The sequence below is a fragment of the Pangasianodon hypophthalmus genome, chromosome 28 (genome assembly GCF_027358585.1).
Source record: "Pangasianodon hypophthalmus isolate fPanHyp1 chromosome 28, fPanHyp1.pri, whole genome shotgun sequence".
Taxonomy (NCBI): domain Eukaryota; kingdom Metazoa; phylum Chordata; class Actinopteri; order Siluriformes; family Pangasiidae; genus Pangasianodon; species Pangasianodon hypophthalmus.
In genome coordinates this window covers 6,998,426-7,239,468 of record NC_069737.1, presented here as the reverse complement: position 1 = coordinate 7,239,468, position 241,043 = coordinate 6,998,426, and the positions used below count along the sequence as shown (strand labels likewise).

At 38.8% G+C, this 241,043-nt stretch overlaps 13 protein-coding genes across 30 annotated transcripts; 4 read left to right on the top strand and 9 right to left on the bottom strand.

Moving 5' to 3' along the window:
• Positions 1-9,123: 9,123 nt before the first annotated feature.
• Positions 9,124-20,838, bottom strand: lpcat4 (lysophosphatidylcholine acyltransferase 4). The gene is made up of 13 exons (XM_026943278.3): positions 20,475-20,838; positions 19,199-19,562; positions 18,975-19,087; positions 18,771-18,831; positions 18,612-18,670; positions 17,959-17,993; positions 17,107-17,161; positions 16,915-16,997; positions 16,619-16,744; positions 15,044-15,194; positions 14,829-14,921; positions 11,894-12,029; positions 9,124-9,788 (listed from the first exon to the last, which is right to left on the bottom strand). The coding sequence occupies exons 1-13, from the start codon at positions 20,562-20,564 to the stop codon at positions 9,607-9,609; spliced, it is 1,548 nt and encodes a 515-aa protein (XP_026799079.1). The 5' UTR covers positions 20,565-20,838; the 3' UTR covers positions 9,124-9,606.
• A 2,664-nt stretch (positions 20,839-23,502) lies between these two features.
• emc4 (ER membrane protein complex subunit 4) lies at positions 23,503-30,880 on the bottom strand. Its single transcript, XM_026942872.3, has 6 exons — positions 30,721-30,880; positions 29,038-29,143; positions 27,491-27,605; positions 26,890-27,043; positions 24,217-24,377; positions 23,503-24,076 (listed from the first exon to the last, which is right to left on the bottom strand). Exons 2-6 carry the CDS (start codon positions 29,130-29,132, stop codon positions 24,041-24,043), a joined length of 561 nt encoding a protein of 186 aa, XP_026798673.1. The 5' UTR covers positions 29,133-29,143; positions 30,721-30,880; the 3' UTR covers positions 23,503-24,040.
• Positions 30,881-32,161: 1,281 nt separating this feature from the next.
• On the bottom strand, positions 32,162-46,935 carry si:cabz01101003.1 (ubiquitin carboxyl-terminal hydrolase CYLD). Of its 2 annotated transcripts, none has more exons than XM_026943064.3 (16): positions 46,792-46,935; positions 46,226-46,424; positions 45,864-46,139; positions 45,301-45,693; positions 41,183-41,288; positions 40,550-41,049; positions 40,122-40,287; positions 39,081-39,222; positions 38,478-38,597; positions 37,508-37,599; positions 37,360-37,423; positions 37,007-37,226; positions 35,411-35,519; positions 35,002-35,120; positions 34,712-34,919; positions 32,162-33,072 (listed from the first exon to the last, which is right to left on the bottom strand). In XM_026943064.3, the coding sequence occupies exons 2-16, from the start codon at positions 46,403-46,405 to the stop codon at positions 32,888-32,890; spliced, it is 2,880 nt and encodes a 959-aa protein (XP_026798865.2). In that variant the 5' UTR covers positions 46,406-46,424; positions 46,792-46,935; the 3' UTR covers positions 32,162-32,887. The 2 variants fall into 2 exon arrangements, with proteins under 2 accessions (XP_026798865.2, XP_053087056.1); XM_053231081.1 differs by lacking the exon at positions 46,792-46,935 and adding an exon at positions 46,581-46,759.
• Positions 46,936-48,688: 1,753 nt separating this feature from the next.
• Positions 48,689-73,067, bottom strand: LOC113544317 (adenylate cyclase type 4). Of its 3 annotated transcripts, none has more exons than XM_026943061.3 (26): positions 72,856-73,067; positions 67,374-68,219; positions 65,722-65,916; positions 64,692-64,853; positions 64,033-64,182; positions 63,608-63,753; positions 63,390-63,501; positions 63,127-63,254; positions 61,550-61,708; positions 60,849-61,005; positions 60,577-60,750; positions 58,350-58,393; positions 58,181-58,240; positions 58,019-58,082; positions 57,830-57,927; positions 57,635-57,719; positions 57,087-57,224; positions 56,878-56,958; positions 56,388-56,566; positions 54,312-54,396; positions 54,046-54,204; positions 53,010-53,168; positions 52,605-52,712; positions 51,539-51,653; positions 50,095-50,219; positions 48,689-49,375 (listed from the first exon to the last, which is right to left on the bottom strand). In XM_026943061.3, the coding sequence occupies exons 2-26, from the start codon at positions 67,950-67,952 to the stop codon at positions 49,241-49,243; spliced, it is 3,597 nt and encodes a 1,198-aa protein (XP_026798862.1). In that variant the 5' UTR covers positions 67,953-68,219; positions 72,856-73,067; the 3' UTR covers positions 48,689-49,240. The 3 variants fall into 3 exon arrangements, with proteins under 3 accessions (XP_026798862.1, XP_026798864.1, XP_026798863.1); XM_026943063.3 differs by having other exon boundaries at positions 53,010-53,156; XM_026943062.3 differs by lacking the exon at positions 72,856-73,067 and adding an exon at positions 71,614-71,996.
• Positions 73,068-75,937: 2,870 nt separating this feature from the next.
• On the bottom strand, positions 75,938-82,426 carry khnyn (KH and NYN domain containing). Of its 2 annotated transcripts, none has more exons than XM_026943168.3 (9): positions 82,125-82,424; positions 81,542-81,819; positions 81,126-81,260; positions 79,419-81,025; positions 78,630-78,760; positions 78,447-78,543; positions 77,874-77,981; positions 76,995-77,096; positions 75,938-76,850 (listed from the first exon to the last, which is right to left on the bottom strand). In XM_026943168.3, exons 2-9 carry the CDS (start codon positions 81,776-81,778, stop codon positions 76,517-76,519), a joined length of 2,751 nt encoding a protein of 916 aa, XP_026798969.3. In that variant the 5' UTR covers positions 81,779-81,819; positions 82,125-82,424; the 3' UTR covers positions 75,938-76,516. The 2 variants fall into 2 exon arrangements, with proteins under 2 accessions (XP_026798969.3, XP_034157235.2); XM_034301344.2 differs by having other exon boundaries at positions 76,715-76,850; positions 76,955-77,096; positions 82,125-82,426.
• A 1,284-nt stretch (positions 82,427-83,710) lies between these two features.
• Positions 83,711-91,302, top strand: ripk3 (receptor-interacting serine-threonine kinase 3). 2 transcript variants are annotated; one of them, XM_026943174.3, is made up of 13 exons: positions 83,713-84,252; positions 85,395-85,556; positions 86,968-87,292; positions 87,401-87,552; positions 87,652-87,701; positions 87,823-87,978; positions 88,423-88,505; positions 88,739-88,802; positions 89,105-89,160; positions 89,286-89,319; positions 90,312-90,373; positions 90,483-90,501; positions 90,651-91,302. In XM_026943174.3, the coding sequence occupies exons 2-13, from the start codon at positions 85,399-85,401 to the stop codon at positions 90,818-90,820; spliced, it is 1,329 nt and encodes a 442-aa protein (XP_026798975.1). In that variant the 5' UTR covers positions 83,713-84,252; positions 85,395-85,398; the 3' UTR covers positions 90,821-91,302. The 2 variants fall into 2 exon arrangements, with proteins under 2 accessions (XP_026798976.1, XP_026798975.1); XM_026943175.3 differs by lacking the exons at positions 90,312-90,373; positions 90,483-90,501 and having other exon boundaries at positions 83,711-84,252.
• An 846-nt stretch (positions 91,303-92,148) lies between these two features.
• On the bottom strand, positions 92,149-98,436 carry si:dkeyp-74b6.2 (cerebellin-1). Its single transcript, XM_026943176.3, has 4 exons — positions 98,339-98,436; positions 97,020-97,650; positions 93,404-93,523; positions 92,149-92,883 (listed from the first exon to the last, which is right to left on the bottom strand). The coding sequence occupies exons 2-4, from the start codon at positions 97,296-97,298 to the stop codon at positions 92,686-92,688; spliced, it is 597 nt and encodes a 198-aa protein (XP_026798977.1). The 5' UTR covers positions 97,299-97,650; positions 98,339-98,436; the 3' UTR covers positions 92,149-92,685.
• Positions 98,437-99,587: 1,151 nt separating this feature from the next.
• On the bottom strand, positions 99,588-107,127 carry LOC113544406 (putative C-type lectin domain family 20 member A). 5 transcript variants are annotated; one of them, XM_053230742.1, is made up of 6 exons: positions 107,043-107,127; positions 106,235-106,281; positions 104,693-105,058; positions 101,062-101,394; positions 100,863-100,951; positions 99,588-100,662 (listed from the first exon to the last, which is right to left on the bottom strand). In XM_053230742.1, the coding sequence occupies exons 2-6, from the start codon at positions 106,269-106,271 to the stop codon at positions 100,564-100,566; spliced, it is 924 nt and encodes a 307-aa protein (XP_053086717.1). In that variant the 5' UTR covers positions 106,272-106,281; positions 107,043-107,127; the 3' UTR covers positions 99,588-100,563. The 5 variants fall into 5 exon arrangements, 2 of the variants coding, with proteins under 2 accessions (XP_053086717.1, XP_053086718.1); XR_008301152.1 differs by lacking the exons at positions 104,693-105,058; positions 106,235-106,281; positions 107,043-107,127 and adding an exon at positions 101,752-103,471 and having other exon boundaries at positions 101,062-101,115; positions 101,273-101,394; XR_003404500.3 differs by lacking the exons at positions 104,693-105,058; positions 106,235-106,281; positions 107,043-107,127 and adding exons at positions 101,752-101,861; positions 102,668-103,471.
• Positions 107,128-124,101: 16,974 nt separating this feature from the next.
• LOC113544436 (putative C-type lectin domain family 20 member A) lies at positions 124,102-129,335 on the top strand. Of its 3 annotated transcripts, XR_008301149.1 has the most exons (5): positions 124,112-127,697; positions 128,055-128,176; positions 128,334-128,387; positions 128,498-128,586; positions 128,788-129,335. XR_008301149.1 is itself a non-coding variant. In XM_053230739.1 (4 exons), exons 1-4 carry the CDS (start codon positions 125,666-125,668, stop codon positions 128,884-128,886), a joined length of 756 nt encoding a protein of 251 aa, XP_053086714.1. In that variant the 5' UTR covers positions 124,102-125,665; the 3' UTR covers positions 128,887-129,335. The 3 variants fall into 3 exon arrangements, 1 of the variants encoding a protein (XP_053086714.1); XM_053230739.1 differs by having other exon boundaries at positions 124,102-125,900; positions 128,055-128,387; XR_008301148.1 differs by having other exon boundaries at positions 124,114-127,697; positions 128,055-128,387.
• An 8,355-nt stretch (positions 129,336-137,690) lies between these two features.
• Positions 137,691-175,373, bottom strand: LOC113544279 (striatin). 2 transcript variants are annotated; one of them, XM_034301267.2, is made up of 18 exons: positions 174,925-175,372; positions 155,267-155,370; positions 149,329-149,402; positions 148,613-148,691; positions 146,860-147,012; positions 146,200-146,335; positions 145,739-145,901; positions 144,892-144,993; positions 143,942-144,085; positions 143,540-143,679; positions 142,337-142,512; positions 142,145-142,192; positions 141,920-142,041; positions 141,612-141,779; positions 141,372-141,512; positions 140,376-140,477; positions 140,123-140,209; positions 137,691-139,088 (listed from the first exon to the last, which is right to left on the bottom strand). In XM_034301267.2, exons 1-18 carry the CDS (start codon positions 175,153-175,155, stop codon positions 138,919-138,921), a joined length of 2,340 nt encoding a protein of 779 aa, XP_034157158.1. In that variant the 5' UTR covers positions 175,156-175,372; the 3' UTR covers positions 137,691-138,918. The 2 variants fall into 2 exon arrangements, with proteins under 2 accessions (XP_034157158.1, XP_034157159.1); XM_034301268.2 differs by lacking the exon at positions 144,892-144,993 and having other exon boundaries at positions 174,925-175,373.
• Positions 175,374-176,299: 926 nt separating this feature from the next.
• On the bottom strand, positions 176,300-207,273 carry heatr5b (HEAT repeat containing 5B). 3 transcript variants are annotated; one of them, XM_053231009.1, is made up of 36 exons: positions 207,207-207,273; positions 206,215-206,424; positions 204,105-204,316; positions 203,158-203,266; positions 202,404-202,553; positions 201,465-201,636; positions 201,164-201,321; positions 200,624-200,921; positions 198,518-198,673; positions 195,671-195,921; positions 195,474-195,585; positions 194,051-194,203; positions 193,607-193,706; positions 192,116-192,229; positions 191,361-191,520; positions 191,025-191,200; positions 190,405-190,510; positions 189,637-189,827; positions 189,062-189,221; positions 188,244-188,433; positions 187,292-187,461; positions 186,943-187,090; positions 186,569-186,748; positions 185,135-185,386; positions 184,868-185,049; positions 184,554-184,622; positions 183,539-183,718; positions 182,085-182,331; positions 180,973-181,212; positions 180,702-180,829; positions 180,184-180,328; positions 179,504-179,776; positions 178,622-178,846; positions 177,995-178,146; positions 177,538-177,751; positions 176,300-177,354 (listed from the first exon to the last, which is right to left on the bottom strand). In XM_053231009.1, exons 2-36 carry the CDS (start codon positions 206,338-206,340, stop codon positions 177,047-177,049), a joined length of 6,207 nt encoding a protein of 2,068 aa, XP_053086984.1. In that variant the 5' UTR covers positions 206,341-206,424; positions 207,207-207,273; the 3' UTR covers positions 176,300-177,046. The 3 variants fall into 3 exon arrangements, with proteins under 3 accessions (XP_053086984.1, XP_053086986.1, XP_053086985.1); XM_053231011.1 differs by having other exon boundaries at positions 200,672-200,921; XM_053231010.1 differs by having other exon boundaries at positions 207,191-207,241.
• A 7,720-nt stretch (positions 207,274-214,993) lies between these two features.
• On the top strand, positions 214,994-229,746 carry ltb4r2a (leukotriene B4 receptor 2a). 2 transcript variants are annotated; one of them, XM_053231170.1, is made up of 5 exons: positions 214,994-215,239; positions 224,504-225,085; positions 225,987-226,187; positions 226,322-226,359; positions 227,086-229,746. In XM_053231170.1, the coding sequence occupies exons 2-5, from the start codon at positions 224,537-224,539 to the stop codon at positions 227,381-227,383; spliced, it is 1,086 nt and encodes a 361-aa protein (XP_053087145.1). In that variant the 5' UTR covers positions 214,994-215,239; positions 224,504-224,536; the 3' UTR covers positions 227,384-229,746. The 2 variants fall into 2 exon arrangements, with proteins under 2 accessions (XP_053087145.1, XP_026798701.1); XM_026942900.3 differs by having other exon boundaries at positions 214,995-215,239; positions 224,504-225,118; positions 227,086-229,745.
• Positions 229,747-233,665: 3,919 nt separating this feature from the next.
• Positions 233,666-240,242, top strand: ltb4r (leukotriene B4 receptor). 3 transcript variants are annotated; one of them, XM_053230938.1, is made up of 4 exons: positions 233,666-233,918; positions 236,073-236,644; positions 237,757-238,036; positions 239,097-240,242. In XM_053230938.1, exons 2-4 carry the CDS (start codon positions 236,136-236,138, stop codon positions 239,466-239,468), a joined length of 1,161 nt encoding a protein of 386 aa, XP_053086913.1. In that variant the 5' UTR covers positions 233,666-233,918; positions 236,073-236,135; the 3' UTR covers positions 239,469-240,242. The 3 variants fall into 3 exon arrangements, with proteins under 3 accessions (XP_053086913.1, XP_026798682.1, XP_026798683.1); XM_026942881.3 differs by having other exon boundaries at positions 233,671-233,907; XM_026942882.3 differs by having other exon boundaries at positions 233,674-233,907; positions 237,760-238,036.
• The last annotated feature ends 801 nt before the right edge of the window (positions 240,243-241,043 follow it).

The window sequence follows — 241,043 nt, the reverse complement described above, 5'->3', positions numbered from 1 at the left end:
TCTTTATAAACCAGATGTATGACCTGCTCTCATGAGTTTTTACATATTCATTCCTATTCCTGTTTAAAATATTGCATAGGAATTTCCCCAAACATAATTTATTTTTGGATTTAGAAGTGATTTTCAACAAACTGCTTTCTCTTCATACCTTCTTCACAATGAAATTTTGTTTTTTATTTCTAACACAGAATAGATTTTATGTATGCAAATGTTCATACATTTTATTAGATTAAGCCTCATTTGCAAAAATAAATGTATTTTTTTTAATGTTCCAATACAGAAATACTGTCTCCAGTTTTTCAACCACAGGCAAGAATGGTGACATTTCCCATTACTGAGAAAAGGCTGGAAAACTCATTTTCTCAAACTGTACTCATTTTAATGCAAATTACATATTTTCAGGGAATTCTTTCATGATATTTTTCAGTCAAAGGTATTAATAATACCTTTTTACAGGACTGCTTTTTCAAAGGAAATTATTGTGTGTCAGTTGCCAGTGGAGTTGTGTGTGATATGATGGTGCATCAATACCACAAAACCTGAAGAAAAGTGTGTAGAAACTAGTTATTTTTGACTGGGAAGTTGGATTACATAAAACAGCTCATGTTTGAGTGTAACTGCTGTAGTTTTGAATTTATGTTATAAATGAGAATTTTTTTTAACATTTATTGACCTAATTGTCCTTGGACCTCCATTATAAGTGAGTTTAAATTATGCTAATTTTCTATTCTTCTCTCAGTAAAGAGAAATCTGTCAAATTATTTTCTATGGTAACCACATATACACCACAGCTGCAGTAGTATAATTGAAAAACATGACATTTTCTAAGCTGCTGTTGAACACACACTATAGTTTACTTAAATTCAGAATTTGCAATAAGGAAATGTTCCAAAATGACTGCTATTTAAATGTCATTCTAATCATGTCCCTTTTTCTTTGTAGATCTGTTTGTTTGTTCTCTAAGAGCATAATTATAAAGCTATAAGACTTGCACATGGACCCTGAACTTGCCCTGACTATCTCCAGCGTCTTACTTGAGGTGAATGAACTCTCTCCTCTAGAAGGCTCCTCACTGATGGAACAGACCATTTCCTTCCTCCATACCGTTCAAACAGGAGGCAATACTGAACAAACCCAGACAAAAACAAAAAGTGCTGGGAATCACCTGAGCCAAGAGGGTTCTCTTCTCAGTCTAGATGCAAGATTATCAGAGACGGAAGGGATAACTGATCAGGGCCCCATACCTGCTCCTGTGTCGTCTGCTACTCCTACTCCTGTATCTTCTGAGACTGAAATGACCCCAGAAGACCCTGTTACACTTCTGATGTTAGCAGCACCATGTGAAGCAAAACTAGAACCTGTAATTCCACCCCCTGTTCCTGGTCTTAAAGAGGTCATGTCTTTTGAAGATCTATCAATATTTTCCTCACAGCCAAAAGAAAGTGATTTAACACCAGTGGATACATCTGAATTTGCTTATATTTCTGACTTATCTTTCCGTGATATGCCAGAGAACCCGCCGATCCCAGATCAGCTTCTTTCATTCCACGTTGCACCTGTACAGGCAGATACAAATAATTATGGACAATTAGAAACACCACATCCTATTCCTGAATATCCTGCTCAACCTCAGCTACAGTCTGAGCTCCTTGATGGGCTGAAGCAAAACGATCTAACACCTGCTAGTCAAGCTGCACTACCCCAAAATATTACACCCCCCAGTTCTGAGGTGACACAGGGGACTGCCATGCTGCTAAAGAATGAGAAACTTTTGCATAGACAGAGTGGATTTTTTCAAATGCAGTTAGGACTGCATGAAATGGAACCAAAATCAGTCGAAACACCTCCTATATCAATTCAATCTCCTACACTGGGTGTTGGTCAGAGAGCTCTTATTGAAGAACAGGAACTTGCTTCATTTAGGGGTTTTCCTCTGTGTCAACCTCAAGCATCCTGCTCTGCACAGAATCCTCACCTACAACCATTTCATATGCATTCATTACTGGGATATGGACCACAAATGTATTTACCATTTTTTCTCACCTCCAGCTACCTCTCAACTGGACCTCATCTCCATGCCTCTCAGACACCAAGTATGCCTTATCCAAACTACATCCAACCAAACACTCTTCATCTTCCACCAACACCAACTGTTTATGCAAATCTCAAGCATTCAAGTTACCAGTTAATGTATAGCTGCCAGCAGCCAGGTCTTCAACCTAGTTATATCTTGCAAAACTGTTTTACTCCTGAAATGAGATTCAACATGACAAACATTACATTTGATAACTGCCCACCTCTCAGATCTCAGCTAAACTTGAACTGTATTCAACCTACAGCAGTATCTCATTTGAACATGAATTCCTCCCCTTCGTTATTGCACATGACCTCACCCTTTCCACTGAACATCAGTGGTAGGCAACTTAAACCAAACACTCATGGGATCCCTCAAAAACTGTATGAAAACTTCAGGCTGTGGCAGGAGTACTGTAAGGTAGCAAGGACAGTCTACACTAGCAGTCCTGATCTGGAGGCCTTGGCGTGCTTCTTCATGTAAGTATCAAATTGAAAAACGTCCAAATGGATGGATTTGTCAGCTCATCTTCTTCCCTTTTGATATAATGTCTTTCAATTAAAGCAACACAAAAGGCTAAAATATTTTTTTCTCTTTTACTTTTAGACCAGTAATTCGCTCCTTTCACGTTCACTGCCCTGACCTTCCGTTCTCTACAGCAGTGAGGACAGCAATTATAGAGTGGGAGAAGCACTCCAACTTTGATCGTATGAATTACTACCACATGGCCCAGAAGTCAGTAACAAATAAGACCTTAGTGTGATAGTGCTGCACTGATGAATTCTCAAATTTGAAGGTGTTCTGGTAATAGTTCCAGCTGTAATTTAAATCACAGGTTTATATTAATGCGCTTGTTCTAACACATTATCTGTAGTAACAACTCATTCACAGGGACTGACACATAACCAAATGTGGTGTTGTTTATCAAAGAAAAATGTATAATTGTTGATATGGTGAAGCTTTCTAATGGTTTAACATTTATGGAAGGAGTCTTAGGTATCAGCAGTTTGTAAAGGTCAGTTACTTTTTACAGGACAAAGGACTTTGCTCTTTCTGGTTTCTTGATAACATGAGAAGCTGTGATTTCTTTTGTTATTAACTTATTAAGTTCAAGAAAGAAAAGAGAGGCTGTGCAGTGTGAGAGCAATGTGCTTGTGACTGGAGGACTTGAAATTCAAACTTGATATTAAAAACAACTTGTGCATTTAGCTAATTCAATGATAGAACTGGTGCTAGAGGAGTTAGTTGGAAAGTTGCACAATCCTCATTAAGCAATGAGATAACTGTAGCACTTAACTGTAGCAATTACTACATTTACTACCTCTGGAAACTTTGTGTAACTTTCATCATTTTTGCTACATCTATACTGTAGATCCTAGATATGTCCGTGTTCCTTTAGGTTCATGGAATTTGAAAAGAAGGAACGGGAAGGCATCAGGGCAGAGCAAGAGCCAAGGGCAAGTAGGGAATTTTCAGTTCAGACCAGTGAACAATCAGGCAAGTTCAAATAATAAGGAATAATAAAGAATAAGGAAATGAAGTTTACTTAGGCCTGTTAGTGATGTTCATGTTAACAAAGAAATACTAGCTTATAAAAACACAGTAAATAAACTAAATAAACACAAGGGGATGAAAAATGGACATTATTTTTTTCTCTTTCTGAAGAAAATGATCTGGTGCAGAGTCCTTATATAGTGACTGATCAGGCAGTGAATAGCAATGATCAGGATCTGGCTGAAAAGGCACTATGGGAATATAGTGAGATCATGAAAGATCTGGAGTCAAAGATCAAAGAAGGATCGGAGATTGCTAAAGAGACAGAAGAGGTAGATGATGAAGTGGAGAAAGGGCAATTCATAGAATATCTTAATGAGATTTGCAGTCAGAAGTCAGTAACTGAGGTAAAAAAAAAAATCTGTTAAGACATCCAGTACACTGAATTAGATGCAACTTGATTTGAGACCTAAGAATGCTTTTTTCTCTCAGGTTGGGTCTGAGATAGACGTGGCATATGTATCTTCCCTGCTATCTTCAGACTCAAACACTACTGATATGCTGGTGCAGCTAGGGGTTGTGGTTAGTAACTCTTAGTAATGCATATAATCTTTATCAAAGCCTTTATACACCATTTCTAGAATAAACTACAACATTTCTTCAGTGTTCTGATAGTGTTAAAATTAACTATAGTATATGCTGTATAAGAAAACACAGCTCACAAATTCCTTAGTACCAAGGAATTTCTGTATGCAAATTACCAACGGTCTATTTCTACTTCTCTAGGACAATGCACAGGATGTACCAACAGCTATCACTGCAGAGCCAGTAGCATGCCATTCAAGTAGTGAAACCACAGTTGAATACTTTTCTGCGTCACCACCAAAACTTCATTCTCTACCCGAAACCTGTGATACACAATCTCTTCTACCTCTCCAGCCTGGTCTGTACAGGACTGATGGCACAGTTCATCCACTGCCCCCTTCCTTTAATATTCCCAATTTACCAAATCAGCCACCAAACAACCCAGGAGTGCCATTACCCAACAGATACGTCCTGGTTTCTCCACAAAGAGAGAATGCTTGTCAAAGTGGTGTTCCACCTCTGCAGAAAGACATCACCCGGAATACTTTTCAATTGTTGCATCCACCACCTGGACATCTACCTCACTGCCAGATTGCTCCATACCAGAATGCATATCAGGGGTTACAATTTTTCCCAGTCTATCCCAGTTCTGCATCTCCTGTGGTGGTTCAAGAGACTGTAGCAAACTCCAGTGGCACATTACAAGCCAATTTTCCCCCCTGTATTTCTCATTTTCTGCCAAAGGACAGAAAAGAACAAAATCTGTTAGATGTACAAAACACTTCTTATACACATGAAACAGCTCAGGAAAACTCCAGTTCAAAGAAAGACATAGCAGAGGTTAGACCAACTTTCATGGATAAAAATGATAACTTCTTTGATCCCTCTTCCACAACTGCAAGGCCAGCCTTTACTGATACATTAACTGTTTTCCAGAATGATTCACAATCTACTCTTGATTGCACCGATATCAACATTCAAAAAGAAACTCAGATAAGATATAAAAAGGACAATTTAATTGTTGTCCCACCAATAGATAGCAGTGTTGGGGAAATGGTTGCTCCAAAAATAGACTGTGGTGTTGGGGAAATGCTTCGTCCAACAACAGATTGCAGTGTTGGGGAAGTGCTTCTGCCAACAATAGATTGTGGTGTTGGGGAAATGGTTGCTCCAACAATAGATTGTGGTGTTGGGGTTCCTCCAACAACTGATTGTAGTGTTGGGGAAATGGTTCCTCCAACAACAGATTGTGGTATTGGGGAATTTGTTCCTCCACCAACAGATTGTGGTTTTGAAGAAATGGGTACTACAACAATAGATAGTGGTGTTGGAGATTCCTTTTTCTCTGAAAGCACCTCAGGTGAATACAAATTTAAGGATACCAACAAGAATAACATGTGGGTAGTAGGGATACAGAAAATGAAGGAAAGCAGGCCAGAAGAGCAAGAAAGCTGTCATCAGGCAGATGCAGTTCAGCAGTCATGTTCTGATGCACAACTGCTACATGCAGAACACTCAGATTACTCTGATGAATGTCAGGCAGAACATTTGGACAATGTCAGTCAGCTAACAGAAGATGAAATGGCTATTACTCAGATTTTGGATTTGTTCTCCAAAATGAAACCACTCAATGACATGTCTAAACCAATTGAGGCGATTCTCCAAACAGTGGAAGATCAATTAAATGATCATATCCAAGAGACAGGAGAGCTATTGAACACGCCAGGTCAGAAAGGTGAAGTTGCTGGTTCCAGTGTGCATGTCAACAATCCACAATATTTCCATGTGCCAAGAAGTAAATCCTATACAGATATAGCTCTTCAGGTTCCACAGGATGATACAGCCATAGTAACCCAAAAAGTCTATGATCCAGTAACGGATGACCATGATGTATATGAAATGAGTAACCCAAAGATTAAAGCATACAATATGCAAGATGAGCCAAGTACCCAGCACTTGGAGAATATGTTAACAGACTCCACAGAAACCCCAACATATCCCACAGGGCTAGAATCATTCATGTCTGACTTTGTAGATTTGGCAATACCATCAGAACTTTTAACTTTGGGACTGGACAGCTCAGATGAGCTTGATCAAATGTTGCTGCTCTCTTTAGGGGAGGTAGAGGTTGAATTCCCCCAACAAGACATCCATAAGAGTAATGAAGCAAACAATCCACCAGAGAACACTTCAGCAAGTAGTGTGGAGAAGGCTACGGCAACAAAAGAAGTGACGAGGACAGATGCAGAGGCGATCAAGGAGATAGATGAGCATGAGGACAAGGTCACGGAAGACAACGCCAATAAAAGTAGAGAGAATGAAACGAAGAACATACAGTCCAAAATGAGTCAACAAGCACATGCAGAAAGTCCTGTGGCAAATGAAAAAGTGGCTGTTGAAATGGTGCAGATGACAGAACCTTCAGAGTACAACACGAGACTAGAGGTGGGAAATCGATCAAGAGGGGGATGTATTACAGTTGCTGACAGTATGTGCACAAGTGAAGGTGAATTAGGCCAGGATCAAAATTTAGAAGCTGGTCACCATAAACACAACAGTTACAGCATAATGAAATGTAAAATCTTGATCAATCAAGATCAATCAAGTGTAGCTGAAAACAAGAATAAAGAGTTGGCCAGAATAAAGAAGAGAAAGACAAGAGAAAGTCTGAACCAAAGCAAATGTGATAGCCCAAAAAATCAAAGTCCTAAAGGAAGAAAGAAAGTTGAGATGGAAAATGAAATGGTGAAAAGATCTGCAGTAGTGCAAACTCAGATTATGGACCAAGCAATAGAAATAGAAAACAGATCCAAGAAAGAGCACAGAAGAGTGACAAGGCAAAGCCTGAAGAAGGATAAAATGGATGTAGGACAAAAAAAGGACAGAGAAAATACAGTGATGAGAAGTTTAAGAAGCTGTAAGGTAGTAAAAGAAGTATCCAGTGAAAATCAAACGAAAAGGGTAAATGCAGAAGAAAAGCAAACTCAAGGTAAATCAAAAGGACTGAGAAAGCTAGAACTAAAGAATGACCAGGAGGATAATTCCAACTTTGTAACTGGCACAAAAAGGACAACAAGGAGCTTTCATTCACCGGTACTGGAAGAAGCAGCAGGAACACAGAATGCAAAAGTGAACACAGAGAAACCAAACACTAGAAAAGATACAGACACAAATCAACACCAAACAAAGAGAGAGAAAGTGATGAAAACTTCAGAGAGTAGCACTAATCCTAAAATACTGACGGGAAGAACAAAAAACCTTGGCACTTCTCCAATGAAGGACTTTGAAGGTGTCCAGATAGATATGGACCAAGAGAACCCAAATGATTTGGTGGGCAAGAAAGAGAAAGACCATAGACATGAGAGCATAGGGAGACAGACAAGTCAAAACCTGAAGAAGGCTGAAACTGAAGTGGCACCAAGAATAAAAGACCAAAGAAATAAGGTGAGAAGCTGCAAGGTAGTAGTGAGAGACGGATTTGGTGAAAATCAAAAAAGGAGGATTAATAAAGAGGAAAGGCAAACACAAAGAAAATCAGAAAAAGTAAGCAAACAAGTACCAAAGAATGATGCTAAAAGTACTACTATATTTGTTATGAATACTAGAAGGACAAGAAGGGGTTTTAATTCACTTATATCTGAAAATGTAGCTGGAACACAGAATGTGAAAAAGAGAGAAAATTCAAATACTGAAATGAATGGAGACACAAAACAACCACAGGTAGAGGGTAAGAAAAAAAACAAAGCGGCAGACATTAAGAGTAGCTCCAATTCTGATATACCGACAGGAATGAGAACAAGAAGAAAATTTGATACTGATACACATCTAATGAGCGAGAAAAGAGCAAGAGAATGTGGTCCAGTGCCTACGGAAGCTGCAAAGAAATGTGCTAAAACACACAAGGAAGGGGAATTGAAATCAAACACACCCAAAAGACATGACTCATCCAAACGTAATGGCCTAGCTGTAGCTTTTGCAGTTAGAACTGACAAGTTAAAGGAAATGAATGAGAAGGAGAGTCAAAGCAAGAAAGAGCCCAAGTATAAGCAATGCAAAGCAAAAAATTGCATTGGAGACAAAAGAACAGATGAAAGACTAACAAGAAGCTACACTGCATCACTGCAGCACCAAGTGGAAAACAACGAGAAAGAGATGAGGGAATCAGATGGTAGAAACAGAACCAAGAATCAAAAGGAGGAGAAAAAAATAAGTGGAGTAAAAAAGGGTGTATGGGGGAAGCAACAGAAAGAGGCAAGGGTTGATTTAAAAGAGAAAGTGACAAAAGAAGAAAAGAACAAAAGATGCAGAATTACAAGGTGCACTGTGGCAGTGACTAGACAGGTAGAGACTGAAGAACAAGAGATGACCACAGGTACTATAACTAGAAGAAAGAAAATGATCGCAGAGCAGGAGCGTATGGAAAGGCGGAGGAAAAATATAACAAACGAAACAAAAACCAGCTTCATATCCCAGGCCCATGGGTGGAGGGAGACTAAGAAACAGCAGCAGCAGAGAGACCGTAGAGCTCACAACAAATGTGATGAGTCATTTGTTCTGGTCACTGCTCGAACTAGACTAGGATTCAAGAACAGGAAGCAATAGAAAAAAAATAATAAAGAAACGCAGGTGAAGTCAAAAAAGGGGTGAGAGGTGACAAGAATGTGAGCAGCAGGAACAGCCATCCAGCAAAACCACAAAAAAAAAAAAAAAAAAGACTCAAAAACTAAAAGCAGTGTGTAAATACCAGCAGGAAAAACTGGTCAGAGGCCAAAGACACACCAACAAACTTAAAATGCAAACACAGACAAGAATTAGACCTCTAGCCTCAACTGTTACTCAAAAGGAGGAAAAGAGAAGGTCAAGAGGGAAGAGAGAAACCAACTCGTGCCATCGCTTGGAGAGAAAACAAGCGTCGGTCAAAGAAGAAGAAACTAAAAGAAAGGTGAAGTGATGAGATAGGACAAGATGACTAAATTGATCAATCTTATGAATTGTTTTATTTACAACCGTAATATATTAAAATGTAAAATAGCTCGATAGTATTCTTGATATGAAGTCCGTAGGCTCACGAAGAGATATAAAATACACACAGGAACACAAAACAAAATCCTTCAGCTAACATTTAAAAACAGTAAAAGTACCAAGGCACTAAGGTTCCGATAGTATAGTGGCTTTTCACAGTGTACTAATGGCTTTGGGTTACAATGAATGCAAAAAAAGAAATAATACAAAAACAAACAAACAAAAAAAACCCCACAAAGAGTCCATGACACAGACCTGTAAACATTAATTGTATACTAAAACGCACACACAATCTTCTCTCATCTTTTGCAAATCCATACAAAAACATACAGCCTTTGTTAAAATCTATTGCTATGTGGAAACTGTGTACACTTCATAAATGTCCCCATTTTCCTGTTAAAATACAGCATATACTTTAAATGAATTCGTCTTCAGTCAGACTTTTTGTTCAGTCCATTTCTGTTATGAATGCTGTCGTTACCGCGACTGGTCTTTCCGTTCGGAATGCCGTTGTGATTTCTGTCTGCCGTGAGCCTTACGTCTTCATGCTCGAAGTATTCTTTGAAGAACTTCTGATATGTTGGGTGAGTCGTTAGCAAGTCATACAATGCACCTAACAGAGAGGGACAATAAAGTCACTGATTAATTAGACATTATACCACAGTGCTGCTGAATTCTCAAATCTGATTGGTCAGAAAGTGCTGCTTAATTTTAAATTTTGCATAATAGCATGACCCAGACAGTAGTGCCAGCTGTAATTCAAATCAGAGGTTTATATTAATACACTCGTTCTAATACGTTGTAGTTTCTATATTAACAGCTCATTCACAGGGTATGGCAGACACATCCATCCATCCATCCATCCATTTTCTCTACCACTTATCCTACATAGGGTTGAGGGGTAGACTGGAGCCTATCCCAGGGAACTTGGGGCACAAGGCAGGGGACACACTGGAAGGTGTGTTAACTTCAACTAATTAACTTTAAGTGGTGCCTCCCCAACATGGCAGCTGCAGCCTGGTGTCAGACCAGCGTGTGTTCAGACCAGCGATCTCCGGTCTTCACAGACATCTTCAGTGAATCACTACAATCCTGTAGCATTGCTGATTGACTTAAAATTTCCACCATCATTCCCATCCCCCAAGAAGGACATTATTACTGGCTTTAATAACTATAGGCCAGTGGCCCTGACCTCAGTGGTGATGAAGTCCTTTGAGCATCTGGTTCTAAACCACTTGAAAATCAACCACAGAACTTCTCCTGGACACTCTACAGTTTGCCTATAAGGCAGTCATTATACTTTACAGCACCTTGACTCCACAAACACACAGGCCAGGATTTTGTTTGTGGACTTCAGCTCCGCCTTTCATCCCCGAAGTGAACCACAACAAGCTCTTCCAGCTTCACATCCAACTGATTTCCTCCTGACCCTCTAAGCATCAGCACAGGTGCACCTCAAGGTTGCGTTCTCTCGCCACTAACGTTTTCACTTAACACAAATGACTGCTCATCCAGTGACCCGTCCATCAAGCTTTTAAAAGTTTGCAGATGACAACATGGTGGGCCTCATATCTAACAATGATGAGTCCATATACAGGAAAGAGGCAGCAAATCTTGTCTCATGGTACGAATGGAACAGGAAAGGAATGGCTGTTCTTTCTGAGACAGCTTAGAAGGTTCAACATCTCAAAGTCAATACTGGTCAGCTTTCACTCAGCCACCATAGCGAGCATCCTCACCACTTCCATCTCCATCTGCCTCTACCCTTTCCAATTCCAGACTACAACGGGTCACTCGCTCTGCTGAGAGGATCATCGGTCATAAGCTTCCCTGCACCAAGAGCCTGTATTCCTCCAGAGCTAAGCAGAGAGCCTAAAAGATCTGTGTGGATAATACCCACCCTGGCAGCCACCCTTCTACCATCTCACAAGTTGTACAAAGCAACTGCTACCTGCACATCACACCACCAATGAAGCTTCTTTCTGGGAGCCATTCAATTATCAAACTATTGAAATCGAACATGGCATCTTACATACACCTGCTGGCTTGCACACCAGTAGCAAGAACCTTAATTACAATTACACTTGTACATCTCAATTCACTATTGCAAATTCCTGTCCATAAAAGAGTCAATTGCACTGTTGTCATCGACACTGCTATTACTTTTAGCATTTTTGCTGTTATTGTTTCTGTTTGTGTTAAATGTTTAGTACTTATGTTATTTATTGTTGAATGTTGCTGTTCTTACATGCATGGCTGCTTGCTGGAAGCTCTCATTAGAGTTTTTTTGTTTTGTTATATGTACAAGACCAAGACCAAGTCAAATTCCTGTATTTAAATCATACTGGCTATTAAAGAGATTCTGATTCCGATTCTTTAATTAAAAAAAAAAAAAAAAAAGGTGAGAGAACGAAATGTCTACATAAGGAACTAATTTGACTTACGGATTACAATCACAGATTGTAATCTTTGACAAATTGCAGTGGTATATAAACCACAAGAGAAATAAACCACTTCAGGACATGTTGTTATAAGAAAATCAACATCAGGGTGTACCACTCCGTTTCAAGTCAGGCCATGGCCAGTCATGCTTTACTCCTTGCATATTGCAGTCAAACATTAAATGATTAAAGGAATAAAAATTTCAATCCATTTTTAAAGGATTTTGCCAGCACTACTGTCTAAGTTTGTTGAAGCGATCACGTTTCTTGTACTCACCCTCAGTTGGTTGTCCTCTCTTGGTCAACTCCGAGTACATCTCTGCAATGTTGTACTGAGCAACTCCCACCAGCGCTGCCATCAGGCCGGAGAAGTCCTCTGCGCTTAGCAAGCCATCACCACTACTGTCGCACAGCTACGCACACACACACGCACACACGTGCACGAGGTTAATATGCATATTCTTTTTCCACATACTCAAGGCACAGATTTCTTTTGAGCACCGTTACATTTGGATTTAATTGAAACAGTGGTGGAGGGAGGTGTACTAGAATAAATAGAGAATTAACAATTTTTAAAAAGACTCTCTAAATACTATTCTATACGAATCACAGTGGAAAGGGCTCGTGGTTCCTATGTTCAAGACTTAGTTACCAGTAGCTTTACATGCATGACAACGCACATGAATACACCAGTATGGTCACACATTCAGGCACCAGTGTGGAGTCATCAAGCATAAATTACACATTACATTCAGCTACAGTATCTCAGCTAAAAGAGTCACTTTTAGATGTGTGCCAGCCTGGGAAAACTTCAGATGATCAGATTTTGACATTTTCTGCTATATAGAGTGCTGAAACCTACAGGCTGAAATATGCTTTACATGTATCTCAATCACATGTAAAGCTAAAAGAATTGCAGTATGGTTACCCCTAGAAGTCAAAAAGGAGAAAATCTATTAAAATTCCACTGAAAGACAAGAAAGTTGCAAACTGATTGCCTAAAAGCAGCTGTATTTAGTTATTTATTTAAGTTGCATTTCATGTAATGTGCAATAAATAAGATATATAAACTTTTTTTCCATCAAAAAATTTAGTTTACAATGGGAAATATGTAATCACTTTGATCATAAGCCCAATCCAACTCAGTCTCTGTCTCATCCTCACGGCATTCAACCTGATCACTGCTCTCTCTTACGCTGGTATTGACGTAATCGCTGAGTAATTCAGCAAGTTCTGTTGGCTAAACTTCCCAAATTGTTATAAAATCACTGAAAACTGTTGTCTGTACACAGGGTGAAAGCACTCTTGTAATGACGGCTTGCTTCACTCACAGTGACAGCTCTTTGGACTTCTCATACAGAGATTTAACAGTAACATTCCAAATGCAACATCTGAAATCAACTCGACCTATTATCTACTTACTTATAAGTCAAATAATGAGGAAATAACACAGATCTGACCATGGAACAGCTGAGCAGCCAACTGGCCAATTACTTTTGATCCCTTAAAAAGGAGCATATAAAAAAAAAAGGCTGTAATTCCAAACCATTCAGCTGATTTGGATGTAAATACCCTCTAATTAAAGCTGAAAGTCTGCATTTTGAAATCATCTTCACTGTTTAATTTCAACTCCAATATACTGGAGTTGATATACAGCTGAAACAACAACACTGGTAGTGTCCTGACTGTATATACCGAGATGCATTGAGAGAGATGTATATAAAGTCCCCTCTGAAAGTATTGGTACAAGGACAATACTTTTGTTTTTGCTATACACTAAAGACATTTGGGTTTGAGATCAAAAGATGAATATAAGACGAATTTCAGCTTTTTCAGCTGAGTTTTGCCTGTGAAGATTGCATTTGTTGTTAAAAAGGATAAACCAACATGAAGACCAGAGAGCTGACTATGGGAGAAAAGCAAGCCGTTCTGAAGCTGAGAAAAGAGGGAAAAGTTTAACCACTGGTGTACTAACAACCAGACATTGAACAGGTCAGCCAAGTAAAACAACAGCAGTTGATAACAAAAAAACAGTGAGAATTGTGAAGAAAAACCCAAAAACAACAGTCAGTGACATCAACAATAACCAGATGGAATTAAGAAATACAGAGATGGGCCACAAAAGTTCTGGAACCAAGATAAACCTCTACTAAAGTGACGGAAAGGCCAAAGTGTGGGGAAAGAAAGGATCTGCTTATGATCCAAAACATACCAGATTAAACAAGCATGGTGGAGGTAGTGTCATGGCTTGGGCTTGCACTTCTGCTCTTGGAACAGTCTCACTAATCTTTATTGCTGATGTAACTTATGATGGTAGCAGCAGAAAGAATTCAGAAGTCTACAGAAACATTCTGTCTGCCAAATTACAGAGAAATGCATCCAATCTATTGGGAGGAAATTCATGCAGCAAGCAATGACCCAAAACACACTGGCAACAAACAAAGAACTTTCATCAAGGAAAAAAGTAGTTTTAGACTGGCCAAGTCAATCACCAGACTTTAACCCTGAGCATGGATTTCACCTCCTGAAGAGGAGACTGAAGGGAGAAACCACGCAAAACACAACAGCTGAAAGAAGCTGCAGTACAAGCCTGGAAAAGCATCACAAGGGATATGCAACCGAATATTAAGTGCTATTCGCTTTAATTTTATCTGTTCCTTTACTTTTGCCACCAAAGGTGCCATACTCTAAGTTGTTTAACACATCTAGATGGAAATATCAGGAAACAAACTCTCTGCTCTACTGTCTCTTTCATCTTTTGTTCTCAGACCCAAATGTCTTCGGTGCATAGCAAAAAAATAAAATAAAATAAAAAAAAATAATAATAATAAAAAAGGCCTTGTTGTCCCAATACTTTCGGAGGATTCTATATACTGACGCAAGAAGGGAGTAAAATTATAGACTCTTGATAGTATGCAAACAATTCAACCAATTGTGAAGTTCTGCAGTAGTCAATTACCCACATTGCGGCCACTCAGCCAAACTAAAGACATACTAAGTTACTTTTGTTTTATGGTTAAGTCAATAACTAAGCCATGGTGATAGCTGTGTTGTGGTTTCTGAAGGTATTATTAGCTGGGATTATCTATGTACAAACTGAGAAAGGTATAGATATTCAAGCGTGGCAGCCACAGGCTCTTTTGTCACTAACACAAAAGGATCCATTACAGCTGTACAGAACATATATTTAAACCCATACCCCACAAACTCACCGTGAACGCAGTGTGAAGGAGAGACTCTGGCGTCCTGAGTCCTGCAGCCGTACACAAGCTCAAACACAGCTGTCTCAGGTCCAATGTGTCACTCTAAAATCACACAGCATTTTATTAGTGCAACTGCATACAAAAGAATACTTATATTTATATACACACACACTATACCAGTTGTGTAGTTGAAGTTTGAATGTATGCAGTACCACACTCATTACCTCGGAGTAGAAGGAACAGATTTGTGCTGCTGTCTGTCTGTCTGCGAGTCCCAACAAGGAAGTCAAGTTATCAACAGTGATTGTGACCTGTCCTGAGTGACAGCTGTCAATCATTGTGTTTATCAAAGTCTCCACTTGAGCATTACTTAAACTGGAGAGAGAGAGAGAGACACACAGAGTAAATGGATGAGTGTGAGAAAGAAATGTAAGAGAAACTTATATACATGCATCTTTCAAATAGTCACACCGGTTTGAATGAGACTGGTTGAAATTTGGCAACAATGGAGATATTTACATACATACTATCGTTCTTTCAGAGCGGAGCAAAATTACAAAGGTATCTGATGCACGGACACTGGGATAATAGTCAAAAAATATATGCTATTTTCCCATTTTGTCTCCAAATGGAGGTTTTCAAGTACAAAATTGATGCGAAATGCAAAACAAAGAAAAATTATATCCCCTACCATACATTTTTTTTAAATCCTGTGTGCAACTGCATTTTTATAAAACACTCCAGTAACTTGTTAGATTTACATTTAAGTTGAAAGAATCTTTAAGTACTAATTTTACAATTGCATTTTAATAAAAATGTGAAATATAGCAGTTTTGATATATCGTAACAATTTCGGCTATGCTGTCCACTATTAACACACACACACACACACACTTCTTGGCTACTTTAAAAGGAACACTTGCTCGTTCACGCAGTTATGCAAACAGCCAATCCTAAAAATCATGCTGATATAGGTCAAGCGCTTTAGTTAATGTTCACTTCAAACATCAGAACGGCGGAAAATATGTGACTCAGTGACTGTGACCTTGGCGTGGTTGTTGGTGCCAGACAATCTGGTTTGAGTGTTTCAGAATCTGCAGATCTCCTGGGATTTTCACAGAGAATGATGCAAAAAAACAAACAAACAAAAAAAAACATTCAGTTAGGTTCCCCTCCTGTCAGCCAAGAACAGATCTGAGAAACTGAGGCTACAGTGGTACAGGCTCAGAGAAAATGGACATCAGAAGACTGGAAAAATGTTGCCTGGTCTTTTTTCTTCAACTATCCAGTTTCTGTGAGTCTGTACACACTGTAGCCTCAGATTCCTGTTCTTGGCTAACAGACGTTAGGAACCTGATGTGGTCTTTTTTGCTACGGTAGCCCACCTGCCTAAAGTTCTGACACACTGTGCTTTCTGGGATGCTTTTCTGATCAGCACAGTTGTAAAGAGTGGTTATTTGTTTGAGTTACCAATCAGTCTGGCCATTCTCCTCTCTGACCCCTCTCATCAAAAAGGAATTTCCACACACAGAACTGCTGCTCACTGTGTAAACTTTAGAGACTGATATGTGTGAAAATCCCAGGAGATCAGAAGTATCTGAAATATTCAACAACCACACCATGGTCAGAATCACTGAGATCAAAATTTTCCCAATTCTAATGATTCATATGAACATTAACTAAAATTCTTGACTTGTATATCGCATGATTTTTATACTGCATTGCACTACTTCCATGATTAGATAACTCCATGAATGTAGGGGTACACAGGTGTACACACACAAAAACACACAGCCTACCCTTGACTTTTGAGCATTTTCAGTGTTTCTCTGGAAGGAGACTCGAGAGGAAGGGAGAGGCCGCCCAACTTTGTAACAGGAAAAAGCCCCTCCATCACAAAGTCTGTAGCGGGAACTCCCAGGACTCTGAAACACACACACACACACAATACACACACAGGCATAATCTAAAAACGTTCAGGCATCAAGTCCCTACTGATGCTACACATCAGACAATCCATTACGTAAATGTGTACTATTTAAACATGGCATATTTATAGACCATCTCGAAATGTTGCGTGCGTCATCTGACTCACTTGGCCATGAGTCTCTGAACATTATCTGCAAATAACTCGGGGTCCTCCTTCTCCTCCTGGGAAGGTGTGTACACAGGTAGGAACTACAGAGAAAGAAAAACAATTAACACTCATTTTATTGCCTTTGGTTGAGTCCAGATGACAGTTTTAGAGAGATTGATTTAGAGAGATGGCAGTCACAGAAGCCCACACCTCCACTGTAACGTTGCTGTAGAACTGAGCCGAGGTGTACCAGAGACAATCGAGCCTGCAACAAAAAGAATGTCTTAGACACATCTTTATCATCAACATACTTTCATAATCATGAATTTACTCTTGATTCAACTGCTAAAGAGTCAGGTTATGGGATATGACAATGACAACAACAACAACAACAACAACATAATCATAATTTATCATTATAACAATATTATGCTTTATACCACAGCACTGCTGAATTCTCAAATCTTGATGACTCTGAAGTTGTTTTGGACAACAGCAGCTCTGACAGGTTTATATTAACACATTCGTTCTAATACGCTATAGTTTCTGTAGCAACAAATTAGAAAGGGACTTGTGCAGCAGGCACGCTACATAAATATGTCTCCTGTGAGAGGATGCATGGTTAGTATATTTGGAAGGAGTCTCCAGTATCAGGGCTTTGTACCAGTCAGAGGTTAAGCTTTCTGACATGGTAAAGTCTTGTTACCAAGAAACCAGTTCTGAAGACAAGCTGTTCTTTTTATTTGTCTTATTATCTTCAAGAGAAAGAACAAAAGAGAGACTGGTGAGAGAAAGTGTGTGTCTCACTGCTGTAATGCAACAGAAACCAGGAACTAACTAACGTCTGCAGATATTACACAACATTAAACATCATTATCAGGAGCTGGTGATAGATATCTGTCCCTAGCATTAGTAACGAGTGATGTGGAGCAATCATATAAAATCATATATCGTATAAAGTCCTTGATTGCTGTACTTGCTGCAAATGATTGCTGGGGCCACAAAAAATCTTGCTAGTATGTAAAAAATAAAATATATAATATAAAATATGAAGTTGCTTACCATGATGCGCCTTTCCAAGTCCAGCGCACAGTGTCCTGCAAAAGAGACGATTTAGAAATTAAACTTAAATTTGAAATTAATTAACATTTAATTATATACATATATGTGTTTTGAAGAAAAAAAAAAACCAAAAAAAAAAAAAAAACAAAGCTTTTAACATGCAACCAGATGGAAGTAACAAATATACTTTGATTTAAAAAAGAAAACGCATGTGGATTTAAAAATGTGGATTTTTTTAAAAGTCCTTAAGAAAAGTCTAAGATGGATGATTTGGTAATTATTTATTATTTAATTTTGCACAGTTTAAAACCATTTTAGCAAGTTTTTTGTTGTTAATCCCTTGCTTATTGATTTGTGTGTATATTTTTGTTACCTCATTTTTTGTCATTCTACTGCTGATAACATGCCACTATTAAAAAGAACAACTTGCAGAAATGATCATTTTCTTATCAACTTTATCAACGAATCTCACTTTAGGTTGCAAAATGTGATTGCAAAATCATATTTTCAGCATCACTGACCACTATTCGTGTTTCTGTATGGTCTTTTCAGTCACTGCATGTCCAGCTTGGAAATCAACATGAAAAGATGGCACGCATTCAACTGCCTAATTATATCTGCCGTGTTGTAGTAGTGTTGTATTTCTTGCTTACTATTTTATTAGGGTAGTGAAGCAACACTGGCTGAACTGGAACGCCTGCCAAGAAAGCACCTGCGAGACAGACAGACAGACAGCAAGAATAAAGTAAGAATCCAGAGTTGCAGTTATGCTCAATATCATTTTCCATTCCTATTTCATCACCAGCACTTACCAGGCTTGAATTTGATGAGGACTCGACCATTTGTGGTGGTTCCTTCAGGGAACATTAGCATCTGCAGAGACATAGAGAGACAGTGTGTGAACAGGTGGTCATATTCACACACTTGCTCTTAAATGTGAAGCAGCTTGGCAAGTCATTCTAGAGTGTCTGCTGCCAGTCAAGGGCTCTCAAATGACCTTTGACCTCACATCCTACCTGAGGCCAGTAACCATTTGAAGTGAGTCTTTCTTTGATTTGAGACACGCACTTCCTCCTCGACTCAGGATCCTTCCGACTAACCAATACGGACTGGTTATACTCCAAAAGTGCTGAGAAAGAAAGAACGAAAGAAGGAAAGTGAGAAGAAACACACATGCTTCTCCATCCTACATCATCATCATCATCATCTAAAGTCTCCCAGTGTTTGATGCATCGCTCACCTCCGATGACTGGCAGTTTGGCGTTCTCAGAGCGCGACACCACTGTTGGCAGTCCCGCAAGGCTGAGTACCAGCATATCCAGAAAGCCACTGTGGGGTGCCACGGCCAACACCGGTGCCTCTTTCTGTGTAGCCTGCCGACCTTTCACCTTTATCCAGAGGAAGCCCATGGAGAAGAACACGGATCGACTCAGGAACATCATGATGGGATGAAAAATCCATTGTCTCCAGCCTTGGACCGGTTTTGCTCTCTCCTCCTGCGACAGACCGGCTAGTCGGAGCCGAGCGATGGGCCACATGAGCAGGAAGAACAGGATGGTAAGAGTGATGCGAATGGGGAATAGGACACAGCCCAGTATGGTACTCTGTGAGGAAAAAGTTTAGATTATACATGAAAAAAAACTTGATTCTTTGCAGATTTGTTCACATCAGAGATTCTGCAGTTTTTGGACGACTGGCTTGTTTAGACGCTCAGACACAGTAGGGTTTCTAAAACACTCCAGCCATGAAGGAGACTAAATTTGACACCTTTAGACTGTGCAATGCTGTGGAATTTTTCTCATATTTCATATGCGTTGTGGAAAATAAAATCAGCATATTTGCATAGATTTCATGCCTTAAGTCATGCTTAGAAAGCTCAACTCATAGACTGAGTGTTTACCAGCTTTAATGCTCTCACAAACTTTTTAAAAACAGACGTGTTGTTTGGGACACAGCCATAATTAATATCAGAGCATTTATTGGCTCAAAGGCGAGAGATGCTCTCCAAACTGTCCTATGGTATTAATTATAACAAAACGACCTCATATATAATATATGTTTTATTTCCTACATGGTATGATACGCTTTGAGGTACTATTTTTCACGGAAATGAGTAGTTTCCTATGTAGCATGAAGACTACAGGACAATCTTGACGAGCTATGCGCTGCATTAACGCACACTTTCTGCAGCTTCTGCGATATTTTCGGTTCTACGCGTACCATAGATTCATTTCTACAAAACACATGACCAACATGAGCCTTTTCCATCGCAAACCTTTCATCATCAGGGTTTTGAAAGAATGTTTGTTAGTGAAATATCTGCAATTACACATATCGGTAAAGACTTAGGAAAAACATAGTACTTGAAGATCCTGCGCAAATCGAGCGCAATATTGGTGCACAAACTGCCCTGAAGCAAAGACCATGCGCGAGTTGACCTCTAATTAAAGAAAACCAACTCCGCACATCACACCAAAGGCTTGTAGAATTTCATTTAAAAAACTATGATATCATACCCGAATTTTCTGAGCCGTGGTCAGTTTGACCTCGTGGATAAACGGGTGAGTGTGTCTGTAGGTCGGGGAGGGTTCTCCACATCTCTCCATGGCCACTCAATCAGGGTAGAAAAATAAGTCGCAGGAAAAGCTAATAAAAGTCTTTGGACGTTCAGTTTATCAGCAGAAAATGTCGCCCTGGTGTGTTTCTCTGTGGAGCAAAAGAGTCTTCTTACAGAGGAATTAGCCAAAGTTTTGTTTTGACGCAACACTCCAAGAAAAAGAAGGGAAAAAAAAAAAAAAAAAAAAAAAACCTCGGTCCAGAAATAGAATCAGAAAGGAGCTTGTTATTGTTATTGTTATTGTTTTTGTTTTCAGGGCGCGAGGAAGACGTTTTGTGTCTCAGGAGTGCTGTTTACTCTCCTTCGTCCACATGGCTGAAGAAGTGAAGTGAAGTGAAGAGAAGTGAAGGAGAGGAAGAAAGGTTTTTTTTCCTTTCTTAAAGCCCGCCGTGTTACCTGAAGCCACCCCCACTGTATTCAATAAACTACCACTAGCTAACACTAGCACTAGCCTTAACACTAACACGAGCACTAGCATCCCATCATGTCGCCTCCTCTTCCAGTCCAACTGGTTTGAGTAACAGAAACGAGCGCGCGCATAATGGCGCACTGGAGTAGTAGCGGTTTCACTCTACAGCTCTACAGAGACAAGCTGAAACAGTTTCCCTCAGCAGCTTCCTTCACTGCTGAGGACTGTCTCTTCAGCTGTTCACTGTTACACTGTAGTTCAGAGCAACATTTCCCTACTGTATCCCGTACAAGAAAGGTCATTCACTTTCTTACTTCCTGTCTTCACATCTTGTTTTTTTTTCTACTTAAAAAAACAGGACATTCTTTAAAAGTTTGTCATCTCATTTCCATTTACAACCTCACAATGGACACTCCAGAACAGACAGATCCACATATCCACACCGAGAAGTCTACTAATTATATATATATATATATATATATATATATATATATATATATATATATATATATATATATATATATTAGATATAGATATATATATATTATAGATATAGATATATACAGATAGATAGAGAGATAGATAGATAGCACACTGAGGAGGAGATAGAGACGTACCAATAGACGTACCACACTGAGGAGGAGATAGAGAGAAATAGATAGATAGACAGACAGACAGACAGACATATCCACATTGAGAAGCAGACAAACATAGATAGATAGATAGATAGACATATCCACACTGCAAAGCAGACAAACAGATAGATAGACATATCCACATGGAGAAGCAGATAGATAGGTAGATAGATAGACATATCCACATTTAGAAGCAGACAAACAGATAGATAGATAGATAGATAGGCGTGTCCACATTAAAAAGCAGACATATAGATAGATAGATAGATTTTATTGATCCCTCGAGGGAAATTAAGTTACAGCAGCGTAAAGAATAACAATAAAATTAAAAGCAGAATTGCAGATCTACAAAATACACATTGAATATTAAATAAAGTTATGTACATCAAAAAGAGCAATAGTAATAAATAAAAGAAAAAGGAGCAATAAAAGAGAGACGAGCTGAATGGGGCTGTAGCGTGTCATGAAGGGGGTGAGACGGATTGTCCATGATGGAGAGCAGCTTGTTCAGTGACCTCCTGCTCCTCACTGACGTCTCACAAACGTCTCTGGGTTTTGTCGAAGAGTTTCAAAGTTTTCAAGAGTTGATCATTTTTTTTGAAAGAAAAATTTGGATGGTCTTTAATTTGTATGTTTATTTCTTTTATATATGTGTAATGAAGATTTAATAGTCATACGTGTCACATGTGAAACTGAGTTTCACAAGTTCTCCCTGGGTTTCCTGTGGGTTCTCTTGTTTCCTTCCACCTCTCAAACATATGTCAGTAGATAAATTGGCAGTAATTGCCCTGGGTGTGAATAAGTTTCACCTCACCTCATCTTACTCCACCTTTGTGCCTACTTGGAATGCGCATGTAACAAATAAACCTTTGAGTCATTGAATAAGTGTGTGAACGTGTGTGTGCATGGTGACTCTTGTATTTGACTAGTTTGTAAGTGTGTGTTACAGTTTCACTATGCGTCTCTCTACAAGCTTACTTTTTTTGGCTACGACCCACCAGCCAGCTCTCTTGTGTCATATGACAGATATTAACCAGGGGTGATGAAGCCATAACCCATACTTCCGTGAGACATGTAAAAAGGTCAAAAAGACCTCAAAGCTTTATACCGTGGTGGCTCAGCAGGTAGATTTGTGGGTTTAGTGAACGGGAGTGTTCAAATACCAGGGCTGCTACATTTGGACCCTCATTTGCAAGTTAATTTGGATAGAAGTATCTGTGTAGCTGATTTATAACAGAATTATCTTTCAGCCTCTGGCATCCCAACCACGTCAGTGACATTTGGATAAATATCATTTTACCATGGAATAATTATTGCAGGTCTGATTGATTAGGGCCAGCACACAAGAAAGAAAAAAACACACTAATGGCCTGAGTGAATTAATCAGTCTCCGGAACTGGCTGATCCACAAGAAGAAAATGAGATTTATTTGAACATGAGAACATCCTCTCCACTCTCCACTGCATTATTACATTTTGTCCATGCATTATAGCTGGCCAAAAAAAAGCAAAGCTGCTCAGCTTTTACTAAAGGATTTGTAACCCTGCCATTTTGGAAGCACACACACTGTTTTATTGTTGCAGTAATCCGAAATGACTGCATAATTTTATGCATTGACCTCTCTAGGCAAAGAGAGCATATCTCATCCTTTTATGCAAATTGTCTAGTCATAACTACGTGTGCTGTATGGACAGATGAAATCATACGATCTAGTCTGATACAGTCCGTCCTGAATTACCAGGTTGTAAAAACCGTTGCCACGCAATGTAAAGACGCTGTGCAACAGGTAGTACAGGTCAACAAGCCTGTGAGGGGTGTGTTTCGTCTGTTTCCAAATGGCTGTTAAACCCATAAATGAAACATATGCAGGGAATGTCGTCATGTGACATTTCAGAACAATATATATATTTTTTATTTGACCTTTAAAATAAACAGGATTCTTCAGGACTACACACAGTACTTACAGTCATGTGGGATGTATCACAATTGCTAATTTGTTTAATAAGGAGTATTAGAATTCATTCTAACAAGTAATTAACTCAAACACTTTGCTAAAGTGTCACAGTGTCGGAGACATAGCTCCAACAGGATCTAACTAAAGATTCATGAGAATGACGCAGCTTCTCAGGTACGGGAGTGGACACGAGACACATTTACTGCTTTCATTCACAATAGTCAGTAACTGTTTTCCCCCTCGAACAGGTTTTTATCTGACACAGAGACAATACGCTAACGTTTTTAAGTCAAAAGAACTCTGAAATACATTTATTAAATCTCATTTTGTAAAGACATTGTTATATGTAGCAGAAGCATGAAACAAAGACAAAGGAGATCTAACTCATAACATACATAAATTAATGAAATTGTGTTAAACAGGGAAAAGGTTTGTGTGTGTAAATGTGTACAAGAGGTTTTGAAGGCTCACAGGACCAATCCTCCACCCATTATCTCCAACCTCTGTGGAAGAAAAAACAGAAAACAGTGTTTTTTTTCCAGGGGTAATAACATTAAACGTATTACTACAGATCCACTGTATTTTATACATACTATGTCCATATTTATTTATTTATTTTTTTGGCTTACAGTTTGCATCATACCTGTGGAGGTTCAATAAAGGCGAGCCAATCAGAGGAATGCGTCGGGAGGAGACCCATTGACTGACACTTGTAGATGGCCAGCGCTGAGCCGAGCAAGTTGCCGATCAGGTAGACCAAACCCTGGAGCCACTGCTGACTTGAACTCTCCAGCAGTTTAAAGGCTGAAACATGGAAGGATAATAAAGTGAATATTTATAGTACATGTCCATTTGCATTGGCGCACTACATCCTATTCAGATCATTCAGATGTAGCTCTGAAAAGAACAGGATGAACAGTATAAGGATGTAGCTGTTCTCTCCAGTTCTCTCAAAAAAGATGAATATTTCATCTGTAGTTCTGAATGAATTTATATATGTAAAAGTGATTTATTTTTACTTTCACCAAGTGTGAAGACACCCCAAGTTTCCATTAAATTATCAGAAGGAAGTACAAGATAATTGGAGGAGCAACATTAAAAGCAACACCTAAACAGGATCTGAAGATTATTATTATTATTATTATTATTATTCAGGGATGCTGCACATCAAGACAGCAAAAATACTTGACTACACGATACTTGAAGACATCTTTAAAATACAATATGCATCCCAATAGAGACCTTGGACTTATAAGGCTCTATCTTTATTTATTTTATTTTTTTTCTTTATTGTTATAAATGTTTTTTACATGCCACTAACAGTATGAAACAGGTAGGATTCGATGCCCATGGTGTTGACTGGGATGCCTCCACCACCACCAAGTCTAGTCTTTCTTGCGAGTAATTAGTATTCCTCAGTATATTTATACCCTTGAAATATACTCCAAACAGGAAATAAGCTATTGAAGAAAAACTATTTCAGCCTTGCTGTGCCCATGACCCTGTTTGGTTGGCCCCAATCTAATTAGTTCATCTGATATTTACACTGATAATTCCATAGAAAACCTACAAATATTCAACCACTCATTCTTGAGATATTGTGCACAATCACACAGCCACTCACGCACCCATTCACACACTACGGACAATTTAGAGACGCCAATCAGCCTACAACGCATGTCTTTGGACTGGGGGATGAAACTGGAATGCCCGGAGGAAACCGCTGAAGCACAGGGAGAACATGCAAACTCCACGCACACAGGGCGGAGGCGGAAAGCAAACCCCCGACTCTGGAGGTGCGAGGCAAAGGTGCTAACCACTACGCCCCTCTCTCTTTTTCTCTATCTATCTATCTGTCTATCTCTATGTATAATTATACACACACACACACACACACTATACTATATATATAAGGTGGTTAGCACCTTTGCCTCGCACCTCCAGGGTTGGGGGTTCGACTTCCGCCTCTGCCGTGTCTGTCTGTCTGTGTGTGTGTGTGTGTGTGTGTGTGTGTGTGTGTGTGTGTGTGTGTGTGTGCGTGCGTATAGAGAGAGAGAGAGAGAGAATTTAATTTTAAAACAATTTATGATGTTTTTCAGCCAATCCTCCAATCAAAGTACAAATTCTACTAAATTCTATTCACTTTTTTTTATATCCACAAAAAAAAACCCCACTTGAAATCTGTATAAAAAAAAAACATTGGCCTTCAAATGAAATAGAATATTCCCTGCTAAACAACACCTCTGTGATTTAATACAATGTCTGACACTCCTCATACTTGTGTGGGTGCCTTTGTTTTAGGTGATGAAATAAATCTTTCTAACACTTTGTGGTCACAGGACTTTTTGGACACTTTGAAAATTACTGTTGTTTGTTTGGAGTCTGAGCTTCTGTATCCAAAAATGCTTCCACACTACTGATGTAGCTTCCCTTTTAGGAACTAATCCATCCTCATTGTTGGCTTGTACTGCTCTCCGAGTTACTGGTCACATTTGTTTATTGTTACACGCCATGAACACAATTCACTTGTGCTTGCTTACGTCATCATACGCCAAAATCTTATGGAATTTAACAATATACCGCTATTACATCACCCACCTCTAATGCCTCTGCCACCTAGTGGCGGAGTCCTAAAAATTTAAGTCGGAATGTACCTGGTCTGAGGGTTGATGTTTTAAGATACTGAGCCATGAAGTAACAGAATTGTCACTTAGAACCTCATAATTTCAATCTGTACTTTTGATAACGAAGCATCAAGGAAACAGTGTAACAATGTTATAAAAAGCTATAAGCTGAGAGCTGTCTTAATTTAAAATGTATAAAAAATGAATATATTTAATGAGGAAGAGACAGGGCGATGAAAAGTTCACTTAGTACCATGAGTAACAGTTATATAGAAACAGTATCGAAACCTTATGATATCCGCAATATTCGGAAAAAGTGTATTACAAAGTTAATTCCATGATACTGGGATCACAATATATGAAAACATATTAATGGCTTTAGTGAGAAGTTACTGCAATTATATTTATTTGAAGCTACACTGAGAACAGAATAAAAATGAGGAGATTTGCTGTCCTGATTTACTGCCTGCTTGTAGTTTTAAGCGCAAACGGCTAGAGGGCAGCAGAATTTCTTAAACAGAACACATCTCAGGTTAATTTATTTACTGCATGCCAAAGTATGTATACACACGAATAGTAAAAGTTATGTTTGTGGCAGAAAACACTCTGGCTTCTTTGGATGCTAATATAGTTCACTAATGTGTTTAGGAGTGGAATGAAGTGCAATGAAAACAAACTGAAGCTTTACTCACTGGCAGACATGGACATGAGCGCCTGAATGGGCCTCCACGCCATCATACACACCATCATGATGGGGAAGATAGAAATAGTGTTGCCAGACATGTACATGATGAACAGATTCATGGGGATTTGCTTCAGAGGACCAAGGGCTACATCCCAGCATCTCTACACACACACACACACACAAATACACAAACACACACAGAAGGCATAAAGTTCATGATTTAAAGCAAAAGAAATTTTAAAGACAATCAATACTGCAAAAAAATGTACCTGATAAACAGTTCAATTATAAAAAGTATCAGGGCTCTCAGAGCTACTTTTCAAATGCTATATGAATTTTCATATTTCTAAGCCATATTTTTTAGCCATAATATGTGTCACAGAGACGTCTGTGCTCTCTAAGCATGATTAAAATTCCTGAATTTCACCCGGCTGAAGTCAGCTAAACAATAGCATCATTTTAAAATGTATACATTCATTTAACCAGGTTAGTATGGGCTTTAATGTTGTTATAGTGTACATGTACCATATAGCATGCAGATATTACTCTCACAAACATACTGCATTGATAACTTTCATTAGTTCACTCCACACTTCGTGCAGTTTTACCTTCTCCACCAGGTTGCGGTCTGCTTCCTGAACGCTGGTGTCGGGGACTGGTTTATCCGAGTAACCCACAGGATACATCACTTCTCCATCCTTAAGCTGCCTGTCTCCTCGTGTCCTGCGCAGAGGAAGAGACGAGAGACATATTTCTGTAAGGCAATCCTTGTTTTCCGGTAAACTTATTTCACGCTAAAGAAATGCGAAACACAGTTCATGTTATCCTAAACTGGAGTCTACATAAACAACATACTGAGTAGCAGTATGAGGGATGATTCTTCTGGCCTGAAATGCTGGACTGGCATCAGATCAGATTTAACACTGTCTGATCTGATACACTGATGTATTTAATCCCATGAGCACATGAATGAAAGAAACAAATGACCTTAAAGCTTGCTCCAATTACGTTGCTTTTTCACAAAATCTAGCTACAAAAGCTTGGCCTAGCAAAGAGTGGACCATTAATGAGAAGAAAACTCCACTTCAACCCGGAATTTCTACTCAGGAACTCTCAGTGGTCTCCTCAACTCCGAGTTCAGCAAGTGACATCAAATCTGCATGGTTGTGAACTCCATCAGCAGTAAACAAAGCAGCACTTCTTACCTATAAATGAGTTCTACTGCATATTCAAGTACTTGCTTTAGAGCAATCAACATACAGACACATAAGCTAGTAAAATCTATAACACTGACTATACAGATCGCTGTTTAGAGGAGGAAAACATACATCACTCATCACACTGCAAAAGTCAAACTTATCTAGTATTTCCTATTATACGATTACAACAGACCAAATATAAGATTATTACAACCTACTTCTATACATTTGTACTAATTCCAAGCTTGAAACAATCTTGTTCTATTAGCAGATAGAAGAAGCACAATAATCTGCCAATAGAACAAGAAAATGTAAAGTGTGAAATGAGTAAAAATGTCTAGAAATAGGTATAATAATAATATATTTGGTTAACTGCAATCTTATAACAGGAAATACTAGATAACTGACTATATTCAAGATATTTTCACTTGCTAAGACGTCATTTTTTGCAGTGCACAGTTAGCTAGTTAGTTTGTTTCTAGCAAAAGATGAACATGGAGGCGTTCCTGTTTTTCCCCCTCACTTTGTAGCTCTAATGAGCATGAGCACAGGATCGAACCAGAGACCCTGGAGCTGTGAGAAGGCAAAACTACCCACTGCACCACCTTATCACTACTGTGTCATACAAAGAACTTTTAATCAGTGGTTTTCCTTTTAGAAAATGATCCAAGCAGAAATCTTTACGAGAACTGGAACCATTAAATGCTTATTCTAAGAGTGAGTAATTGTACGTAAAATTGTAAAATAAAAGTACAGAAACCATGGAGGTGCAACATTTTGCACTCAAATGAAACTGCAAAACTGCAGATGAAGTAAAATTGCATGGACGTAGGAACACTTCTTGAATTTCTGAGCCCTGTGATCAATCGCCCTTCAACTGTGAAGTCCTTAGAGCAGTCAGTTCCACTATTCTTCTGATTCCACACACGTGATGAATAAAGTTTAAGATTTCTTACCTGGTGTTGGCCAGACTCAGCTCCAGAGCCCATTTCATCCTCTTTGCTCCTGTAGCTTTAGATAAAGCTCCTCCCTGTCCGCCCGGTGACGACATGGCTCCGATTACTAATAAACAACAAAACAAATAAACATTCAATATTTTCACTATCTACCTAGGAAAGCTCCCAAGGTTCACCCTTGATGTCCGAGTGCTCAGTAAGATTGCACGCGTAACGGTAATGTTCCCACAGCACACACGGGAATCTTCTTTTACTCAAACTCCACCAGGAATGTCTTGCATATCAATATTTATTATCTTCAAAGTTCTGGGTTAAAAAAAAAATCTTTCTTGAACACGTCGGTATGTTTTCACTTTGGTTATCAGTTTCCCACATTACCCACAATGCCGTTTAACTAATACTTCAGTTTCACCACACTCACACACACTCGTGCATGTGCTGTTGATCACACACTCGCTTAGGTTCGGTGTCCACTAGATGGCACATCAGAGCTGAAACATCTCTGTCCATCTGGTTTCCAAGTCCAGATGTAATGTTCAGTGATTTCATGCACACTGATGACGAAAACTTCCTGCAGTGTGTGTGATTGCTGTCGTTGGGCTGCGTCTCAAATCGAAATCTCTGACCTTACACTTAAACGTATTTACTAACCTAGAAAATCCAGAAGAGTGATACAGAAACAGACCTTCAGGACGTTTTTAAAATTCAAACACTTACTGTAATAAGAAAATCGTTAGTGCTAGTACTCAGAATAGTGCGTAAGTACGCAATTTGAGACACAACATTATTTTGTTTATTCAGTTGGGGACACTGTCTGATGGAGCTACACTGCCTCAGGTCAAGTGGAGGTCACACTGGACTTTTCAGTTCTAATGACTTCTGTTCATGTGAATGCTGGAGACCGGAAACGCAAGCTCAGTGCGTCAACTCTGACCTGCGAATTCGTATCACGTCAAGACGTGTGACCAACAGAAGAACGACACGTCTTCAGAAAATCCAAGATGGAGGAAGCACTGATTATAGCGGCGTCGCACCATCCCCATTTATACAACACAGCTTTAAAAGAATTCGCAGCATTCAAAGCATTCGCATGCGTATGAACAGAAGTCAGTGGAGCTGAAAAGTCTGGTGTGACCTCCCCTTAAATCAGCCATCATCCTGTCCCCCCTGTGACGTCAGTGAGCGCACAACCACTAACTTCTCACAGAAATAACCAACATACAGCAGCCTCCAACAAATCAGCACAAAGCTCTCTAAACACAACAGAAATATTTCAGTAGAAAAATATTTAATGTGTTTCCGGGTGGAATTTTCCTTTAACTCTACAAAGCCAGTAAATGTGGAGTTAGCTACTCATTAGCTGCTAGCTAACCCTACAGCTAGCAATACTGCTAATCTGTCCAGATAGACATTTCTGTAAAATATTAGCTCGGTTTTAATCTTAAGCGTTTTATCGAGGACATTTATCAGCACTGCGGGTACCACTGCACAGAATATGTGAACATTATATTATATTACAGTATATTATATTATATTACAGTATATTATATTATATTACAGTATATTATATTACAGTATACAGGACACTGCTCATTACGGTAATGCGCAGTTCGTGACTGTGCTTAACAGCTAGCTAATGTTAGCGTTAATGTTTACGAAGATAAAGAGACATGAAAACCATACCTTAAAATAACTCTAGTATCTGTTTATACAGGTTTATAATTCTTCTCTGCAGAAATCTTAAGTGTTTTATTTGTATTTAGGGACTATAACTGCAGCTTCGATGCTCTGCGCTTAGCAAGCCTGTCATGAAGGTTGCCAGATCTACACCAAAAACCCCAATGGTCCATAAAAATTATATTTTCACGAAGCAGTTGTAAAAACATTTATTTTCTTAAAGAGTTATATTACCAGCTCCCTAATTAACTCGTAGTTCTGCATTTTTCTTTATCAAAAAATATATGTAATACACTAATCCCTTGAGAATAACAAATAATATTAAAAGCGGGATGTATATTACGTATAAAAAGTTACATGTTTAAATATAATTAAATATTTAATATAAATATAAAGTGAATATAAGTACTTAATACAGTTTATGAAAAACTCTCAAATCCAATCCTGCACACACACAAAAAAAAAAAAAAAGAAAGAAAAAAGAAAAAAGAGGCATAGGAAGGTAAAACCACAAATCTGGCAACCCGTCAGGGCTTCAGTGACGCGCCAGCTCCGAAGAGTATGACCTGTATGTAGTTATCGCCCCCTACTGCACTGGAGACAAACAGCACTAGTAGTACTCACAGTAAGACTTGAGAGCAGTGCTCACCAACCCTGCTCCTGGACATCTACCTTCCTGAAGACTTTTAGCTCCATCTGGTCATTGCCTTAAGAAGTTCTTGATCAGCTAAAACAGGTGTGTTAGATTTTGGTTGGAGATGAAACCTGCGGGAAGGTGGATCTCAGGGAAGATCTACCTGCTTTAGAGTGAGAAAAACTCAGTGAACAGTAACAAGCATATCAACTACTCTTATCACACACAATCATGTCACCTAATGTCCACATTATACTAGCTGATCCTGTTAACCACTCCCTGAGAATGAGGAAAAAGTATGACAGAAACATATACACAATGACAATGACAGGGGTTCTCACGTGTTGGGCTGGTGACCCCATTTCACCGTGGCAATTAGAGGAAATTACAGGCCAATTATTTTTTAAAAACACAGTGCACTACTGTAAATATCAAAGTCAGGAGATATAGTCGAAAGCTCTACTGTGATTTGATGCACTTAACTTTGCATTGCAAATGCCAGAAAATGGTACCAGTTTAATCAGGTATTTAAGTGAAGTAAAGTACACATATCTGTAATTGTTATAAAATAATAATCATAAATCAAGTTTAGATGCATAAAACTACATGATAATGATTGGTAAAAATCCCCCGCGTCCCATCCGCATCTCAACTGACCCCAAGGTTGAGAACCTATGCATTATGCTCATGCATTAGCTCATCAGGCAAACCTACCTTGTGGGTGTAAAATTACTGACTGTATTCAATTTTCTTTGTAAAAGTAGTGAATAATGCTTCATTCTTAAATAACAGTCCAAAGGAAAACAACAGACATGTTTGAAAAGTAGATTTTATATTCACAACATTAATCTGCTATCAGTTATATACACCAGTATACTATTTTCAAGTAGAATATGTAAAGACAACACTTTCAGTGAATACAGAGGTACTGTGTGTCAGCTGCATTTGCCGAGATCTGGTACAATTTCAATATGACTGCTAAATGTGGAAAGAAAGAAACTGTGGAATTGGAGAAAATCTGAATAATTCAATATGAATGCTGACAGAAGCATGATAAATAAAAGGCACCTGCCCTAATCAGACAGATGTGTACAGCTGCAGCTGACAGTTACTGGTTAGGATGCATTTAAACATACACTGCCAATAAAAATATTCTGAACACTTGAAGTTTCTTACGGATTAATAAATGGACAAAAAACAGAGACGGCGTCAGTTGCGACTGTAGGACAAATACGTTTCGTATCTCAGACCTTTGAAATTAGATCAAGATTGTTTCTTTATTTCTCAGTTCACTTATACCGACCCTTTAGATTTTGTATTTAAGATGAGGCCACTGCTTGAGATTTAACCAAAGAGTCTTTATAGTGTTCAAAATCCTCTGACTGTCAATTTATGTTTGCAGTTTTATTCTGTTCGCTACAATCAGCTCGTCCTCTTTCGTCATGTGACACACCAAAAGAAGATTTGCAACACTGTCGTATTTGAAACACTGTAAGGTTGGTTGTGTGTCAGGAGAAGCATCACTGCTAGCTCTTTACGTCACTTATACAGGCTCAGTTCAGGACAGTGATACAGGCACATGTAGGCATCGCAGAGCAATCTTCGGACTGGCTCTTTCAGGAAGGTGGAGTCTAAGCGGCTGAGCTCTGCCTCTGACAGGCTCAGGTAGCGTCCCACCTCTGGACACGCCCTCACCTGTGGCACGTTGAAGCCGTTCTCCCCTCCTGTCAAAGGCATCAGGAAACCAAAACAAGCAAATCAGCCCTTTACTGTTCAGAGGGATCTGTTACTGTTCAATGGGATGTTTTTATTTATCATACTGTTGAATTCCCAGTTCTGATTGACCAGAAGGTGTTGATTAGGTTTCTATAACAGCAGCTCTGACAGTAGTGGCGGAGTAACAACTCATTCACAGAGATTCCACATAATCTAAGGCTAATAATGGGCCTCATTTATCAAGCTGGATACGAACGCATTTATTCATAAATCATTTGTACGAGCATCATATGATCTACTTGAATTACTGGACTTTTAGATATGAAATACACTGTTGAGTTTAAATTGCTCATTTTTATTACGTTTACAGCACTTAGCAGATGCCTTTATCCAGAGCAACTTACCAAAGTGCTTTGGAGTCTCTATCACAAACATATCAAGAGTACCATTGAGATCATGTTGTGAAACCCAGTCGATTTATATTACTGGCATTAATTAAACAATATAAAAAAAAAAAAGTGAGCCAACACGAACCCATAAATGAAGACAAATAAAACTAATCATTCAATTATGACAAAAGAAATGTGGCCATTTAAGCAGAGGAGGGGCCGCTCTGTGTGTGCAAAGCCGTAAGCTGTAAACAAATGCCTCAGCTGACAGAGGATTTAGCACTCAAATATTATTATTAATATATATCATTCAATATTTTTATTAGCATAGAAGCGAGTCAAAATAATTTCCACTTCTGTTTTTCAGGTTTTACCCTGAATGTTAATTTCAGGTCGAAAAACCTCCACTTCTCTTTTTCAGGCTTTACCCTGATCGATTGATTCGTGCTCACAGCTGTCTGTGCACATGAATTTTTATGGAGTTTTGTGGGTTTCACTAAATGAAAATCAGCTGTGTTGGGAACGCGCTGAGTAATCTACAGGTGAAAGGCATCCATTAACATACACACAAATACAAAGAAAATCAAAATCCGAAACTTTTTTAAATCCAGTGGAAATTTTTAGTTCGTTTTGGTTTACGCAAACATTTACACACAACTTTACTAAAAGGCTGATATATGAGGCCCCATAAACTGATCAAAAATGTGCTGTTTTTTAACAAAGAAAAACATCTAATCACTGATATCATCACGTTTCTGGAAGGAGATTTTTTTTTTTTAACATTTATGGAAGGAGTCCCTGGTGACAGCGGCTTGTAAAGTTTCAGGTAAGTTTTCCGCCACGGGAGAGTCTTCAGAGTTTTATATTAGTGGTAGTATTAGAAGTATTAGTTTCAAGTGAGAGAAAAACTGAGGCTGTTAAGGGAACAACTTACTTTAACTACTAATACACAATTTTTCTCACTTTATACATATTATTCAGCAGTACATTACATACACCTGAGAATAATCAATTTTAGGTGTTTGGGAAAACTTATGAATACTTTCACATTTTCCTGCATATACACGCAGCTACAAAAGGATACATTTTGTTTCCTCAAATTGTTAGATTGAAATGTTTGTCTCTATTAAAAATAGATTGTTGACAGATTGGTGATCGGTCAGAAGTACTCCCCACAACCCTCCCCCCCAAAATGCCCCACATAGCATAAAACTGACACCGATCTTTCCTTTACTTTGTCACTGGTCCACTTTCTTACCCTCTCTATCAGCCATACTGTCGAAGAACAGCCAGTCGGTAGGGAGGGGCCCGTGCTTGACGAAGCTCACATAATGACTGGTCTCGATACATGTCACAGCGAAGAGAGTTAATTGCTGGCGAGCTCCATGAACCGGTCCCTCCCACGTGCCCTTGGGCATTCTGACCTTAACTGGTTTGTGTGTCTGGCGCTTCTTGTGGGCGTGAACCTGACATGGAGAAATGCAGTTAACATGTTAACTGGGTTACAGGACATACAGAAAGTATGTGATTTTCTACACCTATGCATACTTGGGCATTGCAGGTGTTGCAATACTGTTTTAACTGGCCAGGTGTGATGTCCAGATCCTCATAACACTGTGAACACTCCCACTCTGCCACCGACTGACATATACTACACTGTCGAAGTGCTAGAGGGAAGAGGAGAGGATTCAGTCAGATTGTGTACTTTCTGTTCCGTACTGGTGTTTTGACAGGATTTGTCTTCAACTGTATAAGACAGAACAATTTAAAACATTCTCATAAATACTAGTACAACAGAGTAGTCTGAGTAATATATTATATGCAGTATAATAGAATAAGGAATAGTATAATAGTAAATAGCATTGTAACACAGTTTTAATGTGTACTAATATAAATAAAGGAATACAGTTTTAGCATTACTTAATATAACAATAAATCACATATAAAACATTCTCACTCTCGTCCAGAAGGTCGGTGATGTCGAGTGTGAGGGATGGCAGAATGGCATCAAACATCTTAAACTCTTTCCCGAATCGTGGCATAAGCAGAGGAAGACAGGATGGAGCCTGATTATCAAAACGGAGAAATAGAATTATTCAGAACCTGCTCTGAGAACAGATTTAAAGTAATGCTTTAATATTAATTATTTTATTTTACAGAGGACCTTTCATTTATTCAAGAAAAAAACTAAATATGAAAAGAGTGAAGAACTATTACAATAAAAAAAAAATAATTTAAGAAGAAAAAGTAGGTACGACTAGGAGTGAGCAAAAAGGAAAAAATCTGGATATATGAAGACATCTTCACAATTATACATTATGCATCACAATATTTACATTTACATTAACATTTAACAACGAACAGGAGAAAAAATTAGCAGTTGCTACAAATATCGATTTTAATGTCCAATAATATAACGAAGTGGATTAATAATAAAGTTCAGATGATATTCTTTACACTCATGATGTATGTTATGACATCGATATCGTATTGTCAGCCCCAGGTACAAAAAAGCATTTAATATGGAGTATAAAAAGTAAATAAAGGACATGATGAAATGACTAAAAACAGTCAATATATATTAAGCTCGTAGTTTATTACTGAGTTATTCATCATAAAGAGTCATACTGAGTCATTCATCATATTAAACAGTAATTAAAAGGAAAATGCACGTACTATAATGAGGACATGTAAAATGAGAGTAAGGAAGTAAATGTTTTGACCCACTGACAGGTTCTGGGAGTTTAAGGGGTTATAAAAGAGCTAAAAATTAAATTAATCATTAAAGCTGCTATAATCTGAGCTAGCCATGCCCCTCATTTGTTGGTAGGTGTTGTGTGCTAGAGGGTGGGAAATTGCAAATAACCACATTGGGAGAAAGGGGGGTAAAAATAAAATGAAATGAAATGAAATGAAATGAAATGAAATAAAATAAAATATGATGCTGTTTTTTCCATCTCTTTCCACAATCTTTATGTAAACCTCTCTCCAAAGCCGCTTCATAGTTAAATTCAGCAGACATCTAAACATTTTTGTCTGGCTAAAGGATGTAATAATGTACAGTTTTTGAGCATAACAATGACATCAGAGAAGCTCCTGTTCATTTATAGTCTACTCTTTTATGTAGCGTCAGTACACAGATAAAATAACTGACATATCGAGAAAACTGGTTAAAGCAATACACTGTACGCTGTTATTATGTTTGAAACCTACAACATCTCTTTTCCATACCCCCTTTAACTATAATACAGTTTCACAGGCCTCAAGGAGTTAAAAAACAACAACAACAACAACAAAAACACATGAAGTCCATTGTGATGGCTTCAGGCACTGAAGAGCTGAAAACTTACAGCAGCTTCAAGACTGATTTTGAAATGTTTTTAACTAATACGCATTTTTTGTAAAAAAAAAAAAAAAAAAAACACCAAAAGGCTGCTTCACCACGTCTGACAAACAGTATGCTCTAGAACTAAATGCACTAATCCCAGATCAGACACGATTACAATCCACGAGTCACATTTATTTAAAAACTATGAGTCAGAGTTGCCTTTACCTCTGTGAATTTAAGCCCAGAATGCATGAAGGAGGATTCCAGCAGTGTCTGCACACTGGCAACCCTCATGAATCCAGCTGAGGGTGAGGACAGAGGGATTGGAGAGAGAGAGGGAGTGAAAGAGGGCGAGAGCGGAGAACGAATAGGTGAAGATGGACAGGGAAGTGTAGGAGGGAAAAGTTGATAAATGTGGCATTCCTGTGGCTCCTGGCTCAAAGATCTAGAGGAGAAAACAAGCATAAAGAGGCAATAAGATGATGATGAAAGGAGGAGGAGTAAACGACAAACCCCAGATGTATATTATGTACAGATGCACATTATGGAGAAGGTATAAAAGAGGGGAAGGGTTTTACCTAATCTTCAGAAGTGGTTCCACCCGGAGGAGCTGGAAAAGCTTGTTGAGGAATTCTTCAGGATCTGAAACATATACACGTACACAAAGAATCCTGTCAGACTCGTCACAGGAAGTAAAGGCTACATTTTCTTTGTGTTAAACTCTACCTTTCTCTTCATTAGTAAAGCCTGCATCTGTAGTCTCAGCTTCCAGAAGCTTCCGCAATGCCATAGTCTTACTGGCACATACGTATCCAAACCTAATGGTGTATACAGCATTATTATTAAAATCTTCATACTAACTACAAAGAATAATGAAATGTGATATTTCAGAATCGAGCACATAATCTAAAGCCATGTTTACATTCCAAGTGCTCAAATCCTATTTACTGCTCAAGTGTCATTTTGTTAGGTGGGGCTGTTCACATACTCATCTAATGTGCCCTATATCCAACACTAACCCCAACAGGTCACACCCCTGAACTGACCCATATTTAAAAAACGCAAATAAAAAAAGCAATGCTCCACCTGGCATGGCCATTAGGGAAGGCCATCTTCAAATCATTATGAAATTAAGATGGTCAAATCTGAGCTGTGTGTTTGTTTGCTGCTGTGCTGTGTATTGCTATATGAAAGAAGAATGATGATGATGTGGTTAAAGAGCTAAATAGCAACAATTACTGACCAAGTGTCTGCATTTACATATTACAATGAATGCTGATTGTGGAGTTTGACTGAAGCTAATATGTGTTCTATTCTTTTGGGAATGAGTTTCCAGGATGTTTCTAGAACCGTTTGCATGACTTATACACATTATAGACAGCTGTTCTCACAAAAGGTCATTACAGAATGGTTCAGATCTGCCATCGCCCTTAATATTAAAATCAACAATCCAATCCCTAATGATGCCATACTGACTAAAACACACACCCTCATATAAACTGTTCCTTAACCCATTACTATCTGATCACAACTTTGCCTGAAATGTTAGAAGTGAAGTATGGGCTTCGGAGTGGAGCAACAGAAAAGTGTGCACCCTGTCGTCGGGAGATAACGAGTCAGATTTCACCCACTTTTCCCCTGCAGTGAGAACTTAGCCCAAAATACATCTCTTTCTGTTACACAAAAAGATGCAAACCTGCGTAAAGGATTGACAATTTCACAGCGCAGTAGTTCCTGAGCATCTTTGCTTCGGTGGCCATGTTCGTTGCAGGGCCAAAACAAAACCCAGTCGACTGAACTGCAGCAGGAGAACAGACTGAAAGAAGAAGAGAGAGACAGATTATTTACCTACCATCACAAAAATCACTCAATAAATAACAAAAATCGTCAAACACAAGATAAATTTATATATAAAGTTGCTGCTCAGGTATAAATATATAAAGAATTCCTTGGTTCTCATGATCAGGGAATCTTACTAACTTACTAAAAAAGAAAAAGGCACTCATGTACAAATATAAAATGCCTTTACCTGAGCTACTTCCCAAAAAACAAAAACAAACCTGGCCACATTGCATAGGTGTTTTTTTAATGCCATAGCCCAGTTTAAACCTGAATAATAATTCTCAGCCTAACCTTCATAACATCTCCTTAAACGAAACACAATGTTGTGTAAGTCAACAATAAAGCCACATTTGTTTTGTGATACCAACATAAGCCTGAAATGAACTGCTTTAAAAAAAAGTCTAACCCAAATAAAGACGTAGGTTTAGTTTGGAAGGCAATCTACAAATCCTCTCACCTGAAGAGTGATGCATCCAGGTAGCAGGAGTTGAGATGGCCCTGGATGCCTTTCTTAAAGCCTTCATACAACTGCCGAGCCTCCTGACCCAACATGGGTGGTGTGTTCTCCTCCACACGCTTACTGCCCCATTCTGCAAATGCTGAAATTCGTATATAAACACAAAAAAAATTTTAATTACTAATATACACTTTTCCGTACTCTATCCACCGATCCTGTTGTTGTCCCTGTCCCTGTGTGCAGAAGACCTATTTAACTCGTATATAGAAACCCAAAGCCAATTAATATTTATTGAGCTTCCTCAGAACGTTAGCTAAATTGGGTTGTCAACATTGTTAACTAGCTAGCCAGCAATTTCTGTCTTATAATAAAAAAAAGTCTCTATCGAAGCCAGTAAAACTTAATAGTGACAAAGAAAACCAGGGAAAGGATAGATACACTATATGACCAAAAGTTTGAGGACACCTGACCGTCACCCCCATATGTGAGCCTTCTTCAAACTGTTGCCACAAATTTGGAAGTACACAACTGCATAGAACGTCTTTGCTTTACAAATTGCCTTCACTGGAACTAAGAGGCCCAAACTCGTTCCAGCATGACAATGCCCCTGTACAAAAAGCGAGCTACATGAAGACATGGTGTGCCAAAATTGGAGTGGAAGAACTCGAGTGGCCTGTGCAGAGCACTGACTTCAACCCTACTGAACACTTTTGGGATGAACTGGAATGCTGACTGCGTTTCACATCAGACATCAATGTTTAACCTCACTCTTGTGGCTGAATGGGCAAATCCCCACAGCAACGCTCCAACATCTAGTGGAAAGCCTTCCCAGAAGAGTGGAGGTTATTATAACAGCAAAGGGGGACTACATCTGGAATGGAATGTTCAAAAAGCACATATGAATGTGATGGTCAGGTCCGTAAACTTTTGACCACATTGTGTATGTTTTAGTGTTAAAGCAATCTATCCTACAAAACACGTTCCAGTCAGCATGGTTAGAACACGACCCTCTGCAAACCATACCTCAAACCGCACACTCACCAATCGAATTGCAGCGCTCCACCTGATTGATCGGTGCCTCAGGGACAGGAAATCTGGAGTCTCGTCTACAGTTACGCAGTTTGATAAACAGCCCCTTGTTAGGGGGGCAACGGAAATGACGCTCACCAAGGTAGTTGCCATCCGTGGCAGCGGTCAACTCCTGGTCCTGAAAAAACCAGGATCCCCAACAAATTATTGATTCATTCAGTTTTTCTAATCACATAATTTATTATGTGATTCCCCCGATGCTATAATATTGTGATATATTTAGTTGTATTTATTGTTTATTTATTTATTTTTATATTTATTTATTGTTATATTGTTTTACATTATGTGTCGTAAAAAAGTTTCCAATATCACGACATGATATTTACGCCATTTTGCCCACCCATAGTATCAAGTTTAAAATATAAAAACCAAAGTCATACCAGTTCGATGCCAGCCACTGGTTCTGAAATTCCACCGATGTATCCAATCCACCGAATGACTCCGAAAAGTGGTGGGTCATTCACCTCGACCATAGAACCAACCTCTAACCACATATTAGCTTCTGCTTTCTCTGCAATCAGTGGAGAGGGTGGATTATGAAATCCATTTGAAGTATGAAGTTGGTCAGTGGAGGGTGAAAGGGGCGGGGCTTGTGACTTATTAGGTGGAACAGGAGGTGGTCTGACAGCGGATTTAACGATCGGGACAGGAGGAGGTTTTAAAGCAACTTTTGAAGCAGCTGATGAAGTTGTAGGTTGTAGAGCAGATTTAGCCATGGCTAGCATGGAAGGCTCTATCAGCAGTCTAGGGTTGTGGCTGGGGTTTGTGGTTATTGTAGTCTGTGGGAGGTGCCTGCTATGTGTGGGCGAAGAAGGCTGATGCACGTTTTTGGAAGAAGGAAGTGGAGGGATTTCTGGAGTTGTGCGCTCTGATCTTGTTTCTGAAAAAAATTGAAGGAAAGAAAAAACATTACTGGTGTTGAATTTTAAAGCTTCGGTTATTACAAGCTTTACAAATGGCTCCATGCACTGCCGTTCACCACTTTGGATCATTCTGTTCGAACTCAGTATTACCTGCAACCACTTTGGAGAGGGGAAGAAGGTGGCCGAATTCGGGAGAAGGAATAGAGCACAGCTTGTAGTTTTTATAGTAACCATTCCAGTTTCCTACTGGATTGTCCTAAAGAGATACACACACAAAGCAACACTCACAACACTAATAGCTATAGCTGGTATGAGCTGATAATTACATTTTTTTTTTTTAACCACAACACTGTTGAATTCTCAAATCTGATTGTTCAGAAGGTGTTGAATTTTCTCTGACAGCAGCTCTGACAATAGTGCCGGCTGTAATTCAAATCACAGGTTTATATTAATGCTCTCCTTCCAATACGTTATCATTTGTATAGTAACAACTTACACTGAGACTTGGAAGATGCTCCACATAAACTATGGCTAATAATAAACTGATTTAGAAATGTGTTATTTAACAAAGAAAAATGTCTAATCATTTATTTAGTGAAGCGTTCTGTAAGAAGACTTTTTTTTTGGAAGGAATTTCCAGTTTCAGTGTTTTGTAACAGTCAGTAAGCACTGACTTTTTCCGCCACAGGAAAGCCTTCATGACAGAGGACTTTGCACTTTCTGGTTTCTCGGTAATATGACTTGCTGTGTTTTTTTTTTTTGTTGTTGTTGTTTTTTTTTTAACTTCCTGTGGTTTAAGAGAAATAAAACACTTTGGAATATTCTGTTACAGGAAAATAACCTACTTCAGGGTGGTAACAGCTCTGTGTCAGGCCACATCACACCACTCCACCATTAATTATTTTCCTATAACGGCATACTCTGTTGTGTTTTATTCCTTACCTATTCAACATGCACAATATTGTTATTATGGACCTTTCACTTGTGTGTGAGACATTAATTTAAAAGATTTTCAACCATTTTCAACGTTTTCAATCTTTATCTACAACACCTGCAGTGTATATGCCATCACTACAAATACAATCGTTAACACTTCCCCTCTACTCTGAAAAGAACAGAAACAGTCTTATTGACCGTTTAAATCTGGATAATTCTTCTTTTAGAAATAGGACTACATTTTCAAATGAAGAATTTGTGGTTTATGTTATAAATGCATTTACGGTCCCCTCTCAATGTACTGGAAAGGCAAGGCCAATATTTTTGTTTTTGCTATACATTGAAGACTTTTGAGTTTGAGATCAAAAGATGAATACGAGATTATAGATCAGAATTTCAGCTTTCATTTCCTGTTATTTACATCTAGATGTGTTAAACAACTTAGAATATGGCACATCTGGTGGTAGACCACCCAATTTTTAGGTGAGCAGAAGTATTGGAACAGACTTAAAGTAAATTAAAGTATATAACACTTAATATCACTTGCTTGCAATAATTGCATCAAGCCGGTGACCCACTGACATCATTAAACTGTTGCATTCTTCTTTTGTGATGCTTTTCCAGGCTTGTACCACAGCTTCTTTCAGTTGTTGTGTGTTTTGGGGGGTTTCTCCCTTCAGTCTCATCTTCGGGATGCGAAATGCATACTTAATTGGGTTTAAAGTCTTGCGATTGACAGTCTAAAACCTTACGCTTTTTCCCCCCTTGATCAAGTCCTTTGTAGTGTTGGCAGTGTGTTTTGGGTCATTGCTTGCTCCATGATGAAGTTCCTCCCAATTATATTGGATGCATTTCTTCGTAAATTGGCAGACAGAATGTTTCTGTAGACTTCTGAAATCATTCTGCTGCTAGCATCATGAGTTCCATAATCAATAAAGATTAGTGAACCCGTTCCAGAAGCACCCATGAAGGCCCAAGCCTTGACACTACCTCCACCATGGTTGACCGATGAGCTCGTATGTTTTGGATCATGAGCAGATCCCTTCTTTCTCCACACTTTGGCCTTTCCATCACTTTGGTAGAGGTTAATCTTGGTTTCAGAACTTTTGTGGCTCATCTCTGTATTTTTTAATTCCATTCTGGCCTTCTGATTCTTACTGTTCATGAGTGGGTTGCATCTTGTGGTATGGCCTCTATATTTCTGCTCTGGAAGTCTTCCTCAAACAGTGGCTCGTGATGCCTTCACCCCTGCCTTGTCGAGGTTGTTGGTGATGTAATTTTTTGAACTCAAACTCAAATGTCTTCATTGTACAGCAAAAACAGGAGAATTGTCCTTGCTGTTTCAATACTTTCGGAGGGGACTGTATGTCTTATTGTGCATTAGACCACAAAAACCCATACTGAAATGAAATTCAGCAACTGCTCCTTTATTCCATTATAAGTGAGTTTTATGTCAACAGTTTTTTTTTTTCCTTTTCCAAGTTCAGGGAAATCTGCAGAAATTCTTGTCAGTTTTACTTACCCAAAAGCTACAGATGTGATAGTGCTCAGATTAAAAATGCTGGAGCATTCCTTTGAATCTAACTAACACATCATGACCTGACAGGGACTGTACAACTTTCTATCTAGACTATGTAATGCTTATTAAACATATACAGTCATGAGAAAAAGAAAGTACACCCTCCTTCAATTCTGTTTTTATTTATCAGGGCCTAAATAACAATTGTGTGGTCCTCACCAACTTCTATAAACAAACAAATAACCTCAGGTGACAACAACAACAAAAAACAACAGATTTCAATATGTAGTCATTTTTTTCAAAAAGTAAACTAACATTCAGAAACCAGGTGGGAAAGAATAAGTACACCCTATAATTCAACAACACATAGAACCACCTTCAGCAACAATAACTTGAAGTAAATCTTTTCAGTTCACTGACGTTTGAGGGCATTCTTTCTGCACAGCCCTCTTAAGATACTGACGCAGCATTTCAATGGGGTTGAGGTCTGGACATTGACTTGGCCATTCCAACAACTTTTTTTTTCTTCTTTAGCCATTCAGATGTAGATTTGCTGGTGTGCTTGGCATCATTCTCTTGTTGCATGACCCAATTTCAGCCTGGCTTAAACTGCTGGACAGATGGCCTCAGATTTGTCTCAAGAATATTCTGGTATAAAGTGGAGTCCATCATTGTCTCAATGACTCCAAGTTTCTCAGATCCTGTGGCTGCAAAACAAGCTCAAATCATCAACCCTCCATCATCATGCTTGAAAGTTGGTATGAGATGTTTGTGGTGATACACTGGTTTTTGCCAAACATTGTGCTGTGCATAATGACCAAACTTCTCCACCTCTGTCTCATCAGTCCAAAAGATATTGTTCCAGAACTTTTGTTATTTGTTCTGATGCAATTTTGTAAATCTAAGTCGTGCTGCCATATTATTTTTTAGAGTGAAGGGGCTTTTTCCTATCCAGCCTACCATGAAAGCCATACTTGTTCAGTCTTTTTCTGTTTGTGCTGTCATGAACATTAATAATTAATGTGCTTACAGAGTGCCTGTAGATCACATAATGGAGCTCTTGGGTTTTACTTTATATCTATGAGCATTAAACAGTCTGACCTTGGACTGAATCTGCTGGGATGCCCACTCCTGGGAAGATTGGCAACTGTCTTGAAGGTTCTCCATTTGTAAACAGTCTTTCTCACTGCAGAATGGTGAATTTCAAATTGTTTGGAGATAGCCTTATAACCCTTCTCCAATTGACAAGCAGCAACAATTGCTGCTCTGAGGTCATAGCTGATGTCCTTTCTTCTTAGCATGATGCAGACACACGCCTGAGTGCTCCAGAACACCAAACTACCAAAAGTTCTGCTTTTATAGAGGCAGTCACGCTTCATGATGATTAACTAATCTTGTGCATTTCATTAGTAACACATGGCTTCTAAGTATTCTCTTAATGATTGTGGAAGTTGGTTTCTGAATGTTGGTTTACTTTTTTTTGGCAAAAATTATTGATGATCAAAATGTTGAAATCTCTTGTATTTTTTATTGTCACCAGAGGTTATTTGTTTGTTTATAGAAGTTGGTGAGGACCACACACTTGTTATATAGGTCCTGATAAATAAAAACATAGAATTGGAGGGTGTACTTTCTTTTCCCCATGACTGTAGGAATTACTAAAATACAATACTGTTATCATACCATAAATCTTGATAAAATGTTAGACAATTATTTTTAAATAATTTTCTTTCTTTATAATGTTTATACTAACATTATTATAATAGAGCATATATTATTCAATATACAATAATTATACTCAGCTTTCACACACCAGCAAAACTCCCACATACACTCCTCCTGACGATGTACGGCCAGGAAGCTGCCCGCAGTACTGCACTGTGCCCCAGTGATGCACCTTGTCCAGGGTGAAGCAGACCCTCTGCCCCACTTGCAGCAGAGGTAAGCAAGTGTCAGATGGCACTGATTCTGCTGTACGTGCTAAGACACTAACTGGATTTGGGACATGACTAGAACTCTGGTTGTTCTGGTTTGGTCTGTTTATTTCAGTTTGTTGAGGTTCATTATCCCCAAAACTGCTGCTTCGGGTCGGTCGAAATGGTATGATATCGCTGACTGACACAAAAAGGGCACACTGTTCAGGGCACGTGAAAAGCTGGTGGCCTTTGTAACTTCCATTACTGCTGCCCCTGCCTGCTGCGGATCCCTGAGAGAGAGAGAGAGAGATAGAGAGAGAAATTTCAATCATAATCTACTTGGAGTTGCTTTGGAAATATTACAATGTCAAGCAAAGAGATGAGCTAGAGAGATTTCTTCAACTAACTATGTAAAAGCCTAAATTCATCCTCCATTTGCAGGAAAAGTTAAGATGTTTACTTTTAGTTGGACCCCAAAATACACAGCGCCGCTCCCTCGCATTAAGGGGCCACGGTAACGGAGCTCAGCATCAGCCAGTTCTCCTGTCTGGCCATACCGCACTAGCACGGGCGACCCCAGGGGCAAGCTGGCCAATCTGGCAAGCCGGTGAGGTTTGGAGAGCAGTTTGAATCGCAGCTCAAGGTCAGTGATAGGCTCCAGCAAGCCAGCCTGATCAGCAGCTATTTCACTTAATAAGTGCTTATCAAGCTTCACCATAGCGCCATTGTCTATAACCTGCAAAAATTGGAAATAGGGAAAACATGTGACATGTTACTGATTCTTCGAAAGTTAATAAGTGAGGAATATTTAGCATCCCTTACCTTTACCCATAAGAAGTCCCCTCTTCCACCGCGCTCCCCTCCACCCTCCTGCTCTTGGCACAGATTCCCCCTCTGCAGCCGAATGGTACCATCCAGGTGGTCTTGTACCTTGTGGTCGGACGTCAGTATGTACATTTTAGGGGGGCGTCTCCTTCTGTTTTGTTGCGTGACGGCCGACATGGTAAAAGCGACTAACTCACTATATATACACACACACGACATGGAAAAGTACAGAGTTGTTAGAAAAGCTGTGAAATACAACAGAAACAACGCTACCGTTTGAAATTAATGAAAACTGACCAGTAACTAAACTACAAAACAGATATCGTCTGCCTACTGACCAGTAATGAAATACCTTTAAACTTTGTATTCGCACGAGCGCAGCTTGATGCTGACTCGCGATTCAACGCTTTCATTTAGCAACCTGGCTAACTTTAAGATTTTTAGGACACAAAGCAAAAGCATGATGAAAATTTCAGAAAGTAGCGACTGCGTCAGAGTGACATGGGGCTAATGAAACTATGAGCAATAGCATTTCCTCAGCAGTTTCAGTTAAAGTAGCTTACCAACATCGATATCGCCGTGAATTAAACTTTGGTACTTCAGCGCAGGAGGAAAAAAAATCGAAAACAGGAAACGAAATGATGGACAGCAAAGAACACCAATCAGCAGCAAGGAAAGTTTTTCTCAGCCAATCAGAAAGAAGACAGGGAAGGCGAGAGTAGTGGTTTTGAGGGAAATTCCACTATTGCGTTATTGTATGTTCGGAAATAAGAAAGTATAAATAATTACATCCGCTAAAGCATCTGATGTTCATGTTTAAAAATTCCTGACCCATTTTTCTGAAATTTTAATTAATGATTATAATTTGTAATGATGTCATAGCGGTGAAAATCACCATTATTTAGTTAAAATCCAGTGGTTAACTGGTGACTGAGTGGGTTTAATTACTATACCTGTCACTGCTGACATGTTTCTCAATGTCTAATAAATATTCATACAATTTGCTTTGTGTTTAATAAATTGGATTTCCACTGAACATTTTGTAGTTTGCATAAATAAACTATTTCTGGAAATTAGGACTAAATCTAATTTTAAAGTTCTTTGGACCTTAACCGGTTATTGCGGCCTGCTTGAAAAGATGTGATCTTTTATACCACAGTTACTGTATTTACTTCTGTTCCAAAATTAGGGATTTCCTGCTATGTCTGTGTCATTTTTGGTCTAATTTCTTACCAAAAGGTAAGAAATTTCCAATCAGAGTAGCTGTAAAAAATGCACAAAAATGCACAAAAGTGAAGCAGTTTAATATAAATGAAGTACCTACATATACCAAAGAATTTTACTTTTAGTTATATGACTAACATGAACACTAATTTTCTGTAACCACACTGATATAACGTAGTGTTGACTGTGAGACAAATCAAGTTTGTGTTAATCCTGTTTATGCTGAGCCCTAGCTGGGAATACACCCTGGAAGTTACACCAACTCATAGCAGGGCATCATGCACACACACATGCACACACACGCACATTCACTCATTCGCACCTACAGGCAAATTTAGTGTAGCCAATCTATGTACATGCATGGTGGAGGAAACTGGAGAAGTGGTTGGAAACCCACAAACACACAAGGGGAACATGTGAAACTCCACACAGACAGTAAGCTGAGCTCAGTTTCGAACTGGGGACTCCGGTGCTGTGAGGTGGCAATGAAACCCACAGTGCCACTTTGTCACAATATTTCAATGACACCCAAATATGAACACCGCAGATTTCCCCACCAGCCAGCTGACTGTGACCTCCAGGCTTTCTTTCCTTTAATTACCTGGCCTTTCCAGAGCTGAAAATCTCAAACTGATTGGTTTACAGTTGGTCCCCAAGACTGGAGAACTCCAGACCTTATCCAGACAATGTTAGGAGCCAAAATGTAGACTGTCTGGCGTCCCCAAGGACTGTTGTTTTTAAAGAAACACCGGCCATACTGAGTTAATTTCAGCTGCTTCTGACCTGCAGCTTATGATGGAATAGATAAAGGAGTTGTACAGGTATGAGTGAGGGAGAGAAGACAGCAGATGACACCACCACCAGTTCCTGGCTTTTACAACACAGGCATTTGCTATAGGCAGCATCAGCATGTTGTTCTATACAGGCATTCCTGAAATTGTGTAATTCTGTCTGTGCCCCCACTATTCCCATAAACACCACTTGATTGCTGCCTGCCACCTTACCTCCATTTCCACCTGCATATCCTCTGCATTTGTCATGGAAAGATTTTCCTTTACTAAACTAAACCTAATCATAAAAAGATCCATGAATATGAAAGTTTATAGACTGATTGAGTTTGATATGATTTTGGATTTTCTAATAGCTCAGAAATGTACCTTAGTACATTTCACTTGGCACACAGTGATTAGACTATTTATTTATTTATTTATTTATTTATTTATTTATTTTCAGAATAAAATGTCCTATAAGTAATCCACATTGCATGGAACTGCTTGCTCAATATGAATCTAAAGACTAAGAGTATTTGAGAAGGATAACCAACCAACCATAGGACTTTTATTTATTTTAATTAATTATATTTTAATTATGAATAGAAAACTGGTAGATGTATGTGGGAAAGTGCATACAACAGTCTTTAATAAATAAATATTTTAAACATAGGCATTAATGGAAACATACAGCAAAAATTACATTCTGTAATAGTAGGGAAGTGCATTTGGCAAACGTGCTAAGCCACAGAGCTTGTAAACATTTAAGTGCAGCATTCGCTGTACAGGAACTGCTTATTCTTCTTATTCTTCTAGTATGAGATTCTGTTACAAAATCTTGTACATTTTTGTCTGAAATTCATGTCTCACTTATCACTCATTTCCTACAGTGAAAAAATGACAAAGACTGATGATTCAGACATGTTATCAACATCATAACTAGGAAGGTAGACTCCACTGATAGGTTTTTGAGAGAGATACATACAGTACAGTGTATGTACTGTATTCTTTTTATGAACTATGGGTATTGTGATGATGGCTCAGTGTTGATGAAGTAAGTAGTAAGCTGTCCTTTGCCTTTCACGTTAATGATGCCTCTCTTGGTCACGACAAAGCCCATGCTCTCAGCTACCTGCGCAGTTTCTTCAGTCACCTAAAGGAGGCAACAAACAGCATTTTCAGAGTCAATCCCAAGTCAATGTCTGAATCCAAATGGGCTTTGTGCTCCAAATGTCATGCACTTACTCATATAAAGAGATTTAACAGTCAGGTAGTAAGTAGTTCATTATAAGCACAGATGCAAAATTGCTTACAGTTATTTATATATATATATATATATATATATATATATATATATATATATATATATATATAAATATATTTACAGGTACCTTGTAGCACAGATAGCTAGAAATGCTCTCTCTGAGCATGACTTTTAAAACAAACAAACAAACAAAAACGTTCTCTTGTGGAGAGAAGTACTTATATATATTATGTAAAAAAAAAAAGCAACCTAAAAGATAATTATACCAAACCAGTGGGTAAAAAAATAATACAACAGCATTTTAATATAATATGTTTGTTTGGTATGTTTTAATAATCACATTGTTACCTTTGTTTAAAACTGGATTAAGTAAGACAAATTAAGTTCTCCTGGTATAACATACAACTATCGCTGAATTATTCTCAAATAAAATCATTGTCAGCTGTATCTACCTTATACTGTATTTAGTCAGCTAACTAATCATGGCAACTCAATAATGTGAAATAATTACTGATTTAACAAATCAGAACCGTTACTTTTTCACCAAAGAGTAAGACAGGTACAAAATACATGCTACCCGTTATGACAATTCTCATCTCTATTCTCACCTGTATTTTATTTAGTACACCAGTGCTGTCCATTCTGCTGGCTACATTCACAGCGTTGCCCCAGATGTCGTACTGAGGTTTATGAGCTCCAATTACTCCAGCAATGACAGGGCCATGGTTTATTCCTGAATTGAAGAAAAAATGAAAGTGCGAGAACAAAAGAAAAAGGACCAACAAGATTAGCTAAACTTTATTATAATGTATTAGATGTAATTATAATGGCGTGTGATTATTGAATAGTGAATAGTGTGATTATTAATCCTTTAACTATATTTAAGGGAATATGTTATGAACTGTCCTGTAAACCTCCACACATATACTGTGCACCAGTTTAACAAATTCTTAAATACACTTTTGTATATATGACAATATCAGGATAAAATGGTTACTGAAGCAGAATGAATGATACACAGAATATTTATCTTCACTATATACATTCATTTATCTTCAGCACACACTCTATTCTGTTCAGGGTTGTAATGGACCCGGAGTATTTATCCTGTGATTTACACACACAACTGTCTCTAGAGTTCACACAGAATGGTTCAAAAGAACAAAAACATCTAGTGAGTGACAGTTCTGTCGGTGGAACCGCCTTGTTGATGAGAGAGGTCAGAGGTGAATGGCCAGACAGGTTTGAACTGACAGGAAGTCTACGGTAAATCAAATAACCACTCTTTACAACTGTGGTGAGCAGAAAAGCATCTCAGAACACACAACACACTGAGCCACGAGGTGAATGGGCTACAAGAACAGGAATCTGAGGATATAGTGGCACGAACTCACCAAACCGGACAGCTGACAATTGGAAAAACATTGCTTTCCAATCTTTAACTGAGTTACCACAGCCTTTAAGGTGTAATTAAGATTTTGTTAATTAAACTTAATGCATATTGTATATATATATGGCAGTCTGAAAAACCAGAAATGGATGTCACAGTGGTTGAAATTGGGAAAACCGCCAAAAAATCACCTTGGATTTTTCTTCAACACATTTTGACATCTCAACTTTAAGAAACCATAAATATATTTCACAAAAACAGATGTAGAAATGTTTTATTAACTCTTTAATCTTGCTCAGAGGTCCTGCAGAGATTGTTTTCAGTAAAGATCCCAGTTAACAAATGCGCTGCTAAAAACAGTCAGTCTGTCTAAAGATGTCTATGCTAGATATGTGTGCTTTCTTCCCACTGAATTTCATGAAAAAATCAGTTGGGTTTGTAATCAGATACCAGCTGATGAAATGGAGTTTCCTCTCTTTTCACTTTTTAATCAGATTTTAAAATGCTAGCGCTTTACTTGTGATTCAGATATGTGCAAAAGAGAAACAGTTCAGGAACACCTTTAGTTTTCAGACCTATATATAGTAGAAAATATACAATTTGAAAGTGTGAACAGTTTTTCCCAAGCCATTACAGGTTTATGCGCTGATATTTGACTGTACCTATCCTGAGTTTGAAGTTGTTGAAAGAGTGTCTATTGATGTTTTCCAGTCTTCCCATCAAAGCCATGGCGAAGTCCACCATACTCCGCACATTATTTTTGCACGCGTCACTGTCCTGCAGGAAGTGACAGAGACAAACATAAATACTTTCACTCTCCAGGCCCAGCTATAGGGTTTTTTAATTAATAAATTTTGTTTTTAGTCTTTGTAAAATTTATTTTAATTTTTAGAGCTATTTATATTTAGTCTTTCTCTGTTATAGCCTAAGTTTTACTTTTATTAATGTTGGTTCTAGTGACAGATTGAAAACAGTGAAGCTGTTTTTGTGTCTGCTTGTTATGAAAGGGATGCATAAATACAATATGAACATTATTTATCATCACCGGAGGGAGCAGTCGCTGTCTTAAAGCTAAACCCTTAAACTTAAGATACATAACTGTATTACAGAAAAACACAACCGAAATTGTTAGCATTCAATGATTTTAGTTTTCATTTATTTGTCGGTTTCTTTATTTAATTTACTATATTATTCTATTTCAGTTTGCAATATAATTCCCCCAATAGACATATTGATTAATAGTAAATGCTGTCTTTATTCCAATACTGCACAAATATACAGTGACGTGTTCATTACAAGGTGCTTGTGCAATATTACATATCATTTTTGCCCAAAAAGTAGAAATTTTGTTGTAAAATTTTAGTTTAAGATACCAGTAAATGACCAGTAAATGAATACTTATAACCCAGGATACTTATAACCAAGGTCCTTGTGTAGAAATGAACAAGAAAATCCTCTTTCTGTTTATAGTCTCACTATAATTAGTTACATAAGTCCTCTTCAATCTACCGGCTAAATATATTATTGATACACCCACTTTAACACAACACGTATGCTGGACACTAAAAATAGCTCGTCTGTGTACCACATTCCAACCATTGCAAACAAACTTAACAAATTAGAATGACGTGACATTACAATGACGTGACATTACAATGACGTGACATTTAGTTCAGATCTAATCATAAGAGGACACATCTTTCCATTAATTGACTTTTGCTCGTTTACCTTTCGCTCCTCTCCTGTAGTGGGATTGGTCAGTCCAGCAGCAGCCATGTATGTGGTGCCAATAGTCTTAATTTTCTCAACTACATTGAACTTGGGCTTGCTGAGGAGCTGGAGAGAGGAAGAAAGAGAGGGCAAGTTAGGTCAGATCCTCTTAAATGAAAGCAAAGCAACATTAATATGACTCCCTACGTCAATTCGATTTCATTAGCAGTAGTACTATCAACAACAGACATTGTCACAAGGCAGCTTTACAGAAATCCAGATATAGATTTAGATCCCTAATGAGCAAGCCAGAGATGACAATGTCAAGCAACAACTTCCTCCGATGACATCATGAAGAAACTTTGAGAGGAGTTCCCAGACTCTAAAGACATGACACCAGATAGTGGTATTATAAAATTTTACCTCATCAAAGTCTGTGATGATTTCGTTGAGGAATCTCAGACACTCCAGGCCATCTCCATTTACACTGCTCTCTGTGTAGAATTCCTTAAACTCAGGCACTGAGGCAAACATCACGCACACAGCTTCACAAGACTGACTGTACAAATCCTGGAAAACACACTCACACACACACACAGAGAGGTGACAAACTAATGCTGAAGGAAGCATTTTGCTGCCACAAACAGTATTTGCTTTGCAGGAATTTGGCCCCAAGTCAAATCTGATGACTGCTGATCTTTATGTTGTATTATGGGAAGTGGTAGCTCAGTGGTTAAGATGCTGGACTTCTGATCGGAAGGTTGAGAGTTCAAATCCCAGCACCACCAAGCTGCCACTGCTGGGATTTGAACTCTCTTGAGCAAGGCCCTTAACCCTTGACTACTCAGTTGTGTAAATGAGATAATTGTAAGTCATTGATTTATCAAATTGAATTATCAAATGTGGTTGAATGATCAAATCTGATTGGTCAGAAGGTGTTGTTTAATGTTCTACAACAGCAGCTTTGAGGCAGATCACACCTTTATATTAATGTGCTGTGAGTAGATGTTTATTTTGGAAGGAGTCTCCAGTGTCAGCACTTTGTAACAGGAACGAACTTGTAACGAGGATGTTCGAAAACTATAACTATAAATGGATAAAAAGTACAACATGTCATTCTTTAATTAAAGAAATTGTTAGGGTTGGCAAATTGCTGTGAGGAATAAAGTACTTCAGGACCTTACTTTACTTACTTACTTATGTTACTTACATGCTTTTAATAAATAAGACCAACTAAAATTACATTAGTGAAAAATTGAATAGAATTATTTTTAAATTAGATTCTGATTACTGGTGAAAAAAAAACTGTCTTGTGGACCCTATTTAGTACTGAACAAACTACATTATTAGATTTGTGTCCAATAAGATCAACTTATGCACTCTTGTTTACAGTTGTACTGCAGAACTTGCATTAGCAATGTGTCTGTGTGTGTTTAATCAACTATTATACTCGTATTACCTGATTGGGAACATTTTTGCCAATAAAGAAGTTGGTAACATGACAAGGCAGCAGATTTTCGAGGAGGAGCTTGTTGATATTTTCTGTCATCTCCATCTCCTCACGCTCTTTCTCAAAACACTTCTCTAGAAGGAACTCGACTCGACAGGCCAGCTCGTCCTACCACACATACACAGACACCTTATATTGTGCAGCACTGAAATACCTACTGTACATCATTACACCATACAAAGGTAGAGTCACACTCACTGGCACACAACCCCTACCTGTCGGGCAAGAATTAGAGAGGTGAAGTAGAAAATGCAGAGCCAAACCCCTGACATGATCTTGGGCTCCTTTAGAACTCCAGGACTAACACAGGGAAATAAAAACAGGCTAAGGATATCACATTATTGCATGACTGTTTCTACTTTGTTACTCAACATGAAAAGCTTTTTATCTGTGTACAGGGTGTGTGTAGGTGGATGGTTTAGGGACATGGTCACTGTATGCTCTTTCACACACACTATTATACTCTATTAAACACTCTCACACTCTCTCACACTCTTTTTTACAATTTCACAGTCTCTATCATACTCTCTTACACAGTTATACCCTCACACACTATCATACTCACTATCATACTCTCTTACACAGTTATACCCTCTCACACTATTCTACTCTTTCCCACACACCATCATACCCACTATCATAATCTCTTACAGTTATACTCTCTCACACTATCACACTCACTATCATACTCTCTTACACAGTTATACCCTCTCACACTATCATACTCACTATCATACTCTCTTACACAGTTATACCCTCACACACTATTCTACTCTTTCCCACACACCATCATACCCACTATCATAATCTCTTACAGTTATACCCTCACACACCATCATACTCACTATCATACTCTCTTACAGTTATACCCTCACACACCATCATACTCACTATCATACTCTCTTACACAGTTATACCCTCTCACACTATCACACTCACTATCATACTCTCTTACAGTTATACCCTCTCACACCATCATACTCACTATCATACTCTCTTACAGTTATACCCTCTCACACCATCATACTCACTATCATACTCTCTTACACAGTTATACCCTCTCACACTATCATACTCACTATCATACTCTCTTACACAGTTATACCCTCTCACACTATCATACTCACTATCATACTCTCTTACAGTTATACCCTCTCACACCATCATACTCACTATCATACTCTCTTACAGTTATACCCTCTCACACCATCATACTCACTATCATACTCTCTTACACAGTTATACCCTCTCACACTATCATACTCACTATCATACTCTCTTACACAGTTATACCCTCTCACACCATCACACTCACTATCATACTCTCTTACACAGTTATACCCTCACACACCATCATACTCACTATCATACTCTCTTACACAGTTATACCCTCACACACCATCATACTCACTATCATACTCTCTTACAGTTATACTCTCTCACACCATCATACCCACTATCATACTCTCTTACACAGTTATACCCTCTCACACCATCACACTCACTATCATACTCTCTTACAGTTATACCCTCACACACTAGCATACTCTTTCCCACACATTATCATATTCAATATCATACTCACTTACACATTTATACTCTCATACTATCATACTATTTCCCATACATTGTCATACTCCCTTACACAGTTATACTCTCTCACACAATTATACTCACACATATACTATCATACTCAAACACACAAACACACACACACACACACAAAAGTATACTATCTCATACTAGCATACTCTCTTATTCTAACACATATACCATCATACTCTTTTACACTCAGTATCACACTCTCACACACACAATTATACTCTCACATACTCACTATCATACACTCTCATAACTGTACTCACACATAATATTATACTGTCACACACTAATATTCTATTTAACACACACTATCATACTCTCACAAATACCTTCGTTCTTTTAGACATACTACCATAATCTCACACATGATCATGCACTCTAACATCACTATCATACTTTCAGACATACTATCATACACTGAGTATTATACTCTCACACACGATCATACATTCTCATGCTATCACACTATCTCACACTTACTATTGTACTCTACCACACACAATCATACTCTCTTGAACACACCAGTATACCTCCTTACACTATCATGCATTGCCTTTTATGGGAAAAAGCTGAGCAGTTATGCTTTCACTGGAAGCATAGCTAAAAAAAACCAAAAAAACAAAAGCTTAAAATGAAGAAACTAGCCAGATCCACTTGACTGTACTACATTAATTAATGTTTGTTCTTACTTGTTGGAAACGTTGTAGAGTTGCTGCATGTAGCAATCAGAACGTGGCGCATACACGTAGAGGAAGAGAGCAAGGTAGACAACTAGTGCAAGTGTGAGGAGGAAGAGTTTAACAGAAAAACACACTCGTACAAACACCACCACCCCCAGCATTGCCAATAAACAGCAATACAGATAATACTGCAGAAACACACATACACACACAAGAGACACACAAGAAAAGTCAATCATTGACAACTTCATTTAAATGTGGTTAGAATATCTAGATATCTAGAATCTTATAATGTAAATATCTAAATCTCTAGAATCTTATAATATCATGCAGAATAGTAGTTAATGTGTGATCTCAAATCACTTACTATAAATACAATAAATGTATAGTGTGATATTGGTAAGATATTTTGTATTCATGTAGTAATATTAATTCATTTCACAAAAGGTAACAAGGAAATTAGGATGAACATTTTACAGCGTGATCCTGGTAGGCTTACCGGTACAGAATAAAGGTTTAGATTATCCAGTGTGGTGGCATTGTTGGTGGAGTTTAGGCAGTTATCACCTGGAATAAAAACCTGAAACATGAAAAAAATGAAGTTACAGATGGAAGACCAGACCAGAAGAACTAAACATTTGCATATATGTGAATGTGTATGTGTGTGAGTGTGTGTGTGTGTGTGTGTGTGCGCTGTATGACCCTTACTAGGTTCAGGATGGCCATGAGTAGTGTGATGAGGAGACAGGTGAAGACCAGGAGTAGTCTCAGCAACACTTTGGTGGCTACTCCATATGGCAGTAATGACAACCATTGCATACTAGGTGGGATCTTAGAGTTAAATTGCTGAAACATACACACACACACACACACACACACACAGGGATGGTATGTACTTTAATGTGTTAAAATAAGCTATAAAATTCCATGAGCAAAAACGTAGGTCTGGCCATTCTCCTCTGATCTCTATCTACAAGACATTTCTGCTCACATAACTGCCGCTTGCTTATTTGTTTTTTGCTCCATTCTGTTTAAACTTAGCAGTTTCTAAAATACTCAAACCAGCCTGTCTGGCACCAACAAGCATGTCACAGTCAAAGTCACTGAGATTACATTTTTTCCCTATTCTGAAGTTTGATGCGAGCATTAACTGTAGATCTTGACTTGTATCTACATGGTTTTATGCTTTGTGCTGCTGCCACATGATTGGCTGATTGGATAATTACATGAATGAGCATATGTACAGGTGCTTGTACCTTTAGGAATCCCATGCTGATCACCAGCAGTATCAGCAACTGGATAGGAAAGGTGACTCCATATGATATCGCCAGGGGAGTATTTCTTTAATGAGATAGATAGATAGATAGATGTTAAAATCTCAGAAAAATTGGTGCTTTTTTATAATTTCAGTAAGTCCACTACTTATTTCATTAATTCAAATTTTCTCTCACTTTTGTGAGGTAAGCATCTGTACAGTGAATATGGCAGTGAAGATAAGAGCCAGACAGGCCGCAGACTGATGGATATCCTTTACCTCGCTCAGCTGATACTGCAAAAAACCAGACGAATTATGATCAATTTTCTTTCTAATTGTTGTGTTATTATTAATACACATACACAGCAGAGAGCTGGTGTCCCACCTGCTTTTCCATGTTTATATCACTGAAAAACAGTGTCAACCAGTTGAGTTTCTTGGTTTTTGATCTAATAGAATAATAGAGATAAAGCAATCATAACCAAGATAGATTATAAAAGAGATAATTGTAAAAATCAGATTTGATTTCTCATCTTCTTTCTCTCACCCTGACGCATCTAGTGGGTCCAATGACGCCATTGACCCATTTTCTGACACAGATGAAAGCCTGAAGAGAGAAAGAGAAAGAAAGACAAATAATTAGACAGATAATCAAGATCCACAATAAAAAAAAATCACCATTTACTGTAAAATCAGAGCAAAGCTGTGCATCGTACCTGCTTTCTTGGTAGGAAGTATATGGCTGATGGTTTACTGATTCCTGTACATCATAAAAATGCCATAAAGAGTCAGTTGTGAACTTTGAAGACACAACATCCTGCATTACTTTGAAAGATCACGATTTGCCTAAAAATATCTGCTGTGCCAACAGACACATGCTGTATTTAAATGGGCTAATGTTCACTGTGCTTACTAGACAATACCACATGAAGGCCCACTTTTGTTGAATTCATCACAATGCTGTGTCTGAATGCTGTATCTGAATTCACCTATTCGCTATACAGTTCATAATTTGGAGTGGAGCTATTTTGTATTTTTGTCCAAATTCTCATTGGACACATTATATTGCCTGGATGGTTCTCTATATTATTACACATAGTGGCTTTGCTGGCTTTTTTGGGACTGCAAGCAGGACTCTGTTGCCTAATTACTGAATTCTGTGCAGTGGGAGCAGAATCAGCAGTAGAAGCCTTTCTATACCTCTGCAAGATCTGGGGCACCATGTCTAGGGGCAGACACCAGTCTCCTGGGCTACCTCGACAGCACATTCATATTTACTTACTTTGCTTATCAGTTTTCTAGTCTGCTTATCAGTTGTCATTGGACATGGACATTTACGACTAGCAGGCAGTTTTGGTGGCATGTGGGCCAGATTAGACTCTGAATAATAATATGCTAGGCAGGTGCACCAAAGCAAAGACAGTGCAGGAAATGTCCAAACCAGAGACTGCTTCCTTAATATGGTCAGTGGTGAGGCAGTGGGCACAAAGTTGGCGCTTATCCTTGCCCACCAAGGATTCAGACGCTGACTGCACAAGCAGTATTCTTAGTCACTCAGAGTTGAAATGTACAGTGGAGCCCAGCAAACTTGGTAGCTAACCAAGAGAAGCTTGAACACAGGTCTGCTAGTCTTGGGTTGGTGGAGGATGTGGAAGCTGGGGAAAGAACTGCCAAGAAGGGGAAAAACCAGCCCTGTAGAAAGAATGAGCAGGCCAGTTCACAGATTAGGCTAACTATGAGCAGTGCCTCCACATGCTAATGGTGCTTAGCCACAGAGGGGTTACCCTTAGCCACATGCCTGCTATTCACGGAAACTGTAGGGACTGTGGGACTGAGTCGAAACACTGAGGGAGACTACACTTGGGGGAGTTACAAGGGAAGATGGAGGGAAACCCTCTCTGGCTGCTGAATGCGTATTAGTGGAGTCCAGCTAGCTTTGCAAGCTCAGTAGTGAAGGGAGGATCACTCAATCATGCTAGTGGCACATATTCACAGGCCTTCAGTTTGCCAGCAAGGGGCTTAGAGGTGAATGCAATATTGAGTAACCAGGGGAAGTGGTGGGTCAGTAATTAAGGCATTGGGTTACTGATTGACTGAAAGTCATGAGTTGGGTCCTTGAGCAAGACTCTTGTATCTTGTCTCAGTTATACACTGTTTTGGATGAAAGTTTCAGCCAAATGAGCAAATGCAGAACAGTTCATAGTCGACAGAATGGTGAGGCTAGCAAGCTAACGAGGGAACCCAACAAACTACTAGTATCATATGAACTTTCAAAGTATGAAGATGTACAGTCACTGTAGCCAAAGAGACAATTGGAGCTGTTGGGATTCTATCCCCAGCTTTGGAGGACAGGGTACCTATAGCCCCAACTATAGTCACAAGCTGATACAGACATAGATCCATGAGGTGTGGTGTGTACAAGATGAGAAAAAGAAAGGGAAAGTCGGCTGTACGACAATGGCATTTATAGCAAATTCTACATCATGCAGTCACTTTGTGACTTTGTTGGTTGGTCTGCATTCATGGGCACATACGCATGAAGGAATTCAGGTAAAATTCACCACCCTTGGCAGTAAGGACGGATGAAATAGAGCCAGTGATCCTTCAAGTAACACTAAGCAGTACAGTACATGCATAGGTCTAATATAATTTACTATCATCAATTCTTAGATACATACATTGGGCTAAATATTGTATATTTGAGCACAGCACACATTTGCATTATTTACATTTTTGGCAATTTCATCTGTAGACAGCCACTGATATTGTAGCAGAAATGCCAGAATCAGCAAGGCGGCTTTGCATTTCTTTCTACAGAATGACACCATAAGCTATTTACGTTTCTAATATAAATCTATATGACTCGAGAGATATTTGGGTCTAACTGGAATGAACAGCAGCACATTCCTGAGTAGAATTCATAAGAAGAATACTGGCACTCACAGTGTCCCCCTGTGACTGACTGAAGTTATTCGATGGGCTGAGTGGGGCAGCGATCGAGTCCTCTGGTCGATTGAGCTCTGAAAAGGGGTTGATGCTCTTCCAGGACTGTAGATACTGAGACATTCTCACTGAAGCCCGCTGCTTTGGTCTACCATTCATCATCAGGATGTTGGTCTACACACATACAGGAATACAAGGAGCCAATTGTAATTTCTGCCATCACATCCAGTTTTTGATCACTTTCCAAATAATCAATGAAATTTCACAATCACCTTTGGTTTTTCATCAGTGCTGTTCTGTGGGTTGGGGTCAATCACTAGGTATGTCTTCCTGCCCTCCAAAGCAGAATCCCGACTGGCTCCGTTCCCCTCCTCAACTTGGTACGCCCCGCCTAAGTTTCCAAGGGTCTCCTCTGTAATGTGAACCCTTCTATAATGGCAAAAAAAAATGTATATGGAAAATTCTTTTAAAGAACACATAGTAACATATCAATGTGGCAATATCAGTATAAATCATTGTATCAGTTTCCAAAAATGCTGGTCTGCTGCCAAGTTTGGAGAATGTCATTGCACATGTATTGGTTTACTTCGGTAGTAAAAAGCCATATCTCTGATTTAAGCACTACATGAGAATTGTATCTTGTATTTGATCTCGAATTATCGTGTGGTGATATAGTCTTAGGTTTTCTACACACCACTCTCCAGTGAAGTCAGGGAATGCATCACACAACTCAAATTCTTTCTGGCTGTGCAATTACATTTTTCATAAACAGATCATATCTCTGAAAGATGTACAAATTACTGATGACATCTTTAAAAGATAAACTTTTTAAAGATCATGTGATCATGTGATCTAAAGTCTAAATGGATTTTCTGAGATACATGATAATTTTCGGACTAATGCTAAGTACATAATAGTTACAATCAAGCCATATCTGTCCAGATTCCACCTAGTCAGTCCTCGGCTGACTTACCCAGGGACACCTCCAGACTCCATGCGATTGGCTAGCGTTACGTCATTTGACCAGACATCATACTGCCACTTGAGCAAGCCAATTACCCCACAAAGTACGTTTCCTGAGTGTACGCCAACCCTCATGCTGATGTCGACACCTGTCGCCTCTCTCAGCTTACTGTGAAAAACATGATCGAAGGTTATTTCTAGGACAATGCATGAGATTAGTGCATTATCAGGGTGAAAAAAAGAGAAGGGCTTAACTATGAGACATAAATAGATTTGATTTTCATCTGCCTTTAAAATTTTAATATCATAACACTGCAATGGTTAAAATGTCTTTCACTGTGTGTAGTTTGTGTGTTTCCAGGCCTCAGGAAAGAAGCTAAATGTATTAATGCGTTATTGCACAAAACAAGAATAAAAATGTGTTTTTTTAAAAAAGAATATTCTTTTGTGCATCACTGTTATGCAGGAATGGATTACCGACTAGGCCTACTTGGCACACGCCCAGGGGCCCTGGCTAGTAGGGGGCCCTCAAGTAGCATAGATATTAAGTGAATGATTAGACTGATTGACTGTTATGCTAAGTCCCAAACAACACAATACATAGAACACAAACCAATGAATATAAAGGCACATATAAAGTTACAGAATCTGAAATAAATTGACATGTCATTGGTGGGTCCGGATTTGTATCCAATGAGCAGTGAGTTTGGTTCTAATGAGCTAGGGAAGCAAATGAAAAACATGGATAACCATAAACCCACAGTGTGTCAAGGATAGGAAAACTTAATAAAGAAAGAGAAGACAGAGAATATTTATTTTCTCTAATGAACTCTGAACTAAAATGAACCAAAGAAAACTCAACATTGAGTCAGAGGCTGTCAAACAGGTGGAGGTTGATGATTTGGTGGATGGGTGTGTGAGGAGAAAAGCAAGAAAGAAGCCAGTTGCCTAAGGTAAGACTGCCTTCTGTGTATCACACAGACTACTCAAACACACTTAATTGATGTGTAAAGTAGTAATGTATGTGTTGTTTTTTTTTGCATGTGTTGGTTTGCAGGGCGGGGCAGTCAAGGCTCTATGAATTGATTCATACTTAGTGGGGTGGGGAGGGAGGAGTATAGGTTCCTGCCCAGGAGCCCAGGATTTACTAATCCATCCCTGGTGTAATATACTGTATAGTGACAGACAAGTACTTATATGAATTCTCACAGTATGATTCATAGCTAAATCCTAACATTTTAACTTTGCTTCCTTCATGCCATTTCCACTCCTACTGACCCTTTCAGTGCATTGCATTATTTTTTATCTATCCTTTAAAAGTTATTAAAAAGTTTGATTTGAAATATAGTTTGTATGATTGCAATATCAGTCAAAAGGCAGGTCTTGGTCACGTTAATTGATGAGCTACAATGACATTTCTGGCTTGCAAGACTATATGTGGTGTAATGAAAACCCTTGATTGATCATTGGTCTGTATCGACATGAAAGAACTAAGACATGTAAGAACGCACACACTGTAAGCCAGCTGAGTTTTTTTTTTCAGCTATGGATGGCTATGGCACTGTAACTGAGACCCTATTAACTCACTTTATGGCAGTGCACATATCTAGTCCCATCTGTACACAGTTGCGTGCATGGTGAGGGATTGGATCTGGAAGGCCTGAAACGCAGTAGTAGCAGTCACCCAGGATCTTGATACGCAGACACTCGTTTTTCTGCAAAGTGAGTAAGTCATGTGAACAGAAAAAAAACAATTCCTAAACCTAATTTTGTGAAATGTATTATTTTGTGGCATAAAATTGCCCAGACTTCAGAGCAGCATATATGAACAGTGCAAGAGAAGTCTTCACCTTGGCAATGTCATCAAACTTGCCGAAGAGTTTGTTAAGGACGACGACCAGTTCCTCGGGAGTGCAGGTGCTGGCCAGACTGGTGAAACCTACAATGTCTGCATACAGAATGCTGCAGAAAAGAATGACATTTCAGCTATTTTAATGTGTTTTGGTATGACTAGGGGTATGTTAGATATTAACAGTGTGTGTAATTTCATGACTGCTTGAGCTGTCACCTGACGTCTTTGTGCTGCTTGACATATAAATTGTGGAAGTTTGGCTTATTGTCGACTCCTGCGAATGTTCTTGACAGACCTTTGACAACCTCGCCTTTGAGCTCCATGGCAATGTATCGGGGCAGCACGGACAGGAGGAGGTGTTCCTGTGGGAAGGGGAGGGGCGGAGGAAGAAAAGAAAACTTATAAATAATTGGTCAATTTTTTTTTTCATTTTAATGAATTTACCACCTGCATGTGTTGGCATAATTATAATTTTACAAATAATCAGTTTCTGCATGCCTATTTGTATGGCTTACAGTTAACAGTGACCACTGACCAGATCAAATATATTTTGAACTTCGCACAACACTAATCTGTTATACTTGCAAATGTGTTAGCGTGTGTGTGTGTGTGTGTGTGTGTGTGTGTGCATTTATGTGCACCTGATCACGCTTCTGTGTGGCTCGTTTGGAGCGGTTGTAGCTAAAGGTTTCTCGGCTCATGGTGGACTTTCTTCTTGCATTCTCAATAAGCCAGAGGTGAAAAAGTCCAACGCAATTTATACACACAAACAGCACTGCATTTGCTACCAGCTGAGAGAGAGAGAGAGAGAGAGAGAGAGAGAGAGAGGGACATTGAGAAAGTTTATATAATTGCTAATACTTCTCACTTTAATATCATACTCATAGAGGACAAGCACAATAATACATGTATACATCTTTAGTACAGCTTGGTATGCAGTCAGTAGATTAATAAAACCAAATGAATAGCCTAAGTCCTAACAGTAACACAGGACAAAGAAAAAAAATACATTTTTGAATAAGTTTTTGGGAGAATTTTGAATATGAGATGGAAAAATATCAGATAAGATGGAAAATGAGACAGGATGCATTATTTGTAGATGCAAATAATGATGTTAACTAACAGCACCAAATGTAAATATTGGCTTTGGCAGACTATGGCTGCTAGCATTTTGTTAGGTGTGTCAGTGTCTGTTTTAGTTTTGTGGTTAGCTGGTGAAATATCTACCTGTTGCTCATTTGAATAATTTTGCATTTGTCTTTTCCATTCTGGTTTAATACTTTCCTGTATATGTCCTTACCTGCACTGCCACGTCACGTTGCCTAGGGCGGCTAGCAGACACACTGACGCTGATAATGATGATGTGACACACACTGGCTCCGATACCAAAGATCATAGCCCACCAGAAAGTAAGAGGTAAGATTGTGTATACTGATAGAGAAAGAAAGAGAAAAAACGCCACCTAAAAGAGACAAAGAGAGTGAGACACAGATATAGACACAGGTTACATAGTGTTTCATAAGAACACTGTATGTTATATAGCATTGATATAGCTCAAATTATATTTGACTAATCATAATGTTCATAATGTTCTGTATGTACATTATTTGATATGTAAACCAGGTTACTATGCATATTCTTCCTGGATTAAATAGCAGCAGTCAAATCAGAATGAAGGAAATCCAAAGACATGAATACTGTTTTTCATTAGCATTAAGTTCAAAATAACATCCAAAGACTGTAAATATAGGATGTTGTTGCACACAAATTAATGTTAATAGTTTGTCAGTATACCCTGAGGCTGTATAGTTTTCAAATTAATTTCCTAGTTCCCATTTTCCCTGATGCACCAGCTAACAATTTTAGGTTAGCAGATAGTTTCAGTTAAGTTTCTGAATGTTATGGCTCTATGACCTATTTGTTTTCTTAACCATTGTATTCTGAAAACATATTTGACCAAATACAATGTTTTAACATGTGATATTAGTTCTCATCTAATTGGGCAACAAGCTCTGTTGAAAAATTTATACAAATTCAAATATCCAAATAAATGAGGGCATCGGTAGTTGGATTTTGGTCATTTCACACAAATTAAATTGTAAGCAAATGTAAGACAAAACTAACTATGCCCCATCCATAACCATAACCTTTGTAACTTTAATACAACTTAAGCTGAGGGAATGGTTATGAATTTACAGGTTTAATACCATTTTAAACTAGGTATTGTTATGTGTCCATCACTCTACGGATATTGTAAACCTGCTGATAATCCTTTCTATTAGCTGACTAGTGGATGAGATATTTAAAGACACAGCTGAAGTGAGACTGACTTGTTCCCATGCGGTGACTTTGTCGGTGAAGATGAAGACAATGGCAGTGATGAATAGTGTGAACCAGATGGAGAGCGCAAGCATCTGTTCACACCTACGCAAGGTGGGCAGGCACGGCAAACACACCAACAGCAGGACACAAAGACAGAGCACAACACACACCACTGCTAATGCTCCTACATGACCAGTGATATGCTATATAAGGATGATGGTTAGAGAAAAAGAAAAAAAAAGAGAGCAAAATTAGTAAACTCAGTAACACTTTACTTAAGCGTAGTGTTCATAGGGTTACATGACATCTGCCTTTCATGGCAAGTGCTATGTAGTAGTCATGATCATACATAAACATTGTGGTCACAGAGAATGAGCGGGTAATGTGTGAGTGGTCACACCTGTAGATGGTTAAGAATGAAGTGTATTTACAGTCTGTTTGTGTTTCACTGAGTGTCCTTTGAGCTCTTAGAGCGGGATAGTCGATGTATACAGTGCTCACTATGACCTCGACAGTGAGCAGACTGACAACAGCAAAATTGTTGTGTGCCTTTTCTTTATTTTCATAAAGAAGTAATAAAGTAAAGGAAAAATAAATAAGAACTTAGCACCACTCTCTGTAGCTGGCATAAAGAAAATTTTGATGACAAGTCAATTTTGATTTCAAGTTGAAATAACACCCTAGAAAAAATATGTCCAGAGGCATAAATATTTGTTGATATTTATTGTGTAAAGTTTTGTTGTGATGATATTGTGTTGGATTAGGTTAGGACATCATAAGAATGTACTTTGTAGCTCAGTGTATATCTGGTATATAATGATACGACATAGCTTAAAGCAGAAAAATGAACAAAGATGAGCATTTCCAGAACATGCTCCAAATAATGAAAGGTTTTTTCCAATTCCCGCCAACATGCCAGTTCTGCCCTATCACGTGACAACTACAAACCAGGGAGTGTGGAGACTAGCATGTGCTTCCTCTGCGACATGTGATGCCAGCCAGCTGTGTCTTTTTGAACTGCTTTCACAGTTCAGATAAACATACACAGAGGAATGCGCTATCTGCCCTCTTCTGAATAAATGAGCTCACAGACCCCGACGATTGGCCAGCTCTTATTGATGGGGACAGAGCAATGCCATCCCATCCTCCAGAGCATGGCCAATTTTGCTCTCGCAATTGGGCTGTGGCATCATTGGGATTCAAACTCATGATCTTGTGATCACGTGATGGATATTTTGGTTTTGATGTTTGAAATGTCACTCTGTCACAATCATACCAGAAGTTACACTGGCCTACAATGTAAAATGTAATAACACAATCTTATGTTAATAAAAATCTATGTCACATGACTCACGGCTATTATGTGGAGTTGTGTTATGACGTCAGACTTGACGAAAGTCTTTATGACAGCTGATGCTTATTGGAATAAGCCTTTAAATGTTTATGTAAGCTTATGCCAGTTGTCAGTAAAGACTTATGTATATGTCATGTAGCCCTATGAACACTACCCTCAAGTAAAGGGTTACTGAAAAACCTTTGTAGAAAATTGATGGCTAGATCAATAGTTTGGTAAGCAAACAAATAAATACTATAAATAAACAAATGGCTGAGATATTAAATGAATAACTGAATCAATTAATGGCTTTACTCATTGACTTACTCTGCTAGTAGCAGCAATGACGACGATGATGGTCACACAAAACAAGATGGTCAATACCAGGCCTGGTACCACAAACGGGGTGTCCTCCAGGCACTGCAGAAATCCCAGCCGCATAGTCTGGTAACAGCGACTTGCTCCGGTGGCAGCATTGCGCCGAATTCTCACACTCTGACGCTCAGGGACTCCCGTGACCTCTGGCTCTGGTTCTGAACAATCATGATCAGTTCTGCGGGATTGTAAGCAGTTCCCTACACCGTTGGTAGTGTTGTCTTCCACACTGGCTTCAGGAAGTGATGAGTATGGGAGGCCGTTTGGGGTTGCATTGGATGTCTTAAAGGATGTGCATACTTGAAGAGGTTCTGGGGTGTTCTCTTTCTTAGCAATTCCTAGCTCAATGTTGAGCTGTCCGATTCCATTACCATTGGGTTGTTTATTCCCATCTTGGGCAGAATTATTGTCTTTCTGTATTTCTTCATGCTTAGTCTGTTTTCTGATTTGGTTTATATACCCGTTTTGCTGTGACAAGTCCTCAGGATTTTTGGTGTTCATTTCAACGCAATCATGTGAGTCATCCTGCATAGTGACCCAGTGGAGATCAAAACCTGTCTTTTAGAGTCCTTTCTGTTTTCTTATACTAATTTTCGTCAGATGCAGATAAATAGATACAATAAATAGATTGCATTAAAAATGTCTACATATACCGGGATGGTCAAATCCTCCATTTGCTTTGGGCCATGATCAAGGTGCATCAGGATGCTCCATCAACTTCCAACTGAAGTGAAAAATTGCAGACCACATGTTGGTCTTCTTTGGTAAATCTTGGACAGGGACACTTCAGACCTTTTCCTAGAGTTTCAAAAAAAGTACAATAGATTTTAAAGACCATTATCTTAGAGCTAATTATACATTCTAAGACAGTCAAAAGAACTTGTCATTCAGTGTTTAGTATATGAATGTTTTACAGTGTTGCAGCCTCACAGCTCCAGGATCCCTAGTTCGATCCTGAGCTAGAGTCACCATCTGTGTGGAGTTTCTGTGTATGTTCTCCCTGTGTCCACATGGGTTTCCTCTGGGGGCCCTGGTTTCTTCCCACCTCCCAACAACATGTAAGTAGGTGGACTGGCTAAGATAAATGGCCCCCGATGTGTTAAATAGTGTGTGAATGTGTGTGCATGGTGCCCTGCGATGGACTGGCAGTCCATCCAGGGTGCTTTCCTGCCTCATGCCCACTGTTTCTGGGATAGGCTCCAGATCTACTGTGACCCTGACCAGGATAAAGCTGTTACTGAAAATGAGTGGGTGAGAATTCCTTAAAAAATGGCTGCTCTGTGGCTGGATTTCACAAGCTTATTAACCAGGGGAAACAGGGCCATTTTAACCATAAGCCTTTACCTGTAATTGATACCAAAGTTCGAGAAAACACCTAATTTTCCAGGATTCCAGCTCTTCAGGACTGGAGTTGAGCACCACTGACCTACAAAGTATGTCTGTGTTTCCCCTGTAAAGTACTGTAGTGATAACAAACCAGCAAATGTGTTGATCTACAGGTAAATACAGTGGTATGAAGGAAGTAGCAAAAGAAAAAACTCATAAACAAGAATTCACACACAAGCATATATATGGGTGTTTGGTTACTAAGCAAAAACAGTAAACTGATTTTGCATATATTTTGTTACTAATTTCTACACGCATGCAAAAACACATACACTTTCCTTTGTGCACTGAAAACATGCAAATAAGATTATTTTCCTGTGGCAAGAAAAAACAACAAAGACCAGACAGCAATGCCTAGCAGAACATGCCATTATTTATTTCCTGTGTCTCTTATGCTCTCTCATTCACCCCCTAGATTTGCTCCCCATTTGGGCTGTAACACATCATCAGCAGTCACTTATCATCCTTTCCTTTTTTTCTACTTAGATGCTCTCCTACTGCTGATACAACACTCATCTGACTGTCAGCTGACTGTCAACCCTTTCATATACACAAACTGTTAGCTATGAAAAACATCAGTCTCCACTAATACACGCTGATAAAGTGGGTTATTACTAAAGTAAAGCCCTAGGGATCATAACACAGAGAACAATTTTGAGCCAATACCCACGGTTAATAACTATTTGAATCAATACCAGCAGTTACTCGTTAAGGAACAACAGTTAATATGTTGGGAATAAAATATGTTTTAATGAGTGACACTTCTGTGGGTAGAAATGGCTTGTTGATGAGAGAAGTCAGAGGAAAATGGCTGAACCTGGACAGTGAACATTGTAAAAACGTCATGAGACATGCATTTTGAGATGCTTTCTGCTCACCACAATTGTAAAGAGTGGTTATAGATAGATAGATAGATAGATAGATGTAATTTATTGATGCCTGAGGAGATAAATAATTATTTGTCAGTAATTACTGAGTTACTATAGACTTCCTATCGGCTCGAACCAGTCAGATCATTCACCTCTGACCTCTATCATCAACAATGATGATTTCATCAACAATCAACAATGATGTTTGTTATGAATATTAATTCAAGTTTTTGACCCATATCTGCATGATTTTTTTGCATTGCGCTTATGCCACATGATTGGCTGTACAAGTGTTCCTAATAAAGTGGATGGTGAGTGACGGACGTATAATATTAGCGTTTTATGAAATGAAGTTTTTCAACAGCGCATTCCATTACACTATGGTGTATTTTACTTTTAGTAATATTTTACTCTTTTGTATAAAAAGGATTGTTTTTGCTTTTTGAGATGTTTCTTTTTATTCATTACTAAACTGATCAAATAAAAACGCATCTTCACGCTGCACTCATCATTTTTGACCTTACTGTAACTCAGGTTTATTATGTACATAACATACTGTAAAAGTCCTTTCAGCAATTTGTCCTCTTAGGATGATTCATGTCTTATTATGTTACCACTGTCTATTGTTAAATATTTAATCAGTCTTTTGAATATGGTTAAGAGTCAGAACAAAGAGGTTGGGCTTTTGCTCTTAGGTCATGCTGATCTCAATAAACCTTTTTTTTTTAACCCCAGTAAACCTGTGCCATCAAAGTGACTTCAACAGCATCATCAGTACTTCATCAGTACAATAGTACTCATGGACATATTGTACCAAACATTTCTTGAGTTATTCAGCAAAAAAAGTGGTGATAACAGTCTAGTTGAGAAAAAATCAGTATATTATAAGAAATATTCAGCGTAACAGAGTGAAACACATTTACTGATCTGTTGCTGGGACCAGAGGACAACCCCAATGGACTTGATCATGTTTTTGTACAATATATTTCTCAGACAATGTCCAAACGGTCAAAATGTCTCAGTATTGGGTATGTCCACAACTTGCCATATTGATATTAAGTCAGTAGCAGATGCTAGGTTAAAAGGGACATTGAACCACACAGCCTTCAAGCATGCATGTTACTATTTAAATGAAATTCAAATGCAATTAAAAAAACTTATGTGTGAAATGGATATTGAGTTATAATACTGCTTCATGCTCAAACTAATCCAATTTACACATGGTATTATTAAATAAAGATCAAATGATTTTCATTGGTTTTTAGAAGTGATAGCATAAAGTTAGATGACTGGACAAATTGGCCACAATTCACACTGATGTGGCTTCAAGCTTCCTCTCTCTTATCTTTTCCAAGAACAGAAGAACAGGCCCAGATATGTGACCAGTGGAAGCTACTAGTCACTGCTTCAAAGTTGTAAATGGTATTTCCTGTATTTCAAATTGATCAGTGATAACAATGATTCTAATGCTGAACTTTTGCTTCCCCTTCAAACAGTAAATTGAACCCAGACAGAAACGTGTAACTATAATATGACTGAAAACATGACCAGTTTAAACAACAAGACATAGAAGAATGAAACTCACTGCACGTTCGCTGGCAAACGAGAAAGTTGCCACTAAACCAGTGACACTGATTATAAAGCTGTGCTTAAGTCGATTCTTAAGAACTGTTGGCATTTTAATGATTCAAAACGAAATTAAGAATACAAAATTAGACGAAGAAAATAAAACAAACATGCCCAATATTTAAGAACTTGACAAGAGGGATAGAAGTCTTATTTAATTTAAGTACCTATGGAGAGCAGACTGACAAAAATAGTTTCTGCTCTTGTGAACATTTTAGACAGATATAGAATACATTTTAGACAGACATAATCAACGGATGAACATGATGAAAATAAGTTGAGTCAAGAGGTGAAGAACTGCAAGGCATTACCTGTGACTTTCCTTTGCCGATTTACATCTATCTGTCTTTATTTTCTTTCCCTATCTCTCTCACATGTCCCTCTGCCAAGCTCTTCTCATTACCTTATCTCTGTGTTCTATACCACACATGCGTCTCTGTTTTTCCTCTTCCTCCCACTCTCTATTCTGTTCCCTCTTTCTCTCAGTACATCATATCCCTCCTTTCTCATGCTCCTCCTATAATCCTCCGCGCTTCCTCTTTTAGTGCATCGGGCTTGTCAATGATACACACACATACACACAAACCATTACTTGTGACATTAATCACCTTAGACGTGGTTATTATATATAACCATATATAAGTCTTGAACAAGGAGTCCACGTGCCCAAAAACAACATTAACATTTTAATTTAGGAAGTATTGGCACCCCTTATGAAAATGAGCAAAATGTAAACTGTAAAAAAAAAAAAAAAACATGAAATATGTGATATTTTGAAATTAAACATATGAGGACTCTGTATAGTTCTGTATGAACATACAATTATTTCAAAGTTCTTTTCTGAAAAATACTGGTTTCAAAATGAATGGCACCCCACAGTTAACATGGTAATTCCACCAGTACAGAGAATACCTAAAGCAAACCACAAATTTTTAACAGAGTTCAAATCTGGAAACTTTACAAAGCACTAAGATTTTGTGTTCCCACAACAATTCCTTCACTGATTCTGTATATATATATTCAGACTTTTTAAAATTATGATGCATTCTGTGCTTAATGGCATTTTTATACAATCATTTTCGCATATTCTGCTGAAGTTGACTACATACTTTCACTTTATATTCACTGTCAGACGTTGACTAGGATTTGCTATTGTTTTTGATGGAGTGTCTTTAGGATTTTTTCCCCCCTCTTAGGTATCAGGTTATTATTATGGACGTATGCTGTGTCAGTGAGAGTAAAACAGAGTACGCCTGAGATAGACATAAAAGCAAAGAAGAATACATTGTTGTAATCTTAATGTCAGTGGCTTATGACTAAATTACAAAAAAATTCCAAATTTCAAAACTCTGGTGATCGGTCTGTAGATAATACTTCAGTTCTATCTTATCTCACTAAAACAATCTGACAACTTTGTCCCTGTCTGAGAAATTTGCCCTCCCAGCTCCAAAAATGTGGTAGCCTTAGCTATTCTACCTAATCCATGAAAGATCTTATCAAAAACAAAAAATGGCACATTTACCTGGCAAAAAAAAAGTTACTTGTAAACATACCTATTTCGAGTGTCGTCTTTGCTCCAGGTTCTCTGACTTTCTCATTTACTGTAGTCTCTTTGTTACCTCGATGTAAAGGAATGCTCCAGAAATAGTGTGCTGTTCCATTTCTCCTCACCCAAGCATGTCAAACCAGTTAAACAACGCCTTCAATACAATACAGTGAGGTTGCTGAATTTTCAAAATACGCTTGGCTTGGAGTAGGCTTGGCAAGTCTATTCAATCTGTGGTGAGATTCGTAAGAGCAGAACCACACAGGGTAGTTACCTTTAAAGGGCCAGACAGAGTCAGTTCCCTGTACATTCATTGCATTTGGCATTGTAATATGATACAAAGAAAAAATAACATATATTACAGCTATTTACAGCATTTAATCTACTTACTTATTTCTACAATATCTAACTTATACATTGATAAAAAAAAAAAACATATGTATCCCATTTAAAGGCTTTAATCTGTTTCCATGAAGATTCTCATGTAATCTTTTGTATTAAAAATGTCATAATCCAAGGACACATTTTCATATATTACTTTTACAACATGATTTAGATCAGTTGTCACCTAGAATTTACAAAATTTTTTTTCTAATGTTTACAGTACACTTCCTATATACAGTGCCACTTTAATCTATTTCACAGAACTCTCGAGGTACTCTTACAAACTCTACCATATCCAAAAAAGTCATTTGGGAATGATAAAAGGATTTCTGCCTTCTTATACAAAGGTTCATCATTATAGGCTTTATACAAATTTAGAGACAGAAGCAATCAAGGGTACTATAGTCTCAGTCACTTTAATAGTTATATATACTTTCTTTTAGGCCATTAGTTTTTAATTATGCCATCAACTCCGGAATGGATGAAATTGAAACCCTTCAATAGAATAGGCCCAGACACAGCTAATTCTAAACAGCTTAGTTCAGTTCACTGACCATGACTAGGAAGACAGTGACTGTCTAATAAGAAGGAACATTAATTTCCTTCAACTGGCAGAACAAGAGCTACTATTAGATATCATACTATTAGAGCTACTATTAGATATCATTATACATGAAAAGCAGTAACTGTAAAAGGGAGGCAGACAGTAGCTGTGAAATTGAGTTTGCATTTTTATTGTTGTATTCATTTCTACTGCATCATAGCCTCCTTTCTCATCTCACTTCTGTGACTTGCTTTTATTCCAGATGTCAGCACCAATAGTATGGCTAACAGGATATGGTACATGAAGCATTTTACTATTATATTACCAACAGCTACAGTTCTCAAGCCTTAGCCTCAGCCCGACACACTCAAAAATACATCACAACCTGCATCAGTCAATAACAATAACATATTGATACATCAGTCAATAACATAATCTCCTCTTCCCAAGATTTCAGGTAATGAACTTAAAAATCAGGTAATGAACTTAAAAATCACCTGATTTATCATATGACTAATATCCCTTGATGGGTATCACTGTTTCCTGAATAATAATCCTACTATACAACTTATGTATATTTGCAAATCAGTTCGTTCCTCCAGATCAGAATGTAAATTCCACATTCTTTCAGTCAAACAACCCAGATAGCAGAGAAATCTGGGTCAAACATGCCAAGTGTTTTGTGGCCCAACAGTAAGCAGCCACATTTAATTTTTTCAGCAGCAGTTGGAATCTGGGCCAAGAGTGGCCTTAATGCAACAAATGCTTGTGTGGCATTTAAATGTTCTTCAGTGAGGTAGAAGTGTGGCTGGGTTCAGCACCATTATTCCAAGGTGGTATGTGGGCCATCATTGGATCATTACAGAGAAAGTCTTCACTGTTGTACTAAGAACACGCATTTTCTACAGTCTTCTACTTTCCAAAACACCTCAGCTTGCTTTATTTGGTCAAATGCATGCTAACACAACATTTCTGTGGTGAACAGCCTCTTGGAAGGTAGACGGGAGAAATGTATATGTAGCCGAGCCTGTAAACTATAGCAGCCATTCTATTAGAGTGCCCCTTATAGCTCTGGAATATCTTCCAGCTTATCTAGAAGAAAAATGCCAATTGAGATGTTAAAGTATTCTTTACAACGACACTTTCTTCACAATTTAAATCTATACATGCTGTTCCAACCTCTGTTGAAAAGTATTTGCAGTTCAGTTGTTTAAACACTCTGCGTTCACTGTGAGGTTGATCCATTGATCCTGTCAGGTGAATGAAATTGGTATTTTTTTGTGCACCATCTAGTGGTAAGACCAATAAAATATAAAGAAAACTGTTTCTAACAAGGTAGATATTGGTGAATATTGAATTGATCTTTGGCAGGAAAGTCCGAGCAATCTGGCTGGCAAACCAAAGTTTACCCATGTTTGGTTTATAAGCATGAATAATTACCTTTTTATATACTTTCTTTTCATTATACACTGTGAGAAGTGTAACATATTTTGGCTACTTCTGAACTGACAGGTACAAACGTTTACGTTTGTGACAGAAATGGGAGGGTGAATATTGATTTTTTTTTTTTTGCGTGTCTTGATTGGACTCACAATGAGCATGTGAGTGAAATATATGATCATTTTTAATCATATATTCAGCATACATCATTTATAATTTAATAATTTTATTCATTTTCAGTAACTGCGTTATCCTGGTCATGGTGGATGATACTAGGCGAGAATGCTCCTTAGATGGGATGCCAGTCCATCACAGGAACACACACATTCACACTTAGAGGCCATTTAGCAGAGAAAATCCACCTACTGGCATGTTTTTGGGAGGAAGCCAGAGAACCCAAAGGAAACCGACATGGACATGGGGAGACATGAGACATGAGAAACATGAGACACTCCACACAGACAGAAACCCGAGCTCAGGATCCAAGCTGCGAGACAGCAACACCACCTTTTAGCAAATAAAAGCTCTGTGCTATTTTGAATTCAGTATCTTAAACATGTAACACATATAATTGATTTTCTTCAATTGCATTCTGCATTAACAACATAACCTTTTTTTTTTCCTGAAGGAGATATAAGAGAGCACAGATCATGACCACTTGGGCCATGGTGCTATGGATACAAAACAATTTAATAGTCAGCACATATTTGGTAAACAGATATTCCAAAACAACTTTATTGCTGGACTTATGAAAATTCATTATGAAAACAGACATTTGAAAGAATATTGCCACTGACGCCATATTGGTTGGTGTAATTGCTCCTTGAGTTCAGTTAAAATGACCACGATATGCACAATCAAAAGAAATAGTACTTTACTGCATGTAATATGTCTGATAAAATATTAATTAATCATTATGTTGATCAGTGGAACACGCTTTAAATAGGAATGCAAAAGACAAAATAGAGCTAGAAAAAACACAGGTTGACACAGCGCTGGTCTAAAACATACACACTGTATTTTCTAAACTTTTTTTTATTGCCATGAAGTAGACATCAAGATCCTAGCCACTGCATACTCTATTTGTTAGCACTGCAAATAACTAACAGTTCACAGCTAAATGTTAAGGACTTATTTTTCATGTTTTAATGTCAAGATCAGTTTCTTGTTTTCTCAAGACTGTTATTTTCAAATACTTTGTGAATACAAGCCCTGATTCACCCATAGCCTGATGGTTATATTATTGATGGTTATATTATTGAGCCCGTCTCTCTCATTTCAAACTCACATTCATGCTTTTCTACTCCTCTGTATTCACTTGTTCCAGAATGAAATAAGACAATTGGTTGATATCTGTGAGAGTTGGGTAGCACTGTAGGGTCATTGTAACCACACTCTCCTGCCCTGGAAAAATCTGCACCAAATCCTGTTTCAGCCTGAGCGTCTCCTCTGCTGACCTCTCCATCTCATTTCCACCCTGGGAATGACCCCTTACTGACCCGTGAGCTCTGCCGACGCCCCCAGGTGTCCGCTCACGGTACTTCAGCACTTCCGTCTGAGCTCTGGGTTGAGATGAGGGTTGGGGGACATTTGAGGCCATACCAGCAAATGTGTGACTGCCAGGAACAGGGGGACTGGGTGAAGATAAAAAGAGAGACAGAGTTTGTGTGTGTGTCAGGCTTCCACTAATCATAACTGCTATTTAAGGATATGTTTGTAAGTATGTGTGTTTCTCTACTTTTTTTCCCATGCAAGTTTACATCGATCCATGCACGAACCTCTTCTGTGTCCGTAAGAAGTCATTAATGTGGGGTCCACTTCGGCCTAGAGGATCATCCGGCACCATAAAGAGGTCCCCTGCAAACACGTACTGGAGCAACCTGCAGAGACATTGTTGAATATTGATATTAGAAATAATATAAATAATGTCTGTATTTCACACAGATAATATTGAACATTTATAGTAGAAATTACAGCAGTATTTTTTTTTTCTGGTGATCATGGTGTATAATACAGTCTGGAATGTAAATGACATTACAAATTCCTGCCCAATAATAACAGTAACAATAATAATAATAATAATAATAATAATAATAAATGTGGTAGATGTGGTAGCTCAAAGTGCCGTATAATCAAGTAGTACAAATTAAATGCTAAAGTAACGTAATAGATGGCACAGGATAAAATAAAAGATGTAGTGAAATTATAAGTACAACAATAAGTGTAAGAAGCTAAAATAATGAAATAATAAAAAGTAGTGTAATAGAATGCACAGGATAAAATAACTGTCTGAGTAACTTGACCAATACCAAGTAGTGGTCAGCAATATGGCAAACCTTTCAAATCATGATAACTTGTTGTTTTAATGTGCATCTGTATCACAATATGTACATATATTTTGATGTGATGAGGTGGAGTTGGAACTCACAGTAGTTACAACACTATAAGAACTTCAAAATATGAAAAAAGTCCAAAAGTGAAATAAAAATAAACAAGAAGGAAAAATAATCAAATTACTCATTTTGATGTTGAGTCTGGCTAATACCGTAGAACTGCAATACCCACGATTCTCTGAGTAAATTCCCATATCATCATAACACCTACCCCTAGTAACAATCTTTCTTTTAACTCTTTGGCTCTTAAAAGTTCTAGCTCACCTTGTCTTGATGATTTCTTTCCACCCAACTGACTCGTCCACAAGGTCTCTCATGTTGTCATTCGTTACAATCACTCCATCTGTCTGCCTTGCAAGCTGCAGCATAAATCTGAAAGCATGTTATATGAATAGTTTCAGCAACATGGCTAAAGTACAAGGATTTAAACCCACTATGCCCTGCAACACTGGCAAAAAAAAAACCAGATGTATAAATGCAGCACTGTCAGCATGGTATGTGAATTCTGGCTCTCGCAGTTTCTCAGGCTCTGCTGCATGACTCGAGCTTATAATTGGTCTCAACTAGAGATTTCAAAACTACTCAAGCATTTTTACTTGTACCTGCCTGCAATATCTTCTAACATATATAGCTGTAAGTTATATATCTGACTGTTAAATAGTTAAAAACTTTTTTTGTTGTCCCAATGTGCACTAGTCTCAACCAGATGTCCTATGAACCTTATGGGAAACCTTTAAAAAATGCACATTGAATATTTTATAACAAAACAGTAAGATGACAAGCTGAACATCATTTAAAAAGAGTTGAAAAAATGGGCGCAGTGATGTGTGGATATACCTGTCATCATAGGAATTTATCCTCTGTCCTTTAAACTCTCTAGATGGGGTAAACGAGAGGAGACCAAGATCCTGCAGTTGTGCCAGAAAGTGCTGCTCTTTAAAAGAGAATATGCTATGAATATAGACAAACTAACCTGATAAAAGTCTTAAAAGAAAAACACACAAATTACATAGTAATTACCTTTTATCTTTGGGTCTTTCTTCTGTCTCCACTGGGGAACGAGTGCTGTGATTTTGCGATGGCCTTGGTTCCAGAAGTACTCCACAGCCAAAGCAATGCCTCGACAGGAGAAAAATATTCCCAAACCATGCCTTTGGACAAGTACAATCCATCAGAATCAATATTCATAATGATACCAGACATGATGCAATACAATATAATCTGCATAATATGTCTTCTCCTGTTACATGTCTTGTAAATTTCTCCATATCAGATGACTGTGGCTTGATGCCATGTTTTGGGTAGTGACTGAAGAATGTTGCTAGTGGCACATATATGTAATAGCTATAAAAGTCATTTGCCCTATTAAGAAGTGACATGTCATATGTACAAGGTAGATGTACAAGGTAAACAAAACAGTAACCAAAAACTGGTATACATCTTGGGTAAAATTTTGTGCTGGTACTATCCGAACAATTATACAGCTTAGATAAACTTACTTATTCCCTTCTTGGAGTCTGAAGCTTAAAGATTAAAGAGAGTTAAAATATCTAGTAATATTCAAATTCAGGCATCACTTTTACCAGTATTGCAGCTATGAAAGATCTGTTATATGCTGTCTACTCTCATCTAATTGTAAAGTGATCTAACATGGAATTTACCAAAGTTGTCATTCTCTCTCTTTTTTTTGCTAATCCGGTTTGATGTTCTCAAAGCCTCCTCCACTCTACTGTCTTCATCCCTTACCTTTTTTTTTCTTAAGTTAAATTGCTTGTTTACTCTGTTTGTCCTATTTAACTCTTTTCTTACGTCATGGCAACGTTGCTCCCATCAATGATGATCTGCCGCAGCCCTGGGTCACCATGGTCATCCGTCAGCTGGAGGACAAAAGGTGTCTCTAAGCCTTCCAAGAAGCGCTGTTGTCCGGTGATGACTGCACCTGCTTTGCTTGGTAGAGGTTTGTGCTTAGGCTTGAGAAAAGTGGGCTCTGCTGGGCCACTTTTTTCTTCTGAGATGTTGGATTGCAGTGGAGATGGGTAAGTTGGCTGAGGAGGCCCACATACAGAAGGCGGAATGGTATGGAATGAAGATGAAAAAATATCTGGTTTAGTGCTTGCCAAGTCCATCTTGTCAAGCTCAGTTAAGAGTTCTGGCATCCTCAGTCCTACACTTGACTTTCCTCTCCCATATGCTTGCACATCTTGCTTCTTTTTAGTCACTGCTTCTAAACTTCCTCCTCTATCATTCTCAGTCTTTTCTATATTTGTCATTCCACTCTTCCCATTATTTCTCTCAGTTTTCTTCTCTTCCTTTAAAGGACTTTCTTTGGATCTTTGAAGAATGGGTGCATTTTTCCTCTGCTCCTCTATTTCCTCTGCTTTCTTTCTCTTGCTGTCTTTCCTGCCACTGGATTCCCTCATGCCCTTCCTCTGCAGTTCCAGGATCAGCTCATGCGGTTTCAATTCAGGGAGGTTGCTGTAAATCTCAGCCACCTTCTCCTCTGTGTACCCACAGCTGGCTGCTGCTTTCTTCATCACATCAAGGACAAAATCCTCGTCTTTGGCCCCTGGAGCCCCATTTACCTCCTGATTTAACATCTGGATCATTGTTTTATCTTGCTCTTGCTGGATCAGGTCAAGAACCTGAGAGGGTTCTCTGGGTCCAGTACGGGCCAAAACTCTACATACCACCTCATCGTTGAAGCCCATTGCAGTGAAGAATTTAAGTAGATGCTCATTTTCTTGTTTACTTGCTGTGGACAACAAGCTTTCTTCATGTTGATCCTCCTGATTTAACTCTTCTTCCTCCTCTATATCATGGGGTACACCTTCAGACCACGTGTGCACTTGTCTGTCTTGTTTCTTTACATCTGCACTTGCAGCACCAGGTCTTGATTCTGTGCCTGCTGCCAAACAGTGGAATAAGTGACTTGGAGACTCTGCTTGATTATTTTGCTTTCCTGTATCATTGATTCTATAATCTGAAAAGTTAAAAAAAGGTGTCCCGTTTGCTCTGGGAGAAATGGTGGCGCTGTTTAAAATCTCATGGTTCTGGTTCTCCTTAGATTCTTTTAGCATCAGTCTATCCATTCTCTCCTGAATTTTTAGAGGTTTTGTGGCTCCGGCTGAAACTACACCACTGTCCAAAGTGTTTGGATCTAGTCCTGACTGCTTAATTAAGTCCAGAAGAACTTCTTTCACCATCACTGGCAGGACCAGCAGTTCTAGGGTGTGACTGTCCTCCAGTCTCTCCACTAGGGATTTGAAGGTCCGACGAGAATCCATGGACTCACTTCTTGCCTGAGAAGGTTGTGCTTGGCTAGAACTGTACTTGTCTATCAGGTCTATGACAAGGGAGTAGGCCTTCACAACAGGTTCGGCCAGCCCAGAGATGAGGAGACAACCTACTGAGCCCACCTGGAGAAAGTTAAGCCAAAGGTAAATGCATACACTAATAGTAGATACTAACAGTAAAGAAGACAAAGTAGACCAACTTCACCATTCTAACCCTACTTACCACTATATGTGCTGAGGTATTTCTAACCAGGCAGTCAATAAATAACCCCTTGGCACCACAGAACACACACTGAAGGACATGTGGATATTGAACTTCCTTCTGAGCCTCTTGGTTCACAATACCTTTTATAAAAAGCTGACAAGAAGAGAAATCCAGCAAGACATATAATGAGACAAAAACAACTATGACTAATACTATTTTAAGTCATGACTGTCCTCTGTCCCTGGAGGCCTACCACTGTGCTGGGAAGGAGAATGCACCCAATGCAAATGATATACAAGGAAATGTCAGTCACCAACCAAGCACTGATAATTACGATTGATTTACACAAAGCATTGGGCCACTGCAAAGCTGCTTGGTGAAGGAACATTTTAAGAATGAAAACCACAGTGTTCTGTGTAATAGAACAAACCCACCTTTGCTGCCTCCACTTCTTGTTTCCTTCCCTTCAGTTGGAGCCAAATTTGTCCATCCTGAGAGGCATATGAGGTGTCTTCCCCACCAATTCTCAAAGTCACACCAAACACTCGCTCCACCGTGGGTTTCAGGGACAGCAGAGAGCCCTGCAAAACACCTGGGCAGGTAAACTCGTCCTCCACTTGCTGCTCTCCTGCCATCTTATCCCTCCATTCTGGGACGGCTGAGAGAGCCATGATGGGGTTTGAAGTGTAGGCTATAGTCAAGATTTACTTGTCTGTATGTGCGTATGTCCATAGAGAGAGAAAAAACAGACAGGTATCACAATCCTATGTCAAAAAGTACAGTAGCAGAATAACATTATAACAACCATAATAACACCAACAGAGTTAATAATGCCTGATTTCTGGTTAGACAGATAAAAGAGACATTATAAATGAACATTATATCATTTTCATCTACAGTTTTTGTGACAAGGCAAAAAGCAAATGTTACAGATGTACACAATCTACCCAATAACGTTAAGGGAAAGTATATAATAAGACAATTCTTAATATTCAATGTGATTTAAGAAATTTTTACCATGGCAACTTCAGGACTTTAAACCGCACCCTTCACCTTTTGGTTTCCAAGTTTAGGTTTCGATTGCAGCATATCTGCAAGCTGTCTTCCGGAATTATTTAAAAAGCGATATGGGTCCAAAGTTCAGCGTCTAACTCGCACCGAAGCTGTCGTGTCTGTGCTCAGTCATAAACATTGTTTATATTGTTTTAAACACTGAACGTTTTTGAACAATTCTCTAACTCTTGCGTTTAAAAGCTCGTCCTCAGCGCAGATTGTTGTTGTTGATAAAAGTGAAACTTGGGGAAACACGGAGTGGGCGTGCAGTAGTGTAACTACCGTAATGTACGTATGTGATGTCGCCTGAGAATGTCTTCATAAAGCTATGGATGATATTTTGATATTTTGATATTTTGAGACTCGTTTTGAGACTAGCTAGGCAAAGTTCTTCACGATAAACTTTGATGTTGGCTTGATAAAGCCTGTCTGAATGTCTGAAACTGTTTCATAAGCTTGAAGATAGTTTGAAGTTGAAAGAAAGAAAGAAAGAAAGAAAGTGTGACAGACAGAAAGGGTGACAGACAGTTACTGGCAGAAAGATAGATGACAAATAGAGTGATACAGTTAGAAAGTCAGATGGAGAGAGTGTTATTAGTAGAAAGACAGAAAGAAAAAAAAGTTTAAAACTTCCTGAATTTATATATTTCTGTAAAGCCGCTTTGTGACAATTGCTAAAAATTGAATTGAATTGAGTGAGAGAGTGATAGAGGTAGACTGATAGAAAGAAATATGGAGAGAGAGAGAGAGAGAGAGAGAGAGAGAGTGCTACTGGCAGATTGATAGAGAGCTCGATTGACAGAATGTGTGGCATTGATAGATAGATAGATAGATAGATAGATAGAGTGTTGCTAGTAAATAGATGATGGAGAGAATGGTTGAAAGATAAATGGAGAGACAGTGATACGTGTAGATAGATGGAGAGAGTTTTAGTGTTTGAAAGACAGAAGGAGTGAGAGAGTGATTGGTAGGTAGACTGATAGAAAGAAATATGGAGAGAGAGAGAGAGAGAGAGAGAGAGAGAGAGAGTGCTGTTGGTAGATTGATAGAGATAGATGGAGAGAGTGTGTGGCACTGATCGAGAGATAGATGAAGTGAGAGTCTCTGTGACACAGAGGGACATAATAATAATAATAATAATAATAATAATAATAATAATAATAATAACAAAGAGTAGAACAGAATGCTGGTTTTGTCAAGCCAACATAATAAAATAAAATAAAATAAAAAACATTATAAAGCAGAACAGAATATTGGTTTTGTCAAGCCAGCATAATAAAATAAAATGAAATAAAATAAAATAAAAAATCTTGTAAAGCAGAACAGAATATTGATTTTGTCAAGCCAGCATAATAAAATAAAATAAAATAAAATTAACCCTATAAAGCAGAACAGAATGCTGGTTTTGTCAGGCCAGCATAACCTGGTCAGGGAGAAAGCACATGTCCTGCTGTAAATCTACTGCGCATATATTGTAGATACGTTATGTGGGAAATTCCGCTGACGTCAATAGAAAATTTCCGTTTTTAGGTTAACAGAAATGGCACGCGCGATGATGTGCGGAATGCATGTGTCTGAAAGATGACGCGTTTACGTCTTAAAACGACAGCTTTAAGGATCCCGACTGCTTATTCTGTTATTCAGCTTATTCCCACATGGCGATCATTTCACTGCAGATAACAGCACTGTACCACCTCCTGTCTTTATGCATTTAAACACTACCAAACTCTTTATTCTAGAAATTATGATAAGATTTAAAAACTATAATCCACATATATATCATGCATGTATGTAAAGGGTATTCTCATGGGTTCAGGGTAAAGCAGGTAGACCTGACTTGTTAGACAGCCCTCTGAAGACAGTCTATGGAACTGCATGTTCTTTTCTCCTTCTCTTCCTATGAGGAAGTGAAAGAAATGCTCATACAGTTTAGGGTCGGTGTGTTTGGTGAACGTCGCCATTTCAGTATGTCAGAGTTCAGTAACACAGCAGGCGCTTCGCCATGAGCTCATGTGCTTTGAGGCTCCACAAACAGCTGTACTGAACATCTCAAGTGCCAGTTTAGCTTTAATTCTCACCATCCTGACCTAGGGTAAGTTGAACTTGTTCAACAATGTTGGCTATATATACAATGTTCTAATGTTGGCTATATATACATTGAAGAATCATATATTCACTGTTGAATATGTTGATCATACTTGTAGAGTTGTAGAGATGAACTTCTGGGGTTGCAATCAGTGCCAAGTCTTTTCAGGGGAAAGTATTTAATGCATGCGGAAAAAGTAGCTAGAAGACGCCAAATGACATCACGAGTCAATAGCATCGTCAGGATTATTTGCATATCAAAACATGAAAACCTGCGGTTACAAGAAAAAGTAAGATTTCCTTATTTAAAGTAGTGAAGTGATATTTACTCTTGACAGTGTAAGTGGCCATGTTGACATGACGTCACAGGCTGAACTCACCGTTGAGGAGACCTTCCTGATTTTCCGAATAGGAATTGCAAGCTGAGGACGTGTTTTCCAGAGTTACGAACGTTAGACTAGAATAGAATAGTATAGAATTTAATCAGAATAGAAAATTATACCTTCTTCTTTATAGAAAGAAGACATCTTTGGTCATGGAACCACAAACCAACTATTTACGTGTTTACAAAGCACTATAATTTCTATCGAGAGCGCAGACGTTAAGAAGTATAGAATATTTTATTCTCTGTACGTATACAAATGAAATGTGTTCATTTTATGGAAATGAATTTCTATCCATCTGAAGAGCAGATGTGAAAAAGCAGAGAAAATGAAGCGGTGGTATGGTAGGAAATAGACGTGAAGGGAAACAATATTGGAAGGGGTAACATATGGATATTATGAAGTATGAATCAAAAAATGGGTAGGGCAAACAGTGGTGCTCAGTGATTAGTTGTTGGGTACAATGGTGGTCATCGATTGTCCATTGGGAAAAATAGTGATCAGTGATTGGTCATTGGTTAAAAATGGTGATCAGTGATTGGTCATTGGAGAGTCAACTGAACCTGCTCTTTCAACTCGTATAACCAGCAGCTGTGATGTGAGCTGGAGACATCTACTAAAAAAAGTCACTAGATATTTTGCTAGGCTCTTTTTTGAAATAAAGATGCTAAAGGGGTCTAAAAGGTTGCCAAACCTAACAACAAAATTTCTGAGTTTGCAACACTTGGAAATGGCCTTTTTAAAAGTCTGTTTTATATTAATACAGATACATGGACCTGCTCAGCTGCCCTGTGCTTACTTTGGTTCATCATGACTGTCTGGAGTCCTGGAAGCTGATTGGCTCTGGTGGATTTGGAGAGATCCATAGGGCTAAGCATAAAACATGGGGGATGGACGTTGCCATAAAGTTATTACATTATAATGATGGGTAAATATATGTGTCTCATGCTTATGACATATCTCTTCCTAGGTAGGCCAGCTTTGCAGTTGATTAATACTGATATAAAATGAATGAAAATACTTGACAAATCAAAAATAAATAAAAAAAAAACTTTTTAACACTCAGTGGCCACTTTGTAGTTACAATTATTGACCATATCCTACCTGTTGCAATGCACAGTTTGAAACGCCCACTCTACCCCTATACTTTCAAAAAAAAAAAAAGGTACCAAACTGTTCATGTCTTTGTCAGAGGGGTGGTACCATCAATGGTACATACTTTGTACCTTTATTGTGCATCTTTCACCTAAGCATGTGATTAAAGTATATCAGTGGTTTATAAGGTCCAATTTTGTACCTTAAATTATTTTTAGACACCATATTCATGTCTTCAGGTAAAATATATACTAAAGGTACAAAAGATGTACCCTTGGTGGTACTACTCCAGCGACAAAAATAAGTACAGTTTGTTTACCTTTATTTCTGAGAGTGCGTACCTCAGAAATAGAGAACATTCAGTTTACACTGACATGCACTCTTAGAAGAAAGGGTTACTCAAGGCTTCTTTAACATTTACATTTATGGCATTTGCCAGACGCCCTTATCCAGAGCGACTTATAATTATCTCAGTTATACAACTGAGCAGTTGAGGGTTAAGGGCCTTGCTCAAGGGCCCAGCAGTGGCAGCTTGGTGGTGCTGGGATTTGAACTCCCTGAGCAGAAGTCCAACGTCTTAACCACTGAGCTACCACTTCCCCACTTTAAGGGGTCATTGGCTAATTAAGGGTCCTAAGCTTCCAAAAGAAGGTTCTACCTGGAACCTTTTCTTATAGTGAAACCCTCACCTTCTGACCACAGGATGCTATTAGCTGGATCTTTGTGATGGATGGACTGTTCTCAAGCCAGCAATGGCACTGAGGTGTTTGAACATCCCAACAGCACTGCTGTCCCTGATACATTCATTCCAGCACAACACACATTACTATGTCAGTGTCACGGCTGTGCTAAAGATCCAACACATAATCTTGTTGTTAGTGGTCTTATGGTGGTCCCTTTCAACTGATGGATGTGACAGAGGAGGTAGAGGAAAATGCATGTTAATTAACATGACTTTTCTTTCCTCTGTATGCTTCGTATCTGTGCTAATCATGCTAATGCTTGCGTGAGAGTAAAAACTGCTCACTCCAGTGACTTGTTTGTAGCATCCTGATGCTCTACTCTAACAGGAAAGATTAAAAACTGTGCAGATCTGATGTGTTTCAGTTAGTAAGAGTATACTACAAAAGTCCACAGATATCTAGTTGAACCTGCTAAATAATCTATGACTGTAGGTTACACGGTCACTGAAGATACACCCCCACACAGGGCACTTTATCCCTTTCTTTTTTTTCCCCTCCTAGCACCGACTCGTGTCTCCTCCGAGAGGCAGACTTGATGCGTCACGGTGGGAACCCCAACGTGTTGAGAATTTTGGGTGTTTACCAAAGTCAACCAAAAGGAGAGAGGTCTGCCATTCAGATGGGTTTAGTCATGGAATACATGGAGAGAGGATCTCTGGCGGACCTCCAGGTGGCTTTGACTGGACCCCCGCCCTGGCCGCTTACCTTCCGCATTATTAACCAGATTGCCCTGGGAATGAACTTCCTCCACCAGTTGACTCCACCTCTTCTGCACCTGGACCTGAAACCCAGCAATGTGCTACTGGATGACAGTCTCAATGCCAAGGTCAGAGTCATGATGAAAAAGTTTATTGATGGCTAGTGACCAAGTGGTTAAGGAACAAGTGCGACATCTCTGAGTAGTCCCTCTGTTTATCTGTTTTGTTCACTCCAGCTCACAGATTTTGGTCTAGCCAAAATAGCTAAAAGTACTTCCAAAGTGATTGAGGAGAAAGATGAGGATGCAGCTGGGACCACAAGCTACATGCCCCCAGAAGCATTTCGGTCCTCTCGATACGTCCCTACCTTTTCCTCTGATATTTACAGGTAAGAAGAATGTTCAGTAAAAGCTTTGTAAACAAACATGAGGGGGTTATGCGTTCAGTGCATTTAATGACATGGGTTCCTTTCCAAATATTGTCTTAGCTACGGCATCCTGTTGTGGTCAGTTATCACTGGAAAGCAGCCATACAGCAGTGAGTCTCCAGTGCTTTCTCTAACTGCAAATCAGTCACAAACACAGTCTTATATAGGACTTTATTTACTCACTAAGATGCTCACTGCCTCATTCTCTCTCTCTTTTCACTTCTCTGCCAGTTAACGTCTCTAGTTTGGTGCGGTTTCGTGTCCTCGAAGGTGACAGGCCTGATCTGAAGTATCTAGACAGAAGCCAGGCAGATGGACTCGTTGACCTAACTGATCTGATGATGCGCTGTTGGGAGTCTGATCCCAACAAAAGACCCACATTCATGGGTGAGCTCCTGTGCCTTAGTGTGTGCCACTTGTGTTCCACCTCTATGATCTTTTTTGTATTAGAGTGCTTAAATTCAGTTGCTGTCATAGTGTCAGTATTTACATGGACACAGCAAATTTAATCAGTGAATCAAAATTTTCCAATGAATTTAGGACAGCAACGTTTAACAATCACATCTAACCCTTGTCAAGCAAAAGGCTGACATTGATATGCATAATGTTTTGCAATTTTATCTTTAGTCTTCCCTGTTTCTTTGGATATAGAAATTCACAGCATCAATCTAGAGTGTGTGTCTAAATCATGCTTTTATTTGAAAACAGATTTGTATATTATGTACCACATTCATGCATCCTAACATATAATAATATGCTGATATATCGTTCTTTATTTTAGAGCTTTCTTAGCTTTTCATTTATTCAGTGCTCATTCCATATTATTTCCAGGTTGTATTGAGGTGACAAAGAAAGTGTACGAGTTGCACAAACAACGTGTGCCTGATGCTGTCCACAGCATTCTGAAACAGCTGGTACAAAACTTTGCAGTTCTAGTTAAATCATTATATCACAGGATTATTATTCATCACCAACCTGAAATTAACTATAGTTAATGTTATTACGTATTACATGTATACTCATACATTCCATTTCATATTGTTTATTTGATTGTATATTGCATTTATGCTTTATGTTTATTAGATATAGTATAATAGACATTTTAACTTAGACATTATATTCTATTTCTCTCATTTCTTCCCTGTAGGACAATAAAGACAAAAACAGTTCCAGTTTTGCATCACTCTGTACCACCACTCAAACAAAGAATGGTACATTTTATTCTATACATTCTGTCCCTCTGCCTAGCATTTACTGTACTGTATTTGAGTGTACAATGCTTTGTAATTCTTTAAAGCCACCATAAGTTAGATAATTATCTATTAGCCATCTTCATCCATAGCTCCAAAATGTATAATATTACATTTTATCAGTGAATCAAAACTGTGAATTGTTTTAAAATATGGATTTTTCTCATGATATGTTAGTGCATAAAACCTCCATTTCATAATTCGAACCTTAATTCATTAATTCACATTATTATACAGTATTTTTCACATTTCTCCCCTACCAGTACAACTGAAAGAACACACTGATCCTACTGTGAAGACTCAGGCAACTCCCACACAGGTATTCATCTCTAAACAACTTCAGAAAAGCATTATATGTGTTGTGTAATGTTAACAAAATTCTTAATAAAGAATACAGACAAACCCTTTTTAATGAATGTGCTCAATTAAAACTGTCTGTTTTAGGAAATGGGTCCTATCCCTACAGCCAAAGGAGCAGGTATGTGAACCAGTGGTGCCGCATCATCTCTGGAGTTGTATAGCAAAGCTAGCCCATGTCTTTGTGTACAACAGTCCAATACTGGAACTAATGTATTTTACGGATCTGTGCCAAAGCAGAGGTATAACAAAGAGTATTGCTATGTCTGGCCCTAAACTGATGCAGGTTCAAATGTGGCAAAGACTCAGTTCAGAAGTGGTTCAAATCCCAGTCAGTGAAATAAAAAAAAATCTGGTTTATTAAAATTTAAGTGTAAATGTGGCTCTGGAGTGGCAAAACAGAAAGTTGTTAATCCTGTTGATTTGGAGATTATCTTCTGCCAAGTTATACCATTTGATGACATTTGTTCCTTTTTTGAACGCTTCTACAGACATAATCAGAATGTTTGTACATATAGGTGCTACTTCCAAGTGGATAACTCACATCTCGTGAATGGCAGAGTTGTAGCCGTTGATTTAAAGCTAATGTAATAAGCTTTCTGTAATTTTTACGTTATTTTATAAATGTGGTCTTAACGTCACGCAAGTTTGCATCATGGATGCAATTGCGAAGACTAATTCATGACTCCTATAGTTATCTGGCCCAAAGGGTCCCTGGAGGACTAGTGGTTAGGCCTTGGTGCTCTCACTGCCCGGGTTTCATTCCCAGCCAGGGAACCAACCCCAGCCACAGCGCACTCCCAGTCCCGGTCCCAAGCCGGGATAAAATTGGGGAGGGTTGCTTCAGGAAGGGCATCCGGCATAAAAACTGTGCCGAATCAAATATGTGGATCAATGATCCACTGTGTCAACCCCTAACGGGAGCAGCCAAAAGAAGAAGAAGAAGAACAACATACTTATCTGGCCCAAACATGTGTGCTGTCTGGGATTTTAGTATAGTCTGACTGAGACTTTTTAATCTACTACTACTACAGAGTTATATCCTACTATTACTTTTGTTTTTGTCTTCATGGACAAGGTTATTTGCTCATTTATGTTCTCCAACATTACCAGGAATGTATTGTAACCCAGCTGCAAGAGCTCCACCCACCAATTGTAGGCCCCAAAATATGCAGGTTTGGAAAGACACCTTATTGACATATGGTGTTGATTTATTTATTTGCTCTTGCTATCATACAAATAGTACACATTGGTAACCTAAAACCTTTTTTTCTCCCCTGTCAGCGGCAATACTCAATTCCAAGTAAGTGTTACTACTCCAACATGTTACTTCTGGAGTGGCAGAGATCATATTACATCAAAAGAACTGTTTCACTCAATATAAAGAGGAACCAAAAAACAGTAAGTCAGAAAGTTACAGACTTCCTTTTTGTCCTCTTTCCTTCCTCCCAGGCACTGTGAGCATCTGCTTATCCAATGTCACAGGAGTGCAGATTGGCAACAACAACAACATGCATGTGAATATACGAGGAGCCCGACAGCGTCAGAGACACCCAACAGCACCCTCAGCCACACGTCAACCTTCCAAATGTCAGCAGAACCCTCCCAATATCAAACCCTAAGATTGTCTGCTGGGTTATTTTTCAGCTGTTTCATCCAGTGTTTTAGTATATTGCACAGAGGTGAAGCCCAATGGAATCTAGCAAGTCCTTGGTTCAGAATGCAACAGAAATTGTTCTCAAATAATTGTAGATCCTAATTCTATTTTCTACTTTCCACCTATTGCTTGTTCTTTAACTCGGTTTCTTTTTACTCAGAATCCTTTGGTCTATCTAATGTAAAAGTGCATGATGCAAAAGGTTAAGTACATGGATGTTCCATGTTCTGTTCTCCATTATATTTTTATGGTTTATATTTCCATGGGATGAGACATCCAGGGTTTGTTCCTGCCTAGTGCCTTGCCTTGGGCTAAGTTCTGGTTCCACTGCAACCCTGACTGAACTGTTTTATTGTACTATGATACTGCTGCTAAGGTACTGTGAAAATTGCCACCTTTCTCTGTTTCAGAGATTCACAATCTCCATCAGAATATATTCTAATCTAATACCTGTTTCCACCTCTCATCTCTTTGTGGCAAACACTCGATTTGTAACAAGCCATGTCCTATGTATGGAGTAATACAGAACAGGTTTTGTTATTGGAAAATAATCCATGCCAGGCTGGTGTGATACCACCATTAATACCCCTAAGTTTATTGTTTTCTTGTACCAGAATTGCTTGAAGAATTCTCATTATGACTTACATTACAGGAGTTATAGCCATTCACTCCCACACCAGCTTCTTTTTCTCTCTAATCTGAAAGTAATAGGACAAAAATGCTGCTTGTCCTGTTACCAAGAAATAAGAAAGCACAAACTCCTCTGTACTAAAAGACTCATTTATTAGAAGCATTCGATTATGTGGAGCAACAAGTCCCTATCAATGAGCTGTTACTATAGAAATGATATATTAGAATGAGCACATTAATATAAATCTATCATTTATGTTATAGAGCCGGAACCACTGTGAGGGCTTCTGTTATAGAAAATTAATGCATGCCAGGTGATTCAAGTATAAGTATTTTTAAAGTGTATGAAAAGTGTCCTCTTTAGTACAAATCTCCCATAGAGACATGGAACTCTGATACTAATAAACAATGACAGCATGCATGGCGTAATCAGCAGGATTCTGGCAACACCAAGTAACTATCCGCCAACTCCTCCATCTGTCACCGGAATTTCGTGGATGTGGAACCACAAGATCAGCATCGTCCCTGCATGATACTCAACATCCCAGCACTTTTAACAAAACTGAAGGCTAGAGAGGGGTCTCTTCCTGATTACGCAGCAAGGAACAGCTGTATGTTTTGCATACTGAAGCTTACAAATGCATGACACCATGCAAATCAAAATGTTCTAACAAGCAATTTTATTATAGAACAAGACATTCCAAGATGACATCCAATACTCTACATATATACATATCTAAGCATTCCATTTAGCTTCTGCAAAATGTGATATTACCCATAATTTGCTAAAAAAAAAAAAATAAAAAATACACAGCCAGTACAAACACCATGCTTTTAATGTATGATTATAGCCAGGTTTACACTGGGACCTGCAGTCTCCTGGCAAAGTGATCGGTCTTTTATTTGGCTCTTTACTGACCTGTTTTGCCAGATTAACAGATGGCACTGGTGATAATAAATAGAAATGAGTATGCGGCCATGTATCCATCTGTAACCATTTGCACTTTGATCTCAATAAAATGCCCACATCAGGATGTCGCTCATTTGTTCCACTGTCTTCATCTGATCTGTTTCAGATGTCATTCAAGTAGCCATGCAAATCATAGGAATATAATGATGACAAATAGCTGTTGAAATCACCAGCACAAAACAGACAGAAGAATGAAATTAGGGTATGTGAACAGTTCTGCAAAACGCCTTCTATAAAGGGAAAACAAGAAACCCAGAAAAGGTTGAATATTTCCAGCCACCCATCAGGTTCCCTCGCTCAAGTTTGAGGTAGGCCTTGTCTCCTCTCTCCATGGTAACCAGTCCTGCATTGGTTGCCGCTTCACGTGTCACATCCTGGTCCCCTGCAAAGGCTGAGATCACTGGCCATCCATTCAACACCAAGCTTACCTGAGGGAATAGATAGGTAGAAAGAGATGTGAGTGGGGTATGTACTTTCCAGGTGAATGTGTCAAGCTGCAAATAGTATCAACTCTGAATAATGGAGAGTTTCTCAACTATGATGAAAAAGAAGAGGAACTGAATCTAAAATACATGATGTTGGGACAATAGTTATAGTTAGTGGAAATTCACTGTGGAGACTACGGTGTAAAGTGGAAATTTAATGCAGACTCCAAGAGAAAAAGGGTTCCATAAGCATTCCTTGGAATCTTATTAACTCTATACTTATACTTAGAACCCTCTTTCACAGAAAAACGCACTGCTGTAGGGTTCTCCTAGAACCTTGAAGAGGTCCCCCAGAGGAAACAACAACAAAACAACCTTCTAGATTTTTTTTAGAGCTTGATGCAGTTTTTCGAGTATTTATAATGTTATCGGATGTATCCCAGAACTAACATTACATTTTTTTTTACACTTGTTAGAGTCTTGTCTTAGGGTGATATTCAGTATATGTGGTGTTATGGGTTACCTGTATCGTCTGTCTATTGTAAACTTTGACCACATGGAAGCTGAAGCTGTACACCCCTTTTCTAGGTGCCAGGAAGATGCTCCGTGCAGGGTCAAAATGGCTGCCAATGTTTACCAAGACCTTACATTTAAAACAGGAAGTATACAGTAAGAATATTCAGATAACCTACAAACAAACCTGTTTTTTTCCTTCATTCACCCTTTCAATCTCCATGAAATTATTTAGTCCCTTTTCCTCAAATTTGTTAAACTAAGTTCATGCAATTACTCTATTATTTCTTCCCCCTTGTGTCCATCCATCCATCTATCCATCCATCCATCCATCCTATTCTTAATAAATTCACGATTTGCCATCGTCTCTTTCTCATGTTATCTCAGGGAGATTTTTTTGGCACTGTTACACTACATTGCCAAAAGTAGGTGGACACCTGATCAATTACACCCATATGTGCTTGTTGAACATCCCATTATAGATTTAACTCCCCTTGCTGTTATAATAACATGCACTCTTCTGGGAAGCCTTTCCACTAGATTGTGGAGGATGGCTGTGGGGATTTGCCCATTCAGCCACAAGATCCTTAATGAGGTCAGGCACTGATGTCGAATGAGAAGGCCTGGCATGAAGTTGGTGTTCCAGTTCATCCCAAATGTGTTCACTGAGGTTGAGGTCAAGGTAAACAACGCTATATGGACCTCACTTTGTGCACAGTAGCAATGTCACGCTGAAACATGTTTGGGCTAGACCACTTAGTTCCAGTGGAGAGAAACCTTAATGCTACAGTGTACAATGACATTCTAGACAATTGTATGTTTCCAAGTTGGTGGCAATAGTTTGGGGAAGATCCTCATATAGTTGTTATGGTCAGGTGTTCACATATTTTTGGTCATATAGTGTATATCCAAATAACTTTAAAGAGCAAAAGAAATTTAGTATTCATGAAAATGCCATAATTTTGGAAAAAAGTTCATATCCTACATGTGCAAATGTGTGTAAATTAACACATAAGAAGTCTAATTAATGTAAACCTTGACTGATCAGCTTCAAATCATATATTTTATGAAGAGTTGCTGCGCTTTTCTATATACTATGCTGTCAAGTTCAAATAGTTTATGTAGCTATTTCAATTACAAAAATTTAAGAAAGCAAGCCAACACAAATCCAGAAATTAAGACAAATTAGACCAGTCATTCATTTAAGAAGAAATGCAGCTGTATAAAAGGAGGATGGGCAATGGCTCAGAATATTTGGTTCCATTTGAATTGGTTCCATTTGCCACGGCATCTTCTTTTAATTCTGTTCAAAAATGTATTAGTGCCAGCACTAAGTGAATGAAAATGACTGATTTGGTATGTCTCAATATTGCGTGTAATCCCTAGTGTGCTGTTTTTCCAAGATGGCATCTGGGAGTGTGTCTAGGAGTCACCAAAATGCTTTGCTTTAAATAAAAAAGTGGTTTACCTATGTGATATATACCTATGTAGTATATATATATATATATATATATATATATATATATATATATATATATATATATATATATATATATATACACACAGTCAGGTCCATACGTATTTGGACAGTGACACAATTACACAATTTATTATTAAATATTGCATTTAGGAATTACAGCCATTTTCACAGGCTCAAATGTAATTGGACAATTGACTGATAAGCAGATTCATGGCAACGTGTGGCCTGTTTTTTCATTATTTCAAGACAAACTAAGGAGAAAAAAGGTCTGGAGTTGATTTCAAATGTTATATTTGCATTTGGTAGCCGTTCATGGAAACTCTCAGAAAACAGTCCGAAAAGGTGTCAATGCAGTAAAGGAGGCCATCATTAGGGTGCAGTAAAGGAGGCCATCATTAGGGTGAAAAAACAAAACAGACCTATAAGAGAGATAGCAGAAACTTTAGGAATGGCCAAATAAACAATTTGGTATGTTCTTAAAAAGAAGGAATGCACTGGCGAGCTCAGCAAACCACTTCACAATATCTATCCAAGCCAAGAACACTCTGGAGGAGGTAGGCATATCACTGTCAAAGTCTACAATTAAGAGATGCCTTCATGAATGTAAATACAGATGGTTTACCTCAAAATGCAAACCACTGGTAGCACTTAAGCACAGAAATGCTAGATTAGACTTTGCTTAAAAAAAAAAAAAAAAAAAAAAACTAGAAAAAAAAAACCTGGCAAGTTCTGATGCAAGATTAACTTGTACCAGAATATGATGGGAAGAGAAGGGCATGGAGAAGGAAAGGAAGGGCTCATGATCCAAAGCATACCACATTGTCCGTCAAATGTGGAGGCAGTCTTATGGCATAGGCATGTATGGCTACCAATGGAGCTGGGTCACTGGTGTTTATTGATGATGTGACTGCTGACAGAAGTAGCAGGATGAATTCTGAAGTGTATAGAGCTATACTTTCTGCTCAGATTCAGTCAAATGCTGCAAAACTGATAGGACAGCGCTTCACCGTACAGATGGATAATGACCCAAAAAGTACTGTGAAAGCAGGACAGTAAGAGTAAACAGTAAGAGCTTCTTAAGGCAAAAAAATGGAATGTTCTTAATTGGCCGAGTCAGTCACCTGACCTCAACCCACTTGAGCATACTTTTCACTTACTGAAGACAAATCTGAAGGCACAAAGACCCACAAACAAGCAGCAACTGAAGGTGGCTGCAGTAAAGGCCTGGCAAAGCATCTCAAGGGAGGAAACTCAGCATTTGGTGATGGCCATGGGTTCCAGACTTCAGGCAGTCATTCACTGCAAAGGATTTGCATCCAAGTGCTAAAAATAATCCTCATATTTATGATTATGTTAATTTTTCCAATTACTTTTGAGCCTGTGAAAATGGAGGGACAGTGTAAAAAATGGCTATAATTTCTAAATGGATAATGCAATATTTTTGTTTAACCCCTTGAATTAACACTGAAAGTATACACTTCAATCACATCTTGACTGCTTCATTTCAAATCCATTGTGCTGGGGTACAGAAGCAAAATATATATATATATAAATATCTCGATAGATCGATAGATAGATAGATAGATAGATAGATACACATACACACAGACTACTGTGCAAAAGTCTTAGACACCCTATGTAGACACATTTAATTTCATTATTTTTGAAGGCATCTTTGCTCTACAGCATTTCTTTGCATGTGCCTAAGACCTTTGCCCAGTACTGTATATACTATATACTGTAAATAGTACTGTGCCCACTTTATTATCTAACTCACCTTTTCTGTAATTTCTGTAATTTTAAACCTTTCAGTGCTGTTATGCTGTTAAATAATATAAATTTTTATTGGAATAGACGTGAGTCTAAATAACTTTCACTTCTACCCCTGACAATGTCATTTTTTGCAGTTCACTTGTCCTTTCAGTTTCCCTTTATCAAGCTGTGCCGTGTACATGACTGGTAATTTACGGGTGATTGGCATTCATCAATATACACATGAGAGTACAAGATAATCAGTGTAGCTGAAACGTTTGTAAAATTCTTTGTTCAGGTTGGCTTACGTAAACATTTACATACCACTTTACTAAAAAATTGATAAATAATCTGGAAAGTGCTATATAAATATAATTGAATTGAAAGTACTGACCTGATCAAAGTAAATAGTCATTGTCCGGTTGCTCATCTCTGATGGTTCATGGTTAGTGTTGCGGATGGCAGAAAAGGCAACGCGCCCTGTACCAGAGCGAACTGACATTCCCAGTGCATTACCTCCTGGTTCTGCAGCTGGAGTGGAGTCACACACTACCAAGCACTTCCCCTCCAGTACAATGGGCTCTGTGTCATTCTGAGTTTTCACCACCAGAGGACACAGAAGGAAGATCCCCGAGAGAGAGAGAAGGAGGTGGCCTAATGCTGGACCATCCATCTCCTTATGCTGAAATAATGTATTTGACTAATTTGCTTTCTTTGATGGTGATTGTAGATAGTTATGTGAAATGGATTAGCAGTCACAAATTTGTAAATGTAATAGACTTATCAGATATGTGAAGCTACAGTTTAAAGTTTCTGCTTGAGCCTCAATTCATTGGATAAATCCAGTTCTGTCTAGCTAATTTTTCAATTTTATCCATATACCACTCACTGTAAGACTCCCTGCCATTGTTCTTTCTTTCCTATTTTAGAGATTTTCCATCAGGCACTTCAGACAAACAGCAAAGATTGATCAGGGTTGAAATGGGAGATATGGTGGAACTGTGAAGCTTGGAACAGAGTTTGTTCTGAAACGAGAAAAGAGAGGAAGAGATTTCCTAACCCTGACTCAAACTCAGTGAACTCGAATCCAGTTAGGTTTATCATGTTCTTAAAATCATGTGACTGATTATTTCAAAGCAAAAAAGAAATTAAACAAACATAGAACAGTCTGGCACACACCTGAAAGGAAAAAAAACACTACAGAGGGTGCAAGATGATGATATCATGCTTTGGCACAGAAAATCAAGGACATATGCACACAAACATGCGGCCACCCAGCAGGCACCTACTGAGAGACCATCTGACTACTACACACTCCATAACATTCCTTAACACAGACAAACTTCAAAATGGTTTCAGAAACACCAATAAAATTCATGCAGTGAACCTTCAGAAACATAGGAAAACATGTAAAAGCTCACTACACACCCATAAAGAACAAAAATATTGACCTACAAATGGATCGTACAGTCTGCGTATCATATACAGACATTAGCAGATTATAACACTTTAGTATATTTCTTTTTCTTTCTTTAATTTCGTTTTTACTATAAAACACAGGTTCAATAGGTCTTATCTTCAGTACTTCATATTTTAGTCAATCAAATACTTCATATTTTAGTTATAGATTCAATACATCCTATCCCTGGTCCTATTTTTTTTAGTCACTCTTTTTACATCCAACAACCCAAAAGAGAAGTCAAAAATGCTTACCAGACTCTGTGTGCATTTCCACAATTTACTGCAGAGACTAGGAACCTGCCTCGATTCTAAGAGTAGGCAAATCCTAACTGTCCCACAGTCTTTCCCTGCATCACCCCCTCCCTCCCTCCCTCTCTCTCTCTCTCTCTCTCTCTCTCTCTTTCAACTTCCCTGTCCAAAAAAAAAAACCATTATGTCACATCTATTTTTCTCCCACCTTTCCTCACACTCATTGCCATTGGTTGGGAATGTTTCAGGCAGTAGCTATTAAATGTATACCCTTAAGTGTGAAATTTCAATTTCAGATTTTAGATTGCTGTTTTGCTATTTTGCAAACTTGATTTAGCAAAAATCAACTTCAGTTCAAACTTCAATTTCACATGTATGATACAGTGTGTTACAAATTCAGAAATATAACATTTAAATTCAGATTTTGCATTCAATTCAAAATTTCTAATGGCACAATTCCAACACAGCAGTGTCTTTAGATCAACACGTGATGTCTTCCACTGTGACGCTGCCTGTGACTATCGACTTATCAGATCCTGGCACTATCTTGATGCACCGTACCTTTCCACTTATTGCTTCTGTGGGGTTACAGGCTTCGTGTTTAAGGTCTGGTGGAACGCAGTACATGGAACTGACTGGCCAGACTGAGTGAAGTGTCAAAAGAACATAAAGAATAAAAATGCCATGAACTTGAACTGCAACAATTCAGAACTGTTATGAATGTCTTGATTAAATTGGTACCATCCAGGTGTTGTAAACTGTGTAAGCCTTTTTAAAAGAGTATGCTTTAATTACGTTACATGGTGGAACCTTTCTGGGGTGGTGGAGGTCACTCTATTTCAATGGGCCTGTCAACGTAATTTTCTTTGTATTATCTTGTAAGTAAAGCTTGTTGATTCACATCAGTCATGGGCTAATTTGAATTATTGGAGAAAAGATGCAAAACTCAGAGCAGATAGAAACCGGAGTGCAATACTGAACAGGGGACCCTCGAGCTGTGAGGTGACGATGCTACCTGTTGCACCATTGTGCCACCCCCATAATCAATTCCTGTGTCATAAGTTTAATATAGTGTATAGAGATTCCTAGTCATACATGACTGCATATAATGCAAGCACATAGCCAAAGATGGATACAAACATATTTATGCACTTAATATTGCATCAACATGCGGAAGAAACTGAAGTGCATATTTACTGATAGATACAAATGGTTACAAACATTAACTAAGTATGAACAAGTACTGCAAAAACATGTATAACTATTGAATTCATGCCTTACACATTTGTTAAAAGGATTTTAAGCACCATACATATATAGCAATAGGTTATAAACCATTATTTTAATATTACAAATACATTACCTAAATGCTAAATAATTTTAAATATTTTGTAATCATATATACTCATTGGATAAATAATTAAACCTCTGTTGTAAGCATTCAACACTATACAGTCATGAGAAAAGTACATCCTTCTTTAATTCTAAGTTTTTATTTATCAGGGTCTAAATAACAATAGTGTGATCCTTACCTACTTCAGATGGCAAAAGAAAAAAAAAAAAAAACGCATTTCATTATGTAGTCATTTTTTCAAAAGTAAACATTCAGAAACCAGGTGGGAAAAAATAAGTACACCGTTCCTACTTCCACAATCATTAAGAGAATAACTAGCAGCCAGGTGTTACTAATGAATTACACAAGATTATGGTGGTTACTTTTTGGAAAAAATGACTACATATTGAAATCTGTTTTTTTTTTTTTGGTTTATGAATGTTGGGCAGGACCACACAATTATTATTTAGGCACTTATAAATAAAAACATTGAAGGAGAGTGTACTTTCTTTTTCAAGTGACTGTATTGTAAGGATACAGGACAAGTACAATGTAATCATGAGTATGCACATGAGCAACTGCATGAACTATCTTTTTATTATAACAATAAAAAGAATAAAATAACAAAATTCCACTTCGTGCTATTTTATAATCTGTTAACATCTCTAATGCATGTGGACTGTAGACTAATTAATTAAAAAATGCCTGTTTAAAACTTAGCAAAACTTATTAATTAAAGCTGATGATGATGATTTTCATTCTTGTTTTATTTAGCAATACATTCCAAAAGGCACTAAAAGTAAGGTCTGTTCAATTTCTATCTTAAGAAAAGAATGCTTACATTAACTGATTTAGAGGTCACATTTTTGCCTTGTCTTATTTTCTTCAACATTATTTACATTATTATCTTGTGAAAGACCATGCCATCTGGTTGCTCTCTCCATTTCATTGTGGTGTTCTCTGCTATCCCATGCTCCTTCAGTTTTTGCTTGATCTGAAATCAAAAGGAGGCATTTATTACTAAATAATGCAGAATATAGACACTAAAATCGTGTGAGATTTGTATGCTACTGAGACTGAATACAACAGAAAGATCATAATAACAACAAAAGGCATGTGACGAATGTTGAAGACTAAAGTGTTTAATGCTGTAAGAGGGGATTAGTATAATAAATTCTGGAGGATTTGTCACACCTTCTGTAAGATTGCTGCCTTCACTGCAGGATCATTCACATCCTGATTCGATTTAACCTTCATTCTCATGATTTGTTCTTTTGTAAAATCTGAAGGCAGAAATGCATATGCACATAGAGAAACATACACAAAATCAAACTTGCAATAAAAGCCATTGAAAGTAGTGAAAAATATGAGCCTGAACAGAACTTTAACTCACCTGAGAGACAGAAGAAAGGCATCATCTCAGAGCATTGTGCAGCGTCAACCTGGCCTTTAATAAAATTAGCACAATTATCATCGATCCCCGCACCCCACGGTTTTCCCGACACCCAACTAACGGTAGAGAAGTTGCTCTGGTCTGACCACTTCCAGAGGTCTCTGAACAGACCAAACCAAGAATTAGAAGAGACTAATTGTTTAATAATTACATTTTCCTCTTCGTTTATCACACTGGCCAGGTCTGTGTGATGCTGCCTGCAGTAACTCTGAGCATCATGAAACGTCATAGAAGTAGAAATAAGAATGTATCTGCTGGACCCAGTGCTCTTGGCTGTAAAAAATAAAAAAATAGTAAACAGGTTACTTGATTAAAAACATTCACGTTTCACTGACATTTATTCATTTGTCAGACATTGTACATGTTAATCCCTATACACGTAGATCCTTTAACTCACTTTTCACAAATACACAAACAATGTGAGAATTTTAAAATCAGAATATTTTGTATATAACCAGCACTAGTAGTATAAAGTGTAGAGAGTGGTCTATACTGACATTTGAATTGCACAAATGTATATTTTTCCACATGTTAAATTTTCTTTTGTTCTCTAGAAAAGATCTATAGAATTTTCAGAAAAGAACTATGAGATTTTCAGATCTACAGTTTCACACAGATCACACTACTTACTGTTTCTCAACGTTCATAAAGATGTTTCTAATTAACCTCCTTTGACCATCAGGGGTGGTGAAAATCACCTGGATATCTTCTCGTGCGTGTGTGCGTACATGCTGAGACTTCTTGATAAAGTTAGAAATTGATGTTTTGACACAGGATTTGCAATAAATACTGCTTTATAAAGACATCTTTTTCCTTTCCTGTTGGATTTCAGATTTTAAAAATTCAGAACCATAAATACAAAAATTACAATCTCCAAAATACAGATTTTATGTAAATTAGATCAAAGATGAATCATCCTAGATTCCCAGGGCAAAGTAGACACTTTCAAAGGGGTCAAACTCAACATCACCAATCAGTCATCTGCCGCGCTCGCACCATGACCACAAAGTGAAATGAACAGGAGAAGTGGAGTTACAAAAAATAGAAGATGAGCTGGAATGAAATAAGTGCATCAAAACTTTTACGTTGTACTCAAGTATCTCTTTTTCTACAGTCAGGTTAAGCACTAGATGCTTAGTACATGCCAAGTCTAACTATTTAGATAATGTTCTAGCTAGTTACTTTCCCTGGACATACTGGATTATTCACCTTTGACCTAATTTATATGAAATGTGTATTTTTGACATTCAGTTTTTGTATGCATGTTATGTTTGTATGTTAAATTCTGAAATCTTATCCCTAGCAAACAAAGAAAAAAAAATTGGCATAAATAAAAATGTATTAAATACACCACAGAAAAAAAGAATTTCATTTCATGTAATGTGTGCATAATTCATAATAATAATATAAAATTCATATTCAAACACTTGTGTCATCTTCCAAGCTCCAAACATATGGATCTATTTGCTTAGCAACTTGCGACTATATTTGCTTAGCAACTATGATCAGAGCTCCAGGTAACCTGTCCTACAAAGCTGTGCCATACCCCACTGTTCTTGATTGAGTGTGCTTACTGCTGGATTCTGATAAAGCACAGCTCTGGGGCTGGTGTTAGCTTTTCCTCCACACAATGGCACTATGAGCTAGCAGATTTAGACCCTAATTTGGAGAGTATTCTGACCAAACACTGCAGCCCAAACTAGTCACAAATGCCCAGATAACTATATAAATAAAACAAGAAGCCCAGAAGCAATCTGAGATATCTTCTAGGTGAATCAATCACTTAGCAGCATTCACGGTTCAGCTAAAATAGATAAATCAGGAGCTTAGACCACACAACTTGGAGGCTAAGGTCCTTCCAAAGAGCCCTCCTTATATGACTACCTTTTACAGACATATAATTGAAGATTGAGACCAGCTGAGCTTGATCAAGAAGAACTCATGAAGATGTTACAGAGCTCAGTTCCAGGAAATATAGTAGAGAAATATTTTTATATTTCTAATTATGTATTTATATTTATATGGTGGTGTAAAAACTACCACAAAATTACAAAAAAAAAAAAAAAAAAAAGATTTAAAAAAAGATGCCTTGTCCTTTATGCACCTGAGGACATATTTATCTTATTTGAGTGCAACTATCTCTCTCCTCAGGGGGAACTTATTGACAGCTCACTTCCCAAAGTGCCCACTGTGTGTCAGACTAAAGACAAAGAAGCCTAGGAGATGAGAGCACAAGTTTCAGAATCATGAAGCTATTACAAACAAATAGGCCATCTACACGGCATTTTCCGCAATCCAGTTCCACAGAACACCCATAGATGTTCCACCTGCCTCAATCAAGTGTTCAATAGACCACATCAATTAAGGCTCGCTACAAGATGCTTCACAACCAAAAATATTGCACACTGGGTCCTGCTGACATTGGCTGTGTTTCCATGCATATCAGTATTCCAATACTAATCAGAATTTGGCAATATTCTACTTAGTATTGAGTCTTGTAAATGCCGCAATCTGATTGCCCAATTCAGATTAAGACAATATTCGGATTCCCCAAATTCCGAATCCCATCCCTGGAATATGCCTGTTTTAATCGTAAAAAAAAAAAGGACTCAAACCCCATTTGAGAGCAAAATGAACAAGTGAAAAAGATTTTCACCTCAGAAAAATTGAACAATGATAATTTGATTCACTATATTAAATTTCACTAAAAGTGATGAATAATATAGACACATTTCTACATTTAACATTATTTTCATTGCTGCATTTTGGAAATAAAATTAGCTTCCCATGTAGTCTTAAACCTGGTGTGCTGGAGACCTGGTGTCCCTTAGGGGCCCTTGTTTTTGCTTATGAAAGATGCCAAACCAAAATGGGTGTCTCTCAAAATTGCATTTTTGCTAGCAATCACTTCAGCAAAAAGAGTGTAAGAACTTCATGCTCTGGTCATAAGCTTGTCTTGCATGCACTGGTGGCCAGATGACTCTGGAGTGACCTAGAATTTCTGTCCTTGGTCATACCAATGAATTTTACAAACCAACTGATTAACCATGCAACGATCCTTTTGTATGCGCCTGTAAAGTGTTCCTGATTGTGCCCTGTATGTGCTCTACAGTACTATTTAGACCAGACAGCGGTCATCCAATTCTCAGATCAACTGTTTATCAGCTAAGGAAAGCCACAGGACTCCCTTACTGAAGCAGATGACATCATCACTATTACATATAGACCATAGACAATACTATGGGATGTTACTCTATGAGGACTGTCTACACCTCGATGAGAAGTTTCCAGAAAAAGATGGCTGACAACAAAGTTGGTATTAGAATGTGTTTGCACACACACAAGGTTTCCAGGTGATTTTCACTTCTTATCTGGATTTTTATTAAACCAACAGTATTTTGTCTATTGTCTCCTTTTACAGTATAGCTCAAATTGTTTTTAAGGCGTGCTGTTTAACATCTTTGGCACTTTATAATTTAAGTTCAGTGAGCACATTTAAAACACAGTTTTGTTTTTTTTTCCAAACAACCTTCATTTCTAAAACAAATGATAAAGTGAATATGTTCCTCACCATCAAAGCACACAAAGGGAAGTGAAACTGAACATGCCACATCAAACCAACACCACTGATTGAAAGCAGTACAATCTTCCATTCTATAGTTAGGCTCACTGGAACACCAAGCTGTAAAAGGTCCTAGTGGCTGATTTCCCAGGGACCAGCGCCAGCTAGTAACATCATTGAATAGGCCAATCCAAGCATTTGAGGTGAATTGGTGCTTCTGTGCCTCATTTTGGAGCTTGATCATGTTGTCATCGCCTTCAACAGTAGCCAGGTCAACGTGGTTGGCGCGGCAGTAAGTCTGAGCATCACGCCAGTTTTTCCCCTGTTGGACTAGGTGGTACTTATAAGGTTCAGACAGGACGAGGAGGAAAACCTCTGTAGATGATACATCAGAAGAAGAGGTTTTTACAACACCAGGTCTGCTAAAAAGGACATCTACCAACTTCCTTATTTAATCTTTGCTTTTCAGTGTGGAAGATGTTTTTTTTTATTTTGCTATTGTATATGAAACAATGACATGGAATTATGCAAATAGTTTTCCGTATTTTTTTGTAGCACTGGGCCATTTATCAATCATTTTATCAATAATTTAGTAAAATTGTGTAAAAAGTGTGTAAATGTTTGTGTAAACCAGGCCGAACCAAAAAGTTTGGAAATGCTGATTTTCTTCGTACTCGCGTGTGTATATTGATAAATTCCAACCACCCGTAAAGTGCAGAGCATGTTCCTGACATAGCTCATTTGCATTTGGTGATGCCCAAAAAAATTCTGTAAAAGGGAAAGCTCCCAGAGAGCTGTAAAGGCATGAAATGATGGGTAAATGGTGAAAGAAAAGGAAGCTCACAGAAGCATAAGGGGAAGTTAGTTTTACTCATGTCTATGCCAATAAATATATTTAGCAGCATAACGGCACCTAAATGGCTAAAATATTATTTGGATAAAATATTATCTGAGATGAAAAGAAAATGGTCTGACATGAAAATGGAGGGGAAAGATACCCAGGTGAAACTTATTTTTAAATGAAGTATCTCAGGGACTGAGGACAAAAATCTCTCACACCAATGTGCTGGCTTTAAATTGTTGCACAGCATTAAAAGATGATGATTTGGCAAAAGGAACTGATTTATAAAGTAGTTTTCATCCTCCAAAAAAACTCATACTGTACTCTGTATCCTTTCCCTCATAAGCATGGAGTCAGTTACTTACAGCTATACACAGACCAGCCTGTCTTCCTTTTATTCGATGGCTTTTGACTTACTTGTTTAAACCAGGGTTCTTCAATCTTATCCACAAAGGGCCCGTGTAGCTGCAGGCTTTCATTACAGCCAAATTGGAGGACACTTGATAACTGATTGGAAACTAAGATGAACTGTTTAAACAAACCTGCTTGGTTTAAATGAATGCCTGCAACCACACCAGCCCTTTTTGGGCATAAGACTGAAGACCGCTAGTTTAAACCATCACACTGATCAGACCAGTTCTGAACAATTCTGTCTGTCTAGCAAAATGGTATGAGTTGGCTATTCACAATAGTTACATCTTTCCTCTCACCTGTGAGAAACAGAAGCTGGAACATGCTTTTCCCCATCACTGTGGTACTGAGGAAATAAACATTTTGAGATGATCTGTGAGAAATCAAGTGAGAATTCTCTCAGCAGTCCTACTTGAAACAGTGTGATCAGGAAGTAAGACTGGTAACTGAACTGCATAAAATCTTCTTAAAGAAACGTCACTCACTTTGACTTGATTCTGAGTGCTGTACCACAAAACAAGCTCAAAAACCTAGGATTTCAGTAAGATAGCTTAACCAAACATTCACAAGCTGGGTTAACAGGTATCACTACATGGGTTAACAACTTGTTAAGTTGAGCTAGGCTTTCCTCATCACGTCTTGTACATGTTCGCTTTAGATGGCAGATCTCAAACTGGCTCAAATGCTTTTCGGAGAAGCGGGAGATGGATTGGGTTCATTTTTATTTCAGTTCACATGGCACTTGAAGTAAAAGGAAATGCAAGTGAAATAATTAGCAGTAAATTGTTATTGCTAATTTCAGCCATTGTAAAGACATCACAGTTGCATGCGTGCATTTAGACAAAACAAGCATTTTACAATTGTGCAGGCTGTCCCATACCATAGCTCGATCTCCTTTAAGCAAGAATGCAATGTCTTTAGTTATCAATCATCACTCAAATAAGTTTAACATAAGACAGAATAACAAATTGTACAAGTGTAAATTGGTTGCAGCACCTTTGCTCTATTTCCATTAAAGAGAACAATTGTCTGTTTCGGTCAAATGAATCTACTGTCAAATAAAATAATCCACATAAAAAAGGAAGAATATAAAATATATTCACTTACTGTAGAGTACACTAGGGAAAAATGTCTGTTTTTTATAAAGGATGACCCGTCAGCTTCTTCCTGTCTTCTTCCTGTCAAGTTTAGCTGGTGTTTTATAAGAGAGACGTCTCTCATGCAAAACATCTCCCATGCTTCCCCATGTGACGGTGAAGGATTGATCCTAGTAGCTTTCATCTGATTGGCCAACACTAATTTAAATATCCATTAAGTAAATTAAATTATTAAGTAGCTGTGCTGGTAACTGAAATTTTCTGGATGAGAAAATGTCCAAATGGCTTCAGTTTCTTTTTTTGCATTTCATACAGAAGTTGCCCGAATCTAATATCTGGTCACGTAAGATTAATGTTCTTTATACCAGCTTCATAAATGAAAAATCTTTCAAACTTCTGCAATTTCATTTATGTAGGCTAAAGAACTTTAGATGAATTCAAGATTTTTGACAGTGGATCTAAACATAAAGCAGCAAAATAAATAATGTCAAGTGAGGGAGAGACAATCTGCCCTAATGCGAAGGGAAAACAAATAAACATCAATCATATTTAATCTGCTTGAATGTCATCTCTAAACTAACAGCATTGATATGGTTATCTATACTGCATATGGACTATTATGCAACTACATATAATATAAATTGCATATAAATTATTCTGATGTATAGTAGTAAAGTATATTCTGATTTTAATCCAAACATTCCAAATTAAACTGACCAAAATATCTGAATAAACAATCCATCAAAAAAATTTTAAAAAGAAAAAATTTTAGCAAGGAATTTCATGTATCATTAAGAAATTTTTAATATGTATTATTGTGGGTATGTGTACATTAATTCAAGACCTACTGTAGGAATTGTGTAAGTTTTTTTAAGATCTTTGTGTAGGTTTTTTTAAGATCTGGAATCTGGAGAATGAGATGGCCACTGAAGTGGGAATCGGTACGCATTCTCTCATAAATGACAATATCTTTAATCCTCTTACAGAAATAAGGGGTCAAAAGGGCTCAGGTTTAGTCACGTAAAAGAAAAGGAGGGCAAATCATGAATTGCAAATTCGTCTTGACTATTCTCTGAGCATCATTTGCTAGCCAAGTGAGGAATTTGTTTAAACACGTTGATGTTTGTATAGCTGGGAGGTTTTTTTTTTTTCAGAATATATAAAATATATTATTACAGGAAAAAAAACTGCAGTATTTAATACATTTTAATAACCTTTTACCTCATTTGCCCTGCTATACCAACCTTGTTCTAAGATATAGTACTGTACAATAAGCATCAATGTGTTTAAACAAATTACTCACTTGGCTAGCAAATGATGCTTAGACAATAGATAAATGTTGGGATGTTAATACTTTTTTGGTATTTATAAAATGTAATATTACAGGAAAAAATTTCCAGTGTTTTTGGAATAAGTACCATGATAAAGGGTTGGCTCAAACCCTCTGTTAATCTGTAACCTTGGAGAACTGGTTCATTTTGGATTGTAGAAACTGAAATGAGAGATTTGGTTTATTTGTTGGTTTGAGTAAAGTATGCAAGTAAGATGATCATACCAAGTTCCACACTTGGTAGCCTATAATTATACAATTACTGTAATGCTTTGCATCTTGATTTGTTTGGAACTTTGTTTTCTGTAACTCTGTCCAAATAATAAGTTTCATTCTAATAATTCAATCTAATAGTTAAATTGAAGAGCTCATTACTAATGGGATATGAATTAAAAATACTTTAAGTCAAATTTATTAAATGTCAGTTGTAAAAGTAAAAAAAGTAAATGTAAAAAGTAAAAGAAAAAGAAAAAGAAAAAGGACACGAATCATGAATTTGAATCATAATTTGCTAGCCCAGTGAGTAATTTGCGTTGCTTAAATGACAGGTGAGTGGTTCTAACCATCTAACGGCATTGTTGTAACATCTAAAAGGATCACTGGATCACTGTTACACTACAGTAAGCAGTGCCCATCACGCCGTCCCACAAGCTGCACTGGGACACTCTGACCACGTCATCATTCATCTGATTCCTGCATACAGGCAGAAATTAAAGCTCTCCAAACCTGTTGTGAGGACATCAAAGCATCGGACCAGGGAGGCTGTGGAGGATCTTCAGGCATGCTTGGACTGTACTGACTGGGATTTATTCAAGACTCCTACCGACAATCTACATGAGTACACAGAGGCGGTGACATCATAAATAAGCTTCTGTGAGGATAGCTGTGTACCATCACGCACCAGGGTGAGTTACAATAATGACAAACCCTGGTTCACAGCCAGACTCAGACAGCTAAGGCTGGAGAAGGAAGTTGCGTTTAAGAGTAGGGACAGAATCAGGTTTAAAGTGTTAAAGTACAAGTTTAGCAAGGCAGTGAGAGAAGCTAAACAGCTGTACTCTGAGAAACTACAACAGCAGTTCTCAGCCAATGACTCTGCTTCTGTCTGGAAAGGGCTCAGACAGATCACAAACTGCAAACTCTAACAATCTGCGTCTGGCCAACAGCCCGAATGAGTTCTACTGTCGCTTTGAAAGACAATGGGACAGTCCTCTCACCATCCCCTCGATACTAGCCATCAACTCCAGCTCCAGCCCATCAGCTTCACCACCCCCACCATAGCAGGGGCTGGGGCCTCTCCACAGATGCACACCTCAACACCCCCCTCCAGCTCCTCTTCGCTGATCAGCTGTCTCCAGTGTTTACAGACATCTTTAACACCTCACTGGAGATATGCCATGTGCCAGCCTGCTTCAAGACCTCCAACATCATCCCAGTCCCTAAAAAACCCAGGATCACAGGACTTAATGACTACAGACCTGTTGCTCTGACATCTGTGGTAATGAATTCCTTTGGGCACCTCATGCTGTCCCACCTCAAATCCATCACAGACCCTCTCCTGGACCCCCTGCAGTTTGCCTACAGAGCCAACAGGTCTGTAGATGATGCAGTTAACATGGCCCTCCACTTCATCCTCCAGCACCTGGACTCCTCAGGAACCTATGCCAGGATCCTGTTTGTAGATTTCAGCTCTGCTTTCAATACAATCATCCCGGGCCTGCTACAGGACAAGCTCTCCCAGCTGAGTGTGCCTGATTCCACCTGCAGGTGGATCACAGACTTCCTGACTGACAGGAGGCAGCACGTGAGACTGGAAAACATGTCTCTGACTCCCAGACCATCAGTACTGGTTCCTCCCAAGGCTGTGTTCTTTCTCCTCTACTCTTCTCCCTGTACACCAACAGCTGCACCACCAGTCACCAGCCCGTCAAACTACTGAAGTTTGCAGATAACACCACCCTCATTGGGCTCATCTCTAAGGGGGCCGAGTCTGCCTACAGGTGGGAGATTGACCATCTGGTGAACAACCTGCAGCTCAATACTGTGAAAACAGTGGAGATGGTGGAAGAACCCAGCCCCACCCTCCCACATCATCCTGTGTGACTCCCCAAACCTCACGCCACAAAAACAGTTTCTTTCCATCAGCAACTGGCCTCATCAACAATACCCAGGACCCACCATGGTCTCTTATCCGCCTCCATGGACATTACACATTACATTAACGAAAAATCCCACTTTGCTTTTTCATGTGCATTACAATAACGCAAACTGAGTATTTGCACTGGCCCACTTTTGCACATCCTGCACTAATGCACAGTTTCTGTCTCCATTTTATTTTCCTAAATTTTTACATTTTTATATGTACACTCATAGTTTTTATAGCTTTATAGTTTCTTTATATTTATGCTTCTCATTTCGTAACTTTCTCTCCTCTCTTTTACTTTCGTATCTTACCTTACAATGTTTACGAAGCATCAGTACACCAAGACAAATTCCTTGTACATGTAAACCCACAGTACTTGGCAATAAAGGTGATTCTGATTCTGAGAAAACATGCAATGTTATAGGTCATAAATTTCTGCATTGCTACTGAATCCACGGCAAAACCCGAGTTGTGATTTAGCAGTAAATTGAGTGTGGCGAGATTAAGGCCGTGTATCGTGAAAAGATGGCATTAGCAGGAAAGTGTTGTCCCAGCAGTCTGCATGCCAAAACACAGTGCGACCAGTGTCGTCCAATTCACAGGGTAATAAATAGACATTAGTACTGTTGCTTTATTTTAAATTACACTTTGGCATACAAAGAGTCAAAAATGATACTGATTTAAGTTTCATGAATCTTAACTACATAAAACAGTTCTTGCTTCAATCTTGCTTGATTCGTTAGAATGATTCATTTAGAGAATGTAATCGTAAGTGTCATTAGCCTGTGAGCTGGAGACGCTGGTGGCCCTGTGTTTTGTTTACCTTTTTAAGCCAAATCTAGCCTGTAGCTGATTGTGGGAATCATGTGACAGTTCTTAACTCAAAAAAAGGATCAATATCTCTTATTTCTCAGATGTCTAATTACTGATATAATTGTATGTAATTAATTAAGGGGTTAGCAGTGGGATTCAAAAATACTGATGCAGTGTGTAAAGTCTGGTTACCAACAAAAGTGAAAATGGAGAAAACTGCATTTAAAGATTCCATTCCAAGGTGAAACAGGAAGGACATATTAATTCATCTTCACTAATTGCTTTATTATGGTTATGGTGGATCTGGAGCCTATCCTGGGAACACAGGATGTGAGGTCCCTACACACTCTGAGGAGGATGCTAGTCGCTCTGTTATGGGGCTAGGCGATAAGATGGTCAAAAGTGTCGCTCAGGCCCCGCTTGCCAGCGAGGAAAATATATATGGTGTGAAAGGAGCCAAGTACGGAGACGGATCAAAACACTCCGCCTAAAGAGCGGCCCACGAACCGGAGAGGTTGTGAACCCCAAGCCATAACATTACCCACTGAGCTAATTCTATTGTACTGGCTTTGTGAGTGTTGCAGTGCTTATGAAACTGGATCGTGAAGCTCAGAGCCAACGGCTGAACTCAAAAGCGCGGCGGAAAAACACAGTCCAAAACTGGCCTTCCTTCTGGCCGTACTTAAAAACACCAAATGAGAAAAAAACAATCTCTAACTTAAGATGGCTGAATCTTTATCTGGGAGTGAGGATTCTCAGTCTGTCCTCCTCTTTAGCTCTTTAATCCTGAGCTCCCTTTTCTTTCTTTCCCTCAATAATTTCTCTCCCTTTCCTTTTCTTTCTAAACCTAAATATTTTATTTCCTTTTTTTTTTTTTTTTTTAAACATATCAAAATCACCGCTCAGAGTAGCGTGGCACAGCTCCATGTCCGCACGCGGAGTGAGGCAGTCAGAGGGCTTATAAAGAGGCGTGGCCAGGTGCTGCACGTTTACGCTGATTACCTTCCTGAGATCTCCGCGTTATAAAAGCCCGTGCAGGTGGCCGTGGATCTGCCTGAGAAGGCACCTGCTGCGTTACACCCTCACAGTGAATGCACATACTCATTCACACCTAGGGGCAATTTAGCTTAGCCAGTACACATACCAGCATGTTTTTGGGATGTGGGAGGAACCCAAGCAGTAACCCAAACTCACTATTGAACCCAAGACCCTGGAGCTGTGAGGAGGCAGCAGTGCCTGCAGCACCATGCAGCCTCTTTTCACCAAACACTCTGCGAAGCTGACCTAAATATTACAACAATAAATACTGCTGTCCTATTTTTTAAATAACTAACTCACCAATTCTTATTAAGAAAATTTTTCATTTTTATTCTTACCGTGGGCATGAGTGTTCTCTCTTAAATGATAGATAAATATCTTGATCTAATCCTCTTAGAGCAATAAAGGGTCAAAGGAGTTCAGGTTTACTCAGGCGAAACAAAGGAAAGGTGAATCATGAATTGCAAATTTGTTTTAACTCGCATCTGAGCATCATTTGCTAGGCAAAAAGCTTTGAAAATGTTTTGCACGCCACCATATCTTAGAACAAGTCTGGTGTAACAGCAGCATGAGGTAAAATTTAAAATTGTGTTAAACAGTGTTTTTATTTTCTGTATTTTTTAAATCTAATAATATTACAGCAAAATTAAAAAAAAAAAGTTTCAAGTGTTTTTGGAACAAGTACAATGATAAAAGGCTGGTATGGAAGTATTGTCCAGACAAATTCCAAAAGCAATCAATTTGCAATTGCGTTTTCTATTTGTGCATGCATAAATTGTGACATAATGCAAATACAAAGTGTGTGTTACTGTTTGCATTTTCGTTTACATGAACGTGCAATGTCTGCCAAACTTCAAATGGGAAAGCAAAGTCCATTTGCAATTGCATTTCCCATGTCTTACGAGTTATGACCCTGTCATACTGAAATAATAGCAATTGGACAGCCAGTCACAGTTGACTGGAATTCTGGCTCTTTTTATTGAGCCAGATCATTTGACTCTGCTCAGCAGTAAGAGCTGGCACACTTAACTGTTTAACATTTTGCAGAGACCATGTCGTAGTAGCACTAATAGGACTATTGACTCTGTACACACCCTTCCTCTGCACAAGACAACTGATGGTCTAAAGCACATTAAGAAGGCAAGAAATGTCACAAATGAACTCTTGCCAAGGCACACCTGTGAATTAAAAACCATTCCAGGTGACTAGCTCGTGAATCTGATGAGAGAATGCCAAGAGTGTGCAAAGCTGTCATCAAAGCAAAAGGTGGCTACTTTGAAGAAAATATAAACCATATTCTGGGTTATTTAACATGTTTTTGTTTACTACATAATTCCATACGTGTTCTTTCGTAGTTTGGATGTCTTCAGTATTAATATACAATGTGGAAAACAATACAAATAAAGAAACACCATTGAATAAGAAGGTTTGTCCAAACTTTTGACTGGTACTGTAGATCACTTATTGAATGTAATTATACTAAACCATATAATTTCCAGTATACCATAATTTTACATTATGTTTGGTATAAAAACCTTAAATAATGTACAAACACTTTTACACGTGTACTGAACGTTTTATTTATATTAAACTATTCAAAACACAAACCATCCCAAATCACATTCATATAACAAATAAAAAATAAACTACAGTGTGCAAATTTGGATGTACAATCCTAATATGCCTGTGAAGGTAGTTACAAGACCCTGGTAGATATATGTTTACCTTACAAATTCTACATTCTGCCTTTGTTATTAAAATGCATCCAAATGCTACTTCGTTTGCGACTGTCACGCATCTTGTTTTCTTACTCGAAATTAAGGATGATCTTTTCACCACATTGTTTGGCCCCACACACACCCTGTTAATTTCTAACCAGCCCTATGTTTCTGGAACATAGGGCTGTAGTCAAGACCACGAGCGTCAAGTCCAAACCAAGTCCAAGACCTGGACTAGCTGAGATTAAGTCAAGTCCAAGTCCAAATGAAAGTGAGTCCAGATCAAGACTGAAAGCTGGAGAACTTAGGATTTTGGGGGCTACGGGGCTTGAAACATTGTTGGAGCCCTAGTCATACACTATGACTTGAATGTACATTTGCTCCAACCAGGAAAAAGTGAGGCTGCTATAATACAAAACAGTAACTACTATAACCAAAAAAAAAAAAAAAAAAAATCACAGCAAGTATTCTCTAAGCAGACAGAGACAGAGAGACAGAGAGACAGAGAAAGTCAATCCTTATGGACTGGAATAAAATGGATGGTGAGCAAATTATTTACCGCGTGTGTGTGTGTGAGAGAGAGAGAGAGAGAGAGAGAGAGAGAATGTAATAGACAGAAAAAGAACAGAGTTTACCATGGCAAAAATCAAATGATCAGGGTTAAAATTGCAGCTATTGTGAAAGTACTGCAACACAAAAATTCAGAAAGAAAACATTCAAAGGTGCACAGAGGTGTAGTATAATTGAACAAGTTGCACAATATTGTACAACTCGTTTTAGAGCAACATTGTCAACCCTGAAGAAAATATCATTGTGACATTAGATTATCAAACAATTTCTGATATAATAGCAACTACTCAGCCACTCATACATTAATCTTACCTGGTTAAAATCGTTCTATTTCTCGATCAGTATCAATTCCTAAGATCCATTAGGTGTTCATTACGAATATGAGTTAAATGTCCACCAACCAAAAATAACCAAAAATATCCAGTCAGCAGTCTCCTGTGGCCAGAAACTGACCACTGATGAAGGACTAGAGGATGATTAACACAAACTGTGCAGCAGCAGATGAACTATCATCAATAGCTTTCCATCTACAAGGTGGACCAACAAGCTAGCTGTGTCTAATAGAGTGGACAGTAAGTGTACACAGTTTAAAAACTCCAGCAGCACCGCTGTGTCTAACAAATGATGCAAAGAAACAGAAGGACTACAGTCTGTAACTGCAAACTACAGTGTGCACCTACATGACGAGTGGAGCTGATAAAATGGACGATGAGTGTAGACTCAAGGCAGGTGTACTTAAAGAAGTGGCTCGATGGTGTATTGCTTTTCTTGCACATTAAGTGTTTTGTACTAATTTGACGAATAACAACAAATTGTACCATTTTATGTAGCCTGAATGCCTAGTTTGGTGTCTGTTCTTACATTAAAGAGTGCAAAACTGAGGAGGTTTGAAAAGAATCTGTGGGACAGTATGGCTGACAGGATTGCAGACTGTGGTGTGCCAGGGATATGCGAAGCCACAGTCCGTAATATTCCACAGATACTTTCAACACAGATACTTACAGTTGTGAAGCATTTCATCTTTCAGAGGTTTTATTCCCAGTGTTGTCACGGGGGAAAAAAAAATCAATAGACAGGATTTATTAATTAATATTGCCTATTGCTAAGAATGGTCAGATTCTGATTGATTATCTGATGCCTGTATAGCTCTAGTTATATAGCTATATCACTATGGACCATTTATTTTGTTCAAGTACAAAGGTTTAATTTTTCTGATTTATGTTTTAATACTGCAAACATGGTGGAGCAGTTAAAACTAGGGATCAACTCTTGTGGCAGGCTTTGGGAAACTGTAGAGAGGTACTGGAAAGCATTTCAGTGCCTATTTACAGTACATACACAGAAGAACGACTGACAAGGGCTGCCTTTTGGTGTGTGATGTAATTTGGAGTGATGAGGAGATGAACGACAACAAAGCTGAAGATGATGACGCTATGTTTGCATGGGAATGTCTTCTCAACAGCATGCAAGTTCAATATGAAGTTAATAATGCTATTATGTCCTGTGTCTTAGTATGAATGCAACTGTAAGGGCAAGATAGAAGCTATGTATCAAACAACTGGAAAAAGAAGTGGTATAGATCATATTATGGAACAGTATTTAAAGAAAGTGGCAAAGTGTTACCTTAGTTCAGAACACTAAAACTGAGACACAGTATTTAAAAATAGATTCCTGGCTTGTGTGTGTTAGTAGTTTTAGCCAATTAAAATTAAGTGAAATTCTCAGTGCCAAATCAGTGGTGGATATTCCTACCATAAATCGGTTATATGCAAATAACTTTAGAGTTGCCAGCCACGGTTAACCTAAGCAATAAAGCAGGTCAGTCTCAAGAGAGAATACTGAAGAGCTGACCATAATGCATGATCTTAAAAGCCCCAAGGGCGGGACATATTTGCCTCCTCTAATTGGCTAATTCTAATTTGACTTACTCACTCCGACTCCCTTTACCAGGTGCCTGGCTAGCTCAGTTGGTGGCACATGGGACTCTTGCTATCAGGATCGTGGGTTTGAGCCCCATGCTGCGTGCTAACCCAATGGTGGTGCACTGGGCAGTGCACTCTCAAGCCCATGGGAGCCCAGGGTCATGAATGGCTGACAGTAGTTCTTGGATTTCATTCCAGTGTGATATGGGCTTGTTATCAACCGTAAGGAAACTTCTCGAGCAGCACTCACTGTAGGAGCACACGGAATCCCTTAACAATAGCTGCAAGCAGCTGTAACTGCTGCTGTTTCTGTGATCTGTGCCGAGGATGGCTGAGGAAGTTGTACAGATAGGACCACTTCAAACCCACTGGTATGTCTGTCTAGAGCAGTTAGTATAACCCAGCTGTTAGTAAAAGCCTTCCACTTAAGCAGACTATAATCTTACTGAAGCAATTTTATGATTCATCAATAATCAGGTTCACACACTACCACTCAAGTACACGTACACACACACACACACACACAGTTATGCAGCTTAAAATTCAGATACTCACACACACACACACACACACGTACACAGCTTAAAATTTGGATATCCAACAAACAATGCGCTGATTATAGAATTTAAGTAACACAGCCAATGTGCCAAATAGAAAATTTCAGATATCCAACAAGCAACAATGCGCTGATTATAAAATTTAATTAACATGAGGTTGCACTGGGGTTGCACAAGACAGTGTACTCCCAGTCCCAAGTCCCAAGCCAGTCCCAAGCCCAGATAAACCTGGGGAGGGTGATGTTAGGAAGCGCCATCCAGCGTAAAAACTGTGCCAAATCAGATATGCGGACCGATGATCCGCTGTGGCGACCCCTAACAGGAACAGCCGAAAGAACGAGAACAACCTGAGCTAACATCTGTCTCTCTCTCCTTCTCACACACACACAAAGGCACATGAGCCAGGATATCTCTCTCTCTCTCTCTCTCTCTCTCTCTCTCTCTCTCTCTCAGTAAACAGTGTCCTCTGCAGGATGCTGTTTACTGAGAGAGAGAGACAGGTTTGAGCACACTGGGTTAGCTGATACACTCATTTGTGGTGTTTGACGTCCATCTAGGGGCCAAATGAAGTAACAACTTGATAAAATCTAACAATTTCACCAGGGGTGATTGTGTGTGATTGTGCCCTGCAATGGGTTACTCTGTCCAGTTTAAAAAAAAAAAAAAAAAACCTTTTTCAAACTTTTGCAGTTTTATTTATGTACACTAAGGACTTCTACATACAGACTATTATATAACATCTAAAATGAACTGCATTCAAATTCTATTTTTGTAGTTTTTATGTAAGAAACTTTAACATGTTTTGGTCTTATTGCATTTGAAGGCTTCAACAAGGAAGTACACACTGAAAGAAGGAGATCAATATCAAATTTTTGGAAGGGAGGCAACAACTAAAGTATTGTTACTGAAATGTCAGTGAGATATTGTTAATATGTGGGCTGTAAAATTGGGAAGAAACTAGATCCTGTTCTTTTTTTTTACGATTTACTGTTGAGGGACAGCGAGATGGGCATTAAGGCAGGAGTCTGAATGCTAAATGCTGATATCTCATCCTCTCAGAGGAATGAGTTCACATAAGGGGTCAAATGACAGCTCTGTAGCAAGCATAAAAAAGGTACTGGGTTCAGGTTACACAAGAGAAAGAAAAATAGAACAAATCAGGAATTTTAATCTGAACATCATTTGCTAGTCCATTGAGTATTTGCTTTCTTTACATGCTTTGCATCACTGCATCTTAGAACAAGGCTGGTGTAACAGGGTAACATGCGGTGGAATGTTTTAAAAACATGCTATTTTCAGCATTTATAAAATCTAATATTTAAAATAAACAAATGTTTGGAGTAGTAGTAGTAGTAGTAGTAGGAGTAGTTGGGAGTAAAGGGTTGGCTCAAACCCTGTTACTTTCTAAGCATGCATACCTGTGTCATTTTGGATAGTAGAAATATAAATTATAGAAATGTTTTTTTCTTTGTTGGTTGGAGTAAAGTATGCAAGTATGATGACCATAGCAAGATCCTCACCTTGTATACTATTAATGGATTAAGCAATTACTGTATTGCCTTACATCATGATTTGTTTGGATCTTTGCAGTGTGCATGATCTTTGTAAATAAGGGGAAGCACCAGAAATGTAAGTGAACTACAAAGCAGCAGAAATATAGGGGCTTCATCTCAAAAATGTAGGTGCTGCACTATAAATCTGCTGCACTATAACATTTAGTATAAATTACTAAATGATTAAATAATAATAATAATAATAATAATTTAATGAATTATGCAACTTCAATTTTTAAGTCAAATTTATTCGATCTCAGTTATGGCACTATGCTTTGGGTCATTGTCCTGTTGGAACGTGAGCCGCCACCCCAGTTTCAAATCTCTTGCAAACGGGAACAGGTTTTCTTTTAGGATTGTCCTGTGTTTTCTTCCATCCGTCTTGCCCTCAGCCCTGACCAATTTTTCCAGTCCCTGTTTGTGAAATGGATCCCTAAACATGATGCTACCACCACAATACTTCACCAGAGAGCCCTTTTCCTCATGTTTATGGAGTCTCTCTAACATGCCTTTTTCAAACTCCAAATGAGATTTCGTATGATTTTTTTTCTGGTCCTGGTTTTTGGGGTGTCCTTTGTGGGGTAGTTGCAGCACGCAGTTGTTAGTATGCATCAGTAATCTTTGCTGTCACTGTGAGGTACTGGTGTGCACTGTTCATGAGGGTTACTGCCTTGGGAAAGAAACTATTCCTGAGCCAAGAGATGTGCGAGCAGCTATTGATCTGAACCTCCTACCTGACCCTCCTATCTGGATGCACCTTTTTAGCCTCCTTATGTAGTATAGTCAGTGCCAAGCTTTGCCAGTGATTGTTGATGTGTTGGTGCTCCATGTCCTCAGTGATGTTGACCCCAAGGAAGCTGGAAACCACCTCAACAGCCTTGCCATTTATGAGCAATGGTGTGTGTGCATGTCTCGTGGATTTCCTAAAGTTTACAATCAACTCTCTTGGTTTCTTGATCTTGCTCTTGCTCTTTTGGTTTCTTGCTGGTGAGAATCGAGTTATTGTCACTGCACCGTGCTTCTAGGTGCTACACTTCTGCTCTGTAGGCAGCCATGTTGTTGTGAGAGGTTAGTCCAATCACTGTTGTGTTATCAGCAAATTTGATAATGGTGTTAAAGGTCTGGCTGGGGACACAGTCAGAAATGTAGTAGGTGTGAGTTATAACTCGTTTTCTGCTGTTGTGGATGGTCCCACATGGATACCCTAAATATTTGCACTCACAAAAATCAAACTCTTGCCCTTGCTTCAGTGGATAATCTCATCTGGATATTGTAGATTTGTACCTTCTCAGAACTGCTGCAGTAATCATAAAATCTCTCCTGTGTTTATGCTCAAACTGAACATCCATTCAACACACTTAATACTGTTTGCCTTTACACTTCTGCAACTGTATACTGTAATGATTTTTATAATCCCTCCAGAAGAGGAATGGAATGGCTTCCCCTTTGAATCTGGCTCCTCTCAATGGGTCTTAGGGAGTTTTTCCTCGTCACTGTCATTAGGAATCCAAATCTACAACTGATACTTTGTGACAATGTTTATGGTTAAATGCACTGTACAAATACATCTGAATTGGATTTAATTTGATTTAATTAGTTTTGTACTGTATCTTTTTTTGTATATAATTTTCATATTGAAGAGTTAAGCTACATTAAGAGCAGGCATCTGCTAGCTGGCCAGCTGTCCTTAAATTTGAGAGAGAACTTACTAGAATCAGATACTTTCAGATAGGCTGAACATTTGCAATGGAAATGACACCACTCCTACAAAGAAAAACAAAACTTGCATGTGTATAAGGGAGAGCATTCTCCTACCATTCTCATTGCTTTTTCTGTTAATTAATGATTATTCCTCATAGTTTCTACAGAATATTTTATCCTTTATTCTAAAGAGTCAGTCTGGAAGGAATTTACATGTTTATCATGGTAGTTTATCAGTTAGTCTGTATGTTATTATAAAGCATTACAGTAAGGTATAGCCTGCTTTGTCCCAGTGTGCAGTGTGAAGTCAGTGTGAAGTCTGGCATACATACATACATACATACATGTTCACTGAATCTGTATAAATTATTATATAACAACATATAAATTGTATTTAAATTACTTTGTTGCAGTGATATTATTTTTCAATTTTTATTCAAGAAGCTTTATTGTATTTTCTGATCTTATTATTTTTTTTAAATATCAAACTAGCACTTATACTCAGAATTCATTTGAAGGCATTTCATCAAACAAACCTTTGGCAAGTACACACTGAGTAGAGAGAGATGGGCAGAGGCAATATATTTCCATATTAAAGCATAGAATCACAAATTATAAATATGTGCAATGTATTCCTGCTCCACACACCATGTTCATGGGATAGGCGATGGATTCACCATGACCCTGATCAGTATAGGATTAAGGAAAGTGAGTGAGAGAGTATATCATAATCAATAACAATATCTTTATCTAATCCTCTAAGAGCAAGGAGTTCACATAAAGGATCAAATGAAAGCTCTATAGCAGCCTTTGTGTTCATGTTTACTCAAGTGAAGGTAAAAGAGATCTAATCATGAATTTGAATCTGAACATCACTGGCTAGCCCAATGAATAAATTGCTTTGCTTAAATGCTTTGCATTGGCATTTTAAGCAATTACTCTATTGCCGTACAGCTTGATTTGTTTGGATCGTTGTAATCTGCATGATCTTTGTAAATAAGGGTAAGTAAATTAGGCTTTGCATGGGAAGCACCAGAAATATACAGTAGGAGCTTTACCTCAAATGTAGGTAATCTCCTACTATTAACGTAATGTCACTGTCTTTATTGTAACGTTAAATGTTTTTGTGATTGGAGTATTTATGCTAAATATTAGGATCCATTTACCTAGCCTACTAGGTTTAAAAGTTATGATGTTTTTGTGGCAGTTGTATATAGTGTTTTACTATCAAAAAAGCTTTAGTCGTGCTGTCTGTTATCTCTGTACCAATGTTACCGTGGAGAGGTGTGAATTGTTTGCCCAGCTGGGGGCTCACGCCCCTCCCCTTTCCCATCACCCTTCTCACCAGCAGCTGAACACAGAGTCACAATACTCTACACACAGAAACCCAACAGCGTCCTGACTCATCATATAACAGACTTGTGGAGATAAAATAATGTTTATACTGATTGAAAATGTCAGATATGTCTAAGTCTGCCAGTGGAATGGAATGCCAGTGTCCTGCTAGAAAGGGTTAATTAAGCTTTGTATCACAATAAAATATTTTGCGCCTTTAAATGTAAGATAAATTGTCTACAATGTTTACATGTCCGAGTTCTGGTCCTTCTGTGGCCCACAAAAGCCAGTAGATCTACAGCCTACACTAGTACACAAAAAAAGTAATAAATAAATAAAAATTAGTGATATATTAGCATTTCCAAAAGTTTTTGTTTTTCAATAGTAACATAAGTATTGCATTTTTGTGTTTTGTGTTATAAAAAAATCCCTCAGATATTGCCTGAAGCCAAATTATTTTAGACCTCAATCCCTTCAGAATTTAGAATAATTCTGTTAAAGTGAGATTTAATAAATTTGACATAAAAAATAATAATTAATGCGATTTGTTATTTCAATATCTAATTATTACAATTTAACTGAATTTTTGGATGGATTTTCAGTGTAGCACCTACATTAGTGGTATAGCCCCTATATTTCTGCTGCTGTATTTTACTTATTCTGGAGCTTCACGTATGAGGAGGCCTATTTTACTTACCATTATTTACAAAGATCATACAGAAAACAAAGATCTAAACAAATCAACATGTAAAGCATTAGAGTAATTCCTTAATTATTCCACGTATAGGCTACAAAGTGGGGATCTTGCTCTTATTCTTTTCTATTCTAATCTATTATTTCTATCTATTTCTACAATCCAAAATGAACCAGTTCTCCATGGTTACAGATTAACAGAGGGTTTGAACAAACCCTTTATCATGATACTTATTCCAAAAAACACTTGACCTCAGTGGCCATCTCATTCTCCAGATCTTAAACAAATCTTAAACAAAACTATACAAAGACTACAGTATTCCTTAAAATAATGCACCTATGCCCACAATAAGAATAAATATTACATTTTTTGTAATAAATGATACATGCATTTTCAAAAGGTTTGTTTTTCACTAGTGACATAATCAGTAGTAAGTATAAATAAGTACATTGACATTTTATGTGTTGGCACAGCAGAAAATTGCTACCTGATTTCCTTAGAGAGTGTAAAATGAATTGTTATTTATTAAAAAAAAAAAAAATCTGAAAATACTGAAAATAGAATGTCTCTAACATTTTTTAAAACAACATGTTATCCCACATTGCCCTGTTACACCAATGCAATAAAGGGTTAATGCAAAGCATCAATGCAAAGTGTTTACGCAAGACAAATTACTCACTGGGCTAGCAAATCAGGTTCAGACTAAAATTCATGATTTTTCATTCTCTTGAATAAACCTAAACCCAATGCCTGCTTCATACCTGCTATACAGCTCTCATTTGACCCCTTATATGAACTCATTGCTCTGATAAGATAAGATGAAGATATTGCTGTTTATTAGAGAATGCACACTGACTCCTACCTCAATGCCCATCTCATTCTCCCTCAGCAGTAAGGATTTCTTGCCACATCCTAAAGGAACAGGATGTCGTTTTTTTCCCTTCTGTGCTTTAGTTACTCTCCTTAAGGAATTATATTACCTCTCCTGTTATAATTATATTACCTTACCTGCCTTTGCTTAGTGGGTACTTGCTAAAAGTTATTTAAAAATGCATTCTGAATATGAGTATTACTTGGATATAAAAAATAAATAATGGATTAAGATCAGAAAATGCTATACTACTATACATCAGAATAATTTATATGCAATTTATATGTAGTTACACAATAGTCCATAGTCCACAGAATAGATAACGGTATTAATGCTATTAGTTTAGAAATAACATTCTCATTCAAGCAGATTAAAAAGATTAAATATGATTGATGTTTGTGTTTTCCCTTCGCATTTGGGCAGATTGCCTCTCCCTCACTTGACATTATTTACCTTGCTGCTTTATGTTTAGATCCACTGTCAAAAATCTCGAATTCATCTAAATATCTTACTAGATTTTTCATTTATGAAGCTGGTATAGAGAACATTACTGTCTGGTCACGTAAGATTAGATTCGGGCAACTTCTGTATGAAATGCAAAAAAAAGAATCTGAAGCCATTTGGACATTTTCTCATCCAGAAAATTTCAGTTACCAGCACAGCAACTGAAATAAAAATGAACCCAATCCACCTCCCGCTTCTCCGAAAAGCATTTGAGCCAGTTTGAGATCTGCCATCTAAAGCGAACATGTACAAGACGTGATGAGGAAAGCCTAGCTCAACTTAACAAGTTGTTAACCCATGTTGTGATACCTGTTAACCCAGCTTGTGAATGTTTGGTTAAGCTGAAATCCTAGGTTTTTGAGCTTGTTTTGTCGTACAGCACTCAGAATCAAGTCAAAGTGAGTGACATTTCTTTAAGAAAATTTTATGCAGTTCAGTTACCAGTCTTACTTCCTGATCACACTAGGGTTATTTCTCACAGATCATCTCAAAATGTTTATTTCCTCAGTACCACAGTGATGGGGAAAAGCATGTTCCAGCTTCTGTTTCTCACAGGTGAGAGGAAAGATGTAACTATTGTGAATAGCCAAATCATGCCATTTTGCTCAACAGCCAAAACTGTTAAGATGGTCTGATCAGTGTGATGGTTTAAACTAGCGGTCTTCGATCTTATCCGCAAAGGGTCGGTGTGGCTACAAACCAAGCAGGTTTGTTTAAACAGTTCATCTTAGTTTCCAATCAGTTATCAAGTGTGCCTCCAATTTGGCTGTAATGAAAGCCTGCAGCTACACGGGTGCTTTGTGGATAAGATTGAGGACCCCTTTTTTAAACAAGTAAGTCATTCAACTAATTCAAAAAAGCCATCGAATAAAAGAAAGACATTCTGATCTGTGTATAGCTGTAAGTAATTGACTCAGCTGACAAAAGATTTAGCACAAGCCATGTTTATGAATGAACTGATATAGAGCACAGTATGATTTAACTGGAGGATGAAAATTGCCTTATAAATCAGTTCCTTTTGCCAAATCATCATCTTTTAATGCTGTGCAACAATTTAGAGCCAACACATTGGTGTGAGATTTTTGTCCTCAGTCCCTGAGACACTTCATTTAAAAATAAGTTTCACCTGGGTATCTTTCCCCTCCATTTTCATGTCAGACCATTTTCTTTTCATCTCAGATAATATTTTATCCAAATAATATTTTAGCCATTTAGGTGCCGTTATGCTGCTAAATATATTTATTGGCATAGACATGAGTAAAACTAACTTCCCCTTATGCTTCTGTGAGCTTCCTTTTCTTTCACCATTTACCCATCATTTCATGCCTTTACAGCTCTCTGGGAGCTTTCCCTTTTACAGAATTTTGTTGGGCATCACCAAATGCAAATGAGCTATGTCAGGAACATGCTCTGCACTTTACAGGTGGTTGGAATTTATCAATATACACACGCGAGTACGAAGAAAATCAGCATTTCCAAACTTTTTGGTTTGGCCTGGTTTACACAAACATTTACACACTTTTTACACAATTTTACTAAATTATTGATAAAATGATTGATAAATGGCCCAGTGCTACAAAAACATACGGAAAACTATTTGCATAATTCCATGTCATTGTTTCATATACAATAGCAAAATAAAAAAAAACATCTTCCACACTGAAAAGCAAAGATTAAATAAGGAAGTTGGTAGATGTCCTTTTTAGCAGACCTGGTGTTGTAAAAACCTCTTCTTCTGATGTATCATCTACAGAGGTTTTCCTCCTCGTCCTGTCTGAACCTTATAAGTACCACCTAGTCCAACAGGGGAAAAACTGGCGTGATGCTCAGACTTACTGCCGCGCCAACCACGTTGACCTGGCTACTGTTGAAGGCGATGACAACATGATCAAGCTCCAAAATGAGGCACAGAAGCACCAATTCACCTCAAATGCTTGGATTGGCCTATTCAATGATGTTACTAGCTGGCGCTGGTCCCTGGGAAATCAGCCACTAGGACCTTTTACAGCTTGGTGTTCCAGTGAGCCTAACTATAGAATGGAAGATTGTACTGCTTTCAATCAGTGGTGTTGGTTTGATGTGGCATGTTCAGTTTCACTTCCCTTTGTGTGCTTTGATGGTGAGGAACATATTCACTTTATCATTTGTTTTAGAAATGAAGGTTGTTTGGAAAAAAAAACAAAACTGTGTTTTAAATGTGCTCACTGAACTTAAATTATAAAGTGCCAAAGATGTTAAACAGCACGCCTTAAAAACAATTTGAGCTATACTGTAAAAGGAGACAATAGACAAAATACTGTTGGTTTAATAAAAATCCAGATAAGAAGTGAAAATCACCTGGATACCTTGTGTGTGTGCAAACACATTCTAATACCAACTTTGTTGTCAGCCATCTTTTTCTGGAAACTTCTCATCGAGGTGTAGACAGTCCTCATAGAGTAACATCCCATAGTATTGTCTATGGTCTATATGTAATAGTGATGATGTCATCTGCTTCAGTAAGGGAGTCCTGTGGCTTTCCTTAGCTGATAAACAGTTGATCTGAGAATTGGATGACCGCTGTCTGGTCTAAATAGAACTGTAGAGCACATACAGGGCACAATCAGGATGCATCTATTTTAGGTGAACTTTTAATGCTGCTATGGGATTGGTTCACCTAGAAAATCTCTCAGATTGCTTCTGGACTTCTTGTTATATTTATATAGTTCTATGGGCATTTGTAACTAGTTTAGGCAATGTTTGGTCAGAATACTCTCCAAATTAGTGCCTTGTCAACATTGGTGATGCTGCACAGGCAACACAGGGGATGACCTAACCAATGACTGTGTCCTTAAAATGCAGAGGCGTTATGCATTAGCAGAATTCAGCATTAAGTGAGTATGGGACACGCAAACCACTCAAACACACCAGCAGTACTAACCTACAGGCCCACTGGTCTGACACTGCAGAATGTTGAACACCTGACCAGCAGAACCCGACCTGGCAGAGACAATGAGGTGTGAATGGAGGGAAACCGACCTGAGCATCAGTACTGTGAGTTAGCAGAATCCAGCTATCTTAGCAGTCTAAGTACTGGGCATGGCATGGCAAAGGGAGAAGAACTACTCAACCACCTGAGTGGCAAAGTAGCTATAGGGCTGCAATTCAGTTAGTTACCAGGGGATGTGACATACTTAGGGGAGATAATGCTAAGGGGTGAACACGACAGAGAGCAAGTTCAAGTTCATAGAGATAACAAGTGAACAGCATAGAGAGTGATGGCTATTAAGGCTAGCAATACTAATGAGAAAAAGCTAGCTTGAAGCTATGGAGTTCTGTGGCATTTCATTAAAAATGCAATGTATAAAACACAACAAATCAGAAGAGATTAGAGGAGTCTATTGCCAGCTTTGTAGGACAGGTCACCTGTAGCTCTGATCATAGTCACAAGTTGCTTAAGTCAAAGGTGAATAAACCATCGTTTCTAGGGGAAAGTAGATGCTTGATAATGATTGCGAGCAAGCTAACATTAGTTTAGCCTAACTAGCTAGAACATTACCTAAATACTTAGACTTGGCACGTGCTAAGCATCTAGTGCTTAACATCAGTTTGACCCCTTTGAAAGTGTCTACTTTGCCCTGGGAATCTAGGATGATTCATCTTTGATCTAATTTACATAAAATCTGTATTTTGGAGATTGTAATTTTTGTATTTATGGTTCTGAATTTTTAAAATCTGAAATCCAAAAGGAAAGGAAAAAGATGGCTTTATAAAGCAGTATTTATTGCAAATCCTGTGTCAAAACATCAATTTCTAACTTTATCAAGAAGTCTCAGCATGTACGCACACACGCACGAGAAGATATCCAGGTGATTTTCACCACCCCTGATGGTCAAAGGAGGTTAATTAGAAACATCTTTATGAACGTTGAGAAACAGTAAGTAGTGTGATCTGTGTGAAACTGTAGATCTGAAAATCTCATAGTTCTTTTCTGATAATTCTATAGATCTTTTCTAGAGAACAAAAGAAACTTTAACATGTGGAAAAATATACATTTGTGCAATTCAAATGTCAGTATAGACCACTCTCTACACTTTATACTACTAGTGCTGGTTATATACAAAATATTCTGATTTTAAAATTCTCACATTGTTTGTGTACTTGTGAAAAGTGAGTTAAAGGATCTACGTGTATGGGGATTAACACGTACAATGTCTGACAAATGAATAAATGTCAGTGAAACGTGAATGTTTTTAATCAAGTAACCTGTTTACTATTTTTTTATTTTTTACAGCCAAGAGCACTGGGTCCAGCAGATACATTCTTATTTCTACTTCTATGACGTTTCATGATGCTCAGAGTTACTGCAGGCAGCATCACACAGACCTGGCCAGTGTGATAAACGAAGAGGAAAATGTAATTATTAAACAATTAGTCTCTTCTAATTCTTGGTTTGGTCTGTTCAGAGACCTCTGGAAGTGGTCAGACCAGAGCAACTTCTCTACCGTTAGTTGGGTGTCGGGAAAACCGTGGGGTGCGGGGATCGATGATAATTGTGCTAATTTTATTAAAGGCCAGGTTGACGCTGCACAATGCTCTGAGATGATGCCTTTCTTCTGTCTCTCAGGTGAGTTAAAGTTCTGTTCAGGCTCATATTTTTCACTACTTTCAATGGCTTTTATTGCAAGTTTGATTTTGTGTATGTTTCTCTATGTGCATATGCATTTCTGCCTTCAGATTTTACAAAAGAACAAATCATGAGAATGAAGGTTAAATCGAATCAGGATGTGAATGATCCTGCAGTGAAGGCAGCAATCTTACAGAAGGTGTGTGAAATCCTCCAGAATTTATTATACTAATCTCCTCTTACAGCATTAAACACTTTAGTCTTCAACATTCGTCACATGCTTTTTGTTTGTAATTATGATCTTTCTGTTGTATTCAGTCTCAGTAGCATACAAATCTCACACGATTTTAGTGTCTATATTCTGCATTATTTAGTAATAAATGCCTCCTTTTGATTTCAGATCAAGCAAAAACTGAAGGAGCATGGGATAGCAGAGAACACCACAATGAAATGGAGAGAGCAACCAGATGGCATGGTCTTTCACAAGATAATAATGTAAATAATGTTGAAGAAAATAAGACCAGGCAAAAATGTGACCTCTAAATCAGTTAATGTAAGCATTCTTTTCTTAAGATAGAAATTGAACAGACCTTACTTTTAGTGCCTTTTGGAATGTATTGCCACATACAACAAGAATGAAAATCAACATCAGCTTTAATTAGAAGCTTTTGCTAAGCATTAAGCAGCCATTTTTAATTAATAATTCTACGGTCCACATGCTTTACAGACGTTAATACATTATAAAATAGCACTTCAAGAAAACTAAACAAAGGAAGTAGAATTTTGTTATTTTACTCTTTTTTTGGGTTATAATAAAATGCAGTTGCTCATGTGCATACTCATGATTGCATTGTACTTGTCTTCTACCCTTACAATATACAGTCATGGGGAAAAGAAAATGTACCCTCCTTCAATGTTTTTATTTATCAGGGCCTCAATAACAATTGTGTGGTCATCACAAACTTTTATAAATAGACAAATCACCTCAGCTGACAAAAAACACAGCCGCTTTCAATATGTAGTTGGTTTTTTTTTCCCCAAAAAGTAAACCACCATTGAGAAATCTTTTTAGAGAGAAGGAGCTTTTTCCTAGCCACCCTTCCATGAAAGGCATACTTATTCAATCTTTTTCTCTTTGTGCTGTCATGAACATTAAATATTTATGTGCTTACGGAGGCCCGTCAGTTACATGATGTAACTCAAGTTTTACTTTATATCTCTGAGCATTAAATGGTCTGACCTTGGACTGAATTTGCTGGGACGTCCACTACTTGGAGGATGGGCTACTGTCTTGAAGGTTCTCCATTTGTAAACAAATCCTTCTCACTGTAGAATTGTGAATTTCAGATTGTTTGGAGATGGCCTTATAACCCTTCCCAAATTGATGAGCGGAAACAATTGCTGCTCTCAGGTCACAGCTGATATCCTTTCTTCTTGACATGTTGTAGACACGCCTGAGTGCTCCAGAACACCAAACTGCCAAAAGTTCTGCTTTTATAGAGGTAGTCACGCTTCTTGATGATTAGCTAATCTTGTGCATTTCATTAGTAACACATGGCTGCTAATTAGTCTCTTAATGATTGTGGCAGTAGGAAGGGGGGTACTTCTGTTTTTTCCCCAACTGGTTTCTAATGTTGGTTTACTTTTTTTGGGGAAAAAATGACTACATATTGAAATATGTTTTTTTGTTGTCACCTCAGGTTATATGTTTATTTTTAGAAGTTAGTGAGGACCACACAACTGTTATACAGACCCTGATAAATAAAAACATAGAATTCAAGCAGGGTGTGCTGTCTTTTTCCTATAACTGTATAGTGTTCTAACAGAGGCTTAATCATTTATCCAACGTGTATATACTATGATCACAAAATATTTTTAATGATTTAGTATTTAGATAATATATTTGTGACATTAAATATCTGTTAAAAGATAATGGTTTATAACCTATTGCTATATATGTATGGAGCATAAAATCTTTTTAATAAATGTGTGTAAGGCATGAATTCAATAGTTATACATGTTTTTGCAGAACCTACAATGAAAACTGTTCATATTTAGTTAATATTTGTAAACATTTGTATCTATCAGTAAATATGCACTATAAATTTCTTCTCCATGTTGATGTAATATTAATTGCCTAAATATGTTTGTATCCATCTTTGGCTATGTGCTTGCATTATATGCAGTCATGTATGGCTAGGAATCTCTATACACTATATTAAACTTATGACACAGGAATTGATTATGGGGGTGGCACAATGGTGCAACAGGTAGCATCGTCACCTCACAGCTCGAGGGTCCCCTGTTCAGTATTGCACTCCGGTTTCTATCTGCTCTGAGTTTTGCATCTTTTCTCCACGTCCATGTCGGTTTCAACACAGACATCCATTGCGACCCTTGGCAGGATAAAGCAGTTACTGAAGATGAAAGAATGAGAGAATGAATTCATTATGAACACATCTTTATACAGTACCTAATCTAAAGCCAAAATTAGTTTAGTATAATGTGTGCAATCCATTAGTATATATAATTACATACTTACAAATCATCAAATAATTCAAATTAGCCCATGACTGATGTGAATCAACAACCTTTACTTACAAGATAACACACAAAAAAAAATGTACTCAACGAAAGTGACCTCCACCACCCCAGAAAAGTTCCACCATGTAAGTTAATTAAAGTATACTCTTTTAAAATGGCTTATACAGTTTACAATACACGGACGATGCAAAATAAAAAATAATTAAAACCAAAACACTCAACACTCAGTAAGTCAATTATTTAATCAAGACATTTATAACAGTTCTGAATTGTTGTAGTTCAAGTTCATGGTGTTTGTATTCTGTTATGTTCTTTTGACACTTCACTCAGTCTGGCCAGTCAGTTCCATGTACTGCGTCCCACCAGACCTTAAACACGAAGCCTGTAACACTTCAGAAACAATAGCACGTGCGTAACGTGGTATCAGGACTTCATTAATAATGACATTTCTGAATATAGCCATAATTAAACAGATGTAATTGAGTAGTGTAGACACTTCTCACAAAAAATGTAAAACATATTTTTACGATATAAATATAAAATATGTAATTTAAAATATTAAAATATTGATTTTGATGAGACTTCCTTCAGATGTGGATGGAGACTCTACTGAGCTGTTAGCTAAGAGAACTCTCCTGGAGTAGTTCAGTGATGAGAACTCTGGAGATGTTAAGAGACCTCTGGTGATGTGGATGGATGAGACTCTTTAGGTTCCTTTCTGTCAGGGGGTTTTAACCCTTTCCAGCTCGGCTGACCCCAAACTGTTGCTCCAATCAGCAGGATCTTGGGGCAGGGTGTAAACTGCATTCTCCTCCTCTGACACGAATTAGCAAACAGGGCTCTGAGTGTCTAATGTGCCTCTTTCTTTCTTCCTTTCATCTCTCCATCCTATGTTTTTCCTCCCCATCTCCATTTCTACTCTTTATCTTTTCTCTGTGTATTCTTTTTTCATACTCTCACATTCTCCCTCTCTCCATCTATACTTTCTTTCCCTCTTTCTTCCCCTCCATCTTTCCATTTTCTTTCTTTCTTTCTTTCTTTCTTTCTTTTCCTTCTTTTCCTCCCTCTCTCTTTCGTTGTCAGAACAGACCCCAGACTGTGTTCAGGTTCAGATGGTGTTTTGGTGAATCAGTGTTAAAGTCTCCACTCTGGATTATTTATACTAATCAGGGATGTGATAAAGGGATAAAAGCAATGAGGTGTGAAATGAGTTTGCAGAGAGAGAGAGAGAGAGAGAGAGAGAGAGAGAGAGAGAGAGAGAGAGAGAGAGAGAGAGAGAGAGAGAGAGAGAGAGAGAGAGAGAGAGAGAGAGGAGAGAGAGAGAGAGAGAGAGAGAGCTGCTGAGCGACAGAGAGAGAGAGAGAGAGAGAGAGAGAGAGCTGCTGAGCGACAGGTCTGGACCTGCAGAATCAGAGACAGTGTCAGAGACTGAGTCAAACAGAGACAGAATCAGACACAGAGACAAAGTCAGAGATAGAGACAATGTTGGAAACAGAGTCAGACTGAGACTGTCAGAGACAGAGACAAAGAGTCAGAGCAGTCAGAGTAAGAGTCAGAGACAGACACAGAGACATTGAGACAGAAACATAGTCAGAAATAGACAGAGTTCAAGAGAAACCAGTCAGAGTCAGAGACAGAATCAGAGACAAAGTCAGAGTTAGAGACAAAGTTAGAGACAGAGTCAGACAGAGATAGTGTCAGAGACAGAGACAGTGTCAGAGACAGAGACAAAGTCAGAGATAGAGAAAGAGTTGGAGACAGAGTCAGATAGAGATGGTGTCAGAGACAACATCAGAGATAGACAGTGTCAGGGACAGAGACAAAGTCACAGCTAGAGACACTGGCATTGAGACACAGACAAAGTCAGAGATAGAGAGAGAGTGAGAGAGAGAGTCAGACAGAGACGGTGTCAGAGACAAAGAGTCGGAGTCAGAGATGGAGACAGAGGCATTCAGACAGACAGTCAGAGGCAGACAGAGACAGATATAGAGACAGAGACACAGAGTCAGAGGAGTCAGAGAGAGAGTCAGAGGAGTGAGACAGGGTCAGCACAGAGACAGTCAGAGTCAGCACAGAGACAGTCAGAGACAGAGTTTTTCCTGTCTCCCTCTCTTCACTCTTTCTTGCTCTCTATCTCTCTCAATTTCGTTTTCTTTTACAATCTTTCTTGTCACACTCTCTCCATCTCTCTTACTCCCACTCTTCATCCTTTTCTTCCTACCTTCATTTTTTCTCCCTTCCCATGTCCATCTTCTTCTTTTCACTCTCTGTCTTCCTCTCATTCTCAATCTACTGCTTGTCATCCGTCTCTCACTTTTTCTTTCTACCTCTCTCTTCACTCTTCATCTTTCTCTCCAGTTCATTTTCTTCCCCATTTCATCTTTTTCTCTCTTCGCAAGTCCATCTTTCTTTTATCCTGACACAGTCCCTCTATCTTTCTCTCAATCTCCCTCTCTTTCTCTTCCTACCAATTTCTATCTAGCGCTTTCATTTTTCCCCCTTTCTCACTCTCTCTCTTTCTCTATATTCCTCTATATATCTATTTCCCCTTTCCCATGTCCATCTTTCTTTTTTCTGTCTAATTCTTTCTCTTTACCTCTTTCATCTTTCTCTCATTCTTAATTTCTCATTTTCTCCCTTAAGGTTTCCATCTTTTTTCCCTTTCTTGCTCTTTCCATCTATCACTCTATGTGTCTCCAGTTCTTCATCTCTCTCTCCTTTTCTCTAGTTCCTCTTCTTTCTCCCATGTCCATTTTCCTGCCTCTCTCACTCTATCTTTCTCTTATTTTACCTTCCTCCTCACCACTGCCATCTCTTTTTCCCTTTCTTTCTCTTTTTCTGTTCTAAGTTTATAACTTTTCCACGCAACATGCTCTCTAATTCATCTCGTGATTAACATTTAAAGGCGTAAACAGATAGGATTGCACACGTTCATAGGCAAGAGACATGCAGAGAGAGAGAGAGAGAGAGAGAGAGAGAGAGAGAGAGAGAGAGAGAGAGAGAGAGAGAGAGAGAGAGACGGACAGACAGAGACAGAGACACTTGCTGGACAGAGTGCTCGCCGCTCAGCCCCCGGGGTTAAAGGTCAAATCGGGTCTCATCTCCAAACCCGTGGAGCTCAGCCGACTCTGATGATGGAGCTTCATGATCAACAGCGCTCCTCTGTGTGTGTGTGTGTGTGTGTGTGTGTGTGTGTGTGTGTGTGTGTGTGTGTGTGTGTGTGTGTGTGTGTGTGTGTGTACGCGCGCGCACTGCAGAACCACAACTCCTTCCTTAACCCCCTCCAAGCCTCACACACACACACACACACACACACACACACACACACGACCAACCCTCACCACACATACTTCATTACTTTGCCCTCTCTCTCTTTCTCTCTCTCTCCTTCTATTCTTTTTCTACCTTTCTTTTTCCTTTTCTCTCTCTATTTCTATCTCCATCATTTTCTTCCTTTCTTTCTCAGTCTTTCTCTACTTGTCCTCCTCTCTCTCCCTCTCTCTCTAGCCCTTTTCTTCTTCTTTCTGTATGACTATTTTTCCCTTCCCTTTTGATCTCTAATTCTTCTGTCTTTCTCTATTCTTTCTTTCTTTCTCCACTTTGCTAGCTTTATTTCTCTTCTCTCCCTTTCTATATCACACTCTTCTTTTCCACACCTTCTCTTCCCATTCTCTCTCTCACTCTCAATCTTTTCCCACTTCTACTTTTCTCTGTCTCTACTCTCACTCTCCGGATCAGCCTTCCGTTTTCCATCTCCCTCTCTTAATCTCTCTATCTGTCTATCTTCCTTTGCCACCTTTCTATTTGTCTCTCTTTCCATCTCCTTCCCCTCCATCCTTTATATCTTTTTCTCTTTCACTCAACCTCTTCCTTACTCTTTTTTTCAAAACCCCACCTCACTTCATCTCCTATTTTCTTCAATTTCTTAATTTCCCCTTTATTTCTCTCTCATTCTCTATTTCCTTTTTATTGCTTCCTTTCCTCCTCTCTCTCCATCCTTTTTCTGTCCCTCTTTATCCCTCCATCAATTTTAATTTCTCTCTTTTCTCTCTAACTTTTTCTCACTTCTGCATCTTTCTTGCTTTATCTGTTTTTCCTCCCTCTCTTTTGCTGTTTATTTCCATGAATTCTTTTTCCCCCCACATTCTGCCCCCTTTCTGTCTATGTTCCATTTTTCTCTCTATTCTGTTCTTTCTCTCCTTTGCATCCCCATTTGCAACTCTCTCTCCCTTTTGATTTTCTACGTCTCCATCTCTGTCTGTCTCTCTCCATCTCTTTCTCTCTCCACTCAAACATGGGATGAGTTGTATAGACTGAGGCTCTGTGGTGCTGCAGTTTGTATCACACACACACACACACACACACACACACACACACACACAAAGAATCCAATCACTCACAGTGTGTCATGCAGCAACAGAGAACATTATCTGGGAGGCGTGTGCACTTGTTGCTTAAGTTTGTATTTTTTTTATATCTCAGTAATGCTGATGGCGATTATGATGACGATGATGAAAAAAATGACGATGATGATGATGATGATGATGATGCTTATAATAAAGATGGTGATGCTGATAACGCTTATGACAGATGACGATGATGCATGTGACAAAGATGATGACGACGCTGGTGACGATGATGATAAAGTTGACAAGACAATGACAATTGTATGACAATGACAGTGCTGATGACGATCACCAGTAAAGAGGAATTCTGACCCTTACTGCACTTCCTGATTAAATAATTTCACTTTACGGACCTCTAGCATTACACTGACACCTTTAAAGAGACCAACACCTGATCATAGCCTCTCTAACGACTCTCACGGGGGTAAAATTACGTCGGTTTACGTCCTCATGCAGCTTAAAAAAAAAAAAAAAAAAAACTCAAAAAGCTTGACTTGCTGACAGAACACATCCTTACAGACGGACGACTACCGGGACAATCGGCCATCCAAACACACACACAATCAAAAATTAGACATCCTACATCTCAGATTTTATCCAGTCTCCATATCAGACCTGAACTTTAGTGATATCTCTCCTCCTGCCTCCGTCCATCTTTCTTCCTTCCCAAATTTTTAATGTCTCTCCTCTCATTCTTCCTGTCCAACTGTCACCCTCTTTCCTGAGATAGAGATGACCATTACAAGCATTTCCATATATATTTATATATATAATTTTATATTTATCCTCTCAGAAGCCTGGTTGTTGCCTCACTATTCAATTTATGAATATAGAAACACATTTCTAATATTAACCCTTCAAATCTAAATGTAATAAACATTGCAATATTTATTGTGTATTAATTATGAGCTATTATATTTAGGGGTCCAAGCACCAAAGGCAACTCAGACCTAATGTGTTGTGTCTGTGGAAAGTTCAGAAATACAAAACTCTCCAAATTTAATAACAAAAAAAAAATCTAATTCTTTGAAAAAGATAATTATGTTCATGAAATAAATCCATACTGAGGGATCCATGAAATTTATTTTACAGTTAAATATTTTTTGAATCCCTGATCTAGAGGTTAGCCGCGTTACTCCTACTGCCATTGAAACTCCGTTAAATCAGAGCCTTTCCACTTATATCAAGTAATTTAATAAACATTGGTTAATGTGGAAAGGATCCAAGGAAGCTCTTACCTCCATGGCTGCTGTGTTTCACCTGTCCAACACCGACATACTGACGAGTCGCCTCAGGAAAACCTCATGAACAGCTCTAACGCTCAGTTCACAAAGGTCGAGCACTGGAACACAGGAAGACGATGTCGGAGCTGATGCATGACGGGAGGTCAGAGCTGATAAAGATCCGCAGTGTGGATTTACAGCTTCATCTCATCGGCAAGATACCAAGAGAACCTCTTTAGTAAATACAGAAACCTGGAATACGGCCAAACAATATCATCTGGTGAGAAAAACGGCCCAAAAACCTGAGGGAGAAACTGGAGGTGGTCTTGTGTGACCTTCAGGAATCTCTGTGGATGAGTTATGAAATGTGATTTAAGGGAATAAATGCAGCTTCAATTAACTGAATTCCTCATGGGAATCCGTCAGGAGTGCGATAAAGAGGATGAACAAATGTCATGGCCCATTCCCAATCCATGCCGGATTTTAAAAAAAAAAAAAAAAAAAAAAAGGATTTACAATAAAATTAACGCTGAACTTTATCTCTTTAGCACTTTTATCACATTTCATCTGCTTGTTCATCTTCATCTGTTTGGACACGTTCAATTTTTAAAGCGATTTTGAAAAGGCTTTAATTCAGAATCAAAATGTAGTTTGTTTCAGTAATGAATCAAATATGTAAGTGGTTTTTGCCTCAAATGAAATTATTTCCCCAAACAAGTCATGTAGAGATTGATAATGTGAGATGAGGGAAAAGGGGGCGGGGCTTACAAGGGGTTGGCTAATATCAGAGAGCTCAAAAGACCTTGCATATCTGTCAATCATTCCGGAGTCACGTGTTGATTATCGGGGAAGAGGACGGCTGGTCCCCAGCTCTCTCCCATCATACCACAGCGCAGCTACCAACACCTGCTTCCTCTGAGACGTGACGCCGGGGAAACGTGACTTCGGCTGGTCACAGGGCGGCGTAACACACGTCGAGGAAAGCGCTGTCTGCCCTCTTCTGCATACATGAGCTCACAGACACCAACGATTGGCTACTGTCGCTGTGACTGACACTCAGATCTAGCTCGTTTAAATGAAAATACGTCACTCTAAAACATGCTGTGCGTTCTTTGTTAAATAAGACAGTCTTTATTAATAAGATGAATTTTTTTAATCCATTTCTGATCACATTTCAGGAGCCATTCATGCAGAGCATTACCAAGAAAAATTCAGAAACCTCGTCTGGCAATTGCAAATGGTCACATGACCGAGCCGTGGAAAAGTTCTTACCTCATGACCCACAGCATCTGTTTCTGTCTGACGGCTGGTCAATAAAATCGTTTTGTATAAAACACTAGGAAAGAAAACATGTCTAGTCAACAACCCTTTGTTTTATTTGTAGACAGGAGATAATCTATACTTCCAACTTAACCTGCATCCAACAATTATGGACAACAAGAGAGGTTCACTTATTAGGGTTTCTAAAACCAGCACTGCAAATTCACTGCATACCACACACACACACACACACACACACACACACACACACACATACACACACGCATACATACTTCAACAAAGTATCAAAAAAAGCACTCAAAATTCCCACTGAATGTTAAGGTTTAAGACTAAATATATATATTTGTTTATTAATATGTATTTGTAATTATACATCCAACGTTCTATACGGTTAAAATGGACGAAGTTGTCCTTACCCAGCCTGAATTTCTTCACCTATCATCCCTTTCCCAAGCCCTCATCAAAAAGAAAGAAAAAAAAATATCTGTAAAATAATTTCAAGACCTTTCTGAAGCAAAGGCACATTTTGTCAATGTTTTTTTTAAAATGAATGAAAGGTAGGCAGATCGTTGTGTATCAGTCGTGGAAGCTGAGAGAGGAGGAAGAGGAAATGTCCTCCACGACACACACATTAATTTCGCAAGATCCTCGAGGACGAGGAACCGCGCGACGAGGTTCTTCATTTCAAGGAGAAAACAGACAGGAGTGTCGCTAATGCTACACGGTTACGCCGTTTGTACGCCGTTTATTTCCTCTCCGTCCGCTCCTGCGTAGACCGAATGTTGGCTATGGTTCCTGCTCGTGGAAGCGTCCGTGTAGAGCACCCAGGCCTGCCTGGATTCTGTAGGAGGTACTCGGGGAAACCGACTCACCCTCAAGCGCGCTTCTCCCGTCTCCGATCGCCGTAGAAGCGCTCGGGGCCGCGATCTGGGCGTCCATTTAAACAAACAGGAGAGGAGAGGAGGCGGCTGGGAGAAGACAGGTTCCCGCTCATTGGTCCCCAGCCCAGTTCCTGGCGTCTGTCATTGGTCAGTCTGTGCCAGCGGGCGGGACTAAAGAAGGCGGGTACTTCCCGGCTCATACGAAGACCTTGGCGAGGGAGTCGGCTCCAGCGCTGGCGATGTAGCACTTGGATGGGTGGAACGCCACGTCGTGGATGGACTCGTCGAACTTCTTGCGGTGGGCCGTGAACTCCTGGATGCACGTTTTGCTCTCTAGGTTCCACAGTCGGATGGAGCAGTCGTGGCCTGGAAGATGAGGAGAGTTGAACAAAAATATTACGCAATGAATCCCCGCCCTCCTGCCACACGCATTACCCCGAAGAGGAATACCACATAGTCCTGCTAGAAATGCAGTTAAAAGTTTTAAAAAACAAAAACAAAACACAAAAACAACGTAACATATTTCCTGTATAGGTCTAGTTCTGGGCGATAAGATTATATAACACTGATATTGTAATAAATTACATCACAATACACTTTTATGAGACATCGCGGATAATGTGACTTTTTTTTAATTAATTTTTTACTGGAAGCAGCTGATTTGATGTCAAAAAATTTTCTACTTAAACCTTTTAATTTTTTCTCTTTTCATTGTTAATTTTTTAAATGTATTTTAATAAACAAAAATGTTATTTTTCTAAAAATAAAAAACAAAACTAAAATTTTTGTAGACTTTAAATAAAGTATCAAACAGGCTTTTTTATTGCTAGGAAATTATTAGCTATCGTGATACAGGTCATGTATCGTGGAACTGTCTCGAGAATCGTGATGTGATATTTTTGTCGTATCGCCCCAGCCCTACTTCATCGCTTGTCTAACGTCTCTCGTGAAACGTTTCCACATGGCCGATATTTTCACTGTTAATCTGCTCAAACCATCTGAACACACAAACAGCATTTATTATTAAACAGCATCTGATTATTACCAATAAAATTAATTGCAATGGGGTAAACATGATACTTCATTATAAACTGAACTAATCTTGCTTTTTTTTTGTCCATTGTCTGAAAATTTTCCCTAATACATATCTTTAACCTGATGTTCACGTAATTTTATGTAAGTCAGACATACATTGATAAATTTTATTTCCAGACGAGACAAGAGCACCTGGCAAAACATTACAGAGGGGGCGGGGCTTCCAAGGTGCCTGTTAATACCGGCTTCCAAAGTTCACTTGGAAAGACTTCGAAAGACTTGGAACTAATTCACGAGATGTCAAATTCTCCTCACATAAACCACCATCAAAATGAAAAGTACCCCGTGGTGTTTCCAGCACTTACTTCCAGACATCAAATACAGGCCATTCGGATCCACAGCAAGGCTCGTAACCGCATCCAAATGGGCCACCATGGAGTGGATGGGTTTCCCTGTGGGGAAAATAAAACACAAGCACTTCAGCTCCTGAGCTAAAACTGCAAGAAAAAAAATCCTTATTAATGTTACACAAGAGCACCCAGGAGCAGCTTGGAATATTTAGAGCCCTCTGGTGGCTGTGAGCTGAACTGCACCTGCAATAAAATCATCCACACGTACCCGTGTTGTTGTCGTAGAACTTGATGTGGCGGTCCTCCTGAGCCGTGATGGTGATGGGGAGAGTCGGGTGACTCAGCACTTTGTTAATCTGACAGGACGCACCTGGGGAGGAAAAAAATAATAACCAGGACGTGTTTAATAAACACAAGAGCTTTTAATCCTGAATGATGAAATTATAAAAATAAATTTTAAAAAGTCATGAGTCACGCATAAACGAACCTGAATTAACACAATGTTTCTGGTGCGAATGTGAAAATATTTCTTTTAGATATTTCAGAGGAATTTTCCACTAAGGGTGTGTCTGTCCCTCCGTGTGTGTGTGTGTGTGTGTGTGTGTGTGTGTGTGTGCGTCCAGCCATCCATCTCTCTGTCTGTGTGTGTGTTTGTCTCTCTCTCTATTGGTTAGTGAGACAGAAACAGAGACAGAGAGACTCTGTGTGAGTTGGTTTTTGCGTGTAGTGTGTTTGTCTGTCTCTCTCTGTCCATATGTGTGTATCTGTGTGCCTCTGCCTCTATTTGTGTCAGTGTATGTGTGTGTGTGTGTGTATATACCAGACTCAGTAGTAGACTCGAGGCTCTGCACTAGTTGTGGGGGTGTGTGTGTGTGTGTGTGTGTGTGTATGTACCAGACTCAGCAGTAGACTCAAGGCTCTGCACTAGTTGTGTGTGTGTGTGTGTGTGTGTGTGTGTGTGTGTGTGTGTATATATATATATATATATACTAGACTCAGCAGTAGACTCAAGGCTCTGCACTAGTTGTGTGTGTGTGTGTGTGTGTGTGTGTGTGTGTGTGTATATATATATATATATATACTAGACTCAGTAGTAGACTCGAGGCTCTGCACTAGTTGCGTGTCTGCGTGTGTGTGTGTGTGTGTGTGTGTGTGTATATATATATATACCAGACTCAGTAGTAGACTCGAGGCTCTGCACTAGTTGTGTGTGTGTGTGTGTGTGTGTGTATGTGTGTGTGTGTGTGTGTGTGTGTGTGTATACCAGACTCAGTAGTAGACTCGAGGCTCTGCACTAGTTGTTGTGTCTCCATGTTGAAGAGGCCGATCTTGCCGTTAGTGAAGGACGTGACCATGTAGGCAGGTTCACTGCACACCAGATCCACTGAGGAGGGCACACCCAACTCTGTAACACACACACACACACACACACACGAAATTTCTTAAGACCATCGTATTTACAAGAAGAATAATAACAAAAACATGGCAGCTTTATTTTCTTTACCCTTGTTCTCGTTGAACACTGCGATGGCCGGCTCGGTGTTGGAGGCGTTCCATAACCGCACCGTGCCGTCAGCTGAGCAGGACAGGAGGCGCTGGTGTGCGCTGCTGTGGACCAGCCCCCAGACCGCATCTGTGTGTCCAGACAGCGCCCCACGCAGGACAGACGGCTCTAACACACACACACGCACACACACACACACACACACACACACACACGCACACAAAGACAAAACCAGGTCAATTCCCTCACTTAAAAAAAAAACAGGGATTGTAACTGGAGATGAATGGATGACAGAGGTAGAGACGTACGATAGGAGTCGTAGGGGTCGATGTTGGGGCTGGGTGTGCTCCAGCACTGAATAGTGCCATCCACTCCGCCACTGTAGCACTGCTCTCCTGTGTTATTCATCACCACACACAGCACTGCGCCCCTGCCACACACACGTACACATACACACACCGGATTACACAGTGTAAACCAGAGACCTCCATAATACACACAAATACACAAACACACACCATTCATTATCTTACCTATGAGCCCTGAAGGTATAAATGGGTTCCACATCCAGTGAGGCGTTCCTGTTAAATAAAATCACACACACAGAGTTCACACACATGACTGCCTCATATCGTATGCACATGTTTGTATTACTCTTCCGTCGGTATCTAGGACAGTGTGCAAAAAATGCAATCTGGCCGCCAACCACCAGAGGGCGCGCTTACTTTTTAGCAGGCGTTGTTTTCTGCAGGTTCCACATCTTGAGCGTGTGATCTTCGGAGGCTGTGATGAGAACCGGCTCGGTGGGGTGGAACGCCAGGCTGCGGATGGCGTCGAAGTGACTGCGCAGGGAGAACTTGGGGTTCCACGTCTTACGCAGGGCGTCTTTATTATTAGCGAGCTGAGAGTGGGGGAGGGGAAGAAAGAGAAAAAAAAAACGAAAAAAAAAAAAAAAAAAAACATTTGTCATGTTCCTGAGAAACCGTGAAAAACTCCTCCATCTTGAAGACTCGAGTCTCGCAGACGTTCCACAATATCACAAAGTTAAAAAGTTCAAAGTGTCGTTTGTTAATATATTAAAAATTGTTAAAACAATCAGCATATCATTGCGGTGTAAGTGTTTCCGATTTCAATGTTTGTTTATTTCTTTATTCATTTATCTATATATAACTATTAATATTTTATCGTAAGCTGATTTTTGGTCATAGCTTTGTTTACATTCGTAACAGACCTTTTTCACATTTCCGTGTTTACGAATGCGGAAGCAAATACGGCTCGCAATTACTGTAGCGTCTCACCTAGCTAACTGATACAACTGCTTGTTATGTAAATTTCTCTTTACACACATTCTCCACATACACAGTTTTCCTAACGTCTCAGAATTGTTAGTACATCTCTAGGCAATAAAATAAAATCTATTTCCACTAGAATTTGCTGAGCAAGACGTCAAGGCCCACGTGTGAAAGATTTCTTCCTTGTTTTACTAATCACCACTAGATGGTGATAAATATCTTTTTAATTCCCAGAGCTACGAGCCAACTACGTTTTTACTTTGAGAAGTCACACGTCACGTTATTACATCACAACCACAGTGTGGTGTTTACAAAAATGTAGCTTTTATGCATGATACATTATAAAGTGACAATTTTCATCACACCTTGCACATATCCTGATTGACGACTTTGTTGCAGCTGTGTTCATTAGCAACTGTGCCAGGTGTCGTATTTAAACTAGCTAGCTATAGCTACATTAAATGTAAATCTATAAAACGTACATGCCGTTCTGTAATAAATAAAAATCGTAATCGATGGCTAATTTTTGTGATATAAGAGAAATAAAACGCTTTAGGACGTGCTGTTATAGGAACATGATGAACGTCGGGGTGGTGTGCTGTACAGAATGTCCATCCCGCTGTCTCACACACTCACGTCGTAAGCGAGGTTGTCGGCTTCGTTGGCGACGGTGAGTCCTGCCAGCTCTCCCAGACCCAGTTCACCTGCGTCCACTGCGTCTTCTCCTCCCATGATGAAGGACTTACCCGAGGATGGAGGGAACGTGATGGCCTCCACTGTAACACACACACAAACACACACATTAATAAAAGAAAAATGATGATTAAGCACTAATTCATCCAGTGTGTTTATATACAGACTCTCTGCAAAATTATTACTATCTATTTTTACATTAATATTGAAACTAAAAGTAGCTTCTAAAATGAACACTGAGCTGAATATAAAATTGATTTTTTTTAAATAAATTTAACAAGTTCTGTTTTGCGGGTGTATGTGTGTGTGCATGTGTGTGTGCGTGTGTGTGTGTGTTTGTGCCACCTTCATCGGCGTGGCTGCTGTCGTGTTCAATGAAGCGGTTGGTGTTGGGTCGAGACGGAGGACTGACAGACGACTGCAGTGGACTAGCATCCTCGTTCTCCCTCAGATTAGCCAACATGTCCTGCAGCTTAGTGCGGTTCGGCCCTGAGAGAGACGGAGAGGGGGAGAGAGAGAGAGGGCGAACATGAGAACATGAAAGACAGGTAAAAAGAGAGGGGAAAACAGAGAAGCTAAAAGAAAGGAGGAGAGAGGGGATTCTGTAAAATATAAAGCAAACAGAAACAGGAAAGTGATGGGAGCGAGAGCGTGCTGTGTGTTGTGCTGTGTGTTGTGCTGTGTGTTGTGCTGTGTGTTGTGCTGTGTGTTGTGCTGTGTGTTGTGCTGTGTGTTGTGCTGTGTGTTGTGCTGTGTGTTGTGCTGTGTGTAGAGAATACAGAACAAAAAGAAAAGAGAAAAAAAGGAAGAGATTGCCTCAGCAGAAAGGACAGAAGAGAAGAAACAGGAGCACTGAAGAGAAAAAGATCAACAGTTCTGAAATACAAATAACTGCAACACAAAAGGAGTGGAAAAATGACACAAAAAAAATGAAAAGACAAAGTGTAAGACAAAGACACACACACACACACACACACACTTTCCCCACACATAAAGAGTAAAGAACTCTAACTCAGGGAAAAGAAGCTGCAGCAAAGAAATCGTAGGAAGAAGCTCGGAAAAATTTTAAATAACGCATTCCTCATAGTTCAGGCCGAGAAAGAGCGAGAGAGATAGAGAATAAACAGAGAGAGAGAGAGAGAGAGAGAGAGAGAGAGCTAGATAGATAGATAGATAGATGGAGAAAATGAGAAAATGAGAGAGACAGTGAGAGAAGCAGAGAGAGACAGACTGACAGATTGACAGAGAGAGGGAGAGAGAGAGAGAGAGAGAGAGAGATGGCCTGGTCCACTTACTCTTCACCCCCTTTTTGCCTTTGCGCTCCTTTCTGTATTGCTCCTTGAGTTTGGTAATCAGACCCTGATCCACGTCCCAGGCCTCAGACTGCTTCTCCTTCTCTACACGGGGACAACACACAGCACCAGGTTCAGTCGGCCAATCAGGTCATGCCAGGGGCGGGGCTTCTGCTTACGGTACAGCTCATCACCAAGAGCTGTTTTAATTCCACTAATTCCCAAATTCCCAGCATCCTTCACTAATTAAAATGGCTTCTTAATGATGTTCTGAATGAAGCTGTGAGCTGCTAAAGCCTGATTTAATTATTTTTTATTAATCAACATTTTAAAGCAATGTTCTGTAATATTAACAGCCCTTTACTTCCTCCCTCCCTCCCTCCCTCCTCTGTTTACGCTACACATTTCTCATCAGTAGCATTTTTTTTTTTTAAGGAAAAACATTCAGATGTTCAGGGTGGGGGCGTCGGGAGAATAATGCAAACAGAAGCCTGAAATGAAGAAACGAGCTGTATGTACATGTTTTTTCCCGAGGTTTCAAGATTCAGGATTTTTACAGGTTTTAAATTCTAAATTAAATTTTTGGTTTTACTCTCGAAGTTCAGGACACTGCTCAGGGTCAGTTTTGTATTAGCACTGCACAAATTTTTCCCCACATATTTAATAAAGTGATAATAGTGTAAGAAAAACAAAATGAATTGCTGCCCCTGATGCTGAAACAGGAGCAGGTCTGCCACGGACACACAGGACACGGCAACGACAACAAACACGGAGACAAATCCAACAAGTCACAATGAAATAACAAGACAGGTGGTTAGCGTTACATTTTAAACGCGCGTGTGTGTCTTACCCCAATCTGTACCGTCTCCTGCACTCCTGGACTCGGGTGACGTGTCCATGTCCTCAGTAGTGGACAGGAAGTCAAAGTCCTTCAGTGCGTCCTCAGTGTCGAGGTCATCACACACATCAGCAGCCGGAGAGAAAGAGGAGGAAGACGGCTTCTTCCTCACAATCTAACAACAAGACAATAAGAGGAAAAGTGAGTAAAGGCAGTGCGTAAAGATGGTGGGTAAAGTCCATGCAGAAAGATAGCGTGAAAAGACTGTGTTTAAAGACAGTGTCAAAAGATGGCGTGCAAAGACTGTGTGTAAAGACTGTGTGTAAAGACGGTGTGTAAAGTTGGCGTATAAAGACTGTGTGCAAAGATGGCAAGTAAAGATGATGCATACAGATGGTGCATAAAGATGTGTAAAGACTGTGTGTAAGGTGTGTATATGAAGACGGTATGTAAAGTGTGTGTGTAATTCTCACCGTTCGTGAATCAACGATGGTCCTCTCTCTCCCGTCGATGTCTTCTTCATCCTCCTCATCACTGAACTCAGCAGTGGCACTTTCAATGAACTTAAACGCCTCGAGCACGGCATTCGACTCCGACAGCTCTGCTTTCCTGTGTACACACACACACAGGTAAATAAACGTTCCACTTTTAAATGTCCCCGAGCTGTAGAAAGCGTCATTAATTATCTGTAATTTTTTAAAATAATGATTTATTCCACGGTCATTTACTGAACTGATCTGTAATCATATTTACTGGCAGTTAACTAATAAGAAGAAGAAAAAGAAGAGAAAGAAGAAGAAAAAGAAGAAGAAGAAAGGGACAGCGAGAGACGCAGAGACAGGCAGACAGAGATGGATGGACAGATATGGAGACAGAGAGAGACAGAGCGATTATGATGATATAGAGGACAGTAGTGTTGTTTTAAATATAACTGGAGTTCCATACAAGTTGAAATATTTTTCTGTAGAATTCAACTCTGCAAAGGAGAAAAAACATTACAGTTTTGATCTAAACAGCAGTTTCTAATAAGAATTGTGAGTGTTATAGAATACTGCTGATACCTGTGAAGTGTATTGTGATATAACTGATCAGGATATGGAGATGATGTGGTCATTGCAGCGCTGTTTTATTACCCTGTGTTTGCTCCTTTAGGTGCCGAGTCCGTGCCGTTGATCAGAGGCTCCTGACTGGTCCGGCTGGAATCTCCCATCAGCCCCAGCAGAGCCTTCACCCTCTGAGACTTCACGTCCAGGATAGTGTCCGTGTAGCCCACCTCCTGCAGGTACCTACAGACACACACACAAAATAATTTACACACTACACATCTATAATTTCGCCCCAATTTCCCGTTTGTGAAAAATACATTTGCTTTTGTCCACAGACCCAGATCAGTGCAAATCTGGGAGAGAACATGTTATTCGTGTGTGTCCGAGCTGTGATAACGTGTGTGTGTGTGTGTGTGTGTGTGTGTGTGTGTGTGTGTAGATATGTGTGTGAGCTTTCTGGGTTTAGCCCTGTGGTGTCCACTACAGAATGCTCTGACTGGCTGGAATAAAGGGGGTGTGACTTCACCACACACTTATGAATGAAGAGTCTCCAGACTGAGAGAGAAAAGAAACATGGCGACTGTTCAGTACTGTGATGCGTCCAGGAGAGGGAGCGAGTAAGCTGTATGATCGCCGAGCTGGACAAAGAGAAGGTTCAGGACTGAACCGGCTCTCAGAAAGTCGAGAGACAGACAGACGGAGACAGAGAGAGAGAGACACAGAGAGTGTGATTGGGCACAAAGAAAAAAAAGTACTGCTACATTAGAAATTACAGGAAGTTGGTCCATGTGCGTTGTCTTTAATGAAAGGGCTTTAATTTCACCTAAATTATTTGTATTCGTATTTATTTATGTGTACGTATACATATATTTTTAAATGTGTGTATCTCAATATTAACAATACAACTACAAAATGCATTAGGCAAAAAGAAGGAGGCGTGGCCCGTGTGCTTCAGTCTCAGTGAAGGAGGCGTTGCCCATGTGCTTCAGTCTCAGTGAAGGAGGCGTTGCCCGTGTGCTTCAGTCTCAGTGATGGAGGCGTTGCCCGTGTGCTTCAGTCTCAGTGAAGGAGGCGTTGCCCATGTGCTTCAGTCTCAGTGAAGGAGGCGTTGCCCGTGTGCTTCAGTCTCAGTGAAGGAGGCGTTGCCCGTGTGCTTCAGTCTCAGTGAAGGAGGCGAGGCCCATGTGCTTCAGTGTCGGTGATGGAGGCGTTGCCCGTGTGCTTCAGTCTCAGTGAAGGAGGCGAGGCCCATGTGCTTCAGTGTCGGTGATGGAGGCGTTGCCCGTGTGCTTCAGTCTCAGTGAAGGAGGCGTTGCCCGTGTGCTTCAGTCTCAGTGAAGGAGGCGAGGCCCATGTGCTTCAGTCTCAGTGAAGGAGGCGTGGCCCGTGTGCTTCAGTCTCAGTGAAGGAGGCGTTGTGATCCTTCACCTTGAGCTCTGTCTAAACTAAAAACTGATGGTCCTCCACAAGAGAACACTTTATTGATTCTGGACTGTGATTGGTCAGTTAGGGGGCCATACCACATGAAAGAATGTGTGGGGGGAGTAACTGGAGGTTTGTAGACAGGGTATTGCAGGTCAGGTTGACATTTTTGCAAGGGAAAACTTGGCAAGCTGACAACGTATTGTAAAGAATAAAATGCAGAATGCAGTTAAAAGACTTAAAGAGCTGTTTAAACCACAAACAGCTGGAATTTTTTGAATAAACCCCCCCCCCTTCACATGTCAACTGTTTGGTAATAATTCAGTGTCAACTGAATGAACGTGAAAGTAAACAAAATGGCTGCAAACCAGTGCGAATCTGCCCGAGCTGAAAAGAGAAGCGCATCATCAGTACTCACTGTCTGAGGAGCTGACGACCCTGTTTCCACGACAGCTGATTGTTCAGGGAACCAGGAGTGTCCTTCTCGTTCCCTTCATCTGTAAAACGAGAGAGAAGAGACGAAAAGAGAGACGCACACTTAGTAAAACCTGTGTTAAAGGATGCATTGATATCATGGCGATACACGTGTAATCTGTACACTGTAGCCATAACAACAGACCCCTGACATTTTCTTTGTATCCGATAATACTGGCTAACTAATTAGTCTTGGCTGTAATATAAGTGTTAATCTGCAACAGTAAAGTGATCAGCTTCCTCCTCACCATAGTTAATCAAATCCCAAACCAATTACAGTGAGCAACTGTACAGAAAAAAAGCAGACTTTCCCCACGTTGTTCTTCTGTATTAATGAGAAGATCTCTGTCTGAGACCGAGACGGGGCATAAAAACTGGGTCAGTCCTGATTTAAGGAGGTGGAGGGCAGGTGTGGGACAGCGGCGCCTCCTGCGGCTCAGCAACATTTCAAGAGAGCAGACGCGCTGAGAGCAAAGCCGCTCTCATGCATACAGATGAATGTGGTGTAATAATGTGTCTGATGGCAGGTGGAAAACAGAAACATTATGACCTTGTCTGTAAAGCGGCAGGATTAATTGTAGCGCTGAAACCGTACAGTAGCAGGATTGGGTCTTTTATTACTTCGTCCCTACTTTAAAATATGAATAAACCAAGGCTTACCGGAGTCGTAGCTTGGCGGCTTCATGTCACCTTGATTCAACTCCGTTCCATATTTTAACTTGTGGTACTTTGCCCTGAGAGAAAAATAAAACATAAATATGAAGTCCAATCAACTTTTATTATGCATGTATTATGTTTACTTACTGAGGCACTAGAGATGACAATGTGAACTTAAAGCAATCATAACACGGTTCTCTCCCACAATGCCACAGTAACAAATCAAACCACAAACCCCGCCCCTAATGGAACAGTTACTAAACAATAGATTCTTCCTCCTATGACACTGTGACCAATCGCACCACAGTTCCCTCCTCTAAAAATAAACACAAACAGAAGCATAGTGTTCTCCGCCAATGCCACAGTAACCAATCTGACCAAAAATCTGCCCCCTCATGTAACAGTGACCAATCAGACTGCACATCCCATTCCCAATGCCACTGTAACCAATCAGACCACAGATCCTGCGGTTTCTGCCTCCAATGTAACTGCATCATAGTTCCTGCCCCAATGCAACCATAACCAATTAAAGCACAAATCCCACCCCTACTGAAAACGCAGAAAACCACAGTCCCCTCACCCTATTCATACCTATAGAATCACAGTTCCCACCCCCAATACCACTGTAACCAATCACACCACAGTTCCCACCCCCAATGCCACTGTAACCAATCAGAGCACAGTTTTGACCCTTAATGCCACTGTAACCAATCAGAGCACAGTTTCGACCCTTAATGCCACTGTAACCAATCAGATCACAGTTTCGACCCTTAATGCCACTGTAACCAATCAGATCACAGCTCCCACCCCCAATACCACTGTAACTAATCACACCACAGTTCCCGCCCCCAATGCCACTGTAACCAATCAGAGCACAGTTTCGACCCTTAATGCCACTGTAACCAATCAGACCACAGTTCCCACCCCCTCAATGCCACTGTAACCAATCACACCACAGTTCCCAACCCCCCAATGCCACTGTAACCAATCGGAGCACAGTTTCAACCCCCAATGCCACTGTAACTAATCACACCACAGTTCCAACCCCCAATGCCACTGTAACGAATCAGTTCCTACCCCTAATGTAACCATAACCAATCAGACCACAATTTCTGCCCCCCAATGCCACTGTAACCATTCAGAATCGTTGTTGCCCCAAACCCCAAGTAAATTTAACCAATCAGACTGTAGTTCCTGCTCCCAATTATTTTAATCAATTGATTCAAATTTCCACCTCCAATAAAGGATCAAACCACAGTTCCCACCCCCTACATAACCAGTCAAACTGCAGTTCCCACCCCCTACATAACCAATCAAACCGCAGTTCCCACCCCCTACATAACCAATCAAACCGCAGTTCCCACCCCCTACATAACCAGTCAAACTGCAGTACCCACCCCCTACATAACCAATCAAACCGCAGTTCCCACCCCCTACATAACCAGTCAAACTGCAGTTCCCACCCCCTACATAACCAATCAAACTGCAGTTCCCACCCCCTACATAACCAATCAAACCGCAGTTCCCACTCCCTACATAACCAATCAAACCGCAGTTCCCACCCCCTACATAACCAGTCAAACCGCAGTTCCCACCCCCTACATAACCAATCAAACCGCAGTTCCCACCCCCTACATAACCAGTCAAACCGCAGTTCCCACCCCCTACATAACCAATCAAACCGCAGTTCCCACTCCCTACATAACCAATCAAACCGCAGTTCCCACCCCCTACATAACCAATCAAACTGCAGTTCCCACCCCCTACATAACCAATCAAACCGCAGTTCCCACCCCCTACATAACCAGTCAAACTGCAGTTCCCACCCCCTACATAACCAATCAAACTGCAGTTCCCACCCCCTACATAACCAATCAAACCGCAGTTCCCACTCCCAACATCACTGTAATAAAATGAACAACATTTATATCCCTAGTGTAACCATAACCATAAAAAAAAATAAATAAATAAATGTACAATGTGCAATCATTAGCAGGTTGGTGTGCTGTATGAGGAACAAAATACTTCCATGTGACTTTAAAGAAAAAAAATCTTAAATAAAATTGTGCGGCAGTAATGGGAACTCTGCTTCATCATACCACTTTTTTTTTTTAGGATTATTTTTCTACAACAGCATCACACGGAGTGATCTATTCCTACTGATTACCATTTTTACTCATTTCCTGAGCAGCTCCAGATGGTTTGCAGGCAGAAATGTCAAGGGAAGGAGTAACAATAGTAACACAATAACCAAAGTGAAGATAAAAAGTAAGAAACGGGTTAAACCAGCTCTGTGCTGCAGTGAGAGCTGCTGCAGAGCCTCTGAATGCCATGAACAAAGTCTTTGTTTTTATCGTATTTTATTGTTCAAGTCTGGTTTTTATATCCGTCTGCTTTTGTCTCTTGCATCTGTTTGGATGTTACAGGTTCTCAAACGGCAAAAAAGGAATGATGGAAAAACAATCCACTGTGCTCAATCAGAAATCCCAGGGAATGTTTGGGCACGTGCAGATGGAATGCGACACATGTTAAAATCTCCTGCATGTCTGAACAGGCCAAAAAAAAAAAAAAAAAAAAAAATGGCTGCCAGCATAGCCGATATTGCAAGGACATGCTTCGCCTCAGCCATTGTTGATGAAAGGGGAAAGACGGGAAGTTGTAAAGCAGTGCCCTTTTTTGTACAGATGACTCACAGTTAAGGATGTGAAGGCTGATGTCACCAGACTGTGTGTTGCCATAGCAGTCAGTGAGATCAAGGTCAAAACAGTCTCTTTAAGACTATGAATGGCCTCTTATCTGGGAAGACGGAGGCACAAAAACAGGACAAACACAAAGAGGGCGGGGCCGCAGTGAAAGCCAGCATGACTGATTCATTGTTGAAATAGAACAGGCTTGGCCAAGAAAAGAAGAAGGAGTGAAAAAGAAATCGCGCTTAAACATGCCGGCGAGGCCCAGTAGTCCAGGCAAAACGGTAATAGACGTTTGTTTATCGGGCTCACGGACACAGAACCACTCGAGTACAAGCAGCTGTCATTACACAATGAAATGCAGTTGTGTGTAGAGGAAAGTTGTGATGGTTGAAAGAACGTCTGGAAATTTCCTTAAACCTTGAGACTTAAGTTTCACCTGCATCGTACACAGCTTCGAGGAAAAGCGCTGAGCATAAACAAGACGTGATCTAATCCTTTAAAGTTCTCATAACAGGGCTTATTTATCAAACTGGAAATAAACACAAAACATTCGGATATTATACTATCATACTATCAAGCTGGATACAAAAGATTTTATTCGTAAACTGGGCCTCAATTATCAAGGTGGATACGAAAAGTGTTATTTATAATTTGGGCCTCATTTCTCAAGCTGGATGTGAACAAATTTATGCGTAATTTCAGCTTCATTTATCAAGTTGGATACGAACAAATTTATTCATAAACTGGGCCTTGTTTGTCAAGTTGGATACGAACAAATTTATTTAAAAAGAACGACGCAATTAAGAGGCACAAGTTTGTGTCCCTTCTCCGTTTAGTGATCATTTTGTCTTTTTCAGCTCTCTGTGAGCTTTGCCTTTAATGGAGTTTTGTGGGCGTGGCTAAATATACCCCAGTTTGTCAAAAATCTCAGTCAATATTTTCATCTATCATGAACAATAATGTATGAAAGAATGAAAGTTACTCAAATTGTCATTTTTTTTTTATCCAAAATCAGATTCAAACGTTTAAAATCTCATGTTTAAAATCTCATCTCACTAATTTTTAAACTGTGTCTCAATTTAGTAATTAAATACAAAATATTAGCCAAGCTTGTGTCCTAGAAGTGATATTTAGATAATCATAGAATTAGTTATTATTATACAATAAGTGATGAATACATAATTAGTTGATATCTGACAGGCATACTGTGCCATTGTTATACCCTAAGTAGTGCACCAGAAGCCATTTGGGATTAGGTTCACTCATAATAACTGAAACTGTAAAGGAATTTGGCAGCCCTGGCCTAGCGTGCTAATCATCAGAAATATAGATAATTGGGGTATTTTTAATGCAAAAATTACTTTGTTTATAATGTAAAAGTCAGACTGTGACAATTTCTGCCTTAATCCAGAATTATTCAAAAAGGAAATGAGACGCATTGGAGATTTGTTTGAAAGAAATGTTTTAGCCTGAACAATTCATTCACACTCTGACCCAGTACAATGTTCTTCTTCTCCCTGGAGGCATCCAGGACTTTCTGGAAGTTCAGTCTCCAATTTATTCCCATCTTTCCACTGCCGTCTGTCTCACACACTCCAGACTCGAATCCCATGACTCAAGACACTCTGAAAAACCACGCTCCTCAACACAGTGAACTATTCAGAGCTCACAATCAGCTGTAATCAGTGAAGCACCACCGAGCTGTCTTACACACTCTCAGCCATCGCTTCAATATCTCAGTGAAACAGCAATAAATTTCCGCTACTGTCCGTAAACATCGCTTCTCACTCCAGTCGGAAAGTCCAGGTACGACACTGAGCAGATCCCAATAAACCCTGGCTCCTGTAAACTGTCCTACTCCATGATTAAGCACCTGCAAACATGCGTAAGTGAGAGTGGAAAGAGACTCCAGTATCGCAGACGGAGCTGAAGAATGCTGACAAATGTCATCTTGTTGCCATGGAAACACTGCATTCAGAATCATTTAAAGCTATTCAATTAGAGGACTTCAAATGAGGCAGAACCATGAATAAAGCCTTTAAAGAAGCTAACTTTACACGAGAAGGTGAGGGATAGAATTATTATGATTAATTAAATCTTAAATTTTAGTCCCAGTCTGAATCATCAAATTTTACAGACTGAGAAACAATTTTCTGTCATCTTTTACCCACATATATATGTATTCCCTCATTTATCCTGATTTGTCCTCACTGGGGCATTTGTATCATTAGCCAGTTGCTAATCCTCACTGGGGCATTTGTATCATTAGCCAGTTGCTAATCCTCATTGGTGCATTTGTATCATTAGCCAGTTGCTAATCCTCATTGGTGCATTTGCATCATTAGCCAGTTGCTAATCCTCATTGGTGCATTTGCATCATTAGCAAGTTGCTAATCCTCACTGGGGCATTTCTATCATTAGCCAGTTGCTAATCCTCACTGGGGCATTTGTATCATTAGCCAGTTGCTAATCCTCACTGGGGCATTTGTATCATTAGCTAGTTGTTAATCCTCATTGGTGCATTTCTATCATTAGCCAGTTGCTAATAATCACTGGTGCATTTGTATCATTAGCCAGTTGTTAATCCTCACTGGGGCATTTGTATCATTAGCCAGTTGCTAATCCTCACTGGTGCATTTGTATCATTAGCCAGTTGCTAATCCTCACTGGTGCATTTGTATCATTAGCCAGTTGCTAATCCTCACTGGGGCATTTGTATCATTAGCCAGTTGCTAATCCTCACTGGGGCATTTGTATCATTAGCCAGTTGCTAATCCTCATTGGTGCATTTGTATCATTAGCCAGTTGTTAATCCTCACTGGGGCATTTGTATCATTAGCCAGTTGCTAATCCTCACTGGGGCATTTGTATCATTAGCCAGTCGTTCTTCAATCCCTGAAGCTCCTCCATTGCCGCTGTTGTTAGTGTTTACTGTTAACAGCAGTGTCGTGTGAAATAACCTGTAAATCCCTCTCGATAACTCACACAGCTTTTAAAGTTCCCAAAACACAAACACTGTGATACAGGAACTTCTCCTTATGCCACTCCCTACAGAGAGAAAAATGGCTGACCCTGATGACACGGTAAACAAACCGCCATTTTCTTTATACACGCCTCAGACTCGCTAAACAGGCGAAAAGGATGATTAGTAAAAATCAGATGAATTCACAGAAACCCCAGACCACACCACAGAATAAATCTGCAGGATATGAGAAAATATACATGAAATAAAGTGTGTGAAGCGCTCAGACCTCTCCTGCTTCAGCGCATACTCCAGCATCTTAATCCTCCTCACCAGGTCCTTCTTCAGGTTCTCCTGGCCTTTTCTCTCGCCATGCAGGAAGGCAACCTGGGCCTGTAAAGCCACAGAGACAGAGAGAGAGAGAGAGAGAGAGAGAGAGAGAAACAACACAGAGATGAATTCAGTTGCTCTTTAAATGGACTCCAGGGCACGTTTTTGACTGTACTAGTTTCAGTTAGGACTGAGCGATATGACAATAAAATATCAGAATTGTTATAAATTAGGTCACAATACATTTTTCTGAGATACTGTAGATATCATTTTATTACATCATTTATTTATTCATTCATTTATTTATTCATTCATTCATTCATTTATTTATTACCAACTGGCTGGAAGGAAATAAAAGATTTTTATTTTAATTTAAAAAATTTTGTATTTAAAATTCTTAAATTATTAAATTTACTTTCTATTTTTTTTTTTTTAAATGAGTAAACATTATTCTTTAAATATAAAAGATATTCATTAATTAATAATAAACAAATATCTGATTATTTATATGTATTTTTAATGCAACCCAACAACCTCCCTGAATTAATAATCCCCTCTCTGAATTAATAATGCTTCTTTAAAATTAAATAAAATAAATAAATTGTACTTTCTTAAGCTTCAAAAGACAAAGTGAAATAGAAATCACGAGTATTAACGAGTATTTTCTGTAAAGTGATGCGATTTAGTGCCAAACATACTCATTCAGTGATTACTAGGCATGTATATTAACAAAAAAGAAAAAGAAAAAAAATGAGTAGATGTTTACAGGTGAGGAAAAGACATTGTATGTTGAGTTTAGAATGCAGAAAAGCAAGAATATTGACTCGATTGTCTTTTCGTTAGTGATCCTGGTAATATGACCAGGGGTATGAACTCAAAAGAAAATGTTGTTTTGATATTTACACTTATTAAAAAAAAAAAAAAAAAAAAAAACAACAACAAAAAAAAAAAAACGCTGTGTAAGAATTCACCACATGAGCGTAATTTTTTTTCCAGACAGGAAATAGGCAAATATTATTGACTTTGATACGGTAGTCTTTGAGACATCTGCTTAAAATCCTGCATTTCTACCACTCAAACACTGAATAATTTACAGAGAGCTATTTTCCTCTAGCACATTTTAGTGTAATGGTGAGAAAATGAGAGAATTTGGTGAGAGAATGAGAATTTAAAGGCGAGTGAAGGAGATGCGTGACGAAATGTGGATCCGGCTCTTTTTTATTAATAACACAGCTCTAAGTGCTCATTTGCTTGCTTCATTAGTGTTGCTCTCTATTCGCTCCTCTCAGCATGGAGAGCCAGAATCTGACGCACAAACCGAGTCAGAAAATATCACCCGAGCCCACACGCTGCCCTTCTTTTTCCCCCCGAGAACACACTGCGATAAAACCTCACTGAAGAGACGGAGGACGAGGAAAGACGACCAGCTAAAGCACTGTGGAGTGGGTAATCCGCCTCGGCGAGGTTTACACCAAACAGCACAGATACACAAAGACTCGGTTAAACCAACATCCTACTGTCTGGGGCTGATTTTGACATCCCGAAAGTCTAATTGTGCATTTCCACCAGACGACACGGTATGGCGCGGCTCAGCAAATCGGCCAGGATCAGTCATTTTGTCGCTATTTCTATCGCTAAATGAGCTGTGCTGCATTGAAAGTAACTGTACGGAAATCTGATAATCTTCTTGTCCTGGAAGAAGGGTGGGTGGAGCTAAAAAAATAGTGCAGACCACTGATTGGTCAAACATAATTGTGAAGAGAATGGTCCTGATTAGCGTCTCGATTGGACGTTACGATTGGACGTTACGATTGGACCAGCACAAAAATCCAAAAGGTTTTTCTCTTCTCAAAGTCTATTTCTAGACACAGTTTCATCCCATAATCCGATTAATTCTTTTATTCATTTTCATTTTGTGTCATTATTTAGCTTGATTAAATACTTTTTTCTCAGTGATCCGACTACAACCCAAACCAATTTTACTTGTTAAACACTTTCCTAATGCTTAGAATCTGAAAATTTACTTGATTCCCAAATCCCAATTGTGTCCTCTCTTAATCATAAATCAGATGAATAAAACTTCTAGGCAAACAAGCTGATCTGGATGTCCACGAGACCGTAACATGAATCTCCCACGTTTCTCCTCACACACCTGACACACAAACATCAGCACTGCTGCCTCAAAACAACTTTCAGGCGATCTTTAACTTCCCATTTTAAATAACATCGTCTTTTTTCTCCTCCCACTTGCCCGTGGTCCATTTTTGCAACCTACAATCAGATGCGGCCTCGCGGGGCCTCGTAGAGATGCTCAGGAAGCACGAATAACCCGAGTCATTACTTTATTTCACTTTTAGACTCCACACAGCAGAATGCGTATAACCGGGATGAGAAGGTTAAGAATGTAGCAGAACCTCGACCAAGGAATGATAAAGTCGCCACCAAAATCAAGCATCAAGACACCATGTAGATCAGAAGTAATTTTTGGTGAGAATTTACGTGAAAAAAATAAATAAGAGGAATGATAGGTGTGCTAAATCTTCAAGCGTAATTCATCAGTAATCTCCGAGCGCTCGGGTTCAGCGGCGTTTGGCGTGAACAGTGCTCTCTCAGTGCTCACGGTCACGTATAAAGCCGGGCGAAGAATGCCTCCACACGAGCCGAGGACAGGACGTGTTCTATTCCAGGAAGACACTGACTGCATTATTGAGGGAAAGTGTATAAGGAGCTCTCAGTCTCTCTTTTTCTCCATCCGTCCATCTCTCTTGGGCCAACTCAGCGCCTATTAACATCAATTTAAACCAGTTCACAGCCAGCAGCATGCGATTTTTCACCACAGGTCGCTCAAATTGCGCCACGCTGGGCGTATCTGTCTTTAGTTTACTCCTGGTTTCTGAACAATGTTTGCTTTGGAGAAAGATCTAGTCAATGCATTGGCAAAAAAGGATTGGCAAAGGTTGTATTTGCAGCAGTCAAATAAACGAGACTGTTACATGTTTGCTGACGAGAAAAGTTTGGACTTGGTTGATTGCTTCTTCTTGTGAAAGTTGGTGGTTCTTGGCCACATCTTTTTTTTTATTCTCTTATACGACAGAAATTTGCCAAAAATCACAATTCTTTATTGGCCTCATACTTTTTATCCATTTATTGTTAATGTTGTGGAGTAGTTCGTGTTATCACTTATCACTACCTACAACAGCTACAGTCAGTCCATCACCAGTCTCTCATTTTTCTCTTTCATGAAATTAACAATAACACATGCAGACTGTCATGTAATAATTATTGTGTACAAAAAACACAGTTTGTCGTGTTACTAAGAAACTGCAAAATAGTTCTGAAGACTTTCCTCTGGCGAAAAACTTACTATTACAAAGTGCTGACACTGGAGACTCCTTCCATAAATGTTAAGCAAATGTCTCCTTATGGTGTATCAATGTATATACGTTATACTTTGCAAAATAAGAACTCGCTTAAGTTGTTTATTATTAGGTTTAGATTATGTGTAGCATCCAGCGTACAAGTCCCTGTGAATGATCTGTTACTATAGAGACGATAACGTATTAGAACGAGTGCATTAATATAAACCTGTGACCTGAATTACAGCCGGCCCTACTGTCAGAGCTGCTGTTATACAAACTCTCTCTGATCAATCAGATTCGAGAATTCACCAGTGCTGTGGTATGAACTATTTTATTTCCTTGTTTTATAAAAAAAAAAAAAAAAAAAAAAAAAAAAAAAAAAAAAAAAAAAAACATTGCACTAGTATCTATCAGTAATGAAGCAGAGATAAAATGCCGGCTAGTCTAATCTTTCCTCTTACACAGGTAAGCACTCATACTATTTCCACCACACCTTCCTCACCTTTAAAACAATCAACGCATGTTGGATCAGCAGTAGTGCACAGCAGGGTGTGAGGTCTTCTCTAGTTACACCACACAGACAGAAACACCAATATCCTGCCAAGCAATAAAGCCTCACACTCACTCCTGACAAGCGAATAACCCCTATTTACAATGCAAAAACAGCGGCTCTGCAAACACAGGGCCACTTTTCTGTTAGCATTAACGTGCTAGTGCTCCTATGACTGGGGTTTGATAAACAGCCAAGAGGATTCCAGGCATTCCAGTGTACGGGCCGTTACCAAGCGAGACGTGTGGGTGTGTTAAAAAAGCCACCGATAGTGGTGAGATAGATAATCTCAGCTTGCGGCCTGGCCTTCGAGTCGGGAAAACAGAGTAACTGTTATTGACGCTTTCAAAAACCACATCTATTGCGACAGGGGTCCTCTCATAAAAAGACTATGACTTGCACTGACTGGTTGCTCATCAAGCCCTGGTATGATGAGGATGGCAGCTTCTGGGAGGCCCAAACTCTGACTCCCATGACTGGTACATCTTGCTAAAAAGATTACATTTTTCTCTGAGTGGTGACTTGTCAAGCCAGAACTCCCCCTGGTTTGATAATGATGGTAGCTTCTGGGAGGCCAAAACTGTTTGACTCCCATGAGTCGTACACCTTGGCAAAAAGATTACAATTTGCTCTGACTGGTTGCTCATCAAGCCAGATCTACTGCCCCACTGAATGGTAGCTTCCGTAAGGCACAAACTACTCGACTCCCACGAGAGGTATAATCATGGTGGTCAGCAGCAAACACCACAAAGGGGAAAAAAATTTGGAAATCATCATCAAGAGAAAATACAGCAGCGTACAGAACTCCGGAAATCCGAGTCACCCTCCTTCCCACTTCAGACAGGTCCTTGATGCCCCACTCCCCACCCCCTCCCCGGATCTGGCGAACACTCTGTCACGCTGTCGAGTGTAGCGGTCATGAATCATCCTCGGGGTGTGAGGGCGTCATTCAGAGCTCTCGAGTAGAGGGAGGAAAGAACATTCCTTCTGCACAGTGCAGAGCTCCTCGCTTTAGAGCGCTTACACTCCCACGGCTACCAAAACTGCACTGCATCTGATCCAGCATTCCAGTAAAGCAAGGCAGGCATGCGTGGCGAGGTTCCTTCAGCATTCCTTTCACTCCTTTCCATTATCTGGCCATCCACCTATCAGTGTACCCTACTGCACACACAAAAAGGCTATGGAATTGTGTATTGATGGAACTGGTGTAGCTAGGGAGGGGATTTTGGGTTTCATCCCCGCTTGAAATATTTCATGTCAATGTTTACACTTTCTTATATATGTGTTAAATAACATTGTTTTTTGCAAATTAATTGCACTAAATTGATGTTCACTAAAGGTCAAAGTAAAAAAACTAAAAAAAAAAAAACAGTTCTTTAAACACATTTGTTTGGCTATTAGTGAGAAACCAATCAGAATCATGCATTTTTCAGTTAGATCTGCTTTAAGTTTTAGGTAAGATGTCATTTCCACCATATTACTAGCAAGCTGTTTTTAATTTTAAGTTATTTTCCTGGGTATTTTATAGTGATGCCACCGATCTGATAAACAGTACCAGGAAAAACTGCTAGATCAGATAGCTAAGAAATAAAGAATAAATTTGATCTGAGCCTGTAACAAATGGAATTGGGTTTGGAAAAGATTTATTTATTTATTTTTGAACTGCAAATGTTTACATATAAAGAGACTTGATTCTTTTTTTTGTTGTTGTTAGGATTAATTTTTATTAAATTTATGCTCTATAGGGTTTTTTTTTGTATTATATCTGCAATGTAAATGATTGTTGTGTGAATGCTGCGGGTTTGTGCAAGTCATGTTTTTAGCTATGTATTTTTTCCCTGTTTTTAAGTGCTTCAATTAAAAAAAAATCATTTTAAAACAACAAAAAAAAAATTTAGATGAGTATTGTATAGGCTGATCCTCAAGGTTTCAGGTGCAGCATCGGAGTTGGAAATTCATGCAGTCTTTAGTATTTTATTTCTCAACGCCTTAACTTTATTTCTAAGGCAAAACTGGCTGACGGTAAATCACGCTTCTGATCTCAGTCCCACTCTCCTGTCCTACCAGAGCTGAAATAATCCTTGAGTGGTCCAACTATATGTGTTCATCATGAGCGAAATGAGAAATGAAATTTTTTTCCTATGTAGCAAAAGATAAACCACTAAACCATCTATTCTACAAGTCTTACACTTCCTACATTTATTATATAAATTTTATTTTTATCCTTGCTGCATTGGTGAGTCCAAGCATAATTATTATTTTTTTTATTTTAAATTTTTGTGGATTTTTTTTAAAAATTCAATGTTACAGACTGATTTTATGACCTTAGTATTATAATGTTAGAGCTGTCAGATAAACTCTTATAATATGAAGGTCTCGATTTCTGTATATTTCTGACTAAAACATCATTGAGGCTTTCTGAGATTTTACCTGCAGAAACAGAAGAACCGTAGAAAAAAAAAAAAGAAAAAAAAAAAGAAAAAAAAAAGAGAAAAAAAGAGAAAAAAAAAACAGGAACAGGAACTTGTTTCCCGGACATTCTGCAACATTGGATGTAACTACAAACAAATAAAAAAAATACGTTGTGCTGTTCTTTAACAACCAAAAAAGCAAAAGCATTGGCAAACTGCTGAAGTATAAGAGGAATAAAACACTTCGGAACATGCTGTTGGAGAAAAATGATCAACTTCAGGGTTGTAGCAGTAACTGCGCTTCATCACATTCTTCTACAATGGCGTGACGCAGAGGGTTTTATTCCTTACGTAAATCAGAGAAAATATTGGAGTCTAGTGCTCAGATGCTTGTGATTATTTTGTTGGAGTTACTTTGGCCCTTATTTCATTACCTGAATTTTTGCGCTTCTGCAAATATAAAGAATTATCGAGACGGAGTTTAATTTAAGCGTTCTGGCTGTGATGTATCCGAAAGCCTAGCTACCGAAAACGACAGATACGCTTCAGAAAGGTCAGTAAATTAATCATGTCTTGTTCACGCTTGAGATTTCTTTCGTGGAAAATGAACCAGCTGCACGTTAGAAACTCTACTGAGATTTTCAATACAAACTGACTGCTACACTGGGATTTGGCTTCCACAGAACTGGGAGAAAATGAACTTCAAGAACCGAGCGAGGGATGTGGCTGTATCCGTGCACTACAGCTAGCGCTCACGTTGAGATTTATGGCAGTAATGGATAAGAGAACGCAGCTGTTCCACACGCTCAGAGACGCGCTGCTAAAAATGAACACAACTGGAAACGAAAGCTCTGCTCATATCCGAGCTCCTGAGCCGACGTCCGGAGTTTATTTTCTAACGAGAAAGAAGAATCAAAGCTAGCGGATCTGTTTTCTGCTCACGTGCACACGCTTCCAGAAGCTTCCCTGCCCTTTGTAAAATTACTGCTGTAATAAATTCACAATAATCACTATATTCAGAGATCACTACAGGGCCAGATTGATTGAAGTAGATACAAATTTTATTCGTAGATCTGGAAAAATGTTCGTATCCTTCGAGAAATTACGTATAAGCAGACTCGGAGATGTAAAACTTGTTTAATCGACTTCAAAATCGCGAGAAATTTCTGAGATTTCACATATGGATTACATCAAGTTTAAATCATGTATAAATTCCAATAATGCACACTGATTTAACCAAACATTGGTAAAATTAGGGCAAAAGTAACAGCACCCTATAAAAGGGACTAGGAGTTAGTGTGTGTTTGCAGTAGCCGATACGATGACTCTGTATAAGGAGGCATTCTTTTACCGTTTAGCTTTCATTTAGTCATTTTCAGCTCTGAGTGTTGCCTTTTATGGAGTTTTGTGGACTTGGTGAAATGTAGATCAGCCGTAACATAAACTTGCTTGGTAATTAATGGTTATTTAGCATTCATCAAAGAAAATTAGTGAACCTTTTTTTGTGAGGAATTTTTAGCTCGGTTTGGCCACAAACTAACATTTACACATGAATTTATTAAAAGAAAAATGAGGTCTGGTGTTAGTAACGTAAGAAAAGTCAGGGTTGGGATAACTGCACCGAGAGTCTCTCACTAGTGAAGGCGAATGCAGGACAGCAAAACTTACCCAATCTGTGCAGTCAGATCACACACACACACACACACAGAGTTATACAAAAAGAGATACACACATGCACAAAAAAGACAGAGACCACACAGAGAGATATATAGAGAGAGAAAAGGAGAGAAAGAGATAGAAAGAAGGAGAGAGAGAAAAAAAAACAGAGATTTGGCTTTTTTTCTATAACAGCACGTCTCAGAGTGTGTTATTTATTAAAAACCAAATTGTTGACTTTTTATCCATTTATAGTTATGTTTAATGTCTGTGAACCACGTTGGTTCCTGTTATGGCTTTATGATGTTACAGCAGCGTTCCCTCACCAGCTTCTCTTTTTAAAAGGAGCAGAAACAGCTGCTGGAGAAACATTATGTTGGGGCTGGAACGCAGGAACAGAAAGGTTAAAATATGGGTTCTGCTCGGAGAGATTTATTTCTGTTTCTGAGCCCTGACACTGAGTAGAGTACGATGATGGAGGATGGCGGAGTCACTGTTTCAATAAGACAATGAAGAAAGAAGGGAAAAAAACACAATAATAGGCTGAACAGGACAAACAGCAAATGGGTGAATAGGATAAAAACTTCAGAGGCAACAGGAAGATGGTTCGCACTGCTTCACCCGCTAGCCTGGCACGAGAGGCGATATGGTTACAGGCTTTGATTTCAACTCCACCGGCGCACGGGCCATAAACCATATTCGAGACCTGAGGACGTGTAAAGCTCAACGACTTGGAGCCACCGAGCCAACGATTCTGAGAGGTTGCGACTGCAGATCGTTTTCCACGAGGTCACGCCTCGCCTACGCGCAGCAGCCGGCTGACAATTCATCACCATGTCGCCGTGTACGCTCCAGAATCTCCGCTCGCTTTTTCCCCCATGTACAGAAAACATTTTTTTTTCCCTCAGACCTCGACTAACGCTGCTGTGTCTTACGTAATGCACGTGTTTACGTTTCAGCACCTGCTGCTACATGCACACATGCTGCTGGAGCTCAACCGGCAGGTCTGGATGGAGCGACAGGATCCGTGACTTCCTGAGGATGGAGTTACACACTCACACTCACTCACACACACACACACACACTTACACACAGAGCATGCACGTATCTGTCAGCCTTCTCTGATTTCAGCTTGCGAAGCAGGCTTTCCCAGAGAGAGTGCTGGGTTAGTAACATGGAGTGTCCCTGTTACTAACGAGTCCCTGTCCCTTACGGTAACTGTACCATGACTTCCATTAGAGAATTTGTAGAAAATTAGTCATATGCATAAATACTATGTAATATTCCACTAAGATTTGGTGATATGATGAAAATATCACAATACTCACAATACTCAGTTCTGCTAAAATCTTGCTAACAAAGTGCCACATAAACTATCCAAGATTTTCATATAACATTTATATTTAAAAAAAAAAAAAAAAAAAAAACCTGGAATAGTTTAGAATAGAACAGGAGAGACTAGGTGCAAAAGCTGGTACATAATTTGACCCAAAAATATTTCGACTAGTCAAAGACAAATTATGTTTACAATTAAGGTGTCATGCTGTCATATGAAAATAATGAACGACAGAGTGGTGTGATGAAGCGGAGCTATGATTACCACATCGAACGTCAAATATTTTCCAACAGCAGCACACGCACACTGAAGTGATTTATTCCTCTTAAACCACAGCATATTACACATAAATGAATAATTTCACACTTATTAAAGAACAAATTGTCGGACTTTTTATCCGTTTAGCACTACGTTAAACGTGGAACGTCCATGAAACAACTTCTCACTTATCCTATAGCAGCGATAAACGGTCATTTTTTGTTTTTTCCCCTCTTAAAGTTAAACGCAAATGCAGCTAAAGTTAAATAAACGCAGCTTGTTACGTTACCGGGAAAACACAAAAAGCGTAAACTCATCTGTCCCGAAGACGGTGAAAAGCACTGACACTGGAGACTCCTTCCATAAATTACACATAAACGTCTCCTTCCAGAAAACTTCACCATTTCAACAATTACAAACATTTTTAATGTTTGCGTGAAGCATCCCAAGTTGGACAAGTCCCTGGGAATGAGTTGTTGCTATAGAAACGATAGCATTCAGTAGTACAAACCTGTGATTTACAGCAGCACTACTGTCAGACCTGCTGTTATAGAAAATTAATCAACACTTTCTAATATGGTTTCTATAGTAAGAGGTATTTTACAAAGACTTGTGTGGTGGATGGTCCTTATAATCTACACCTGATTAGATACAGATTAAAACGATGTACATCTGCTGTGGTATAAGAGGAATAAACTACTTTGGCGAAATTAGTCAACTTCAGGGTGACGCCGCTCGTTGATTATTTTCCTTTAACGGCACAACAGAGTGTTTCTGTTCCTCACTTAGAGGACGCTAAGCAAAGGGCAATAAGGAAGCTAAAGTCAGCCACGACGCAACTGCCGAGTCATTTACTACAGGATGTTTATAGGACAAAAGCAAAACAGATACGAGCACACACTGATAAGAACATACTTCACATTCACGAGACGCATAAAAATTCGATTACTCGGTCAAAATTGCGTTCGAGGAAGATTGAAGCAGCTACGGAAAGATGAGGAACGCAGCAGAAATGTACAACATACAAGCGCGAGTTAGCTTTATTGATTCATCCCAACACCATCAGGCCAAAACTAATGCACTTCTAATGTAGTGTACTTCAGACTCTCTCAGCTTGAGTGCTTAATGTTTAAAAAAAAAAAAAAAGAAAGAAAAGAAAAGAAAAAAAAAAGCACATCATTACTGGCCATGTGGAATTATGGGAAGCGTTCTTCATGCATCAACTGAGTGTTCAGGAAATTCTGGGCAGCAAAAAGCTGACCAGAACTTCCATCATCATCCCGTCTGATATCACCACTCCTGCTCTAACGTACATGTGTGTGTGTGTGTGTGTGTGTGTGTGTGTGTGGACTCCAGGAAAGGCAGAGCTGCAGGAAACAGGAAGTGTGGCACTGTAAAGAGCGTGAGCCGGACAGGATGAGAAGAGTAACGCCGGACTGGAGGAAACCCAAAGGTGGGAATTAGCAGAGTAGCCGAGTGTGATTTCCTCTGACGGTTACGCATCATGGATTCAGTGCATATTAAATAAAATGTGTTAGCTCGATTCGAAAGTGTGTAATGAGGAGTCTGAAGGGAAGGTATAAACTCCACTACACACACACACACACACACACACACACACACACACACACACACACACACACACACACACACTGCAGGCTCTTCCATTAGACCATCAGAGGCATTATGGTTAAAGCACAAGGCTAGAAGAAAATTTAAAAAAAAAAAAAAAAAAAAAAAAAAAAAAAGAGAGCATTTGTTTGTCATTCAATTCTTTTTTTTTTTTTTTTAAAAGAAAGAAAAGGAAACAGAAACTTCACCAATTCGTTTCCATGGCAACAAACAGCTGAGAATTACTAATGCATCCAGCAGGTTTCCACTCTTGCAAGCTGCAACGTTCACGTTAAAGTTAACTCCACCCCCCTCCCCCGCTGCGGCAGCCAATAAGAACAGAGCTCATTATCATACAAATGAATATAGTAATACAGTAACGTAAAAGTAAAGACATTCCACCTAAAGCCAGGGGGTAGACGTTCAGCTCAAGGTGCCGCGCTGTTCCTGCTTGCCGTCGTGGAAGCACCTCATTTGGGAAACTCAAACATGCTACCGATGTCTCCGTCTCTTCTGTTTTTTTGACTTGTAAAATAAACGAACAGTGTAACAGACATCTCCTTCGTGCCTTTTCACCAACGACTCAGCTGTTTTTTGTTTTTTTTTGGTCATTTGTTTAGTTAACAGGGATGCCATGCAAAAAAAAAATGCAAAACAAGACCAATATTCAAAATTCAAACCCTATACAATGTGCTCTAAAATCTAACAGTATTGTAATGTGAACAAAATGTGTTATATGTTTAAGAGTTAAAATACTGAGTTTCCCATGGCAACGGTCAAAACTAGTCTGCTGAAGAAATTCTGACCAATCCCACTCACTCCTGAATAAAATCTGACCAATCCCACTCACTCCTGAATAAAATCTGACTAATCCCACTCACTCCTGAATAAAATCTGACCAATCCCACTCACTCCTGAATAAATTCTGACTAATCCCACTCACTCCTGAATAAAATCTGACTAATCCCACTCATCCTGAATAAAATCTGACCAATCCCACTCACTCCTGAATAAAATCTGACCAATCTCACTCACACTTAAAGAAAGTCAGACTAATCCCACTCACTCCTGAATAAAATCTGACCAATCTCACTCACACTTAAAGAAAGTCAGACTAATCCCACTCACTCCTGAATAAAATCTGACCAATCCCACTCACTCCTGAATAAATTCTGACTAATCCCACTCACTCCTGAATAAATTCAGACTAATCCCACTCACTCTTAAAGAAATTCTGACTAATCCCACTCACTCTTAAAGAAATTCTGACTAATCCCACTCACTCTTAAAGAAATTCTGACTAATCCCACTCACTCTTAAAGAAATTCTCTAATTCAGTTTTAAATTTAAATTAAATTCAGTATTTTCCAATAAACATACAGGGTTTTATTTTGAACATCATTTTACGTATATCTCCAGCTTTTCACCTAAAGAATAACAAGTGTATGCCTGCCCACACACACACACACACACACACATACACACAGAAAGAGAAAGAAAGCTAGGGCACATTTGAGAGTGCTTTTTGTGGTTTACTATAAGAGGAAGAGGGTTGGAGGAAATGTTCAAACGTTGGCTGGCGCTCACTTTTGGCGCCACGATTGTATCGGCTAATCAGCGGTGAGCCTTCAGCTGCATTCTGCATTTCTGGTTTCGCTGAGCGAGCAGAGATGTACATGCATACATGCACAAATTAAACACACACACACACACACACACACACACACACACACCTGTCTACCAGCCTCCCCTTGATAGCACTGCGGCATAATTTAAAATGTAACAAATGCCACACAGTTCAAACACACATACACACACACAATCAATGGCTAACATCAGCACTGTGTTTACTTAATGGACGCTCTGAAGTCTTGGTGAAATGGAGAAGTGGTGCAACAACGTGAAGCAACAACGATTTGCAGAAACATTTTAGCTGCTCATCAACAATCGTCCTCCACCTGGCAGTGTGAGAGATAAAGCTTAGCACTCACATCAACCACTCCAGTATGCCATGACAAGAACCTGAGCAACTCGGTTAAAAAAAAAAAAAAAAATAGTAAGAATTGTTAATATGAAACAACACAATGAGCTGAAGCGACACTGATAGCATACTGATTACTAGCATATGACCTAGCAAGTTTTTTTTTTTTTTTTTTTTTTTAATTCATTTAACAGATGATTAAAAAACACACATACAATCAAGTATGCAAGTTTTTTTACTTTATAAATAAGTAAGTGTGTCTATTTTGTCTGAACATTTTTTGGAAGCTAATAACTGTTAATCCAAGCTGCCAACGTGGCTAACAAGAAAAAAAAACTAGCAGGCAGAAAGAACAAAATTTTACTACAAAAAGCCTGGAGTATGCTAGTGGACTAGGCTAATTTTTTTTTTTTTTTTTTTTTCCCGCCAGATGTGCGCCAAACAACAGTAAGAAAACAGCAAGACAAAAGCCTTACGTAATAATAAGCAGCTCCTCATTTTTCTTAATAAAAAGAAACCACCATCCTGCGAATCATAATCCACGAATTCATAAAGTCCAACAATTTTTTTGCACACTACAGCTCTGTTTATCTGCTATTTTAAACACATTCTATGTATATATATATTCATATTGTACATTACATTCCTCTAAAGGCTGCTAAACCTTCTTTATGATATAGTCTATTAGATTTTATTATATTCGTTTCTTTATTGTGTATGTGTATATCTAGTTCGTTGTTGCACTGTGGGACGAGGCACTAAGGAAAAACACTTCACTACGTTACATCACATGTATGTAATATGTATGTGACAAATACCGGGCCTTGAACCTTGAACCTCGAGTTCACCAAGATAAAAGTAACCAAAGGAAGCAAATGTGCCTTTTTTTCTGTTTGGTCTAACTAGTTGTTTAGTGACAAAAGTAAAAAAAAAAAAAAAAATACAGCAAAGGTGCTGTTTTGAGGCGTCTCCCGTATCACCGTAGCAAAGGGTTAGAATCCGTGAATCCTGATTGGTGCAACCAAAAAGCATTTTCCGTATTAATGCCACAGCCATCTGTTCAAAAATTACCCGTGCTCTCTGGGTGGGTGGGACGGCGTTACTTTCTCCACTTTCAATTAAAACAACGTAAGCAATCGCGTTGAGCTCTGTGAGCTCAAGTATGTGGAAGAGGGTAGATAGCGCTTCCCTCTGAGTGTGCTGCGCCGCCCTGTAGCGCAGCCTGAGCAGCATATTGAAAAGATACATGTGTTAAAGGAAGCACGGTTGGTAGCTGTCGTGTGATAGCTAGAGAGGGGGTGGGAATTGACAAATGACCAAATTGGGAGGGGAAAAAAATTGGAAAAGCAACAGCTGAGCTGTAGATGTTGGAACCTGTGCTTAATTCTCTAAAGCCCTCTAAAGAACCATCTTCTACACTGGGAAAGTGTGCGGGACAAACTCCAAAACTTTCCTTAACTAAATAAATCCTAGTGAACCAAAGAAGTGTAGATCTGTGACAGCGTCCGCACGAATTCTACCCCAAGCCGAGTTTGTGGGGCAGTGACGATGTCAGAATGTGTACACTCGCCAGCCAGACGCGAAGTATTGCCAATATCCTCGTGATAAACCCTCAGGGTGTGGAGTCTCCTGAAGGCGTCTTCTTATTGACCGTAAACAGCACCGCGCAACTTAAAACATCCGTCTTAATACAGAAGCAGGAAGGAGATAGAACTAATACACCGAATACACAAGAAACTCTCAACTCGTTATTCTTTAAAACGATTGGTTCACAGAATTCAAGCTTTATTCTCACAGAAAGCGCCGTGATGCTCGTCAGCACTGAGCGTTTGCGGGTTTTCTTCCCGATCAACAACCTCTCGCTATTTTTTGTCACCAACACCTCCCACTCGCAGGTATTTATACCACGTCTCAAAAGAAAGCGGCCACTTTAGTGCCAGCTTCTAAGCAGTGATAAATATCTTGCGTGGGATTAAAAACCCCAACCCGTAGTGGAGCCTTGAGACGTCGCTACAGAATATTCAAATAATGACTCGTGAGTTCACACTAGTTCAGATTTCACACGTTTAATAAGCATTAATCCAAACGCAAACGACAACGACAAAAATGTCACGTCAGGATTCTCGAAAGTATTTCTACAAATCATGCTGTAGATCACGGTGTATAGGTTCACCCTCAAACTGCCAGCAATACTGTAGTGCATTTTTTTTTTTAAAGTTATAAATAATACTAAAAATATATGTATTATTAACAAAGAAACCCATAATAGATTTATGTTTATATGTACACAAATTGAATTTTTTTAACAAATTTTAAAACTGAAAAGGAAAGAACCTTTTTAAATATTAGCATTTAACAATTTTAAATTATGTAATTACGTAATTAAGTTATTTTAATTTTCTTTAAGTAAAGTTAACCAAACTTCTAGCTGTTGATGAAACCAAAAAAGAATTTTTAAAAACAAAGGAAGTTTTCCGAAACCACATCTGAACTCTTTCGCACGAACTTCCGAAGAGGATTTGTAGGCAGCCTAATTTAAAAAAAAAAAAAAAAAAAAAAAAAAAAAAAAAAAAAACAGCTTCCGCTTAGTTTGTATTTATATTTTGGTGAGATAATTTATTATTTATTATTATTAATTTATTATTTATTATTATTATAATACATTCACATAGTCATCTTGCCCAGCCCTAACACACAAACACACACATATATACTGTATAATTTATTTCCCAGGATGCACCAGCGTAGTCCGAAAACACGTACTCTGCCTGAGTGAATCCCTGGACACTTTAGAAAGCATCACACACGCTACTGATGGAGACGGAGACGGAGAAGGTCTGTGGTTTAAACAGCTACCAGGATGATTTTAGGCTAGCCGCATGCACTGGGTTACATTCTTCTAGCAGGCTTTGGGGAATTTTAAAGAGCTGGAGTGTTGTTTTTCACAGTAAACTAAACGTTTACTGCTGCACGTTTACACTTTTCATGATGCTGGTCATAAACTTCTAAAAAAAAAAAAAAAAAAAAAGCAGGAAACAGCGTCAGTGTTAACTGACTGAGAAGACGGCGGATTAAACAATGCATTATGCATCAGCGAAAAATAATTATCTTGTCACAAAGACGGAAGTGAAAGTAAACGCCGTGTGACTGGTGCAGCTAATATTAGATATGTAAAGGCGAGGGATGCTGTGAAGTCACTAGGTGTGTGAGGATCACTTGTTTTGTGTTGTTCTAGGAAAATAATCAATGATTATGGCGAGATGAAGCGAACTGAAGCGAGATGAAGCGAACTTGTTGATACAAGCCCAAAGCTGACTATTTCATAGCCAATAACAACATATCCTGAAGTGTTTATTCCTCTTACACCACACTGACTTGCCAACGATTATAATTTTTTTTATTCATTAAAGAACAGCATGTGCTACTGTTTATCTGTTCAATGTTGTGGGAACATCTACGAAAAAAACTAAGTTCTTGTTATCACTTGCATTAGAGCAGCTATAAACAGTCGGTTCCTCACCAGCCTCTCTTTTTTTTTTTCCTCTCTTGAAATCAGCAAGACAAAAAAAAAAAAAAAAAAAAAAAAAAAAACACCCAGGTTGTGATGTTACTGAGAAACCACAAAGCGCAAACTTGGGGAAAAAAAAAACACACTTACGACTTTCCCTCTGACTGTTACAAAGCGCTGACACTGGAGACTCCTTCCATAAAACGTAAGTTAATTAAAATGTTAAATAAGCGTCTCCTTATAGCGGAGCGAATGCCTGTGAACGAGCTGTTACTATAGAAACGATAACGTATCAGAACGAGCTGCTGTTAGAGAAAATTAATCAACACCTTCTGACCAATCACAAGTTTAAGAGTAAGAGTAAGAGTAAGATATTCCTTTATTTGTCCCGCAGTGGGGAAATTGCATTTAGCAACAGCAGGGGTACAGTACAGAAAGAGTATGCACACAAGAACAAGGTAGATTAAAAACTATTCTGTACATAAATGGCTTAAATAGTGCTAAAAGCAAAAATCCTAACACAAAACAAAAAAGGGAGAGGGGTGTATACACATAAGTACAGGTTGGTTGAGAATAGTGTAGCTTGCCAGTAGTGTGACGGTATTGCACATTAAAATATTGCACACTGATATTGCACATAAATGTGAGTGTAAATACTGCACTGAGAAAACCTCAGAACTGATATATATGGAACACGTTTCTTGATAAACAAAAGCCTTGAGAATTGGACAAATACTCTGCCGGGGTTCAATCAATCAATCAATCGATCAATAAATAAATAAATAAATAAAGTGAATTCTTTTGTGACAGAAAAGATGCGTTCTTGATTTAGTGATTCGTATCAAAACACACCTCACATTTAGAGTTACAAGTCCTGAATCTCCTGTTATTCAGTCTCAAACTGTCAAGTGTAAGGTCCTTGTTTCATTTGAAATGAAATATCACGATAATATCGTAAAACCGTGATAAATATCGTGACAGAACTTCGATTATCGACAAATGCATCCATGTTCTCAGTCTACAAATCACCAAAATAAACCTCTCAGCATTAAAGACGTGAATACAGCAGTCATACTCCAATATTAAGACATGAATAACTTATGAATATATACCTCAAAACATTGTAGATAAACTCAGTGACAAAATCTCCGTGTATATTTTATGTTTAAATTTTTATTTTATTTTAGAAATGTCTGTTAAGGAGAAATCTGCTACCAAGTGAACAGCTAGCTCTCTCTGTCTTCAGCTAATTTATTATTTTAACACCAAATATTTAGGTTTAAGAGTCATTTCTTCAATAAAGACCATCTGAGGTTACTTTAAACATTAAATATTTTTATTTAAACACGTCACAAGTTGTTGAATTAGCTCATTTAAAAACAAGGGAAAAGTGATTAGCCCTGCTCTGTCATTCCTCGGTTCCTTTGCTAGCCTTGATAGCGCGCACTGACAACTTCTGGGTTTTTTCTTCCATTTTATTGATATTAAAACAGCTAAACTGGGTTTTTTCATCGCATACGTCAAATGCTTATCAGAGAGTGACATGGAGTGTGCATAAAAATAATTAGTTTTATTTTTTTGGGCATTCCTGGAGCAATGATTTGCTATGCTAGCTACGTCATGCTAACGTTATAGCAGTTTTCTAGCTCTACCCGCTTTTACCAGGGTTGCCAGATTGAGTCAACCGAAACCCTCCACCGGTGTTTGAATTTTTTTTTTAATGTGCAATAAACATTATACAATCATAAATACACATCTATATATTAAATAATACAAATATAGTTATTGTATCACAAGAAATTTGTGCGTTATAATTCTTTTATTTAAAAAATACTATTATAAAAAAAATTTTATTATCAGGGGTTCCAGCCAACCTGGCAACAGCGCTCTTTACCTGGTTAGCTTAGCCGCCGGAATGTCAACAGGAAGCGAAATGTAGCGAATAATGCTAATGATCTCAGGCTAAGCTAACAGTTACTACTACTACTACTACTACTACTACTAAATAATAATAATAATAATAATAATAATAATAATAATAAGTCGATATTTTAGCAATGCTAGACTTTTTTTTTCTAGCCTTTTATTTCCGCCTAAACCCAAAGCTAACACGGATGCTAGCGCGCTAACTAGCATTCACCATAAACAGGAGAAAATTATTTATTATTAATTATAAATTAAGAGAATCATCATGGAATAAGAATAATAGTAATAATAATGTTTTTTTCAGACCGAATGAACGGTATAATTATATTTAATAAATTTAATAATAATAATAATAATAATGAGGTGGAGCAAACAGATAAATTATTTAAATATAAAAAAAAAAAATATATATATATATATATATATATATATATATATATATATATATATATATATATATATATATATATATAAAAATACATTATATATATAAATATTTGTGCAAAAAAAGACTGAATGAAAGCTTGTAAATTGTAGTAACAGTACTAGAGACGATAAATAGATAATAATAATAATAATAATAATAATAATAATAATAATAATAATAATAATAATAATAATAATAATGCTTTCCCCAGATCAAATGCAAAGTGTAATACTAATGTATAAATAAATAAATAAATAACAGAGTAACGCTAGTAGATACTGGAAGACAAACATCCAGATGAATCTACAGCTAATAATAATAATAATAATAATAATAATAATAATAATAATAATAATAATGCACTAGCTGTTTAATCTTTAAAAATAAAATGTATTACGAGTTGTTATTTATTGATTTATTTTTAGAAATCAGATGATTCCGCTAACCAGGCTGCTGAACTGAACACTGATTAAATAAATCCAGGAATGTATGGAGATTTGTTTTTGAAAGAATGAGTGAGTGTGTGTGAGTGTGTGTGTGTGTGTGAGTGTGTGTGCGTGTGTGTGTGTGTGAGTGTGTGTAACGCTCTCAGACCTGCAGCTCGGCTCTCTCCAGCTCCCACTGCGCTCTCTCCAGCTCGAAGCGGGCCCACTCGTGCTGGAGGAAGTGCAGGATGCCCGGGATGCTGTACTGCGCCCTGGCCGCCTCCGCGCCGCTGCTCTCGGCCACAGCGCTCTTTCCTGCTCCGCCGCTCTGCAGCGCCGAGTTACTGCTGTTACTGTTACTGCTGTTGAAGAACACACCGGGCCCTGCATGCTCGTCCATGGCCTGGCCGCGGGTCTCTTCCACCACACAATATTCCCAACAACACAAAACCCCTCTCCCTCCTTCTCTCTTTCTCTCTCTTTCTGTCTTTCTCTCTCTTTCTCCGGTTAAAACGCCGTGTTTTTTCAGCCGCTCCGCTTTTGTCTCAGCTCCTCTCCGAGCCGACTCATGTCTCTCTCTCTCTCTCTCTCTCTTTCTCTCTCTCTGACAGCCAGCTGTCACTCAGTGACGCTAAAGGAACGCGCAAGCCACGCCCACAGCCCACACCGGAAGTGTGCGTGCACTCATCATGGGATATGTAGTTCCATAGGATTTGTAGTACCTTATTACATCTAAGCCTTCAACTAAAGGTCTTTCTGATGATTTGGTTTTTGTAGTTTCTATATATTTTTTTCTAATTTAACAAAAAGAACTTTAAAAGCTGTTGAATTCATAATATTGAAATGTATCGGGTTACACATCTGTATTTATTTATTTATTTATTTGCTTTTTAAATGTATTTATTTTGAATTAACTTCCTGGAAATTCAATTTTGTTTTTCTTGTTCTGAGATTTTAAAATTAAGGTTTTCTAAAAAAAAAAAAAAAAAAAAATCAAGTATCTACATTCAAACAAAAAAATAACATCAAAAATCCTTAATACTGTAATGTAATAATTCATTTAATTAAATTAGTTCAAGTGATCTTAATGTAACCAAATCTTTTAACTCAACACTGTATGCATAAATTATTTAAAAACATATCCAGATTATTTAGATTTTTTTTTTATTGTTACTTCAAATTGCACGTTTCTTTCACTTATATTAAAAAAAAGTAAATGGATTGTCAATGTGAAGGAATACTTATAAGGATTAAATATAAATTACTTTATTATTTAAAAAACAATAATTATTTAGGTAATTAAGCTTTACATAAATCTGGTCGTGTTTTAAAATAAGTTCATGAAAAGATCTGATAAAAGAGAAAATTGTCAAGAATTTGTCAGACTAAATAAATAGTCTGTGACTCTAGAACATTAAAAGCTATTTTAAATATGCAACTCGCATACACACACACACATTCACACACACATACACTCACACACACGCATTCACACTCTCTCTCACTCACACACTAACTCACAGAGAAACACAAGAACACTAATGGACGATGTAATTTTTTTCTTTATTGTGATCATGTTCCATTTAACAGCAGGGTTTTTACTGACGTTGTAATCACTCGGGTCTGAGGACGATTCGGTCGACGTGTTGCGTTTAATCATCACTCTGACACTAAAACAGTCCAACAATAAAACAATAAACTGTAACATCTGTGCAGCTTCACTGTAACTCCTTAATGCTGAAATAAATAATGTGCGAGAGCTGAATCCTCGCTGCTATTTACAGTGACGTTTTACTCTTTACACACGAGTCAGAATGGAGCAGCGGTGCAGACACATCTCTGTGCTGTGTTTCACAACAATCACTAACCGTTAAAAACAGAGGGCAGGTGTACGTACGTCCAAAAAACAAACCAAAAAACCACAGTCATGGAGGCTCACAAGAAGTTTCATCAGAGTCGCATAATAAGAGCAAAAAGGAAACGAATTTAAAAAGTGTGGGAAAGACGGAAGAATAAAGAATAAGATGCGTTAAAGAAAGAAAAGCAGAAAAATACAAGTCACTGGAACGAATGTGAGGCGGATATTTACGCTTTATGACTTCATGAAAAAGTGCTTCTATGACAATCTGTTGTGATTAAGGTGCATTTTACACACATGAAAACTCTAACTTGTTTATTACCAGACAGCTACGAGGACGTTTACCAACATACACAACTTCATATTTTTACATTTTAAACCCCATTTTATAGCAGTTTGGTCCCAAAAAATGTACTAAATAAACCCTGAACTCTTAGAAGAAGCTTGTTTTGAGTTTGATAGTGGGTGTGGCCTGTACAGTGGGCTGGGCCTGTCTGGCCGTGACCTTGGCTTTGTTGCTGGCCTGATTGGCTCTGATGGCCGCCTCGAGGCGGGGCTTGAGCTCAGGCGCCGCCCCCATGACGGTCTTGAAGGCGGCGGGGTAGAGCGGCCCGATGCGCATCAGGTTCTGCAGCGCGAACTCGTGAAGAGCCTTGGAGGTGGGCGGAGCCGAGGAGAACGTGTTCTCATCCAGCAGGTAGGAGATGAGCGTGGGGACGAGCAGAGCCAGCAGCTGAACTCCTGAGTTAAAAAAAAAAATAATACATTCAATTAACTCTTTATAATATTATTGATCATTGATTTCACCACGGAATTCTATTTTGCAGGTACACTGTAATAACACAGGTACAAAGGGGTGCGCAAACTTTTGCACTCGACTGTACACGTGTATATCAGAGTGGATCGGAGCAGGTTGCGACTCACGGTTCTGCTCCTCGCCAAGCCCCACCAGGCCCTCGAGCACTCGGACCCCCTCCTGCAGCGCGTGCAGCTCGGCCGGGGTGGAGGGCCGCGAGCGCTCCGCCGCCTTCAGCTTCTCCACCAGCGCAGGAGCCAGAGCGTGGATGTAGGGGGTGGAGAGAGCGCGCACTGAGTGCTGGAACACGGACAGCAGCATCTGGTAACACCGCGCCTGCACCTACACTCACACACACACACACACACACACACACACACACACACATAATCGTATAGACAGCATTATAAAAAAATGATAGTGTCTGAATACATATGATACACCAGCAGCACTAGTCCAAAAACTAGCTAATGTTGGGACTGGTTACCATGGAAACCAGTTTCAAATTCACACCCAGAAGGTCATGAGCAACTTGTGACCCTGATGGTGTGTGTGTGAGTGTGTGTGTGTGTGTGTGTTATGTACCAGTGGGTCGCTGGAGTTGAGGGCGTTTCTGAAACGCTCCATGCAGCCTTTCTGTAAGCTGGTGACTCCGAGCAGCTCAGAGCCGGCAGATACGAGGAAGAGTGTGATGGCTGTCAGCATGCTCACCTCATCCACACTGGGCCTGGACTCATCTGAGAGAGAGAGAGAGAGAGAGAGAGAGAGAGGGAGAGGGGGGAGAGAGGGAGAGGGAGAGAGAGAGGGAGGGAGAGAGGGAGAGAGAGCAAGGGAGAAAAAACAGACAGAGAGAGATGTAATTTTAAAAGATATAAATGAGTATGTTAGAGGACAGGTGATGTGTGTGTGTGTGTGTCTGTCTGACTGTCTGTATGTGTCTGTGTATCTCTCTCTCTCTCTCTCTCTCTCTCTCTCTCTCTCTCTCTTTCTCTTTCTCTTTCTCTCTCTCTCTCTCTCTCTGTTGGAGCGTCTCTCTGTATCTGATAAATTTTCTCACCAGACTGAATGTACGCGAGCACAGATTGTCTCATCTCACTGTACGTGCTGACAGAGTGTGTGTGTGAGTTTGTGAGTGAGATGATCTCACCAGGCTGGGAGTGTGTGTATGTGTTTGTGTGTGTGTGTGTGTGTGTGTGTGTGAGATGATCTCACCAGGCTGGGAGTACTCCAGCACCGATGCCAGGCTGCTCCTCACCAGGCTGCTCCACTGCTGCTGGATGTGCTCCACGCGGCTCAGTGGAGACGTGATGATGGTCTTGATGGCCTGCAGGGAGGCGGAGATGGGCGGAGACACGCTGCTGTCTGCTGTCTTCACCGCCGTCTCTCTCAGAACCCCACAGATCAGGAACAGCACCGTGGGCAGGATGGTCATGCTCCCTGTTAGCAGAGCACAGTGTTATTAGCACCTTATCACTACAGAGTGGGTCACATTAGAGCTGTGTGTGTTACATCAAAATCAGCGTTTGTGATTTTAGAGCAGTATGTGTCGTGTTAAAATCTGTGTGTGTCACATTAGAGCAGTGTGTGTTAAGTTAAAATCAGCGTGTGATGTTGGAACAGTGTGTGTCACATTAGAGCAGTGTGTGTCGTGTTAGAGCAGTGTTTAGAGCAGTGTGTATCACGTTAGAGCAGTGTGTGTTATGTTAAAATCAGCGTGTGTGATGTTAGAACAGTGTGTGTCACATTAGAGCAGTGTGCGGTTTAAACAACCGTATTTATACATACACGCACAAAGAAAGATAGAGAAAGACAGTAAGGGTGTGTGTGTGTTTGTGTGAGCGTGTGCGTATGTGTGTGCGCGTGTGCATGTGTGTCTGTTTGTGTGCGTGTGCGCATGTATTTGTGCGTGCGTGTATGTGTATGTATATATGTGTGTATGTATGTGTGCATGTATGAGTGTGTGAGTGTGTGTGTGTGTATGTGTGTGTGAGTTTGTATGTGTGTGCATGTGTGCATGTGTGCGTGTGTATGCATATATGTGTGTGTGCGTATGTATGTGTGTGTGTGTGTGTGTGTGTGTGTGTGTGTGTGTACCTGCAGGAGAACACAGAGAGGGCAGGTCTGCCAGGATGCCCACAGTGACAGCGAGCAGGCGGTTGCTGTGCTCGGAGAGCTGCTGGGGTTTGATGGGAACGTGGCTCGGTGAGTCTGACGCTTTGGCGTTGATCTGAGGAAGGTGACGCACCAGGAGGAACACCAGCAGCTCCATGGCGGCAAAAACCAGAGACTTCCCCGGCTGCAGCTCCCCCGAGTCTCCGCCCTCTCCCAGGAGGCGGGGCCATTCCTTCTCCCCACCTTCCTCAGCATCTGAGAGACAGAGACAGTTCAGTTTACACCTCACAGGAACGCTTGTGACATGTGAACAGGGTGAAATGTGATGTGATCCCTGTGATGTCACGTCATGTGATCATGAGATATTTCGGTGATATTTGATATTGTGCCACATGTCAAAACGTGATGCCGCGTGACGAAACGTGATGTCATATGATGAAACACAAGGCTGCATAAGGAAACACGAAGAAACGTGATGCCACATGATAAATTGCAGGGTCACATGAAGAAACATGATGCCACAGAAAGAAACGTGATGCCACGTGAAGAAACGCGTTACATGATGAAACGTGATGCCACATGACGAAATGAGATGCCACACGTTGATAAGTGATGCCACATGATGAAACGTGATGTCTTGAACACGTGCGGTGTAAACTCACTCTCAGAGCTCCTGAGCTGCTCCAGATGTTCATGAGCTGAGCGGATGGTCTCCTGCACCACGGCCGTCACCTGCAGCTGCACGCTGGGAGGGTCACGTGTTAACAACAACCTGTGCAGGACGTTCAGCAGCTCCACGGCCAGCAACTGCAACACACACACACGCGCACACACACGTTACAGAACAGCACAATCACACAGTATTATGATGTCAGGCAGACAGATAAAATCTGAATTTGTCCACAGAAAAACGTATTGTCAATGGATGAGATGGCTAATGGAGCTTTTCTGATGGCATGTGATTTTCGGGAAATGTTAGCTAGCTAGCTAATCTGTGTTCTTCCTCCCAGATGTACGTTTATCAACCACTACTCTTCCATACTCTTCCCCCAGGATTTTTATTTCTCTGACTGCTGCTTTAGCTAAGAAAGTGTCTCTTCTGTCTCCGTAGCAAGGAGTCAAAAATCATAAATGCTACAGCTAAACCTTGGCCGTGTTATTAAAGGAAATTATTGCTCACCTGATCCTCTGCGATGTGTTTCCGAGCCCGTGGACACTCGAGCAGCGTGCTCAGAGCCTGCAGACACGACATCACCCGCTCGATGGGTTCCTCGGGCCTCGGGAAGCACAGGAACTCGATACTGATGCCTGAGTGCCACAACAAGATAGAACATGCTTTTATTATCCACTACTTACAGAACAGATCGACCTAGAGTGACCTTTTAATGAAGAAAAAGTATGTTACATTATATTAGATCTCACTATTTTTATTATCTAGTGTGTTCCAGTACCCAAAAGCAGATGCATTCTGTCTTTGACCAGCTCGTCGTGGCTCTTGCTGGGGGCAGGAGGACCCTGAGGAAAGCCGGCAGGCCCAGTGCTGGTGGCGCTCGGGGGCTCCTCGGGACACTCGGGGGCTCCGAAGTCAGTGGTGCTGAGCCAGAGAGCGACGGCGTGCAGGATGGGAGCCCACGAGCTGCGGTAGTGCAGACGCGCCGTGTCGATGGTCTCGGGAGTGTAAAACGCTCCGCCTGCACACAGCGTTAGAGTTAATCACCAGTTCAGTGTAATAAACAAAACAAGGCTGAGGAATGAGTTTATATTCTGATTTATAACTAAATAAAGTTTAAAAAAAAACAGAAAACAGGGAGTGTGAAAGCAGTGCTACATTCTATCTTCAGGATCTGTGTAGTTTAATGCACAAAATAATACATTTTTTATAATAAATATTCTTATAAGAATAATTTTAAACAATACCACACCAATTTTAAATAATTAATTAATAAAAAAATAATTAAAAAAACATAAAATACATAATTAGATAAACAGAATTTTAATTATATAAACAAAATAAAATAAAAATGATCATATTTGCATATTTGCATATTTATCTATAAGAATTCTTATTATAAAAATAATTTTAACAGTTATTTCACAGCATGGGAATATTATGGAGACTACTGGCTGATAATGGGAAAAAAATTCTATTATATGCTGATGCATCAAAAACATGCATCACAAAATTTAAATATCTAATAATTCATTTAAAAAATAAGACAGTAATTAGATAAATAAAATTAAAACTGAATATTAATTATATAAATACCTTTTTAAAAATACAATAAAAAAATTACAAATATATAAGATTAAATAAACTAGATATTATAACAATACATTTTAAAAATGTATTATTTATTTACTTGTTTATTAAAAATAATTGTTTAAAAAATCACTACTTTTAAAATTTACTTGGCAAATTGTCTTTGTACCACTAAATTTCAGTTTTGCTTTGATTTAAGTTTCTCATTAAAACCAAACTACAGGTTAAAAATAAAAATAAAAGGGTGCGATGCTAAAATAAAAATGTCAGCAAATAAAAGTGCGGATGTGAGGTGAGCTCTACCTTCAGGGGGCAGCTGGCTGGCGAACTCGGCCGGCAGCGTGAGCAGAGCGTAGTCTCTCAGAGCGGCGAGCCACAGGCGGCTCAGACACGGCAGCTCGGGCTGCACCAGCGTGATCAGACTGTCTGCGGGAAGCACGTCACCTTCATCACCCACGTCCTCCTCATCGTCATCATCCTCACCGCTGCGCACGGGGCGTGCCGGCCTCGACTCCGCCTCCTTCTTCAGCTTCATAGCCACCACGTAGACCTGAGAAAGCGAGAGGAGGTCATAAGGAGTAGCGGCAGTAATAATAGTATTATTATCTTAAGCAGTAGAGGTAGCAGTAGTAATAGTAGGAGCAGAAGTTGTAATAGTATTGTAATTGTATATTATACATTTTAAAAGTAACAGAATTATTATTGGTAGTATTAAGAAGTAGTAGCAGTAGTAATAGTAGTAGTAGTACTAGTAATAGTAGTATCAGTATTATTATTATTATTATTAATGGTAGCAGTAGTAATAGTAGTATTAGCAATATTCTTCTTCTTCTTATTATTATTATTATTATTAATAGTAGTAGCAGTAATAGTAGTATTAGCAGCAGTATTATTATTATTATTAATAGTAGCAGTAGTAATAGTAGTATTAGCAGCAGTATTATTATTATTAATAGTAGCAGTAGTAATAGTAGTATTAGCAGCAGTATTATTATTATTATTAATAGTAGCAGTAGTAATAGTAGTATTAGCAGCAGTATTATTATTATTATTAATAATAGTAGTAGTAATAGTAGTATTAGCAGCAGTATTATTATTATTAATAGGAGTAGTAGTAATAGTAGTATTAGCAGCAGTATTATTATTATTAATAGTAGCAGTAGTAATAGTAGTATTAGCAGCAGTATTATTATTATTAATAGGAGTAATAGTAATAGTAGTATTAGCAGCAGTATTATTATTATTAATAGGAGTAATAGTAATAGTAGTATTAGCAGCAGTATTATTATTATTAATAGGAGTAATAGTAATAGTAGTATTAGCAGTAGTAGCATTATTCTTGTTCTTCTTCTCCTTCTTCTTCTTATTATTATTAATAACAGTAGCAGTAGTAATAGTAATAGTAGTATTAGCAGTACTAATAGTAGTATTAGTAGTAGCAGCAGTAGTAATATTAATAGTAGTATCAGTATTATTATTATTATTATTATTATTAATAGAAGTACTGCTAGCAGTGGCAGTAGAAGCATTAGTATTCATTTTAGAAACTGATCATTTTTCTCAGTTTTTCTTCAGTTATTCATCTAAAAGCACACTACTCAGTGAAGTGAATACAAAAGTCGTGGAGTGTGAGTGTGAGGAATGTGACTCTGGATCCACTGGCTCCTGGAGATGTTAAATAATTTTTTTTGTCTATGATTTTATTTGCTGATGAACGTGTGTGTGTGTTGTGTGTGTGTGTATTGTGTAGTCGTCACCTCGGCCCAGGCTTTGAGCACGGCCAGTTTCTCCATGGTGGTGGCGCTCTCGCTGTACAGCTGGCTGGACGAGCCTTTACCCGCCTGCACTTTGTCCAGAGAGGAAACCAGCAGGTTGTGGACGCGGCGCAGGTCGTTCAGGTCGCTCACTACACCGCTGCCAATCCAGGCACTGCACACCTGAGGCACAGGATGGAGATGGAGTTAGACTGAGTGTCTGTTCTTCTAGCATAGAGACCCCACCTTCTATATCAACGACACCACCACTACATGCAAAACCTTCTGAGCAACACACCGCTGCTGTAACGGGAGGTCTGATTAAGGACGCTAAACTGGTGGCTCTAAGCTTCTTCAGAGCTTTTAAATTGGTTAAAATTTATTAGAAAATATATTAGAGAATATTTATATCACATTCAGAAGGGGGGGGGTACAAACTTTTGAACTTTTTACACTCTCGGTATACACTATTTGAACTTTTTTGTTACTTTTTTTTAATGATAAGTGACTGAACATCTCTGAGTCCCAACATGAAATCGCTTGCTGGTAAAACTTCATGTTCATTTCATCCCAAGGGTGTGGATGATATTCTGAGTATATCCTGTTAAATAAGGAGTCTGAGCCTGCATGCGCACACACACAGACACACACACAGACACACACACAGACACACACACAGACACACACACAGACACACACACAGACACACACACAGACACACACACACCAAGGGCTTTCATTAGGACTTCATCCATCAGAAGGACGATGTCCTTGACGCTCATAAATCCACCACCACAAGGACAAGCGGCGATGGCAGGTTGGAAACATCGCTGCTCTACGTGCAGACATGTCCTCGCTTACCCAAAAACGTACCATTTTCTAGCAATTTCTTATACAGGTTACGTGAGTGATGCTGATAAAATCAACTGCACTAATGCCAATGTTTAGAAATTAAAGAGTAGAATGAGTGAGGAGCGACTCTCTCTTTCCCTCTCTCTCTCTCTCTCTCTCACTTTACCTGGCAGGCTTTGGCCGTGATGTCAGAGGGCGTGTCGGGAGAGAAGGCGGGTCGGAGAGCTGCACCAACCTGAAAGCGAAAGAAAAAAAAACATATCAAAAGGTTTATATTAATTTCACTCGCACTAATACGTTATCGTTTCCATAGTAACAGCTCATTCACAGGGACTTACGGTGGATAATTTAAACCTTCCAATAATAATAAAAAATATTGAACTCTAGACAATGTACAAATAAAGAAATTCTGACGGCACAGAACTGATTCAAATCTAGAAATTTCCAGAACAGTTTTCGCGAAGATGAAGCTGAACTCACATTGGCCTGGTACTGTTCTAAGATCACATGACCAGGAAACTCCGGCTCGGGCACCGAAGCAAATTTCCTAATGATGTCCTCGAGAGCCTGCAGGCCGGCCATGCGCAGCTGGTGACTGTGATCTGTGGCGGCCATGAAGGCCATCCGGATCAGATCGGACAGATGCAGCACCAGCAGATCACCTGGAAGGAAAACAATCAAAGCGATAAGAAAAACTGTACAAAGGAATCGGAGTATTTTAATCATCAAGCATCACTATGATGTCACCTTTAGGGTTCTTGGCTTTGGCGGTCCGAGCTGCAGCCAGGTCGAAGTGTGTTTTGTCTGCGTTTTCACACAGGTGGATGATACGGCAGAGGCAGTCGGCGGCGAACACGCGAGTCACCCAGCGTGGGGCGACCGACGGCTTCGACTTGTCGTCCTCGCCCAGCCCCGTGAACATGATGTCATCGTCCATTTCGTCCTTCTTCTCCGAGTCTTCCTCTTTCTCCACCTCGAATGCCACGGCGCCTCCGACCTCTGAGACACAGAGAGAGATACACATCGGGTTCTTAAAGAAATGGAATCAGATTATTTTCATATCTCGTCAAGACATGACTTAATTAGTAGTAAAAAATATCGAAACCATCACAAGCGAATCAACAGATGCAGGTTTTACTCTGACGGGTTATAACCTGATAAAGAATTAATAAACAACTGCTTTTAAAGTATCATATAGTAATGGCAGAATAATCAAATTGAAGGAAATTACAGATATGCGGTGAATTTAAGCGAAAAAAAATTAAACAAAATAAATAATACCTAAACAGGGTTTACTTGCAGAATCACTGTAATTACCATAAAACACAAATTTCCAACCTTAATGCTATGGAAATGATTTTAATCCCAAAAGTTTCTGATTTGTTACTGACCTTTATCTCTTCAATTGGGGGCAGATATGATTAGACGTGATCAGACATGATCAGACATGATTAGACATGATTAGACATGATTAGACTTATAGGAGTAACTGATGGCTGCTGTATGCACTTTTTTTAATTATAGAAGAAAATATGAGGAAGATACCAATAATACTGATACATTATATTATTTCGCATATTAAATATTATGAGTAATATTATTATTAATCTTATGGTAAACTTGTGCAGAATCTTGAACCATGAAAATTCAAGATTTGCTTTCTTTGTTTAAAATTTTTCAAAATTCTGACACTTTCGAGTTTTAAATAAAATCCAGAGAAAAAGTCCAAAAAATAGTCCCAAGGTCTTTTGGAGCATGCTGTACTTTTAAAATACAAAGCAAAGTGCTTTACTGTGTGACATATTTATATATAAAAAAAAAAATTAAAAAAAGAGAGACAGAGAAAATATATAAATAGGAAAATACAAAAATAATAGAAATGCAGCAAAATGACAATAAAAAATAATAAAAATAAAATAAGAGTACAACAATTAAAGTAATATCAATTAATAAAAATAATTTAAAGGTAAAGTTGGAGTAAAAGTACTACTAATGTGCAAAAAAAAAAAGCTTTTAGCTTGTTTTTTTGTGTGTGTGTGTGTGTGTGTATTGTGTATTGTATGTTTATACATAAAAATAAAAGCCCTGCCATACTGTGTAGTATTAATTCATACTCCAGTACAGACATTACATGATATGATGTTTGACACCGTTGCTAGGCAACTGGAGATAAGTGTGTACCCGTGCTGGCAGCGAGGACGTCTTTGCACAGTTTGAGCCAGTGTGAGAGTTTCCCCACAGCCAGAGAGGACAGCATGTGTCCCAGCGTGTCGTGGATGTCCGAGCACAACTTCCTGTCTGTCTCGCGGTCCAGCATTCCGAACAGCACGCCCTCCAGCCCCGTCTCACTGATGTTCAGGTCTAAAACAGCAAGGAGGCTCTTAATATTTAATCCTCACAAATACACATTTTATTATTTACTAACAAAACAGTTTTAGCTGGTTGAAAAGTCTGAGTTCATCAGATTTTTGGACCCTGCAGCACACAGGGTCCTGATTTGATTCTGTGTGTAGATGTATTTCCTGTTCAAACAGGAAGTCACCATTGTGACGTACTGAAAGTGGCGCTGTCCTTGTTGTCTCCGGCCTTCTTGGCGAGGCTCATGGCGTACTCACACACCTCCGCCGCCTCTCTCTGGACCAGCTGCCTCAAACAAGCCACGGCCGCGCGCCGTAAAAGCAGGTGAGAACTGCACAGGTGCACCTACACACACACACACACACACACACACACACACACACACACACACACACACTTATATATTACACTTACAATGACTATTTAAACACAAACAACAATTCAAATGCAATCCTCATTCTTAATGCATGCACACACATTCGATTAACCAAAACACACACACACACACACACACACACACACTCAGAGGCCATGCGTGAGTCTTACACAGAGACAGGGCACCAGGCTGGACAGGTTGACGTGGCGCGGTGCGAACATGTGCAGCTGCTGGAGGCACGAGATGGCGGCCGCCTGCACCAGCGAGTCCGAGTGATCCTGCATGATGGCGCAGCCGACCAGACACGACGAGCGGATGGTCGAGATCGTCACACTGTTGCCTACGCACAAAGAAACACAGCGACACGAGACGGGTTTTCAGGTTTTAGCCGTACACATTCATCACACACATTCCGAGATTCAGGATACGCTGGGCTGAAAAAACATGGAACCCCTTAGAGAAAAGGTAATTTAAAGAAAAAACACTTATTACTGATAAAGCTGGTGCTTTTAACATAACAAAAATGAGCTGAATGAATGAAAATAGTTAATTTATTTTTACTTGTTCTAATATTATTACACAATGCTGTACTGATTTGCTAATGAGACTTATCATAACAGCATGTGACCCTGTTTTTTCATAGCAAAATTTATTAGCTAGACCACTGCAGAAGGTGGGGAAACACGGGAGCATTTATTTCTCAAACTAGGAGCTGCGACACCATGTGGAATTCGGCTTTTATTTACAAAGGGAGTCAGATTCTCCTCTTTTATTTGTTATTTATTTATTTTACATATTAACATTATGAATACCGCTCTAACTAATTTTTGAAACGTAACAAAATGAAACAAGGCACGTTTAAATTAAGAGTGAAAGTGATATTTTATTCTTTTTTGCTATCCTGATACGCTACACTCATGTAGGATATACTAGTTCAGCTATAAAATTGGAAAAACTTTACTGAATATGAAAAATAATTCTGAAATAACAAAAAGTAGCAAGGCTTGGGGTCAAAAATGTATAATTTGCCCCAAAACTGATCAATGCATAAATAAAAAGCCACTGGATATCTTCACGCGAGTATAAACTTTATTATCATATCATCGTGGTCATGGTGCTTACCCTGGAGCTCAGGGCCGACGGTGGTGATGAGGGCTCCGAGGCAGCGGCCCAGGCACTGGTGCACCTCGGTGTGTGAGGGGGGAACGGTGAGGAGCAGAGTCAGCACCAGAGACAGGGTCGGCTCCACGTAACCCCGATACATCGGGCCGCTCGAGTCCACGATCAGAGCCAGAGAGTGCAGAGCCCACGTCTGTAACACACACACACACACACACGGACCAACCATCATTCCTCGCAATACAAAACTGTCTAATCGTGTAGATATTTTGCTACTGACACCTCTGTTCTCATGTCTCAGGAAGATAAACTAGCTAAAAGCTGAAGCTAACGATTAACCAAGCTAGCACCTGGCCGTTCTATACGGAGAACGTAAAGTGGAAATGAGACAGAACCATCCGTAATACCAATATATTCCACAGATATTTTGATAAATATACCGTAATTTAACTCAGCATCAATCACTAATTTAAAAGAGTTGTTAATGTTCAACGTGGGAAAATTTCGCCCTCCTTTAGTAATGAATACTATAAAAGTGGAATCTTCTCAAACACGGTGAGAAGGATTGAAATATAGCACATATTTCTAAGATCTCATAACAAGAAGATCAGGAAACATTCCCTGCTGGTTTGAAAGGATAAATCATCAAAACTAAACAACAAAAGTAAAAAGCTGATTCGACTTTGGGCTGATTTCCTTCTAGCCCAAACTGTACTTTTGGTCGAACTGCTAAAAAAAAATTAGAAACCAAAACACAGCTGTTGATTTTTTAAATCCCTCATCTAGTATCATGATTGTATTTTGGAGCTGCGATCTCTCACCTGGACCTCGTGAGAGGTGGCGTCCTGCGCCAGGGCGAGCAGGATACTGACGCTGGTCTTGAGATGCTGACCCGAACCGATGCCACCCACGTAGCGGTGCAGACAACCCAGAGCCAGAGAGTGACCCGTTCTGGAGACGACGTCTCGAGCAGACTTTAGCCTGTTGAGAATAAATTCTGCTTTTAAACCTCACAGCAACAGCAACAACAACAAGAACACAACATTAACAAGAGTAACGTATTGTACAAATGTCTAAATATCTCCAGAACTCGTATTGTCAAGTCTGGAAATGACTTCTGGTATCACTATGTATAGTCAAGTAAAAGAGGAAATTTTAATATTATCATCAGTGTTGTGGCTGCTAAAATAATATTTCTACATCTTGTTGTCTTGGTGTGCTGCAACAATAAAATTATTGTGTTAAATAAATTAACAAAATTATCAAAATATTGGAATATTATATTGGGATACATGTTTACTTTTCTTTGCACTGGCTCACAGTGCACATTTATATTCATAATGAAGTAGTGTTTCTGCTGTAAGCTATGGCCTGAGCAGTAGCTGGGGGTTTTTACTTGTCGAAGCTGTGCTGAGCCATGCTGGCGATGAACGTGGCCTCTCCGACGACCTGCGCCATGCGGCCCAAAGCTTCACCCGCTGCACAGCGCAGGATGGGGTTCGGGTTATCTAGAGCTCCCATCACCAGGGCCAGGGCCGACTTCCGCACCTCCTCGGGGCCCAGCGTACTCTTATTCTCAGCCAGACCCTGCACACACGTATCATAAAAGTCTCAGAAATATAGAAAAAACTATCAGCTAATAAAGTGTCAGTTACAGTGCAGCATTTTAGCAAATGTAATATTCCAGGCACGTGTTGCAGAGATGTTCATAAGTCGGATTATGCAAGTCTCGAGTCTGGAGTGTGCTTCTTTCATGGCAGGAAAGCAAAGTCAGCTCATAAAAAAAAGGCATAAATTTCACGTCTTTGGTTTAGAGGCTGAGTCGAGCCCCAAGTCAACATGCGAGTCTCTAATTCAAATCAACCCTCTAACTCAGCTTGACTCTTTAACTCTCCAAGTTGACTCAACTCAACTCTCTAAGCTGACTCGACTCTCTGACTCAACTCGAGTCAACCCTCTAACTCAGCTCAACTACTCAACTCTCTAAGTCGACTCGACTCTCTGACTCGACTCAACCCTCTAACTCAGCACGACTCCTCAACTCTGTAAGTCGACTCGACTCTGTAAGTCGAAATGATTCTCTAAGTCGACTCTCTGCCTCAACTCGACTCTCTGCCTCGACTCCAACACTAGCGTTCCTTTAACCCTCCTCATTTCGATTTACCTTCAGGGCACTGAGCACAGCTGTGAAGATGTTGAGCTGCACAGCCTGCTGTCGCACTCCTTTGGCCTGTTTAATGCACTCAGCAAAGTGATCCAGCATCTGGAGCCTGAAAAATATCAGACAATTTGTTTTTAACAAAAACAGATCATCAGACTCACCTTCCTTGCTTGGATGCATTTATAAGTATCTGTGGTATCTTTTTGTATACTGCACACCCATATATGATCAGTGTATTGATTTTTGGGGTATTAATGCATAGACCTGAGCATTATTTGATGTTAAAAAAATTCAACAGTATTGTGTAGCGATAGCACAGAATTCTCCAGGAACATATTACTTTTTAAACCTGGGAGGCCGAATTTAATTTCCAGAGTCTCCTGGCCAATCCGTTAGCGTGAACACAGCCAGTGGTTTTGGTTGTGTTAAGCTAGCTAGCTGATGTTACAGTAGTACATGTAACTTACAAGTATGACATACTTGTGGAAAATACATATTTTAAAATAAATCTCACTAATACTAATATGCACTAATAACTTTTATCCGTTCCGGTGTCCGGACACTGACTGCGACTGATGACAGCATAACGACTTGCCACTAGAGGGCGATTTTTGGCATTTCACCTGTGTTTGAAGGAGACGTGGGGGAAGACGACACCGAAAAGAGCCACTGACGCGTCGATGACTGACACTCCGAGTGGCAGTGGCCCGGGGACGGCCTCGCCCACAGGAACGCGCAGATAGATAGAGGAGGGGTCGTGCTCCAGGGCGCCGCTGCCTGAGGCACTGTTAGGCTGCAACTGATAAAACACACACACAAGCTTTATAACACTTTATAACACAGCTCAGAATACTCCTAAAGCACGTAAACCAGGATTAGATACGATTAGCCCAGACCCTAGACCCTAATTATAGCAAGAAACACATTTCCATTACAAATAAAGATTATTTCTCTTTCACCTGGTCTTCGATGGACTTGTGATCCGTCTCCTGCAGCCACGAGCCCATGAGGACGCTGTCGTCATAGTGACAGAGCGAACGCAGCAGGGACGTGGTCGTGTTGGACGAATTATCCGTCAGAGTAAACTCAGCTACCAGCTCCCTCAGCAGAGCGCTGAAACTGCCTGATCATCATCATGAGCAACAACAACCATATAAGTACAGGGTGGATGAATGGTACATTCAAGTAAAAGCTCCAGTGTGCTGTCCAGTCTCATGACTTTAGCTAGTTAAACATAGATTAAAGGAAACCAAACTTATGAATTTGGGGACAAATTTATTTCACCTCTTGATCTTGTCTTAATAAAGGTTTTGAGATAGAACCTCGACAATAAGTCAACAAGTCACTGGCGAACATTTCAGCTATGAGCTGTGGCGCTCTCTGCTCGCCTCTCAGGTAAAAACGTTCTTGTCGGAGAAGCATCTTCATTTTCTCTCGACAGTTTAACTGCGAGGTGACATATTGTGCATGCTGTGCTAGCACGAGAGTTATATAACAGTTTTATTTTGCTCGGTTTCGTCAGTGTGTCCACAAGCTCCCGATTCTGAAAAGAGCTCGTTGTCCATGTGCTCTAATTAATCCGCAAGTGGACATGAAACAGCCCAGGAGACTTATGGGTCTTAATTCCATACAGCCAACACCAAAGTAAATAGCAGCATACATCAGAAATGGACACCAGTTCAGGAGCGAAATGAGAATTTGCACTGAGTAGGACTTGCCTTCGTATGTTTTGGGAGGAAGGAGGGCCAGGATGTCGTAGAGTCGGAGGCGTACCATCGCTGCACTGGCCTTCAGGTGAGCACCATGAACCTTTATAACTGCAGGAACGCTGGAAGTAGAACGACCCATCAGTACAACTACCCCCTGAGCCCAAACCTTAATCAGTACAACTACCCCCTGAATCCACACCTTAATCAGTACAACTACCCCCTGAACCCACTCCTTAATCAGTACAACTACCCCTGAGCCCACTCCTTAATCAGTACAACTACCCCCTGAACCCACACCTTAATCAGTACAACTACCCCCTGAGCCCACTCCTTAATCAGTACAACTACCCCCTGAGCCCACTCCTTAATCAGTACAACTACCCCCTGAGCCCACTCCTTAATCAGTACAACTACCCCCTGAGCCCACACCTTAATCAGTACAACTATCCCCTGAGCCCACACCTTAATCAGTACAACTACCCCCTGAGCCCACACCTTAATCAGTACAACTATCCCCTGAGCCCACACCTTAATCAGTACAACTACCCCCTGAGCCCAAACCTTAATCAGTACAACTACCCCCTGAGCCCACACCTTAATCACTACAACTACCCCCTGAGCCCACACCTTAATCAGTACAACTACCCCCTGAGCCCACACCTTAATCAGTACAACTACCCCCTGAGCCCACACCTTAATCAGTACATCTACCCCCTGAGCCCACACCTTAATCAGTACATCTACCCCCTGAGCCCACACCTTAATCAGTACAACTACCCCCTGAGCCCACACCTTAATCAGTACAACTATCCCCTGAGCCCACACCTTAATCAGTACAACTACCCCCTGAGCCCACTCCTTAATCAGTACAACTACCCCCTGAACCCACACCTTAATCAGTACAACTACCCCCTGAGCCCAAACCTTAATCACTACAACTACCCCCTGAACCCACACCTTAATCAGTACAACTACCCCCTGAGCCCACTCCTTAATCAGTACAACTACCCCCTGAGCCCAAACCTTAATCAGTACAACTACCCCTGAGCCCACTCCTTAATCAGTACAACTACCCCCTGAACCCACACCTTAATCAGTACAACTACCCCCTGAGCCCACACCTTAATCAGTACAACTACCCCCTGAACCCACTCCTTAATCAGTACAACTACCCCCTGAGCCCAAACCTTAATCACTACAACTACCCCCTGAGCCCACTCCTTAATCAGTACAACTACCCCCTGAACCCACTCCTTAATCAGTACAACTACCCCCTGAGCCCTCACCTTAATCACTACAACTACCCCCTGAGCCCAAACCTTAATCAGTACAACTACCCCCTGAGCCCACACCTTAATCAGTACAACTAACCACCCAATACATTAAACTCTTATTTTTATTTCTAAAATTCTAACATCAGATATGCAGATTTATGATGGTGAATGTGAGGCATTAGTTAATGTTAGACTAATGTTAGTTTTTGTAAAAACACATACTGAGCCATCATGGTCATGGCGCATTCAATAGGAGTCATGAGCCGCCGGATCACGTCCTCAGTGAGAAGCTCGGGACAGTGAGCTACGAAACTCCGCATGGCTGACAAGAAAAGGCGAGAAATCATATCATAATTTTTTAGCCGTTTACAGTTACATGTAATGTTGTTAGTTCCTGTTATCACTTATGTTATATTGGCTGTAAAGCATCTCCTGATGCTCTGAAAATTAATTAACATCTTCTGACCAATCAGAATCCAGAACTCAACATTAGCTGATGGATGAAAATGTTAAAGAGTGATATTCACTACTGTACAACAAAATGTTTGAGCAATGATGTCTGGAGTTTCACCCGCAACACCAAAACGTTAATGACTTGATAGGCATGTTCACAACACTTTCAGGATTTTTAGTAACGAGCCAAAGCTAATTTTCATGTGTGATTACCACAGAGAGCTCCAGCTCTGCCCTCCAGCGTGACCTGCCAGGTGAAGGAGTCTCCTCTGGCCTTCTCAGCCTCCAGCTCCTTCTGAGAGCGAGGGAACACGTTCCTCCACAGCAGCAGCATCTTGGGCAGGTGGTAGCGCACCAGAGACGAACCTGAGCACACACAGGAGTGAATAAGGGGTAGTTTAGAAACACACTATTACACTCTGTACTACAATATCACTACAGGTACAGCGCATTTGTAATGCGCAGGTAAATGTAAATGTAAAGGTACATTTAAAAGACATATGAATGACACTTACATTATAAAGATTAACTGCATAATGCTTAATGCAAACCTAGTGTAGATCCTATTCATTAAACATTTATACCGTGTTTATATTGTGTTTATATTGTTGGAATCATAATTTGTTATTGTGGAGATGTTGGATTCATCAGTCCTATTATCAAAACAAAATATACAAAAGCATGCCCAATCTCATTCCCTCACTAAACCTGATCTCATTCCCTCACTAAATCTGATCTCATTCCCTCACTAAATCTGATCTCATTCCCTCACTAAATCTGATCTCATTCCCTCACTAAACCTGATCTCGTTCCCTCACTAAATCTGATCTCATTCCCTCACTAAATCTGATCAGTATTTCAAAAGCAGTAGTTTAAAAAAAAAAAAAAAAAAAAAAACACACATTTTTTTTTTGAATGAATAGAAATTTTTAAATAAGGAAGAATAAATGAAATTTTAAATAAAGAAAAATAAATGAGAGACGCAATGAAGAGGATGAAAGAGAGAGACACAGTAAGAGAGACAGATAGACAGAGAGAAAGAGACTGAAAGAAACAAAGAAAACAATGGAAAAAAAACACAAATGAGAGACTGAATGATCAATAGATAGACAGATAAAAAGAAAGAAAGAAAGAAAGAAAGAAAAAGAAAGCAAATTAGAGGAACAATGAAAAGAAAGGATGAAAGAGAGAAAGAAAGCTCAAAACTAAGACAGAAGAAAGAAAGAAAGAAAAGTAAATGAGAGAAAAGTAAATGAGAGATACAATGAAAAGAAATGAGAGACAGAAAGACAGACAAAAAGAGAAGAAAAGAAAGAGAGACCGAGAGAAACAAAGTAAGTTAGTTTGACTGTTCAGACTGAGTCTACATATAAATGTGGACTGAACTGAAGTCTCATTTTATATATATGTTTCATTTAATCTGCAGAAAATCTTCAAATCTCTGACAATAAAAGTTATGAAAAATTCAGTGTCCAGTCAGTCAGTCAGTGAGCCGAGCTGTGACACTCAAACGTCATTCATTTACACGTAAACGCTATGAAATAACAGGACCAGTGACCAGCACTGACATGTATAATGTATGTAAATATGTTTATTTTTTCCTCCCCATGAGAAGCAGGTGATCGGTGAGGTTTACCTAAAGTCATGAGCGCTCCCAGGAGCAGCCAGCCGGCTTGCGTACGGTGCAGAGAGAGACGACTGTTCTGAGCCGCAGATCGCAGCAGATCCTCCGCTATGCTCACCACCATCTAAAATAATAATAAACGAGTCAACACTTTATACTATAACACAGAAAGAAAATGAATAAATACATGAATGCACACACACACACACCTTGCCCTTGGAGTGAGGAATACCCAGCGGACACTGGTGCACCGCCCCCAGCAGGGCGGCCATGGCGAAGCTGTACCCGCTCACAGCTTCGGGCGAGCTCTTCAGGGCGTTGATGCGCTCGGCGCAGCGATCCAGCAGCGGAGTCAGCTGATTGGGCAGCGCCACGGCAACGCAGCGCAGGCACCAGGCTGCTGCTAGACGAGCCGCCATGCTGGGATGAAGGAGCACCGACATCACCGTCTCCAACAGACCTGCGGCGTAAATTACCAACTGTAACGCGGGGTTTCACTTATTAACAGCTTTGGTTTAAATCAGGAATTAAAACGGTGTCATGTTGTTACAGGAAAATAATCAACGACAGCATGGTGTGATGGCGCAGAGTTACTGTTACCACACTGAAGAGTTTTATTCCTCTTACACCACAACAGTCTGCTTTACATTTATTCATTTATTAAAGAACGTCATGTACTTTTTATCCATTTGTTGTTGCAAGGTAATTCCTGTTATCATTTCGTTGTACTATCAACAGCCTCTTTTCTATCTCTCTCTGGAGAGGTCATTTTTTAATATCTGTTTTGGGTTAACAAATGTTTTTTACAAGTGTTTGCTATCAATGTTTTCAGCAGAAGCTCAGCTTTTAGAATTTTTTTCTTTACTTTTAGACATTGTATTGATGTAACAGAATCTGGAAAAAAAAAATCACTTTTTTTTTTTTTTTTTTGGAAAATATCACATTTTTATTGAATGAATGAAGAAAACACCCTGAACGAAATGTTTTATGTTCAATAAAAAAAGGAAAAAAAATTCCACACTATACATTCAAACCATAAGCTACAGTTAAAAAAAAAAAAAGAAAGAAAAAAAAAAGGAAAAAAACAAGGAACTCTAGAGCATTATTTACAGATAACACAGAGCAGGTCCTTTTTTTTTTTTTTTTTTTTTTTTTTAAGTCTGGTCAGTTATTCAATGTCTGTGTAATAAACAAGCATCTATAATAGCCTTATATTTACACACTCAGTTAACATGGGGGTAGTGTAAGAATTTTTATTGTCCAGCGGATGTCAGTATAGAGCTCTGTGTCAAGTACTTCGATGCCCCAAATCATTTTTGCTTCAAATGACTTGCTTTCATAAAAGCTTCGCTCTGCAAGTCACTACGAGATCCTTCTCATCAAGAAGATCAGGTGACTAATATAACTAAATCTGATTGGTCCAGGGACTCTTCTGAGAAAATACATCGAGCAGTTCATATCCTGCAGCTCTGAGAGCGAATTTTTCTCCTCAGGATTTTATGTCACAACTTGGCGAAGATACACACAGAACCATTGTTACTTCCGAAAGTATGAAATTTAAAATGAGATATCTCCACAGGACGCATCTCATTTTCTTTGGCTGTGCTACTTCAAATTGTGATGAAGTAGGGGTGCAATGCAAAAACATGACAGTGGACATCATGAGAATCAGCATTCTATTAATTATGCCTCTAATGCATCTACACTGTTTGAACACCAGAAGTCCCAATCTGTGCAAGCCATAGAGTTAAACGTGCAACAGTATTTTTTTTTTTACTTACTTGTACAAATGACCTGGAAAATATGTAGAACATGATTTAAAAAAAAAAAAATAAATAAATAAATAAATAAATAAAAAACATTGATTAGGCCATGGCCTTAGTAAAAGTGCATTAAGTCACTGAGAAAACTCGTTTGGAAAACAAACTTGAGCTCAAATGAGATAATCATGTCCTCAGGTGTATGAAGCAAGAAAATGTTCAAAATCCAAGGTAGAGGCTGTCCGCACACTGAATGAAAACCAGAGGTCTATCAAAATATATGTTTATGACTTTAGACTTGCATAGAGAAGAAAGTGCAAAGATCTTCACACATTCTTCACTATGTAAGTCTAATATAATAAATATATATTTTGACAGACCTTTGTGGTCTGGTTTTACAGACACTCTGTGGGCCAGCATAGATCCTGTGGGTGGAATTTCATGAACATGTGGTGGGAATGGGCTTAAAGGAGTAAAAGATATATGTAAATATCGAACCCACCTAAAAATAAACTAATCTTATCTAATGCACCTTTAAAATATTACGAGTGCGCCCGATCACAATAACCGACACGCATTAGATGTTATAATATGGCCGTGTAACCATATAACAGTTAAAAAGCTTAAAGAGCTCTTCATTAGCTTTCAAACGACACCAGCCCCACGCTGCTGCGATCTATAGTACCCATAGACAAAGGCTGGGGAAGAGGGGCATTTTAGCCAACTTTGGAGCTCTAAAATGATGCCTCAGATGCTGCTACAGAGCTCATTATGTTTCAATCGATCATTTTCCCCGGGACAGAGACTTTGTCTATTCAGTCAAATTTTTTGGGAGAATTTATAAATTATAAGTTATAAATTTATAAATGCATTTATTTATAAGATATGGTGAACCTGTAGTGCTTTTTTTTTTCTTTTTGTTTTTTTTTTTTACAATATTAAACCTCTGTTCATAGCATTTTTTTTTTTTTTTTTTACAGACAAAAAGGCACATTGTTTTGCACTGTTTATTATACATAAATAAAAGAGTAGCCTTTTCGGTCATAATCTTTCTTCATTAAAATTTTGTTTAAAATATTCTGTGAATCGAATTGTGAAGCCAGTATCGTGACTCAGAGTGTACCGTTACACATCTACGGTGAAGTAAGATCTATGACGCGTGTTAAAAAACGCAGCTCTGATATCTAGGCAGTCTGGAAATCCTGTTAATCATATTTTAGTGGTAATACTGTGAATAACGATGACAGGATTTCCAGACTGACTCACAGCTCTATCTCAATAACACATCCTTCTTACCAATGGAAGGCTCCTGGATGAGGGGCGCGGCCGTGGCACTGAGACTCTGTACCAGGCTGCCCAGCTCTTTAAGGGCACACACCATCACATGCTGACTGGCAGAGACGTCGGCCGCGGTGCCCTTATTTTCCCCGCTGCTGTCGCTCACCACCGCCTCTGTGACCCCAAACACACGGCACGGGAAGAATAAAAACAGATTTTGAGTCTCCTCGATTCATCCTCCCAAGTCTGGAATAAATGTCTCTTCGCAAATGTATAATCAGGTATTAAAATGAATCAAGAGAGTGTTTCAATTTCTCTCCAGTCAGTTTAGATTATTCTGCCATTCACTTTCTTTGTTCAGGTCATGCTTATGAAGCTAAGCGACTGCATTTATTAATATGTAATTTCATAAATTTGCAGTTTAAAAGGATTTATTACGCATACATTATAACATGTTATAATGATCATAGTTCATTATATACATACATATATGGCCATATTTGTTTTTCTTACCCTTTACACAAATTGTTTGTAATTACCCTATATTTTATATATTTGTCGTAAAGCCAGTGAAGGGTAGAATAATGTAAGTTGAAAGAAAGAGGTTTGATCTTTCAGCTCAAAGCAATCACAGAGTAAGAGTCCAACAGAAAAATCACACAAAATGTGTTCAAACAACAAAGAAGAAATCAACCACGGAAGCATAGTGCGGCTAAATGTGTGCACACGTGGGTGGGGATTCGTTTCAGTGTGAAATCTGGCTGGATGAAATGCTGTCACATGTCAATTTTTTGGGAAAACACCACTTTTAAAAGCTAAACCAAATCTAATTACCTGAGCAATTTTATATAATTACTCAATATAAAGGGAAACAAGCTACAATCCTAACTGGGTTAAACTCTACAGCTGGGAGTAGATCTGGTTTAATCACCACGTTTACACAACAGTGGATAGATAAAGTATAATATTCTGTAAATACTATTTCAGCTAATTTGATCAATTTTATTTGCTAGCAGAAAACAATCTACACTTATGTGTCCGTTGTGTGTTAGAGCACCGGCTGTATGCCTTTTATCTTTATATGAAATATATTAAAATAAAAGAGTAGCATAAAATGACAGCAATGAAAAAATTCATTCAATTTATTTTACACCTCACAGATTAATAAACATATAATCTGACAATAAATAAAACAAAATAAACATATAATCTGACAATACATAAATTAGGCTTTAATTAGTCATTCAATTAGGCTTTGATGAAATAACTTTAAGCATAAGATGTAAATTTATTATGTAAAAAAAACTGATGTTAAACCTATTTTTATTTAATTTTTTTGTTTTGATGTGTTTTGCTATTTATTAACTTTTATTTTTATTTTGTTTTGATTTTGTTTTTTATTTTATATGGTTTTTTTTTATTTTATTTGGTTTTCTTTCTGTTTTATTTGGGTTTTATTTTATTTGATATTCTTTCTGTTTTATTTGGGTTTTATTTTATTTGATTTTCTTTCTGTTTTGTTTTGGTTTTGTTTTATTTGGCTTTGGTTTTAGTTGTTATTTGGTTTTGTTCCTGTTTTTATTTTATTTGTTTTTATTAAATTTTTTATTTTGTTTTTGGTTTTATTGTTTCGTTCCATTCCTGTCCTGTTTCAGTTTCAGTCTCAGTCAGGAATCTTCATTTCAACACATCGCTACCTGGTTTTCCACCTTTACATCAATTTAAGTCAGGAAAAAAAAAAAAAAAAAACACGTTCTCTTTAATTTCGACATGTTGCCTTGTCACAGAAGTATCATTTTGCTGCTTGCCTGAGCCTGTGGAACAACAGATTCTTTCTACAGAGTAAAACCTCAGTACAAGTGACGCATCTCTGTGGCATTACTAAAGAGGAATAAAGTTCCATCTTCATTTTTATACACCACTGTGTTTCACTGTGTGTGTGTGTGTGTGTGTGTGTGTGTGTGTGTGTGTGTAATGGTGACAGCACTACATGAGCCGTTTATAAAAGACCGGAAAAGCAAAGCCAATAAAATAGAAAAAAAAAAAACATCCAAACCACCTCAATCACCTCAAACAAAAAGAGAGACACACACAAAGAACAAAAAACAAACCTATAGTACTTACTCTGCAGTGCTCTGAACCTGGACATTTCCCCCCCATTTTGCTCCTTACCCACTGCCCTCATCTGCTTGCTGATGGCCTGGCAGATGTCCTTGGCGGCGGCGATCTGAGCCTTTTCGCCCAGCAGGGCACCGAGCGTGGCGCGCAGGGCGAAAGAGACGCAGCGGCGCGAGTACACCGCCTCCACGTGGCTCTGTGTGGCGCGCGGGTGAGCGACCAGCTCCAGCAGGTGGCTCAGGAAGGTGGCGAAGTTACGCTCCAGCCACTGACCGCCCAGCACCGTCACGAACACCACGTACGCCTGCGGGACAGACGGACAAACACAAACACACACAACACAGTTTTAGAGGAAACACTTCTGCAGATTTGCTCTAATTACATTGTCTAGTATTTCTGTATCAGCGTCGGATTGCAATCAGATCGGATGTGACGTATTTTTCAATTCCTGAATGTGTGTGCTGCTGACTGAAGTGACACACATGTGCATGTGAGCATGGATGTTTTATCCCTGAGTAGCATTTTGGCGTTTTCCGTCTGTCTCACCTCAGTGACTCCTACGCGCACCTCCCTGCTGACGGACGCGCCTCCTTTCAGCATCTCTCCGCCGCTCTTCAGGAAGCCGGATCCGCCGCGCAGGAAGCCTGTGGCCATCAGCTCGAGGACCTCGTCGAGTGTAGCGCGCTTCACGTTCTGTCTCATAACTGCCACGCAAAAAAATAAAGAAAAAAGGGAAGATGAAAAAAACAGATCTAGCAGCAGATCATTCTTCATCCTTCTGATATCTAAACGACACTCCAGTGCTGGGACTGAAGCAGAAAGCCGAGGTGATGATGCTGATGATGACCTGCAGCCTGTTTGGGCATGAGCGCCGTGGCCATGACGGTCCCCAGCAGCTTGGACACGGCCACGCGCACTCCGTACGTGGAACCCTCGAGAGCTTTAAAACACAGCGTGGCCACGTTCTCCAGCTCCGCCGTCCACATGAACACGGCCTCGTTCTGCAGCTCCAACAAACACTACAGAGAGAGAGAGAGAGAGAAACAGAGAGAGAGAGAGCAAGAAAGCGAAGGAGAAAGAGAGCGAGACAGACAGAAACAGAGAGCGAGAGAGAGATAGCGGGAGAAAGAGAGAGAATGAGAGAGAAAAAGTATGAGAGGGAGAGAGAGAGAGAGGGAGAAAGAGAGAGGAAGAGACAGACAGAAACAGAGAGAGATTGAGAGAGCGTATGAGAGGGAGAGAGAGACACACACAGAGAGAGAGAGAGAGAGAGAGAGAGAGAGAGAATGTGATGGGGAGAGAGAGACACAAAGAGAGACACAGAGAGAGAGAGAGAGAGAGAGAAAGAGAGAGAGAAAAACAGAGAGAAACAGAGAGAAGGAGTGAGGGAGGGAGAGAGAGAGAGTGTTAGAATCTACCTATCTATCTATCTACCTACCTATCTATCCATCCATCCCTCTATCTATCCTCCTATCTATCATCCATCCATCAATCTACCCATCTATTCATCCATCATATAATTACTCTACATGAGTCATATCCATTTTAATAGATTTAAACTGCTGACGTTCAGAAATGTATCTAAATTACTGCGGAGTTGAATTCAGACGATTAAACGAAGCAAAATCCAGTGAGATATATATATATATATATATATATATATATATATATATATATATATATATATATATATATATATATTTTAGACGTCTGATTTTTTGAACACTTGAATCGAGAAAGAGATAAAGTGAAAGAAACGATAAAGGAGTGAAAGGCGAGTGCTGACCTTCGCCACGGCGCAGCGCACGGCCATGGACCTGTCTGTGAGGAGAGAGCGGGCGTTTTTATAGATGTCTCTGTGGCAGGAGGCGGCTGCAGCTCCGAGACCGCTCAGCACCTTCTGCAGGCTCAGGAGGATCTCACCTCGACCCTGCGACTGCAACACAGACACACAGCTGAACACACACATCACACTAACTACACACACGCAGCACGACACTTATCTGTCTGAGGAGTCGTTTCTCAACAGATTCACTCAGAGTCAGATTCACAGAGTCGTTTAGCAGATAAACATCTGCAGAAAATCCATTTCGTCATGATTACGGATCAGAAATCATTCGTCTGCCTTCCGGTTTTCAGTTTTGAGGTTTACGAATAAAATTCCTGTCACCAGCAGCTGAAGCAAAGGAATGACTCAGTAATCAGTACTGAATCGTTCACCTGACTGACTCGATCCAAAAGACTGAATCATTTGCAAACAAAACAAAAAAACATGCCAAGCGTTTTCCTCCTTACAGAATTTTTTTTAAAAAAAACATGTTCATAAACCTTCAGTGTGTACAGATCAGGTGACCTTGAGCAAAAATGTTGTTAATATTATATAAGTTTCTCGTCAAATGTGAGCCGAAAGATTTTGCACATTTTGCAGATTTTTCAGATATCTTTCCAGGTGTTGTATAAAACTCGTGATGAGCAGGAGGAAGAAATTCAATAAGAAGCTCTGACGAGTGGTTTGTGGCGCCGTGTGGTTTTCGCTTTACCTCGGCGTTCTTTAGGGCTTTCAGGAGGTTGTTGATGGTTTCCGGGAAAGAGCTGCCCAGCATGCGGCCCATTCTCTCGTAAAACGCGCCGACGCACGCCACCGCAGCCCTGAACGAAACACAACACACACACAGAGGAAAAGGACTGCTTTTATACTGAGTAACACAGCAAAAAAACTATCAGGTGATGTCCTGATACAGCATCTTAACACATAATTGCACTAATTTCCAAATAAAAGTGGAGCCATTTTGAAAAAAATAAATAAATTGAGAATTATTTATATATCCATGGAAAATAAGAGTAAACAGCGACGCTGTGAAAATCTCGACAAACCAATCCGTGACTACGTTTAAGTTCTTGGGTTATGACTTCTCAACACATTTTTCCCATCTTGACACAGAAATCGTTATAAAGTGGCTACAGAGCGAGCTTTGGGTTTGGATCAGAACCAGGATTTCTGTCTTCACTGGATTTTATCTTTATGCTTTATTTGCTGATGTGCTGTCAGGTCCGTTATGGAATAGAGATGTGTGTTTCTTTTGAAATTTAAAATAGACAACCATCGTAACACAAGAGATTAGAGAATGTGTTACAAATAAATTAAAACAGAAGATCAGTCCGTTATCTGTTAGCACCCAGACGAGGACGGGTTTCCCTTTCGAGTCTGGTTCCTCTCAAGGTTTCTTCCTCATGGCCTCTCAGGGAGTTTTTCCTTGCCATCATCACCTCTGGCTTTCTCATTAGGGATAAATTCACATATTTACAATTTATTTTGGTTTAATTTAATCGGAATGTATTTATTTCTGTAAAGCAGCTTTGTGACTATGTCCGTTGTTAAAAGTGCTACACAAATTAAATAAAACTGAATGGAATTGAAGTCTCTATTTAAAACGCTTTGTAGCGATGAACGCGTCAGCGATGTGATGTGATGTGATGGGAAACTCACAGTTTGGTGGGCAGGTAGGCCGGAGTGTCGTCTTTGTTCTTGATAATATCATTGCACTTGTCCAGGGTCTGGAAGACGGTGAACGTGTCGCCGATGCTGTACAGCGTGGCCAGGTTTTTAGCTAGCAGCTTCCTCGTCGGAGGTCCGGGGTTGCTGCTGATTAAACCGGTGAGCTGCTCCACCAGCTTTTTCTGCTTTTCCTTCACATCGACCTGCTCAAGAACAATTTATTTTAGACTCATATGTCTACAAAAGATCAGATGCACAACTTATTGGTTTTCTGTTGGATGTAGCGGAGAAAGGGGCCAAGAAGCGTTTAATCCGTATCACATGCGGTTAAATTCTAAAGAACGTAATGAGTTATCGGGGTTGCGGCTAATAAACCACGATACGAGACGTATCCCGATACACGCTTCACGAGACGATATCGACACAAATAATACATTTAATTTGTAATGACAACAAATCAAGCCTCTGAAAAATAAAAATAAAAAAAAGGAAGGAGATCAGGATTTATAACATAAGGTGTATTTTTCTGTTATTAACATGTTCGTTTAATCTTTTTCACAATCATAAATGTACTTCATGGCAATGTTATTAATATGGAAAGATTCTTTCACAATAGATTACTGTCATGAGCGCTCCTGCATCTGTCTGACCTTCACCTGAAACAGACGATCGCGTCACACTTATCCATTTAACCGGACATGTGAGAAAAACAATGGTGAGTTTATTTTATTTCCTCATCCCTCTGAAGTTTCTGGTTCAGACCTGTAGATGAAACGGGGACTTGAACTGTTACCACGTGGGATTTTCTCTTTGGCTCGGTTTGCTTTCACAAGGCAACATTTCAAAGCGTACCAAAATGTGTTTATGCAAATCACATGTGAGTAAACTGCCCTCTCATTGGTCAGAGTGCTCCTGTATGTTCTGGGCTTCATCTCATCCATCATGATGGATAGACAGCAGCTCCACGAGCTTATCGTTGTTTTCGTTTAAGCTGTAGTTATTATAATTTATCAGTTTGAGCAGGAATCGATGTTTCACAGAGCGATTAAAGCTCATCCCCTTGAGATGCTCGCTACACCCCTTGTAAACCTCGGTGTTTGTATGCGTTTTTACGCGAAAGTTGTTCAGAAATATGTTCATCAGACCAAATTTCAGTGATCCATTTTATCTCATCTTTGGTCCAAGTTAAACCGCTAATCATGATGCGAGCCATTAGCAGAACAAACACGCTAATTTACGTAACGCATTTCCCATCATGCATTGCTATACAGGTTGGTTCGTTGGTCCACCGGGTCGGATCGCTTCCTCACCACCAGAGTTCGTTCCAAGGCTACCTCATGATCCGAGCGTCCTCATATTGCCGTGTTCATATCTTTCTAAACGAAACGAACCAAGGGAGAAAACACACCGAGTTCTAAAACAAACGCCCTGAATCATCTGAGACGCGAGTGTGACATACATCAAGCGCAGCACACTGGCGCTGAATTTAACCCGAGTTTACAGTAACTACCTTTCAGACGCTACGCTGCAGATGTGCCATTAACTCAGGACAGTGTGAAAATGTTGAGCAGTCGTGTACTATGAGACGTTTCGCTATTATTTTTTCCAAGTTCAGGCAGGACGAATGAAGCGATGCGGGGGAACTTTGTTTGGTGTTTGACACGTTCGCCATAACGCTTCCTTCTGATTCGCTTAACTGTTTAGACTATTAAGTGAGCATGCTTCGAGACACTTAAGCTTCTTCATGCTCTATATGCTGCTGCTGCTGCGTGCATAAGTACAGGAACAGCTCATAATGAACAGTAAACAGAAATCTCGGTACGTGATATGAGCAGCAACTTCGTCTCGCTGCTATTCTGTCCCGTGATATTAGACACAAAAATATTCTGTCTCATCCCCAGCTATGACCATTTACAGTTTGGCGATTTCTGTGCTTTCATAACAACACGATATCGTTTCTATATTAACAGCTCGTTTATGTAAGGAGTCTCCAGTGACAGTGGTTTCTCATCCAGGAAAGTAGCTTTATAGCTGCTGTAAGGTAAATAAGAGACGTTCCACAACTATAAACGGATAAAAACGATGCGGTATCTGGTGGTACCTTGTTGGCAGCTACGAGGACCTTGTTGAGGAAACGAAGCCACTCGAAGATGAAGACCGGTCTCTTGGCTTCGGTGATTTGAGCCAAAGCGTCTTCATTCAGCAGCAGACTGTGTGCCAGCTCCATGGCCGGCCACTACAAGTGCAATCAAGGGGTTTCTTCTGTACGCAGGCCTCCTCCGCTTCTCCGCTCCTCTCCACTGGCTGATCGCTGGGAAAATATATATAATAACTAATAAAAATAACTGTTATGATGACTCTGAGGAAAAAATCACACACAAATAAAGATTCATGTGCTAATAATATTAATTTAATAGCCTTCCTGAAAGTTGTATGATCTTAAATCACCACTTAATCTATCTTTATGCTTACTATCCTACTAAATAAGCCTACTATTTCAAGCTTAAAATGCACTCCTAAAAGATTTCACAGTATTTAAGACGCTTAATATTTTAATATTTATATATAAAACTGCATACACTTAGTATACATACACGGGCGCGTCTCAAATACAACCCTACAGAATGCGTAGTGCGCTAGATAGCGTGCGCGAGCCCGTGTTCCACACCCTGCAGGTAGTGCACTTGTATAGGGTGCACAGAGCTATTTAGGATACAGCCTCGGGTTGAGCGACAGATCTGTACCTGAGCGTAGCTGTGCTGACGTTTTACTAATTTAGACAAACGACATAAACAGATTTATGATCAGAAAATACATTTTTTCCTCTTTTTCTCGCGATACAGCTGACGCACATGTAATGGCCCGGCTAGCCTAGCCATCACACATCACAGGGACTGACAGGAGGCTTAGCTTCGCGGCTAACAAGCTAACTTCTGACAACCGTCTAAACAAATTATACAAAATGGCGGATTCTGGAATAAACATCCAAATTTTTTTAGTTAGTTAGCGTCTTAATATTTAACAAATTCACCATGTTACAGTTTATTACAGACAGAATGAATGAACTGACAAGATACCTGATGTTGTTCTTACCTGGTGTTGTTCTGCTAGCCGTTTGTTGCTAAGCTAACAAGCAACTCCCCTCAGGAAGCAGGCGTCATTTCAAAATACAGGCATGAAGGAGGAATAATAATAATAATAAAAATAATAATAATAATAATAATAATAAAAACAATTGATTCTAACTATTATAATATTTACTATAATGTAAAGCTAAATAACATAATATATATAGCTTTATTTTTGTATAAATATGTATAATACAAGTTTAGGTCCGCAATAAAAATGCACAATAATAATGAAATTTATAATATGCTATAAAATGTCAATGATAATAATAATAATAATAATAATAATAATGATAATAATAATAATAATAATAATAAACGCATACATATATACAGATTTTTACTACTAGTAGTAGTTGTATAAATTTGTACAATAAATATTTATAGAAATTATTTTAAATATTATAATATTTATAACAATTATTGTAGTAGTAATAATAATAATAATAATAAAATTATTTTATTATTTTTAAATTTAAAAAAACAAATGATTCTAACTTTTATAATATATAAGTATTATTTTTAATAAAATTTATTATATTGACAACAACAACAACAACAATAATGATCTATAATAAGATTTAATAATAAATAATAATAAACACATACATATATGCAGATTTATACTAGAAGTAGTAGTTGTATAAATTTGTGCAATAAATAATAATAATAATAATAATAATAATAATAATAATAATAATAATAATAATAATAGTATAGGTGTATAAAAAGTTGCAATTAAGGCTGATTTTTCCTGATTAATGAATGACTCTTGTTGTATTGTTTGCATTGTGTTATTATATAAGTAGAAATAAATCTATCATTTACATATTATCTAAACATTACAGTCCAGTTCACACGAGTAAAAATCCATCAGCTATACCAGAGAATCATCTTTAAAAAAGACTGAAAGTCAAAAATGGAAGAAAGTGACATGTTTGGAGAAGAAAATCTTGGCCGTGTCTATAAATCTGATACATGAGCTGGCTTGCTATGACTAAATACGGCCAAAACATTTTCCACTGGCACAAAGAATGTGCACATCATCACCTTCATCATCATCATCATCATCATCAGATTTCCAGTTGAAATCACTTTCCAGCGAATTTTGCAATCACCATATTTGTCTTTTTTTGCCTCAAAGGCCACATGCCAGGGCTTGATTTTATTGGGGTTGCAGTCAAAATGTGCATGTGGGAGTCTCTTACAATCATGTTGATGAAATCTAGCATCTGTATCATAATGAAGAACTGCAGGCTCCCTGACATATTCATTTAACTTTTTTTTTTTTTAATTTCTACTCAGCGATCCACACACATGGCTAACCCGGGGGCCTCGAACTCAAACTCTGCCACATCAGGGCTCTGAAATGAGGTTAGGATGTTTCTTGGAAAAAGAAGAGCCAACAGACAATTTAACAATTTAAATACATCCTCATCATGATAGATTAAAAACATTAATGCAAGGAAATTGCACCGTCTCGGATCATACGACCCTGCAGCGGATAGTAGTAGTAGTAGTAGTAGTAGTATACTTTATTGTCCTCGAGAGGAAAATTGTTGTGGACTACATGTTGCTGCAGACATACAATAAACAGATAATAATAACAATAAAAACAATGATTAAAAAAAACTCAAAATAAGATCAAGATAAACTCTTGTTAAACAAACACACTGATACAGGTACAAAGAAATTCTTATATCGATTTAACTTACACATTGGGATTCTATATCTTCTACCAGAGGGAAGCAGTTCATACTGTAAATAAATCCTCTCTACCTGATTGAGAACGCATTCCTCATATAAAAGGTTAAAATGTTCGTCATGCCCAGCAATTCTCCATGCTGTCAGTAAAAGATGCATCAGCTTAGATTTAAACTGCTGACAGGTTACCAAACCATACTGAGTGAGGACAGCTGAGATGATCATCAGGGTCTCTGTTCCCTCCATCATAGACGTTTACGCCACACGCTGCATCCGCAAAGCCACCAGTATTGTGGACGACCCCACGCACCACTCACACAAACTCTTCACCCTCCTGCCAGCTGGTAACTCACACACACACACACACACACACATACACACACACACATACACACAACTGAACATCATCCCATCCTCTTTGCAATTTCAGATTCAGACTCTTCAATACTCAGAGACTCTCTCTCTCTCTCTCTCACACACACACACACACACACACACACACACACATACACACACACTCACACACACATACACACAACTGAACATCATCCCATCCTCTTTGCAGTTTCAGATTCAGACTCTTCAATACTCAGAGACTCTCTCTCTCTCACACACATACACACACACATACACACACACTCACACACACACACACACACACAAAACTGAACATCATCCCATCCTCTTTGCATTTTCAGATTCAGACTCTTCAATACTCACAGACTCTCTCTCTCTCTATCACACACACACACACACACACACTCACACACACACACACACACACACTCACACACACATACACACACACACAACTGAACATCATCCCATCCTCTTTGCAATTTCAGATTCAGACTCTTCAATACTCAGAGACTCTCTCTCTCTCTCTCTCTCTCACACACACACACACACACACATACACACATACACACACACAACTGAACATCACTCCATTCTCTTTGCATTTTCAGACTCAGACTCCTCAATACTCAGAGACTCTCTCTCTCTCTCTCTCTCTCTCTCTCTCTCACACACACACACACACACACACACACACTCACACACACACACATACACACACACAACTGAACATCACCCCATCCTCTTTGCAATTTTTGCACATCTCCGTATTCAATTTCTGCTGCTACAAATATTTATAATATACTGTATTGTATATAATCTTTATACTCTCTACCTGACTGCTTTCCTTATCTTCACATTTAAAGTAACTTATATTGTTACTCTTTTGCACTAGTGTCATCATTGCACTGTGCAAATATATTTATGTAAATATATGAAGTCTCCTGTAGCTCTGTGTTTGTCTGATGCAGCACCATGGTCCTGGAGGAGCGTTGTTTCCTTTCACTGTAGCTGTAGAGGGTTGAAATGACATTAAAGCCATTTGACTTGACTTGACTTGGTGTAGAGATTGCAGATGATGATGGGAGAAGGCTTGGAAGACTGCGAGGCAATCCAATCCAAGATTCTACACACAGATCACACTGAATAACACTTTGGATCTTCTAAACTGGAAAACGCTTTGGCACAAGGGCTTACCTGAGTGTTGTAGAACATGAGAGCCTTTTTGTCATGTATTGGATTATGTAAATCTCTGTTATTCTTGCAAAAGTGTTTTTTAGTACAGACTTGTGCTATAGTTTTCTTTCTGTTAGTTCTTTTTCTTTTTTCTTTTTCTTTCTTTATATGTACTACATGATTCTTAAGTCACTGTCTGTATAGTTGCTGTGTTTGTGAGCTGAGTTGTTCTGTTTTGATTTTTTTTTTTAATTGAAATTTAAAATTTTAATTGTTTTTTAATGAATGCATTCCTTTGTTGAATCGCATTTTATTGGCTAGAAGCTGCTACGGTGAGAAACAGGATTAACTCATTGTGCATGTTTCCCTTTTCTGTCCTGGCACTATAATCACAGAGACGTGGAGGTGAGAGCTGATGAAGGTTTCCTGCCGTAAGAGGAAAAGAAAACTAGATTGTTTTCCTTAGCGATATTTTATGATGATGTTATTAACATGGTGAGATTGTATAACCGTAGATTGTGCTTTAAAAATGATCGTGAATACAGTCCTAGTGTTATTTTTTTTGTATTTGGCCTTGAGTTTGACACTCATCCATCCATCTTACTGTACCTCTTATCCTACACAGGGTTGCGGGGAACCTGGAGTCTATCCCAGGGGACTCGGGGCTCAAGGTGGGGGACACACTGGACGGGGTTCCAGTCAATCGCATGCCACAATCACACACTTCCACGCCCATTCACACACTAAGGACAATTTGGAAATGCCGATCAGCCTATAATGCATGTCTTTGGACTGGGGGAGGAAACCGGAGTACTCAGTGGAAACCCCTGAAGCACATAAGCCTCCATGCCTCCAGGTTTAACGTGTGATTTAATTAACGTCCCTAATAACGGTGTCTTAAAAAAATCTTCAGGGAGAAGCAGGAAAAAATCCTGGCCCTGCCACATGCTCATTTAAAACCTTCTATTCTAAAAGAGAGCGCTGCAGGCGAGATATGGATCTGATAAACATTACGACACTTGTCACTGCCTTGACATGTTCAGAGTTTCCTAACAGGCAACGCTAAAGTAATAGCACTGTGTGATTTCAGATGATTTGCTGCTGACTCTGGTTTATGGGAATCAGCTGAGTCAACCGACTAGCATACTAGGATACTATATACTTCCTATATACTATATACTTCCTCAGTTTCCTTCCCTAAATATTAGCATACTTCCATACTAGCATACTTGCATATTTAGTTTAGCGTTACTTCAATTGTAATTCATTTTTATTACAATTAATTTAATTTTTTTAATATTTTTAAAATTGAATCATTAAGTTAAAATATTTACAACACAATTTTGTATAGCTGTTTATTTATTTTTTATTCTATTATTTAATTTTATTACTTCTTTCAGTATATATTATTTGAAAATCTGGTTTAAATCTAATTAAATAAAAATGTAATTTAATTGATTGATTGAATTCTACTTCAAAACTGCATGAACATACCTTTTATTTTTTTTCAAATTAAAAAACGAAAAAATATTTAAAAACTGAAATCCAAACCTGGCAGAAATATATTTTAATATATATAATATATTATTTTAAAATTTGGTATAAACTCCATGTAAAATTTCAATACATTAAAATTTAAGTTAATTACTTGACAGAATTCTACCTCAAAATTTGATCTATATATACATATATATATATATATATATATATACATATATATATATATATATATATATATATATATATATATATATATATATATATATATATATATACATATACACTATATTGCCAAAAGTTTTGGGACATCTGCCTTTACATGCACATGAACTTTAATTCAATTAAATTTTATTTGTATTGCGCTTTTAACAATGGACATTGTCACAAAGCAGCTTTACAGAAATAAATGGATTCACAAAAAAAAACTATATTGTAAATATGTGAATTTATCCCTATTGAGCAAGCCAGAGGCGACGGTGGCAAGGAAAACCTCCCTGAGATGATATGAGGAAGAAACCTTGAGAGGAACCAGGCTCAAAAGGGAACCCATCCTCATCTGGGTGCAATGGATAGTGCGATTATAAATAAATTCCTTCTATTATTGTGTACTATAAGGACAAATAGTGCAACTGTGCAAACAATAAATTCATCACAGTTTTCTCAAGAAGTCCGGTTGGTTAAAATCTATCCGCTGTCCACTGATGGAGTCCTGAGTATGAAGGTGTTCGTGGCAACTGCAGCCCCAAAGCCACTACAGCAATCGCAGTCCCAGGCCATTATAGTACAGCTCCTAATATGCGATCCCCAAGCCATCTCCACAGCCCCCAGGTGGGACTATCCCCAGCAACCGATGAGAACTCCAACCAGAAGTAGGGCATCAGGATGGGTCAGACAGTGAGGAGGAGCAGAAGGGGCATCAGGATGGGTCAGGCAGTGAGGAGGAGCAGAAGGGGCATCAGGATGGGTCAGGCAGTGAGGAGGAGCAGAAGGGGCATCAGGATGGGTCAGGCAGTGAGGAGGAGCAGAAGGGGCATCAGGATGGGTCAGGCAGCGAGGTGGAGCAGAAGTGGTCAGGATCACTGGCATCTCATGAGTAGCATGTGTAGCTCGACAGAGAGAGAGGGAGAGAGAGATGGAGAGAGAGGGAGAGATTATTAGGTAAGCTTTTGTCCTCTAATGGTTAAGGACAATGTACTTTGCGTGCAGAGCGCAAGCAGGGACTCCGGCAGGACTAGCTATGACAGCATAACTAAAAGGGAGAGCCAGAAGCTGACACAGACACGAGGGCACCCCGGGACATAAGGCAGCCAGCCACTCCACCCTCGACAAACCTGAGTGAACGTGTGAGAGAAAGTTTAATGATATCCCATTCTTAATCCGTAGGGTTTAATATGGAGTTGACCCACCTTTGCAGCTATAACAGCTTCAACTCTTCTGGGAAGGCTTTCCACAAGGTTTAGGAGTGTGTTTATGGGAATTTCACCATTCTTCTAGAAGCACATTTGTGAGACACCTGAGGTCTTCCAATCCAACCTTCTCAAACCATGTCTTCATAGAGCTCGCTTTGTGCACAAATGCCATAAATGTAAATGTAAATGAAATCCAAACCTGGCAGAAATACTGTATCGTTCTGTATCATCACCTTACGCTCTTAAAAAATATTGAACCTTTAACCCTGCAGACCCATTTTTTTGAAACCTAAGTACCCTTAATTATCCAATTATAATTTTTAAAAAATAATTTGCAATCATTTATTCACTTAATCATTAATCAAAATCATTAATTAATCATTAAAGCTTCAGTAAGCACTTGACGGTGGATCCAGAGCCTTTCCCAGGAATTCTGGGCAGGAGGCTGGGACGCAAATATATCACAGTATTGGTAATTAACTTCTTTTTAATACCTTGAACTTGTCAAGAATTAAATAATTAAATAAAAAAAAAAGTTTTGGTGCAGCACTTGATGTTTCTGATATGGAAACAGTCTTTTGTTGAAATCTGGAATAAAACATGGGGATGTGCTGTTATGGGAAAATAATCAACTTCCGAATGAATGGCAACAGTGACAACAGTAACGCCGCTTCATCACGTCAACCCCGCTGTTGATTATTTTCCTGAAGCAGCACTGGCCCATGTGGTTTATTTTATTTACTTCAGCGCATTAAATAGTCCTGAATTCCTGAAATTAGTTTTTGCTTTTGCTTTTACTAAGGTCAAATTAAGATCGGCTCTGAATTTATTTATTTATTTATTTATTTTAGAAATTAAGAGTAAAAATGAATCATCAAATTCTCAACATCTTGCTTGCCTGAACACTTCTGCAGTAATCATGACTAATGCTGCTGTGATACTCCTCTAGGGATTAGGAAGTTGGGATTGGATTGGGAAATTGGGAAACGATTCACTGCTGCACGTGTGATTTATGTCATTTATGTGATGTGATGTGTGTGTGTGTGTGTGTGTGTGTGTGTTGGGGTGGTTTCCTACTAACACGAGTGGTTTAAGTTCAAATGAAAATAAATAAAAATGTAATTTAATTAATTGATTGAATTCTATTTCAAAAAACTGGATGTACCTTTTATTTTTTTAAATTAAAACAAAAAATTTTAAAACCTGAAATCCAAACCTGGCAGAAATATATTTTGTATCAATTTTTTAAACTTATTTTAAAACATTTCGTTCTTTTCACCTTTCTTTCAGCTCTTTTCAAAGACTGTGTAAATCTATAGATTTAATTGTCATCTAGTTTTAATCACAATTTGAAATGGCTATTATTTAATCCTATTATTTTAATTTACTATTTTTTTTAATTATATACTATATGTAATAAACACACATATACACACACACACATGTCATAAATCATACTCACAAGTCATAAGTCATAAATCACACACGCAGCAGTGAATCGGACTGTTTCCCAATTTCCTAATCACGCACAGAGATGTCAGCAGAGATAAGAGGAAAAAGAGGAGGAGTTGGAGGAGGAGGAGGAGGAGGAAAGGCAACTCCACCTATTTTGATATGTGTCAGAGCTGACAGATAGACGAGGAACATGAGAGAGCACAAGAGACGATCAGGGAGAAGGAGATAGAGAAACAGATGGAGGAGTGTAGACTGTAGAGATCAGGGAAAATTAGGAAGGACAAACAGCTGACGAATACAAATTAGAGAACGAAGAGAAATATCTCAAGGATAACGTGACTAGTTTTTTTTCCTCTCTGTTTTCTGTCCTTTCCATCCTGCAGAACTCCAGGAACAGGTGAGAGCCTCAGACTTACATTGACTTGTCATGTTTTTGTCTTGTCTAGTAATCAAGATTCCTGCTTTCTTCACAGTTAGTGCTCAAGATAGTTAGTGAAGTTAGCATGCTCTCAAAGAATTTTCATCATTTACGTCACACACAAAGCATTCTCCTGCTGTGTGTGTGTGTGTGTGTGTGTGTGTATGTATGGGGGTGGGCGGGTGTGTGTAAATATAAAATTCTTGCTCAATGTCCAATATCGAAGGCTGGAACCCTGCTTAAGATGTTGCCACATATCTGACTCATGATTGTTTGAACATCTGGCTAGTGCAGGTGACACAGTGCCAAGAATCTGCGCTCTCCTTGTTGCATTGTGCATTTTACAATGGGGAAGTTATAAAAAAAAATCTTTCAAGGATATAATATGGATATGTATCATAAAAAAAATTAAAACCTATAATAGCTCTTCTGTTGTGCGTCTATGGGAACCTTTTTTGGGGGGGTTGTTTTTCCAAACAAAGAGTGTGTGTGTATTAATTTGGTAAGTGTGCAGTACAAACTCCAAATTATTGCTCAACATTCATTTGTTGACTAAGTTATCTTCAGTGAGCGCTTCACGATGGATCTGGAGTCTGTGCCGGGAAAGGAAACCTTAAAGATCTGTATGATTTCCCAACAAAAAATCTCAGCCAGTGTTTTGCTCAAGTCTGGTCTTGTTTGTCTAACCTGGCTCGAAAACCTGTTCTTCTAATTAAAGACAGTTATATGTGCAAACACACACACACACATGCACTGCTTACTCACCCATGAGAACAGACACACCTTCCACAGCTCTGACACCTATAAAAAGTTAAGAAATCCTTCCTCTGACTTTTTCCTCTGTGTATTTTTTATCCTATTACGGTACCTATCTTGGAAAATTCCACCTTAAGCCCTCAAGCCACTGTAGAACTCTGATCTTTCATCATAATCCAGAGGAGCAGAAAACACAGAAGTCTGTTTTCCACAGATGTCTGAGCCGTCTCATCTGGTGACTGGAACAAGAGCAAATCTAAAACACCCGTCTGATTACTCGGGTTAATAGGTGATCAGACAGAAACGCACACAAACCCTGCAAGTCAGAAATCAAATTTAGCATGACTGCATTTTGCCTACAATAAAGAGAGAGGAAATGTTTGAACTGTACATATTTGTGGACAGTCAAAGACGTCTACACCCAAGTCTCACCTGGATACTGTAGATTTATACCTAATTACTGCTGCTGTAATCAATCAGACTCTGAATCATAATGATTCACACTGAGTCTCCCTTCAACACACTCAGTACTGTTTATTCTTTACTCTCCTACACCTGGATACTGTACTGATTTACAATCACACTATAAACACTTTCATACATTTTAAATTCCTCTGAAATACTAATTACTAGCCATTTTTGAAAATGTCACTATCTGACAGTTATTTGCGATGTTCCACTGATTTGCTTGCATTTATAGATGTTGCACAATCATATAGTTCCATAGAGTTATTACTGCACCTAGTGGTAGAAAAATGGGAACTTAAACAAGCGTTAACAGAAATGCATATTAGGGCAGGAATCACACTTCCCTGTATGTAACAGGGTTGCCAGATTGCCCAAAAAGAGCTTATAGCAAATAATCAGAAATAAATCGAAACAAGTGTAGACTGTGTGTGTGTCCGTGATGTACAAAATCCTTTTTTATTGAAAGAACAACAGAATTTGACCCAAAGTGCTTTACAAATCAATCAATCAAACAAATAAGCAATAACAGAATTATATTAGAAAATATAGTAACAATAATAATAATGATTGATAATAGATACCTTTAAATACAGTAAAACAGCATCAATTATTTCCTTATTTCACCCTATTAAAGGATCTATTCCAAAGTTAAAGGGGAAAAAATCTTTCAAAGAAGATTTAAAAGTGGCTATTAAAGAAGCTGGCCTCACATGGGCATGAGACCAGAAAGTGTCTTATAGACATAAAGCAGAGTTTTAAAATCAACCCTGAATTTCACAGGAAGCCAAAGTGCATTTGCTAATACAGGGGTAATGGGATCCCTCTAAAAATTTACTAGATCGTAGCCTACAGTATAGCATAAGTCAAGTTCTGATAGCCTCTCGACTTTTGTTTGTTGTCATTAATTTCACATGTACCACCAAAATCTATGTTCGCAAACCCCTTCTGTAATCCACATTTCTGTAAAGCTGCTTTAGAAATTAAATCAAACATTCCAAATTCAAATTCTTCTATGACGAATTCTTGTCTCTGATTAGTCAGAAGGTGTTGATTAATTTTCTAAAACAGGAGCTCAGACTGCAAAGCAAATAATAATATGTTTATAATAATATGTTTATTATAGGCATTATAGGCAACAATTATGTTTATTAGGCAGTCGGGGCCTAATGGATAGAGAATCGGACTTGTAACCCGAAGGTGAACCTGAAGGTCGTGGGTTTGAGTCTCGGGTCTGGCAGGGATTGTAGGTGGGGGGGGAGTGAATGACCAGCGCTCTCTCCCACCCTCAATACCACGACTGAGGTGAAAAGCTTGTGTGTGCACTTGGATGGGTTAAATGCAGAGCACGAATTCCGAGTATGGGTCATCATACTTGGCCACAAGTCACTTCACTTCAATTCACTTCACGTCACTTAATTTATATATAAGGCATTTCCAGAGCTTGAGGATACTTTACAATAGTGACACAGCAATACATAAACAATGAACAGTCATGGACAAACATACAAAAATGAAAAACAATAATGTGAGCTGAGCGCTTGGTATTTATAAGAATTCTAGCAGCAGAATTTTGAATATGTTGTATCCTAGCAATAGAGTTAGCTGGTAAACCAATGAAGAGGGTATTGCAATAATAAACAAAGATATAAATGCATGAACTAGTGTTTCGGCATCTTTGAGACTAACAAAAGGACGAAGGTGAGCAATGCAACAAAGGAGAAAAGAATGAAATTTTAGAGACAGAGTTAATATGAGCTTCAAAAGTGATGGAGGGATCAATGATGACTAAATTTTTTACAGCACTGGATGGTTTAATGAGAGGGCCATCAATATCACAGCTAAAGTCACAAAGAGTATCTTTAGGAAGTGATAGTGTTCCAATAATAAGGATCTCAGTTTTATCCATATTCAGTTTTAGGAAGTAGGAGTTAATCCATCTTTTTATTTTGTTTACACATGCTAATAGTGGACCGGTCTGGAGAGCAGCAAGTTGACCCAAAGGCTATATATACATATATATATATATATATATATATATATATATATATATATACATATATATATATATATGTATGTATATATTGCCTTTGGGTCAACTTGCTGCTCTCCAGACCGGTCCACTATTAGCATGTGTAATATATATATAGTGGAGGTCCAAGAACCGCTCCCTGAGGGACACCTGATTTCAAACAGTAAGCGAAGAATAGAAGTAAGCCATGACAGACAGTCAGTATGAAAGCAGAACTAATATTAAGTAACAAAAGAATAGAAAGAGAACCAGAGTCACCACAGAGTAGTACATCACTGACAACCCTGACTTTCAGTATTAAGGATTGGACAAAAGCCAAACTGAAAGGGGTCAAGGAGATTATTTTGAGCAAGGAAAGATTGTAGCTGGGAGGCAACAATACTTTCCAGTATTTTGGAAATGAACAGTAATTTAGAGTTAGGGCAAAAATTAGAAAGAATAGTACAGTCTAAGTTAGGTTTTGTAAGGACTGGAGTTACTGCTGCAGTTTTAAGTGGGAAAGGGAGAAAAGCAGAAGCTAGAGATCTGTTTATGAGACGTGAGATAGGTGCAGAGATGACAGAATGACAGAGTTTCAGAAGAAATGTAGGGTGCAGGATCAAGTGGGCAAGATGAAGAATTGGATTTCAGTGTTAAGTCACTGATAAATTTCAGTTGTTTCTGTGGTAACAGCTAATTCACCATCTTTAAATGGTACACAATTTTGAGAGGAAAAAGTGTTGATCTTTACTAAAGAATTTAAAAATATTTTAAAACTATTACAGTCTTTTTGTTATGAGCTGCCTTTCCAAGAAAATGTTCAAGATATGACTGATGTGAATTTGATTTTAATCAAAGTGCTTCAGAGCTACTTCAACACTTACGCTAATACAGGACACTGAATTTGATAAAAATTCAAAGTGAAAGTGTTTGTCAAACATGCTACATGTTTCTAAGCCACATTCCTGAAACATAAACTGTCACTGTCACAACCTGCATGACTTTTATATCAGGTTTGCAGACAAAGATTTTGCAATGTTACATAACTGCAAGTTAAGTAACATCAATCTCTAATGTTATATATCTAAAAATAAATTGTTGCTACATTGCATAGTGGCTCGGAAATAAATACTTAATAAGGTGCAACTTACGAGTAAGTAACACTAGGTATATACTTTGCAAGTTGAATTTATCAGTACATAATAACTAATGCGATAAATATCAGGTTCATATACCACTGAATGATTAAAAAGTAACATAATATCCATATTTGACAAAAAGGTGTCTGTGATTTCAGGAAACAAATATGTAACAATACTCAAAACAATATACAATATAATGTCTACAATAATCTACATTCATGTAATGTTCGAATATGGTCACATAATCAAATTCGTATGTGGAGAGCCTGTGAGATCTGCACCTGAAGTCCTATAGTCTGATAGCTCCAGACTGCAACCACAAACAAGCGTTATACATTGTACAGTCACACGATCACTTTATAACAGTTAAAAAGAGGTCTTAAGTAGCTTTCAAACAACATCAAAGGCTGTGGAAGGACGGCATTTTAGCCGACTTTGGAGCTCTATTTCTGCTACAGAGCTGGTTATATTTCAGTCGATCATCTTCAAAGTCCCCTTTTGTTTATTCAATCAAAATTTTGGAAAGAATTTATAAACGTATTTATTTATTTATTTTTAAGATAAGGTGAACCTGTATTATATATTGTTTACATTATAAAACCTAAAAAGAATCTTTTCAGTCATAAGTTTTCTTTGCTTGAACAAATTTTGTTCAAAATATTCTGAGAATCGAATCAAATTGAAATTGTGAAGCCAGTGTCGTGAATCAAATCGAATCATGACCGTAGTTTGTTGTTACACCCTTACTTAGACTAAGACTATTTTCAAGCTTCAAATTAGTAATTGATTTAATAATCGGAATAGGTTTCATGTAATCTTGTAATATGAATAGCTAGATATATCTAACGATATTCAAGATAGTTTCACTTGCTAAGTGTGCTAAGATCATGTTTCACAGTGGTTGAGCAGGAAGTTACTACTTTTTTTTTCCAATTAAACACTACGTAGTTGCTGTACTGTTAAATAAACAATGCTGCTAATATTTTAATGACTAATGGTAGAGCCTCCTTGTGTACCTGATAATGACTGATGATAATAACCATTCAAAGTTTTATTATAAGTTCCTCAACCATTAACTCATATACAATAGACTAATGTGTATGTGTGTGTGTGTGTGTGTGTGTGTATGCACTCATGCATGTTTCAAACACAAGGACTGTGTGTTCTCCAGACACCGGTGTTGACTCATTTCCTAACCACACTCTACACAAACTTTCGCTCTGCCTCTTTCATCTTCCGTGAGAACTGTTTTTTTCCCCCTCTTCTACCAGACCAGTCCATTTTTTTAATCTCAGCTGTATTTTTTTTCCTCTACCACATATGGCTTCGGTCTGCTTTTTATCTCTCACATGTTCCGCATTTGCTACATTATGGCTTTTGGCCACATCTGGTTGAGATAATCTTGTAGATGCACCCATTAGATTGTTTTATTATGACAGAGTGTTTTAAACGGGCACATTTGTACTCCAAAAAGTAAATCAATCTCATAATTGACCTGCTGTTTTGGAAGCACTTATCGTCTTTGCCGATAGCGGCACTTGAAGGCTAATGGATTTTTTAATGGCTGATATTACAAAGATAAACAAACAGTAGCACTTTATTTTACAGCAATAGTCATATTTAATAGGTATATAATTAAACTTAATCACTGATGCATGCACTGAGTCTTGGATATTCAAGTACACGAAGCTTTTTTGGATTTTTTTTCCCTAATTTAATCAAAAGCCAGCTCTCCCGTTACACGACAGCAAGGAGGGTGAAGGCTAACACACTTCCTCCGAGACACATGAAGCCAACCAATCACATCTTTTCCGAACTGCTGCTCATGCTGCATCACAGGGCAGCGTGACACACTCGGAGGAAAGTGCTATCTACCCTCTTCCGCATACATGGTTTAACAGGCACCCAAGATTATCGAGTTTTGCAAATTTTTTGATGTGAAAATGAAAAGTTCTATCTCCAGGAGATCATTATCCAGGATGAACACATGGGGTAAACACAACATAGGCATCCTTGACCAATCAAATATCCACGTTCTGTTTACAGTACAGTGCTATAAAATAAACTGCTAGCAAGAGAACCTGAAAAGATTAGCTCACTTTTAAAAGTGAAAAGTGTTTACTTCCCCTGTAGTTATGATTGCTTGGTTTGAAATTTCCTGAGCATTTCACATCAAGCCAGATTTCAGTCAGTGATGTAAGTGTATATGAAACAATAATGTCTCGTAACAGGTTTGTCTCGACAAAAATGTCTCGTAACAGGTTTATTTCTATATTGTGTTGAGTATTTAGAAAGGAAATTTTAGCTATTACCAAAAACAAACAAAAATGTAAAAAAAAAATAAGTTGTGAGTGTATCAACTGGTGTATCTGTGAAACATAACAAACTAAATATCTTGCTGGTATTAATTTTTATTATTGCCGTTGTCATTTTCTTCAGTTTGTCTTAAGGGGTATGCAAACTTTTGCACGCAACCGCATTTTTCTCTCATTTAAATGTGACTGTTATTCCACATATTCCTAAATACATTACAACATATATATCTGCACTGCTGCTATGAGGTTAATGCAGCACTAGCATGCTATACAAGGGAGTGTGTAGCGACCAGTTCAGCATCATCCAACACTTTTAAATGCTTTTCGAATTGTATCAGGTGAGATCAAATACAGAGGTTTATATGCTTTATGACACTATAGGAACATGGACAAAAGGATATCTTTGTGCTAAAAGCTAGTCTTGTAGCGCCAGTCTTGATGGCCATCTGGAAGCCAGAAACAAACACTATTAAAAAAAATGTCTATTTGGGACGATTGAACAAACCATCAAAGAATTTTCAAAAAAGTGCAGTTTTAAAGTGCAGTCTTCACATTAGTCATTCCATGGAAGCTTGCATGAAAGTTGTTGTTTGTGAAAGATTTCCAGATCTTATTTCTGTTCTTGCTTCATTGGTGCATCTGACACAAACAATAACTGCTCTGGACTAGACGTATGGTATGCGTCATAGCGGTCGTGACCTATTTACAATATTTTTCTTGTTATATCACAGAGGCCTGGTTGCTTTGCCACAGTGGTGGCTTTGACCTATTTGGTGGTCTGTATAGTGTTTTTCTGACGTGCCAAAGTAATGTAGGACACGTAAGCTTTGTGGTTTTTGTTTCTTGCTCTAAAAAGAACACTGGCAGTACCAAGTCTTAATGCTGACACTATCTAAGGCAATTCATTAATACTTCATAACTTCAGACCAAATTAGACATTCTCATGCTACATGTTGTAGCTAGCGCTATAGCTAGCTGTGTGTGTTTGTGTATGCTTAAGCTACCAGACTGCAGTGTTGAATGTGAGGATGAGCGCCTCTGGCCCTACCTCGTATACGATGAGGTGTCTCCTTTGCCTCGCTAGACAGCATAATCTTACCACACGTTGAGGTAACTTTCGCTAATTTGCTAATGTTAACTGGCTGGTAGCCTGTTTTCTTTGCTAACGTCAGCTTAGACTAGCATCAATTCCAGTTCCATAAATTAGCTCAAATTCTACACTAGGTCACGGTAAATATTAGTTATTCAAACGATATTTTACTTCTTATTCATTCATTAGCAAGCTACGTAGCACTAATCAGCAGCATTAATCAGCATATGAGCAGCAAACTTAAAGAGATTGAATGACGTTTTCAGGTAAAATGAAGTAGCGTAGCTGCTTTAAAATAAAAATCATCTTCTTACAGTTCGAGTTTGCACATGAAAACACGATATTGCATAATTTCTTCAGTTAAAAACATTGACTTTTTACTTTTTAATACTTGCCTACATTTAAAACTTACACTTTTGTGACTTTCACTTGTGTACATTTGTTGACTGGATACTTCCAACTTTTGGGAATTTTGACACTTTTTCCACATGCTCTTAGAGGTTTTTTGAGTTTTGGAGTGGTCATTAATGGCATTTTGTTTTTGAATATGGCTTGATATTACAATGTACAGTAGACAGTCTTAAAAGCAAGCCATGAGTGACTCCAGAAGGGTTTTTAGATGGATTTATTGGCCCTACAGGAGGCTGGTGGTCTGTGATGATGGCTTTTAGGTAATAAGATGTGGGTTTTAATTGTGATTTAATGGAACTAATGGAATTCTGTGATGCAGCCCGCCTAGAGAGACAGACCTTGCTTGAAGTAAATATTAGAGAAAGACAGACTGCTAACCACTAATCCCTTGCCTGCACCTCGATCAAGTTTACATTAGCTTGTGTTTCTGATTGGCTGGTGATGGTCAAATTCAGTGTCTCAAAGGGATCATATTGCCTGACAAACCATGTTCTAAATCTTATATCACTGTTTTTTTTTTTTTTACAAAAAAAAAAAAACCTGTTAAAAACATATTTTTCACTTTCATTGTTTACCTGATGTTACATTCTTTATGTTACTTTTAGACCATTTTAATATTAGTATAAAATTATTAGTAGTAGTAATTAATAATTAAAATAATTGTACATTTATTATATTTTTCCAAATTTTTGTATTTTAAAAAAATATATATTTATATTTATATAATACATTATTATATTTATGTAAAAAAATTATATATATATAATATTTTGTTGTTGCTTTTTCTATCTTTTTATAGTAATGCAGTTATTTATTGTATTATTGTTATTTGTCAGTTTTACTATTTTGTTTTTCTTTATTTCAGTTTTTTTACTTCACCCTGTAAATTATTATTATTATTATTATTATTATTATTATTGTTATTGTTATTATTATTATATTAGTGCTAGCTGTTGGAGAACTAGCCAATGAGTAGGGTTTAACAATGATTAATCTGTGAAACACATTAACAGCTGTGAGAATTAACATGTTGTCATGTGTTTCTTTTTCCAGATCCTCATCATCTTCATCATCTTCATCATCATCATGGCCTACACGCCCATGCCAGGACTCGGTTCCTCTTCACTCATCTCTGACCCCACGTCCACTGCCTCGTCCTCCAATCTCACTATCCTAAGCAGCATCGGAGGAACCAGAACAGGAGCTCTGATCCTAACCTTCGCCTTCCTCATCGGCGTTCCTGGCAACATCTTCGTCATCTGGAGCATCTTGGCGCGAATGCAACGCCGCTCGGTCACCACCACGCTTATTCTCAACCTGGCCTGCGCTGACGGCATGCTCATGCTGCTCTCGCCGTTCTTCATCATCTACCTCTTCCAGCGGACCTGGATCTTCGGCCTGGCCATGTGCAAGGTCCTGTATTACTTCTGCTGCGCCAACATGTACGCCTCCATCTTCCTGATCACACTGATGAGCCTGCACAGACTGGTGGCCGTGGTGTGTCCGCAGCGTCTCGCCGCCTTCAGCATGCGCAAGACTGTAATCCGGACTCTTTTGATGATCTGGATCCTGGCTTTGGCTCTGGCTGTGCCCGTTTTGGTGTTTAGAGATGTCAAAACCATAAACAGCACAATTGTGTGTGACTGTATACACTCCGAGCACAAATATGTGAGCTAACAAAAATGCATCATCATTTTAAAAAATATAAGAAAAGAAAAAAAAAAAAGAAAATGGAACAGTTTTAATGTCTAACTTAAGTAAAATGTTACATTAGTATGAAATTAAACATGACGTAGCGTGCCGTTATAGGAAAATAATCAGTGATGTGGTGGAGTGCAGTTACTGTAACCACTCTGAAGGCGATTATTTTACTGTAACAGCACATCCTCTTACATCAACGCTGACAACTGATTATTAATTTAAGACAGCATGTCTTTACTTTCAATTTGTTTTATCCATTTATGTTTTATGAAACAAGTTACATTCCGGTTCTCACTTACTTTACAGCAGCTAGATCACGAAAAATAAACATAGTCTGTCATGTGACCAAGAAACCTCACAACTTAAAGTCCTCTGTCCTGAAAACGAACCCGTGTATGAAAATTTACCGACTCTTACAAAACGCTAGAGACTCCTTCCATAAATATTTAATAAACATCTTACCGAAAACTATATCCTCAACGATTACACACGTTTTTAAATCTGTTTATGTGGCACGTCCACATTACCAATCCTTGTGTAAGTTGTTACTATAGAAACAATAACATAAAACATTGGTTAGCTACTTGGAAAAGCTACTCCTTTAGTAAATATTTTATTAAATACTCTTGTTAGGATTTTTGATTCTTTAAAATTTATTTAAGATGTATATTTGGCAACAAAATGCTCTATTATTAGTTCATTAGGAATTGTCCATAATGTGACCTCTTATGCTTCATTTACATTGTGCGACTTATTTTTCTAGAACTTCATGCACCTTTAAGCTTTGCATTTCATTAAGTGAGTGTGCATGTGTGTGTGTGTGTGTGTGTTTAAGGCGGTGATGCAGTACTCTATGGAGACGGTCCTGGGCTTCTTGCTGCCGTACAGCTTGATTCTGGTCAGTTATATACGAGTTCTTCTCAGGATTCGCCGCACACGCTTTCAGAGACGCATTCGCAGCGAGAAACTCATTCTGATCATCGTGGTTACCTTCGCACTCTTTTGGCTGCCGTACCATCTCGTCAACATGCTGCAGGTGTGTGTGTGTGTGTGTGTGTGTGTGTGTGTGTGTTTGGATTCCTCCAAATCCTTTAGATCGGGACCGATTAGAACATAAAAAAATCTTAAACCTAATAAACTAAAACTTGTTCTACATCTCTCTATCCGCAGGTGACTGAAGAGTTGCCTCAGAGCAAAACCAGAAAAATGTAAGCTGCACTTGCATGTAAATACATGTGTTGATTCAATTTAATCTACTTTATCATTCTGTGTTCAATTTTTTTTTTTTCATTTCCGATGAGTTTAGGTTATCTTCCATCCCCCCAAACTGGTCACCAACAAATTCCCACCCAGCTAGTAACCACACATGCTTCCTCTGAGACACAGTGTCACAAATGTAACCCACTCAGAAAACAAGCACTATCTGCCCTCTTTCACATACACAAGCTCACAGACTCCATGGCTAGCCAATCACAGACTGATTGGCTAGTGTCACTGTGATTGACAAGAAAGAGAGAGTATGCCCCTCCCTCCCTCCCTCCCAGAGAGCCCAGCCAAGTTTGCTCTCTAAACATGGATGGTTGTGGCAAATGGTCTGGATTTGACCTCACAATCTCCTGACAAGGAAGCAAACGCTTTTCTGTTGCGCTACTCGGGATCTAATTTATTATTTTAAATCAACAGAAACAGCTTTTACATTTTACATTGTACATGATCGCTTCCTTTTTCTTCCCTTTCTCTAGCACTGATTCCAAAATGAGTAACGACTTGCTCCTAGACAAGTTTGAACAAATTCAATTCATAATGCTCTGTATATTCACTAGAAGAAATATGACAAAATGGATGATCGTATCATCACCATTACAATTCATAGAACAAAAATCTATATATGTATGAAGCTAACAAGCTAAACTTTTCTCCCTCCATCCTCTCAGACGTGAAGTCCGGACGTTGATGAGACCCTTCACCGCTGCAGTGGCCTTCATCAGCAGCTGCATTAACCCCATCCTGTACATGTGTGTAGGAAAGGCGTACATGCGCCGGGCGGGTCTGGGCTTCATGGCTCGTCTCTTCGAGGCCACAGGACGTGATTCAGCATCTCGTAAATCTCAGAACCAGCAGAATGAGATGAGAGAAAACGAAGGATTGCGTGACAAGGAGTCTGAATCCACGATAAGCGCAAGCACCTGCGTTAACGCCAAAGGGGCGAGCATACAAAATGGGAAACAGTGAGGTATGAAACCTCCAGGATAAAAAAAAAGAGGAAAAAAAAGTTTCAAAGCACATCCTATGAGGTCATGAGGAGTTTTATTCTGATATCACAGAGCGACTGGCTGGATCAGGCGAAGACTGCCTCCCAGTGAAAGCTCCTGCTTCGTTGCTTCAGGGTTTCACTGGACCGCTGATCTCTCACAGTTCACTTCTCTGTCCATCAGGTGGCAACAAAAACCTTTCTTTCGCTTGTCACTCAAGTTAAGTGGATCAGCAAAGAGCTGAAATTCCTGATGCTCTGGATAAATGCTGTATTTCAATCCAAAACATCTGATTTCAGCACACTTTGGGATTAAATTTACCTTTTTTTCATTTCACACTACTAGATTTCATCTTTCAATGATTTAGAAAAAAAACTGAACTGCATTACAGCTGAATTACAAACTGTATTCTCACCAGTGGAAAATATGGAATCCCAAAATATCACTAATAGTCACAAAACATACAGGTGAGAGCAAAAGTTTGTGTACCCTTGGGACAAAAAGATGAAGAGAAGACAATTTATAGCACTTAGAAAGAGTGAGTAAAAGTCATCAGTGTAAAATTTCTCAATTTGAAATAAATATTCTCAAACATTATGAATATCAATATAAGTAAGCGGTGGTTAGCAAAGTAAGCAGTGGTTAGTACCTACCAAAAGTGGTCCAAGGAAGGACAACTGGAGAGCCAGAGACAGGGTCATGGGCACCCAAGGCTCATTGATGGGTGTTACCACAGATACCACAGCATAGCTTCAGAGGTCTAGTGGGGTCCATGCCTCGATGAGTCAGAGCTGTTTTTGCTACACAATATTAGGTAGGTGGTTTTAATGTTATGCCTGATCAGTGTATATATACTGGCCACTTTAATAGGAACTTTAATAGGATGAAGATTGTTTGATTGAAAAGATCATCTGGTCTTTTTCCAATCTTCACTTTCCAGTTTCAATGATCCCGTGCCCTCTATAGCCCAGATTCCTGTTCTTGGCTGACAGGACAGTAACCCGATGTGGTCTTTTGCTGTTGTAGGCAATCTGCCTCAAAGTGCGATGTATTGCGATGCTTTTCTGCTCACCGTGGTTGTACAGAGTGATTATTTGTGTTACCATAGACTTCCTGTCAGCTCGAACCAGTCTAGCCATGCTCATCTAATCCACTCTCATCAACGAGGCATTTCAGATCAACAGTTTCTGTGTCATGTAAAGATGCATTGAGCTGCTGTCACATGATTGGCTGATTGGATAATTGCATGAATGCATGAAAGTGGCTGGTGAGTGTTTTTTCCAGGGAGTCACACAATTAAATGAAATCTACATAAAATGTAGATATTCTATATATTCCATATAATATACAGTATTGCTATTTTAGCCAGAGAGAAAAATTTAATTTAATTATTTCTTAATGTCTCTAAACCATCAATAAATATAATAAATTAAATGTAAAATTGTATTACTAATTACTAATTGATTAATAATTTAATGACTAGTTTTATTGTCTACTTTCCCCATTCTCCTCACCACATATAAGGTAATGAGGGGGCGTGGCCAAAATCGTGGGCTGGAAGGAAAAAATTTTTATTAAATGATATATAAAGGAATAACGCCATTTTATTTTATTGAGGATTTGAATGATTAAAACAAAAGAAAATTTATTTTATATAATTTTATAATTTTATTTTGATAATTTAAATTATTTAATTAATTTTGGACTTGTCAGATCATCAGTCTGTTAGTGACAGGTTGTTTTTAGGATTTGATAATAAAAATCTGGGCAAAAAAGTTCTTTCTCGCTCATTCTCGGATTCTCAAGTCTGATTGAGTTTGAGCAGTATGATATAATTGACGTTAGAAAAATGACATTATGAATGATGTTATAAATGATGCTGTAAATGATGATATAAAGTGGACTCAGTGAGAAGAGTGAAATTAGTGACGTTGTTGCTGAAGTACGAAGATTTATGTGTAAAGATTTTTTAATACATTTATTACTGTAAAAATAACAGAATATTTCACTGACTTGTATTTCTATAATGTGTGTGTGTGTGTGTGTGTGTGTGAGCCAATAAAAATGCCGTAAAACTCTAAATGTGTTTTATAAAGAAAAGTGAAAAAAAGAAAAAAGCAGATGTTATGTTTTGCAATTCGTGCGAGTCAGGACAGAACCACGGATGCTCTGATGAGTGAGCAACTGTCCAGGAAGTGAAATATTTCTGCATGTGTGTGCAATACAGGAGAGCTCAAGAGAAGAAGAGAAGAGGAAGTAAATGTACGCTGAGTGCATGAGTTCACAACAGAATTTCAACATACAGAAAGAAGATGCAAATCCTCAGTGTCAGCAGAGAGAGAGAGAGAGAGAGAGAGAGAGAGATTAGATTTTAAAAATACTTTATTAAAGCCATTTTTCTTTCATACAAGTGCTTTACATTATTTTCACTTCTTCATCCAAATCCATTTACAAAAGTTATTTTTCCATAATTTAGAGAGAATAAAACAGCAAAATCCCATACTTTTAAATGTTTCCATTTAATATAATATTTATATTCCATCATTATCCTTGCTTTGACCAAACCCTTGAATACTGACAAACAATCACAGTTGAAAATTCCTTCTATTTTTTTCATTCTATTGAAATAAATGGCCAACTTTGCCTGCCAATTTTTAGCTAACTTAACGCCTGCTATCTGCTTTCTTATCTGGCATACCATGGCTCAACAGCCAGGGAATTCAACATCCCTGACATTACAGAGCCTTGCCTTTTTACCACGTTTCACAGAAAAGGAAGCACTTAAACCACTGTTGATTTTCAGCATACTTTTAATGTCACTATAAAGCACCTTGATCATGGCAATAAAACCAGGGGAGAAACCAAACCCCTGGAGAACATTCCACAGGTCCTGGTGCTCCACCTGATCAAATGCCTTTTCTTGGTCTAAAGAAATTAGACCGTACTTTATAGCCAGTGAAGTAGAGATGTCCAAGTCCATAGTCTTGAATCAATGAAATATTATGCTTAATTGATCTACCAGGAATACAATATGATTGATCACTATGCACAACTTGACCAATTGCTTTTCTTAGTCTATTTGCCAGCGTCTTTGACAGGATTTTACAGTCAGTACACAGCAGACTAACTGGATAGACTCTCCGGTTCTTGACTTCACACAGGTCCCCCTTTTTCAGTAGTAAAGTCAGCACTGCCCTCCTGCAGCTTAAAGGCAGGATCCCTCTGGTCATGCTGTCATTGATCACAGATAACAGATCCTCTCCTAGAGTGGACCAAAATGCCTTATAAAACTCCACTGGAAGACCATCAAGACCTGGAGCTTTTCCATTTGCCATTTCCTGAAGTGCCCCCTCTAGCTCTTGTCGTGTCAGTTGATACTCCATTTGTCTCCTGTGAAACTTGTGTTAATCCGCTGAGGAAATGTTGTTCACCTGACAGGTCGCTGCTGTATTCACATGTGTAGAGTTCTGAAAAGAAATCCGCAGCTCTTTTCCTTAAGTAAATGCGTCAGTTCTTGTCCATCAGCGGTGCAACGAATGACAACGAATGAGCCTCCGCTGACCATTCTTCTTTTCCAAACTGAAGAAGAACTCAGAGGGTGCATCATTTCCGTTATGCACTGATATCTCGATCTAATCAATGCCCCCTGTGCTCTAATCCCCAGTAGATCAACTAGTAAATCTCTTTGTTCTTGAGTGCCTGAATGTGGCCTCGATCTCCTGTGGACTTGCACAAAGCCTGGAGTTCCACAATACGTATCTCTAGATCCCTAATTGATCGACTGATGTCTTTAGTCACATTAAAGATGTACTGATTACAAAATTGCTTAATTTGAACTTTCCTTACACCACTACTGTTGCAAAGAGGTAAATTTTCTTTTCTATCTGCCATGTTTTCCAAAGAAAAAAAAAAACTAAAACAATTTTTTAAAATGCCCATCATTCAACAACATGCTATTAAAATACCAGTATACACTTTTGTGTTTTATTCTGTTTATTTTGTGTTTTATTATACACTTATTGTGTATTATTTATGAAAACATGTCCAATTAACAAAGACTGATCAGAAAAACCTACTGGGTACATGCTAGAAGATTTAAAAATCATGAGAAAACAATAACATCTATCTAGCCTAGCTATAGATATGTAATTATTTCAGTATGCGCCCATGAATATTGCCTTACCTAGCTATGCTTAGCTCGCCACACATCCTCCAAACACACTCAATAACTCAGTCTCAACAATACGTTTCATTAGTTTTCTTGGATGAACATGAGGTTCTAGATTATTTCTATCAATATCATCAACAGTGCCATTAAAGTCTCCCCCCATTATTAAAAAATTTGAGGAGGCACATCCTGCCTTTGTATTCTCTAGCTTTTCTAAAAAATACACATCTCTCTCTTGGTAAGACTGGTGCATAAACATTTAAAAGAACTACATTTATTTTTTTATAATTTGCACTAGCTTTAAGTAGACGACCTTTACAACATCTTCACATGTATAAGAGATTAGTAAAAAATTCTTTGAAAACAGATTCGAATTCTGTGAAAAGTGAATTTTTATGGCTGAATATGATGTTTCCTTGCCATCGTCTCTGCCATTCCACTTCCTTGTCTTCCATGTCTTTGGTAGAATGTGTTTCCTGGACAAAAGCAATCTCAACACCCTTCGCCTCCATAATTTCATAAAACATTTCTCTTTTTTTAATATCTCTTGCACCGTTTAGATTTAAGGATGAAATCCTAAAATGGCCAAGAGAAGAAATGTTGCTAACGGTAAATCAAAGAAATGCTGCTTATTCGTTTGCCATGTCATTGGCATCTTATGCTTTCAATCTTTGAACTATATTTCTGACTCAGTTTCCAGAAGTCCATCCGCTCCCCGCTGTCTCATCAAAGTTTTCGCCGAGTCTATAAATAGTAACCGATTTGGAAAATAGTTGTCTACAATTACATCTCTTTTGGCCTTTGTCGTTGCGAGGAACCTGCGGACCTGCTCTAGACTGTAGCTGTTCTTCCTCTGAGCATCTGGAAGAGACGAATCCTCGGATTCACGCTCACTGTCTGACTCAGATCTTCTACGCAGCTGTCTTATGCAACTGGTTTTGCAAGAGAAAAAAAGAGAGAGAGAGAGAGAGAGAGAGAGAGAAGGGGCAAAGAAAAATTGAGAGAAAGAAATGAGAGAGAAGAAAGAAAGAAAGAAATGTGAGAAAGAAAGAAAGAAAGAAACAAAGAAAGAGTGTGAGAAAGAAAGAAAGAAAGAAAGAAAGAAAGAGTGAGAGACAAAGAAAGAAAGAAAGAAAGAATGTATGAGAAAGAAACAAAGAAACAAAGAAAGAAACAAAGAAAGAAACAAAAAAGAAAGAAAGCGTGTGAGTGAGAGAGGAAACAAAACAAGAAAGACTCAGAGAGTATGAGAGAAAGAAAGAAAGAAAGAAAGAAAGAAAGAGCGTGTGTGAGAGAGAAAGAAACAAACAAAATAGACTGAGAAAGAAAGAAAGAAAGAAAGTGCTAGCTAGCTAGCTAGCTAGTTTATTGGTGCTGTATTCATTAGGTGATGGATCTAGCTAGCTAGCCACGTGGGAGAAGTGTAGCTAGCGCTTTACTGCTTAGCTTCTTCAAACTGAACAATGTTCTGCACAAATGAACAAGGTCTCGCTGTGGCATCAGCACACAAGCTAATCACTGACTGTTCACAGGAATACAGCAAACACATCACCAACCAACAAATCAGCCCTCAAACCAGCACATCCCGGATATTTCAACATGCAGAGGTTTAACGCGCTTCAGCCTGGAGTTCTGCTTTAACGGTTGTCTTGTCATACGAATTGCGTCAAGCAAATGGTTACAGATTTGTAAGATGTTTGTGTATTTTTGTTTTATTCTTGTTAAAAGTTACACAGAATGTTACACTTCCTGGACTCCTCTATGAGCAGGGCAAGGTGGAGTCATGTGTTGTGGTGTGTGTTTCCTGAGATTTCATTACATCTGACTTAATATCACAGTTTATAATGTTAATATACTTATAATGGACCATATACAGTATATCACTGTGTAGCTGACTGGAGTCCATCTGCTGCTCTACAAAAGTATTGGCCCCAATCCTGAATTGGCCTCTAAACTATCCAAAAAAGACCAAGACTGAGCAGATATTATTTGGGTGGTTCTTCTACTGATACGGTAGTGCCTGTGTGTGTGTGTGTGTGTGTGGATGACTGAATAAGGCATGAAAAAAAAAAAAAAAAAAATCACTTCTTCCTCCTTGTGTGTTTGTATTACACCACTTTCCTGTCTCTTGTGAAAGACATTTGACACTGGAGTTGTGAAGTTGATAGAGGAAGCAGGACGACACAGGAAAAAAGAAAAAAAAAAAGAAAAAAGAAGAGCACACAATGTTAATACACACTTGATATAAGAAGCACTCGATGATTCACTCCCACACACAGACGCAGATTATTCAGAAAGAGAGACGCTCCATTTTCACAGGCTGCTTGCTCCTGGAGGTAAGATTTCTGTACGTGTTTGAAATGTGCGCACTTCTGTGTGCGTTTTGTGTGTTGCGTGTTGACGGTCATCAGTCTGTGACCAAACTGTGTCTTTTTGTGAATGTCATTCATCTTTTCGCAAGAGTTTCACCCCAAACCAGATTTTAGATTTAACTCAGTTCTGGTGTTCTGTTCACTATTTGAGCAATAATTAAACTCTCAGCTTTCAGACTTCCTCCTCTTTATTACAAGTTGTTGCGAAAATTAATTTAAAAAAAAAACTGAAATGCTTATTTTAAATGACTGAATACTTTCTTTTCCTATTGCACTGTATTATCTGTAACATTAAACAATAAGTTTCTAAACCTGCTGCCTAAGTACACATCACATTTTGCATATGTGTGCAAATATGCCTTTGTGTTTTATCACACTTGGTCTGATAAAAAAAAACTGTTACTGTCATTTCCTGTCTAAAAACATCATCTCACCTTTGCATGTTGTATGACTCATTTAGGGGGGGAATAGTATTTGCACCTTTTCTTTGTATTCAGTCAAACATATTCCAACTTGTTCAGACTTGTACACGAGTTGCCTTTTAGAGTAGGGGCTAGGGGCGGAGACTGAAGTTACCGGTATGTTGTACACCAATGCTGCGAATCACATATAAGTTACTTTGATTCCTTTTCACGATATTAACGTCCTATACCCTGTTTAATATTGTGAGTGGTAATTATGAAAGCTGAGACTTTCCTGTTTACATCAGTGTGAAAGACTGTACAGAAATGTGGTATTGCATCGAAGTGACTCAAAAAACATCTTATCTGATACTGCTGATTTGCTTAAACATCGATTATTGCCTCATGTGGAAGCAATCTGATTGATAGAAATTTTATTTAGTAGATTACAGACCAAGTCAGGAGAATAAAACATGACTTAAAGCCAACTCGAATGATTTATATACACTTCAAATGTCAGCTTGAATGATTTATATATACTTCAAATGTCAACTTGAATGTTTTATATATATTTACAATATCAACTTGATTTATTTATATATTTCAGAAGTCAACTTGAATGATTTATATATTTCAGAAGTCAACTTGAATGATTTATATATACTTCAAATGTCAACTTGAATGTTTTATACATATTTACAATATCAACTTGATTTATTTATATATTTCAGAAGTCAACTCGAATTATTTATATATACTTCAAATGTCAACTTGAATGTTTTATATATATTTACAGTATCAGCTTGATTTATTTATATATTTCAAAACTCAACTCAAATTATTTATATATACTTCAAACATCAACTCGAATGATTTAGATACTTATTTACATACTTTAAATGTCAAACTATTTCTATAATTCAAACTTGAATGTTTTATGTACTTCAAAATGTCAACCTGAATATTTTATATATTTCCAATGCAAATGATTTACATTCGAGTTGACAATTTAAGTATATAAAGCATGACAACTCGAAATATTTATGTTCTTCAAAATGTCAACTTGAATGATTTATATACTTCACATCAACGCAAATTTTTTTTTATACTCCAAATGTCAACCCAAATGATTTATATAGTTAAAACACATAACATACCAGTGTCCATATTGATTATATCTCAATCCTTGATTTGGTTGAATTGATCTTAATTCCTTAATTCCTGTATGCATTTATATACTAGTGTTCACCATATATGGATATGTTTATTCATAGTGTTTCATGTTATATTATATATTTTATAATCATATCAGTACTTTAGCTGGGGTTCTGTCAGGTTTTAGAATGAAGATATTTGTTTTTAAAAAGAAAAAAAAACACTCGTTTTTCTTGGCTATGCTAATGGGAGGCTTGATAACGGGAGCAGTTAATGATTAACCTTATCTATATGTCATTAACTGAGTCTAAATGGTAATTCATTTTAATATTGCTGAAAAGTAGAGCCACAATGTAGAAAGATGGCTGGTTGATTTTGCAAAAAGCAAATTTCCCGTCCATTAAGGATCAAATCCTGAAGCATTATGTAACTAGTAAGCCAATGCAATGTAATTTCACAAAAAGAGTAAATCCATTACATCAGTGTGTGTTTGATGTCAGTTCTGCATTTCTTAATTAGCATTAATTTCTTAGCATTTGTGATGTCTTTGTTTTTCCCAAACCTCGTCTTTAGCCAACATCGAGCGAGCCGCATTCGAACCAACCCAAACTTTCCATCTTCAAACAACCAATCCAAATGGCTAACTCTAGCGTCAGCCTGTCTCCTGGCCTCACCAACTCAACCTTTTCCACAGCAACTACCTCCAAATCCCTCTCGCACTCCCATCAGACTGGGATAGCGATCCTGGTCCTTGCCTTCATCCTTGGTTTTCCAGGGAATCTCTTCGTGGTGTGGACGGTGCTCTGCCGTGTCCATAAGCGCTCCGTTACATGCCTCCTGGTCCTGAATCTCGCTGTGGCTGACGCTCTGGTGCTCCTGAGCGCCCCCTTTTTCCTGCGTCTGCTGGTTGGTGGGAAGGGCTGGGAGTTTGGCACCGGTATGTGCAAGACCGTGCACTACCTCTGCTGCGTAAACATGTACGTATCTATTTACCTGATCTGCCTGATGAGCCTGGACCGCTGGCTGGCTGTCGCCAGGCCCTTCCTGTCTCAGAGGCTGAGGAAAAAGAGGTCGCTGTATATCGTCATGTTGGGGATCTGGATCATGGCCTTCCTCTTGGCATTGCCCATGCCCTTCTACCGCAGGTTTGTATCTGTGGATGTGTGTTTGTATGTGGATATTAATGAGTGATAATGATCCATCCTAATCCTAAGCGATTTTTCACTTTTCAGCTCTTCTAACCAGATAGACTGATATTTGGCCTAGATTTCATGTTACAGATTACAACACAGGCTTTCGTAATACTTTTGCTGGCTCAACCTCTCGTGTATCAACAACTTTTGACCAATTGTGGCTTAGGTGCAAATTACTACAGGAGGATGACACGTGACCAAGAACTTTTTGAACTTTTTGAGGATGTGTGCTAGGTATCTGCCTATCTAGATAATTAGTTAATCTTTATGATGAAGTCACAAAATCGTGGTTGCTTTGGCAACACTATATTTTGACATGTTTGTGGTTAATTCTGCAAATTAAAACTCGGATACTGAATTCCAACTTGTGTTTGAATGTGAAAAATACAAGCTAGCGTGCTAGCATTTGACAAGCCGGCTAAGTATTTGTGATCACAGGAGGACATTTCTAAATTTGGAAAAATTTATGCATGATATATTTATTGATTCTTGAATACAGGTGCAGAGATGTTTGAGCATTTCTTAACACAGCTTTACATTTTAGGATTTTCTGCCTGATTTCGCTGTCACAGATAAAAATCACACATCGTAAAAGAATTCTTTTGTTGTCAGTTGAGGTCGAAGGTCTGAGAATGCATAACATTACATGCGCATCGGAACAGCTACAAATACGGTAGAGGCGATGACAAAACGTAAACAAAACAAGGTAATGGATAGGAGGCATAGCTTTATTACCTCAAGCTCACTTTTGAAGAAGGAACGCATCTACTGATCAAGCTGACTGATGATGCAAGCAAAACGTGTGTCTTTCACATTGTTGTGTCTTGCGGTATAACTACACAACTTTATTTGTGTTACAATCATGTTTCAACGCATCACTGGGGCTTTTATCACTTTTAATGAATCAGTGGAAATTTTCAAGCACTGATCCACAAGTAAAATTTGACTTATGATATAATCTTTAGTTCAGCTCACCAAATTCTCATCAACTATTACTTGAAGTGCTACAACACAATTGGACACAAACATTTTTTAAAAAATTCTTTGTCATCTCTCCATCCTAGCAGCAACGTGCAGCCCTACCTGAAGAACAACATTTCCATTTATCTCTGCGTTCCCTACCACTGGAACAGCATGAGCCATGAACTCTTCCAGTACCTGATGGAGACGCTGTTGGGTTTCCTGATCCCCTTCACCTTCATCGTGTTGTGCTATACCTCCGTCATCTGCCGCCTGCGCAGCGCCATGTTTCATGGGCGTGTAAAGGGCAGCCTCCTCATCCTCCTCATCATCACGGCCTTCGCTATCTTCTGGATGCCCTACCACATCATCAACATCTTACAGGTACGGTGTATTGGAGAAGATCCAACCAATGCTAACATATCAATGATATCAAGCTAGGAGGTCACAATAGATAAAACAGATAACTTTATTGGAAATTTCAGATGGTCAAATGTTCTTCGTAACCGTGATGCTGTTCTGCATATGACGCTGAAGAAACAGAAAACAAGACATCGTCTTACTGCCAGATTTAGTTCCAAACAGGCTGATTTGTTTGTGAAATGGAGGAGGTGGTGGCTCAGTGCTTAATACTTTGGTGGTTAATAAATTTGCACTGTAACTGGGATTAAAAAGTTGGATTAAGTTGTTTTTGAGATAATTCCACGCCCCTGCACCTAAAAGATAAAATTTCATAAATTTATACGATGCAGAGCTCTGGAGATGCTTTTTTTTTTTTTTTTTTTTTTAGTTTTCAATCATAGTCATAAAATTATAATGTATATACACGGGTTACTTACTTAATTTGTGTCTAAAAACATCCAAAATACAGTACATCAGAGTTTGAATGCTGACTATTGGCTTTTTCTGGCTAACTGTAGTCATAAAAATATAATGTTTGTGCAGGCTTTACTTTATTCAAGCTCACAGTTAAATTTATTACTGAAATTTGCTCATTTCGAGTTCTCAAATTTTCACAAAACCTTCTCTCTTGGTTAAATTGTAAATAACGGCTTGGAGTTTAAGTCTCCTTAATTCAAAATATAAAATACATGTGCAATATATCTCAAAATGTCTCTGTAACACATCTTTTCTCTCTAAATGTCTATCGATTACAGAGACTGAACTCCAGCACCTCCTTCCACTGACCTGTAAACAGCTCGTTCAGGTTATACGTTAAATCTTGGTTAAGTTGGAAAAAATTACGAATTTGTATTTCGTGACCACCTGAAATGTTTCCGTTTCATGAGCTCCCTTGTCTTGGTAACAAGCCAGACAAGAAAAATCAAGGGTCACGTTTGATCAAATTGTTAACGTCCTAATCCGAAGTCTTATCTAACATCATTATCTTATCTAGCTAACTGTATTAGACGCTTGAATCTCTGGTTTTTTTTTTTCGATCCAGGTGATTGGTCTGGCACAGGGCCGCTCTGGTCTTTATACTGTGGCGCTTTCTGTTCGTCCCAACGTGACGGCGTTTGCGTTTCTGAGCAGCAGCGTGAACCCTGTGCTCTACGTGTTCGCTGGCAGCTCACACATCCGCCGTGCTGGCCTCGGCTTCATGGCCAAACTGTTTGAAGGAACCAACTCAGACCACTCCTCGACCTCCGGACGACGTTCCACAATCAATACGAGCAGCTCGGGCCTCACGAGAATGTCGGTGAAATCTTCCCGGAGTGGAGACATGGTTATAAACAAGATCCGTGCAGAGGAGGGGACAAAAGGGGCGGAGACTAGCTGTATGGAGGAGCTTAAGACCCTTACCACGATGCCGTGATGTTACAGAGTGACATTTGTATCGTGAGAATTTTTTTCCCAGCACATTAAGCGTGATCTGGATCCTTGCACAAACAAGCCGATCCTCCTGAAATTTCAGACCACAGTTATCTAAGCTTTTGGCCGTTTATTTGATGTGTTGCTTTGTATTATTCATTTTGATATACTTTTATCTTTATTCTTATTATGAAATGGCCTTTTGCATGCTGTGATGGTGTTGCTGTCGCTGCTCGCAGTCACATGACCTGTTGTTTCTCAGCAAGCCTGATTTGTTCCTGGTGTCCTGTGACAGACAGGACATAACTAGCAACCGCTCTTTCATTTCAAACTGTTTTTGCGGCTTCTTGTAACAGAAGCAGCGTAACACATTTGGCCACGTGTTGCTCCTGTTTGTGACAGAGTGAAGCTGCGTGTTTTGTGGGACTGCAAATGTGTTAAAGAAGTACTCCACTGTTTCTCAGTCTAACCCTAATCTTTCATATCTGCAATGTACGTATGATTAACATAGATAAGAATTTCAGCATGTTTTCCTGTACTGAGAAAAGAACATAAATACATAAAAAAACGTACGCGCCATTGAAGGCTAAGGACGCATGTCGAGCTTTGTGAATAAACATTTGAAATACATGACTAAGGATTGGAAATATAAGTCACTACACTGATTAAAGAGGTGAGGATGCAGCAGACGTGAGGAAAAATTCACTAAAATTCACTGTTATTCTAGAGCTTTCTCCAACTTTTTAACAATGGAACAATAAATAAATAAAGGAAAGTAGTTCCGGTTAATGTTATGCTTTCCACACATCTACACTGACATCACTCGCATAACCACAAACTCCTCCTTCTGAAAAAGTAATCCCATCTACCCATGAAAAGCTGAATTATACACATATAAAGCTTCATTTACACACAACTTACATGCCGTATGTTTATTACATGCTCCGCCCTTAGACACCCATTATAAGGAAGTTTGGAGAAAAGTAAAACTTTTCCAATCTTTTCCAAGTTCAGGGCGAGAGAAATTCTACAGAAACGTCTGTATTATTCACACATATATTACAGATACAGAAATAACACATCAGGTTGAAAAACACTGAAATATTCCTTTAAGGAAATAAAAATATCACTTAATTACAGTACTGTGCAAAAGTCTTAGGAACCCTATTTTTTTTAGTACAAACTTTGTTATAGATTTTTATTTGATGACTTCTACATTATTGATTCAGTACAAAAACTTTTTAGATTTCCAAACATTAGTTTTCCAGCACAAAATTACAGAAAAATGTTTGTATGTCAGTAAAGAAAGCAGCAGATTCCATAAGAGACACTTTTCAGACAAAAAAACATAATGAAGGCTGCTGGGTTTCGCTGCAGAAATAAGAAGCGAGTGCGACAGTGAAATTCTCCAGAAGAACTGTGACTGATTCTGCAAGATGCTCAGTAACACTTCCAGCTCATTTCCTTACAAAACTGCACAAATTGTACCTGAGATTACTATTTTTTTTTAAAGCGAAGGATCGTCACACCAAATATTGACTTTGTTTCATTTATTACTGTTTACTGCACTGTATAGTAT

Bases quoted from the DNA above. Each gene is read 5' to 3' on its own strand.
- lpcat4 (XM_026943278.3), bottom strand. From the start codon at position 20,564: ATGGAGAGATGTGGAGAACCCTCCCCGACCTACAGACACACTCACCCG. The intron at 19,563-20,474 runs GTATGATATCAT...TTTTCCTCACAG, and splicing joins CCACGGCTCAGAAAATTCGG to AGTACCATACTGGGCTGTGT. The intron at 18,671-18,770 runs GTAAGTGCTGGT...TCTGTCTCGCAG, and splicing joins CCTCATCAAATTCAAGCCTG to GTGCTTTCTTGGCAGGCGTT.
- emc4 (XM_026942872.3), bottom strand. From the start codon at position 29,132: ATGTCGTCACCGGGCGGACAGGGAGGAGCTTTATCTAAAGCTACAGGA. The intron at 24,378-26,889 runs GTGAGTAAAGCT...TCCATGTTTCAG, and splicing joins GCTCATGTCCATGTCTGCCA to CCTTTAAACTGCTGGAGAGT. The intron at 24,077-24,216 runs GTATGATGCAAA...TTTCTTCCACAG, and splicing joins CCTTTATTGAACCTCCACAG to AGGTTGGAGATAATGGGTGG.
- si:cabz01101003.1 (XM_026943064.3), bottom strand. From the start codon at position 46,405: ATGTCGGCCGTCACGCAACAAAACAGAAGGAGACGCCCCCCTAAAATG. The intron at 37,600-38,477 runs GTTTGCATCTTT...ATACACCATTAG, and splicing joins ATTGTCAATCCTTTACGCAG to GTTTGGATACGTATGTGCCA. The intron at 33,073-34,711 runs GTAAGAAAGTGG...TGCCTTTGACAG, and splicing joins CAGTATGGCTGATAGAGAGG to GAGGGGAGAACGGCTTCAAC.
- LOC113544317 (XM_026943061.3), bottom strand. From the start codon at position 67,952: ATGCAGGATGACTCACATGATTGCGTTGAAATGAACACCAAAAATCCT. The intron at 64,854-65,721 runs GTCAGTCTCACT...TGTCTCTTTTAG, and splicing joins AAGTCACCGCATGGGAACAA to GTGGCGTTTTTTCTCTTTCT. The intron at 52,713-53,009 runs GTAAAATTTTAT...TCCTCTCTCCAG, and splicing joins TCATCACAGACTTTGATGAG to CTCCTCAGCAAGCCCAAGTT.
- khnyn (XM_026943168.3), bottom strand. From the start codon at position 81,778: ATGGCTCTCTCAGCCGTCCCAGAATGGAGGGATAAGATGGCAGGAGAG. The intron at 81,026-81,125 runs GTAAGTAGGGTT...AACTTTCTCCAG, and splicing joins ATACCTCAGCACATATAGTG to GTGGGCTCAGTAGGTTGTCT. The intron at 78,761-79,418 runs GTAAGAAAAGAG...ACTTGTCCAAAG, and splicing joins GGGAGCAACGTTGCCATGAC to GCATGGTTTGGGAATATTTT.
- ripk3 (XM_026943174.3), top strand. From the start codon at position 85,399: ATGGACCTGCTCAGCTGCCCTGTGCTTACTTTGGTTCATCATGACTGT. The intron at 85,557-86,967 runs GTAAATATATGT...TTCCCCTCCTAG, and splicing joins TTATTACATTATAATGATGG to CACCGACTCGTGTCTCCTCC. The intron at 88,506-88,738 runs GTACAAAACTTT...TCTTCCCTGTAG, and splicing joins ACAGCATTCTGAAACAGCTG to GACAATAAAGACAAAAACAG.
- si:dkeyp-74b6.2 (XM_026943176.3), bottom strand. From the start codon at position 97,298: ATGGATGGTCCAGCATTAGGCCACCTCCTTCTCTCTCTCTCGGGGATC. The intron at 93,524-97,019 runs GTCAGTACTTTC...TTTAAATGTAAG, and splicing joins TGACTATTTACTTTGATCAG to GTCTTGGTAAACATTGGCAG. The intron at 92,884-93,403 runs GTAACCCATAAC...CTATTCCCTCAG, and splicing joins ACAATAGACAGACGATACAG to GTAAGCTTGGTGTTGAATGG.
- LOC113544406 (XM_053230742.1), bottom strand. From the start codon at position 106,271: ATGGGGAAAAGCATGTTCCAGCTTCTGTTTCTCACAG. The intron at 105,059-106,234 runs GTGAGAGGAAAG...TATCATCTACAG, and splicing joins CCAGCTTCTGTTTCTCACAG to AGGTTTTCCTCCTCGTCCTG. The intron at 101,395-104,692 runs GTGAGGAACATA...TATTTTTTACAG, and splicing joins TCCCTTTGTGTGCTTTGATG to CCAAGAGCACTGGGTCCAGC.
- LOC113544436 (XM_053230739.1), top strand. From the start codon at position 125,666: ATGATCAAGCTCCAAAATGAGGCACAGAAGCACCAATTCACCTCAAAT. The intron at 125,901-128,054 runs GTGAGGAACATA...TATTTTTTACAG, and splicing joins TCCCTTTGTGTGCTTTGATG to CCAAGAGCACTGGGTCCAGC. The intron at 128,388-128,497 runs GTGAGTTAAAGT...TTCTGCCTTCAG, and splicing joins GCCTTTCTTCTGTCTCTCAG to ATTTTACAAAAGAACAAATC.
- LOC113544279 (XM_034301267.2), bottom strand. From the start codon at position 175,155: ATGGACGAGCATGCAGGGCCCGGTGTGTTCTTCAACAGCAGTAACAGT. The intron at 149,403-155,266 runs GTCTGAGCGCTT...TTTTTCTCTCAG, and splicing joins TATGCGCTGAAGCAGGAGAG to GGCAAAGTACCACAAGTTAA. The intron at 145,902-146,199 runs GTGAGAATTACA...TCTTGTTGTTAG, and splicing joins CCATCGTTGATTCACGAACG to ATTGTGAGGAAGAAGCCGTC.
- heatr5b (XM_053231009.1), bottom strand. From the start codon at position 206,340: ATGGAGCTGGCACACAGTCTGCTGCTGAATGAAGACGCTTTGGCTCAA. The intron at 187,462-188,243 runs GTAAGCACCATG...CTTTGTGCGTAG, and splicing joins CGTCGGCCCTGAGCTCCAGG to GCAACAGTGTGACGATCTCG. The intron at 178,147-178,621 runs GTGAGATCATCT...TCTCTCTCTCAG, and splicing joins GCTGGAGTACTCCCAGCCTG to ATGAGTCCAGGCCCAGTGTG.
- ltb4r2a (XM_026942900.3), top strand. From the start codon at position 224,537: ATGGCCTACACGCCCATGCCAGGACTCGGTTCCTCTTCACTCATCTCT. The intron at 226,188-226,321 runs GTGTGTGTGTGT...CTCTATCCGCAG, and splicing joins ATCTCGTCAACATGCTGCAG to GTGACTGAAGAGTTGCCTCA. The intron at 226,360-227,085 runs GTAAGCTGCACT...CCATCCTCTCAG, and splicing joins CAGAGCAAAACCAGAAAAAT to ACGTGAAGTCCGGACGTTGA.
- ltb4r (XM_026942881.3), top strand. From the start codon at position 233,830: ATGATTCACTCCCACACACAGACGCAGATTATTCAGAAAGAGAGACGC. The intron at 233,908-236,072 runs GTAAGATTTCTG...CCTCGTCTTTAG, and splicing joins CAGGCTGCTTGCTCCTGGAG to CCAACATCGAGCGAGCCGCA. The intron at 236,645-237,756 runs GTTTGTATCTGT...TCTCCATCCTAG, and splicing joins CCCATGCCCTTCTACCGCAG to CAGCAACGTGCAGCCCTACC.